Below are 288,358 nucleotides of genomic sequence, written 5' to 3' on the forward strand. Positions count from 1 at the left end.
ACTTTTACCCTTACTACCATCTGACCCGTGTGATGCAACGTAACACACTTGCCTTGATAGTAACACCACTACATAATGCTGGTGGCACATGTGGTTTCCATTTCATTCTTGTCTAATGCTTTGGTGTCATATGGTCCGCTGTTGTGATGTAAATTCAATATCTATGTCTGTGTGTGTATATGTATATATATATATATATGTGTGTGTGTGTGTGTGTGTGTGTGTGTGTGTGTGTGTGTGTGTGTGTGTGTATATATATATATATATATATATATCTATAGATAGTTTTATATATATATATATATATATATATATATATATATGTGTGTGTGTGTGTGTGGACATTAGCACTATTGAATGTCTGCGCTGGATGATCAGTATGTGATCACATTGGATGTGCATATATCTGCCATGGCTTAGTGGTAAAGTGCTTTGTCTGTTGTGTACAGGGTCCAGGGTTCCAGTCGTGTAGAGACCGATTATTTTGTTGATGGGAAGAACAAGGGACATCGAATACGGTGATAGTAAGTCACCTTTAGCCAGTTGTGGAGGATCAGTATGGGTCATATGACTATGCATGAGAAGACAATACTATGCAAATGAGGTTGACAATAGTGAATCCCATTTATCCCCAGGGTGTGATGCAGATCCCAAGAGTGTATGTGTGTAGATAGCCGGGTGCAGAACTGGAATATAGGTGAAGGCATGGTAGGGGTTTTAGGCATACTGTACGTACATTGGAGCCCTGTGCCTCGGGATTGATCCTGCCTTAGCATGCCTAAGCTAGGGGTGTGTCTATACCTGCCTGGTGAAATTGGGAGAAACAACAGCAGTAGTGGAGTAGCCAAGGTGAACAGGCTGCACAGACAAGTGATAATTAGGACAATTAGCAGATTACATGGCCAGCCCGCCCATGAACACTACGGTAAAGTGACCAAGCACCATACACACAGGTTTCTCCCACACTCTACACCACCGGTGTATACATGCGGGGACATTTCTCGACACAATCCAACCAAATGAGAAGGGCTGCAGCAGGCAACATGGATCAACATGTGCAAGAGGCTCAGGGTGGTGAGGATGTGAATGCTGCTGAACAACCCTTAGTGAGGTGACAGAACACTTTACAGACCCAGGATAACCTACCAGGGGCTACATGGGCTGGAGATAATGGAGCGCTATGGGGTGGACAGACACCTCCCACAGCAGCTTGGTGAACTGCGCTGGCCACACCTGACACATCGAACAGGCCGAGGGAAACCCATCCCAGTGGATACCAAGGTATGTGTTGACCTAGGTATACTAGCCACAGGTACCTCCCAATGCACAACTGGGGATATCATGGGGATCTCACAGGCATCTGCATCCAGAGTATTGCACCAGTTCACAGACACCATGTAACCACGTGCCAGTGAACACGTACATGTCCTCAACACACGTGCTTTGTTGGCCAGCAATATGCATCTCTCCCACCAAATTGCTGACTACCCTGGGGTACTGGGTGCTATAGCCTGCACGCATGTACAAATCAAAGCACCACCTGGTGAGTGGGGTAGGACCTACAGTCACTGCAGGGGCATACCCTCCAACAGCTAGGCCGTATGCAATGGACAGGGCATGAAACTGAATGTGTGTGCTGTCTGCCCGGGAAGCTATGACAATTCCAATATGTGGCATCTGATGCAGCTGTACCACACCTTTGGCAATATGGACATCCCCTACAGTCACATAGTGGGGAATGCTGGGTAACCACTGGAGTCATGGCTGATGACACCCATCAGCAATGCACACACACACACCTGAACAACTACACCATTCTGAGGCACACGCACAGGCAAAACATATCATTGAGCGTGTGTTTGGGATGCTGAGGTCATAGTTCTGGTGTCTGGACATATCCGATGGAGCCTTGCAGTATTCACCAGCTACATGCACACAAAGTGTTGTGGTATGTGCTATGCTACACAATCTGATCCTGTGGTAACAGTTGCAGCAGGAACAGCATGGGGCAGGGCCACACAGCCCCCCACCAATGCCAAGGCCTGTGCAGGCACAGTGTGACTTGGAGGAGGACCTACCTGAGCTGGACCCAGTCGGCGAAAGGAGGCATGTGCAGTATGATCTGCCCTTGGCAAGGAGGCAACACATGGCATATGCACTGATACAGTAGGTACCCAGGGAATTTCACCCTCTCTGACTCACACAGACAGTACAAGGGATGCCAAACATGACATTACCTCATCTCAGCCATGTACAGAAAGTGCACTGTGTGCATCCAACATAGGCAGCCCTCCAGCACCATCCTCAACTCTGGAGCACCCCCAAGGTAAGTCAATCAACCTACCAATTGGCAGTTGTATTAGAATGTGTATGTACCTGTAGCTATGGTATGGAAGTGAGCATACAAGGGAATTTGGTGGCCTACTGTTAGGGCAGCAGACAGTGCACGTCCATAGTGGCACCATGACATCTGTAGCACAAACCGGGGTCACAATAGTAGGCAGTAGTACACAGTGTGTCCTAACCCACTGCAGGTTATGGGCTGAACAGCATGTCTGTCCATACAGCCCACACAAGTCTCATACAGCTGGACAGGTGTAGACCACTACAGGGAAATGCTATACAATGGCCTCTGGAGATGCCCAATGGATGACCCCAACCCCCACAAACACACACACAGACTACAGCAGGCCAGGCAGTTGGATGCAGGTTGTGAAGGCTAGGACATCTAAAACCACTATGCTGGTAATTCAAGCTAGGATCCGACGTACACTGGTATGCCTCCAACCAGTAATTTAGGTGGGTACACACACTGAAATGGAGTACCTGGCATATCAGTACAGTAGTCGCAAATGTGTACAGCTGTCAGCTGTGCCCCCCTTCCAATGTACACATGTGAGAGTCAGGTGCGCCACCCCCAGTGCTGTGTAGGACTGTGGATGCAGTTGAATGTCCCCCCACGCTGTGCAGAAATGTAGCAACAGTCAATGCCACATGACTGTTAGCTACCCTGCAGATACAGCATGCCACCTGTCGGTGTACAATGCAGGGGTTGGCACCACAGTACTGACTATATGGACATGTGACACATGTGATCCAGTTGACCATACTGGGCATGCTCAAACACATGACAGTATGACGGTAATGTCAGTCGACAACATGTGTAACAGTCATACTGGGCATGCTCACACACTGAAACACAGAACGGCCAGGTCTACAAACACCAGTGGTCCGGACATATCTGCCAGTACCATGCTATACTGTTGGATGACTGTGCTGTATGGTATGTGTGTGGTACTGTCTATTGTCTGTATATATGCCATGGTGTATTGGCAATTCACATGAGCTGTGTGCGCAGGGTATTGCTACCAACACGTGCAAAGGATGGTTCCTTGTTTTCGTCTAGAACAATGCCTTTGGATACTGAGTGGGTAAGGCACATTCCAGCCGGTGGGAGCGGTTGTGCATGGGTTTGCTCATTGTTAAGCACTGCTGACCTCTGGTTACAGCTCCTTATACTTGTTTAGACTCCATTTCTTTAACAGTGCAATACTCGCATACTGGTAAACATACACGCGTGCACCCGCTCGCTCACTCACTTGCACGTGCACCAACATTGGTGCTTCCATTTGTCACTCACGCTGGGTGGGCGCGATCCCTTGTGATGCCTGTTACATCGGACTACATGATTACAGTATTGGGTATGGCTAAACATTAGGCGATGGCAGGCGTTCGACTGTATGGACTCGGCGGCCTGTCCAGTGACATCATCATATGATATGCGTCTTCCTCATACAATCTGCTCCCATCTGGCTGATACATGGGAACCGATACTCTGCAATACTGACATGTGAATGTGTTTTGGGAAATGCATCTCTCGGCCGGGTCATGCTACCGCATACCTATTGTAGGATTTCCACCTTTTAGATTGTCCACATTCTAGGCGTAACACCTTTCCCACATTGCATGGGACAGTCCCTCATTAGGCATATGTGTCATGCAACAATACTCTAGCCATAGCTAATGTCCAGATTACAGGACAATATTATATTCTACGTGTCTGTAATCGTTGCATGTAACAGTTATTGTATACATGACACATCGATATGTTATGTGAAGTAGCATAAGCAACCTGACTGCTGCTAGACTAGGCTTTGATTTGTGCGACTATGTATATGTCTGTACTATGCATGGCTGTAGGTATGTTCTGACCTGGTATGTCTGACATTTCTACAGAGCGGCTCCCACTTTGGCCATTTGGAAAGGTAGTAACCCTATAGGACCTATATGTAGAGCTGTCACATTTGGCAAGGCAACACATACCCACAGCCATTAGTATACTGACTACTTCACCGGTTATTCTTGTAGCATTATAGTTGCTAATACTGTTTCCTATAACATGTACCTGTTTCAGATACAACAATATCATTTTTTGACACCACTACACACAATATATGAACTCTTTTCCCGATATCACAGGCCATGTGCCGTAACATTCATTTTGCAGGACATAACTGCCCAGAGTAGAGTGTCCCTCACAAAGGTGGACAGGTGGTAACCCCACACTATTATACTATCATCTACCTACGGTGGTCGGCAGAATATGCCCTTTCCGTCACTAGCAGACCTCACATACGAATGAGGGAGAATGAACACTTGTATCAGGGACACTGCATAACACACTGAGGGACACATTTGGATGATTGGTTCTATTAACCTGACACATTGACAGTCACAGGGCATATGTATCCATTCAATTTTGTTGAGGTACATGCTGTACATGACTCATACATGTATTCATTAATCATTACGTGTATTCCGCCACCTATCCACCTAAACGTACTAGTTCTGGAAGTGTTTAATTAGGACTGTGTTACATTCTGATTCTTAATCATGGATGTCCATGCTAATCGGGTACAAGGCACTGTTATAGTCCCTATGTGTTCCCACAGTGGTTTACGGACTATCCAGTAGATATGCTCTTCAGGTGTGGGAGGTATAGGCGTCTGCTATGCCCACATAGGAATATTAATTACTTCCACGAGGCATGCCTAATACATCTCTGCCAACCAACACCTGCACACTTATGCCCATTATGGCATACCCATGATTCCCATACCTGACACCCATCTACAGCACTCATGACTCATACTTACTGTGAGTGCAGCTGGGGTATTAACACACCCCTACACACTGTACACACTCCCCGTCTCGGGACACATGTCGTACATTCTGTCATGCCATGTGTTATCAGACTTGTACAACCTACTGTTCCATGTACAGCTACATCCAGCTTGGATCGATTACCATGGGTTCATATGTAAAGTGAATTATTGGTGTCCCACAAGGGACCCCGTTATCTGTTTATAAGTGTAAACCTTGAAAATCTCTCACACTGGTACTTTCCTGCCGGTGTTTTTGAAAGCAGTGGTGTATTCACCTTTATTGTGTGTCTGTATATCTGACTGGCCGGGTGGTGTGGGAAGGAAACATTTGTTTCTTGGACCTCCCAGTAGCATATGCCCGGTCTGTATATGTACAGTAACATATATATATATATATATATATATATATATATATATATATATATATATATATATGATATTATATTTATATTTCTGTGTCTGTATATGTATATATATATATATATATATATATATATATATATATATATATATATATATATATATATATATATATATGCTGTCAGGTATTATGCCTGTTCCGCCATCTGTTGACCTAATATCACTAGTTCTGGCGGAGTTTAGTTAGGACTGTGTTGGATTCTGATTCGTAATCACGGACGTCCATGATCATTGGGTACAGGGCACTGATATAATCCCTATGTGTTCCCCAAATGGCTTACGGACTATCCAGTAGATATGCTCTTCATGTCTCGGAGTTATCAGCGTCAGCAATGCCCACATAGGAATATTAATTATTTCCGGTGGGTGTGCCTACTACATCTCTGCCAACCGACACCTGCACACTTAGGACCATTATTGCATACCCGTGATTCACCTACCTGACACCCCTCTACAGCACTCATGACTCATACTTACTGTGAGCGCAGCTGGTGTATGAACACACCCTTACACACTGCCCACTCTCCCCATCTCAGGACACATGTCGTACGTCTTGTCAGCCCATGTGTTATCACACTTGCACAACCTACTGTTCTGTGTACAGCTACATCCTGCTCACCTCAATGACCATAGGCTGCTTGTATTGTGAATTTTTGGTGTCCCGCAAGGGACCCCGTTATCCATGTTTAAAGTGTAGACCTTGCAGATCTTTCCCACTGGTACTTTCCTGCTGGTGGTTTTGAAAGCAGCGGTGTATTTACCTTTATTGCGTGTCTGTATGTGTCACCGGCCTAGCTGAGCGGTGTGGGGCTAAACATTTGTTTATTGGACCTCCCAGTAACATATGCCCAGTCTGAACATATGTTACCTGTAATTGCTTGCTGTACAGTAAACTAGTTATGTACATGTGTATATCTACAATGACATATGTATATTTAATTTGTGTATATGTGTATATATCAATAAATGTATGTGTATATATATATATATATATATATATATATATATATATATATATATATATATATATATACACATCTGTGTGTCCATTGACCAATACATTTCCCGTAGAAACACACTTACACAGGCGTATTGGGTTTTATCTCTGCTTCAACAGTATACTATTGCCTTAGTCATTATGACACCGACACTTCACTCCAGTTAACTTGTAATCGGTATATAGCATGTTATACAGCGGACAGATGTCGCACGTTGTTCAAGTATGGAGTACCTCTGATAAGTGTGTTGTGATACAGTGTCATTTGACCTATTCCTCGTCTACACACCCTAGTATACCTGCTACTGTATTTGTGTCTGTGCACATTCATATTATTTATGTCAACAAATATAGTGCATGTGTTACAGGGAATGTACGTCAACATATTGATGTCTGCATATTGTTGTGTCTTTCGGCTTTTCCCAGTTAGGGGTTGCCACTGCGGAACTCCGGTCTGCTACTGATTGGCTGATAGACTTTTACGTGCATAGTTGCCAGCCCTGATGCACAACCTTCAACGACGGTACGCCCATTCACGCATGTCTCCATGCAGAAGACGCTCTAGCTGAGAATCGCTTCTACGTACTAGCTGACCTACACAGGCCACTCCATTGGAACCGGCGCAACCAACCCTGGCACACCTGTATCCATAATGGCATAGCCATAGTTCCTCCAACCCACCCGTGTTGAGTTTCCACATGTAACAGCCATTATTCACATGATATCGCAGCCATGACACACCTTTACACATTGCCCTGTCCAGATCGTTAGGGACCCTACACACATTTCGTACCGCCTTGTGTATTATTTACACATACGTGCCTTTCCTGGTATTATGGATTACGGCCCTTTGCGGGTTATATGTGTAGGTGGTCACAACATGAAATACATTCCGTCTGTGTGTAATGTTGACGTAGCAGTTCAACGATATTATGCCCACTGGTATGACCCTGCCTCTGGTGTGAATAGCGGTGCTCTGCTCACTCTTGGGCAGCTTTATCTGACATACACTGCAAGCACTGTATAATACCTTAGTTGCTCTAGATTCCCTTCACAACCCATGTGTATGCTTTCTCCTTTCTGTGTTCATTTTATATATATATATATATATATATATATATATATATATATATATATATGTATATTTAATTGTTATTTCTTTTCATGTATTTCTTTATTTTATGTCTGTGGATATATATCTATACACACATCTATATAGCTATATATACATATATAAGTTACATCTGAACAAAACAACATACATTTCTTATGCTGGGAGCTGCTTACACACACGCAGGCGCACTTGCATATCCTTATTGTGAGTTACATATGTTTACTGCCACTTCTTTGTGCTTAGGTGTGCCTTATTCATTATGACAGTTCCACTTTGATTGATGGAATCCGGTTAACATCCCCATGCGAAACACACATTCACCTTTATGTGTTTAAATGTTGGCTTTACAGCACAGAGGCATTCATTACACAAGAAAGTGATATGTGCTATAGTCGTACTTGAACCGGGAATGCATTTACGTTAGGCGGATGCTCTAACCACTACACTATTGGTGTTTTGCCTCATTTATATGTATACCCATGGTTCATAGCTACCCTAACATACGCCTCACCGCTTCACTTACACAGCAGGCATCCATTCTCCTGCTGGGAAAACCACGGTACTACACATACGACATTCCCTATTCCCTACTGCTCTGGACCCGTGCTGCATGTCTACTCACTCCAAGGATTTTCAGAACTCCAACACTTATAGTCCTGGAACATAGATGTGTTTGATTGTCAGGGTTTTCATGTGCTGGTCCAGGTTTAGGCTTGTCTGACTGGTGATCAGCACTGCCCTGTACCTGTTCAAATGTCAGATGTAGCACATGGACAGAGTTGGTCCAAATTTTAACATTCTACCTGTGTTTACAGATGCAGGGGTTTGGGCACCTCTGACCACATTATTAGGTCAGCACTACATAATAAAGGGTGCGGGGTGGTTCCACTACATGATACAAGGTGGGGGGGTGTTTCCACTGGTGTTTCCCTTCACATTTGACTATTTCATTCATTCATATATACGATGAATATTATTCTGGGCATCACTTATGAATTCACTACAGGTATGCAATAGTCCTGTCAACAAATGTGACAGTTGGTTGGTGTACATATGTGTACGGACCTCTGTGATACTCAGGGACTAATTTCAACAGTGACAGGGACAAGGCAATGACAAATCAGGGACAATCACGGACACTACTACAATATTAGTACTATTAACTTGGAACGTGTTGACAGATTCGGAGACATATGTATTACTACTTATTTTCTGCAGTTAAATGCATCTATTACTCTTAATTCTTGTCATTAGTCATTCTCATTCAACACCTTTCCTCCAAAGGTCCCTGGCTTTGTGAGTGATTAAGAGGCTGGCCAGTTATTGTGCGAATGCTGTGACCATTAGTAGGGTTGCCACATTTTCATATGTACAGGATGGGATATACTCTGGAGACACCAGATTGTTTAGGCCAACACATACCCACGGTCAGTGCAGGGTTTAGAACATTCATTATTTTACTAGCTGAGAGCCTATTCCTTTAGCACTTTAGGTGCTTAGTCTGTTTCTTGTAAAAATTACGTATTTTATATCCAGACATGACTGCTTTAGGCAACTGTTACATGCAGTATGGTACATAGTTATTTCCTACAATCACAGGACATTTGCCATTGTATCATTGATGGTCACGACACACCTACCCAAACAGTGACTGTCCCTCACACAGTGGGTCAGGCAGTACCCTGTTAACGTCAATGCCTTAATCACCCTATTTCCAAGTGCCATTATGCAAATGTGTACAATATATTCTCTCGATTATTCATGTGGGGAAACGTGCATCACGGGCAGGTGTTTGATCCTGGATAGTAGGTTTTGCATGGCCGTCTAGGGCTGGACAGTCTCATGCACCACTACTGCACATTCAACTTGTGTCCGGATGTCTACAGGACTGGACATCATGTCCTGGTACCCAGTCTAATGTTTACACAGGTTACTTATCCCATGAGGGATATCCAAAAATTGAACAAGACCAATACCGTCCATTCTTTTGGCTTTACGAAAATGTGTTGGGGTTTTACATGCGAGGGATACATAGTTTGCAATCCTGAAACTGCCTAGGGTGACACTGCCTACTACATATGAGTAGTGGTCACTATGTGTAGATATGGCTGCGCCAAGCTAGTAGGCCGAGTATGGCTGGATTTGGTGGACGTTAAGGTATGGGGGTGGGTTGTGTGCTGTAGAGGGGATGATGGGTATTCAATTATGCATCCGGTTGTGTTGCATTTGAATGGGCCGGTTCTGTCCAGACCATTCTGTGGGTATGCACCAGTGACGTTTCTGTACATTTGTATTGCACATTTTAATATTCATATGTTTGTGTGATTGTGTTCTACAGTATGGCCTGTCAGGTTGTATTGCAGATGTGTATACTTGTTCTTTGTGTTTCTTTCTGATTCACCCGCTGCTCCCTCATACACCTCCAGTTCACCTATTCTGCATCCAACACAGTCTCGCCTTTGTGGATTATACCATTACCCATCCCCCCCACACACACATATTCCTGACACTCCATCTATCACTTCTTTGGTTGATGGCCCATGACACGGTCAAGGGAACACATTGCATACACTACATATGTCAGGTACCTGTATGGTTCTGTGGACTACCCTGGTATGTTTCACCTTCCACATGCTGTACATCATGCACATAGGTACATGTCCATACCTAACTTTCATGACATGGTTGGTACACCCGGGTAATACCCGTTCAACTGTGACACATCCTGACAAGTACGGCTTGGACCGCATATGGGCAGATTTTGGCTGACTCCTCTGACCATTGGTAGGGTGCCACCTTTTCATATGTCCAGGATGGGATATATTCTGGACACATATCTGATTTTACAGGACAACACATACCCATGGTCAGCACTACGGATAATACTTTTCCTTTCTGCCTACATGTTAGCTTATTGTTGTAGCAGTTTATATGCTCCTTCTGTTTCATTTTCTTGCTTATTCTATTTCTTGTCACATGTGGTATGTTACATATGGACATACCTATTGTATGTGACTATTACATGCGTTGTGGGATATAATTCTGTCATACTGTCGCTAGATATTTACATTTATCATGGTTTTGGTATGGTACTGCGGTGGTGGTGCTGCAGTAGCGTTGTCGCCTGAAAGTTCGACGTTGCCCATTCGATTCTCAGTTAGAGCATCTTCTGTGTGGCGACATGCGTGAATGGGTGTTCATTCGTTGAAGGTTGTGCGTTAGGCCCAGCAAGCCAGCATGTAAAACTCTACTGCCAATCATTAGCGGACCGGAGTTCCGCTGTGGCGACCCCTAACTGGGACACAAAATCATGGTTTTGGTATGGACACATCTGCCCAGCTGTGTACTATCCCTCACAATGTGGGACAGCTGGTAACTCTGACCATTGGGCTAGACGTAGCTATTGGCGGCATGCTAACATGTTGCGTTTCGCTTCCACTTGGTATAACTATCTACACTGCATTAGAATACGGGCGCACGGTTTTCAATGTCATTTGTTCAAGGGATGGAGACTCGATATTCCCTACCGTGCATTTGTGTTTGCTTCTTAATTTTGTGTTCGCAAGAACTGTCTTGCATGCTTTGCATACATTTCCATATCTACAGACACTGACAGGTGTGATTACTATTGCAGGCAAATTGTTATATGCAAGCATTTTAGGTTGCACGTCGACAGCTGACATTTCCACACCTCCATGCGGCACTTTGACATGCCCTATGCACTCGTGCTAGTTTCCTATGCACGTGGCTGTGGTGGCAGCTCGCCTTCATTAATATGCATTTGGCGCTACTGCGCCATTTACACGATGCACGGTTGGTGCAAGCCTAACTCTGGCCTTGTGCCGAGCTTGGGGAAGGACTTATTTTTAAAATGTGCCTTGTCATCTCCCTTCCCAAAAGATGGAAATAGTACTTTCAGATTTGATAATGATTACTCTAGTAATGTGAAGGGAAAAAGAAAACTTTGTATTTCCTTCATAAGTGAACTTGAAAGAAAATAATTTCAAAGTCCATCTTTTTCCAGCTAGAAAAAGGATTTTCATTCATGATGGTCCAAAGATATTTAATTTCCTGGATGAAGCAGTATCCTTTGTTCAGAAAAATAACTCTTTATCTACTTCTGAATCCATGTACTGGTCTGGAATAAGTCTCAAGACACAAGCTAAAAAAAATCCAGATTGAAACATGTTTCTCATTCAAAAAAACTGAAAGATAAATGATTATTTTTGTTTTGTGTGTGCGTGTTATGTTTAGCTTGCCTTTATCAATATATAATTATAGCCATGGGTAAGTTATAACAGATAGTTCAAACAAAGATTTTATTTGTATTGCAAAAGGTTTGTAATGCCTTTGCATATTATTCCATTAATACTGTGATTTGTGTCTTTATTTGGGACTCCAGGTTATTGGGGGATGGGGGTGGGGTGGGGGGCTCTTGAATAATAGTAACAATGCTAACATTAAACTTGCTTTTTTCATCTGATTCTGATATTGGTTATGCCTTCATAGTCCTTTAATGATGCTTCATTTCAACTGTAACATTAATGATACTCATTTTCTTTCATTTTTTTGATTAATTGGTGTGATTGGTTGTCCTATCATTTTTGGTTCAGGTGTATTGCCCAAGCAACAAGGACCTCCGAAGCTGAAAAGCAAACAAATACCAATCATGACCAAAGTGTCACATAGCTCACAACACCAGTGTGCCACCCAACAACAGCCCCTAAAGCAAGACAACATACCCAACACTTTAGTCATAGGTGACTCCATATAGTCAGGCACACTGATGTCCCACTCACCAGGCTGAACAAGGAGAAAATTACAGTCAGCTGCCTGTTGGGTGCCAGGATCCACCACATAATGCATGCACTCAAGTTACTCCACAACAAGTACAAATATGACTCTGTCATTGTCCATGTTGGAGTGAATGACTTGAGATGTACCTTCCTGGACTACATGAAAAGAGACATGGAAGAGTTCTCGGATCATGTGGCCCAGGCAGGTATGACCCTAGCCCTGAGTAGCATCCTGTCTTTGCCCAGAATGATACCACAGTATTGACTTCAACAATTGGCTAAGCTTCTGGTGTCACTCAAAGGGGATCCAGTATCTGTCTGCCTAGAACAACATGATCAACAGACCACAATGCTTTGCCAGAGATGGTCTGCACCTGTCATCCCTGGGATTCAGGTTACTGGCTAAGTTTCTTGCCACCCCATATAGTTTCCCTTTTAGGCAAAGTTCAAAGGACAAAACCACCACCGTAACAGGTACAAGCATGCAAAATCTGAAGGTAATGCTACCCAATGCTATAAGTCTAAACCTCAAAATGCACTCTCTCAAGGCACTCCTAAAAATGGAGAACATCAATATCTGTGCAGTAACTGAGACTTGGTTCAAGGCTTCAGAGAGCACCTCAGCAATACCAGGCTACAACTCTTACCACACTTTTCGGTCACCAAACCAGGACCGAAACACTAAAGGTGGAGGAGTGTCCATATTCACCAAGGATATTCACAACACCAGGCTAGTTGCCCAACACAATGCAACTAACACTAGGTAAGACTGCAATACAAATTGTAGCTTGCTACAGATCACCCACCATGCCCCAAGATTCTCACTACACCTTTCTAAACATACTGGAAGATATTAAGATACAACCAAACACCCTAATACTGGGTGATTTCAACTACCCTGCTATTAACTGGGAAAACTACTCGTGTACCAACACCTTTGCCCAATGGTTCTTGGAATTCATAAATTCCAATGCCCTGGAACAACTAGGGTCTATATTATATCCTCAAATGCTTAAAAAAGCGAACGCTGATTGATCAAACTTATTTTCACGAAACTGCAAAATATCGAAGCAGCAGAAACTCAAATTTTTTCCTAGGGAAAGAATTTGGTCGTCCGTTTCTGTTGCTTCGGTATTTTCAATGTTATGGTGGAAAGTTACCGGTCGGATTCAGGTAAGTGTGCAATTGTGTGGATGTGAGTGTTAGGGTGATTTAGGTGAGTTAGGGTTAGGGCTCGGGTTAGGTGTGTGTGCGATTGAGTGGACATGAAGGTTAGGGTGGATTTAAGTGAGATAGGGTTAGGGAGCGAGTGAGGTGAGTGTGCGATAGTGACGGACCTTTGGGTTAGGGTTTGGGTTAAGGTAAGTGGGTAGTTAGTGGTGTGTGCATAGTTTATTGTAGGGTTAGGTATCAGATTTTAGGTGTATGTGTGTGGATTTCTGTTTGTTTGGTGTGCTTGTGTTGTGTGTATGTGTTTTGGATCAGCGATTTTTTTCCCTGGGAAAAAAAATCGCTGATCTGACAGTTCAAGATTGTAAGCTTTTGCTTAAATTAGGTCGATCAATCAGTGTTCGCTTTTTTAAGCATTCAGTGATATAATATAACCCAACAACTAATCCTTATTCCCACCAGAGGCTCCAATATCCTAGACCTGGTCATTACCAACATGGGAAATCGATGCGCTACACCTATGGTCACCCCCTCATTGGTCAGGTCTGACCATAAGCTAATCACCCTTGACATCCACATCCCACCCACACCCCCCAGTAAGGAAACTTCCATAAAACACTTCTCCAAAGCCAACTTCATGCTACTCAAGTCAGAAGTGACAAACTTCATGACACCCATGCAGACGGGAACTGAAAGTTCGACTACTGAATCCTACACTAAGGCACTGCACAAGCACATCCACTCATGCATGAATCATGCCATCCCCAATAGAACCAAGATGCTCTCCTCCAAAAAAAGAAAGGCAATCTGGTGGTCCCTTGCCATAAACAAACTTTACAACAAAAGGAAGAAATTCATGCAGAAAAGAGGAAAATCCCAGGATGCAAAAAACTCCCTTACCAGCTTCAGTAAGAAGCTGAGATCCCTCATAAAATCCTTCAAAGCTTGTTGTTGTTGTTGTTGTTGTGTCTTTCGGCTTTTCTCAGTTAGGGATCGCCACAGCGGAACACCGGTCCGCTAATGATTGGCAGATAGATTTTTATGTGCTGAGTTGCCAGCCCTGATGCACAACCTTCAACAAAGGTATGCCCATTCACGCATGTCTACACGCAGAAGACGCTCTAACTGAGAAATGAACCGGACAGCGTCTTATTGTGAGGTGACAACGCTACCGCAGCACCACCATCACAGCTTAAAATTCTCCAAAGCTAGTTATGAAAATAAAATTGCCAAAGATTCCAAAGACAACCTCAAGGCATTCTATAGCTATGTCAAGAATCTAAACAGCAATGTTCAGATCTGCTCTGAATTACAACAGAATGGCATTAAATATGCTGATCCCAAGGATATTGCCAATATCCTGGCAGATCAATTCAGTGCAAACTTCACCCCCTAAAGGGCCCATCTCAATACCAAAAGTTTGCCAAATTCTGGTAATAATTACCACACAGGTAAAAAATGCACTCTCCAAAGCTAAGAATCATCCATGGGACCAGACGACATCCCAGGCTGTGTACTACATGAACTACATAGCCTCCCCTCAGGCTTCATGCTCACTGAGTGGTGCACAGCTACAGTTATCCCACTACACAAGGGGGGATCCACCTTGGATCCCAAGAACTACCACCCCATCAGTCTGATGAGCCTGATCTGCAAGGCCATGGAACGTATTATCATGAAACTTATAAACAAAGACATTGTCAACCTTCAGACACTGGACCCCATGCAGTTTGGGTTTGTGATGGGCCAATCTTGTCTCCTGAACCTGATTGACTTCTTCGAATCAGTCTACAGAGCAATGGACAAGGGTAAGGTAGTCCACACAGCCTATCTGGATCTTGCCAAGGCCTTCAACACCATCCCCCACTCTGGAATCATAGATAAACTTAATAAGCTGGACATTAATCCCTACATCTCTTGAAGAGTTGCCAACTAGCTTTCTGACAGAACCCACACTGTAAAAGTAGACGACTCCAAATCCAGCTCCAGACAAGTGACAAGTGGAGTACCTCAGGGTTCAGTCCTGGGACGCTCTTGTTCGGCATCTACTTCTCTGAAGTGCAAGCCAAAACTAAGGGACTCTGGCTAACAAAGTTCACAGATGACTGCAAACTGGCAGCCATTATTGAGCCCCCAAATACTGTGGATAATCTACAAAATGGCCTTATAGAAACAGATGCTTGGTGTCAGAGCCATGGGCTCAAGCTCAATGCCAAGAAATGTATAGTTATCCCCTTTGGGAAAAAACATGTACCCATGAATTACCACATAGGTGGCAGTACACTAAACACTGAAAGTATGATAAGAGACTTAGGGACACAAGTGAAGAGTGGTCTCACCTTCAATAACCACATAGCAACAACAGTCAGGAAATCCTTCTATGTGGCACACCTCATCACTAAGGCCTTTTCATCCAGAAAAAAGGAGATCATTGTTCCACTGTACTCATCCCTCATTAGACCCATTATAGAATACAACGGCCCATTTGGTATGTACCTCTCAAGACATCTGCAACAAGTGGAAAGGCCGCAGAAATACCTCTCTAAAAGAATCACAGGCCTAAAGCAGATGCCCTATGCTGACCATCTAAGAAAACTCCACCTATACTCTGTCGCATATCGTCTACTCTGAGGTGATCTCTGCTTAACATACAAGGCCATGTCAAACCCAGAGCTGTTGGACATGCTACACTTAAGGAAATCCCAATCCCTCAGAGACACATGCTCCAGGGATCTAAACCTTGTCATCACAATGAACAAAACATGCTGGAGGGACAGGATCCTGACCCAGAGACTCCCCAGACTCTGGAATAGACTGCCATACATGTCAAGCAGAGTGCCTCTTTGGCCCTCTTCAAAAGGAACCTTGATGACTGGATGGGAGATAGGAAATTCACCCTGGGGATCACAACCTGCTAGACAGGGGTCCAGGGAAGTAAATACTGTGGGAAGAAATAGCCAGGGAATTGTTATGGCTAGAAGGGCCAATAGCCTAGTACTAACCTATGAACTTATGAACATCTAGATTACTTTAGATAGATGCACACCCCAAGAAAATAATGGCATATTGCCCCCTAGTGGTGAACATTTATATTACAAGATTTATTAAATGTTTAGTTTAATATTTAGAGATTTGTCACACATGATATGTTTATTTAATTTGTATATTCCCCTCTCTCTCTCTCTCTACATATATATATATATATATATATATATATATATATATATATATATATATATATAATATATATTATATTATATATTTTTTCTTATGGCTAATTGGTTACATTTTGATATGAAATGTGTATAGAATTTATTATTATTGTTTTATGTATTATGCTTTTGGATATAACAATTATTATTGATTAATAAGCACAACTAATAATACTAGTCCAAAGATTTATAAGACTGAGTCAAAACAATGCAGCAGTCCTTATTCAGGCATCAATATGGACAAAAAAGCATGAAAAAATAGCAAAAATATTATTTACAGCCATTACCACTTTCACGGTTAGAAATACTGCTGTTTCAGATGTTAAAGAACACACCAAATAACTCCATTATTTAAGTACACCTACAGAATAACAACATTTTCACGGCAATACCACTTGCTTACTGATCGTGAAATATGTTCAGTAATGCTTTTTAAAATGTTATATAGTGTGTTTTCTTTAAAAGCCCAGGTTGTTTTCTGGTGTGTTAGCAATAAAATCTAAGAAACACACTGTTGTTGTTCCTTTGTGCACTTTACTGACAGCATGCCGCTTATGGCAAGTGCACTAAAGGTTGACTTTTCCTGGCAGCAAATGCTGTCAAATAATGGTTGTGATTTCTGTCTTTAGTGTTCGTTTACAACTGTAGTCAGATTAAAGACAGAAGAGCTGAGTTAGTGGACTGATTTCCTTTTTCTGTAAGGTTCATTGCATTGTTTTAATTTAGCTTGCATCTGTTTTACTTCTATACTTCTCAAAACCTTTAAGCCTTGTAGTTGTGCAGAAATAATAGTAAATGCACACTGTCTGTGTTGATGTTGTTTTGCACACACACAGCTCACTGTACTGAGGGTAACTTATTCAGAAGACCTACTTCTTTTTGTAGATGAAAGTGTCATGGTTACGGTCACGGAGTTGATAGGGAAGAAAGAAGCCTTTCTGAATTTGTTTCTGTGATGATGTTGTCAGTTTAGGGGTGTAGCCAGGATTTTAAGATTTGTACTCACAGCTCGCAGTCTGCTGCCCCCAAACCACACCCACATCAACACATTGATCTCTGCCCACACCCCTTACCAATCGATTTTCAAGCCACATCCCCTTCACAGTGCTGCTCTCTCTCCCATCCCTGAAAAATACATGCCAGGATGCTAATCATTTATATGATGAAACAATAAAACAAACATGGTTATTTCAGTTCAAGTGTGGAAAAGCACGTAAAGTAGCTTACCACGTTTACATTATGGCTAACTTTACCACAGTGCAACTGAATCCAACTGACCAATCATGAGTGCAATCCATTTTAGTGGGTACTGAGGGAAGCAAACCCTCGACCCAAAGAAACTGCTTCTTGCTCCTTCCTGGGTCAGTCATTGCTAGTTGGCTTGCATTTGCGTAGGAATCTGTCAAGCTAATTGCTCTTCTTATCATTCCTGATTGTTCCAACTAGATTAAAGGGTCGAGGTACAGTAAAACGTCAGACATCCTCAAAGTTCCAAAAGAACAACACTAGATTAAAGGGTTGAGGTGCAGTAAAACTTCAGACATCCTCAAAGTTCCAAAAGAACAACAAAAAGAAATATCGTAAAAAAGCTAATGGGAAATAGACTCATGTTTTCTTGATTTTGGAGAGTAGTAAGCACCCCTTTATGCCATTATATGTATCAACTCTATGTGCGCACCAATATGAAGAAAGGAGAAATCTCCCTAAAGAAGTCAATCATTCCTGGACCACAATTAGAAATTGCACTGGGAATAATTTCCTATAGGAAAGGCATTTATCTTTTTTTTTTCTGAAGGCTACCAATGCTCCAGCCATTTCACTTTGACCATGTATAGGGAAGCCAAATCTAAATATTATGCAGTCAGTGATACACTTATAAACAATAATAATGTTAATGATTGTGTTGCAAGTACAGTTATGGCTGTATAATATAAACGGCTGATATCTCACAGAAGTTTAGGATATGATGAAGTATGAGCAGGAGATGAGACTACATCTGAACTGAAGGTGCTAAGTCAGAGATGGAATATGAAAAGGAAGGCAAACTTACAATGCCTTGAAATTAAAGTTAACTAATATTAATTTAGCAGATTTTTTTTTGCAAGAAGCACACATATACACAAATGAACTCATTCATATACTCCAGTACTTAATTATTTGTAAGTTTGCTGACAGAAAGATTGTTATATAATAGATATTACAAACGCGGTTAGAATCCTGCACTGTTATCTGTCAGCATGTCAGTTTGCAGAGGGAAAGAAAACTCAGAAAATTAAAACAATGTAGTGCTTCTCCAGTAAAGGAATTATCCCTGTAGTCTAAAAACAATCCTGTGCTATCCCCTTACATAAACATGGCAAATCACATCAATTGGCAAACTACAGACCTATTTATCCTATCTAAAATACTAAAAAATATGATCACATACATCTGGTCAACCACCTAGCAAAGAACAAGTTACTTTTCACAACACGTCATAATTTGGGGCCAGGTCACAGCACAGAAACAGCATTGCTTACTTTCATAAAGTATGTTTGTTGCAGAAAAAAAAAACAAAGTAAAATGTTAGCATTCCTATTTTTAGACTTGTCCAAAGCATTTGACAGAGTTTTATACCCCCTGCTTTTTCTTACATTTAAGGAAATATGCCTAACAGTACAATCAATTGATTTACAAGTTACCTCAATGTGTATGCCATGCCGAGGAGATGTCAACATCATAATAAACAACATTAGAACCTTTATCCTTTAATATATTTATAATTAAAATGCATACAGCCTCTCACTTAGCAAAACTACTCTGATCTGCAAATGACAACAGTAATATGAGCTACTACTTCACCTAAACAGCACCAAAATGACCCGAAGACTTCCATTTCAAAAACTAAAACTGGATGGAACATTTTAAACTAGTCCTATTTCCAAATACAACTAAAATATGGTATTTTCACCTCCTACCTTACAAACAAACTACAGAAATCCTTCCAAATTGTTTTGGTGCTATGCCACGTACTCGCAATTACGCAAATTTTATTAATCGCGTAACTTGCCTGATAACGATCACTTACTCTCCAGATAGCATCCCATTCATCCTTACACCACTGATGACACACCCCAGGACATGCTGGCACTAAATGATGATGTGAATTAAACTGAAAGATGCATCAGAATTAAATGGGCCATTCATTCAGAAATTCATGGAACCCCATTATTTTCATACATAAAACAGAACTTCCTGCAAATTTTGTGCTAGTCGAGCGATATTTTTTTTTCTTTTCAGTTTGGGATGGGTTTCTCCCTGGGTCCTAGTGCCTGTTTTCTACCCCTCCATTAGAAAAACTGTACTGAAGTGTATACAGTCAGTATGCTTCCCGACGTCCTTGTGTCAGTTAGTTCCTAGTTATGATGACTACTTATTTATTTTAAGTAATAGGCTCAGGGTTGTATTTCTGTGCTGGTTGCTTATATGTTTGGGCATTTTTTCTGCCTGAAATTTGGAAATTATATTTTTACAGTAATTCTTGTGCTGGCCAAGTGTGTTATAAGGGCTCTTTAATGAACATATGTTATTGTCATCATTGGGAACATTTGCCCTGAAAAATGTGGTTGCGATAATACGTAAGTACCATTATTTATGTAAACACCTAGCTTTTGGGAGGGGTTTTAATCGTACCTTATCATTAATACTCCTACCAACATCTGCCCTCAGTCTAATAATCCATCTTGTCTCTGAGACCTCAGTCAAATTTTCAATATCCCTCACATACTCATTGAACACAATCTTCTCTATAGCAAAAAATTTAACAACGTGTTGAATCATGTCCAAGCACATTTTGTCAGGGCATTGGTAGTGCACCCATTCTTAATACTATATACATGTTCCTTTATTCTATCTCTGAAATGTCTATTAGTTTTCCCTACATAAAAGGAAGAACATTTCAAACAGATTGCTAAATAGACCACATCTGAAGAATCACAATTCACCTCAGCTCTGAAGGTAAAAACCTTTCTGGTGTCTGGATGTTTAAATATCACCAATGTGTCAATATAAGTACACAAATTTCACTTAGAGCAAGGGAATGTTGCAAATGAGATGTCCCATGGTACATTACATATCCTGACCTTTGGATAACATAGCATCCATTTAAGAGATTTCTTATTCTTAAAAAAGAAGCTAGGTTTATCTCCTACTAACTGCCTAATATCTGGATTGCTAGTTAAGATGAGCCAAAACTTCTTAACAACATCAGTTACTAAGTTAACATTACTAGTAAAATAAAGGGGGGACATGTACACTCTCTCTTCAGATTATTCATATCCTCTGACTGACCATCAAAAAAGAGAAGCATGGCCTAGCTATAGTGAATCTCAAGCCAGCAATTTCATGCAATGGGGTGTCAACATCATGATCATGGTAACCCCTTTTCTTCAGACTAGTCTTCAAACCATCTAAATCAGCTACAAATTTACCATTATCAGGATTTAATCTAGACATCTTTAGACCTTGTCCCTTCACTATATTTTTAAAAATATGTCCTGGGTGCATACTTCTTCTTTATAACAAACTATTTCTATGACATTCCTTTCTATGTGTCATGGTACTGTGCATTACATTCTGATTTCTATAGACCTTAACATCCAGATAATTCACTTCTTTATGGGATACACTCATACTAAATCTAAGAAAAAAAATGCTAGCATTAGGATATTCAGGGAACATTGATAATTTGTCTTCAGCACCATTCCAGAAAAGAAAAAGATTGTCAACAAATTGTCTATAAAAGACTACTTGTCACTATCTTAGAGGCATCAAAAAAGTTTTTTTTCCCAACTAGCCATTACTATATTTGCATAACTATTTGCAGTTGTGTACATATGGCTACATTCTCTCTCTGCAAAAAATTATGTTGATCAAGCAAAAAAAACATTGTTCTCAAGAATTCTATCCATCACAAACAAAGTAAATCAATGCAAGTGCACCCATAGGAACAATGTTCCACCAAATACCTTCTAAGCATTTCAATCCCACTCATATTAGGTATGACCGAGAACAGTGAATGGACATCTAAAGTGACTAATAACAAACCATCTGCATTACCTTCCCATTCATGTGAAAACTTGTAAAGGTCACCCAAAAACTGCTTGGTGTCCCTTAAAATATATTCATTCATATCTAACACCGGCCTTAAGTGCTTTTCCACATAAATTGAGAGGGACTCCATGCACCAATTATGGCCAAAAACTGTAGGTCTAAAAGGAGGGAGAAAATGGTCTTTATGAATCTTTGGGAGGCCCTGTATAACCAAAATTACAGAGGCATCTATAATAAAATAGCTAAACAAATCCAAACTAATATCCCTATTCAACAAACGATCATATAATGTATTATATATTCTCAAACTCATTCTTTCAGTGTCATCCCTTCCAATTTTTCTGTAAACACTTTCATCACTCAACATAGTGTTCATAGAATTTAGATAAAAATCACAATCCATCACAAATACAGGACCTCCCTTGGGGGCAGTATGAAGGCTGCCAGCCCAGCTAGCTGGAATTTTGTAAATAATTCTATGATATTTGTGAAACAGTAATATGGTTTGTATGCTTGTTGCTTGTTTTACAAATGTAAGAAACCTATATGGTATGTTAAACTGTATGTTATGTGCTGAGCTTCAAGAATATAACCATGGCATACCTTACTGGAAAAGAACAGTTAATTTGCAAATTCTAAGATAATAAGTGAATTGTTTATGATGGTATTTATCTCAGCTAGGAGACAGAATGTCTGCAGCTAGCAATTCTTTCTATTTTCTGTAATCAGAAATAATTACAGGTTTCAAAGATTAAAGTGTGTAATGGTTTTATGACTTCCAGTTCCAGGCAAACTACTAAAAGATAACTATTTTTGACACAGAGCGGTCAAATAATGATGTCATCCAGCTAACCCAGAAGTAATGTGTATTATTAATTTAAGAACTATCTCTCAGAGAAAGTCTGTGCATTTTGTAACTTGTCTTTGGACCTAGAAACATCCTCTCATCAGCACTTCTCATCTATATTTGCCTGGCTCTGTAAATAAGTTATTTAGGGCATAGTATCTCTTAGATATAGATATGAATACAGTAACTATTAGTTTAGATGTTTTCTGTATTTATTTGAGACTGCCCTGCAATGTTGTTTTAATGTATTTCCTGTGATTCTGAACTCTGTTGTCACTGTGTTGCGTTATTGAGTATTGTCTTGTGCTTTTATTATTTATTATAAAATATATTTAAACATTTTAATTGTGGCTGGTTTGTGTTGAGATATTTAAGCCATTAGAGTACTTGCATATGTATTTGGTGACACTGTATAGGCCACTCCAATAGCCTTAAAGTCTTGAACAGACTTACCATTTGGATAATAGTAACATCACACAGTAGACTTGGTCACCCTTTGGGAAGGGCCTTATTGTAGCTGATAAAGGGTGGTTGGTGGCAGTTGGTACTACCTTAAAATCTGGGCAGAAGGAGGCATAGACTTCCCCAGGAGTGTCTGTGTGTTTGTATATAAATCAAATCTCAAAGTGTGTGTGTGTGTGTGTGTGTGTGTGTGTGTGTGTGTGTGTGTGTGTGTGTGTGTGTGTGTGTGTGTGTGTGTGTGTGAGTTACTTGGGCAGGAACAATGAAGCACTGGTTGGACAGAGAGGGTGCTGGAGGTTTTGGCTTAACCACTCAGCTGAGATCTTAACCCTATAGCTTTGGCAGTGGGGAGTCTTATTGGGGATCTGGGGAAAGAGGGAGAAATCAGTCACAGACTGACTGTGATTTCTGTGTGCTCTTAAGGGAAATTGTACTTTACTGTGTATGTACTTGTCATCCTCTCTATGTGCACGCCCCTCACAGGTGTTAGTGTTGAGGATTGAGGCTCCTTGATTACTGGGCCAGTGCAGGGGCATCACAGGCAGGTCTGATCACGTGGTTTCATCATACTTGATTTCAGTGTAAGTTTTTCATCATACTGTTAAGTGCTTCAAGGCCTATCATTATTCCACATTTAACATCATGGATATTTTACAACAGCTGATAATACTACTTCATTATTTGTTGCTATTTTTTTTTATTTTATAGGTAGACTATATTCTATATATAATTGATAATTCTTTTTTATGATTAATAATTTGTACAATGGTGACCCTGATAGTACCTTCTAAATAACAGAAAGATGGAGTATCATATTCTTCTATTTTTATAGTAATAGAGTACATCAGAAAGTCTGATATTTTTGTAGCCTATTTATGTAGATTGCACATTATTGTTCTGTTCTTTTGTTAATTGAAATACATTTATTTTTGTGTTATGAATAACTGTAAGTATTATATTTAATGGAGCCTTTCCCATAGGACTGTGTTATTGCCACTGCACTTTGGGGATTGGTTAGTCAATTTAGTCTACTAAATTTTACTTGGAAGTTTTGTTTCCTTTTGAGTGCATTATCTTAAATATTATGTTATCTCTTATTTTAATTTCTCCAAGTCTTTTTGGTTTCTAATACCCTGATGGCAATGGACCCCATTCCCAAGTCAAAGCATGATTAAAGTTCATGTAATTAGTATTGTTTCAGTCTTCGATGTTAGCTAGACATGCCCATTGCAACACCAGCAATGTGCCCAGAGTTGACTCCTGTAATTCATACAGAGGTACATGTATCAGAAGCATATCTAAATGCTACTGTAAGTTCTTTTTTTATGAGACTCATTGCTCCTACTACTATTGAAACTGTCTGGGTATCCTTCTTACACATTGCCCTCATTTCTGCCTGCAGATGCTGATATTTTATGACTTTGAGTCTCTCTGTACATAAGAAACTGTAATCACAATATGTAGCAACTTCAGTGATTGAGTCTACTTTTCTTGTCTGTCGTTATGTTATTATTATTATTTTTTTAATTTCACCAAGTCATGTGGGTTTCTAATACTATAGCAGGAATGAACCCCATTTCTAAGTCAAAGTTAAATTAACATTCATGAAATTACTATTGTTTTAATCTTTGATGTTAGCCAAAAGTGCTCTTTGCAGCACCAGTAATGCTCCAAGACACCCAAAAAAGTGAACGTTGACTCACAAATTGTACAAAAGCTGCCCAAATGAAGGAAACATGCTCCAATAAAATAAAGTCAAATAAAATAAATAGTTAGATTTTATTCCAAAGTTTTCTAAATGGTAAGCACTTTCACAATAACATAGTATTGTTTCATCAGACCAAGAGTAACTGCAAGTAGATGTCCTTACATAGCAATTCAAAAATGAAACAGCCATTCAGAAATGTGCAAACCCAAACGTCAATTAAAACTTAAAGACATAGGTGTTCTAATTCATATCTCGAGACCTGAATGCTCAAATTCTTGTAAACTAAAACGTAAAATGTCAAGCCTCAATTAAATACATGCAAGATATTAAATATGTGTATATGTGTACATTAATATGAATAACCAAAATTTCTAAAATAAATATTTAATAACTATGTAATAAAGTCAGAAATATTATAAAAATAGTATTTCATATGTATATATCCATATATATATATATATATATATATATATATATATATATATATATGGATATCGTACATAAAATAAATTAATATATAAATATATATCAACATATACATATAACTATAAACCTACATATAACTTATACATGTACATATATATATATAGGTCAAGCCTTTAGGATATCCCATTTATCCTGTGATGAACGTGACTTTACATCGAGTTTGACCCAATTGGCATCTGAATTTGAGAGTAGAAGCTATGGTAAAGATGAGGTTACTCAGGTTTGTAGAGAGGTGACTTATGAGAGGTTGGATCAAGCTTACCCTTATTATAGTAATCGGCCCAGACATAGAACTATGGAATCACCTGTATTAGATTATGTACCTTTGGTTCATACGTATATCCAATATATTTCTAACATTCAGCATATTATTAGGTGGAATTGGTCTATATTACTTACAGACCCTGATACTACAGCCATTGTGGGGCATCAACCAACTTTCATATATAAGAATAAGAAGAATTTGAAACAGCTTTTATGTAATAGTAATGATAATATAACTCGATCTTATTCGAATACTTTGCAGGGGACACAAAAGTGTAGAAAATGCACCCATTGTCAATATATTGATGAGTCTAGGTTTTTCAGACACTCAGATATGAGAAGGTTATGGGAATTGAGAACTCAAGCTAACTGTGATACTAAAAATGTAATATATTGTGCACATTGTGTATGCTGTTTTAAATTTTATATAGGAAAAACAGACATTTTAGAGAGTGCATTAGAGATCACATATATTGTACCACAAAAGGTCTGGAACATAGTGCTTTAGCTAAGCACACTTTAAAGGAAGGACCACAACATACGTTCTTATTCAAGGCATTACAAGTGGGAGATGAGAACACTAGAATGGGTGATATTGTAAATAGAACTGAGACTCTAGAACTACAATGGATTCTAAGATTAGGTTCTCATAGGGGACATGGTCTAAATGACAGTGTTCCCCTTAAACTTGTTTTGAAATCCAGAAGAGTTAACAAATGTAAAAAAGGTTTATATCATTATTAGCCATTATATTATTGAAATGTTTTATGTTGTGTATATATTATGTATGTACTTAAATGCCGCAGTGGTACGGCGGTAGCGTTGTTACCTCACAGCAAGAGGTTCTCCCATTCGATTCTTGGCATGGCTTGGGAGTGCCTTCTGTATTGAGTCTGCATGTCCTCCCCGCAGTTGTGTAGCATTCGAAAGACATGCATGTGTAAATGGGTGTATCTTCATTGAAGGTTGGGCGTCAAGCTGGCACCTCGGCGTTTTGTAAAAATCTACTGCCAATCATTAGTGGAGTTCCGCTGTGGTGACCCCTTACCGGGAAAAAGCCGAAAAGACAAACAACAACAACTTATATATATATGTACATGTATAAGTTATATGTAGGCTTATATTTATATGTATATGTTGATATATATTTATATATTAATTTATTTTATGTATTATATATATGGATATATACATATAATATTTTTATAATATTTCTGACTTTATCAGATATTTATTAAATATTTATTTTAGAATTTTTGGTTACTCGTATTAAGGTACACATATATACATATTTAATATGTTGCATGTGTTTAATTGAGGCTTGATGTTTTACGTTTTAGTTTACATGAATTTGAGCATTCAGGCCTCGAGATATGAATTAGAACACCTATGTCTTTAAGTTTTAATTGACGTTTAGGTTTGCACATTTCTGAATGGCTGTTTAATTTTTGAATTGTTATGTAAGGACATCTACTTGCAGTTACTCTTGGTCTGATGAAGCAATACTATGTTATTGTGAAAGCGCTTACCATTTAGAAAACTCTGGAATAAAATCTAACTATTTATTTTATTTTACTTTATTTTATTGGAGCGTGTTTCCTTCATTTAGGCAGCTTTAGCACCAGTAATGTGTCCAGAGCTGACTCCTTCTGCAATTCATCTGGAGTAACATGTGCCAGTCACAAATATAATACAACTATAAATTCTTTTTTATGAGACCCATTGCTATGGCTGACTTTCTTCCACATTGCCTACAAATCCTAGTATTTTATGACTTTGTGTCTTTCTTATAGTTAAGACACTGTAATCATGGGGTATAGCAATTTCAGTGATCAATGCTATTTTTGTCTTCTTTTCATGGATTACTACATCTGCTTTTCTCATATCTATTTTTGAACTGTGGGTAATAGGTAATCCCATGCATACCTCTCAACTTCTTAGAGCAAGAAATATGGGCAAAGTTACAAATAATGGGGGACAAAGACCCCAAAATAGGAACACTTTCTAAATATTGCTCTTATAAACTTAGAAAGTTGACAGAATAACATATTTTGCATTAGCATAAATTTTCTGAAAGGTATGAAGCCTGAAACTGAAATGTCTGTCATCATTTTCTGACTTCAGTCCTCAGTGATTTGCCAATGATTTATCAGAAAAGCACAAGTTTATGAGAAAACAGACCAAAAATATGAGGCAGAAATCTTGACATTCTGCAAAAATCAGTACAGTTGAGCGGTATGATCCAATGTGATATAAACCTCATTATTTTCTATGATGCTTTGTTGCTCATGTTTCCAATGATTATTAGCTGCTTCAATATTATAATGTTTGCACAATCCCCCAATGCAAAAGTCTTGCCACATTATTATGCCTTTCAGTATACAGACCTTCTGCCATTAGTGTATCACACCCAGCAACAAGGTGTATGACTGTTTCCAATTCTGTTTTGCAAACCTGCATTTATTGGTTTCTCCAACATGTTCAATGGACTTTGTAAACCAATGTGTACATAGTCCTCTATCCTGAGCTGCCAATATTAACCTTTCGTCTTTTGGTTTAAATTCACCTCTCCTTAACCATTCATGTGTTACATCCTGACAGACCTGAGATTGTTCCAGAAGTTTTCTGTAGCTGAAACTATATGTATGCATTTTCCACAGTTTTCCAAAGTTTTTGACTTCTTATCTGATCCATCACCTTATACTCTTTCTTTTGTTTTTGGCACATTCAGTTGCTGTCTGATTTTTATCTACTAATAGTTTGATTTCCATTCCTACTTGACATCAATATGATTCTGCTAAACTAAACAGGGAAGTCATCTTAGACTTGTTCTCCTCATGTTTTAAACATTTCGCTATATTTGGGTTTTGTAAGGTTAGCAGACATAAACACAGTTTTATAACTGTAGATCTATACATGTAATCAATTTTGAGGAGGTCCATACCTCCTTCAGAATGGGGAATATATAATCTTGGTATACACTGATCTTTATAGATCATTTGATAAGCATGAAGAATTGTTACTGTTTTCCTGTCCAGCTGATACAGTACCTGTTGGGGCCAGACATTCACCCCAACACTGTAAGTTACAACAGGAAAAGCAAATTGGTTTATAGCTTAGACTTTGTTCCTGTACATCAGGACTGCTTTCAGTATTCATTTTAGTCTTCTAAATTATTCTTTACTAAGTTTTATTTGCATTTGTTCCTGTTTTTATTGTTGGTCCTTCACCAGTTTCCAAATATTTACACACTCCCCCTTGCTCAATTTGTTTTATATCACATTCCTATCTCAGACAGATATTTTCTTGGTGTTGCAGTTTTTTCTGCTTTAAATGTTGCTTTTGCACATTTATCAAGACCAAATGACATTCATATAATTTGAGAAAGTTTTGACCATTTGCAGTTTTGCTTTCAGTTCCTCATTTGATGAACTATACAGTTTTAATCGTCCACAAAAAGAACACGAAAAGTCCTTATACTTTGTAGTTTTCTGGGAGCTAAATTGTAGCCATGACCTAATATGTTAAGTAGAGACATTAATGGGTTAAGGACAAATGAGCAGCTGTGACAAAGAGTTACCCTGGAATATTCCACTATGAATTTTTATCCATGGGATAATAACTTGTGCTTTATCATGGCTTAGCTGCATAGTGGTCTGCCACTCTTTCATGTTCACTGTAATGTTATCAACCAATGTAGGGTGCATCTTTTACATTTGTAAGCATTTGTTTATCTGTGAATGTAGGATGCTGTCAAATGCTTTTTGTAGTCTGTGCATGTCATATTTAGATTCTTTCCCTTTTTGTGATTCTCTATTATGAATTTATTTGACAATAAATGATCCTTTGCTACACATGACTTTCCTTTGTTACCCTTTTGCTCTTTTTCCATGATTGAGTTTTCTTCTAAATGATTATAAACTCTTTCAGCATTAATTCTAGTCTATAGTTTTCAGGATAGCTTGCAGGTTCACTCTTAAGGATGGGTATCATTTTTCCTGTTGTTAACCTGGTTGGAGTACGTTAGGGGTGCACATACAAATAGATATAAATAGATCTTAATCATGGCTAAATCTTCATGTAAAGATGTTAATATTTTAGCCAGAATTTAGGTACTGCATCTGGGTCTGGGTTTTCCATTTAGGAGCTTTTATTAATTTAGTTTCAATTTCCCTGGCTGTTACTTCATCCCATTTCATATCCTGTACATTCAAACTTATTCTTTCTTTTACTTCTTTATGTTATCTTTTAGGTTAATACTATGTTTAGGAAGATTTCATTATTTAATAAGTAACAATAATACATAATTTTCACTGGTAATTCTAATGTTATTATTTTAGTTCCAATGTAAAGGCTGACAGTTCAATACAATATAAAATAATGATACGAACAAGTAATGAATATGTTCAAAATTATTTCACTTAATGTTAATGGCATGACTGGTGGCAACAAAAGGAATTCACTTCTTAGATCTTTAAACATGCAAAGAGCAAATGTAGTTCTACCTTAGGAAACTCAACTTCTTGATAAAGATATCAAATATTTAAACTATAAAGGTTATTTAGTTTTAGCAATGTCATGTTTTATGGAAAAAAGGAGGGATGTGACAATTCCTTGGAAAAAAATCTGAAATTATGCCTAAAATACTTTCTACCTTTTCTGACTCCAAGGGAATGTGCTTTGACAGTTATTGAGTTCATCACAATAATTTATACCATATCCTATAGGTGCTATTTTACAGGATCAAAATTGACAAGATAGTTGTGTAAAATATTATTATCCAAAATGAAAGGTACTTTAATATAAGGTAGAGCTTTCAACTGTATATGTGAGTGAATGCTTCTAAGGAATCTAGAATCCCTGACTCAGCTAAAGTTATTAATAATTGTCTGAAAACCTAACTATAAAATATAATGTTATCTATAATGCAAATAATTCATTCTTTGCTCATTAGTCTTATGTCTTTGACACACAAGCCAGGGTAGATAGGCTAGTCATATCAATTGATCTTAGGTATAACTTAGATAAAGCTACTATAATTCCCTGTCCTTTGCAGACCATAATGCTTTATGGTTTATTCATACTATAAATGTATGATTATCTAACTTTCATAAACAATGGTAAAGTCAGTGATATTATTTTATGGGATTATGTTAAAGTTTATTTCAAAAATCAAAGTTTGGTGCTGTAGGAAGATTAAAAAAATGGAAGAACTTAATACACTATAAAATAAACTTGTTTAAAAAAAAAACAGAAATTAGAAAAGGCTAATAAGGACAGTATTATTACATAAAACAAATAAATAATGAATATCAAATGATCTTGATGCATAAAACTGAAATAGCCCTTGAAAGAGTTAAATTACATTCTTATACAACTATTTCTAATTGTTTGCATAGGCTGGCCTATAGTCAAAAATAACGAATAAAGAAAAGCCATATACAAAGAATCATAGATCCAATTACAAAAGCTAAATCTTCAGGTATAGAGAATATAGTACTAACAATTAATAATTATTATGGGAAATTGGATAATATTAAGGAAGATAATGAGAAATGATTCTTAACTGATTCTTTTTATGGAAAATATTGCTAAGAAAATAAACAGAGAACAAGTGAGAGTTTTAATTAAAGAAATTTCTCTTCTAGAGGTTAATAACCTAAGAGGCTTAAGAATAACAAGGCACCTAGTCTGCATGGAAATATTTCAGAAATGTATAAGTCAGTTCCTAAAGATATTATTAATTTATTAAGAAAAGTCTTTCAGGTAAATTCAAAAAAGCTAACATAATCTTTTTTATAAATCACGGTAGTCCACGTTGCAATAAAGGCTGTCTTCTTGAAATCCAAAAAGGTTCACCACGACCACTTCCAAACGTCAAAAAAGTATCACAAAACTCTTTTATTAAACAAATACATATAGGTTTAGCGCTTTCATCTCCACACTGGAGACCTCATCAGAACCTGTGCAGTGTTCTGTAAACATAGATAGGTAGTGGTACTATTCTCACTGCAACCAACTTGGTGTGTATGGATGTTAGTCAGAGCATTTTACTTCAGCCTACAAGGTCATAGGATCATAAGAAGTTACTAGGCCAATGACACTAGGGCCCTTACAAGCCTAACCAAGTTCGTACTGCTATTTCAACAATCATAACCTTGAATAAGCCGTGGGAAAACGGACCAAGTAGTGCTGCTCCTGGCTTCCTACACTGACTGTAATATCCAAAATACACAGCCACTTATTACTTCAGCAGTAAAGATGTTAATTAAGCGATACCAACTCTAATACACTTTGGTTAATTAAAACGGCAAAAAGTAAATGCTTTTTGTTTTCATAAATTCTAAAACTTTTTCAAACAATTCAAACTCTGCCCCTCCATCTATTTATACAACTCATGACATCACGTATTAAAAGCTATACAAGACGCCTTAAAGTAAAATAAAATTATAAGGTTCTAAAAATTCTAAAATTCCTTAATGTTCAATTCCTTATAAACATTTAAATACTTTCCAAAAAGTAAAAACAATAAAATTATAGCTAAGATCTTTGCAGTACATGTATTTATCACCTCGATCCATGAATATTTTATTTTCACCCGGTCATTATGTAGATACTTTGTATTGCAATCTCAATCCTTGCAACAAAGTATTTCCTCTGTACCATAAGTACACTTCACTTAAACTATATTGGTACATATGTAAATGCACTAAACTCAGACACCTACTTATAGGCGTTTAGTTAAAGTATGTTATCCAAGCAATACATGTTGCTGTCTGTCTAAACCTAACATTAACTTGATGTTACATCCATTATGTACATATAAATCTTAGTGAAAAAGTTTCAAATACATACATTACATATATTAGTGACCTTCATTGTCCAATTTGCCACATGTCACTGTCTTTAATGATCAAAATAAAGTTTGACAGTAAAGTGTGTTAATGGTGTAACTGGTGAAATACAATGCTACCTACGTTATTAGTTACTGGACCCCAACTATGACGGGTCTGTGTCAGCTTGTGTTGACCCGTCTTGTCTTCTTCGAATATAAAAAATAATAAGTTAGTAACTATTAGAACCTAAAATTGTTGTAATTTTTTACGTTATAGTAAAACTAAGCTCCTAAAATTACGTATGTGTATATATAAACGGAACTTACTAATCATAAAATTATGTTAAAAATGTGTATGTGTGTTTATGACGTAAAAGTTATTAAATGCCATACTTAAATCAATTGTACTAAAATTAAGTAATCAAGAAGTTACAAATGGTTTACAATAAATGAAATCAGTAACTTCTGTCCAAATTCTTTAACCTTAAGATGCAATGAATCAATGACATTTCATTAATGCCTGGATAGGCACATGCATGCGTCGTAAGTTGCCACATAAGTTCTAATCTTTCCAAAAGGAGACTGTTTGGCCCACCTCTTTCGTCTGTTATAATTTGATCAATTATTCGAAACTTAAAGTTATGGCCTACATGTTCTGTCGTATGTCTTGCCAATGCATTGTCAAGTTTACTATATTTTATACTATATAGGTGTACATACATTCTTTCTTTAAGTGTTTGTATAGTTTTACCTATATAGAATGCCTGACACTGTTTGCATTTAGCCATGTATACTATCATTTTTGATTGACAATTGAACTTCCTTCTAATAGTGTATTTAATATTACGGATACTGAATGTCCGTCCCGTGTCAATGTGTTTACAACAGTTACACATCTTTTTGCTAAAGGTCATACATTTGTAATAGCAGAAAGGGCACCATTAGCACAGACACTAATTGATTTTAAATTGTTTGTACGTAAAATCAACATAGCAGCTATTCTAGGTACAAATGTTCACAGAGATTCTGAATTTTATGTTACTAGTACTTATAATTCACCACTACAGAATAGTGTAGCGTTGTTTGAAAAAACATGCGAACATGATATAAGACACAGTTTAGCAAACAGCAAGATAAGGAAAAACCAAAGAAACATTTCTGAACAAGAAAAACATGTTTTGAATGCCATTTTAAAATTACCCCTCAGATTTATGAAACCTGATAAGGGAGGGGGATTAGTTATTATGGACATAGAAGATTACAAACAGAGAATGAAAGAAATACTGAATAGTGACACATATAGTAGTGTTTTGAGGAATTAATTGAACATTGCTTATGCAAGAATAAAAGTATCTATCAGTGATTTGTTTACAGAAGCAAAGATTGATTTGGACATGTATAATTATATGACTATGTTAGCACCTAAAATTCCACTGTTATTTGGCGTACCTCATCATCATCATCTTTCGGCTTTTCCCGTTAGGGGTCACCACAGCGTATCATCTCTTTCCATTTCTTCCTATCCTCTGCATCTTGCTCTGTCACACCAACCGCCTGCATGTCCTCTCTCACCACATCCATAAACCTTATCTTAGGCCTTCCTCTTTTCCTCTTACCTGGCAGCTCCATCCTTAGCATCTTTTTCCTAATATACCCATCATCCCTCCTCAGCACATGTCCAAACCAACACAATCTCGTCTCTCTTGCTTTGTCTCCAAACTGTCCAACATGAGCTGACCCTCTAATATACTGATTCCTAATCCTATCCATCCTAGTCACACCGAGTGCAAATCTTAACATCTTTAACTCTGCCACATCCAGCTCTGACTCCTGCCTTTTTGTCAATGCCACTGTCTCCAACCCATACAAAATAGTTGGTCTCACTACCCTCTTGTAGACCTTCCCTTTCACTCTTACTGGTACCCGTCTGTCACAAATCACTCCTGACACTCTTCTCCACCCATTCCACCCTGCCTGTACTCTCTTGTTCACCTCTCTTCCACATTCACCATTACTCTGAACTGTTGATCCCAAGTACTTAAACTCGTCCACCTTTACCAACTCTACTCCCTGCAGCCTCACCATTCCTCTACCCTCCCTCTCATTTACACACATATATTTTGTCTTAGCCCTGCTGACCTTCATTCATCTGCTCTCTAGAGCATATCTCCACCTCTCCAGAGTCTCCTCAACCTGATTCCTACTCTCACTACAGATCACAATGTCATCTGTAAACATCATAGTCCATGGGGCCTCCTGTCTGATCTCATCTGTCAACCTGTCCATCACCACTGCAAATAAGAAAGGACTCAGAGCTGATCCTTGATGTAATCCCACCTCCACCTTAAATGGATCTGTCACTCCCACTGCAGTCCTCACCACTGTCACACTACCCTCGTAATATCCTGTACCACTCTTACAAACTTCTCTGCCACTCCCGACCTCCTCATACAATACCATAACTCTTCTCTAGGCACCCTGTCATATGCTTTCTCCAAGTCTACAAAGACACAATGCAACTCCTTCTGACCTTCTCTGCATTTCTCCAATAACACTCTCAGAGCAAACATGGCATGGCGTACCTAAAATACACAAAAACATAGAAGATTCTCCAATGAGACCACTAGTGGATGCCCGTAATAGTATCACTTACGGTTGTGCGAAAATAGTGGACTCATTGTTGAAAAAATACATAAAGGTTGAGAGCCAAATTTGTAAAGACTCGTGGTCCTTCTTGAAAGACATCGATGAACTGGAATATAAGAAAGATTATAATTTTATGACAATTGATGTAAAGGACTTGTACACCTGTATTCCCCACCAAGAAGAGATTGAATGGGTCTCGAGAATATTAAACAACTTAGGTATGCCACGTAAAGAGCTTAACCTAGTGGAGGAGTTATTAGACATAGTTTTATCTAACAACTACATTACATTTGACAACACCTTATACTTGCAAAAAGTTGGAGTTGCAATGGGCTCCCCACTAGGGGCAAGTTTTGCCAATCTAGTTATGGCCCAGTGGGAAGACGAATACATTATGAACAAAACACACATAAAAAACTTATTGTACTATTACACAAGATTTTTAGATGATATTTTTGTCATCATTAAAGGTGATGAAAACACATCTAAAGAGTTAATTTATTATTTGAACAATACCACACAATTTTTAAAGTTCACTTCTAATTTTAGTGAAGACAGGATTTCATTTTTAGATATAGAACTAAGAAAAGACAATGTACACAATAGCTATGTGAGTATAATTTTCAGAAAGGAGACTGATTCTAACAGCTTATTACACTTTACCAGTTGTCACCCACATTACCAAAAAAGATCAGTAGTGAAAGGACAACTGGTAAGAGCTGCTAGAATGACAATCCTTGATATAGACTTTCATACTGAATGTCAAAAATTGGACAAGATGCTCCAGAGTAGGGATTACCCACATGATTTAGTTTATGATTTAACCAATGAAATCAACATCAAAAGAAAGAGAGGAATATATAAACCTATCCTTGACATAGTACATGTAAACAATGAGAGAGACTATGAAATACTAGATATTAATGTCAATCAAGGGGAAGGTAGTTACATTAGTTACAGTTTCATTACTCGTTACAGTATAAATGCAGAAGACTTAAGGAAAATTATTTACAAATATTGGGAAATTTTGGAAAATGATCCAAATGTAAGGAAAAGACTTACAGAATTCCCTAAATTAATTTTTAAAAGAGGCAGAAACATGAAAATGATTTTGGAACATCAAGTCAATAAAATGACAAAGAATCCAGGGATGACAAAGTGTTTGATGTGTAACTTTTGTAAACACATTGACGTGGGACGGACATTCAGTATCCGTAATATTAAATACACTATTAGAAAAAAGTTCAATTGTCAATCAAAAATTATAGTATACATAGCTAAATGCCAACAGTGTCAGGCATTCTATATAGGTAAAACTATATGAACACTTAATGGAAGAATGTATGAACACCTATATAGTATAAAATATAGTAAACTTGACAATGCATTGGCAAGACATACGACAGAACATGTAGGACATAACTTTAAGTTTTGAGTTATTGATCAAATTATAACAGACAAAAGAGGTGGGTCAAACAGTCTCCTTTTGGAAAGATTAGAACTTATGTGGCAACTTACGATGTATGCATGTGCCTATCCAGGCATTAATGAAATGTCATTGATTCTTTGCATCTTAAGGTTAAAGAATTTGGACAGAAGTCACTGATTTCATTTATTGTAAACTGTTTGCAACTTCTTGATTACTTAATTTTAGTACAATTGATTTAAGTATGGCATTTAATAACTTTTACGTAATAAACACACATACACATTTTTAACATAATTTTATGATTAGTAAGTTCCGTTTATATATACACATACGTAATTTTAGGAGCTTAGTTTTACTATAATGTAAAAAGTTACAACAATTTTAGGTTCTAATAGTTACTAACTTATTATTTTTTATATTCGTAGAAGACAAGACGGGTCAACACAAGCTGAAACAGACCAGTCATAGTTGGGGTCCAGTAACTAATAACGTAGGTAACATTGTATTTCACCAGTTACACCATTAACACACTTTACTGTCAAACCTTATTTTGATCATTAAAGACAGTGACATGTGGCAAATTGGACAATGAAGGTCACTAATATATGTAATGTATGTATTTGAAACTTTTTCACTAAGATTTATATGTACATAATGGATGTAACATCAAGTTAATGTTAGGTTTAGACAGACAGCAACATTTATTGCTTGAATAACATACTTTAACTAGGCGCCTATAAGTAGGTGTCTGAGTTTAGTGTATTTACATATGTACCAATATAGTTTAAGTGAAGTGTACTTATGGTACAGAGGAAATACTTTGTTGCAAGGATTGAGATTGCAATACAAAGTATCTACATAATGACCGGGTGACCGTAAAATATTCATGGTTCGAGGTGATAAATACATGTACTGCAAAGATCTTAGCTATAATTTTATTTTTTTTTACTTTTTGGAAAGTATTTAAATGTTTATAAGGAATTGAACATTACAGAATTTTAGAATTGTTATAACTTTATAAGGTTATTTTACTTTAAGGCGTCTTATATAGCTTTTAATACGTGATGTCATGAATTGTATAAATAGACAGAAGGGGCAGAGTTTGAAGTTTTTGAAAAAGTTTTCGAATTTATGAAAACGAAAAGCATTTGCTTTTTGCTGTTTTAATTAACCAAACTGTATTAGAGTTGGTATCACTTAATAAACATCTTTACTGCTGCAGTAATAAGTGGCTGTGTATTTTGGATATTACAGTCAGTGTAGGAAGCCAGGAGCAGCACTACTTGGTCCGTTTTCCCACGGCTTATTCAAGGTTTTGGTTTCAACGGATTTCAACAATCATCACCTAATACCTCTGTCCAAAAAGGCACAGGTAGAACCCCAAGGTTGAATTTCTGGTCACCCATCGAATCGTCCACATTGCATTTGAAGAAGGCCAGTTAGGTGCTCTGTGTGACATGAAGTGGGAGTCTGTTCCAAAGGTGTAGTAACCTCTGGGAGACAAATCTGTCCATCCAGCAGGTTTTATTAATGTCACATACCAGGTTAAGATCTTTATAGCTAGTACCCCTTGTAACATTTGAGTTACAGATATGCAGCATTTCCAGTAAAGCAGGGTCAGAGATTGACTTGTATGTAAGGCGAAAATCACCTCTGAGTAGTCTGTATGAAAATGAATAAAGTGACAGTGATTTTGGATGATCCCCATAGGACAGACGGTAAAGACCTTGAATTTCCCTTGTGATGATCCTTTGTGGTCTCTCCAATTGCTGCAGGTGCATGGAAAGGTACATACCAAAAGGAGTATTGTACTCAACTATTATTGGCCTGATGAAAGAAGAGTACAGGGAGGTTATAATTTCATTACTTCTGGAGACAATGCCCTTACTTATGAGATGAGCAAAATAGAATGCCCTTCTTACCACTGTGGAGAGATGGTGGTCAAAGGTAAGCTATCTGTCAATCTGTGTGCCCAGGTCTTTCACCACTGAGTGCGTACTTAAGGTGTTGCTATTGATGTGGTAGATACCAAGAAATTCACTTTTACTGAAAGGAGTGATAATACATTTTTTGCTTTGAGTTTAAGGCCATGACTTTGGTAACAATCATTTGTTTCTGTGAGACTCTCTTGTAGGATGTTGACATCATTTGGAGATTCTGCAACTACTCCCAGCTTGCAGTCATCAGAAAACTTTGTCAGCCACTGACCTTTTGGTTTTGCTTATACATCAGAGAAATATATTCCAAACAGTAGATTTCCCAGGATTAAACCCTATGGAACACCACTGGTTACAGTTCTGCTGTTGGAGGTGGATTTCCCTATATTCACTGCATGAGTTTTATCAGTGAGACAGTTAGTGATCCATCTAATGATATATGGGTTGATGCCAAGTTGAGTGCGTTTGTCAATGATGCCTGAGTGAGGGATAGTGACAAATGCCTTGGCTAAGTCCATATAGGCTGTCTGCACAGATTTACCCTCATCCAGGGCCTTGGTGACTGTCTCAAAGATGTCCACCAGGTTTAACAGGCATGATCTCCCTTTGTCAAATCCAAACTGAGCAGGGTCAAATGTTTGGAGCTTACCTATATATCTTTGTTGATAAGGTCCATGGGATTCACTCCATGACCTTGCAGATAAGGCTAGTCCAATTAATAGGTCTATAGTTCCAGGGGATCAGTGGATGCAACACCTTTGGGCAAGGGAATAACAGTGGCTGTTTGCCATTCAACTGGTATGAAGCCGATGCTTAGACTATGATTGAAAACACTACCCAGTTGTGTTGCTAATTCATGTTGGAGGCCATGTAGGATGCAGTCTGGGATGTTATCAGGTCCCACTGATACTGTGTTTTTGGCCTCAGAGAGGGCATTTATGACTTATTCTTTAGAGATACAAGGTAGGGAACAGGTGGTATGGATGTCATGGGGTATGTTTATTGGGGACAGATGAGTGAAGTTTTCACAGAACCTCTCAGCCAACAGGTTAGCTATGTCCACAGGCTCATTATATGTGGTATCATTAACTACCAGTTCAGCACAACACTGGGCCTTTCCTTTTTGGTTATGGATCTAACTATAGAATGCTTTGTGGTTGTCCTTTGTTGAGAAAGCTAATCTGGACTCATAAATCCAAATACCACAAATAAAGTCAGAAACAATAAATACCACCATAGAAGAACCACCAACACAGAACTCAAAGCAGCAGGCACAGCAATTTAATTCCAACTTAGCGCTTCGGCACCAAGCCTTCAATGAGTATAAATTCATACAAACTTCCAACAGTATATATACATATAAAATTCCATACAATCAAACAATTAATAAATCAAATAATTAATTAAAGAAATACTAAATCACATGTTTTCAATTCACTTCCTTATTTAACCCATGAGGTTCCAAAGTATTATATTTTAAAATAAAGATAGTTTATTTTTTCAGCAAATTTTCTTTAATACATGAAATCTCCCCTAAAGAAACCTTAATTTTCTCCAGGATGCATACTTGTAAACAATCTGGTTTAGCATTATGTGCTCTAATAAAATGTTGTCCCAAAGGGCTATCTATTTTATGATTCTTTATATCCCTTATATGTTCTTGCATACAGATTTTAAAGGCTCTACCTGTTTCCCCTATAAAGTATAAATTGCAACTACACCTAAGGGCATAAATTACTTCTTCAGTACCATATGTATAGAAATCTAAAGGGGTAAATCTTATCACATTAATTTTTGGAAAAAATGTCACAACATGCCTACACACTGAACACTTATTACAAGGCATAGTACCTACTTTTCTATCCTTCACTCTAGGGTATATAGAAGTTGCAGGTGGTATGAAATGATTATGCATCACCATATCTCCCAAATTTCTATTTCTTCTATAAGAGATTTGTATCTGCTTACTTATTAGATATTTCAAATCTTTATCATTAATTATCATTCTCCAGTATTTTTTAACTTCCCTAACTATAGCTTCAGTCAGGACATTAAAAGTTATGACAAAATAAACTTCTCTATCTCCCCCTTTAGAATTTTCTATCTCATTTTTATTTTCCCTCAGTAAATACCCACGGTGGTGATGCTGCGGTAGCGTTGTCACCTCACAGTAAGACGCTGTCCGGTTCGTCTCTCAGCTAGAGCATTTTCTGCGTGGAGACATGCGAGAATGGGCGTACCTTTGTTGAAGGTTGTGCATCAGGGCTGGTAACTCGGCATGTAAAAATCAACTACCAATCATTAGCAGACCGGAGTTCCACTGTGGTGTCCCCTAACCGGGAAAAGCCAAAAGAAACAACAACATTCTTACCTCATTGTTTTTATTTCTACTTTTATTTGCTTCTCCTTCTTTTATGACACTATTATATCTTCTCATTATTCCATATCTATTTTTTCTAACCATATTCTTAGATTCTTCCACTGTAAAACTATTATACCCCCTCCTTATAAACATATTTCTGTTTTCACCAATTCATCCTCAAAAATATCATCTGAGCTACAAAGTTTATTAAGTCTTAGAAATTCATTATATGGCAGTACTGATAACAAATGGCCATTGTAACTTGTACCATATAAAAAGCCATTATTTTCGCCAAATTTTCTATGCACTTTAGTTTCCAGGCCATTAATATCAATATCAAGAAATGTAACCTTTTTATCCATTTGTATGCCATAAAATTTAAAGCCAAACGTGTTATTATGTAGGTCCTCTATAAAATAATGAGCCTCATCTTTAGTTCTACATAAAAATATCACTCATCAATAAACCTGAAATAATGGATTACTTGATTCTTATAGAATGGATGTGTGTATATATATACATATATACACACATCTATATATATATATACTTTCTATTTCAAACTTTGCCATCACGATGTTAGCATACATAGGGGCAAAAGCTGCCCTCATTGCGGTACCTTGCAGCTGGTGATAGATTTCATTATTAAACAGAAAAAAAATATATTTTTTAAACAGAAATCTGTCGGCTCTATTATAAACTGGGTCAGTGGAGAATCCCCCAGAAAATATCTTAAGGCTTCAATGCCATTATTATGCCTTATGTTAGTATATAGGCTCTTAACATCTAGGCAAAGCCAGTACATATTCTCATTCCAAACTTCCTTTCTAATTTTACATAAGAAGTTTTGACTGTCCTTAATAAAAGAAGGTAACGCAAACAAAAAAGTTTTTAAATACTCATGTAACAAAATGCATATGTTTTTTAAGAAATATTTCTCAGCTGACACTATAGGTCTGCCACGCAAATTTGTTAGCCCTTTATATGTCTTGGGTAGACAATAAAACTCTGCAATACATGTATTCTCTATACTAAACTTGTTAACATCATTTTTAGAAAAATATCCTAAGTGCAAGCCTTTCTGAATCAAGGCTTCATATTCTCTTATAGCTTTTTCATACTGTTTTCACTACATTTTTCATACACTTTTTCAACTCTCAAATGAGCAAGGCATATTTCAACATATTGCACATGGTTTAATATTACTACCCGATTTCCTTTATCTGATCTTTTAACTACTTAATTTCGATCAACGCACAATGCTTTAAATGCCATCCATTCGTTTTTTGTCAGGTTATAGGACACACTTATTTTATCATTTTCAAAATCCAGATATAATTTTTCAATAACAAAATTTAATGTCATCATAAAACTCTGTATATAAACAATTACAAAAGGTGGAAGGAACTTTGATTTAACTTTTATAGCTTCAGTATTTATATTGCTATAAGCATTACTTTCATCTACAAACAAATCAAGTTAATCAAAAATGCATGAATAAAAAGATTCATTAAGACTTTCACTAAAACTATTATCAATGTTTACTAATTGATTAACACTTGCTACTTGATTACCATTATGCTTGTTAAAATAATCAATTAAATGCAGCTTCCTACTAAGATGAAATAAATCACTTTTAACCACATGTAACCTAGGCAAAGCCGTAGGTATGAATTTTAACCCCAAATTTAAAACAGAAGTTGCCATTTCTGGCACAACCCTACCTGCCAAATTAAGCAGCAATTCCTGAATTAAAGTGTCATTACAATTAATTCCATTTAGTCCTCTTGTTGAAGTACTTGTGGCTGACATTTTTGCCCTTTCCCCAGCCATTTCTACTTCTTTTCTTCCCCTGGTAATGGTTTCCCTGTTTGTTCTGAAACTGATTGTTGAAATCATTAAGAGTTCTGAGCTTCTGGTAGAGGTGGATACTCTTCTGCATCAAATTCTGCACTCATAGTTTGCTTTGGAGGCCTTCACAAGATTTCTCATTTGCTTGTTTAAGCTGAGGAGGGAGTGTTTCCAGTTTAGGAGGACTCCCGCCCTCTTACTCTTACATAACAATTTCTTCCTCTTATTGTAAAGCCAGTTAATGGCAGTTGTCCACCAGGCCAGTTTGCTCTTCCTTCAGGAGCTTGTGTTGGTCCTATCAGGTATGGCTGAGTCAATGCAGTTATACAGGTGTTTGTATAAATCATTGTTGTAGAGCTCAGCATAGTTGCCAGTTCCATCTGAGGGAGAAGGTGCAGTGAAGCTATTTATACCATCATGTAAGAGGTGTTTCCAGTTTAGGCCTCCAAAGCAAACTATGAGTTCAAATTAACTTCCTCAACCAAGGTCCATAAAAAACTTGGAATCCTATATAGATGCAAAAAGTACCTCACCAACAACAGTAAAGCTACAACTGCAAGAACCCTCCTAGTTCCAACACTTCTGTACACCTCCACCATACTCATCAACTTAAACAAATCAGACTTAAAGCTAAACACTTGCTACAACAAAATAGCAAAGTTCGAGCTGACACCATACAGAATGCATCACTGCCTAGCTCTCAAGCAACTATCCTGGCTAGAATTACCAAACTGGTCACATATAACCAACTTACAATAGCCCAACAAATCCTATATAATCCCAATAAAACTGCACTAAATGGCCTACTGAATATCTGTGCTAACAAATGTCAACAAAGATCCATCAACAAAGCATTAGCTAACATTACCAAAAGCAATAATTGCTCTGGAAACTCCCTCTACTCTTCTTCTATTGCAAAAAACATGGAATATCATCTCCCTAGACATCAGTGCCACTGAAAACAAAAATGACTTTAAAAAACTCCTCCGGTCCCATTTAAACAGGTCTTGGATATGCAACTGTTCATACCCTGGGTAGCCATCCCCATAAAGGAACTCTTCAACTCCCTCTACATAGTGACTGTCAACTATACTCATTTCATATCAACCTTTCACTACTGCCCGCCATTACACAATACTAATTTTCCCACTGCAAGTGTAAAACTATATAATACTATATAATCCCACCGAGATAATGCATTCTTATTCCTTTGTACTTTAGCACAGACTGTTAGCATTATATCTTTCTTCTAAAAGGTAATTACAAAGAGACAAACTCAAACCACCCATAGACAGACTTGAAGTAGTGTGAAAAGGACTCTCATTATACAGCTGAATGCCACACATAGCCGACAACGGTATAATATTTTTTCTATGCTGTTGTATTACTGATGTTTAAGCTAGGTTGATCTTGATGCATATGAATGCTACACCCAGCCAGAAATTGTAGTGTAAGTTATTTCCTATGTTGCTCTATGTATTGATATTTACCCTATGTTTATCTCACTGAGCAGACATACAGCATCTCCTTTCTCCATTACATAGTTAAACAAATTGCAGTTACTGTATTTATTGTACTAGCCATTGTATGAATGTAAAAAAATAACTGAATGGAACACGCAACTCCCTTGTATATTTTCTCACATACTGTTGTACTATATTGTATGTTTATACTATGATTTCTTATTGTATTATTACTTTACTTCATTACCATAAGTTTTTGTTCTGTACTCTAATAACTTGTTCTTATTGCATTTACTGTACTAACCTTGCGGAGTTTTTCTCCCTGGACCTCCTCTGAAAATGGGATTCATGCCCAGTCAGACACTCCTGGTAAACAAATGTAAAATAAATAAAAATAAATAAATAGGTTATAATCTGCTTTGGAGAAGTTTTTTAGTTTAGTTGCTGCTGTGGATGGGTCAGGTGTGAAAGTTACTTCAAATGAGACTATGTGGTCAGATCTTACCACGGAGGACCTCACAGTGGGAGTGTTACAGTGGTGCCCCATATTGGTAAGCACCAGATCCAGGATGTTAGCTACCCTTGTGGGAGTGTCAACCAGCTGGTCCAGGTCCTTGGCATTAACAAAGTTGAGGAACCTTTGGGTAAGTGAGCTTGGGCATGAGTAATTTACCCAGTCAATGGATGAGTAGTTAAAGTCGCCCAAAACCATGGTGTTCAGATGTATCTTGATAGACTCAAGTAGATCCAAATAAGCAGAATGGGTGTCCTGATTCATGGACAGGGTCCTGTAGCTGGCAATGCCTTGACTTGGTGTCCTACCAACACTTAGTTGCACCTGAAGTGTCTTCAGGGAATCATACTTTTTAACCAGTCTGGAGGTGTATTTATCTTTAATGAATATTGATGCACCACCTCCTTTAATTTTCACACCTTCCATTCATGGTCTGAACAAGTGGTAGGAGGTGTAACCCAGTATGGCTGGGGTGCACTCCACAGCCTTGAACCAGGTCTCCATTACTGCACAAATGTCTGCGTCTTCTAAGGTGAGGCCAGCTTCCAGTGAGTGCATTTTCAAGTTGAGACTCCTGGTGTTTAGCAGCATAACCTTGGGGTTGTTTTTAGATGGAGTCTTTACATTGGGAATTTTGTCCTTGAGACACTGCCTAAAAAAGGCATAATGAGGGTGGCAAGAGCCTTAGCCAGTAGTTAAAATCCCAGAGATGACAGATGATGGCAATCTCTGGCAAAACATTGAGGTCTGTCGATCATGTCATCCCAGGCTGACAGATAGTTGATTTCCTTAGAATGACACCAGAAGCTAAGTCAATTATGGAACTCAGTCATTTTCTGTTTCTATTGAGGCATCATCTGAGGTGAAGGCAAAATTGCTGCTTAAGGCTAGGGAAATACCTGCCTCAGACACGTAGTCTGAGAGTTCAGACATGTCTCTCTTCATACAGTCCAGAGAGATATGTCTCAAGTCGTTCACACCAATATAGACTATGACAGAGTCATAATAGTACCTGTTGTTGAGAGATTTGAGTGCATGTGTGATATGGTGTATCCTGGCACCTGACAGCTGACTGCGACCTTTTCCTTATATAGCCTGATGAGAGGGAGACCAGTATGTCTCACAATGGAATCACCTATGACTAATATGCTTGATTTTGTGTATTGCCTTAAGGGTTTGACTGGTGAGACACTGGTGCATGAGCTATTATGTGTAATGTGTTCTGCAGAGGAAGTATTATGTGTGGCATGCTGCTTGTGTTTGTGTTTGCATTTGGGAGGTCTCTGCCATTTAGGTATGTTTCTGGTAAGGACCTCAACTTATGTAGGTATGCGTGATGTAGGTTTGGGTGGAGAAGGAGCTGAGGTGTGCATGCTGACAAAATGCTCATTGTCATATGCACTTACTAGTGTGTGACAGCGCATGAATTCAAGGTTCTTAATACAGTTGCATCTCTCACACGTTGTGTTTGAGTGACTAGGTGTAGAGGTTTGGGGACACTGTCCACACCTCCTCAACAGACACTGCTAATGCCATTAGCAATAGATTATAGCTTGTGTATATGTTACAACAGGCCATCGTTGGCAATGGCCTGACAGATGCTTAAATGCAAGATGTTATTACTTTTATGGTGTCTTTTTAAGGTAAAACAGTACCTGACAGTGTGGGATAACATGGTGGATTCAGTACTCTGCTTTGTCATTCATATTACACTTGCCTGAACCATAATCCTGTTATTAGGCAAGGTATGTGACAATGTACAGCTTCAGCAAAGTAAGGGTCATACTGCTACACCCTTGGGGTTCACAATCTCAAACACACTCTCTGTAGGCACTCTTTGCAGTGAAGATGTGGATGTCTGTGCATGTTCAGAAAATTTGTTCAGCTTTGCAGTAAGTACTTTGGCCTTGAATGCTACAATGCCTGTCAAACAACCAGCAAATGGATGTTGTGTAAAATAATGTGGGACTACACTTTTGTGTTGCCAGAACCTAAATGTACAGTATGACATACCTAGGGCATGTTGGTGGAACAAAAATATCTCCCAAAGGTGGCCACTCATCTGCAGTAGGCCTCACTTCCATGTCAAGCAGATCATCTCCATTATGCTGTTGAAGGACAGGCTACATGAATTGCTGTGAACTTGTTACCTAACATGGATCAGTGTGGATCTTGCTAGGCTAACCTTGGATATTTATGCCACCTGACATTGAGCATTATATTGTGATGCAGGAGCTATGCTCTTAATCACTGTCAGGTCAGTACCCTTGTCAAATCCTATGAGCCTCAGAACTCAAAGCATAATACATGCAAAACTGAACCGATTGGTCTGGTTGGTATTCAAGGCATCTGCCTGGAAAAGGCTATAACAATCCTACAGCCCAGCCCTTTGCATCATCTGGGACAAGTGTGTGGATCAACAAGCAGGCTGTGGCCTGCTTCTTATCTTGGGATTGGTGCTAACATTTTGCTTCTGGTGAGAGGAAAAGAAAAGGAGCATTGTATCCCAGCAGAGTGTGGCCGTGGTGAGACCAGCAGTTGTAATAGCCAGGCAGTAGCCATTCATGTGACTCCCCTCTTTTCAGCATTCTTTACAAGTTAAGTCTTTGTTTTCAGTAAGTACTGCTTGATTTCTTTCTAACTTCAGAATAACTGCCTAAATACTCCATCCTTAACTTTTCAGGGTGTACGTATTAGGTTCCCCTCCAGTGTTTGGCAGTGCTCTGTATGGACTCAGACACGTTGAGTGACATTTTTCCTGGGAAAGCATGATGGATTTACTCCAATACTGAGTTGCACACAGGACAACTAGCCTGCAGTGGCAAGCACTATCTCCATAGTTGCAAAACAGATACTCGTGACATTGACAGGAGTGACGTGCTGACTGAGGTTTCTTTTTGGAGATAAACCCTTGGCTAGGCTTGTAAGGGCCCTAGAGCCATTAGTATAGTAATCTCCTATGATCCTATGACTGATATTCTCAATACAATTGTGTAATCAATAAAAAAGGATCTGTTGCTGTAGATATGAACTTTCCCACTGTGACCATTACCACTTTGTTGGATATGGGCATCCTGAGGCAATGTTAGAATTCACCTCTTGTTTACCAACAACCAGTTCATTCTTGAAAAAAACTGATATGGTATGTGAGACATGTATTTACACAATGTCACTGGAGGCAAAGCTCTCACGTGACAGTACTCCTAATGTCAATAAGATAGTCAGTAGTAAACATGCTCCACCCATCACGCACAATGCAAAGCAGACATGAGCTGAGGCACTGAAATGTAACCTTCATAAATCACAAAGACCTCATAGACAAAGTACAGATAACAAATACCCTCAACAGCCACAAATGCACTATGTAAAAACAACACACATATCAACACAGAGAGCTATATCTCATGGAGGCTCAACCTATAAACCCATAAGGCAATCCAACACACAGTCCAACATTCTAGTCATTAAAGACTCCATTGTGAGACACACTGATGTCCCACTCACAAGCTGAGTAAGGAGAAAGGCACAGTCAGTTGCTTATCGGGGCCTAGGATCCACCACATTATGCACATACTCATTTTACTGGACCACAAGTAACATAACTCAATATGTCAAAGATGCAACTATATTAACAGCCTGGAGTACATGGTCCCTTACACAACAGTCATGACAATGAGGATCTTGTCACCATGCACACCTCACCTCCCACTTCACCCAAACCCACATCACACATACCTACATATGCAGAGGTCCTAACCAGAAACATACATAAACACCAGAGACCTCCCAAAACACAAACATTAGCATGCTACACATAATACATCCACTGCAGAACACAACACACATAATTGTTCTTGCACCAGTGTCTCACCTGTCAAGCCCTTAAGGCAAAACACTAAAACAGCCCACATTAGTCATAGGTGATTCCATTGTGAGACACACAGATGTTCCTCTCACCAGGCTGGATAAAGAGAGGGTCACAGTCAGCTGCCTTTCAAGTGCCAGGATCTGCCATATCACACATGCACTTGCGTATCTAAAAAACAGGTACTGTTGTCACTCTGTCATAGACCATGTTGGTGTGAATGACTTGAGACATACTTCTCTGGACTATATGAAGAGAAACATGACTGAACTCTTGAACTATGTGTCTCAGACAGGTATTTCCTAGCCTTAAGCAGTATTTTACCTTTGCCTAGGATGATGCCTCAGTACAAACAGAAAATGATTGTCCTCAGTAATTACCTTAGTTTCTGGTGCCATTATAAGGGGATACATATCTGTCAGCCTGGGGTGATATGATCGACAAACATCCATGCTTTGCCAGAAATGGTCTTCATCTGTCTCCCCTGGGATTTCAGCAACTGCTCAAGGCTTTTGCCACCCCCATAGTGCCCTTTTTAAGCAGTGTCTCAAGGACAAAATTCCAGACATGAAAACTCCATATAAAAACAACCTCAGGGTTATGCTGCTAAATGCTAGGTTTCTTAACATGAAACTGCACTTACTGGAAGCAGTTCTCACCTTGGAAGACTTACACATTTGTGCAGTCACAGAGACCTGATTCATGGCTGTGGAGAGCACCCCAGCCATATCAGACTACAGCTCCTTCCGCACATTTAGACCACAATCTGAAGGTGTGAAAATGAAATGAGGTGGTGTATCAATATTCATTACAGTTAAATGCACCTCCTGATTGGTTAACAGTAGGATTCCCTGGAGATACTTCAGATGCAATTAACTGTTGGCAGGACACCTTTTCAAGTCATTGCCAGCTACAGGACCCCATCTGTGAATGAGAACAACCACTCTGGATATTTGGATCTACCTGAGTTTATCAAGATACATCCCAACACTCTGGGTTTGGGCAACTTTAACAACCCACCCATTGACTGGGTAAACTACTCATGCTGTAACTCACTTTCCCAAAGGTTCCTCAACTTTGTTAACTCCAATGCACTGGACCTGCTAGTTTACACCCCACAAGGGGTGCCAACATCCTGGATCTAGTGGTTACCACTATGGGGAGGGCACTCTAGAACCCCCACCATAAGGTTTTCCCAATTGAGGTCTGAGCACAAATCAGTCTCATTCGAAGTAACTATCACCCCCCCCCCCCCAGCAGCAAAGAAACTAAAACACTTCTCCAAAGCACATCATTAGCTATTATGGGATGGAATAAATAAGTGTACTACACCTCCTCCCTCAGATGGAACTGGCAACTATGCCAAGTTCTACACCAATGCTTTATGCAAACAACCGTTTAACTTCATTGACTCAGCCATATCTGCTAGGACCAAAATAAACTGCAAGGAAGAGCAAACCTGCCTGGTGCACAACTGCCATTAACAGCCTTTACAATAACAGGAAGAAATTGCTGTCTAAGAGTCAAAGGGAGGGAGCCCTCCTAAACTGGAAACACTCCCTACTCAGCTTAAACAAGTCAATATGACTTCTTGTGGAGTCCTAAAAAGCAAACTATGAATCCAAATTAGATTCCTCAACTAAGGACAACCATAAGGCATTCTTTAGTTACATCCATAACCTAAAAGGACAGGGCCAAATCTGTGCCCAACTGGGAGTTAATGATATCACATATACTCAGCCTGTGGACATAGCTAACCTGTTAGGTGACAGGTTCTGTGAAACCTCACTACTCTGTCCCCACCACATGTACCCCATGACATCCCTACCACCTGTCCCCTACCTTGTATCTCTAAACAGTAAGTCATAAATGCCATCTCTAAGGCCAAAAACACAGCATCTGTGTGACTTGATAACAACCCAGACTGCATCCTACATGTGCTCCAACAGGAATTACCAACACCATTGGGTACTCTTTTCCATCATAGTCTAAGCACTAGGCTCATCACAAATGAATGACAAATGGCCACCATTATTCCTTTGCACAAAGGTGGTGCTTCCATTGACCCTAAGAACTATAGACCTATTAGCCTGGCTAGCCTTATCTGCAAGGCCATGGAGCAAATCGTCATGGACCTTATCAACAAAGATATAGGTAATATCCAAACACTTGGCTCTACTCAGTTTTGATTTGTCAAAGGGAGATGATGCCTCTGAAACATTGTGGACTTCTTCAAGACAGTCACCAAGGCCCTGGACAAGGGGAAATTTGTGAATACAGCCTACCTAGACTTAGCCAAGGTGTTTGATATTATTCCCTCAATCAGGCATCATTGACAAACTCACAAAGCTAGGTATCAATCCTTATATTGTTTGTTGGGTTGCTAACTGGCTCACTAATAGAATCCCTAAAGTCAAAATAAGGAATCCACCTCCAACAGCAGACCTGTAACTAATGGTGTTCCACATGGATATGTCCTGGCACCTCTACAGTTTGGAATCTAGTTCTCCCAAATACATAAAAACTAAAGGTCTGTGGCTGGAAAAGTTTGCTGATGACTGCAAACTGGGAGCAGTCATAGATTCTCCAAACAATGTCAATATCCTACAAGAGGGTCTTACACACACAAATTATTGATGCCAAAGTCATGGCCTTAACCTCAATGCAAAAAAAAGTATTATCATCCCTCTCAGCACATGCAATGTTCCTGCTAACTACCACATCAATAACAAAACCCTAAGTATGTACTCACTGGTGAGAGACCTGAGCACACCGGTTGAAAGTAACCTTAACTTTGATCACCATGTTTCCACAGTGATAAAATGGGCATTCTATATTGCTCATCTCATAAGTAAGGCCATTGCATCCAGATAATAAAATAAGTTATAATCTGTCTGCACTCTCCCCTCTTCAGGCCATTAATGGAATAGAATGCCCCTTTTAGTATGTACCCTTACAAGCACCTGCAGCAATTGGAGAAACCACAAATGTTCTTCATTAGGATAATTCAAGGTCTTCAACATCTGTACTATGTGGATCATCTGAAATCATTGTCACTTTATTCTCTTTCATAAAGACTACTCAGAGGTGATCTCTGCCTTGCATATAAGGCAATATTTGACTAGACTTTATTGGAAATGCTGCATATCTGCAAAACAAATGGTACATGGGTTACTCACTCTAACAACCTTAACCTGGTATGTGATAGTAATAGAACATGCTGTAGGGTCATATTTGTCTCCCAGAGGTAACCACACCTTTAGAATGGACTCCAACTTCATGTCAAACAGAGCATCTCATTGGCCCTCTTCAAATGCAATGTGGACAATTGGATGCGTAACCATAAATTCACCTCAGGGTTCCATCTGTCTCTCTCTTGGACCAAGGCAATCGTTGCTGATCATGGAAATAAGGATAGAACTTGGCTAAGCTTGTAACGGCACTAGGTCCATTAGCCTAGTTACTTCCTATGATCCTATGATATGACTCAGTCATAGTCCATGTGAGAGTACATGACCTGTGACGTACCACCCTAGACTATACTTAGAGATACTTATTTAAGCTCTCAGAAGACATTTGTGCAGTCACTGACACATGACATAAGAGAACACCAACAGTGCAAGATTATTATACCTTCCACAGATTTAGACCAGCTACTTCACTGGCAGGGACTAAAGGTGGAGGTGTCGCTATGTACATGAAAAATAAATATACTTCAAGGCTGGTCAAACAGGACAATGCACTTCAGCTGCTCCAGGTTCAAATCACAATAGGCAAAATCCAATACTACAGGCCCCCATCTATGACCCAGGAAACCCATAACATATATGTAAACTTATTAAAAACACTAACCATCCAACCCAATACCATACTCATGAGTGACTTTCATCATCACCCTATTAACTGGGAATCCTATATGACAACAAACATACAGGCACAGAGATTCCTGGATTTTGTAAACACAAACTCCCTGTAACAGGTAGCCAATACACCAACCAGGGGTGCAACTATACTGGATCTGGTCCTCACCAATATGGGAGAGTGCTGCAAATCTCCTACTATAATATCTTCCCTGGTAAAGTTCGAAAACAAATTGGTCTCCTTTAAGTAAAAATAAAACATGGATCCCCAGCTAAATATGGAGTATTCAGGAAATACATAAAGGCTAACCTCCAGCTATTAGGTGGTAATCTGTCCAAATCTGAAGCCCCCATAAACACTGAGAACATTGTGGCCTATGCAGAAGTGTTCACAGAACCCTGTGCAAGCATGTTAATATCTGCAGAGAGGCAGCCATATACACCCGTGAGAAGTACAGAACTAACTCAAAATAAAGCCACCCTGGTGGAATCACAGAATCAATAGGCTGTATAACAGAAGGAAGAAACTCATGGCAAAACTTAGGAGGTGCAGCACACAGCAGGATAAAAACACTCTCACTGAAGTAAAGAAACAAATCAGAGGACAAATGAAGTCGACCAAAGCCAGATTTGAGGTAAGTTCGGGCTCCCAGGACAAGGACATCCACAAAGCATACTTTAGTTATGTCTGCAACCTCAAAGGCAAGACACAATTGTGTGCACATTCCAATGTAAATGGGATAACCTATAATGAGGCAGAAGATATAGCAAACCTCCTGGCTGATAAAACTGATACCTCTCTCTCCCTCTCAACCTTTCCCAGGAAATACCATCACATATAAGTACCCCTACTATCACTAGGGAACAGGTCCTTAATCATCTCTCTACGACCAAGTACACTGCATCAATGAGCCCAGACAATATCCCAGCATGCCTTCTAAATAGTATGACACATGACCTTTCAGGGCCTCTGGAATTACTATTTCACTGTAGCCACCAAACAGGCTCCGTGCCTCATGAATGGAGAACAGAAACAGTCATCCCTCTGCACAAAGGTGGGCCATCTACAGACCTTGGAGACTACAGACCCAGAAGTCTCACTAGTCTGTTATGTAAAGTCATGAAAAGAATTATCATGGAAGTGATCATCATAGATGCAGTACACCTCCAGACATTGGACCAAACCCAGTGTGGTTTTGTCAAGGGCAGAGCATGCTTATTCAACTTTGTTGGACCTATTTGAGAAGGTAACCAAAGAAATAGGTGATGGAAAAATGGTTCACACTGCCTACCATGGCCTGAAAAAGCATGTGACTCTATGCCCTCATCAGGCATTGTTGACATACTCAATAGGTTGGTTACAAACTGGTATGTCAGGTGGTGGATAACCAAGTGGCTCACAGACAGGACCCAGGAAGTTAGCATTGCGGAGTCCACCTCTACAAACAGGCCAATCACATGTGGACTCCTTCATGGATCATTCCTTGGACAGCTCCTTTTAGGTGTTTACTTCTCTGAAGTCAAGATCACTGTCAGTGGTGTCTGGCTGACTAAATAGCAGATGATTGCAAATTAGGAGCTGTATTGAATCCCACACTGACACAAATGTTCTCCAGGAGAGGCTGACACAGACATAGAACTGGTGTCAGAGCCATAGACTAACACTAAATGCGAAGACATGCACAATGCTATGCTTTGGTAAGTCATCCACCCCTGGTTACTATCATATTGACCGGACACCTCTAAAATCTGACCCAGTAGTCAGGGACCTAGGGACACACATAGATAGTAATCTAGCCTTTGACTGTCATGTGTCTACAATACTGGGGAAATCATTCTATGTTGTGCAACTTATAAACAAAGGTATGGCATGTAAATCAAGGAAGGCATTGTTCCACTGTATTTGGCATTCATCAAACCTACCATTGAGTGCAATGCCACCTTTGGTATGTACCTAACCAGGCATATCTGACAATTGCAACATCCACAGAGGTTCCTCTCTAAACCAGTACAAGGTGTATGTAAAATATCCTATGAAGACCGTGTCAAGGCCCAATCCTTGTATTCTGTGTCCTACAGGTTTTGGAGGAGAGATGTATGCCTGCCATACTGAGCATTGTCAGTCCCACTGTGGACCTCCTGCATATCCACAAAACAACTATCACCAAAATTACCCATTCTACAGACCTACACCCTACCTGTGTATAAATAGGATGTGCTGGAGACAGGTATGTATCCCAAAGACTGTACCCTATATGGAACAGGCTCCCCTTCCTTGTGAAGCAGAGTTCTGCCCTAACGTGGATCAAGTGCAAGTTATACAATTGGATGGGAAACAGGTCAGTCATCCCTGATTTGGAACTTATGTCTCTAATAGACACAGGGAAACTGTAAATGGTCCACCTCCCAGGCCCCTGCTTGTAAATTTTTTATCTTGCAAACCCCAGCTTACACTTATCAAGGGTATCAGACCTTTTTCAGGGATGTGGAATGCATGGCTAGGCTTAAAGAAGCCTTGTGTTCATTAGCCTAGTAAGCACCTATGAACCTATGAGCCCATGAACCTATACTGTATTACCTTTCTGATGACAGTTGTCTTCTGTGCTGGCATTCAGTCCTGTGCTCTGACATTGATAGGTTGTTTGTAGATGTGTACCCACAGGTGTGCACTACACAATCCTGAAAGTGAAACGTAAACATTTCCATGAGACACATTTCATTTTGTGACTCCCAGGCTGTACAACATCCATTGTAACGTACACAAATTATTATACTATCCACAGTCTAAATGTCAGGGTACATTATCTGTAAGTGACCAGTATAAGTAGCATGTCAAAAGCACCAATGGATGATGGAAAGTCATACTAATGTATATAGTCACCCTGTGCATCAGACACATAGCTTTATTTCCCTGTATCCATGAGAAAGATGATAGGGATGTGGCACATATCATCATTTGCACAGGGTGTTGTGTGGGGATGCAGAAGGGCAAGGATCACCCAATAAGTTGGCAAGCATGTGTGTGAGTCAGGAAGGGAAGCAAGCAAGCAAGATGGACCATGGAAATGTTGCGTATGTGTCAGTACGTGCCCTCAATGAGACAGTGATATGTGAGTGTCTGCATGAACACAGCCAAGCTCAGTGCTAGCCCTATATGTCTGTATGTTGGACAGCTGTGAGCCAAGCATGGTGGAGCTGACAGTTCATCGTCTCCACCCCCAAACATGAGAACTTACTCTGCCAGGAGTTGCACTGGCACCTCCACTCCCAAGGTCAGATGCTGTGTTACTACCTAAGGGTGACTATTGCCTGCTGGGAACATGTCCCCTACAGGAACACCCAGGACCATGAGCTCATGGCCTGCTACAGACAGCAAACTTCCCTCTGGAGCTCTGGATGTACTGCCACTATGGGAGCATGATTGTGCATGGCCACATTGCCTCTCAGCAGATGTAGTTGCTGACCTACACCCACGATTTTCAACTCCAGTCAGATGTTCCATCACAGACAACATGTGATCCAAGATAGATAGTGTGCAGTCAGTCTCAGACCTACCTCTTTCCACCATGTCAGTCAACCATTCCAGGGTATCAGCAACACAGTGAAGCAGTCACAGATGTCAGACTGTGCTGCATCCATAATCCTGAGCATTCATCAGGAGTTCCTTTCTGAATGCTCCATGACAGCCCTGAACATATGCTAAGTGATACATGATGAGACATCTGCGACAGGTGGTGGAGGGACAGCAGACCCCATATTAGTACCCCTATCAATCCACCTGTGTGGAACCTCGGCAACTGTTTGGCTATGGCCAGTGTCAGCAGTCACTGAAGACACAGTAGCCACACTTCCCTGTTCAATGTCCCCACCCTCTGACTGTCCAATATCTGTGCCCTTAGGGGACTGGGTATGCGTAGGCATAATGGCTGTGTACAGTGATAATGAGAGTGGATGAAGGATGCCAACCACTGTGTCTGATTCAGCCTCTGCAATGCCCAGCTGTGACTCAATTTGGCTACCATTGTCATCAGATTCTGAAGAGACACTGACATCAGGTTGTAAAGGGGACAAAGACCAACCTCCCTGGCTATGTGTGATAAAAAGGAAAAAGCAATACATTAATACCTGCACTACTATACTCTGCAGTGCTATGGTGCAATATATGTTAAGCTGTATACACTGCTGTCACTATTACAGACTTGTATAGCCCCCAGCCTCACACAGTAGGACATGAGGACATTATTTTCTAACCCAAATCTGTAATTATTTGGAAATAATTATTCATTAAACAAGAATATTATGAGCAAAATATAAATTATATACACTGTTAACATTCTGCAATAATCTGCACAATTGACAGTTATGGCAATCTGTAATGTCCTGTCAATGCTATCAAATCAATCATTGTAGTCACATCTACAAGGCAGAGGTATGAGTCTAAACTCTGGACATTCAGAATATATCTGTACAGTTGGCAATCATGCAGACAGTACATCAATCCAGCCAGCAGGCCTGGGATGACACTTTAGTTGAATACATTGAACTATATCTGTATCTCTGACAAAACAGTTCTTTTCCTACCAGCAGCAGGAGCATGGCCTCTTCCAATTCCTGATGGTCCTGAGAAAATTGAGGGAGAAGTAATGGCAACAGCACCACGTGTTACAGTAAAACATGGGTAATATGTCCAAATATCTCACATTTACAGTAACTGCTATGTTAACAGGTATGTGGGTCACAATCTCTACATGAGCATCAAACTGCAGCTAACTTCCCCACCCATAAAACACCTGACATCTATGTAAAACTATATGCACCTTGACATGCTGAATGCAACAGTATTCTGATGCTGATCTAACTAAGCATACCTAGATGCTGCTCTTGAGATGAACGGGTGCTACCCATGTCTACAACATAATTGGCTGATGGATGCCTGGGAGCTGTCCTGTGTGGCAAGGTTTGCCAGGAATTCTTCTGTGGCTGCAAGAGGATGTTCTACTCTAGGCCCATAACCAGTGACATGATGATCCCTGGCTATGTCAGCTGCACATCTCTGTGCTGAATTTATCATATTTGTGGCATGGTGTCACACCTGCTCATAGGTATGATTCTGGTGACCCACAGCATTGATGTTATGCACCACTTCATCCCACAGGGCTGCATGCTCTGGCCTACTTGCCCTCGATCTGGACACCAGGATCTGGTAATGGTAGTGCAAAGCCTCAATGATGAGGTCATTTTCCACTTCAGTAAATGGTGCCCTGTGACGTGCATGCATAATGTTTTCTATAATACAAATAAATGAGAAGACATGTTAAGATCACATACCTAGGAGTACACTGTGTTGAGATACAGCAATAAAGAAAGGATATCAATATTTACCACTTGATTACACATCTCATACATAACAGTGTGCTAAATATACAAAGGGTGTGGACACAACTAGGATAGTAGCAATAGTGACCTATTCCTGTTTGTGCAATGACAGACACTCACATATGATCACACACCCAACACAGGAGTCCATTGTAGTGTGCCCCATAGCAGGACCCCCCCCCATATAATATGTATAAACAACAATGCCAACAAAATAGCAGTGTGCTATTACAACTGCTATCAAAGGAAGTAGCAAGGAGACCTGTGTATCTAGTTAACACACAGCATTATACCCTCGCTATACTCTACGTTCTCTGTAAGTGTAACATGGCTGTAGATCAATGCCATGTCATCAGTACAGTTCTTACAAAAGCTTACTGATATAATTCCCATTCTCCCTAAGTATATTCAAACATGTGCACCATGTTGGAAACAAAATGGATGCATACCTGATGGAGTACAGTACTCCTCTGTTGAAAGATACCACTATACAAGTGATGTGTCAATGAGTTAGACATATGAAGCAACTCTCATACACACTTGTTTCCATAGTTAGAAGTTTGCTTTCTTAAGATCGTTTTCATTAGTAGGTGATTGCCTCTCAACCAATCTGTGGTTCAGAAATGCTACATGCAGCCTACACAGCTGATTTTCAGTATAATCAGCCAATCTCATGCAACTACTCAACAACATATAAGCACTCAAGGTACATTCCATTCCCTTTTCTCATACATTGAGGTGGACATTAGTAGGGTAAAGATACATCAGCATAGAGAGAATATTTGTAGTAGCTACTTTTTACATACAGTAAATAACAAAAAATAACCACAAAACTGGAGCCAGTCCAATGTATTTTAATGTAACGCTTTCGTCTTGACAATGCAAAAGACTTAAATCAGATTATGTTGAAGTCTTTTGCATTGTCAAGACAAAAGTGCTAAATTAAATACGTTGGAGTGGTTCCAGTTTTGTGGTTATTCTTTATTTACTGGTTGGTATGTTTCATTTGTATTCTGTTTTTATATACAGATGTGAGTGCTACAGGCTGAAACTGATGCTACTGCTGCAGGCAATGGGCATAGACAAAGAGGCTGAAGACTGCATGTCAACAACACTTGAGTAACTGTGGGACCTGTGGCAGCCTTGATGATCAGCCAGAGCCAGATTGAGGAAACTCACCCCACTGGAAATTAAGGTATGTGTTTAAGGTAAGTATGTTAGCCAAAGGTATCACTGAAAGACTAAAAGGCAACATGCTTGGAGTGTCCTAGAACAAGGTAGGGGGTACATTAACCATTATGTCAACCATTTGGACAACTGCCAAGTCATGTGTTATGTTATGGTAGTGATCTGGTATGTGTGTGCTGGCAGCCCTTGCTTCTAGCATGACATCCCTATATGTATGTTACTTGTGCAGCTGTGTTTGTCTGTAATATCACTAGCAAATCATTATGGACTGCAGTCTGATATTACTGGGATGCATTTGAATTACATACTTCAAAATCCTCTGGGAATTTTTGCTAATACATAACCTGACATTCTATGCACTTTCTAGGGTCTATATCACTTCGATGAAATGGCAGAAGTTCGAACACCATATGTTCGAACTTCTAACCTCGAAGTGCAAAACCATCGAAGGCTTAGAACAGTGATTTTTTTCTCAGGAAAAACAAATTGTTGTTCCAAGAAAATACACACACAACACAAGCACACCAAAAAAAACAGTAATCCACACACATACAGTTAAAATCCTACATCTAACCCTGCACTAAACTGTACATACACTACAATCTATCCACTTACCTTAACTGAAACCCTAACCCTAAGGTCTGTCACTATTGCACACTAGGTAGGGGGTACATTAACCATTATGTCAACCATTTGGACAACTGCCAAGTCATGTGTTATGTTATGGTAGTGATCTGGTATGTGTGTGCTGGCAACCCTTGCTTCTAGCATGACATCCCTATATGTACGTTACTTGTGCAGCTGTGTTTGTCTGTAATATCACTAGCAAATCATTATAGACTGCAGTCTGATATTACTGGGCCGCATTTGAATTACATACTTCAAAATCCTCTGGGAATTTTTGCTAATACATAACCTGACATTCTATGCACTTTCTAGGGTCTATATCACTTCGATGAAATGGCAGAAGTTCGAACACCATATGTTCGAACTTCTAACCTCGAAGTGCAAAACCATCAAAGGCTTAGAACAGTGATTTTTTTCTCTGGAAAAACAAATTGCTGTTCCAAGAAAACACACACACAACACAAGGACACCAAAAAAACAGTAATCCACACACATACACTTAAAATCCTACATCTATCCCTGCACTAAACTGTACATACACTACAATCTATCCACTTACCTTAACCGAAACCCTACCCTAAGGCCCGTCACTATTGCACACTCACCTGACCCTAACCCTAACTCACCTATTCTGCCCTAACCCTAAAGTCTGTCATTATCGCATGCCCATCTCACCCATGCCCTTACCCTAACTCACCTAACCCATGCCCTAACCCTAACGTCTGCACAATTGCACACTTTCCTGAATCTGACCCGTAAGTTTCCACCACCCTGCTGAAAATAGCGAAGCCACAGAAATGGCCAACCAAATTCTTTCCCTAGGAAGAAATTTGGTGTTCTGCAGCTTCGCTAATTTTGACGTTCACTGTTTTGGGTTCGATATTACAACATTCAATGTTTTCAAACTTCGATGTTTAATGTAGACCCTACTTTCTAGGGTTGTAATAGGAATAGTTGATATATGGTCCTTTCTGTAGGCCTTTGACTTCCATTATTTAGACGTAGACATTCCATCTGTACTGCTTTGGGTGGATAAACAGGTGATGAGACAGTCATACATATCACAATTATTAATGGTGATGTAGACATACATGTATTTTAAATGCTAGACACAGCTGTATTTGAACCCAGGACCATGTGGACCAAAAATTAATATTTTCAAAGTATTTAACAGATTGAGCTATGGAGTCACTGATGTTGCAGCTGTGTTTTTACATGTTGTGCATATAATTGCACACTTACCTGCTGTTACATACCTCACTTACATCTATTAGTGAGGCTTTATAGTGATTTCTCTACCAGAGTCCCAGTTAAGTTCTTATTTTCCATTAATCTTTTAGCAGAATTGATGTGCAATATGGCACGATGTGCAGCATTAGGTAAACACACTTAATGACGAGAAAATGGCAATTACTATGTTTGGCTTAAACACCTGTGCTAATTAACTGGCTGTGTGGCTTGGTGAGTTCATGCACTGCTTCCCAAGTAAAATGGTACTGGGTTCAAAATAGGGTGTAAGTGTACTTTCTGAATGTGATTATTGTGCTTTCAAATACGTGTAGCAATATATTACCATTTAGCATAGCTTACCAAACCTGCAGATAGAGCAGCATCACGCAATAATTCTTTAAAGAAAAGTGGTGAAATGGTGTGCAAATAGGTGGGAAACATAGTGAAAGGCAGGTAGGAATGTGCAGGAAGGGTGTAGGAAAAACATAGCTATCTATTTCTTCAACAGCAGCAATTGTGCACTTGCAAAGATTTTTAGCTGAATTTGGACTGTCACCCCTCAGACAGAGGGGTAACAACAACATAAATGCTTTATCAAGCCAATTGGATGAAATTAAGTGTGTCCAGTGGACATGTATACAAAATGGAGAGCCATATATGGGACAATTTATTTTTTGGGATAGGTGCCTTTTTTTTTTTAAGGAGAGAATGAAATGTTCAGGAAGGGACATAGATACAGCAGACAGGGTTGGTGTGTGACACAAGTGGGGGTGAACACCTTGGTTGGGGAGTGTGTTGGGGATCCCAGACTCATGGATGTCAGACATGGTGGACGTGTGGACTGTCAACACTGCACCTTCACTGCTCCTGTGGAGGCAGTGGTTGATGCCTGTGCATGGGGAGTGACTGCCTCACTAGGATGAACAGCATGCTCTCCATCCAGCATAGGCATGCACCAACAGTCTGATGCACAAGTCTACACACCATGCCTGGCATTTGATCATGGGTGACAAACACATCCTCTCTACCTACACTTCCAGAAGTGGGCACACTCCCAGCCTATGGGGTGGAACTACCTGATGGAGCAGGTAGTTCAGGGGCAGTAGAGGGGGTGCCACCAGGCTGTGGCCCAAATGTGCTGGACCCCATTGCCTTGGTAGGTGGATCACTGGGAACTGGCCTACCTTGTTGCCCTGTGATAAATAAAATAGAAACTTAAAGGAAAAATTAACATAACCTAAACAAAAGTAATTAATAACATAAGAGAAAACAATAATAAGTAATGGAAACAAATTAAAAATAATATTATGTGGAACACAATAAATAATGTAAATGAAAGTGTTTTTTAATGGCAAAGCAATATTAAATTATACAAAAGGCCAACATACGATGTAATAACAAATAATATGATAATAGTGAATGATAATAGTAAATATATTAATTAAATAAATAAGAGAAGAGAAGGGGTGGGGTGAGATAAAAAAGAAGAAGATTAGTAACTTCACAGATAATATAACTAAACATACTGCAACTACATACTTTTGGATATGTTAGATTTCACTTGTGAGACTACTGACTGCTATGGTGTTTATGATTTGGAATACTACCTTGTTCCTTACACATACATTGTAGTTCAGAACATATTGCATCCAGCAGTCATTCAGTGTTGCTTATATTGTATATACGATGTTCCACGTACATACCTCTCAAGCTTTTAGCATGGGACATCATGGGCCAAGCCATACATAATAGTGGTACAAAGGCACAACAACAGGGAACATTCATACACAGCATGGCCTTGCAATAGTAGCAAGGGGTTCTGTTAACAGATTTGCCATTAAATTGTATTTGGAGTGATGTCACATATCTGCAAATCAGAGGACTGACATTTTTTCTGACATTGATCCTCAGTAATGTGACAGAGACTGGCCAGTAAATCAAAATCATATACCAAACAGACCAGACATATGAGGCAATATTCAGTACATCCTGCAAAAATCGTGACAGTTGAGGGCTATGTCCATGTACACTGAATACACTTGACAGCTGGACAGTCATGGCACAGGTCTATGGGTGTGCACTTTACATGCAAGCATCGTTATGTGTTCTTGATGAAATACTAACACAGTACTGAAAACTGCACAATTTCTCAGTTGGCTGGTGTGGGACTAGATCCAACAAGCAGTAACTAAAGGAATATGAAATTTTTATTTGAATAAAAAAATTATCAGCGCACTGTCTCCTTTTATACTTTATTGATTCATGTTGCTTCAAATCTTGTATTTACACACAAGGCTAGCTGTCTATGACTTCTTTTAACTTACATGTTTACCCTATTCATCTATTGACTGCAATCTACAGCATATTCCAGACAATGAGCAGACCACAACATTGACTCTTAATCTAGGTATTCCACAACATTTATTGATGAAATGCTAAAACAGTATTGAAAACTGCTCAGTTTCTCAGTGGACTGGTGAGGGATTAGAACTCTCAAGCAGTGACTACAGTAATACTGGACATTTTATTTGAAAAAATAAATGATCAGAGCACCATCTCCTTTTACACTTTATTGGCTCATGTTGTTTCACATCTTGCATGTACACACATAGGTTGCTGTTTAGGACTTCTGTTAACTTACATGCTTCCCCTACTCAGTTGTTGAATGCAATTTACTGCCCGTTTTAGGCAATGAGTAGAACACAGCATTGACCCTTAATCTGGGTATTCCACAACATTAACTAATGGTTGGAAGGTATGCTACACAGTACTGCACACTCACTTATTGACCCTTAATCCGGGTATTCCACAACATTAACTAAGGGTTGGAAGGTATGCTACACAGTACTGCACACTCACTTATTGACCCTTAATATGGGTATTCCACAACATTAACTAATGGTTGGAAGGTATGCTACACAATACTGAACACGTACTTATTGACCCTTAATCTGGGTATTCCACAACATTAACTAATGGTTGGAAGGTATGCTACACAGTACTGCACACTCACTTATTGACCCTTAATCTGGGTATTCCACAACATTAACTAATGGTTGGAAGGTATGCTACACAGTACTGCACACTTACTTATTGACCCTTAATCTGGGTATTCCACAACATTAACTAATGGTTGGAAGGTATGCTACACAGTACTGCACACTCACTTATTGACCCTTAATCTGGGTATTCCACAACATTAACTAATGGTTGGAAGGTATGCTACACAGTACTGCACACTTACTTATTGACCCTTAATCTGGGTATTCCACAACATTAACTAATGGTTGGAAGGTATGCTACACAGTACTGCACACTTACTTATTGACCCTTAATCTGGGTATTCCACAACATTAACTAATGGTTGGAAGGTATGCTACACAGTACTGCACACTCACTTATTGACCCTTAATCTGGGTATTCCACAACATTAACTAATGGTTGGAAGGTATGCTACACAGTACTGCACACTCACTTATTGACCCTTAATCTGGGTATTCCACAACATTAACTAATGGTTGGAAGGTATGCTACACAGTACTGCACACTTACTTATTGACCCTTAATCTGGGTATTCCACAACATTAACTAATGGTTGGAAGGTGTGCTACACAGTACTGCACACTCACTTATTGACCCTTAATCTGGGTATTCCACAACATTAACTAATGGTTGGAAGGTATGCTACACAGTACTGCACACTCACTTATTGACCCTTAATCTGGGTATTCCACAACATTAACTAAGGGTTGGAAGGTATGCTACACAGTACTGCACACTCACTTATTGACCCTTAATCTGGGTATTCCACAACATTAACTAATGGTTGGAAGGTATGCTACACAATACTGAACACGTACTTATTGACACTTAATCTGGGTATTCCACAACATTAACTAATGGTTGGAAGGTATGCTACACAGTACTGCACACTCACTTATTGACCCTTAATCTGGGTATTCCACAACATTAACTAATGGTTGGAAGGTATGCTACACAGTACTGCACACTTACTTATTGACCCTTAATCTGGGTATTCCACAACATTAACTAATGGTTGGAAGGTATGCTACACAGTACTGCACACTCACTTATTGACCCTTAATCTGGGTATTCCACAACATTAACTAATGGTTGGAAGGTATGCTACACAGTACTGCACACTTACTTATTGACCCTTAATCTGGGTATTCCACAACATTAACTAATGGTTGGAAGGTATGCTACACAGTACTGCACACTTACTTATTGACCCTTAATCTGGGTATTCCACAACATTAACTAATGGTTGGAAGGTATGCTATACAGTACTGCACACTCACTTATTGACCCTTAATCTGGGTATTCCACAACATTAACTAATGGTTGGAAGGTATGCTACACAGTACTGCACACTCACTTATTGACCCTTAATCTGGGTATTCCACAACATTAACTAATGGTTGGAAGGTATGTTACACAGTACTGCACACTTACTTATTGACCCTTAATCTGGGTATTCCACAACATTAACTAATGGTTGGAAGGTATGCTACACAGTACTGCACACTCACTTATTGACCCTTAATCTGGGTATTCCACAACATTAACTAATGGTTGGAAGGTATGCTACACAGTACTGCACACTTACTTATTGACCCTTAATCTGGGTATTCCACAACATTAACTAATGGTTGGAAGGTATGCTACACAGTACTGCACACTCACTTATTGACCCTTAATCTGGGTATTCCACAACATTAACTAATGGTTGGAAGGTATGCTACACAGTACTGCACACTTACTTATTGACCCTTAATCTGGGTATTCCACAACATTAACTAATGGTTGGAAGGTATGCTACACAGTACTGCACACTTACTTATTGACCCTTAATCTGGGTATTCCACCACATTAACTAATGGTTGGAAGGTATGCTACACAGTACTGCACACTCACTTATTGACCCTTAATCTGGGTATTCCACAACATTAACTAATGGTTGGAAGGTATGCTACACAGTACTGCACACTCACTTGCTTTAACTTGCTTTTCCAGTTCGGATATGCACTAACACTTTAATGAAAGTTTATGCTGTCCCAGGAATATTTTACATGAGTGTTAAGACTGTGATATCTGTATTTACTTTATTTTATTATTAAGTTATGCATTCATTTATTACTTTATTGATTTTCTTACATACCAAGTGCTTGCCTCATCCTGGGCAAAGGCCTTGCATGGGACCATATGTTGCAAGCCCTCTCTTCTGCAGCTGTGATAAGAGAAAGAAACCATTATGCATACCAGTTTTGCACATATTAAGCTTCTATATTTATAAATTACTAGAAAACATACTTACATGTCTATGGCGTGTTCCGTGCCCATGCCCCTTGGATCCAGTGATCCAAGGTTTCCCTCTTCCTTCGATAGAAGTCATCATAATGGTAACAACACTCCTCACCAGTGCGGGGGATACCAGTTGCACTGGTCAGATCCCTGGCCAAATTATCCCAGTCCTCAGACTTACATTCTGATCCCTGATAGTTGGCCTGCAGCAGCTCTACCAGGAGTCCAGTGAAAACCCTAGACTCCTGCACACCCCATTGTTGCGCCCTAAAGTGCACAACTTCCCCTATGACAGCAGCCATGTCCACACTCAAGGTCAGGCTCCAAGGAATAATGTGGAAATTTCTGCCTATTGTCTATTTACTGGGCTGCATTCCCTCCATTGCTCGTCATACTGCAGCTTTCAAAAAATGTGCGTAGCATCGTGCAATCTCATACAAGCCATGTTTAAGCAAAGTGTAGCAATATGCAAACAGGAAAACACTGTTGTCCTTTTTTAAGTGATGCTTCACGTCATGCACCTTTTCTAAATTTAACAATTATTGAATTTAAAGTGAACCAATGTTTCAGTCACTTGACACAGTTTCACAGCAGTATATGTAAAAGGTATTACTGCCCAGGAATCGAACCCAGGACCTACTACAATGTAGGTCATGACTCAGCATGTCTAGCAACTGCGATAGTGAAGGAAACTCATATATCTTCAAATATGCTGTGAAAGTGCATGTAAGCTTAACTACAACATTAGAATGCATCTGGTTTCTACTTTTTAGCAGTCTAGCATATGTCTTTTATATACATGTGCTACTCTAAGCATAGTTTACTAACACAGCACATCACACAAACAAGCACATAAAAATAAAGAAAATAGAAACTGAATGCATCCAGTTTCAATTTTTACATGTCAGGCACGTGCCTGATGTATGGTTGCACAGAGCTAAGCATAGCTAAATAATGAAGCACATTGCACAAACAAGCACATAAAGGTAAAAAAATAAATAAATAAATCCAACTTAGTGAAATAAGCTGTTTTGTAGACCTTTTAGTCAAGGTTAATGGGCTGATAGGTAAGATATGTGGGTGTGCCATCAGTCTTACACCCAATATCCGTGTTGTTCTGATGCCCTCCATAAGGTATGCATCACAATATGCATGGTGCATGCCAAGGGAAGATTGTGGGTGTGTACACAGATGCATTCCATGTAGGCTCTACATGGAGCCTACAAGGACTTTATTGAATCCCCCCTTTTGTTTTAATTCAGAGAGACGAGAGAATTCCACCTTCATGGAATTAATGTATGATTTCTCCTATATACTGAAACAGGAAAAAAGCCCAGAAAAGTGTTGATCTTATAGACTAATTTATTTGTTAAATAATTACTGTAAGACATTACGTCAATTTTGGAGAGTAGACAAAGTCACAATTAATTATATGATGCATGGGGATCAAACTGGGTGTATATCTAATAGACAAGTTCAAGATAATGTGGAAAGAATTATAACAATCATTGAATATGTTAAAAATAATAATTCTAAATCAGCAATTATTAGCTTGGATACAGAAAAGACATATGATATGGCAGATTGGTACCTTCTTTTTAGAGCTCTATATTTCTATGGATTCCCGGATAATTCTACATTATTAAAAAGATTTATAATAGTTCTTAACCCATTGCAAAGATTGTTTCTTTTCTTTCTAAATATTTTAATATCAGTAAAGGTACTAAACAAGGATGCCCTTGCTTGCCACTAACTTTTGCTTTATCTATAGAACTGCTTGCAGTCTTTATTAGAAATAATAATTTGATAGAAGGTATTCAAATTAAAGGTAATAAACATTATGATTCAATGATTTGCTGATGATATTTTATTTGTTACTGAAAACATACAGAAATCTTTAGAAGTCATTTATAATTCAATTAAGTTATTTGCAAAAGTTTCAATGAAATTTTAATGATAATAAAATAGAAATGCTGGTAATCAGAATTTGAACAGAAAATTGTTAAAGAGATATAATATAACTTCTTCAAAGTCATTTATTAATATACTGGCATATTGCTAGACGGTATAAATGAGATTATTGAACTGTAATAATATTATAGCAAAAGTTAAAACATTAATTGATAAATAGAAAACTATTATTTTCTCTTCTCAATATACGTTAACACTTATACAAATTATTTTATTACCTATGATTCTTTATGTTATTCAGTCAATAGAATTAATTAATGGAAAAGTTAAAAAAAATAAGTTATATAAAAACTTTTTAATGTTATCCAGGTAAACCAATAATGACATTTATTGATCACATTAGACATTGGGATAAGAGGGTACAAAATTTTCCAATATAAAAACTTATGCTATAGCTTCCATCTTTAAAACAATCTTATATTGACTGAATAGTTCTTATGATACTGAGTGGAAATCTATTCATGTTGATATTTGTGATAATTTCAAATTTAAATGTATGAATACTTTCATTTTAGTTGACAATAATAAAATGTTATGGGTCTTAAAAATATTTTATTTCACAGTATAAATGAACTATTTATTATTACATTAATGTTATTTCAAAACTTTTAAGAATCATATTTATAAAACACTCTCATTAAAATGGCTGTTTTCTATATCTCTTATAGCTTATACATCTGAGTTCAAAGACAATAATACTTTTGATAGTATATTAGTATTGAAAAACAAGAAGTTAATATGTTAGTCATATTGCTTTAAATGAAGGGACTATTACAATGACTAGTAATTTGATGAGTAAATTTAATTTGCAAAATTCAAATAAAGAACCAATATTTAGGATAACATCTAAATTAATACAATATAAACAATTAACATTGGAAAATCAAAAAGTTAGATATCCTAATTTATGAAAATATTTTCTTTCCTTATTAGTAATAAAGGAGATATAAAGATCACTTTATCTAAACTATACAGGTATACATCTGAGTTGGAGAGCAAGGTTAATAATAAACATTGAGATTTTATTAGGGCATATAATTTAAATGAAACTGACATTGGGCCAGATTCACAAATGGCCAAATTCTGTGCAGGAACAGTATAACAGCTCCTGCATGCAATATGGCCACTGTGCAATGCAGGATAGGGCCATTTTCGCATGCGCAAGCGGCCCTATGCTGTTCCTGCATGGAATTCCATTCAGTATGCAAATCAACTCATTTGCTGGTGAAACCAATGCAAATGAGGTGATTTTGCAATCCAGCAAGCTGAACAGATTCCGTATAGGAACAGAGTCAGTGCAAAAATGTATTCGGCTAGTATCCGAATACATTTTTGCATCTGACAAAACAGAGGCATGACAGCTCATGAACAGCATGTATTATGTAGAACAGACAAGCCAATGGCCAAATATAAGGCCATTGGCATGAAAAACCACATAATTTTTTTTTTAAAATAAACCTTTTATTTTTTTTGGCCAATCTCGGCCATTTAAGTTAAGGGCAGCAAACACAGGGGTGCCAAAAATAAAAAAAAAAAACGGAAAACTGCCATTTAACAGAAATATCCATTCTGCCATTATAGGCAATGGTAGGCATAATGTAAACAAGACAAGGGAGCAATGGTTGCCTTGGGGAAAGGGTGTGCTTGGGAATTGTAACTATGTATCTGCAAACTTGGGTATGTAAATGAAGGGACCTATACTGAATCACAGATTTCTACCTAGTGGAAGCCTGCACCTAATTGTGCAGGTGCAGAAATAGGGAGCCGTGTAGGCAGAACAAGAGGGTGACTTCTGTAGGGGGTGTGTCATGCTTGGTGCAAACTTACTGGGGCCCTGTGGCCCATGTTTGTTCTTAGCTAAGCAGAGCTAATGAAGGGAGTGTGTCTCACATTGTTTAGCACTGTTTTCCCTGCTTAAACGGGTGTGTGTGACACGCACCAGGTTTTAAACAAAAAAAAAAAAAAAAAAAGAAAAACAAGAAATAGCAGCTCATTTCACATGTGAGCACTGGGTATGCACGGCACGCCTTGGGGCTTAAACAGGAATGCAATGGGAAGGGAAAACAGCAGTAGGAAGGCAATCAAGGAGAAGTAGCATAGCTGGCAGGTGAAATGTATCAGAATCAGCCAATTACACAGGCAGCAGCCCAGCCCAGCACAGTACTATAAACTATGCAAATCCCTTTCACTTTGTTTTTTCCCACAAACTCTATACCACCTGTGTACACAAACGGGGAAATTTTACCTGACAAAACTAACAAAATGATAGTGGCTGCTGTCGCTCTCATACATCAAAATTTGCAAGAGGCTGAAGGTGATGAGGGTGTGAATGCTGAAAACCATCCCACAATGAGGAGGAGGAGAAGAGTGTACAGACCCAGGGTAACCTACCAGAGCCTACATGAGCTGGAGATAGTGGAGCACTATAGGGTAGACAGGGACATTCTACAGCAAATTGTTGAGCTGTGTTGGCCCTGCCTCACACACAGAACCAACAGAGGGGAACCCATCCCAGTGGATACCATGGTATGTGTAGACCTATGAATACTAGCCACAGGTACCTTCCAAAATGCAACTGAGGATATCATGGGGATCTCACAGACATCAGCAATCAGGGTACTCTACCAGTTCCTGGATGCCATGTCAGCACATGCTGAAAAGCACATATATTTCCCTATCAGCCATGAGGCATTGACCAGCAATATGTGTCTCTTCCACCAAATAGCAGAATGCCCTGAAGTAGTGGGTGCTATAGACTGCATGCACATACACATCAAAGCACCACCCGGCGAGTGGGGTAGTGTCTATATAAACCACAAGGGCTTCCTCTCCAACTGCCACGTCATGTGCGATGTGTGTGCTGGCAGCCCTGGAAGCTACCATGACGCCCACATCTAGCATATGACCCAGCTGTAACAGTCATTTGCCAGTGGGCACATCCCATATGGCCACCTAGTGGGGGATGCTAGCTATGCACTGGACCTGTGCCTGATGACAACCCTCAGAATTGCACACACACCTGAACAAGACCTCCATAATGAGGCACACGCACAAACCAGAATCATAATAGAGCATGTGTTTGGGATCCTCAAGTCATAGTTCTGCTGCCTGGAAATATCCAGTGGAGCCTTGCAGTACTGTCCAGCTGCATGTACACAGATTTCATAATATGTGCCATGCTACACAATATGATCCTGCAGAAACAGCTGCAGCAGGAAAAGCATGAGGCAAGGCCACAAAGCCCCCCACCATTGCCAAGGCCAGCACAGGCACAGAGTGACACGGAGGAGGAACCACCTGAGCCTGCCCATATAGGCAGAAGGAGGCATGCCCAATATGCCCAGGCCTTGGCAAAGAGGCAACACATAGCACATACACTGACACGTTAGGGACACAGGGAATGACACCTCTCTCTGACTCACACATACAGTAAAAGGGATGCCAAACATGACACTACCTGTACTTTACCATGTATAGGGAGTGTACTATGTGCATCTGACATATTCAGCCCTCCAGCACTGCCCTCAGTACTGGCCCAGCCACAAGGTAAGTCACTCTTTCTATTAATTACTGAATGGAGTAGTATGTTCTGATAGTTGTATCTATGGTATGGATGTGAGCATGCAAGGGAATCCGGTGGCTGAATGGGATGGGAGCAGATAGTGGGCACCTATATGGGCAGCATGAAATCCATAACAAATACTGGTGTCAACACACTATGTAGTCCTAGACAATGTGACAAATCCCACTGCAGTACATGTGGTGGCCCAAATGTGTGTCCACAGAACACACACATGCATGTCAGTGAGGCTCACATACCCACCACCAGCCTCAGCCAGCAGGGCAGGTGTAGATGACCATAAAGAAAGGCTGGGTTAAGGCCTCCAACTGATGGCAATGGTAAATAGCCCCCCTCCAGACCTACACAGACAGACTGCACCAGGTCTGGCAGTTGTATGTTAGTTCGGAAGGGTAAGACATCTGAAACTGAAATATAGGTCAATAAAACCTAAGATCTGTACTCCACTGATATGTCTCCAGTCTGCATGATAGGTCAGAATGCAAAATGGTGTGGAAGCCAACAAAGTACCTGACATACCAGTACAGTCATAGCACAGTTTAAAGTTGTCAAGTGTGCCCCCTCCCCACAATCCTATGTAGAAATGTAGTAACATGTACGTGTGAGAAGTAGTATCAGTGGAGCACAGATTGCCTGAGCTGGTCCAATCTACAGGATAGATTGTTGCATGTGTACAATATGCAGGGGTCTGTGTGTTAGGTTGTTGTGTGTTCAATATTGTCTGAAAGTAGTCAGAATGTAGGCATGGAGGATTGTGTCTTGGTGGCCTATGGGCAGTACTGTGGTTGACAGGGCCATGTTCCAACAACTGCAGTGCCTAATGCAATGCTTATCAGCAATACCCATGTTAGCGGTCATCCATACTCACTGTCCAGATGTCAATATCTGTCACGATCTGAAAGATGGAAATGAATGTGGGCTCATACATACACACAGTACACATGTGGAAGTAACCTAGACAGAGTGCATAAAATGTAACTGTCAACTGCACACAACATTGGAATTGTACAGACAGGTTAGCAGCACATTAGTTGTCCATGTAGTATGGAATACTGATGTAGTCTAGCCGATCACTGGCAGACCACAAAAGGCACAGTTATGAAGTAATGAGAGACTGGCTATGTCCCTGCAGAAGGCAGCATAAGGGGAATGTCCCAGGCATATCTGTGAGTCAGCTGCAAGTTGCTTCCATATCACACATGCACTAAGCTCACCCCACCATCAGCCACAGGTGAATCACAGGTCATATCCTTGCTCTTGGTAATGAGTACAGTATGACCCCACTTCTGTATGGGAATACCCACAGAATGCAGCATGCTGAAGAGCTGTCCTATGCAGGTGTGTCCTTAGCTGTAAGAAGCACCCTGACTGCATCCAGACTAATTGATCAATATGGACAGGAACTATTGCCATTAACACCTTGCACACAAACCCTGTCACCTCAGGGGAATCTACTGGCCCACAGCCTGGGACTATAAGAGTGACAGAATGCAGTGGCCTGCTACAGATGGCCTGCATCACTACCAAATGGCCTACAGTCCTCTGTCAAAGGCTTGTGCCTCACCCGTAGTGCCAATGTATGGTATCTCATGAGATCACAACTAACAACCTAACAGTCAAAAGAACACAAATGCAAGGCCATGTTGACAAATCCCAGTAGCATGCTCCCATGTCTCTGCATGAACTGTGGACCAATCCATAAATACTTCTGGGATGAAGGGTCAACTAAAGGGATACTTCTCAGATATTGCTCGCATAATGTTAGGAAGAGGATAGAATAACAGAGTGGGGGGGTGTAGATGCATGAACGTCATGGAGTGTATGAAGTCTGAAACTCTGATGTGTGCCCATACTACCCCTGCCTGCAAATCCAGTAATGGGTGGCTCCAACTGCTCATAAACCGCAATGTGAAGGGGAACTGGCCAGATATATGAGCGCTGCCTCGAGGTAACCTAGGTGAATCTGTACAGCTGAGAGGTATAGCCACAGCAGGATATGGCCATTCTGTTAAGTTGATATATGTACAAGAAGGGGATCCTTAGACACCATAGTACCAAGGTGCTGTACCATTTACACAGGGCCATCAGCAAGTGTCTGTAGCTACCCCTCCACAATGGCAGGAGTGTGCAAGAATGTTTAGGCTGTGGACCACAATACTGGACTCAGCTTCATTTATCTGGTATTTCCCAGTAAATAACTGTGAGCAAATAATTATATCTGTCAGTAGTTGATGACATAATACATAACAGTGTAAAACAGTACATATGTCTGAATATCTCTGCTAACACCAACCATGTAACACAAGCAGCACAAACAGCAATAGTTACAGTATCCCCCTATCTGTCACCCATTGTGACTCCGTATTGTCAACCTGCATATATCCTGCATAAACAGGTTGCTAGCTGTATGTGTAGATCACCAAACCCTGGACTGGAGTACAACCCTACCTGGAATGGATTCACACACTCAATACAGAAGTTCATACTGCGCATGCTCCTACACTTAAAGAAATGAAGCCCATAAAGAAATGAAGCCCATATCTGACAACACAGAGGACTATACATATCTGTCATTCACAGATGTTGGTGCACACACACCAAATTGTACACCATTCATGCTTCACACACACATTGGATAGGAATACTCACACATATCCAAGGCCAACACACTATAATATGTCAAACATACACAAACAGAGATGTGGGGAAGAGAGAGACAGACAGTGACAGAGAGAATTCCATTATGAGGCCTGTCCCACACACTACACATCCAATTGGCCAATATCACATATGCTGATGTCAATCACTGTACACATTCCTTTTGGCAGCCCTCAGCCCTATAGTGTATGTGGTACTTGTGATAACTGTGTAAGACGAGAGTACAAATCAGGAATCATGTAGCATTTGTAAACTCAGTCACTTCAAATGTAAAGTTGTGTGTGACTGTGTGTGCGTGTGTGTTTCCAGAGGAATTATTTATGGTCTAGTTATGCACACTGCACTTCCCATTGCCCATGTTTGCACTCCTGATGATGTCATTCACCTTGAAATAAACCATCGGCCACATCTCAGCCCTATAAGCTCTGTGGCACTCGTGATAACTGCGTAATACTGTAGTATAGCAAGCTAGTTAGGTAGGAGTTCTAAACCTGGTCCTAGCAACTGTGATAATGTGTGTGTATGTGGAGATAAATGATTTTGAGGCCATTCACACCACTACACCTGCCATTGGCCTACTTTAGCATGCTGCTGATGTCAGTCACCTTGAAATAACCCTTTGGCCAAGTCTCAGCCCTTTAAGCTCTGTGGTGCTTGTGATAACTGCATAGTACAATAGTGTAGCAAACTAGTTAGGTAGGAGTTCTAATCCTGGTCCTGGCAACTGTGATAATGTGTGTGTTTGTGTGTGAGAGTGCATGTGTCTTTGTTGACACCTAATGTTGTGGTCATTCACACTTCCAACAATTCCCTCTTCCCTCCTTTAGCACTGCAGCTGATGTCACTCACCTTCAAAAATACCTTTGGACAGCTCTTTAACATATAAGCCATGTGGCACTTGCAATAACTGCATAATACCATAGTGTAGCAAACTAATTAGGTAGGAGTTCTAATCTGGGTTCTGGCAATTGTGATAATATGTGTGAGAGTGTGTGTTTCTTTGTTGACACCTGATTTTCTGGTCATTCAAATGTCCTACACTTCCCTCTCCCCTCCTTTAGCACTGCAGCTGATGTTACTCACCTTCAAAGATACCTGTGGACAGCTCTCCAACATATATGCTCCGTGGTGCCCGCAATGACTGTGTAACACTGTAGTACCAATACATAGCTAGGTAGTGGGTTGAAACACTGTACTGGCAAGTGAGTGTGTGTGTGTGTGTGTGTGTGTGTGTGTGTGTGTGTGTGTGTGTGTGTGTGTGTGTGTGTGTGTGTGTGTGTGTGTGTCAGCAGTATCCTGTGTGGGTGTTGGTGTGATTGTGTAAAAACAGGATCCATTTCAGGATGGGTTTTGCTACATTTTCATATTGAGGACCCATATGTCCCAATGTCACATTACAAGGCCAACAGTTGTCAAACACCATAGAGGTTGATGTAGACAATCCACAGCCATAAATGTATATATAGGCAACAATTATAATACCAAAAGATCTCTCTCCACCCACAGATCATACACAAACATGCTTGGCTCTTTCTCTCATCCTTTCTTTCTTTCCCTCTGTCTCTCTGTCTCTCTGTCTCTCTCTCTTGCTGTCTCCCCCTCTCTGGTAGATGTGGAAAAACGCATCTGTTTTGCATAGGCAGGAGCTTAACATTGGTAGGTAATGCTCATGATCAGCTGATGGCCTGTGCACAAATTGGAGACCTCCACATGCTAACTGCATGTGGAACAGCTGTGGTATCATTCATATAGCAAATTGCATGGAAACACACTTCTATAAGTAAGCACTGCAAGTGGGTGTTGACCCTTCTCCTTCACTGTGAGCAGGACTTCATGTGGGTGTGGGACAGTATCACAGAGGGTAGTTAGAAATATCTCTTACAACACACACTTTGGAGACAGGCCAACAAACTGGAGGGGGATATTCAGACATGGGGACAGAATGTAATTATTGCTGTCCTACATTTGAAGTAATGTTGGTTTAACATGGTTTGTGTGGATATGGCTGTTCTGCATGATTTAAAGTGTGTCATGACAGTGTTATGTGGCTGAGAAAACTCTCAACTGTAGGGCTATCTGCAGACTGGCCAGAGTTTGGAGTCTTAGATTTGGTGTGTCACTCACACATTTTCTGTCCTTATAAATGCAGTAGCATACTCTGATGATTTAAGCTAGTAAATGGTAACATCCATGTGTGTTACTGACTTCATATCCCTCAGAAGAGATATGTCACAACAAACCCTGTTACACCAGCAGTGTTCTCAGTTTATAACTGCAATATGTCAATACTGGCCCTGTGTTTCTGCCTCTGTCCCCCAAGTCTGTCACCCTGTGTTCATATGTCATGCAGTAAGAGTTGGACATGTACAGTATACCATTATTTACTGACATAAATCCTGATATCAACCAGTGATATATCAGACTGCCAGACATGTAATGTATAGGAGGCCTAATATTTGAGGGCAAAACTTGGACATTCTGTTGTAGTCTGTACAGTAGTGAGGTCTGTGTACTTATGGTGATTGTTGACAGAGTGTCTGTATTATGTAGCAGTGTATTGTGATGTTACTTGGCCTGCATACAGACTGGGGTAAATGTCAGTGTTCTTGGTCCTGATCTATCTGGTGTTGCATGCTGCTCCAGCTTCTGATATCCTGTCAGCCTATATGTTTGTAGGGCCAGACTGAGACATGTCCCATGCAACAGTCAGGCATCAGACTATATTGTGAATTGGGTCAGTATATGTAGGGTTAGTGTGTGAGTGGCAAACATGATGATGACTGTTGTTCACACAGTCCATATACTGTACTATTACTTAGACTTACCATTATGTGACTGTGACTGTGACTGTGCTGAGATTGGTTGTGGGTATGCACTTTTATTCTGCTGCCTGTTACTTTATGCTGTTACATGCCTGTAGTGCCTGCTATATTTGCAATTACATGTGTATTTCCCCATAGGTAAATTGGGTTAGTGCTGTGGCAGTCTGCCTGTAGTGTAGACAGTGCTTGGTGACATGCCTAGCAGCTCGGTGTATTTACCCTAGTGTGATGTTATGTCCAGATATTTGTCAGATGTACTGTTGCCTGGCCACCATATGTGTTGTGTATTTCTGACAAAGCAGTGGGCTGCTGTGAAGATGTATGTCATTAACTAGTGGGAAGTATGTGGCTTGGGATATCTGCTCTTCCAGTTAATATGTGTTAGGACAGACAGGAGGGTGTGAATGCATCAACTGTGTGAGCTTATCTAGTCCAGTATGTGTGATATATTCCCATTGTCATGGCTTTAAACATCCCCTTTGTCAGGCTTGTTCCACATTTCTAGCACTAAGGTGTTCTGTGTATACCTGCAGACTGACCAGATTGTTTCAGACTGCCTATGTTTATTGCTGATATTTCTTTTGTATTCCACAAGATCATAACTGTGATTTGTGTGGTACTTCACTATGATGATTTTATGATGTCTGTCAGTAACTGATGTACATGTCAGTTTCAGAAGAGCCTTTCTTCACAACATGTATGTTGACACAACCCATGTCACTGTAGCAACATTCTACATTTATAACTGCAATACATACATGATGTTCCCTTGCACTAAGACATTGAGAGGTACAGTGCTGAGGTATGATTAAACTGCATGTCATGGGCATATGTTATGTATACATCTTGTTAATTTATGGTCCTGTTGGTTAATATGTGGGGGCTTTTTCACATGAGAACATATTTCAAGATAGTTGATGTTATAGGTATACAAATTTGTTCTAATTACCCAATGGACAGCATTTTTTGGAATTAGTGCATATCAAACCATATAAGAGGGGTGTGTTCAAAAACATTCCTTTATATAGACATCTATGTAGTTGTGTCTCTTTGTGAATTTTCAAGCCTGCTGGATCATGATGTTCAAACTGTTATTAATAAGTGACATGAGATATTTATATATGACTTATTTACGGTCATTAATGTTTTATATATATATATATATATATATATATATATATATATATATATATATATATATATATATATATATAGATATACACACTGAAGATACTATGCACACTTATACACACGGAAGATATTATACACTCTTGTGCACACTGAATATGATGTCACTTCTTTTTCTCTCTCCTCTGCTATTTACACTGATATACCTTACATCTTATCACACTCCCCTGCAATCCTCCCCTTACCCTCCACTTTGAACCTACATCTCTCCCAAGTTCTATCCAGCTCCTACCCTACTCTTCCATGCCCACACTCAGTACACTCTACCACGCTACTTATTTTTCAAATCAAAATTACTCCCCTCACCAAAACAAATCCCAGAGTTAAAATCCAAATTTCTGTATCCTCTTCCCCCAACCTAACTTTTTTCTCTCTATCATGACATCACTACTCCTTTCAGGTGATATACACCCCATCCCTGCTCCTAATAACCAACTCTCATCTTCCAACTTCTCCACTCCATCTACTATCACTACTACTACTTCCTCCCCCTGCACCTCTATCACTTCCTCTCTTACTACTACCTCCCCATATATTTTCACTTCCCCACAGAGAACCAAAAGATAAAATTTCCTCTCCATTAACATTCAGAGCATCTCCAACAAAGTGTCTGAACTCCACGCACTCATACAACACCATAACCCCCACATCTTAACTCTCTCAGAAACGTGGCTAAAACCCTACATCCAGTGGTGGCTGGTGACTTCAAATCAAAGGGGGGCTGCAGGAGACAGCTGAATGGGTGGGGAGGGTCAATGGGAAGTGTGTGGCCAACTAGAAAGGGGTGGAGCTATGCTCAAAACCACAAAAACTGTAAGTTTAATTAAATACGCTGCCCTGGGTGCCAAACCATCATTATGAGAGTCCAATCAAGACAAAATGAAGTGTAGAAGAAAAAAAATATTTCAATGCATTGGCTGCATAACAGCTTACTTAATATCTAGATGGAAACAAAAAGGGTGCGAGGCATGAAAAAATAAATTACTTTTTTAAATACATTACTGGAATGCCAGTCAAAATCAAGTATAAGAAAAACAAGCAGCACTCAACTCAAACCACTTCTCCTTGCACTGTAGTTCTAATTATAATTTATATTCAGCTTTATTAAAGTACCAAATAACATGATGAAAGTAACAATTTCTGTGATAGCCCCACTTGTAAAAATGTTTCTTATCCAAAAAAGACCTGCTGCCTGACAACTGTCTTCTTGTTTCATGGGGAAAACATGATCAAAGTAAAAAATGAAAGGCAAACAAGAAATAAGCTCAAGATACATTGCTTAAAGGATTATTGCACAGGCTATGGACCACACATGATAGATTGGCATTCTGTTTAGTTTACAGCTAAAGCCTGCAAAGATGACTGCAAGTCTCCAACAAATGTAATGAGCTTTTTAAAATAATGTAATCCTGTCCTTTATTACAAATACTGTCGTATGCATTTCAATACCCAAGGCTTATACGTTATCTCGTTAGGTAAGTATTCTCTGCATGGCAACAACAGAAAGGCTTTCAATGTTGGCAGTTCTTTAACAGTATGCTTATTAAAGCTTACTTGCATCATACAATCTCAGACAAGCTTACCTGATGGTCATTAAAGCATTGCTACTTAAACACAGAGCAACATGCACTTTCTGAATAATAATAAGCATAAACCAACAGTATAAAAATATGGCAGAAACCAGAACATTCTGCAAAATCAAGGACAGATGAAAATCCAATGTAGTACTTGTGTCTACCTTGAATAGGGGGATACTCTGCACATTTACACTGCATAACTGCTCCTTGCCTTGCTTGGACACATCCAGAGTCACTACATGGGGGAGTGGGGTGCAACAAGTATGTCACAATTTTAAATATCTCTGTCTGACTGTGATGGCCCTGGCACATTTGTCATACCTCTCAACCTCAGAGCAAGACATCTGGACAAATCCATACACAGAAGAGGTACAAAGGCCCAAAAATAGGGACAATTTTTAAATATTGCTCTTATAAACTTAGAAAGATAATAGAATAGTAGGTCTTGCATTAGTATGAATTTTCTGAAGGGTATAAAATCTGAAACTCAAATGTCTGTCATTATTTTCTAACGTCAGTCTTTAATGATTTGCCACTAATTTGCCAAAATACCCACAATTTTATGAAAAATGGACCAAATATATAATGCAAAAATATAAAATAGCCACACAATACGGCTGGGAACCTGTCAAAGGAGGGACACTTTTTTTAATATTAGTACTGCTAATTTAAGCAGCTGACAAAATAAAAAAATATACATGCATTTCAGAAATAAAGGTAATCTATAACTCTGATTATATCAGTTATTTATTAATTGTAAACCCTCCACGTTTTCTACCAAAATTGCTATTTTGCAGAAGGATTATCAGGGGAAGAGCAATATTTTGAGCCAAAATCAGGGACATTTGAGAGGTTTGGATATGCCTTATGCTATAAAGCAATTTATTTGCATGTACCTCTCAACCTGTTAATGCAGGAAATCTGGACAAGGCCAAATATATTGGGGAACATATAAACAGTACTACAAATTGCTCTTGTATAAACTGAGACAGTTGATAGAATATAACAGGTCTTGCTTTAGCATGCATTTTTCTGAGGTTATGAAGTCTGAAACTCAGTGTCTGTCATTATTTAGTGACTTAATTCCTAAATGATTTGAAAACCACAAATTGTATGAGGAACAAACCAAAAATAAGAAGCAAAAATCTATTATGTCAAAATCTGGACAGTTGAGATGTATAGTTCAGCTGGGGCTGTCTTTGAGTTTGCTTTCTTTCCCCTTCACAAAATCATGGTTGAATGGAGCCTCCCCCCTGCAGCCATTCCAATGAACCATTACTTGGCTATTTCACCCCATTTACCATAAACACTAATGTACATACTGCTTTACTTCTACGATGATTTGGACTTTATTTGAAAGTTTTAGTTTGCATTTTACAGCACAAACACTAAGTCATCTATCTGCTAAACAAAGCAATGCAGTCTCACAATGAAAACAGACTTAGCATTAAAACTTTTCTGCCCTTGAAACTCACATTCATTGAAACAGCATTGAAACCCACATTCAAAGAAAATACATTTTGCCAGTGGCAGATAAAGATTAGCTTTGGGCTGTTTTCAAATCATAGGCGCCTTGCACACAAAACATACATGTGCTCTTTGATACACCTTCCTGATTGTATTAAATTATATTCCTTGTACAATACAGAGGGCATTTTAAATTTATTGTTTTGAACATTTTTCCAGTAAACAATGAAACAAAATGCATGCACCAATAATGACAAAACTGCCTGATTCAGAAAATTTCCCAGTAAACAATGAAACAAAATGCATGCACAAATAATGAAAAAACTGCCCAATTCAGAACATTTCCATCATAAAAGTCTACTCAAACTTCTACAATCCACCAGTATCAGTAAATATGCACAATCTCTGAAGAAGTAAAAGTCATCTAAATAATTCCACATAAAAGAAATCTGTAACTAATTAAGAGGTTGCTGCTATCAAGCAACTTTATATTTCATTGTTTCATCTACAAATAAATTGCCCATTGCCCTTGAGGAATAAATTGCCTATGTTGCATTAAAAAAAATGATAAACTAGTAATATTGCAATAGGGAATGGATAGCAAACTGATAACAGGTTCATAGTTACTAGGTATCTTCGTCAAGAAGGACTGCAGCATGCACCCCATTTGTAACACAGTATAGTATCAGCAATACATCTACCTACTGAGAGAGTAGAACCCACAGTCTTCTGCATCAAAAGCAAGTACCCTACCCATTGTGCTATTAACAATGCAAGCAAACTTAGCATAAGCAGCAGTAAAATTTTGTTCCCTGCAGCTCTCAGCTTCTTGTAAAATCTACGTGACACTCAGCTATATCTCTGAACTTTGCAGCACAAGAAATATGGAAAAATCCAAAATTTATTAGGGGGGGGACAAAAGCCAAAAAAACAGGGACACATTTTAAACATTGCTTGTATAATGTTGGAAAGTTGCTAGAATAAAATGCTGTGTTACCACTATACATTTCACTGCCAAGTATTGAACCCAGGACCCTGTACAAAACAGTCAGCGCAATATACCACTATGCCAAATCATTGGATTCGTGAAAGTGAGGAAGACTTAAACTTAAATGGCTACCATTTAGTGAATTTGATTCTCACCATAGCTGTCAACCTCTTAGCACAAACACCTAAACAAAGCCAATAATGGGGGAAAACAGCCCCCAAACATATTCAGCGAATTCAGTTCCATAGCTCTCAACCTCTTAGCAAAAAAACACATAAACAAAGCCAGTAATGGGGAATACAGCCCCCAAACATATTCAGTGAATTCAGTTCTCACCATAGCTCTCAACCTTAGCACTACAAAAAACCTGGACAAAGCCAATAATAAGGGAATACAGTCCCAAAAATAGGGACAAATTTCAAATACCCATGTTATAAACTTAGAAAATTGCTAGAATAAAAGGTTTTATTTTACTGTGTACTTTCTGAAGAATACGAAGTCTGAAATTCAAATGCCTGTTATTTTTATTTATTTAACATTTGTTAACCAGGAAAGTCTGACTTGGAACAAAAGCCAATGCACCTCAGCCAAGAATCAAAACAGAGAACATGCAGCTGTCAGGCAACAACACTACCAGTGCACCACTGCACTACTGACTGTATAAAATAACAAAAATACAGAAACCACAGATTTTATGAGGAACAGAACAAATATGAGGCAAAAATCTGCATTTTTTTTACAAATGGTGGTGGGTAGGGAATTCAGGCCCTTGCCACCTGCAACCAAGGTAAAGGGTTCAAGCCTGAGGTATTCTCTACCCACCACCATGTGTTTTCTCTAGCCACCAGTATACAGCAACTTGGGCATTACACTTACACACATACATACAAGATAGATTATACTGATTTACCTTTGCCTACTACTCCTATAAAGAAGGGGACATACAACTAAACTATAGACCACATAATATAAACCAAAAGAGTATTAACAGGTTAAGCCCCTCCCACTACTTATATGTCACCTGCCCCACTTTGAGGCTACAATGGCTAAACCAATACACAAATTAATACAAGTAGCTTAAATAACAAATGGGAACAACTGGATTTATGGCTCTCAATCAACAATGACAAAATAATTACCTTAGCAGAATTATGGCTAAAAAATGGTAGTTGGATGTCACCAGACATACAAAGAGATATTACATATACACAGACAACTGTCCTGGGAAAAAAAATTAGAATAACGGATCATAATGCCAGTAGAAAAGAAAGCCAACTCAATGCCACCCTAACAACCACAAATACTTCCTCTAACTCCAGTCCAAAGTGGACCCTAATACAGGCAATGCATGGGGATAAAACAAAGCCTTTCATAGCATCAGTCTATATCTCACCACAAAATCAGACTAATGAAATAAACCAAAAACCATGTGCTATCACATACCAAAAGGTGTTTAACAGTAATTGTGGGTGGCTTAAACCTTGACTGCAAAAGTTATTTAACATAGTAACATAACAGGGGAAATATTAATCAACCTAACACAACTGTTTCTGAGAAGGTAGTAGACCATATCCCACAAGAGATAAATGTACCCTCTTTGAAACTGGCATCACAAGGATTGCAGATAAAATATTTGCACTAGTGATATTTCATTTCATACTAAGCAATTACTGTTGAATCATCTCTAGAGAGAGAAAAAAAAGGTAAGCACCTAGGATCATTCCAATATGCACCATAACTAAGGCAAGCAAAACCACATGGGTATAAAAGCTACAACTTATAAACTGGGAACAAGTTTACAAATATCAGAATCCTACAACTGCACTATCCAACTTCTACATAATATTAACTCTAATTAAAAAAATATAGATAAACACACACACACACACACACACACACACACACACACACACACACACACACATACACATTTACCCAGGTCCAGGGCCTTCATTGTGCTGTATAGCTCCATATTTCCACTTGCTACACACCTAGGGCCTTCCATTAGCTCCTGTGGATGCCACCGATCCCGTGGTGACGTCCTTGTTTCCTGCAAGAGCAGGCCAGCCTGTGGATGTTGCAGCCCATTCCCATTTGAGTCTATGCAGTTGTACCTAACTGCATAGACTTCTGGGATGCTCTTGACTGCTGTGTTTGCAATCCAAACTGCTGCTGAATCAGTCAGGAGCTCTGCGCATGCTCCGGACAGGTTCAGCAGCAGTCTAGATGTCGGAAATGCTGCAAGTGCGCATGCGCGAAGGTCCGTGATTTTTGTCCTACTTTTTAAATGTTTTTTTCTTCTTTCTTCTACAGCTGGGATCTTTCTTCTTTGTTTTACATCTGGGGGGGATGCAGTCCAATAGCATGGGCCATCCCTGCCTACAGCTACAACTCAGAGATCTGCCCCCCTGGTTTCAGCATCTACAGACTGAACAGACCTACCAAAAGGGGAGGTGGTGTTGCTATTCTCTATTCTGACTCTCTCAATATCTTACCTCTTACCATTAACCCTCTCACCTTCCACCCTGCAGAACTACTCATAGTAGCCTGCCATCTCAACACCTACCAAAAACTAGCCATAGCCTCAGTCTATATCCCACCAGGGAATAACATTACCATCCTTGAAGACATCTTATCTTTTGGTGTTTTCATCATATCCACTTTTAAACTATCATTCTTGGGGATGTAAATATAGACTGGAACTCAGTTAATTCTACTACACCTTCTCATAGTCTCAATCTACATGGTTCTGATCAACTTGTCTACTCTCGGGAGCGCTACAGAATCCTGAAAGCTCAAAATCCTGAAGCCCAAAATCCTGAGACTAAAATCCTGAAAATTCAAAATCCCGAAAACCCAAAATCCTGAAACTCAAAATCCTGAAAACACAAATAATGCTAATATGTCACTATAAAGACACTAATATCTACCAACTGACCCTGACCCTAACCCTAACCCTAAGGTCCATCACTATCGCACACTCACCTGACCCGCGCCCTAAACCTAACTCACTTAAACCACCCCCAACCCCAATATTTGTCACTATTGCATACATGCCTAACCTGCGCCCTAACCCTAACTCACTTAAACCGCCCCTAACCCTAACATAAAACCAACCGCACACTTACCTGAACCCAACGCATGACCTAACACCACAGGGCTAACAATAGCAAAGCCACAATGACGTCAGTATGTCCATTTTGTGTTTTCAGGATTTTGAGTTTCAGGATTTTGGGTTTTCGGGATTTTGAATTTTCAGGTTTTGGTCTCAGGATTTTGGGCTACAGGATTTTGAGCTTTCAGGATTCTGTAGTGCTCCCCTCCTCTCCCACCTGCCTCGGCAAAAACCACTCCAATTCTATCCTTGACTGGATTCTCGTAAATTCTCCAAACTGGTACCACCAGCCAGGTACACTATTCGATTCCATCAGTGACCACCTGCCTATCCATATTACTAGATACTCACCCAACTTCACTAATACTCATCTCATAAAATACAACCGTAACCTAAGAAAATTCAATACCACCTCCTTCGACGAAATCCTCTCCAAAATTAACTGGTCCTGCCTATACTCTCTACCTTTAAACGATGCAGTCAGCTACTTCAATAAGACATTCCTAAACATACTCAACTCTCTCGTCCCCATCAAGAAAATAACAGTCAAAGCTAAACATGCTCCCTGGCTATCCAAAGAAACTTTCCACCTTATGCATAAAAGACATGCCACTTGGAAACAATAGCAGAAAAGCAAATCTCCTGCCCTCCTACAATTGTACAGGGAACTTAGAAACCTTACAAAAAAATAGTCAACCAGGACAAAAGAAACTTTAACTTCTCTGACCAATCTCTGCACACTTTGATCCCCCAGAAGTTCTGGACAACCATAAAAACTCTTCTCAAGCCTGGCTCACCCACAACTCTCAACCCTTTTCCCAATCATTCACCCTCGGATACAGCCATCCATTTAAATCACTACATCATTTATACCATTTCTAAACTAGTACCTAACACCACCAGCAACCCCAACCCTACTTCTAATTCCACTTCCAGTTCTACTACTTCCACTACCAAGCCCACACCTTTTTCACATCCTCAGTCTGACTCCACTAACCTCTCAGACCCCTTCATGCTCAAACCTGTCTCTGTTAGTTATATTAAAACTCTCCTCAGTAAATTCAAACATTGTTCTCCCGCCCCTGATAACCTACCACCTCAATTCCTTAAACTTGCTGCTAACTCTATTGCCCTTCCTATCACCATTCTAATCAATCACTCAGTCCAAGAATTCACTGTCCCCTCTATTTGGAAGCAATACTACACTATTGCACCACATAAAGGAGGTAACTCCACAGAACCATCTAACTTCCGTCCCATTGCTATTTTTTCTTCCCTCTCCAAAATTCTTGAAAAGTGTATCTATTCTCAACTACTTTCTCATCTTACTCAAAACAATCTTTTAACCACCACCCAGCATGGGTTCAGACCCAAACATAGTACTAACACTGCACTCTTATCCTTCTCACATACAGTAGCTGAGACCAGAGACAATAACAAACTTGTGTCCTGCCTTTTCTTAGATCTCTCAAAGGCTTTGGATACTGTCTCTCGCAACCTTCTACTTCATAAACTTTCTCAGCTGAACATTTCCATCCCCACTCTTAATTGGTTCTCAAGTTACCTGCCCAGTCGCCTACAAGCAGTTAAATGGCTAAATTCCTTCTTTCCCTTTCTGGCAGTTCAGACCGGTGTTGCTCAAGGCTCAATTCTCGGTTCCCTCCTTTTCAATCTCTTCACCAATTACCTACACACTGCCTGTAACCTCTCCTATATCATTCAGTACACAGATGATTCAACTCTGATATCCATTTCTGACTCTATCAACAACCTCCATCATTCCACCCAAACTTCATTTCATTCTGTTGAGAAGTAGCTCACCAACAATCAACTCATCCTGAACCCCTCTAAAACTAAGCTCTTATTATTCCTGCCTAAAACTCTAGCCCAACACAAATCCAGCTTTCTCTTAACATCTCTAAATGGCACCATCATAAGACCAGACACACACACTAAACTCCTGGGTGTCATCATAGATGATCATCTTAAACTAGACCTCCACATACTTCATTCCATAAAGAAAACACACCAAAAACTAGGCCCCCAAATCAAAACTGCTTCTAGCCCAATCCTTTCTCCTCCTTGCCCTCCTCTATGGCTCCCCTCTATTTTCTAATCTACAAAATAACCTGCTGGCAAAGCTTGACCAAACCTACAACAAAATTGCTAGATTTGTCACCAGCAGCTCCTATAAATCCCATCACTGCACAGCACTCACAAAACTACATTGGCTTGATCTCCCACACCTTCTGGCCAAATGTCAGCTAATCCAAGCTTTTACAATTCTTAATTCTAACTCTGACTGTCCATCTCTGTCCAACCTAATCTCCTGGTAAACCCCTCCCGGTTCCCTGTGTAGCTCCGATAAACACTTACTACAAGTCTATAGACCCATTAAGAACATAGGTAAATTACTCTATAAACACTCCATTTCCCTTATTTGGAACAATCTTCCACTCCAAATCAGAAGCCATACCTCCTTTCTAACTTCAAACATGACCTGATACTGTATCTCCAGAAGAACCCGATATGTACCTGCAACCACCCTACTTAACCCCTCCCTCTCCCTATACCCACTTTACCACTACGTCTGATCTATAAGACCTTTCCTATTTCTATAACTTACTTTATCTACATGTTCTCCCTTCTACACCCTCCCTCTAGATCATGTCATCTCTCCTCTACTACTTTCTTCTTCTGCACCATCTCTTCCTCTGATCTGAGGTCCCATGCACAAACATGTTTCTTTTTTTTTTACTCCTGTACTAGTTTCTTCCTCAGATCTGAGGCTTCCTGCACATACACAGTTTCTCCTTCTAGCCACTAATCTAATAATGCCATATTATTTTCAAATGATTACCTATAAGCTTAATTCCCTTACTGCATACCTCTTGGATTTATTATCGTTGTTTTTCCTTTTATACCCTTATTATTATATTTTTGCATATAGCTATGTTTAATTCCATTGAGTACATTATTTTTTTTGCTCTGTATTATTGTAAATTTGTCTCTACTTGCATGTGTGTTTGGGACTTTTCCCCTCGGGTCTCCACTGAAAAAGGGTAAATTCTTACCCAGATGGACCAACCTGGTTAACAAATGCAAATTAAAATAAAATAAAATAATATATATACACACACACACACACACACACACACACATATATATATATATATATATGTGTGTGTGTGTGTATGTGTGTGTGTGTGTGTGTGTGTGTGTGTGTGTGTGTGTGTGTGTGTGTGTGTGTGTGTACATATAGAGAGGAGAGAGAAAGAGACGGAAATATATACACATATAAATGTATATATATATATATATATATATATATATATATTTATATATATATATATATATATATATATATATATATATATATATATATATATATATGTGTGTGTGTGTGTATGTGTGTGTGTGTTTATGAATATGTATAAATATATCTACGTATGTAAATATATATATATATATATATATATATATATATATATATATATATATATATATACTTTTATGTGTAAACATGAGTGTTGTATATACCTTTTCAGATGTATCCCACCATATTAATCTGAAATGTGTATATTTACATATAAGAACATGACTGATTTGACGTTATTTTCACTTACAAGTACCAATTGTAGTAGTCAAAGCAGTGGTTCACTACTATTCAGTATCTGCACTGAATGATATATTTGAAAAAACAACAGACATCTTCACAGCTCAATGGAGTAGTGGTGATGTGCTGTGACTACACTGTACAGAGTCCTGGGTTCAAGACCTGCATGGGCTGTGTATTTTGTTGCTGGGCAGAGCAAGGGCTGATGAAGATAGGGTGAGTAAGGTGCTTTAAAGTGGCTTTAAGCAGATTTGTGTGGGTTTGTGCAAAGCTAAGTGCTGCTAATGTATGGTTTAACGAATAGGCGCATACATCATGTAGGCTTCGCTTACCAGTGTGCAAATCTGCTTAGCATTTACATTTAAGTAATTCTTACACCTGCTAAGCATAGATCAGCCCTGGTAACCAGTGATCACATTCCATTCTGATAAAATAGCAGGGTAATGACATATTTAATAAGTTTATTTAATCTTCTGCACATAACATGCTTCTATGTGCTGTCATTACAGTTGGAAGGGGTGCGAGTATACTGTATGGGACACCTGGCTATACATGGGTAATACCACAATCTTTTCTCTTTTGATTTGTTTCATACATGGGTAGTATGCCAGATTATATGCAGTTACACTTGCATGTTACACCAGCTACAGTACACTGGTTGACAGAAATAGTTTAACACATATTGTATCATTATGTTAGTACTTTTAACAGTGCTTTTTCAAGTAAGAGTAGATTGCAGATTGTAGTACTGGAACCATACACCCCTGCATGCAACGCTGGACTCCAAGTACTGAGTATCTTGTTCTTGGTGTTTGAGCTGTATGTTTATATGTATCTCCTATTGGATTTTGATCTGGTATGTTGATATTAACTGTAGACTACTATGTTTGCTGGACATGTCATTGAGGACTGCTGTCATGTAGTAATGGCATACCTTTCAGTTTCAGACGTGTATCTTGCAAAATATTCATCCTAATGCATAACCTGTTGGCTATCTACTTACTGTCTGTCCTCTGTACAGATGTGCAGATGTCAGCTATTGCTACGGCCATACCATTATGTAGGTGCCCACATTGTATTGTGCTGTGGGCCTGGACACTGCTGCTAGTTCCGACATATGGATCATTCCTTAATGTGAGCCTTGCCCCATTTCCTTGCCTGTGTGAGGGACATTACAGAGGTGGTGGCCTACAAATTCACATACAGTGGGTGGCAATACATCAAAGGACAGGATATGTGGAGACAGCCAACCAACATGGGGACATATCCCCAGATTTGTGAACAGATTCTATGTCATCAGTGCTGTTATACACATGGTGGATTGATAGATTGACAGGGTTTGTGTGGACATGCATTTAGTGTGTGACATCACGACTCACAGTGATATGTCTCCGACATAGCTCTCCACTGGCATGCTGTCCACAGACTGGCCACATGTCAGCCTGTTATGTTTTGTGTGTTTCCCAGACAATTGGTGTCCTTGGTAAGTCAGTTGTGGACTCTGGGGATTGCAGTCAGTAAATACTCACATCTATGGGTATTACCAACATCATATAACCCATAAAGGATGTTACAACAAACCCAGTGATATCTGCAACTGTCTCAATGTATGACAGCAGTATGTCCAGTCTACCCCTGTGTTTGTGCCTCTTTTCCCACCTAGTTAGTGAGTGGGGAATGTTATCAAAAGCTTTGGCCAGATCAGTGTAGGCTGCATGTGTAACCTTGCTTTCATCCACAGCTCAGGTGACTGACATCAAGAAGTTGGCCAGGTGGAATGAGCAGGTATGACCTACCCTTCACAAAGGTAAACTGTGTGGGATCCTGAGTCTGCAGATTCCCATATCCCTGTTTATTAGGTGCATAATGATGCATTCCATAGCTTTGCATAACAGACTTGTCAGGCAGTTGGGGTGGTATTTCCCAGGGTCTGTAGTTACACCTCATTTCTGAAAAGAGGTGACTGTAGCAGTGTACAATTCAGTAGGGACAAAGCCTGAGGTGAGGCTGTGCTTGAGCAGGGCACACAGGTAAGGTGCCAGGTCACTCTGTTGTTCATGTGGAACACAGCCAGGGATATTCTCAGGTCCCATAGAAGCTGTATTCTTGGCTTTGGACAATGGTGTTTTAACCTGTGCTGCAGTAATACTGGGTTCCTGATGGTGTGCTGGCATTGTGATTGGTCCTTTGGGCGGGGAATTGGGGGTAATGTTTGCACTCAATATGCCAGCCAGTATATTGGCAGTATTTGTTGGCTCAGTTTGGGAGGTTCCATTGTCTAGTAGCTCAGAAGACATCTTGCTATTGCCATGGAGATTCTTAACATAACTGAATAAGACTTTGTGGTTGTCTTCACTATGTGCTCCAATTCTGTTCTCAAAGCTAACTTTGTAGTATTTGATGAGGGATCTCAACCTACAATTGAGGCTGATAAGGGTTGATTTCCAGTCTTGGGACTTCACGTTATTCCATATCGGTTCCCTCCTTCTGTTGTACAGTGTCTTTATGGCAGGTAACCACCAGATCAGCTTCCTTTTATTGGATGTGAGGGTCCTGATTGTAGTGGGAATGGCAGTACCCATGCATGTGTGTACATGTTCATAGTGCATTGTTGTTTGATTCAGCTGTCATGCACCTAGTCTCCATTTGCATGGCTGCCATGAGGTTAGCAACCTCTATTGTTATGAGCAATGGAAAGGCTTTTCATGGTGTTTTCCTGTGCAGGGGGGAATGTGAGGGCCATGGATTTCCAAAGGTGATTAATTTGTGTTCACATATAACAAGGAGGAGTTGTCCATTGGTGTCGAGCAACAGTTGCCCATGTTAGGAAGGACCAGGTCAATGTGATGGCCATATGCATTGGTACATAAGTAGCTTTCCCAATTAATGGTGGGGTAGTTGAAGTCAATCAGTATGTGAGTGTTAGGCTGGACAATATTATCCTCCAGGGTGTTTAAGGACATGGAGTGTGAGTGTTGGGACATGTTTGGGGACCTATAGCAGGCTACGATCTGATCCACTGTCCTACCCAACGTTAGCTATGCCTGCAGGTCCTTAATGAATATGGGAACACCACCACCTTTGGAGCATCAATTACAGTTCTGCAGCCAAGAGACGTGGAATGGGCAATAGGCTGCTAGTGCAGGGGTGCTTCCTGCTGCCTTTAACCAGCTCTCTGTTACAGCACAGATGTCATAGTTCCCTATTTTAAGGAATACATCCAGTGAGTGCATTTTCAGATGTAGACGTCTAGTGTGCAGCATCATGACCATCAGATTGCATGTTTTTGTAGCTGTCATATATTTCTGTATATTTCTATAAATATATACATATATTTATCTATCTATATATATATATATATATATATATATATATATATATATATATATATATAGATATATATATGTATGTATCTATGCATATATATGGAAATATATATATATATGTATATATATATATATATATATATATATATATATATATATATGTATATGTATATATATATATATATATATATATATATATATATATATATATTATATAGATTTATCCACATATATGCATCTCCATACATATATCCATGTTGGCAAGGACCTCCTCCATTGCTGTAAGTGGGGCCTCTCTGATTGGCCCCCCACCATTAGCGGAACAGTCCCTCTCCACCACCGCAGCCCGTTGCCATGCACACTGTATCAGGTCAGTTGCTCTATGCCTGACCTGTTCGTGCATGTGGGCACGGTTCCCCAAGGTGTTCACTCTCTGTGTGAGGTCTTCCCTGAGGGCTGTCCTCTCCCGCTGATGTTGGTGACCCCAACTGAAGAGGATGTGGTAGTGTTCCAAGATGGCCTCAGTTATGGCTGCTGACTCCTGGACATCATAGGCTGGAAGCCTCTGCATCACACCTGAAAGACATAAACAGGGAAAAACACATCAAAGGACATCAGACATCCATAGTTCTTTACAGAAACAGCTTAATAGTAATGAGTATCAGTAGCCACAACATTACATCAAATAATACTCCACTACCTAGCAGAATTGTATGGACATGCACAGCATTACGTTTAAGTAGGCAGTTTGCACCCGATTAATGGTGAGAGTAGGGGTGCATGTGGTGTGCATATCCTTCTACACTGATGTTGAGCCGGGGGGGGTGATGTTTGTCCTAAACATGTCCGAAGCTGGTTGTCTGTAGCTATGGTATGTGTGTATGTGCTGTGGCTGACCTCCATTACAGGGTGGGTTGGATATTTGCCTGTGAGACCACAGACATATGTGGGGATGGCCTTCCAATTGCCCACAGTGGATGTGTCCGATTTGTACTCATACTCAGCATTACATTAATGCACCTGTGAACTACTATGTTCAATCATACACAGGTTGACATGTTGCCCAGATGGTGACTGCTCCTACACACGTGGTGGTGGAATGAAGAAGTACAGGGGAGTATGCCGAGAAAGGCGTTGGCAAAAGGGAAATGGGATTGATAGACAGATGTAGAGAGTAGACCTGAGTATAAATAGATGGGGTGCATGGCAAAGAGAGTGTTGGACATGGCTTTGGATGTGGAGTCTGATATACAGATGTGGAGTCTGTGGTTGTATATACTGTTGAACAGCACGGATGATGTATAGGGCCTATAGCTATTGGCTAGACAGAGGCACATAGCTGGGAAGGATGTTCAGCACAAAAGGATGATAAAGGAATATGGGTGAAACATACAAGCTAGGAGTGTGTTTAGAACATATGGAAACATCACTTTGATGGCCTGTTCCATGAGGAAAATGGGGGAGGGAGGGAAGGTTGGCTGAAGTGGGTGTGGTTAATCAGGAGGTGCAACAGACTATCAAGGAGAATGTAGGGATAGCTATGAGGTGGTTTAACGGTGGAAAGGCTGTTGTTCCAGGTGATATACCTGTGGATGCCTGGAGGTGTTTCTGAGACCTGGCAGTAGTATTTTTAACTGAATTGTTTACTCTAATCTTGAAAAGTGAGAGGATGTGTGAGATGTTGGTGAATATGTATGGGTACTGCTTATCTGAACAAGGGTGGTCTGCAGAGCTGTAATAACAAGTGAGGGATAACATTGATCGGTCACAGAATGAGATAAAGGTAAAGGGTGGTGTCAGCTAAGTTGAGAACATGGTGATGATTGATGATTTGGAGTATGGTTTCATGCCAGGTAAAAGCATTACAGATGCAAATGTTGATCCAAAAGTGTTGATGGAGCTCTGCACTGAGGCTGAGATGCAGCTGCATTGTGTCTATGTGCACCTACAGAGAGCATATGCCATGCTGCCTGGAGAGTAGTTGTGGTATTGTATGTGGAGGTCAGGGGTGCCAGAGGAGTCTGTCAGCCACCACAGGATATGTAGGAGGCTAGTGTGACATCAGTTATTTCTGGTTTGGACATGATAGGTAGGTTTAAGGTGGAGGTGAGAGTACATCAGGGGTCAGCTGTGTGTCCTTTCACATTTGCAGTGGTGAGGGACAGGTTGATAGACATGGTCAGACAGGGGCCCCTGTCGACTGTGCAGTTTGCAGATGACATTGTGGTCTATAGTGAGATTAGGGGACAGGTTGGGGAGACCCTGGAAAGGTGGAATTATGTTGTAGAGTGGAGAGGAATGATGGTCAGCAGGACTAAGTAAGAATACATGTGTGTGAATGGGGTGGGGGATAGAGGAATGGTGAAAATGCAGGGTATACAATTTGGAAGGTGGATAGGTCTGACTACTTGGAAACACCAGTTCAGAGTCATGGGCAGTGTGGGGGAGAGGTGTACGAGAGAGTACAGGCAGGTTGTGTGTGGTAGGGAGGGGAGTCAGGAGTTATTTGTGACAGACAATTACCATTAACAGTGATATTTAAAGTCTACTGGAGGGTAGTGTGACTGGCTGCATTATATTGGTTGCAGACAGTGGGATTGTACAGACAGGCAGGATTCAGGGCTGGACACTGCAGAGTGTGGGATGCTCACATTTGCACTATGTGTGACAGGGGAGATAGGATTAGAACTACACCAGCTACTTTCTCAGTTTATAACAACAATATCTCCATCCTGGACCTGTGTTTAAACCTCTGTCCGTGAGTATGTCAAACTTTGTCCATATATCATGCAGTCAGAGGCATAGAGTTATTGTATATCATTACTTAGTGATGTAATTCGTAATATCATCTCAGTTAGTTAGGTATCAGACTGCCAGACATTTTATGTATAAGAGGCCTTATATATGATGACAAGGCCTGGACATTCTTTGGGAGTGTGTACAGTTGGGAGGTCTTTGTATTTCTGGCTATTGTTGACAGACTGTCAAGTTTGTGTAGCAGTGTACTTTTTTTTTGGGGAGGGGTAGATGAATATGTTACTTCTTGGGGGGTAGAAGTAAGTGTTATGTTTCCTTTTGTATCTGCCTTTGCGTGCTGTTACAGTTTCTGGTGCTTCATCAAGTGTTACATTTTTGTAGGGTAAGACTGTGATATGCCCCATAACACAGTCAGGCATCATACTACACTGTGTATTGGGCCATTATATGTAGGGATAGTGTGTGAGTATCAAACATGCTGACAGTTTGGTTCACACACTCCTTATACTGTATGGACTTTCAAACTGGTGTCTGTTTCTCAGTGCTGTTACATCTCTGGAGTGCCTGGTATATTTGGAATTACATGTGTATTTCTAGAGCAAGATTGATTTTTTGTTGTGTCAGTCTGCCTGTAGTTTGGATAATGCTTGGTGACATGGCTAGCAGCTCACTGTATTTTCCCTAATGTGATGTTATGTCCAGATATTTAGCAGGTCTGTAGTGTTGCCTGGCCCACATAAACATTGTGTATGTTTGACACATCATTGGGAGGAGGAATGTGAAGATTTACATGACTAACTCCTAGGAAGTCTCTGGGTTTTTGACTTATGCTATTCCACTCAATAAATATTGGAACAGACAGGAGGGTGTTACTGCATCACATGTGTCAGCTCATCTACACCAGTATGTCAAATATGTCCACATTTTCATGGCTCCCCCACTTTGCCAGGCTTGGTTATGCTATGTTGCACTAAGCTGTTCTGAGCATACCTGTCACCGGCCATATTGTTCCAGCCTGTCCATGTTTATTGCCCATATTTCTGGTCTGTTGAACAGTATCATTTTATTCCTTCCTGTGGTGAACCCTTGTCATCATGTGGGGATGTCTGTCAGTATATGATGACATGCATTACAGTTTTGTAACTGACATCCTTCAGAACATGTATGCTGATACACACCCTGTTCTTGCAGTGACATTCTACATTTATACTTGCAGGGTGTACATTGTGTCCCTAGTGTTGATCCATTGCCCCCCCCCCATTTTGCAGCCTTTGTACAGATCAATCGCTTGCATTTAGGGGTGGGGAGGTATGGTGCTGGTTATAACTGCAGTACATGTTATACACACACATATATATATATGTATATATATATATATATATATATATATATATATGTATATATCTATATATATATATATATATATATATATATATATATATATATATAATGTTAATATAAATTTATTCTTGTATAGATATATTTCTATTATATATATATATATATATATATATATATATATATATATACATATATATATATATATATGCCTATTGATATTTCAATATATTTCTTGTTTGATATCTACACATTATATTATTTTATGATATATATATATATATATATACATATATATATATATATATATATATATATACATATATATATATATATACATATTATATATGTGTAATTTCATATGTACAGCTACATATAGCTGATGTATACACTTTTCATATGCATCTATCACAATACAGATATATATTTGTATATTTATATATTAGAACATGCTGGTTCCACAATGTTTGTTCCATAGTATTCTGTACCTGTACTGAATGATATGTTTAAAAAAAAATGTTCAGTAGTACAGTGATGATGCAGTAGTGATACATTACTCTGACTATAGTGTACAGGGTCCTGGGTTCAAGACTAGGCAGGGCTGTTGGATACAGAGTGATTAAGGCACTTTTAAACAGTTGTGTGTTTGGATGCATTTGCCTGGTGGTAAACAATGCTAACTTCCAGTTAAATATGCTTTCAGGCAGTTAGCCATAAGGTGCTTGATCTGTGTAGGCATTGCTTAGCGTCATGCAAACTGGCTTAATCCCACTTACTGCTGCTTAAAACAGTTTACTCCCACTTAACCCTGTGCTAATTTCTTTAAAAGAAAAGAAAAAAGTGTTGATAGGAAAGTGGTGAAAACTGGGCACAAAGAGGGAAAGACAGTAGGGAAAATAGCTAGGGATGTGCAGGATGGGTGTAGGGAAGGTTCATAGCTGTCCATTTCTTCTACAGCAACAGCTGTGCATATATACTGAATTTGGAGGCAGATTTGGACACTCAATCCCCTGAGACAGAGGTGAGAACAACAATAATGTGTTGCGAAGCCAGTTAGACCAGATTACATGTGTCCAATGGACACGTGTGCAAAATGGACAGCTAATGTATGGGGCAAAAGTTTTGGGGGGGAGAGATTGCCCTTTTTTAATGTGAGAGTGGGATGTTGGGGAAGGATGGTAGGTATATTTGGGGAGGTAGATTGGGTAGGAAGACAGACAAGACAGCATCCAGGGGCGGTATATGACACATGTGAGGGGGTAAACACCTTGAATGAGGAGGGGTGTTTAGAAATCAGAAACCCATGAGCCCCAAATGGAAACAGTGGGACTGAGGTCCCCACCCATGGGCAGTCACCACTGCATCTTCACAGTCCCGAAGGTGGTTTTGCTGGGGGCTGAGCAGGAGGGGCAGTCTGACCCTCTAATTCCACCATGTGGCCCTCCAGCTGGTGTAGCAGATCTCTAAACTCCTTTTGGAGCCCACTACACACAAAACCCCGGACCTGGCTTTGCATGACAGGATCCTGTCTGTGTCCACTCCCAGGGGGGGTGAGCCCCATCCCCTGTGGCAGTTCCACCTGAAGGTGCTGCAGGACCAGCAGACAAGGAAGTCTTAGTGTGGGTGCCAAACATGCTGGGGCCTGGTGCCATGGCCAGATGAGGTGGGAGAGGTGGGGGCCCGCTGGGACCAGCCTTCCGAAATGTGCTATGCTGTTACAGTTTTAGAACATATGTGGGTTAGTAATAGTTGACACAATCCAAGATTAGTTATAACAGCATGCACAGATATTCCCATTAACCCAAAATGACAGATTTGGAACAGTTGTATAGCAAACAGAACACATGCATATATGGAACTACAGTGGCCATTACAAAGTCATGCAGGTTGCATTGATAGTAACAGGCCACCAATGATAGTATTTCAACACGGAACATTAATAGAAACACATTTCAATATTTGATGAACTATAGGACATATGTCCCAACAGTAGGTTTTGTGTAAACATACCCATTGATTTGTGTGTTTAGATTATTCTTGCAGATATGGTGGGGGGAGAGATGTCAATTAACAACTTGTCTATCCTTGCAGTACTCACAATTTTAATGATCATTGCTCTACTCATTACTCAACAGGTATTATTACAATACCCTATGCCCTTGGTTTGGGCAGTGGTATATTTGTACACAAGTGTATACTTCAGCTGTCTTATAGCTAAATTATACTTCTCTTACCTGGTAGACCTGTAGGGGAATGTTTGTTAACACTACCTGACTGTTTCTACACATATTCCCAGATTCCTAATTAAAATTATGCACATATCTCTCAATCTCTTAATGCACAACATGCGGACAAAACTTGACAACATGGGGGTACAAATAGAAACATATTCTGAATATTGCTCTTATACACTTTTAGACAGTTGCTAGACTAACATGATTTCTTTTAATATACATTTTCTGAAGGATTAGAAGTCTGAAACTCAAATGTATGTCATTATTTAGTGACTACAATTCTGAGATTATCCCAGTGATTTGTCAGGGAGGAAGAGGAACAGGCCAAAAATTTGAGCCATTCTGAAAAAATCTGTACGGTTGAGAGGTATGATTATGCATACAGCTTACAACCACTCCCAGGATTCGAACCATGGCTGTTTGTGCTAAAAATGCAACAATTTGTGCTGTATCAGAGTGAGCTATTTAAAAACTGTTGCTTGATCCTTTAGTGTTTTCTGTCTAAGTCTCTGATGGTTGTACAATCTGGCATTGTACTTACAACAGTCTTATACAGGCATTCCTAAGCATATTTTTTTATGTAGCACAGTGTGGATAACAGTGGTTAACACAACATTACTATTCAGAGAATGCAACACTAAATGCCATAAATTGCCAGAGTAAACACAACCAGTCCAGGATTTAGAACTTTATTCCCAGGCAGTTACGGTTTTATTTAAATATCACTTATCCGGGACTATTACTGTCATATTGTCTGATTTATTCATTACAACCCATACACAGTTTTTATACTGCCAAGTGACTTTCTATTACTTTATATTTATTTGGTATAACTACTACAAGCGGGATTGTTACTCACCAGCCTCACAACGGTAACCTACTTGCAATGGACTTACTGATTCACAGCCCGCTCAGCTGTAGCTGTAAAGGAAATCGAGAAATATTTAGGCATACCTGTCCATGACATACACAGGCTGGACTTTGGTAAACAGTTATTGATATGAATACTTACACACTGCTGGAACATCACTCCTCTGCCTTGCTTCTTGGACCCACTCATCCAAGAGCTTCTTCTTCCTCCACTTCAAGTCGGCATAGTGGTACTGGACCTGCTCACCAGTCTGAGGGATGCTAGTGGCACTGGAGAGATCATGGATGAGATGGTCCCAGGCTTTCACTTTATATTGGGAGCCCTGGTACATGCCCTGCAGCAGTCTCTCATCATGGTTTTTACCAGGAGTCCTACCATGACCTTATACTCCTGTATGCCCCAGTGCTGCACCCAGAAGCCTATGCCCTCATCAACACCTGCCATACTGCCTACAGTGGGAAGTTGCAACCAGTTATGAGCTGTATTCCCACCTGCTGGGTTTAAATATGGCCGATTTCCTGACCTTTGCCTTGATTGGACAGTTTTGAATATGCTGAGCTAAGCTAAGCCATAGGCAAACCTGCTTAGCTAAGGTTGGCAGTGCTTAAAGGGGCAGGTTCAGCATTCTTTACCAATGGGCAAATCCACTTAGCTGAGCTACTCATTGCTTAGCAGTCATATTTGCACAATGCTTACACCTGGTAAGCAGAGCTGTGCACTGCTTAGCATTGCTTATTTTTTATTTTATATACTATCTGCTGTATGGGATTGATTCATCATTCATTACATACTATAAATTTGTTTACTGTCCCTGACATCCCCCAATGTACTTTTATTACATTTATTCATGTGTGACTATACTGTATGGGGCACTTGTGTTTATATGGAGGTTTCACAACTTTATTAAACTAACACCTCACATCTGGACCTACTACAGTACTCTAGTTAACAAATATATGCTATTTAGTAGCTAATTATAAAAAAAAATGTTTATGTAATGCTATCGCATGTAAAATACAAATTGGTTATAGTGGGAATCGAGCCGGGAATGGCTGCTCACAAAGTGTATGCTCTAACCACTATACTATTGCTTATGTTAGATGTCTCTTGCTATTTAACTTCTTGCGCTGTTTAAGCTAGACCAAGCATAGCTAAGCAACGGGCACACCCTCGCAGCTACGCTTAAACTTTGCTGCATGTAGAAAAAAACAATTATTGTGTTTTATTATTTATACACTTCAGAATATCCCTGTTAATGTGGAACCTGTTATTTTATCAACTTTCTGCTTTGTGAGATGATTGTCCCTTATGGCTTTGTCCACATTCCTTACTCTGACAGGTTGGGAGGTGTGCACTATGTGCTTATGCTACATCTGTTATTCTTTCAACTTTTTCCTTGGTAAGGACGATTGCCCCTTATGGCTTTGACCAGATTTCTTACCCTGATGGCTTGGGGGTATTATGAGTGTTCTTACCATTTTAAATTGCTGAACGGGAATTCTGGTGTGCAGGGGGTGTATGCATTGTGAGACCACTGCTCTCAGACTCCTCCTCTGCACTTATACATAGAACAGTGTCTGTTTAACAACAGGGCAGCATGCTTTCATGAATATGCATGACACGCTGCTGTGCTGTATGGGAACGGTCCCATCCATGCAGGAATAAGCTATTTCTGCACGGAAGTTTGCTGAATTCCAGGGATTGAATCTAATAAAGAATAAGTACTTGTATCTATTAGACTAACAACATTATCTATGTCTTGGAAAATATTTACATGAAAATACATTTTAGGATATATGTTAATCCATATAAAATTTAAATATATATATATATATATATATCAAATTAATGAAACTATTTGTTGAAGAGGTAACAAATTCTTGAAAGCAGACTGCTATAATGTTTTCTTAAAATGTGGAAGAATATTACAGATTGGAATGACATTAAATCCTTTTTAGGGCATAGTGGTCTGATAATTGTATGATTACTGACTCTTTAGTAATAATTAATTCACCTATACCAGATTGTATTAACACTCCTCAATACCTATTAGTTTGTTCTATTAACCATAGTAAGGAAAGTGATTACTATGAATTGGAAAAATAATTCACCTCCTAACTTAGTGAACTTGTTAATTTGGCCACCATTGTATGCCAAAGAGAAATAAATGTGATTTCCATAATAGACAATTGTGTACAGAGCTCACCGTAAATGGAGCCACCTATACTGAGCAAGAAGACATAGCAAATCTCCTGGCTCATTAATTCAGCTCCAACTTTACCCCCCTTCTTCCCTCAACCTTCCCTCAGGAAATTTCATCAAATATAACTCCCCCTACTATTACTAGGGAACAGGTCCTTAATGCTCTCTCTGAGACCAAGAACACAGCATCTGCGAGCCCAGACAATATCTTAGGAAGCCTTCTAAATAGCATGAAGCATGACCTATCAGGGCCTCTGGAATTACTATTTAACTGTAGCCTCCAAACAAGTTTTGTGCCTCATAAACGGAGAAAGGCAACAGTCATCCCTCTGCACAAAGGTGGGTCATCTACAGACCCTGGAAACCACTGACCCATGAGTCTCACTAGTCTTGTATCTAAAGCCATGGAAAGAATTATCATGGAGATGATCAGTAGAGATATAGTTAACCTCCAGACACTGGACCCAACCCAGTTTGGTTTCGTCAAGGGCAGATCGTGCCTACTCAACCTGGTGGACTTCTTTGAGAAGGTCACCAAAGCAATGGATGAGGGCAAAATTGTTCACACTGTCTACCTTGACCTGACCAAGGTATTTGACACAACCCCATTTGGGCATTGTTGACAAACTCAAGAGGTTAAGTACAAACCCATGTGTCACCCACTGGATAGCCAACTGTCTCACAGACAGGACTCAGGAAGTTAGAATTGGGTAGTCCACCTCTACAAAGAGGCCAGTCACAAGTGGAATCCCTCAAGGATCAGTCCTTGGCCACTCCATTTTGGCATTTACTTCTCAGAAGTCAAGGCCAATGTCAGCGGTCTCTAGCTGACTAATTTTGCAGATGATTGCAAATTAAGAGCTGTCATTGAATCTCACACTGACACAAATGTTCTCTAGGAGAGGATGACACAGACAAACAAATGGTGTCAGAGCAATGGACAGAAATTAAATGCCAAGATATGCATAATAGCATCCTTTGGGAAGTCATCCATCCCTGGTAACTATCATATTGACAACACAACCCTTAGAGTTGACCCAGTAGTCAAGGACTTAGGGACACACATAGTAATGTAGCCTTTACCCATCATGTGACTATAGTGGTGAGGAAATCATTCTATATTGCACAACTTATAAACAAAGGTATGGCATCTAAGTCCAAGGAAGTCATTGTTCCACTGTATTCAGCATACATCAGACCTATCACTGAGTACAGTTCCCCCTTTAGTATGTACATAACCAGGTATATCCAACAATTGGAACGTTCACAGAGGTTCCTCACTAAAATAATACAGGGCATAATTAAAATGTTCTATGCAGACCACCTCAAGGCCCTATCCCTGCATTCTGTCTCCCACAGGCTTTTGAGAGGAGATCTATGCCTGGCATGCAGGGCAGTGTCAGACCCCAATGTTAACAGACCTCCTGCATATCCACAAAAAAAAACAGCAACATAATTACCCATTCTAAAGACTTAAACCTTGCCTGTGATATAAATAGGCCCTGCTGGAGAGATAGGTATGTATACCAGAGACTACCACTTCTATATAACAGCCTCCCTATCCATGTGACGCAGAGTTTCTCCCTAACCTAATTCAAGTGCAATGTTGACAACTGGATGAGAAATTGGAAATTCATCCCTGGTTTGGCAACTATGTCTCTAATGGACACAGGTAACCAGTAAATGGTTCATCTCCTAAACCCCTGCTTTCACTTATTAATGGTATCAGAACTTGTCAGAGATTTTGGATGCATGGCTAAGCTTAAAAAGACCTTTGTGTTTGTTAGCCTAGTAAACACCTATGAACCTATTGGATCAAATGAGAAAAACTGGACAAAACTGAAATCGCTTTTGGATAAATACTTTTAATGTTAGCTAATAATAATAATAATAATAATAATAATAATAATGATAATAGTGAGAACGGCTCACCCATGCTACAGTTTTCTGTGAGAGAAAGGTTAGTTTGCTTTTTATTTGTTGTATTTTGTATTACTTTATTGCCCTTTTCTATATTGTATACTGTGATTTGTTTTCTTTACACTATGTTTTACTTGTATTCTGCTTTTAACTGCATGTTAAAACTTTAAAAGAGATCACAGCTCTGTCTCTTATGAGTCAGACAGAATTGTTTCCCGCCATTCCACCCGGTTACTGTTGTGTTCTTAAACACCACTTTCTTTCTAGTTGCCTGCCCCTTATGTTAATTTGACCATATATATCATGTCCACTCTGCTTTTACTGGCTGGTGTGAGTAAGCACAAAATTATCATTTTGTGAAATCACTCCTCTTCAACTATTTAAATTTATTGGCCATCCTACTGTATTCCATAGTACCAGAATACAAAAGTGACCACCCCCTTTCAATCTAACTTGCTGTTTTAAAAATAGTGACTCTTCACTAAAACTTAACTTTTTAGACAGGTAAAACTTAAGTTACCTACTTTCACATCTAACTCCTCTAGTGCACACTGCATGTTTAGGATAAACCATTTTTTTTTCATCTTACCTTTAAGCATCTATTGCAGGACCACCAGTTACTGGAGCACTCACATTCTGCCTCTCAGTAGTCATCTTGGGATTAGTGCTTCTGTTTTCTCCTGGTGAGAGAAGGAATTAATTTACATTATTTCCTAGAGACTGCTAATCACCAGAAAGCTTAATAACTGCTTTATAGGTGACAGCTTCATATCTGTGCTTATATTCTGATCCTGGTGAGAGTAGAAGCAGCGTGCATGGATTCCTTACTCTTTTTGGTTTTAGAGTGAGTGTCTGTGCTTACTGTACCTGATTAGTCTGGTTGCTGTTCGAGTCATCTACCAGAAAAAGGCTGCAAGCCTGCAGACCCTTGCAATATCTGGGACAAGACTGTGGATCACCAAACAGGCTGTGGCTTTCTTTTCTTGCGATTGGTGCTAACATTTTGATTCTAGTGAGATAAGAAGCAAAGGAGTATTGTTTCCCAACAGAGTGAAGCTGTGGTAAGACCAGCATTAGTAGTAGCCAGGCAGTAGCCATTCATGCGACTCCCCTCTTTTCATCATTCTTGACAAGCTAATTCTTATTTTTCAGTAAGTACTGTTTGATTTCTTTCTAACTTCAGAATATCTGCCTAAAAACTTCATCCTTAATTTTTTAGTGTCTAGGTATTAGTTTCCCATCAAGTGTTTGGTAGTGTTCTGTACAGACTCAGACACCTTGAATAATATTTTTTTCCTGTAAAACAAATATATAAGGAAACAGCTGCAGTACTTAGTAATAATGGTCATCCCTCCTGGCATATCTAAAGGTCAGTTCCCTGTGCTTTCTCCTATTAACCTGGTAAACTTGGGCATTCTAAGGCAGTGCAGCAACTGCCTCATGTACACAGACAACCCTCTCCTCTTACCTCCCCACACTCAGACTTGTGAGAGATGCACTTATATATCCAAACTGGAAGCCATGCACTCTTAAGCCAAGACTGGAATAGCTGCTCATGAGGAGAAGGTCAACACCTGCACCACACCACATGTAACACATAGCCCTCCAGGACACCCACTATTACAGCTCTCACATCAAAACACAAACCACACACCCACCTTCGCAGAGGCTCTCAATAGAAATCTACCCAAACACACTCGACCACCACAACACAGCAAAAACCACAAGACACATAACTCACCTACACACTGTGCTCCTCAACCTAAACCCCTAAGGCAAACAGCTTGCCCAATACACTAATCATAGGTGACTCAATAGTGAGGCATACTGATGTCCCACTCACTAGGTTGAATAAGGAGAAGGTAACAGTAAGCTGTCTATCAGGTGCCAGAATCCAACACATAACACACACACTCAGGTCACTCCACAACAAGTACAAGTATGACTCTGTCACTGTCCATGTAGGTCTGAATGACATGATATGCACCTCCTTGGACTACATGAAAAGAGACATGGAGGAGCTCTTGGATTATGTGGCCCAGGCAGGTATGATCATAGCCCTGAACAGCATCCTACCATTACTCAGAATGATACCGCAGTACAAGCAGAAAATGATTAACTTCAGCAATTGGCTAAGTTTCTGGTGTCATTCTAAGGGGATCCAGTATATGTCTGCTTGGGATGACATGATTGACAGACCTTGATGCTTTGCCAGAGATGGCCTGCATCTGTCACCCCTGGGTTTGTGGAAACTGGCTAAGGCTCTTGCCACCCCTATAGTGCCTTTTTTAGGCAATGTTCCAAAGACCAATTTACCACTATAACAGCTATAAATAAATGCAATCTGAGGGTCATGCTGCTCAGTGCTAGAAGTCTAAATCTTAAGATGCACTTGCTTGAAGCACTCCTCAAAATGGAGAACATTGACATTTTTGCTACAATGGAAACCTGGTTTAAAGCAGCAGAAAGCACTCCTGCACTACCAGGCTATAACTCATTCCACACCTTTCAGCCCCAGAACATGGCCCAAAGCTCTAAAGGTGGTGGTGTCTCCATATTCATAAATGATATGCACACCTCCAGACTAGTAGCCCAGCATAGCGCATCTGAGATACTTCAGGTACAACTAACATTGGGTAAGACAGTGATTCAGGTGGTAGCCTGCTATAGGTCCCCAACCATATCCCAAGACTCTCACTCCACATTCCTAAGCACCATGGAAACTATTAGGGTCCAACCCAACACTCTCATACTAGGTGACTTCAACTAACCCTCCGTCAACTAGGAAAGCTACTTATGCACCAATACACTGGCTCAACACTTCTTGGAATTAATAAGTCCCAATGCCCTGGACCAGCTCATTCTTACCCCCACTAAAGGAAGCAACATCCTTGACCTGGTTATTACTAACATGAGCAACCATTGCTCTACACCAATAGTCAACTCCTCCCTGGTTAGATCCGACCACAAACTAATCACCATGTAAATCCACATCTCACCCATACCCCCCACAAAGGTAACCACCATGAAAAGCTTCTCCAAAGCTGACTTTGGACTCATAAAGCAGAGGTGGCTAACTTCACGGCACCCATGTCAATGGAAAATAGATGCATGACTGCTGAATCATACACCAATGCACTGTACGGACAAGTACATAAATGCATGGAACTAGCCATACCCAACAGAGCCATGACGCTCTCCTCCAAAAAAAAGGAAGCCAATCTGGTGGTTCCTTGCCACTTAACAAACTCTACAACAGAAGGAAGAAACTGTTGCAGAAAAAGATGACGTCTCAAGATTGGAAAAACACTTTTATTAGCCTCAGCAAAAAGTTGAGATATCTTATCAAAACCTCTAAAGCCAGCTATGAAGGCAGAATTGCAGCAGACTCTAAAAACAACCACAAAGCCTTCTATAGTTATACCAAGAATCTCCACGACAATACCCAGGTTTGCTCTGAGTTACTGCACAATAGTACCTCCTATGCTGAGCCAACACATATTGCAACATACTGGCCGACAGATTCAGTGCCAACTTTACCCCCTCTCCCTCTCTAAAAGGACCAATCACAATACTAGAGGAATGTCAGACACCCGGCATTACTGCAGTACAGGTTAAGGTTGCATTGTCCAAAACCAAGAATACACCTTCCATGGGACCCAACAGTATCCCTGGATGTGGTCTACATGAACTACAAAGTGAACTGGCACCACATCTGTGAGCCCTGTTCAATCACAGCTTCACCTCAGGCTTTGTCCCTACCAAATGGCGCACTGCTACAGTCATCTCTCTCCATAAAGGGAGAGAGACTATAGACCCTGAGAATTATCGCCCCATTAGCCTGACAAGGCTGATATGTAAGGCTATGGAGCATATCATCCTGGACCTAATTAACAAGGATATAGGAAATCTTCACACTCTAGACCCCACACAATCTGGTTTTGTGAAAGGTAGATCATGCCTGCTCAACCTGGTTGACTTCTTTGAGTCAGCCACCAGAGCTGTGGATGAGGGCAAGGCAGTTCATACAGCCAACCTCGATCTGGCAAAGGCCTTTGTTGCCATTCCCCACTCAGGAATTATTGATAAACTCACCAAACTAGGCATCAACCCCTGTATCACTAGGTGGTTTGCAAATTGGCTCACAGATAGAACCCACAGTGTGAAAGCAGCAGACTCCAAGTCAGACTGCCCACCAGTCATGCGTGGAGTCCCAAAGGGATCGGTCCTGGGTCCTCTCCTGTTTGGCATCTACTTCTCAGAAGTTCAGGTCAACACGGAGGGACTCTGGCTGACCAAGTCCACAGACTACTGCAAGCTGGTAGCGATTATTAGCTCCCCAAATGATGTAGACATCCTATGGAAAGGCCTCACTGAGACCTATGACTAGCGTTGAAACCATGGCCTTAAGCTTAATGTCAAAAAATGTGTCATCATTCCCTTTGGGAAAAACTTAGTTCCCACTAATTACCACGTCGATGGGAGCCCATAAGAGATTTGGGGACATAGGTTGACAGTAACCTCTCATTCGACCAACACATTGTCACTGTGGTGAGAAAGTCCTTCTTTGTGGCATTTCTCATTACCAAGTGTTTTGCATCCAGGAAGAAAGAGGTCATCACCTCTCTCTACTCTTCCCTCATTAAGCTAAGTATAATGCCTCATTTGGCATGTACCTCACTAGACACATGCAATAGCTGGAAAGGGCACAAAGTACCTCACAAAGAGGATCCTAGGTCCTACATGGATAGACTCAAAAATCTCCAGCTATTCTCTGTCTCATATCATCTACTAAGAGGCTATCTCTGCTGGAGTTACAAAGCCATGTCTGACCCAGCTCTGTTAGAAATGCTACAGCTAAAGAAATCCCATTCCCTCCGTACCACACTCCATAGGTTCATAGGTTCATAGGTTGGTACTAGGCTATCGGCCCTAGGGCCTATATAAGCCTAGCCATAACAATTCCCTGGCTATTTCTTCCCAAACTATTTACTTCCCTGGACCCCTGTCTATTAGGGAGACTGATGTGATCCCTGAGGTGAATTTCCTTTCTCCCATCCAATCGTCAAGGTTCCTTTTGAAGAGGGCCAAAGAGGCGCTCTGCTTGACATGTATGGTCAATCTATTCCAGAGTCTGGGGAGTCTCTGGGTCAGGAACCTATCCCTCCAGCATGTTTTGTTTATTGTGATGACAAGGTTTAGATCCCTGGAATGTGTGGCTCTGAAGGATTGGTATTTCTTTAAGTGTAGCATGTCCAACAGCACGAGTTTGACATGGCCTTGTATGTTAAGCAGAGATAACCTCTGAGTAGACGATATGCGACAGAGTATAGCTGGAGTTTTTTAAGGCAGTCAGCATAGGGCATCTGCTTTAGGCCTGTGATTATTTTAGTGAAGTATTTCTGCGGCCATTCCAGTTGTTGCAGATGTCTTGAGAGCATACCAAATGGGGTTTTGTATTCTATAATGGGTCTAATGAGGGATGAGTACAGCGGGGCAATGGGCTCATTTTTTTCTGGATGAAAAGCCCTTAGTGATGAGGTGTGTCACATAGAAGGATTTCCTGACTGTTGTGGGGATGTGGCTATCGAAAGTGAGGCCACTGTCCACCTGTGTCCCTAAGTCTCTTATCACACTTTCGGTATTTGGTTTACTGCTACCTATATGGTAATTTACGGGTACATGTTTTTTCCCAAAGGGGATAACTATACATTTCTTGACATTGAGCTTGAGCCCATGGCTCTGGCACCAAGCATCTGTTTCTGTGAGGCCCTTTTGTAGAGTATCCACATCATTTGGGGATTCAATAATGTCTCCCAGTTTGCAGTCATCTGTGAACTTTGTTAGCCAGAGTCCCTTAGTGTTGGCCTGTACTTCAGAGAAGTAGATGCCAAACAAGAGCAGCCCCAGGACTGAACCCTGAGGTACTCCACTTGTCACTTGTCAGGACCTGGATTTGGAGTTGGCTACTTTTACAGTGTGGGTTCTGTCAGTAAGCCAGTTGGCAACCCATCGAGTGACATAGGGATTAATGCCCAGCTTAGTAAGTCTACCTATGATTCCAGAGTGGGGGATGGTGTCAAAGGCCTTGGCAAGGTCCAGATAGGCTGTGTGGACCACCTTACCCTTGTCCATGACTCTGGAGACTGATTCGAAGAAGTCAATTAGATTCAGGAGACAAGACCGGCCCTTCACAAACCCAAACTGGGTGGGGTCCAGTGTTTCAATTTTGCCAATGTCTTTATTTATAAGTTCCATGATAATACGTTCCATGGCCTTGCAGATCAGGCTCATCAGACTGATGGGGTGGTAGTTTCCAGGATCAAAGGTGGATCCCCCCTTGTGGATTGGGATAACTGTAGCTGTGCTCCACTCAGTGGCATGAAGCCTGAGGTGAGGCTATGATTAAATATGACACTTAGGTGAGGTGTCAGTTAATTTTATAGTTCATGTAATTCACAGCCCGGGATGTCATCTGGTCCCATGGATGCTGTATTCTTAGCTTTGGAGAGTGTGTTTTTTTACCTGTGTGGCCATTATTACCAAAATTTGGCAATCTTCTGGTATTGAGGTGGTTTGTTTAGAGGGTGAGAGGGGGTGAAGCTGGCACTGAATTGATCTGCCAGGATACTGGAAATATCCTTAGGATCAGTATATTTAATGCCATTCTGTTGTAGCTCAGAGCAGATCTGAGCATTGCCATTTAGATTCTTGACATAGTTATAGAATGCCTTGTGGTTGTCTTTGGAATCTTTGGAAATTTTATTTTCATAACTAGCTTTGGAGGATTTTATGAGGGATCTCAGCTTCTTACTGAGGCTGGTAAGTGAGTTTTTTGCATCCTGGGATTTTCCTCTTTTCTGCAACAGTTTCTTCCTTTTGTTGTAAAGTTTATTTATGGCAGGGGACCACCAGATTGGCTTGCTTTTTTTGGAGGAGAGCATCTTGGTTTTATTTGGGATGGCACGATTCATGCATGAGTGGATATGCTTGTACAGTGCCTTAGTGTAGGATTCAGCAGTCGAACTTTCAGTTCCCGTCTGCATGGGTGTCATGTCGTTTGTCACTTCTGACTTGAGTAGCATGAAGTTGGCTTTGGAGAAGTTTTTTATGGAGGTTTCCTTACTGAATGGTGGGGTGAGATGTGGATGTTAAGGGTGATTAGCTTATGGTCAGACATGACCAACGAGGGGGTGACCATAGGTGTGGAGCTTCGATTTCCCATGTTGATAATGACCAGGTCTAGGATATTGGAGCCCCTGGTAGGACTATGGATTAGTTGATCCAGGGCATTGGAATTTATGAATTCCAAGAACCATTGGGCAAAGGTGCTGGTACACAAGTAGTTTTCCCAATTAATGGCAGGGTAGTTGAAATCACCCAGTATTAGGGTGTTTGGTTGTATCTTAATATTTTCCAGTATGTTTAGAAAGGTGTAGTGAGATTCTTGGGGCATGGTGGCAGAGCTGTAGCAAGCTATAATTTGGATTGCAGTCTTACCTAGTGTTAGTTGCACCTGGAGAATTTCAGATACATTGTGTTGGGCAACTATCCTGGTGGTTTGAATATCCTTGGTGAATATGGACACTCCTCCACCTTTAGTGTTTCGGTCCTGGTTTGGTAGCCAAAAAGTGTGGTAAGAGTTGTAGCCTGGTATTGCAGGGGTGATCTTCGGAGCCTTGAGCCAGGTCTCATTTACTGCACAGATATCTATGTTCTCCATTTTTAGGAGTGCCTCGGGAGAGTGCATTTTGAGGTTTAGACTTCTAACATTGAGTAGCATTACCTTCAGAATTTGCATGCTTGTACCTGTTACGGCGGTGATTTTGTCCTTTGAACTTTGCCTAAAAAAGTCACTGTAGGGGTGGCAAGACCCTTAGCCAGTAACCTGAATCCCAGTGGCAACAGGTGCAGACCATCTCTGGCAAAGCATCGTCATCTGTCGATCCATGTCATCCCAGGCAGACAGATACTGGATCCCCTTAAAAAGACACCAGAAGCTTAGCCAATTGTTGATGTCAATAATTTTGTCCTTATATTGTGGTATCATCCTAGGTGAAGGCAGGATACTGCTCAGGGCTAGGGTCATACCTGTCTGGGCCACATGATCTGAGAGCTCTTCCATTTCTCTTTTCATGTAGTCCAGGGAGGTACATCTCAAGTCATTCACTCCAACATGGACAGAGTCATATTTGTCCTTGTTGTGGAGTGACTTGAGTGCATGCATTATGTGGTAGATCCTGGCACCTAACAGGCAGCTGCCTGTAATTTTCTCCTTGTTCCTCCCGGTGAGTGGGACATCAGTGTGCCTGACTATATAGTCACCTATGACTAAAGTGTGAGGTACATTGTCTTGCCTTAGGGGCTGTTGTTGGATAGCACACTGGTGTTGTGAGCTATGTGACACTTTGGTTGTGATTGGTGTTTGTTTGCATTTCAGCTTTGGAGGTCCTTGGTGCTTGGGCAGGTTACAGTTAAGGGTCTCTGCATATGTGGATTTAATGTTGCTATATGTGGGTGTTGGTGGTGTGGGTTTAGAAGGTCTGTATGTTGCTTGAGGTGTAGTGTGGGTGTTAACATTCTCCTCTTGACTGTCTAGCACAATCTTGGGTGGAGAGAGCTTTGCTTCCAGTTTGGCTATGTAAGTGCATCTCTCACAGGTTGCAGTGTTGGGTGGTAGGAGAAGAGGGTTGTCTATGTACATAAGGCAATTGCTGCATTTCCCCAGTATGCTCAGATTCACCAGGTGGACACGAGAAATCACTGGAAGCTGACCCTAGGACATGCCTGGTTTGGTGCTTTTTTTGTAAAGTACAGGAGCTGTTTTCCCTTGCCTTAGCAAGGTACTTTGCAATTATGGGCTGTTTAGTGCTTATGATTAATTTCTCCTTATCAACAAGGAGAGTTGAATGCTTGTATCAGTGTAAGACTTCCTAGCACTTTCCAGCAGGTATTAGAGCAAGTGCTAGTCACAGGGATGTTTAAAGGTAAGATGAAAAAAATGGTTTATCCTAAACACTGCAACGTGCACTAGATAAGTTAAATGTGAAAGCAGGTAACTTAAGTTTTACCTGTCTAAAAGTTAAGCTTTAGTGGAGAGTCACTATTTTTAAAACAGCAAGATAGATTGAAAGAAGGCAGTCACTTTTGTATTCTGGCACTATGGAATACAGTAGGATGGCCAATAAATTTAAATAGTTGAAGGGGAGTGATTTCACAAAATGATAATTTTGTGCTTACTCACACAAGCCAGTGAAAGCAGAGAGGAAATGAGATATATGGTCAAATTAACATAAGAGGCAGGCAACTAGAAAGACAGTGGTATTTAAGAGCACAACAGTAAGCAGGTGGGTGGGTGGGAAAAACTTTCTGCCTGACTCACAAGAGACAGAGCTGTGGTCTCTTTTGAAGTTTTAATATGCAGTTAAAAGCAGAATACAAGTAAATCACAAGGTAAAGAAAACAAATCACAGTATTCAAAATATAAAAAGGCAATACAAGTTTTGCAAAGTACAACAAATAAAATAGCTAACTAACCTTTCCTTCTCAGCAAAGTGTAGCAGAGGCTGATGAGCTTTTCTAGTAAAGCTCTGAAATGTTTTATTTTACCCCATACATAGAAAGTTTAGGTCCTAGCTCCATCTCCTCAGTTCACAAATGATTAACCTTAAGTGACCTCTTCTATCTTACGTATGAGTCCTTAATTGATCAGTTCTAATTTCTGCCTGACTCACAAGAGACAGAGCGGTGGTTTCTTTTGAAGTTTTAATATGCAGTTAAAAGCAGAATACAAGTAAAACGCAAGGTAAAGAAAATAAATCACAGTATTCAAAATAAAAAAGGCAGTAAAGTAACAAAGAAACAACAAATATAAAGCAAACTAACCTTTCCTTCACAGCAAAGTGTATCAGAGTCTGGTGAGCCTTTCTAGTAAAGCTCTGAAATGTTTTGTTTTACCCCTTAAATAGAAGGTTTAGTTCCTAGCTACAACCCCTCAGTTCACAAATGATTAACCTTAAGTGACCTCTTATATCGTATGTGTGAGTCCTTAATTGACCAGTTCTACTTTCTGCCTGACCCACAAGAGACAGAGCTGTGGTCTAATTTGAAAATTTAATATGCAGTTAAAAGCAGAATACAAGTAAAACACAAGGTAAAGAAAACAAATCACAGTATTCAAAATATAAAAAGGCAATAAAAGTATTGCAAAATACAACAAATAAAATAACTAACTAACCTTTCCTTCACAGCAAAGTGTAGCAGAGGCTGGTGTGATTTTCTAGTAAAGCTCTGAAGTATTTTATTTTATCCCTTAAATAGAAGGATTAGTTCCTAGCTCCACCCCATCAGTTTATAAATGATTAACCTTAAGTGACCTCTTCTATCTGATGTAGGAGTCCTTAATTGATCAGTTCTAATTTCTGTCTGCCTCACAGGAGACAGCGGTGTAGTTTCTTTTGAAGTTTTAATATGCAATTAAAAGCAGAATACAAGTAAAACACAAGGTAAACAAAGCAAATCACAGTATTGAGAATATGAAAAGGCATTAAAGTTACTCAAAATTCAAGAAATAAAATGCAAACTAACCTTTCCTTCACAGCAAAGTGTAGCAGAGTCTGGTGAGCTTTTCTAGTAAAGCTCTGAAATGTTTTATTTTACCCCTTAAATAGAAGGTTTAGTTCCAAGCTCCACCCCCTCAGTTCACAAATGATTAACCTTAAGTGACCTCTTCTATCTTATGTACAAGCCCTTAATTGATCAGTTCTAATTTCTGCCTGACTCGCAAGAGACAGAGTGGTGGTTTCTTTTGAAGTTTTAATATGCAGTTAAAAGCAGAATACAAGTAAAACACAAAGTAAAGAAAACAAATCACAGTATTCAAAATATAAAAAGGCAATAAAGTAATACAAAATACAATAAATAAAATGCAAAATAACCTTTCCTTCACAGCAAAGTGCAGCAGAGTCTGGTGAGCTTTTCTAGTAACACCTCAAACTCATTACCACAATCAACAGAACATGCTGGAGGAACAGGATCATAACCCAGAGACTGCCCATGCTGTGGAATAGACTTCCCATACATGTCAAACAGAACACCTCACTGGCCCTCTTCATGAGAAATCTTGATGAGTTAATGGGAAATAGAAAGTTTACCCTGGGGATCACTCCAGTGGCTCTACTTGATGGAGGCACTGGGAACTAACATCGGGTGACACGATGGCAGGGCACTTCTATGGGCTAGGCTTGTAAAGGCTTCAAGGCCATTAGCCTAGTACACACCTATGAACCTATGAATAATGATGGTTAATATGATGACACAGGATTCAGATTAGTCACTAGCATCACATTAACATTGTAAATATTGTAAATGTTATTGAATTGTCAATCTTCATGCGGGTATAGTGAAATTTCAAAAGTATTGGAGAGCATTATATTAACTTTTCCACTTCTGATATATTTTTTCTATCATCTCTGATAGCTGTTTAGGCAGGGGAAGGCAATCTTCATCTCTAATATGTGATTTCAAACAAGTTTCTGTTATGGCAAGAATGTTGGGTTTATGAAGGGCAATCTAGGAGTGGAGATTGGAGGTTTTATTAGTTAAGCTTCTGATGTTTATTTGAAAAAGTGTATTGGAAATGGATATTTTAGAGATGTGAGTAGGGGTAATGGGTTGTGAGGATGATTGGGTTGTGAGAATTGGGTTGGGGTATATGCGACCACATGGCTGTAGGGTGAGAAAATTGGGTTGGGATAAGGAAGTGATTTGATTTTTAGTTTAGACTAAATATATGGGGGTGTTAGTATTTGAGAGTATGCTAGAAGTTTTGGTTTTATAGATGTAGGGATGTTATGTTATACAAGCTGGAAGCGATAGGAAAATGTAGTTTATGATGGGAATTTCTCTGGTGCAGGTAGTATAAGAACTGAAGAGATGGAAGATGTGATTAGGTGTGATTTTTCTTTGTTCAGAAAGAAGAAGGTACAGAAGAAGTAAGATAAACATGATAGAAAAGGGTATAAGTATAGGGAGAGAAGAGTGTATAGAAAATATACAAAGTGAAGGGCAGTAGAAGAGGTTGTTGCAGTAAAGCAATGGGAAAATATAGGTATTTAAAAGAGTCCTTATTTCTGAGTTACACAAGGTTTGCTTAAATTTATATTTAGAAACAATCGGTTGGTTGATTAAGGAATTCAGACATTTCTTATATGTAGCCATAAATTAGATGTTTTAAAATGTATATAAGAATCCCTTTGTCTTATCACAACTGACAGATTAACAAACATGAGGAAAACAATCAAACTGAACTAATAATGGTGATGATGATGATGATGATGATGATGATGATGATGATGATGATGATGAAAAGGGACAAGTATTTAAGCAACTTTGAAATGCCTTGCAGGTTTCAACAAAACAAGTCCATGTTTAATATTTTTATGAAATATCTTTCACTTACTGATGACTGTCACTTTTTAGAACACTAGAATCACTTATATGAAAAACTTCATCACTATAGAAAAATGCCTTGAGCATGTGTTTTGAATACAGTAGTTGGAAACATTTAAATATAGATATCGAGCCAGAATATGCTGTATCAAGTGTTACCTCCTGCCTCAAGATAGACCTAGGAAGAAGTTATTAATTACCATTGAATTGTCAATATTATTCTCGAAAGCAGCAAAGCAATTTATTCCAAACAAGCAGAATGCGCTACAATAAAAAAAACATCACAGCAAACATTCTCACTGATAAATATTATGATGTTTTGTACTGGTAATTGAAGAACCATTTTCTCTGCAAAGAGGCATTGTGTCTTTCACTCTACAAAAGGCTAGCCTGGATATCAAAAGGGACTTAATTCCCATGACTTTGTTAGGAAATTTTGGAGGGGCTCTCAAGATGAGTAATATGTTTGGATTTGTACATACTAAAGGGGGCATTATTTCATTCCACTCACCCACAACTCTCTCACTGAAGAAGTGCCTCTACAAATGCAAGGAGTAGTCGGTTATGATGCCTGTGCCCCTCCTTCCCCATCAGTGCTTCTTGCTCAGGACAACGTCTTCACTTCTCCATGAAATAATTTTGTGTTTCTATATCAGATTATACCCATCCCCTCCATGTTATGTGAGAAAACCTTTAGCTTTTGCAGCCTCTTGTCATATTCCCTCCCCTTCATCCCATATACTCTTCTTTTAGTTTTCTTATCCAGATATCCTGCTCTTCATATGGCATCTAGAATGAGATGACCTGACCAGGGTCAATTATAGCAGAAGCATTACCTCTTTGCGTCTGGAGTCTATCGTGCTGAAGATAGATCCTCAGCGTCCTGACAGTTGCTCTGATTGTCCTCTCATTCTGATCAAGGTGGATCAATAAAGTATTGGCCAACACTTCCAGATCTTTAATTTACTCTTTTGCTGTCAGTTCCACTTCCTCCATTCACTACTTTACCAGAGGATTGTTGAGGCCTAGATGCATTACGTTATATTTCTCTACACTGAACCTCGACTATCACTTTCATCCTACTTGGATCAGCATTGTAAATCCTTTTTTAGACACTTCTTGCCATGCTCCTTTGCTATTTGTGTAATTAGTGAAGAAGTTGATTCTGTTTTCTGTTAGACTAAGACATTGAGGAGAACTGGATACAGAAATGAACCCTGCAATAATCCATGTATTACTTATTATACTCCTGATGTTGTTTTTGCCATTACAGCGTTGTGTTCAACCATTCAAGAATGCAAAAGTCCAATTCCTTAGTCTTGATCCTATCTCCTAACCACTCCAGATGTTCTAACAACCTCCTTTGTGAGGCAGAGTCAAAGTTCATACTGAATCCAGGTAGACCACATCTGTCATTGCTATCTAGCCACGTTTTCCTGTAATCAAATAGTTGTCCTACAGGTTGTTGTCTTCCTGGAAACTGGCCAGCATTTTCCTGAGCATTCTGTTCATGATTCTCTCTGCTGCTTCCATTAGGCTAAGTGACATGTGGCTGCCTTGGTTATTCCCTCGCCACATTGTACCTAAATTGTTGTTCTACAGTCCATGGGTGCTGCCAATGTAGTCAGTGACCTGTTAGAAATCTCAGTTGAAGGATTGACCCACACACTGGCCAGATGCCTGAGGACCCCTGGAAGTATCCCATCTGGTCCATGTGTGTTATTCTTTCTTGAGGAAACCACAGATCTCTCAACTTTCCCCTTCATTCTCCTGATGTCTTTGCATTGCTCTTCTCTTCCCCTTCCTCCCTCCTAGCATGACAGTTTCTATTCTAAGTCCCAAATAATTCATTTGAGTCCTCTGCTTTTAAAACTGTCTTCTATGATCTCCTTCTTGTCCTTGCTCATCCTAGTCAAGTCTGTCCTTCTATTACTTCTTTCTGCTATATTCCTAAATAAGCCTTTATTCTCCCTCTTGACCCATACTGCAAGCCCACTTTCAGCTTGACCCTTTGACGTACCCACCTCAATCAATACTCTTCTATTGGCTTCCCAGTACTGCAGATAGTAAGCTATTTATCTGGTTGACTAAAATATTAAAACCTACATACGCTAAAAATTAGCACTGAGCCAGAAACTCCAAATATCTCTAGTGGTTTGCAGACTGAAAAAAATATTCTTTTGCTGAGGGCAATGGCCATATTCTAGGCAGAGAAGAAGGATGGTTGGTTATGACAAAAAGTATGGCTTGCAATGTCATAAAAGACGCCAGCTCTGTGGCACACAGAGATAAAGCCATGACTACAACCCACATGAATTGAGATTAATTAGTGGCCGAGGAAGCCCAGAGAGTCAGGGAAGGTTGGGTAAGAGATGTGCAACTTACGACTGCATACTTACTTGGGAGGGAAGGTTGCAGTGGTTCCTTCCATTGTGGTGACCTGGCTCTCCATGGGAGTGGTATAGGCCACTCACTTGAGAATGGGCCAGGTGGGGAGTGATATCAGTGGATCCACATGAGCCAGTGTATTAGTCCTTATGGAAGCATGTCAGGGAGTGAGTACCCCTCCATATCAGGGGCATAGGCAGTCTATCCACTGTGACATGAAGCCTATGTCCCCAACAGGGAGTGGGGTAGGAAGCATCAAAAAATGCCCTTATGGCTGCAAGGATGGATTCTCTGAGATCAACTCTCACATAATTTGGAATGAATGTGCTGGGAACAGCTCCACCTGTGAGGAACAAATGACCCAATAGATCTTAAGGAACACATGGTCAGCAGGTAGTGGGTCATCAAAAATCTGCAAATAAAAAAATTAAGTAGCGTTAAAGAGTACTAAACAGGAACAGACCATAGCAAGATAGTGGGGCAGTGTGTCCTTGAAAGTATCAAAAGTCCTACTGCTTGACCAGACAACCATAGCTTCTGCACAAAAATGTCTGGGATATTTGGCTAGGAGATACTAAATGTACTGATAAAGATGGTGAAGGCTAGCTGACTCAGGAATTAACTTTGTGGGATGTCAGTGTCTACTTGTACAGGATATCAGAAAGAGCTGCATTTTTTAAGTTCAGGTAAAAGTTTAAGGTGCACAACTAAGTCATATGCTTTGGGCAGATCAATAAATATGATACCTATTGCTTTGCCCTCATCCAAGTTCTTCTGGATGGAATTAAAAGGATCAGTAAAATACTGCAGCCTTTCCTTTAGTCACAATGCTGATATAAGTGTCAGTTGCAATTCATTTATATAGGTAGAAAGCAGGGAAGAAACTGAAACCTCCTAGATTATGATGTGGAAGACAAAAGAGATAAGAGGCAGTGTAATATGATGAGTAGAGGCAATCCTTAATTTGGATGGGGAATTACCACATAAGACTTTCGCTGTTCAATGGTAAAGGTTCGATTGCAGAAACATGTTAATGAAGGGTGGAGTGGTGTACTTAAAAAGGTGTCTCGGGTTTGGAGGAATTTGGATGTACATCCATCAATGCTAAAAGAACTGTAAAATTGAGTCTTTTGCAGTTGTCTGTTGACTTTATAGATAATTACTGCATTAGTATATGAAAGAGTAATGTCTTTTAATATGGTTTAGGTCAGGAAGGACTTTAAGACTGATCACTGGGGAGTTTGAAAGCCATTTTACATGATCAGCAATTAATTAGGCAATATCATCTTATGTGTGAAGATGATATGACTAACATGTTATGTTCTGTTCTAAAGTCATGGGCTAATTTGACCTTGCTTCACTCATTCCAGACTCATTTAGAGATCCCTAGCAGTTTGGTTTCTCAATATGGTTGCCACCCATTCTGTTGTCAGTGGGAGACTCATGGGTTGAGCTTCCTCATCCTGTTGCCCGCACTGTAAAGCAGTGGAACTTTAAAAGTCCCACTTTTTAATCATGCCAAATCACCGTGGAAAAGCCGCAAATACTTCCATTTTTTTCCATGACAATTTGGTTATGTCACCATACCAGACCTGCAGGCAGAGCTATTCGCTGTTAGGTCTGGATGCTGTATATCATGCAGTAATTGGCTGCAACTTGTGAAGGGGTGGGGACTCAGCCAGGAAGACCCCTACAAAGATTGTAGCTGTAGAACATTTTTTATTAGGGCTTCTATAGATGCTAATACTACAGGACTGTAATTTGTCTGTATTTAACACTTTCTAGCAAAGATTCAAGCCAGGATTCCAGCCAGCCCCCTAGCCATTCCAGCAGGCAGGAAGCCTGATAACCAACTAGCCAGCTAGCCAGCAAGCCAGCCACTCCAGCAGGCAGGAAGCCTGACAGCCAGACAGCCACCCAGGCATTCCAGCAGGCAGGAAGCCTAATAGCCAGCTAGCCAGCTAATCGGCCAGACAGCCACTCCAGCAGGCAGGAAGCCAGTCATCCAGCCAGCTAGCCCAGCAAAGCACAGAATTGTAGTGGTAAGTACAATAGTATTTTGTGGCTGTAATTATTTAAAATGGGAATACTGTTTTATTTTAGTTTAAGTTTTTAATGTTTAGATGTAAATGGGACGAACTACACAGTATTTAAATCTGTGTAGTGGTTATTTTGAGATTTTCAAGTAGTATTTTTTAAAATTATAAAAAGTGTGTGTGTGTGTGATTGTAATTGTTGTGGTTGTTTTGGAATGATTTGGAAGTTTTAGTTTTTAAAAGCTGAAATCTGTGTATAGAAGTTTTGTGTATTTCTAATGGGGGCAATCTTTACAAATAAATGTAGTGTGATATATTTCTATTGTGGCTTTTTCAGGGCACTTTAAGTTTACAGACAGAAATTTTTAAGGTTAGTTTGTACTTTTTCATATAGAAATGTGTGCAATTTAATGCTGTCTTGAAGAAGTTAAGATATACTGCTTTGGTTATTCTTTCTAGTGTTAGTTCTTGCAAATTAATGTGTATGTTTGTATAACTTCTTATTTTTTGAGGGGGAATGTTCATAGGTAAACACAGTGCATTTATTATTCTACTAGGTACATGTTGTCATGGCTGTTTCAAGAAAATTTGTTTTTATAATTGGAAATGTGCATATTTTATTTTTTATGCTGCCTTTAATAAGGTTAAAATGTCCTGTTTTGCTTGTAATGTGAATATGGGTGTGCTGCTTATACTTTGGCCTGTTTATTGCTTCGTTGTGCTGGGTAAATTACTGTTATAGGTTTATTTTTATTTCTATTAATTTCTGTGTTTGGAGGTAGAGGGGGTCTATGGGGTCTGATGTGCATTGTAGTTCATTTTAGACTAGCTGCTCTTGCAAGAAGCATGTTCAGAAGTGAACGCACTGCATTTGGAATTGTGCTAAAGCATGCCATTGTTGTTTCAGGATGGTTTGCTTTTATAATTAGAAATGTGTGTATTGTGTTTTTAATGATGTCTTCAATAAGTTTACAATGTACTGCTTTGATTATAATGTGATTACAGCCTGTGCTGCTGTTGGGCCTATTCTTTATTGCATTGTTATGCTGGGTAAATTAGTGCTAGAGGTTTATTTCTTTTTTTCCTAATTGCTGTGTTCAAAGGTAAATGGGGTCTGTGGTGTTTGTTGTGCATTCTAATGTATTTTAGAGTGGCTTTTTAGTGAAGTGAAAATGTGTAAATTTATTTTTTGGAGGGGTGGGGGGGCATGTTCATTGGTAAATATAATGCATTTGGTTTTCTACATGCTGTGTTAATGTCAAGTTTTCAGTGGCCAAAATGCCCCCCTCCATTACATCATTTACTATTTTACCTTTTTAAATGGTTTGTAATGTTAATTCCTGCTCCATTCCTCAGGTCTTTCATATGTCAATGATTTTATGACAGTTTTCAGGTGCCAATGTTTTTCAAACCATTTTTTTAAATGCCATTGTTTCTAGCCAGTCCTCAGCGAATCTATATCAACTACTTTACAAACTGCTTCGTGTTTCATATGCCAATATTTTTATGACAGTTTTCTGGTGCCAGTGTTTTCAAACCAGTTCTTTCAAATGCCAGTGTTTCTACCTATTTCTTTCTAATGTCAGTGTTTCTAGCCAGTTATTTCATGTGCCAGTGTCTCTAGTCAGTTCATTCATGTGCCAATATATTACTGCACTCTTCTAACACAGTTTTACTAAATGTGTTGCATAACAGGTAAGTATAGATTCAAGAATGAAGGGACCAGCAGCTTCATCACAGTCAACCACCAACAAGAGAATGTGCAAGTGGCAGGATGTTTGGAAAATGGAATTCGACTGGATCGAGAAATGCAGTGATGTAAAAGCATTCTGCAGGTACTGCATAAAGGTATTTCTAGTGACCCACAGTGGAAGAAGCAATGTCACATGACAAGAGGCAAGTGAGCAACATAAGAGTGCTATTCTTCAAGCAAACTCCAGTCACCTGATGACAAAGTGGGCAAGGAACACATACCTTGAGGGACAAGATCTTAGGACCATTGCAGCAGAAACCTCTGAGGTGTTCCATGCTGTTAAGCACAATATTTCCTATAACAGTTTGGACTGTGCAGTAAAGTTGGACAGCCAATTGTACAGTGACTTGGACATTGCAAAAATCTTTCTTGTAGAAGAACCAGGGCTGAAGCCATTGCTGAAAATGTTTTGGGACTTCACTCATTGGAGTGCCTCCTGCATGACCTTCAGAAACCAGGCACTTCATTTGCATTATCATCAGATACTTCCAACAAGAGAAACGTAAAATTATTTCCACTTGTGAGGTATTTTTCTAAAGAAGAAGGGATGGTGAATGGCCTTTTAGACTTCTATGAAGACCCTGATGAATCTGCCCAGGCTACAGCACAGCAGATTTCAAACATTATGAAAGAGCACTCATTGCTCTGGAACAGCATTTCAGTATATGAGGCTGATAATGCCAGTGTGAACTATGGTAAGGAATCTGGTGTGTATAGCAGATTAAAAGAAAAGTGCCCATCACTTCAGAAGACTAACTGGGGTGCCCACATTATTCATAATGCAGCCAAAAAAAGCTCCAGCACAGCTACCTTATGATGTGGAAATATTTGTGATGAAACATTTCAGCCATTTCTCAGGTTATGCCACAAGGACCAGAGACTTGAAAGGCTTCTTTGAGTTTTGTGGTATGGAATTTGAGATTCTCTTAAGGCACATGCTAACAATGTATCTGTCACTTCTGCCAGATATTGAGAGAGTAGCGAAAATCTCCTGGTGCTCCAGTCATATTTAAGCTAATGAGCATGGTGAGAATGCATTGACTACACTGTCACAATACTATTTGCACATTTGCAGTGTTGTTCTCGTGGATTTCAATGAACATATAAGTATATTAGAAAAAACAGCACTTACTACCATGGAAACATTTTCAGCAATGGTCTCTCTCAAGGAAAAACTGCAGGCAAGAGCTGAAGGTGCTTTCTTTAGAGGAAAACATAGGACATTTATGAGGACATTAGACAGCACTTCTCTTAACAAACTGAGAAGAGACTTCATCATGTTCTTGGCGACAGCATTTAAGTACTTTGAACAGTGGTTTGATTTTACTGAAAACAACTACTTGTTTATAGTGTCTAAATTATCTTTAACTGAGCCCTTTGCTTTCAATGACATACTCAATGTGACAACTGCCCTGAGTCTGTGGGACTATTTAGCAATTAAGCCCTTTCTCCAACAGTTATGTACCACAAGCTTGTCTCCAGGAGAAACGTAGCTGAAGCTTTTCAGAGAAGAACCTGAGCTGAGTGCATTAAATCCAGTAATTGCTAGGGTGTTATCTAAATAAACACCCTATGCATTTGTGGAGATAGTTTTTTCTTTGGTGAAAAATACATGGACAGATGTGCAAAACCATTATAGTGTGGACTTGTTAAAAGCTGAGCTAATGATGACTATAAATTACCAGATGAAATTAAGTGACTTTTATTCAAATATTGTATCAAACCAGGCCTTTAATCAGGCCATAAAATCAAATGCAAATTACACATTTAAAAAGAGTGATTTAGTCTAGTTTTCTTGTAGTATGCAGTATGTAGTTCTGTATTTATTTATTTTTAGTTTTAATTTGCAATCTTCTTCTTCTTTCGGCTTTTTCCCAGTTAGGGGTCACCACAGCAGATCATCTTTCTGCTCATGATTGGCAGTGGAGTTTTATGGTGTTGAGTTGCCAGCCTGGTGCCCAACCTTCCACAGAGGGCATACACAGGCACAGACTGACACCTAGGGCCAATTTAGAGTATCCAATTCACCTACTGCGTGTCTTTGGGATGTGGGAGGAAACCGGAGCACCCGGAGGAAATCCATGCAACCACAGAGAGGACATGCAGACTCCACACAGAAGGCACCCCAGCTGAGAATCAAACTAGAGAACCTCTTGCTGTGAGGTGGCAATGCTACCCACTGCACCACCGTGGCTGCCCATTAGTTTTAATTTGCAATAAAATATTTAAATACATACATTTAAAAAATAGTGTGCTTGTGTGCAGTATGTATATTTGTTTATTTTTTTTTCAGAATAGTCATGGTTAGTCTGATATGTACATTTTTTTTTACTTTTCTATATAAACATAAGTGTCTGTTTAATATGAGTGCTATATTTTTTCCTTTCAAGTGTACATACTGTTACAAATTAGTAATGTGTGTTTTTGCAGTAATGCTTCACTTACTTCATCATTTAAATAGTTGGTAAGGTTTCATTATGCTGTAATAACTTCACACTGTTGTACCCATAACTGCATCTCTTACCACACCTCTGTGCTGATGTCATGACAGGGGGTGTGGCCAGTGTAATATTTGCCACACCCCATGTCCCGCTTTGGCCCTCTTAAAAGGTGGCAACCCTATTTCTTGAGTTTCTATGTAAGCAAATTTGACCTTTAGTTTAACTTTTTTTTGTAAAGGTGTGTAGCAGTGTTAAAAAGCCTGGAAGCAGGATTCACAATTGTGAGTGTCTTTAAATCACTTAATTTAGACTGGATTTTTTTTTCTTTTTTTTTTTTGAACATTGCCATTTATCAAAGATGCACACTTATGTTTAGCTCCTACATCTCCTTGGGGATTCATGCATTTTATAAAGGGGAATGAGGTACTTGGATGATATTCTAGAGTTGTGTTTCAGTGTATATGTATAATAGCACAGGAGTAGTCAATAGCTGACTGATTAAGTAGAGACATGTGTCACTTTTGCATTCCCAAAATGTATCTGCAACAATAGACCTATTATCTAAAAAGTTTTATGCTGAGAATGTAGTGGTTATAGTTAAATAATCATAAAAAATGAGTGAGTTTGTTTGTTAGAAGTCCGTATGAGGATTGTTTGTGATATTACAATGGATGCTTGTGTGGTTTAGGGTGCAAGACTTTGGCCACATGGATTTAGAGACCTGTTGGGTGAGAGAGGTGGTCTACTTTACATAATCAAGCCACACTTTGCCGAATTTATTTTCATAGAAACAAAAAGGGCAAACGTTGAATAAAGTGAACATTCACATCAGCAAAAAATTCCCCAGGGAAAGGAAAGCTGTAGTGCAATCTCGGAGTTGGTATATAGAAGGGGGGGTGGGCTGGGTGCAGCCTGCCACCTGGGTGGGGTTGACATACTACTGTGTGTGTTTTGTTTGTAAGGTGGCCAAGTGCTTCCTTTCCCTGTGGTATTTTTCACTGATTTGAATGTTCACTTTATTGAATGTTCACTCTTTTCATCACTATGAAAAGTGTTTCAGCAAAATGTATTTCTATTATGTGACATGGACCCAAGAGAGGATATACAGTGCATGTTTTTTTTTCAAAAGATTTGTTGGTATGGTGTGATGTTTCCAGAAGAAGTTGAGATCAGCAACTGGAAAGGAGATTTTCCTCTTAGATGTGCTGACTGATTATTTCTTACTAGACTAGAACCAACTACTTCTGTGGATTTATTTTTTGCAATTACTTAATATTAGATGCCCTTCTGTTAGGCATGAACATATCAACCAGTTTAGTTAGATGTCTGTAATGTTAGGGGAGCAGGTGACTGGTTCAAATGCGCTGCGCAAAGCTAAATAATCTAAAGCAATTTTTTTCTGAACCATGATTCTGATATTGTAAAGACAATGAGGGGTTATTTCTGGATTCCTAATTCTTACTGCATTCATGTGTTCATAATGCTGATACAACAATGATAAGTGGCTGAGACATTCTTTGTCCTAGGGAATGTATTACTTGGGGTCAGGGTTGGGATTTAAGGTCTCCTTGCTAACATTTTAAGAGCTGTGCATAGTATTAGCCCTTTGGGGACAATACCTACATAGCTTATAATGCTTCTCCTATGAGTCATTGCATTACAAATAAGAGAAGAGTCAACTCAACAAATGAAACTGGTCAGGAATTCAATAAAAAATATGTATATATATATATATATATATATATATATATATAGAGTAAACCCCACAGACCCCCAAATCGGCAGTGATCACAGAGTTTGACACTCTCAGGCTGAAATCAAATATATGGAACCTCATCCAGTCACCTCTCAACAAACTGTAGGGATGCTGTTTGCAACATGAATAAGATGGGGTGCGATGGACCCATTGATAGTCAATTACAATTTCTGGAAGCTTTCACCAGATATATAGTAAAGATATTTGGCCAACAGAAATATAATTTAGGGAGGATCAAAATGCATGTCCGTGCAGGAAAAAATTCAAAGGAATAGCAATCGGCTGGGTTGTGGCACAAAAGCATTCCTTTGTTATTTGATCTCTGTGATAAGTAAATAAATAACACCATTCATTTTATTAAGAGGGCATAAGTGGCACCACTCCAAGGCACAATGAGGCATGTGCCTCAGCTGTGAAATACTGAACCACAGTGAGATCATCAGTAAAAAAATACATTTCTTTATTTTTGTTTTTATTAATCTACTTTTACAGTGATTATGGGTCCTCCCATACACAAATTCTGGACACAGCAAAAAATAATGCAGGTTCAATTTTTAAATATTACCCCAATTCACTTAAAAAATTAATAGAACAACAGATTTTTATCAATGTACATTTCCTGAGCAATAAAAAATGAGAAATTCTAATGTCTGAAAATTATATTACTGACTTGTCTGTAATTCTCAGTGATTTACCAGGAATTCAGGGACAGAGCAAATATATCATGCAAAATCAGAGGCATTCTGCAAAATAATGGACAGTTGAGAAATATGGTTCCCTGCATGCCTCTCAGTGTCTTTGCTCGAGAGTTCTGGACATATCCAAAATAATAGGAGAACAAAGGCCCAGCATTAGGAGCAATTTTACTGTATTACTATAATTCACTTAAAAGAGTTAAAAGATCATGAAAAAAAAAAAAATAAGGCGAGCTTGGGAATGTTCTGCAAAATCATTGAGAACTGAGGTATGGATCTCTGTAGTAGCACCTTTAGCACTTCTGCAGCTGCACACATTTCTGCTGCTATGTTTTTATCACTTTTGATGGTCACCGCTGATTGACAAAAGTATCCATCTATCTGGGGAAGAGAAGAAGCATAACTCTCAACTCTCCCTTATTACAAGGAATTTTTCTCAGCTGGAATGTTTAAAATTCCATGTGCTATACTGTTCTACATTAAAGAGGTCTGTCACACTTCCATTTTTACCAATGATTTTTAAAAAATAGCCATGGTAAATAATAGTGAATCATATTAACACATCAAAACAACATTTTAATAAGTAAGAAGATGTTATTATTAGCCATTCTGCTAACTTACTAGTTGATGCTTCAAGTGTTTCTGTGTTCCACATTTTGTCTACTTGTTCCAGATCGGAGAGGTAGTATTCCTCATTTTGGAGATGGAAGATTGAATGTTATTGAGGCATTTGATAAAAGAAAATAAATGACAAGCTGAGGCAGATCAGATTAATGTGATCATTGTTGTGGCTTGGTGGGGAGGGGAGTGGTGACAGAGCTTAGTGTCTGAAAGCTCTATGTTGAAGTTCATTACACTGATTTGATGCTTTTCACTTTTCTTGCAGTAAACTAGCTGGGTCTCTAGATAATAACAACAACAAACACTACCCATAGTTTAATACACATTTATTTTATTTAATGGTGATAAACCTGGGGTAGGGTGCTCTGTGGCAGCAAGTGAAAATACATTACTATGGGTGCCATGTTTTTCATTTTATTCTTGATAAGGCATCAGGAATAGAGAATGTGAGTATCATTTTTGGATCTCAGGTGGTATGTGAAAGCAAATGTAAATGACAAGATCACTTTAGAGTAACAGAATCTGTTGAATAGCAGCATGGCTATCATATTTGTATGATTCCTTCACAGTTAAAAGTAATCTACCTTCTCAGAAGAAATAAACTTTACTGGGTCCGGTTTTCAAGAGGGCTTTTGTTACAGCCTTGCTCTATGCTTGATTTCAATCTGAGGGCTATTTGACTTCTCCACAAAATGCCACGTTAAACAAATCTCCATAATGTAGGTGTTCTTAATATATCAGAATTTAAAATCCTATATATTTCATTGTATTTTTTTAGTTATAACATAGTGAGGATATACTGCTATGCTTTTAATTGGCTAAAGCTGTGGAGTCAAATTCAGATGCAAGCTGTACTAGAAGCTGTAAAAGTCCCTGATCTGCCTTTGGGGAAATTAACGTATGGATTCTTTTACATATAGCTAGGAAATCCAGCTTTCAAGAGGGCTTTTGTTACAGCCTTGTCTTTAATTGGCTAAAGCTGTGGACTCAAATTCAGATGCGAGCTGTACTAGAAGCTGTACAGTATAAAGTGCAGTCTTATGTGAATTTGTAGCTGAATATCCTCATGTTATTAGCTGAAAGGATTGTAGTAAAATTTCAAACTGTGACAGAGACATAGGGCCAGATTCAGGAAGCCTCCGTGTAAGAGTTATAACTCTTACACGGAGGCTGCAGTTAAACTGTGTGATGTCAGCATGTCATGCATATGCATGAGGTGCATGAGGCATGCTGAATCACACTAGTAACTCTTACACGGTCCGTGTAAGAGAGTAGGGGGCGTGTCTGTAGGCTAAGCTCTGCAAGTGGACACGCCCCCGGAAGACTAGAATGGCTGAAAGTAAACAGCCACGAGAAAGGCCATGAAAATGTGAATAAACACACTATACAACACATGCCCTGACTGGCCATCAGTGTATAAAGTGAAGAGATGTCATAAAAGTAAATTAAAACCTTTTTTTTTGTTAAACCCCGTAAATGTTTGCTACTGTGTGCGCGGGTGTGCTACTAGCGCAATCACAGTTAGCAGTCAGTGGAAAAGGATATAAGAACTAAATATGCAAAGTAAGCCAAGAAATAATAGCTTAGCGGTAGAGTAGCCGCCCTAAGAGTAGGCAGGCAGGGTTCGAGCCCCTACAACAACCTTTTTTTTGTAAATAAGCACTAAAAGCCCCTGACAGTATTGTACAAATGTAAATGTATTCCCTTTTGTAAAATGGAATGAAATAGAGCATTTTGAAGTAACATAAGAATAAAAATAGTCAGAAATGTACTGATAGCTAAGCTGCCGTGAGACAGAGTGCCCGTAGCTGAGTAGTGTTTAAAAGGCTGCAAACTGCGTGCCCGTTGCCAAGCAGCGGGTAAACAGGCTGAAACTGTGTGCAATTAGCTGAACATGTGTGTCGCTAGCCAATTAAGATTTATCCCAGCGCACACCGTTTGCGCCGCTCCCACAGGCTAACTGCCAGTGCGCATGCGTTACCTCCGCGCAGAACAGGTTTAAAGTGCTTAAAAGTGCTTTTGGCATGTTTGATTGACAGGTCCTCAACTCATTTCTGTCAGGAAAAGCAAAAATCAGTTGCCAGATTCAAACCCAGGATACCATGCACTACAGTCAAGGAACTAAACCACCAGGCCATGACAGCAATACCTAGAAATGCAGAAATAGCATATATATGGGATAAAACCCAGAATGGAGCATGAGAAAGCATTTTCAGTGAAGTAGATACAATTCCAAAACGGCCAATCAGAGAAATGTGCGGAAAAGCGGCATATATAAGCCCCATAGGCGGGAATACACAGCATAACTGATTGTAGAACAGACTTGCAGTCAGCATGAGTGGAGTAGGTGAGGGACGTTGCTTTCGAGCACAGCGTTGGCGCGTTGAGGAGTCCAGATACATGGTCTGGCTCCTTGTCCATAATCACGAGGCCCAACTCATGCAGGGCCAGGTCTCATGGGGAGTATATAGGGCAGAGGCGTGGGACCAGTTGGCTCGTGATCTGACCAGTGCTACTGGCATTCCACGCACTGGTGAGCAGGTCCGTCACCACCATGCGGACCTGAAGAGACGCAAGCAGGACCAATTGAACCGTTGGATCCAGGAGGCCCGGCAAATGCCCAACGCCCCACTACTGAGTAAGTCACATTTTACCCATGTATGTAAGGATTTCAACCAGCTGATACCATGGAGATGTGTAGTCCAATATTATTCCCTTTGTATTACAGCTGCAGGTGTCCGCTCTGCGAATGTTGAGATGCACGCCAGAAGGCTGGTGCGGCTGCCACCATGCAGGTTAGTAACCCCACCCAGTACTTGTAAATAAATATTATTATGTACCATGTATCAGAACAGTGCAGTGTATTGATTAAAAGTAATATAATGTGCAAGCAGGAATTGAAAGTCTGCAGGTATGGCTGCAACAAGTTCATCAGTATGCAAGTGTAACTGGAAATATAATTGATAGAATTAAACAGTGCTGTAATACAGATGTCCCATCATTAATTAAATATACTGTAACCTGCAGTAGTCTCAAGAGTACAGCTTCACAATCTGAGGTAGTCACATGTGAGATATATCCCTGTTCAAATGCTGAATCATGACAGAAGTGAGGCTGTTGGAAAGTGTTTGAATCACCACAGGTCTAATATGTGAACAAAGCCTAGAAGTACCAACCTGAACTGTGAAGTTGCAGAATGTGTGAGAGTGACAGAAAGGCTCATGTATGAATAAATAAAGTAGTAATAACCCCTGAATATATAAGCCTCAGTGTGTTTTACAGAACTAAATGCATGTGGGAAGTACAAATTAACATCCCAAACTGATTTCAGTGTGTCTGAATCTGAATGTCTAGCTCAAAATCTGTATATGGTGATAACAGTAAACAATTTGCAGATAGAATGAATGATTATCTGACAGACTAAACAGCCATAGTTGTCCCCTGTCCTGTCATCAAAGTGTAGCAGGATGATGTATCTGATCAAATTCAAAATAAGTAGGATAGTGATGTATGTGTAACAGGTGTAGCATGACAGTCAAATAAAGATTATTTTGAAACATCAGCCTCAACTTAATTGTGTATCTATGATAAATGTGAATCAATGTTTAACATATGAATGTGTCATCACTTTCTATCCCCACCCAACCCTGTAATTCCATATAACAACATCCACTAAATAATGGTATGTGAACATTTCATTAATCATGGACATTTGTCCGTTCAAACATATATGCATGTCTGTTCGTGCATGTGCCCTGTTCATACCTGCAAATACGATGGCCTGTTGCCATTAATCAACCCTGCATGTCGTTTGACTGTGTTTTGCTGTTCAAATAATGCATGTGATATTGATATGCCCCTTGTTCAATGGTGTTCATATCTGGGTGTTTGTTTGATGGGAATACCAATGCATGCTGTTACAACTAATCTGAATGGAATAAAATGCCACTAACCCAAACTAACATAACTACTCACAAACCTAGAACGCTTGGGAAGGCAGGTCCCAGCGGACCCACCTCTCCCACCTCAGCTGGCGACTGCACCTGGCACTAGTGCCCAGGCGGACCCCCTCCGGTGGCCCTGTGCCACCTTCGGGTGGAAGCGCTGCAGGGGATGGGGCCCGTCCCCCCTCTGCAAGTGTGGCCGGAGGGGTTCGCCCACTCACCCCCCGCGGTGTCCGGTCTGTGGGGCGTGGGAGATCCAAGACACTGTTCTTGGACCCCTCGCCAGCTCGAGGCTCGTGTGGCACAGCTAACGCCCCGGCCGTTGCCCGCCTACACAGCCCCAGCACAGCCCGTCCTGGGCTGTGAAGGAACAGTGGCAACTGCCTATGGGTGGGGATATCAGTTCCACTGTTGCCATCTGTGGGCTCGTGCATCTCGGATATCCCAACCTCCGTCCCGTCAATTGTGTAACCCCCACGTGTGTCATACACCGTCCCTGTATGCGTCTTGTCTGTCTTGTCTGTTAACCTACCCAACCTACCTCCCCAGCTTTACCGACTTCCTTCACCTGTCATACCACTCTCACCTGTAAAAAAAAAAAAGGGCACTCTGTCCCACAAAATTTACGCCCCATACATAGCTGTCCATGTCGCAGACATGTCCGCTGGACATCTAAACTGTTAATTACAATTGGCTGTACAACAAATATTAATGTTGTCCTGACACCTCTCTCAGAGGTGGAAGGTTTCAAATGTCTCACCAAAATACATAGAAATATACAGCTGTTGCTGCAAAAGACATGGGCATCTATGGGCCTTACCTACACCCTTCCTGCAAATCCCACGCTTCTTTCCCTACTGTCTTACCCTCTTTGTGACCCCTTTTCACCACTTTCCTGTCACCCCTTTTTCTTTTCTTTCAAATAAAATAGCGGGTGTGCGCTTGTGTTAGCGGAGCTCACCGCCAGTGCGCATGCGTGAGCTCCACGCAAACGAGCGCAGACCTGGTTTAAAGTGCTTAAAAGTGCCTTTATGGCACTTTGATTGACAGGTCCTGTACTCAGTTCGAAAGTTTGCTAAGAAAAATAAATTCCCACTGTCAGTCTCGAACCCAGGACCTTGGTAACATTAGTCCGTATGACCTACCACTAAGCCATGCCTGCTTTACAAGAACACAGTGCTAAAATAAATATAACATGTAATAGTAGGAATCAGTATAAAGGCAATATAGGAGATGTACTATCCAAAGCATGTCAGGTAGAGTTGTAATGGCCAAATTACTGGATTCCCATACTAGTTCAGTGTGAACAGAAACAGCCCTGCTACCTGTTAGCTTGTACATAATAATGTAACGTAATGTACATATGTGAAGGTATGTATATCTACACATACATATATATAAATATATATTAATACATATGAAATATAATCGTAGGTCTCAGTAGCCATACACACTCACTACAGGAAAAAGTTAACATAATTGCTGCAACCTGAATCTGCAACACAGCCTGACCCCTGTGTGACCTACTTACCCTTCTAACTGCTTACAGGTGGCCTCAGCACTTTGATTGACAGGTCCTGTACTCAGTTCGAAAGTTTGCAAAGTAAACCCACTGTCAGTCTCGAAACCAGGACCTAGGTAACATTAGTCTGTTTGACCTACCACTAAGCCATGCCTGCTTTGGAAGAACACACTGCTAAAATAAATATAACATGTAATAGTAGGAATCAGTATAAAGGTAATATAGGAGATGTACTATCCAAAGCATGTTTGGTAGAGTTTTAATGGCCAAATGACTGCATTCCCATACTAGTTCAGTGTGAGCAGAAACAGCCCTGCTACCTGTTAGCTTGTACATAATAATGTAAGGTAATGTACATATGTGAAGGTATGTATATCTACACATACATATATATAAATATATATTAATACATATGAAATATAATCGTAGGTCTCAGTAGCCATACACACTCACTACAGGAAACAGTGAAGATATATGCAGCAACCAGAATCTGCAACACAGCCTGGCTCCTGTGAGACCTACTAAGCCCTTTAACTGCTTAAAGGTGCCTCCAGCACTGTGATTGATAGGCCCTATACTCAACTCAAAAGCAGAATATGAGCATACTAGTAGGCCCTACCACAAGACCATTGTAACACTAGTCTGTATGACCTACCACTAAGCCATGACTCTCATACAGGAATATAGTGCTAAATAAGTGGAACATGTAATAGTAGGAATGAAGATAAAGGCAATATAGTATGTCTACTACCCAAAGCATGTCAGGCAGACTTTTATAGTCCCAATTACTGGATTCCCATACTAGAGTAGTGTTAACGGAAACAGCCCTGCTAATTGTTAGCTTGTACCCAATAATGTCAGCTAATGTACATATATGAAAGTATGTATATGTACACAGATATATATATATATATATATTTATATAGCAATACATATGACATATAGTTGTAGGTGTCAGTATGCATACACACTCACTACAGGGAACAGGCAAGATAAATGCAGCAACCTGAATCTACAACACAGCATGAAGCATGGGAGATGTACTAACCTTCACACTCACAGAACACTGTCAACAGCATACCAGCATGGTCCACGCCTACAATCTGAAAGGGCAACGCCTATCTCACATACCCTTTTATAGCAGTGTCCTGAAATCACAGTGAGACATGCAATTAGTACACACCCAGCTGCTTGCAATTAGCAAATGCTGCCTTACAATTGGTGCAGAGGCCATCACATGGACCTATGCAGATACCTACAAAAGTATTCAGTACCCACACTCCACTCATGCAATACAGTCATTGCACAAACCAAATGAGAAAGAGAGAGAGAGAGAGACAGAGAGAGAAGACAAAACAAAATATACAAACAGCCAGCAGAAAAACAGCAGCAGCAGCAGCAACAGCAGCAAAATTCAAGCAGCACGACTGACACACCAAAAGCTGCCACAAAAAAAGGTAATGCAAAGTAGCAGGTTAATCCTGTGTATACTGTGACACCTCCAAATGTATCATAGTTCACTATCTATAGGTATGTCCATGAGATAGGTTGTGTGTAGATAGTCATGAAATATAAACATATGTAATATTGTTGTACATGTGGGCCATAACTAACACTTCCATAGCTTAGAACACAAGGCCAGTTGTGCATATGATGCAGTAGTTCCCAGGGTCAGTAGAGGTTCCTCCTCATTGGTGTGGGACCACTGTGTATGTATGGCACTGTTCAGGTACATATCCTGTAGTATGGCCAGGGATTAATATCAGTCTGTCATGTGGTGCTATGTCCTCCAGGGGTGAATGTAGCACACATCCAGGGATACCATTTCGTAACAGTGATGATATGTGTTCTGCAATGATGAGGGTGGCTCTCACCTCGACATGTGAGAGGATAGGGAGGTTACAGTCATCTGGGATAACTAATAACACGTGTGTAGGACAATGGGGGGGTACCTGCACCTAAACTGTCTGCAACATTGTTGGCAATATCTGTGCATTTGGTGAATGTGAAGCATCTTAACACTGCAGACAACAGATGCCTTCCTGTCATGTGAATCTGCCCTGTGCTGCAGTAGCCTCCTACTATTGTTATACAATATGCCTGTATCTGTAGTCCACTGGACAGGATTAATAAGTGGTGTGCAGTTGTTCTGGGTTAGATAACTGTGTGCACAGTACATGCAGTATGTGGGATGTCTGTGGTAAGCATATGCAAATGTGCTGGCGGTGTGTGTTGTGGCTTCCACTGGCCCAGTGGGCTGCATGGATAGCATCACTGTCATAACTACTGAATAACTGTGTAATAACATGCATACATAGCAAGGTAGTGTATTGTGCTTGTGGTGTTGTTCAGATATGTATATCCAGGCTGAGTAATGTGTGTCCACATCACAGGGTTGGATGGCAGCACACATCCAGTATGTATGGATGAACACCCAGAATGTGTCACACGTGTCACCTGTGCAGGCGTATCTGGCCATTACCTGTGCATCCCCACAACACACACACATGCAACATATGGCAGAAGTACTATAGCAGTACACACATGTTCATAGGTTCATACTAGGCTATCTGCCCGAGGGCATTTACAAGCCTAGCCCATCGTTTTGTGGCTTACGCCACCCCTTTAGTATGGGGAACCATACCCATTATTTTGCTGTGCCTCTGTCGAGCAGTGACACTGAGGTAATCCCTGGGGTATATCTGCGATCACCCATCCATTGGTCAAGATTTCTCTTGAACAAGGCCAGCGAGGTGCTCTGCCTCACATATACCGTGATTTTGTTCCACAGCATAGGGAGTCTTTGGGTGATGAATCTATCCCTCCAGCATGTCCTATTAATAGCCGTGTCGAGGTTTAAGTCTCCTGGCCTTGTGGCTCTGATGGATCTAGATTTTTTTAGGTGAAGCATATTCATCAAATCTGGGTCTGACATGGCCTTGTATGTTGGGCAAAGGTCACCTCTGAGCAAGCGGTGGCGACTGAATAGAACATACATGGACATGCTGGAGGGCAAATTCTAACTGAGAGGCTCCCTTTACTCTGTAATGAGCTCGAACAGTTGAGAATGAACAGTTCATAGGTTCATACTAGGCTATTTGCCCTAGGGCATTGGTAAGCCTAGTAGAATGTGTTTGTCTTTTGCCACCCAATCACAAGTTATGCTGCTATGCCCTTGTCCGACTTTAGTATACTATGCCTCTGTCTAACAGCGACATAGAAGTGATACCTGGGGTACAACTATGATCTCCATCCACTCATCCAGATTCCTATGGAAGAGAGTCAATGAGGGACTCTGCCTAACCAGTAGTGTGAGCTCATTACAGAGTGAAGGGAGCCTGTTGGTTAGGAATATGCCCCTCCAGCATGTCCATGTATGTCAGTGCTGAGGTCCAGCTCTCCTGAGCATGTGGCTGTATGGGACTCTGATTGCCTGAGGTACATCACGTTCATTACTGCTAGGTAGGACATGGCTGTATATGGCATGCACAGATTGCCCCTGAACAGGCAGTATGCCACTGAGTCCAGCTGGATTCACTTTACCTGGGCAGCATATGACATCTGTGTGAGCCATTGCATCCCCTTGATGATGTACTGTTGTCCTGTACCAGTTGCTGTAGGTGTCTGGTTAGGTACATCCCAAAAGGTGCATTGTATGCAATTATAGGCCTGATGATGGATGAGTACAGAGGCACAATGACCTCCCCTGCCATACATGTGAATCAGTCATGATTAGCTGGGCTATATAACATGTCTGTCAATCCACGTTGGCCATGTGGTAGACAAATGACAGACTGCTACCATGTTTCTTCCCCAGGTCCCCAACTACGTCTACTGTACTCAATGGCCTAACACCTATGTTGTACTGTGCCACCAATGTGGAGGCGTGGGAATCTGCATTGAATACTGATACTCCCCTTCCCTTGTTCAAGTGTTGTGGCCGACAAGAATGGTAACAGCTATAACGTGGTAGTACTGGTGTGCTCCTGTGAAACCTGAAACAGGTTCATGTTACTGCACAGATATCGATCTCCAGAATGCTAGGTAGGGTTTTGGGTGCGTGCATCCTTGGGTCTAGGCGTCCAGTGTTGAGTAGCATCACTCTTACTTCCTCATCCTTTGTGATACAAATGGATGTGGGTTTGCCTTATGAGCCTTGCCTAATACAGGCACTATGGGTGTAGCAGGAGGCTCCGCCAAATGTCAATAGGACTGTGGTGACAGGTGCAAGCTGTCCCTAGCAAAGCATACCACCCCAAGATGGCAGGGATTGGCACACCTGTGAATGACACCAGTATGTCAGTCAATTGTTGGAAGGGATCATTGTGCCTTGATATTGTGGCATTGTTCTAGGTGAGGGTAGGATGCTACTCAAGGTCAGGGTCAAACTGTCCGGGGCTACGTGCTCAGAGAGCTCTGTAATGTCTCATGTCATGTAGTCCAGGGAGGAATGTGTCAGGCCATTCACAGCAGCATGGACATTGACTGAGTCATACCTGTACCTGCCTTGGGGTTACCTGACTGTTTGTGTTATGTGGCAGGTCATAGTGACTGACAGGCTGCACACCGTGACCCTCACCTCGTTAAGCCTGGTGACCGTGATGTGAGTGTGCCTGATCATAGAGGCACCTAGTACAGGTGTATGAGGTGTGTTGTTAACTGTTAATGGCTGTGAGTGTTCAGCACATTGGCTTTGTGTGATATGTGTTGCACATGTTCGTTTATGTGGTAGTGGTTGCCTGGATGTCTGCATAGGAGGTCTCTGCTGCATAGGCAGAGCTGTGGTCTGAGCCTACAAGTATGATCATGTGTGATCATGTGTTAGGTCCGCTGTTGTGTTAGGTCTACGTGAGACTGGAAGTGTAGTGAGTGATCCCCTTTGCCACGTGACTGGTTATGGCGGTATTGAGTAGACAGAGCCTAGCCTCCAGTCTGGTATATGGTTGCATCACTCACATGAGTTTGAATTTGTCGTTAGGAGGAGGGTTGTCTGTGTACATGCATCTGTTCTAACATTGTCTCTGGAGTACCACACTCACCAGCTGGACTGAGGAGGGAACTGACAACTGACCTCTGGACATGCTAGAATACTATTGTGAACTCTGTAATCAGTAATGATTGAAAACAAGGTCCAGTGGGGAGTGAGGGTGTACTGACATTACCTACAACTGCTGACTGATATAAAAGCGTCAGTGAGCAAATGCCAGGTAACCTAAGTGCAATGTGTCACAATGAAGTAAATGCAACAATGACAAGCAGTCACTTGCTGTCATGTGTAACATGGAAGTACGTACAGTAAGCAATGCAGATAACAGTAGTGAGTCACAGATGTGTTGCAAAGATGTGTACTATGTGGAAGTAGCATACCAGTGAAATAACAAGCTAACAGATAACAAGCATATAAACAAAGGTAGATGCAGGAGGCCTGGATGTAGTGTTTGCTACAACAAACAAGGTGTAGCAATGTCAGTAAGATACAGCTCAGATATGCAGGCACTATAAACCTGATACCAGATGTCCCCAGCTATGAATGGCAGAGTACAGCCTATTGTCACACATGAGTGCAGACCACAAACCTCGTTAATGTTAAATAACTGGCCTAAAGGACAACTGCCCATACCAGAAGTAATACACTTGTACACTGGGCCCACAATCAGCAGTTCCCAACTTCAATGGATGAAAGATATGTGTCCTGCCACCACAGTGCTTGCCACCAACCTCCCTAATGTAAAACAACTGGTCTGAAGGCCAAGTACTTAGTACAAATGACATAGAATGATAGCTACACTGTAATCAGGTTTTAACCAATCAGTAATAAGTAGAAGTTAACACACCCTGTATAGAATGTGTACCATGTATTGTTGAGATACTATGCTGATAACCTGTTTGTGTACCTTTCCAGATAGACATGGCACCTAAAAGAAATCCTGTGTACTCTGCTGCAGAGGATGGCGTGATCCACCAGAGCCTGGTGCGTGACTATGCCATCCTGTTCTCACGCACCACCCAGAATCAGCAGGAGAGGTCTGCACTGTGGCAAAGCCTCGTTAGCAGGATAAATGATGTTGGCATGCATGATAGGACATATGAGCAGGTGAGACATCACTGCAGTGATTTGATAAGGAATGTCCGCCAGCGTGCTGCAGATATCCGCAGGCAACAGGCTGCCACAGGTGGGGGGGTGGCCACATCCCCCCCTCACCAGACAGGAGGGGCTACTGCTAAGTGTTGTGGATCCAGCCCCAGAACAACAGCAAACATCATGCATCCTGATGGAGGTTGGATCCACACAGCAGCAAGACAGCGGCGTGCAGGTAAGATGCCATATTCATTTATTGTTATTACTTTTACATTTGTTGACCCAGATAGTCTAGCTGGATATGAGTTCATTTTCAGTAGAGGCCTGTGGAGAAAAGCTCCACACATAACGTAATAAAGGCAGACAGACAAGTTGTCAATACAGACAGCCAACATAATAGAATTGTACACCAGCCTGTTAATTAAATAAACATACATGTAAGGAAGTCAAACAGTTTAGAGTCATACACAATGTACTGTTGGTTTCAAAGCAATCCTACCTAAAGCATAATGGTTATGCAATAAGGCAAAAGCCATATACATAATAGTTAGGGCTCAGAAGGGTAGAGAAGTAGAAGGAGTATGACAGATACAATGATATGGAAGAGGCAGGAGTCAAGAAGGGAAGTGAGGAAAACAAGGAAGACAGTCAAGAGGAGGTGGGAGGGATGGGAGAAGTAGGTCAGAGCATAGAAGGACATCAAGGTGAAAGAAACAGGGTAGAAGCTAGTTTCTATGCACAATGAGGGGTTAAAGGTGAAGAGAGCGTAGGGAGAGGGATGTTAGCCTGGACTCCAAGAAGAACAAAGCCAGTGGTTTTGGAAGTACAATTTGAGTTGACGTTTGAAGAGAGGTAAGGGTGAGATTAGAGTTAACTCCTGGTATGTACATATGACTGTTCTGTACGCTGTTACTTCATGCACGCATAAGGTGTGCATGTGGTATGTATCTGTCATCATGATATATATACAGACATGATGTGCAGCTGATGTGTATAAGGGAACTAGTGTACTACTGTACTGTATCATGTGCAAAACAAATGGCACACATGTGCCCACTGACATTACTCTCTTCACACTTCCAGGTCCCTCCCATGTATCAACGAGGCAGGCCATACATGCTGGTGAGTCTTTTTAACAGTATCTGTAAAACAATTTATAAAACTAGGAAGAGTAGTGTAACTCTGTAGTAGACATGCTGGTGACTGTGTCCACAATAACTGTAATTGACAGGTAGTAAATTGAGTAGTGTAACACGGTATTGATGTGTGTGTTTACTGTGGGGTGTGCATGTGTGCAAGTGTGCCTGTGCCCAAGTGTGCATGTGTGTTAGTGTCCATGAGTGCATGTGTCCATTTCTGAATGTGTGCATTAGTATTGAAGTGCATCTCTTTCAAATATGTATTGAGACTGTAATCTGTGTTCCATGTTTTCCTCCCGTAGGTTCTGGTGCTGCTCTGGTGACCTGCAGCAGGGAACCTGAATCTTGTGCCCCAGGTACTGATGATGATGAAATGTCTGTAATGGTGCAGGAAGGTGTGTCTGGGTCCGCCATTGGTCAGCCAATTGACAGTACACAGCTTTCAACCCCGTCAATGCGCACAGTCATCCTGCCGTTACATCCTTTATCACCATTGTCCCTAGGTGATGGACAGTCAGCAGTGGGCATAGATCAGGGTAATGTGGTACCTGTGGCACATGCATCCTCACAACGCAGCCATGTGCAGAGGCCTCCAATGGTACCACGCAGACAGTCGCCCATGGGTTCTCGGGGGGGCATCCGTGGCCGTACTGCCTCTGGCCGACGTGCCCACGGAGGTATGTCAACCTCCACTATGTTTAGAACTGTCATGCAGGCACAGGCACGTATGGAAAGGTACACCAGACAGGGTCTGAGGGAGCTGAGAGCATGTCGCATAGCCATGACAGCCGGCATGCATGATGTTGCGAATGCTATCCGTAACTTCACAGCTGTCGTTGCCAGGCGTTGTGAGGGCATACAACAGCTGCTCCACAACCAGATGTCCATGGGCCAGGGCGATGGTGTGCGTTTGCGGCGTCGGCGTGGCGTATGCCAGCAAGAGCACCAGCTGGCAGTGGCGCGGGCGACAACGGGCCCACTTTCGGCGCCTCAAGTGCCAGCACCAGCCCCAGCAATGCTGGGTCTGTGCTGTCATCCAGACGCCCCAGGAGACCACGTGCACGTGGCTCTGGACAGTCCCAACAGGGAACTGTGTCCAGTCAACACACCCCTGCTTCCGATGACAGTACCCAGTCTGGGTTAGTACGGATACGGCCCGTAGCACCCTGCCAGGCACAGGTACCGTGTCCGTGCCCACAGACACTGATTTGGATGACCTGACAGGTGCAGTCTGTGGCTGTCCACAAAACCCTGTACATGGCAGCCATTATGTGGGACTGTGTGCGTGCTTACACACATGCAGAAACCTAACACCTAGGGCAAACACATACACACACACACTGCACCAACAACGGTCCACCCTGTACTGCTGCCCCTCACAAACACACATACACACACATGTCAATTGGTGTTACCAGTGGCGGCTTGGGCATATCTAACCCACACCCTGTGCATATGATGACACTGTGCCACCTCCTGCATACTACAACATCGGTGCAGGTAAAGGTAAACACGTTGCTGATGCACAGGGTGACTACATAGATGTGTATAAGTAGTAACATGTTGGTAACTGTTGTGTGTTGCAGTATAAATGTGTGTATATCCCATCAGTCCTGCTGCAGTAACTGTATGAATGTCCTCAATTGTTATCTGCACCCATACTACTTAACAAAGTGTACCTGCAGCACACCATCACATGCTAACATTGACTATGGCAATGTGCATCTTGTGCTGTTATGTAGATTCAGCTACATGTATCTGTTCTGTCACACATGCATTTATACACACCCTGCTACCCACACACATGCACACGCTCACCTGCCATTCCCATTATTTATCACCCTACATGAGTAGCTGTTGATACATGACAGGTACACATTTCAGAAGTGCACTATGTTGTTTACTACTGGCATCCCCTTCTCTACCTGTACTCACAGGGTGCAGGCAACCTCATCATTTGGAAGATGTAATGTGCATCAGGTACTGTAGTACCCTGATTGCCACAGCAAACATGCTTCCCATGCGGAAATGCACACACAGACACATCCCACATCCACACACTTGCCACATTCAGGCTTCAGAACACTATCTAGGTATATTCGGGTACATGTGCATGTTCAAGTAGCATGTAACACTATACTGAGTACTGGCACTTAGTTGTCTGTTGTCATGTTGTCTGTATAGAATAAAAGAATTGTTTTATTATCCTACTCCGTTTTGTGGACATTACTTGAACAAGTGTTACCTTACATGTGTTATCAGTACCAACACCTTCTGTTTTGTAGTTTTGTTTGTATAGGGTGCTATCAACATCACTGCTTGTTAAGGGTAATGACCACCCTGCAGTGCATAGCCCCATGTGGCAAAAGCCACATCCCACCCCATCATTGTGCACACACACTAACCCCACCAACAGTAAAACACATACTTTCCATTTGCAAGATTCAAACCCACACCTAACTGTGCAATGACAGTAGAAACAGACACATTAGCAGAGTGTGCTATTTGCAGTAGTTGGAGAAACCTTTACTAATGCTGTACTTAGAGGGTGCTGACATCATCTGTGTGTAGGAGGAGGGATGTGCACCCTGTAGTGTGTTCTCCCAGTTGGCAAAAGGCAGTTAACCCTCCCAGCATAGTGCACACACATAAACCACACTCATACATTCCCTTTGCAGGATTCAAACCCCCACCTAACTACGTTATGACACTGAAGAAAGACACATTAGCAGAGCGTGCTATGCAAATTACTGGAGGACTTTACTACAGGTGATATAGTTATACAGTCCTGACATCATCACTATTTCAAGAGGGGGAACTGCAACCTGTACGATACTGTCACGGTTGCTAATAGGGACATTTCCCACACACACACATCGATGTGTTGGAGGTTTGCATATGTGGTGGATCCAGAACACCAGTGTGATTAGTATATGGTTTGATTGCAACAATGACGGATATACTCCCAGTGGTGATTAGTTTTTACTCATGTTTGTAAAGATCAGCTCTAGTATATCTGCCCCTCTTGTGGGAAGGTTGGTTACCTGTTCCATAGCCAAAGAATGTCTGATCAATGGGAATCTTAGAGCTTGGGTATTGTGGCCTGTGTAATGTACACAGTCTATGTTTGGGTAGCTGGCATCACCCAGTATGATGGTGTTTGCAGAGTAATCTAAACTCTCCTGTGTCAGCATGAAGGCTGTGTGGGAGACCTGAGTTTGAGAGGGTGCTGTAAGAGCTCCTCTGTGTCTCTTTCCATGTGGTCCAGGGAGGTGCGTCCCAACAGGTAGCTGACTGTGACCCTCCCTTGCTCTGTCTGGAGGGCGCACGTCTGTCAACAGCTCATGTCAAGCAAGTGCACACCCCTCATAAATGATGTGGAAACCTTCAAAGGCCCAAGGCCTGTTGAAAATATGGACCAGACTGCAGATACCTGTATAGAGGCATTCTGTGGACACATTCAGGAATGCATGGATCATGAAGCCACATATGAAAGCATGACCCAATTCTCCAAAGGCAGATGTCCTGGGCGCGGACACCAGCCATAAACACACTATACAATAGAAGGATGGCGCCACTACATGATACAACAACCTCCCAAAATGTGAAGGCACCACTGATGAGTATTGGAAGACAACTACAGGCACCCATATGATTGTCTAAGGCCATCTTTGAGAGAGGATTCCACAAGCCACTGAGGATAATCACAAGGCTGCCTGTAGTTATGTTAGTAACCTGGGTGGTACTACCCAGATATGCTCAGAGGTAATACAATATGTCACACAAAATATAAAACACACAGACATTGCCATCATCCTAGTGGACAGGTTCAATGCTGCCTTCTCTCCCAACCACACCAAAAGGGAACATATGTCTCGCATCACAGTGCTTCCCCCCCCTGACATCACAGATGCTCAGGTAAGAGATGCCCTTCCCAAAGCAGTAAACACTGCATCAATGGGACCAGACAGTGTCCCAGGCTGTGTCCTACATGAACCACAAGAAGAGCTACACCCAGACATAACACCACTGTTCAATCCCAGCCTTAATACATGATATGTGACCAGAGAGTGGCATACAGCAACAGTGGTCCCTCAACATGCAGGTGGTGCCGTCACGGATCCTGGACACTACTGCCCCATATGTCTGACTAGCTTTGTCTGCAAAGCTATGGCAAGAATCATCAAGAACCTCACATATCTAGATATTGTGGACCTACAGACATGTCACCATACACAGTTTGGCTTTGTCAATGGCAAATCCTGCCTATCAAACCTGTTTGCTTTGTTTGAAACAGTCACCAAGGCCACTGTCAAGGGGTAGGAGGTCCACACAGCCTACCTGGACCTTGCATAAGCCTTGGATACAATACCCCACTTGTGCATTCTAGGGAAGCTCACCAGTGTACATATTAACCCCTATGTCACTATGGGTATTGCACAGTGGCTCAAGGGCAGAACACACATGGTAGAATTGCTGGAGCCATGTCAGCCTCCAACCTGGTACAAGTGGTGTCCCACAAGGCAAAGCCCTAGGGGCTGTCATGTTCATTATATATTTGTCATAGGTACAGGCCAACATGGAAGTACTGTGGCTCAGCACGTCACAGGTGACTGCAGACCGAACACCATAATCAACTCAACAGCTAACACGCATCCTCCAAAGGGACTCTTGCAAACACACGACTTGTGCCAGAGCAATGGCCTCATTTTGAATGACTGAAAGAGTATTGTCATCCTCGCACTCAAACAGTAAATGACCACAATGTACCACATATGTGTTAATCCAGTAAGTGCAGACCTAGGAATTATGGACCTTGGGGTGCGCGGGTTGATAGCATCCTACCATTTGACAACAACATGGACAAAGTGGTTAGGTAAGCATGTGATATGGGCCACATCATCATGGGATCCACATGTAGGCCAGGGGAGGACATTGTGCCCCTTTACTCATCCCTCATCATGCCCATAATTGACTATGATGAACCTGTCGGCATGCACCTTACCAGACACCTGCAGCAACTGGGGCTACCACATATGTACCTCGACAAGGGGATCAAAGTGCTCAAACAGATGCCACATACTGACTGGTTAAAGTAGCAGCAGCTCTACTCAGTGACATACTGCCTCTTCATAGGCAATCTGTGCCTTACATAGAAGGCCAGGTCATACCCTCACGTAATGGCCATGCTGCATCTCAGAATATCCAGATCCCACCAGGATACACGCTGGAAATACATGAACTTCAGGAGTGATATACATAGGACATGGTGGAGGGGCACATTCACAACTCAGAGGCACCCTTCATTCCTGATTATTATCCCAATAGAGGTTAGGCGGACTGACTCAGTGACTATCCTCAAGAGCGATATTAATGACTGGATGTGACATTGTAGGGTTACCCTGGGTATCACTTATGTGTCACTGTGAGAAAGAGGCACAGTATACTAACCTTGGAAAAGGGCATAGCAAGACAGATTCACAATGCATGTTGAAAGGCACGCACATTCTGGCTAGGTGGATACATGCCCTGGGCAGATATCCCTGTACGAACCTATGGACCTATGTCTCTTTTTCACCATTGGCCCTATGTGCTGTCAATCACCAATGTAATCTCAATACTCCGGTAGCATGTGCAAAGGTCAGTTGTCAGTCACCTCTATGGTACAGTTGTGGAATATGTGTGTCATGTAGTAATGTCACAGCTGCCACATGTACACAGTCAACCCTATCCCTACCCATTGATGTACATCACATGTATGAGATGGAAACACATGGCCAAACTGTAACAACAACATACAAGTCAGTCAGATGCATGGACACATATGACTCAGTCATTGTCCATGCCACCACAGCTGATGTGGGATGTCGCTCACTGGGATACGTGATAGGGAACATGGAAGGGATCACTGAGCAAGTGACACAGGCTGGTAGACCCCTGACCTTGGTTGGCATCAGACCCTCACCAGGGATTCCGACAAATTACTGAATGCTAATGAATAAGTGTATCTACAACACCCTAGCTGAATGGTTCTTAGCATGCAGTCACTGCATTGCTATGGAATACTGTCTTACCACTCCCACAACAGGTGAAAACATGCAGCTCCTGTACATTAACAACATGTAGACCTTATGCCCCAGACCAGGTGTGCATCCCTCACTACTAGGCTGATAGCATCTACATCTCACACTGTATATACACATCCCACATGCAGCATCTGCACAGAAGACCACGGTCATAATGTTACCCTGTGCAAATACCATGTATTCACATGTGGCAGGCATCACACATGGTAACTATTGAAAGTCACAGGTACATATGTGTATTTGGCACACACATACATCATGTGTTCATTGCCATAACCGGTGTAATCAATGTCATGCATTATTGTGAGGGACAACCCACATACATGGGCATTCTGTGTGTGCACAACACACATGGCATGTCTGTAATCAAAAGCCATACATAATTGTGATATCGTTTAGAAATGGGTATGTGCATCCTGTAGTGTGTTTTCCCAGTTGCCAAAAGGGATATATCAATCATACACACTTACCCCCTACACACACACTTGTCATGTGCCGGATTCAAACCCCTACCTAACTATGTTAAGACACTAGAGACCGACGCATTAGCGCAGCGCACTATTCGCATTACTGGGGAATGTCCTTTCCCCTGATATACTTATAGGGTGCTGACATCATCAGAGTTTAGAAAGTGGAATGATCATCCTGTGGTGTGTTTTCCCAGTTGCCAAAAGGGATGTTTCTTTCATACCCACACACTTACCCCCTTCACACACACTTGTCATCTGCCGGATTCAAACCCCTACCTAACTATGTTAAGACACTAGAGACGGACGCATTAGCACAGCGCGCTATTCGCATTACTGGGGAAAGTCCTTTCCCCTGATATACTTATAGGGTGCTGACATCATCAGAGTTTAGAAAGTGGAATGATCATCCTGTGGTGTGTTTTCCCAGTTGCCAAAAGGGATGTTTCTTTCATACCCACACACTTACCCCTTCACACACACTTGTCATCTGCCGGATTCAAACCCCTACCTAACTATGTTAAGACACTAGAGACGGACGCATTAGCACAGCGCGCTATTCGCATTACTGGGGAAAGTCCTTTCCCTGATATACTTATAGGGTGCTGACATCATCAGAGTTTAGAAAGTGGAATGATCATCCTGTGGTGTGTTTTCCCAGTTGCCAAAGGGATGTTTCTTTCATACCCACACACTTACCCCCTTCACACACACTTGTCATCTGCGGATTCAAACCCCTACCTAACTATGTTAAGACACTAGAGACGGACGCATTAGCACAGCGCTATTCGCATTACTGGGGAAAGCCCTTTCCCTGATATACTTATAGGGTGCTGACATCATCAGAGTTTAGAAAGTGGAATGATCATCCTGTGGTGTGTTTTCCCAGTTGCCAAAAGGGATGTTTCTTTCATACCCACACACTTACCCCCTTCACACACACTTGTCATCTGCTGGATTCAAACCCCTACCTAACTATGTTAAGACACTAGAGACGGACGCATTAGCACAGCGCGCTATTCGCATTACTGGGGAAAGTCCTTTCTCCTGATATACTTATAGGGTGCTGACATCATCAGAGTTTAGAAAGTGGAATGATCATCCTGTGGTGTGTTTTCCCAGTTGCCAAAAGGGATGTTTCTTTCATACCCACACACTTACCCCCTTCACACACACTTGTCATCTGCCGGATTCAAACCCCTACCTAACTATGTTAAGACACTAGAGATGGACGCATTAGCACAGCGCGCTATTCGCATTACTGGGGAAAGTCCTTTCCCCTGATATACTTATAGGGTGCTGACATCATCAGAGTTTAGAAAGTGGAATGATCATCCTGTGGTGTGTTTTCCCAGTTGCCAAAAGGGATGTTTCTTTCATACACACTTACCCCCCTTCACACACACTTGCCACCTGCTGGATTCAAACCCCTACCTAACTATGTTATGACACTAGAGATGGACGCATTAGCACGGCGCTATTCGGATTACTGAGAGAATCCTTTTCTCCAATATACTTATAGGGTGCTGACATCATCAGAGTCTAGAAAGTGGAATGATCATCCTGTGGTGTGTTTTCCCAGTTGCCAAAAGGGATGTTTCTTTCATACACACTTACACACACACTTACCCCCTTCACACACACTTGCCACCTGCTGGATTCAAACCCCTACCTAACTATGTTATGACACTAGAGACGGACGCATTAGCACTGCGCGCTATTCGGATTACTGAGAGAATCCTTTTCTCCAATATACTTATAGGGTGCTTACATGATCAGTGTCTAGAAAGGGGGACGACCATCCTCTGGTGTGTTTTCACATTTGCTAGGGGTAACATTTGGACCAAGTGTGTGAGCATGCCCAGTTCAGCCTTCCTGTGGCATGTTGTGTGAAAGATGTCTCATTTATCTAAGTGTGTGAGCATGCCCAGTGTGGGCTTTACATATGTTGAACTCTGCAGCCCATCACATTTGTGGATGAGTGTGACCTTCAACAAATACCTCCAGTTTATGGTTGTGTGTTCTGTGCCATGTTGTGTAGTTACTGTCCGAATGCTTTTTGTGTGAACAAAACTGGGAGTATACTGTGCCTGCAGGTTTTGCATGGGATACTTTGCACACAATTGTCAACATCCGTTCATACTGACCTAACACTGTAGCACTGTCTAGTGTAGTGTTTCAGTACTTTCACTGTGGTGGTCAGTATCCTGGGCTTCAGTCCTATCACTGATTTACATTTCCATAGTGTGCACAACAGGCTGGTTAAGGTCCAGTTGTGCACATCTGCACAAAGGCAGTGCCTCTACAGACCCTGTTAATTGCTGCCCCATAAGCTTAACAAGTGTAGTCTGCAAATCTATGGAGAGGATCATAATTGAGCTCATAAACAAAGATATAGGGGACATGCAGACATTGTACCCATCCCATTTTGGCTTGGTCAGGGGCAGATCATGCCTTTTGTACTGGGTTGACATCTTCAAATTGGTCACTTAGGCCATTGTTGGGGAAAGGCAGTCCATACAACCTACCTTGGCCTTGCTAACACTTTCAACACAATACCCCACTCAGGTATTGTGGAAAGCCCTCACAACTGAAATGTAAACCCATATGTCACAAGATGGGTTGCAAACTGGCTTAAGGACGGGACCCACAGGGTTAGAGTTGCTGGCACTATGTTAGACTCCAGGCTGGTCACAGGTGGTGTCACACAGGGCTCAGTCCTTGGCCACCATTGTTTGTCATGTACTTCCCAGGAGAACAGGCCAACATGGGAGGACTTTGGATGACAATGTTAGCAGATGAGTGCACACTGGGCACCATAGTGGACAGTGCATCACACACAGATATCCTTCAGAAGGGACTCACAGTAACTGATAGCTGGTGCCAGGGCCATGGCCTGAAGTCAGAGTGCACAACATGTGTAGACATACCCTTCAGGAAAAGCAAGGTGACCCCAAGCTACCATATTGGTGGCAATCCTCTAAGCACAGAGGAGGTTATCACGGACCTGGGGACCCAGGTTGACAGTCGCCATTCTTCTCAGACTCACATTGCTAAAGTGGCTAGGAAGACCTTCTACATTGCCCACCTGATAAGGATGGGATTCACATCCAGATCTAGTGGGTCATTGTTCCCCTGTACTCTTCAGTTATCAGACCGGTGATCAAGTCAAATGCCCTATTCTGGCTGTATCTCACCCAACATCTGCAGCAATTGGAGACACCCTGACTGTCCCCACCTAAAGGATCAAGGAACCACAACAGCTGTCATATGCTGCCAGATTGAAGACACTCACACTCTATTCACTCACATACCGTCTGCTTAGAGGTGACATGTGCCTGACATGCGAGGCCATGTCCAAACAGAGATTAATGGACATGCTCCACCTCAGACTCAGAAGATCCACCTGAACCACTAGTGCAGGTGACTGACACCTTAGCAGGGATGTATGTTGGACATGTTGTAGGGATGGAGTTATCACTCGGAGACTCCTATGCTGTGGAATACAATCCTGGTCCATTTGAGGCAGAGCACCTTGCTGGCTGTGTTCAAGAGGTATCTTGACCTAATGCTAGTCGGAGAATGTGTTTGTCCATCAACACATTGTAAGTAGTTTGACATGTCATATGTCTTGTTTAGTATACTGTGCCTCTGTCTACCTGTGACATAACATTGATACCCAGGGTAAACCTCCCATCTCCCATCCACTCATTAGGATTCCTGTTGAGGAACTCAACCAGTGTCTTTATGGACAACCTGTACTGGTAGTTTACTCATGTGTGGGGGTGGCTTCTGTGTTTTGGATAATGCAGTACAGCCTGTCCTATATATGTCAGTGCTGGGGTTCAGTTCCCTCATGTGCATAGCTACCTGCCATTCAGATTGTACAAGGTGCAGCATGTGCATTGATTCCAGCTTGGACATGGCTTTCTACATCAGGCACAGCTTGCATCTGGGTGGACAGCATGGCAGTGTGTGGAGCTGCACTCTGTTTAATCAGACTACACATTACATGTGTTCCAGCTCTGTCATACTCCTGGTGAGGTACTGTTGTGGACTTTACAGGTGCTGGATGTGTGTGCATGAGGTACACCCACAGGGGCTGTTGTGGTCATTTCTACTGCTGATGAAAGATAACTGCAAAACCAGAATGACCTCCCCTTAGCTAGATGTCAGACAGCATGGACCATACAATCACAACTGGAAACAGGATTCTACACCTACCACCCTAGAACACAGTAAAGGAAAGACACTACGGCTGATGCTGCTCAATGCCCAAGGTCTCTACCTCAAGCTGCACACACTCTATGCCCTTCTCAGTATGTAGCACATTGATGTCTGTGCTGTGCCTGAAACCTGGTTCACAGTTTCTGACAGCACCCCAGCACTATCGGGTGTTACCTCATCTCATGCATTCCGGCACCAGCATCCCGACAACAACAAGAAGGATGGTGGGTGTCCATATTCATCAAGGACACCCTCACCTCATGGTTGGTGGCAACACACTATGCATCGGAGACCATCCAGGTGCCAGTGACCGTAGGCAAGACTGCTCTGCAGTTTGTAGCATGTTACATGCCACCCGCTCAAACTCAGGTACCTCACACAGCTATCCTGCAAACACTGAAGGGGATAAATGTATCTCCAAACACCATCCTACTGGGTGATTCCAACTATCCACATATAGACTGGGATCACTAATCATGCCACAACACTCTAACACAAAGGTTCCAAGAGTTCATACACTGAAATGCCATGGAACAACTGGTCCCAATCCCCTCAAGTGGAGGCAACATACTAGAACACATCATCACAAACATGGGGTCACACTGTTCAACACCAGATGTATACCCATCATTGGTGAGATCAGATCATGGACTACTCTCAGTGGGAGTCCACATCCCACCCACACCCCAGATGGGAAAAGAAACGGTGAAGACCTTGTCAAATGCCGACTTCACATTTCTGAGCACTGGTGTGGTCTCTTTCAAGGCCCCCAGGCCAGCGGACACCATTACCCAAGCCACTGTATCACTTAGAAATGCCTTCTACCAGCACCTCCAGGACTGCATGGTTCAGGCAATCCAAAATAATAATGACTCTTTGTACCACAGGCAAGCATCCAGTCTGGTGGACCCTAGCCATAAACAAGCTGTACAACACAAGGAAGGAGCTACTACAAGATAGAGTGTAATCCGTATGGGGGAAGACACCCCTGCTCATTGTGAGTAAAACACTGGGTTCCCACATACAATCATCCGAGGCATGTTTAGAGAGTAAACCCACTCAGGACTCCAGGGACAATCATGAGGCCTTTTTACCTATGTTTGAAACCTGGGAGGAAACTCCCAGATATGCTCAGACTTAGTTCAGAATGATGTTGATATCACTGCACCTACAGACATTGGCAACATACTGGCTGACAGGTTCAGTGCAGATTTCTCCCCTCCCCAACTGGGGGTATGTACACCAGAGGATTGTAGCCCCAAACATCTCCACTGCTGGGGTGGGAACTGCTCAATCCAAGGCAGAAAACACTTTATCCATGGGACCTGATGGTGTCCCCAGTTGTGTGCTCCATGAACTCAATGAGTAATTACACCCGCAGTTAGGGCAGCTGTTTAATCTTAGCCTCACCTCAGGATATGTTCCCAAGGAGTGGCATACATCAATGGTGGACCCACCTCACAAAGGTGGTGCCTCCACCAACCCCAGAAACTACCATCCCATCCCTTGACAAGCCTGTTCTGCTAGGCTATGGAGAGGATCATAATGGGAATTCTAAATGAAGACATAGGGGACTTGCAGACATTGGGTCCAATCCAGTTTGGCTTTGTCAAGGGCAGATCATGCCTTTTAAACTTGGTTGACTTTCTCAAAACACTCACCCAGGCCATTGTCGTGGGCAAGGCAGTCCACACAGCCTACCTTGACCTGGCAAAGGCTTTCACCAATACCCCACTCAGGTATCATTGAAAACATCACCAGCTTAATTGTGAACCCATACATCACAGCATGGGTTGCAAACTGGCTAAGTGACGGAACACACAGGGTCAAAGTTGCTGGTGCCAGTTCACACTCCAGAGCTGTGACAAGTGGTGTCCCACAGGGCTCAGTCCTGGGCCCACATTTGTTCAGTATCTACTTTTCAGAAGTACGAGCAAGCACAGGAGGATTATGGCTGACAAAGTTTGAAGATGACTGCAAACTGGGAAGCATAGTTGGAAACCCATCTGACACAGACATCCTTCAGAAGGGTTTCATAGAGACGGCTAACTGGTGCCACAGCCATGGCCTTGCATTACACACTAAACAATGCATAGCCATACCCTTCAGGAAGAACAAGGTTACCACTACTTCCCATCTAGGTGGCAATCCTCTAAGCACAATGTACGTTATCAGGGACCTGGGCACCCAGATTGACAGTGACATTTTGTTTGACACTCACATTGCCAGGGTAGTTTGGAAGGCCTTCTACATTGGCCACCTCATCATGCAGTGATTCACATCTAGATCAAGGGAGGTCACTGTTCCCTGTACTCATCACTCATCAGACCAATGATTGCATACAATGCCCCATTCAGATTGGATGGGCCCACATATTCCTCGACAGGAGGTGAAAGGGTCTCAAACATATTTCTTATGCTGCCCGACTGAAGGAATTCCAGCTGTATTCAGTCGCTTACTGTCTGCTCAGAGGTGACCTGTGCCTGACATACAAGACTATGTCCAACCCAGGATTAATGAACATGCTTCACCTCAAGACCTGTACATCCATCAGAACTACAAGGGCAGGAGACCTAAACCTCAACACAGATATTAATAGGATGTGCTGAAGGGACAGATTCCTCACCCAGAGAGTCCATATGCTGTGGAACAACATCCTGGTACATGTGAGGCTGAGCACCTCACTGGCTTTGTTCAAGTGAGATTGTGACCAATGGATGGGAGATTGCAGGTATACCCCAGGGATAACCTCAGTATCACTGCTTGACAGAGGCACAGCAAAATAATGGGCATATTATCCATCAACTTGCACGGGTGGCAGAAGCCACAAAACTCTGGGCTAGGCTTATAAATGCCCTAGGGCAGATAGTCTAGTATGAACCTGTGAACATAGGCCTTGGGCAGTTCCTGCTATTAGGACAGTGGTCTGCAGCAAGCTATATAGTAGTAGTCGGTTTTAGCCATTGGTTTTGACCATGGCTATTCCATGTTGCTTCTTGTTGTGGTACAAACATGGGTGTGTGGTTATCCATGCTATGTATTGCTAGTCACCCTCATTTTGTATCTTGTTCCATGTGTTTGCACATGTACATCACTGTATGATGTGCAGCTGTTTCCACAGGGTCATATGAGTGGATATGGATGTTAGTTGGGGTCCTCAGGTGTGCATATTGTACATGATATTACATTACTTAACACATGGCATTCATGCCTCAGGTGGTGCTGCAGGGCCACCTCTGTCGGATACACATACTACACTCCCTGTACGTTTGGAAGCAGGTTGTGTCATGTTAGGCATCCCTGTTACTGTATGAGTGAGTCAGAGCGGGTATCAGTCCCAGTGTTCCTACTGACCAAGCATATGTGCTATGCCTTGCCTCTTTGCCAAGGCCAGGCCATACTGGGCACGCCTCCTTCTTCATTCATGCTAACGAGTGCAGACCTGGTTTAAAGTGCTTAAAAGTGCCTTTATGGCACTTTGATTGACATGTCTTGTACTCATTTTGAAAGTCTGGAGACAAAAATAAATTCCCACTGCCAGTCTCGAACCCAGGACCTTGGTAACATTAGTCTGTATGACCTACCACTAAGCCATGACAGCCATACAAAAACACTCTGCTAAAATAAATATAACAGTCAATAGTAGGAATTAGTATAAAGGCAATATAGGAGATGTACCATCCAAAGCATGTGAGGCAAAGTTTTAATGGCCAAATCACTGGATTCCCATACTAACCTTCACACTCACAGAACACTGTCAACAGCATACCAGCATCGTCCACGCCCTACAATCTGAAAGGGCTACGCCTATCTCACATACCTTTTTATAGCAGTGTCCTGAAATCACAGTGAGACATGCAATCAACACACACCTGGCTGCATGCAATTAGCAAATGCTGCCTTACAATTGGTGCAGGGGCCATCACATGGACCTATGCAGATACCTACAAAAGCATTCAGTACCCACACTCCACTCATGCAATACAGTCATTGCACAAACCTAATGAGAAAGAGAGAGAGAGAGAGAGAGAGAGAAAAGAGAAAATATACAGACAGCCAGCAGCAAAACCATGAGTAGCAAACAGCAAGCAGCAAGCAAGCACCACTGACACAGCAACAGCTGCCACAAACACAGGTAATGCAAAGTAGCAGGTTAATACTGTGTTTACTGTGACACCTCAAATGTATCATAGTTCACTATCTATAGCTCTGTCCATGAGATAGGTTTTGTGTGCATAGTCCTGAAATATACACATATGTAATATTGCTGTACATGTTGCCCATACGTGACACTTCCGTAGCTTAGAACAGAAGGCCAGTTGTGCATATGATGCAGTAGATACCAGGGTCAGTAGAGGTTACTCCTCATTGGTGTGGGACCACTGTGTATGTATGGCACTCTTCAGGTACACATCCTGTAGTATGGCCAGGGAGTAATATCAGTCTGTAATGTGGTGCCATGTCCTCCTGGGGTGAATGTAGCACACATCCAGGGATACCATTCTGTAACAGTGATGCTATGTGTCCTGCAATGTTGAGGGTGGCCCTCACCTGGACATGTGAGAGGATAGGGAGGTTACAGTCATCTGTGATAACTAATTCCACTTGTGTAGGAGAATGGGGGGGGGATATCTGCACCTAAACTGTCTGCAACAATATTGCCAATATCTCAAACATGTTTTCCATACGGAAATGCACACACAGTAACATAACACATCCACACTTGCCACATTCAGGCTTCAAAACACTATCTAGGTATATTCTGGTACATCTGCATGTTACAGTAGCATGTAGCACTATACTGAGTAGTGTCAGTTGTCTGTTGCCATGTTGTTTGGATAGAGTAAAAGGAGCATTTGTTTATCCTACTTTGTTTTGTGGACATTACTTGAAGTGTAACCTTACATGCATCATTGGTAACAACACCTTCTGTGTTGTTGTTCTGTTTGTACAGGGTGCTGTCAACATCACTGTTTGTTAAGGGAAATGTGCACCCTGCAGTGCATAGCCCCATTTGGCAAAAGAGACATCCCACCCCCGCCATTGTGCACACACACCAACCCCACCCACAGTAAAACGCATACTTTCCATTTGCAAGGTCCAAACCCCTACCTAGATGTGTTATGACTCTAAAGGCAGACACATTAGCAGAGTGTGCTATTTGCATTAGTAGGAGCAATCTTTTCCAATGCTGTACTTAGAGGGTGCTGACATCATCTGTGTTTACGAAGAGGGATGTGCACCCTGTAGTGTGTTCTCCCAGTTGGCAAAAGGCACCTTCCCTCCACAGCGTTATGCACACACACAAACCCCACTCATACTAACACACATACATTCCCGTAGCAGGATTCAAACCCCTACCTAACTATGTTATGATACTAGAGACGGACGCATTAGCGGAGCGCGCTATTCACATTACTAGGAGATTTCATTTCAGTTGATCTACTTATAGGGTGCTGACATCATCAGTGTTTAGAAAGTGGAATGAGCTCCCTGTGGTGTGTTTCCACAGTTGCCAAAAGGGATGTGCTTCTCATACACACTTATACAGACACTTACCCCATTCACACACACACATGCCACTTGCTGGATTCAAACCCCTACCTAACTATGTTATGACACTAGAGACAGACGCATTAGCAGAGCGCGCTATTCGGATTACTGGGAGGTAGCATTTCTACTGATCTACTTATAGGGTGCTGACATCTTCATTGTTTGGAATGGGGAATGTGCATCCTGTGGTGTGTTTTCACAGTTGTTAAGAGGAACATTTGAACTAAGTGTGTGAGCATGCCCACTTCAGCCTTCCCATGGCATGTTGTGTGAATGATGTCTCATTTATCAAAGTGTGTGAGCATGCCCAGTGTGAGCTTTCCATATGTTGAACTATGCAGCCCATCACAGTTGTGGATGAGTGTGAACTCCAAAAATAACTCCTGTTTAAGGTTGTGTGTTCTGTGACATGTTGTGTAGTTACTGTCCAGATGCTTCCTGTGAACACAACAGGGATTATACTGTGCCTGCAGGTTTTGCATGGGATACTTTGCATACAATTGTTAACATCCATTCATACTGACCTAGCACTGTTGTACTGTATAGTGTAGTGGTTCAGTACTTTCACTGTGGTGGACATTATCCTGGGCTTTAGTCCTATCACTGATTTACATTTCCATACTGTGCACAACAGCCTCTTTAGGGTCCAGTTGTGCATGTCTGCACAAAGGCAGTGCCTCTATGGACTCTGGTAATTACTGCCCCATAAGCTTAACAAGTGTAGTCTGCAAAGCTATGGAGAGGATCATAATGGAGCTCATGAAGAAAGATATGGAGGACATGCAGACATTGTACCTGTCCCAGTTTGTGTTGATCAAGGGCAAGTCATGCCTTTTGTACTTGGTTGACATTATCAAAACAGTAACTAAGGCCATTGATGAGGGAAAGGCAGTCCATAGAGCCTACCTTGCCCTTGAAAACACTTTCAACACAATACCCCACTCAGGTATTGTAGGAAACCCTACCAACAGAAATGTACACCCATATGTCACAAGATCAGGTTTCAAACTGTCTTACGGACAGGACCCACAGGGTTAGAGTTGCTGGCACTATGTCAGACACCAGGCCAGTCACATGTGGTCTCACACAGGGCTCAGTCCTTGGCCCCTATTGTTTGTTATCTACTTCTCAGAAGTACAGTCCAACATGGGAGGACTTTGGCTGACAAAGTTTGCAGATGACTGCACACTGGGTGCCATAGTGGACAGTGCATCAGACACGGATATCCTTCAGAAGGGGCTCACGGACACTGATAGCTGGTGCCAGAGCCATGGCCTGAAGTCAACTTGCAAAACATGTGTAGTCATACCCTTCAGGGAAAGCAAGGTAACCCCAAGCTACCATATAGGTGGCAATCCTCTAAGCACAGGGAAGGTTATCATGGACCTGGGGACCCAGGTTGACAGTCACTGTTCTGATGACACTCACATTGCTAAAGTGGCTAGTAGGACCTTCTACATTGTCCACATGATCAGGAAGGGATCCACATCCAGATCTAGTGGGTCATTGTTCCCCTGTACTCTTCACTTATCGGACCGGTGATCTGGTACACTGCCTTATCTGGATGTATCTCACCTGACATCTGCAGCAAGTGGGGAGACCCTGAATGTCCTCCAACAAAAGGATAAAGGGTCTCCAACATCTGTCATATGCTGCCAGATTGAAGACACTACAGCTCTATTCAGTCACATACTGTCTGCTTAGAGGTGACATGTGCATGACATGCAAGCATGTCCAACCAGGGATTAATGGACATGCTCCACCTCAAAATCTTCAGATCCACCTGAACCACTAGTGCAAGTGACTTACACCGTAGCAGGGATGTACATTGGACATGTTGGAGGGTGGATTTATCACCGGAGACTCCTATGCTGTGGAATACAATCACGGTCCATGTGAGTCACAGCACCTTGCTGGCTCTGTTCAAGAGGTATCCTGACCTGTGGATGGGAAATCATAGGTTTACCCCGGGGATCGTCACTGTGTCACTGCTGGAGACAGGCACGTCAAACTAATGGGCACAGTACTGTTTCCATATAAGGGGTGGCGTACGCAACCAGACTCTGGACTAGGCTTAGAACTGCCTTGGGGCAGATAGCCTAGTATGAACCTATGAACCTATCTGACCATGTTGCATTATGTTCAGATGTGAACTACTTACAACGGCCTCAACCAACTGCAGTAGTGTATTCCACAACATGGGTGTACATTGGCAAACACTACCGATGTGCCCAAGGCCATTTCTAATGGTTATTGGATAGTGTGTTTGTCCATCAACACATCATAAGTGCAGTTTGGCATGACATATGTCTTGTTTTGTATACTGTGCCTCTGTCTACCTGTGACACAACATTGATACCCAGGGTATACCTACCATCTCCCATCCACTCGTTAGGATCCCTGTTGAGTAGAATCAATGAGTGACTCTATGGATAACCTGTACTGGTAGTTTACTCATGCGTGGTGGTGGCTTCTGTGTTATGGATAATGCAGTACAGCTTGTCCTATGTATGTCAGTGCTGGGGTTCAGGTCCCTCATGTGCATATCTCCCTGCCATTCACATTGTACAAGGTGCGGCATGTGCATTGCTGACAGCTTGGACATGGCTTTCTACATCAGGCACAGCTTGTGTCTGGGTGGCCAGCATGGCAGTGTGTGGAGCTGCATTCTGTTTAATCAGGCGACACATTACATGTGTTCCAGCTCTTTGATACTCCTGGTGAGGTACTGTTGTGGACTTTACAGTTGCTGAATGTATCTGCTGAGGTACACCACACAGGCGCTGTTGTGGTCATTTGTAATGCTGCTGAAAGATAACTGCAAAACCACAATGACCTCCCCTTAGCTAGATGTCATAACCCTCATGATTAGGTTGGTATATGGATTGTTGCTGTTAACCCTACAGCCACATTTTTGTCCAATGCAGGATATCTATCACCTTGTGTCCCCATTCTGGCATTACATGTTAGGTATGTCATGGGTGCGACACCTATGTGGGAATTGGTGGTCACTTACTGGATTATCCACAGAGGCTGACTATACTGTTTTCACCATTTAACATGCTGACATGGCTATGGCACCAGCTGTCTGTTTCTATGTGGCCCTTTTATGGGATGCTTGTGTCAGCTGGTGTATCAGATATGTCAGGCGGCTTGTTGTCCTCTACAAACATGTTCCAGCACAGTCCTTACTTGTTGGCCTGTACCTATGGGGCATATATACCAGATGGTGAAGGTCCCAGGACCAAGCTTTGTGGGATGCCTGTTATATGTGGTTTGTAGTCTGACATGGCTGCTGCATGTCTGACCATGTCAGTTCTGTCGTTGGTCTGGTTTGCAACCCCTCCCATGACATTGGGGTGTATATATCAGCTGGTGAGCAAATCTATACGGAACACATAGGGTATTGTACAGAAGGCTTTGCAAGGTCCGGCTACACTGTGTGGACCACATTGCCCTCATCACTGACTTCAAGTACTGTTTCAACTGAGTCACACATGTTTAGGGGTGGGGTCTGCACTTTGTAAACCCACACTGGGTAGGGTCGGGTGTCAATAGATCCACAATATCATTATGTCTGTGGTACATGCTGGTCCTTTCCATAGCTGTGCAGACCAAACCTCTCATGATTCTGTGGTGGTTGTTTTTCCTATCCATTCAGGAGACACCTTTGTTGAGAACACCCACTGTTGTTGTACACTGCTCTTTGGGTCCGTACCCTGTGGTAAGGGTGACATAATGTCAGGGAGGCGGCAGTCTGCTGGGGAAGGTATTTGGCATTATGGGGGGGGGTTTGCACTGCACATGTCAGGATGTATGTTGGCCATACCTGTGTGTGTCTGGTATGTTGTTTGTAATATCTGTGTGATCCGGAGCATATCCAGGAATCAACAACATGCTTACTACCATCATTTGCAACAGCCTTGGGGTTATCTGTAGTGTCCTGTACAATCTGTATCATAATGGGTTCATACTAGGCTACCCCCCTAGGGCATCTGTAAGCCTGCATGTCCATTTTGTTTGATGGATTCTGGGGAATTGTTTACACCTGTGTCAGTGCTAGTATGATACCAGGGGTATAGTGACAAACAGCTCAGAAGCTGACTTCACACTTCTTCGGACTGAGATGGTATCCATTAAGCCCACTGGGCCAGTGGAAACCACAACACACAATGGTGACTCCTGCACAGACACTTTCTACGGACATCTCCGAGTAAGCATGGACCATGCAATCACAAATGAGAATGAGACCTTCACCACCAAGGGAAAGTGGCCTGTCTGGTGGACCCCAGCCATAAACGAACTGTATAACAGATGAAGGATACTAATGCAAGACAGAGCTACATCTCCAGAATGTAAGGCAGCTGTGATCAGCAGTAGTAGAAAGCTACATTCTCACATAAAGACACCCAAGTTCAACTTGGGGACATAAATCACCACAGACGATGAAGGTAACCACACTGCTTTCTTCAGTTATGTCTGACGCCTGGGTGGGAACCCTCATATATGCTCAGATTTGGTACACAACAACTTATATCCCAGGGACCTGACAGATATTACTGACACCCTGGCAGACCAGTTCAGTGCAATGTACCCTCCCTCACCCCCAAGACATGATAGTTATCACAGCTGTATGTAACCTCACTGTCATCCTGGATGTCCATGTGAGAGCCGCAGTCAGCAAAGGCAGTACACAGCATCAATGGGACCTGATGGTATCCCCAGTTGCATGCTATGTGAACTACAGATGGAGATAAACCTGTATATGCAGATGCTATTTAACCTTAGCCTTGCTACAGGATCTGTACCTGAACACTGGCGTGCGGCAACAGTGGTCCCACTCCACAAAGGAGATGCCTCCACAGACCCTGGCAGCTACCACCACACAAGCTTAAACAGCCTTGTCTGCAAAGCTTTGTGAAGGGTCATTATGGAGCTTCCACACAGAGACATTGGTGTCCTACAGACCCTTGATCACACCCAATTCAGCTTTGTACAGTGCAGATCCTGCGTTTTGCACCAAGTTGACTACTTTGAAACTGTCAGTAGAGCCGTTGATGAGGGCTACACAGTCCACACAACCTACCTGCGCTTGGCTAAGGCCTTTGACACAATACCCCACTCAGGCCTCATAGACAAGCTCAACAGCTGAAATATAACACCATATGTCACAGCATAGGTTGCAAAATGGCTCAGAAACAGAACCCATAATGTCAACATTGCAGGTGCCTTGTCAGGTTCGAAGCCAGTCACAAGTGGTGTCCCACAAGGTTGTGTCCTGGGACCTCTCTTATTTGGTATTTACTTTTCAGATGTGAAAGCAAACATAGGAGGGTTGTGGCCGACAAAGTTTACAGATGACTGCAACCTGGGCACCATAGTGAATACATCAGCCAGCACACACATCCTACAGACTGCCGTCACACACAGACAGATAGCTGGTGCTGGACTCATGGCCTAAAACTGACTGCAACTGATGTGTAGCCATCCCCTTTGGGAGGAACACAGTACCCACAGATCTGTACATAGACAGCAACCCAATGAGTACAGGAAACAAATCAGACAGCTGGGGACACATGTAGATAGTGACATCTCATTTGACACCCATGTTGCCAAAGTTGTTTGACAGACTTTCTATCTTGGCCACCTTATCATGGAGGGTATTCCATCCAGACCATAGGAGGTCATTGTACCACTATACTTCTCCCTTATCAGGCCCATGCTTGAATACAACGCCCCATTTGGTATGTACCTCAACCAGCACTTGCAGCAGCTGGAGAGACCCCACAAGTACCTTACCATGAAGATCAGGGATCTACAACACATGTCATATACTTCCAGAATAACTAAAACAAGCTTTTTCAGTGTCATACCACATACATGCACAGGTGACCTATGCCTGACATACAAGACCATGTCCGATCAGGATTTGGTAGACATGCTCCACTGCAAGCAATCCACATCCACCAGAAACATGGGAGCTAAAGATTTGAACCTCAGCACATACATGTATAGGACATGCTGAAGGGACAGAGTCATAACTCAGAGGCATCTCAAACTCTAGCAGAGTATCCCAGTTCATGTTAGACAGAGTACCTCACTGACTCTCTTCAAGAGACATCTGGACAGCTGCATGTGGACAGGGGCACAGACTGGACAGAGGCATAGTCACATTATTCAATTATGTAAGGTGGTCATAATGTGTCACTACTAAGTCAGAGGCACAATATTTCGTATCTATGCAGTACACATATTACCACTATGAGGGGTGGCAATAGCAATATTCATCAAGGACACCCTCACCTCATGGTTGGTGGCAACACACGATGCATTGGACACCATCCGGGTGCAATTAACCATAGGCAAGACTGCTCTGAAGTTTGTAGCATGTTACAGGCCATCCTCTGAAACTCAGGTACCTCACAGAGCTTTCATGAAAACAGTGGCGGGAATACATGTACCTGCAAACACCATCACACTGGGTGATCCCAACTATCCAAATATAGACTGGGATCAGTACTACAGCCACAACACTCTAGCCCACAGGTTCCTAGAGTTCATACACTCACATGCCATGGAAGAACTAGTCACCATCCCCACAAGAGGAGACAACATAGTAGATCTCATCATCACAAACATGGGCTCACAATGTTCAACACCAGAGGTATACCCATCATTGGTGAGATCAGATCATGACCTACTCTCAGTGGAAGTCCACATCCCACCCCACCCCAGATAGAAAAGACCACAGTGCAGAACCTCTCAGAAGCCGACTACACACTTCTAATGACTGTTGTGGTCTCTTTCAAAGCCCCAAGCCAGCAGACACCATTACCCAAGCCACTGTATCACTTACAACTGCCTTCTACCAGCACCTTCAAGACTGCATGGATGAGGCAATCCCAAACAAAACACAGACTCGTTGTACCAGAGGCAAGCGTCCAGTGTGGTGGACCTCAGCCATAAACAAGCACTACAACACAAGGAAGGAGGTACTACAAGATAGAGCGATATCCGTGGAAGGGTAGACACCCCTGCTCAATATAGGTGAAACACTGAGTTCCCCATGAAATCATCCAAGGCGAATATTGGGAGTAAACCCACTAAGGGCTCACGGGACAACAATGAGGCCTTTTATACATACGTTACACACCTGGGAGGAAACTCCCAGATATGCTCAGAATAGGCTCAGAATGCTGTAAATATCACTGAACCTACAGACATTGCCAACATACTGGCTGACAGGTTCAGTGCAGATTTCTCCACGCTTCTTTCCCTCCACCACAACTGGAGAGATATGTATGAAAGAGGATTGTAGCCCCCCAAACATCTCAAATGCTCAGGTGGGAACTGCTCTATCCAAGGGAAAGGATGCAGCATCCATGGGACCAGATGGTGTCCCTGGTTTTGTGCTCCATGAACTCACTCAAGAATTAAACCCGCAGTCAGGGCAGCTGTATGATCTTAGCCTCAACTCAGGATATGTTCCCAAGGAGTGGCATATGTCAATGGTGGACCCACTTCACATGGGGGTGCCTCCACCGACCACGGAAACTACCATCCCATCAGCTTGACAAGCAGGGTCTGCTAAGCTATGGAGAAGATCATAATGGAAGTCATAGATGAGGACATAGGGGACTTGCAGACATTAGATCCAACCCAGTTAGGCTTTGTTGAGGGCAGATCATGCCTTTTAAACTTGGTTGACTGTTTCATAACAGACACCAAGGCCATTGACAAGGGCAAGGCACTCCACACAGCCTACCTTGACCTGGCAAAGGCTTTCAACACAATACCCCACTCGGGTATCATTGAAAACATCACCAGCTTAAATGTGAACCCATACATCACAAGATGGGTTGCAAACCGGCTACGTGACAGAACAGACAGGTTCAGACTTGCTGGTGCCATGTCACACTCCACAACTGTCACAAGTGGTGTCCCACAGGGCTCAGTCCTGGGCCCACTATTGCTCAGCATCTACTTTTCAGAAGTACAAGCAAACACAGCAGGATTATGGCTGACAAAGTTTGAAGATGACTGCAGACTGGGAACCATAGTTGGACACCCATCTGACACAGACATCCTTCAGAAGGGTGTCATAGACACAGATAACTGGTGCCAGAGCCATGGCCTTACATTACACACTAAACAATGCATAGCCATACCCTTTGGGAAGAACAAGGTTACCACTAGTTCCCATGTAGGTGGCAATCCTCTAAGCACACAGGAGGTTATCAGGGACCTGGGCACCCAGGTTGAGAGTAACCTTTGTTTGACACTCACGTTGCCAGGGTAGTTAGGTAGAACTTCTACATTGCCCACCTCATCATGCAGGGATTCACATCTAGATCCAGGGAGGTCATTGTTCCCCTGTACTCTTCACTCATCGGACCATTGATTGAGTGCAATGCCCCATTCAGCATGTATATGACCCGACACCTATGGCAATTGGATGGGCCCACAAATTCCTCGACAGGAGGAGAAAGGGTCTCAAACATATTTCTTATGCTGCCCGACTGGAGGAATTCCAGCTTGATTCCGTGACTTACCGTCTGCTCAGAGGTGACCTGTGCCTGACATCCAAGGCCATGTCCAAACCTGAGTTAATGTACACGCTTCACCTCAAGACCTCTACATCCATCAGAACTACAGTGGCAGGAGATTTAAACCTCAACACAGATATTAATAGGATGTGCTGGAGGGACAGATTCTTCAACCAGAGAGTCCCTATGCTGTGGAACAACATCCTGGTACATGTGAGGCTGAGTACCTCACTGGCTTTATTCAAGTGAGATCTTAATCAATGGATGGGAGATTGCAGGTATGCCCCAGGGATAACCTCAGTATCACTGCTTGTCAGAGGCACAGCAATATAATGGGCAAATTATCCGTCAGAGTGAAGGTGCGGCAGACTCCACGGAACTCTGGTCTAGGCTTATAAATGCCCTAGGGCAGATAGCCTAGTATGAACCTGTGAACCTGTGAACATAGGCCTGGGGCAGTTGCTGCTATTAGGACAGTGGTCTGCAGCAAGCTATATAGTAGTAGTCAGTTTTAGCCATTGGTGTTTGACCATGGCTAATGCATGTTGCTTCTTGTTGTGGTAACAACAGGGGTGTGTGGTTATCCATGCCATTTATTGGTAGTCACCCTCATTTTGTATCTTGTTCCATGTTTTTGCACATGTACATCACTGTATGAGGTGTGACCCTGGTAGTGTCAGGGTGCTGATGTGCGCTTTGACCCTGTTTTCTATTACAGCACTGATATGTGCATTCCCTATACTGTGTGCATTTACACTGCACACATCTTGCTGTTTATACCTTTGGCATTGGGTAGCATTACATCTAGGTTCCTATCCCTTGTGATAGCTATGAGGTGGGTTTGTGTTTTTGTGGTTTATGATTGGTGAGGGTGGATGTTAGTCATGGTCCTCAGGTGTGCATATGATACATGGTATTACATTACTTAACACATGGCATTCATGCCTCGGGTGGTGCTGCAGGGCTGCCTCTGTCGGATGCACATACTACACTCCCTGTACATTTGGAAGCAGGTTGTGTCATGTTAGGCATCCCTGTTACTGTATGAGTGAGTCAGAGTGGGTATCGGTCCCAGTGTTCCTACTGACCAAGCATATGTGCTATCGTTGCCTCTTTGCCAAGGCCAGGGCATACTGGGCACGCCTCCTTCTGCCTACTGGGACAAGGTCAGGTTGTTCCTCCTCCAAGTCACCCTCTGCCTGTGGTGGCCTTGGCAATGGTGGGGGGATGTTTGGCCCAGCCCTGTGCTGGTCCTGCTGCAGCTGTTTCCGCAGGATCATATTATGTAGCATAGCACATATCATGATCATTTGGGTACATGTAGTTGGTGTGTACTGCAAAGCTCCACCAGACGTGTCCAGACACCGGAACCGTGACTTGAGCAGCCCAAACACATGCTCTATGATATTACGTGTTTGTGCGTGTGCCTCATTATGGCGTTCCTGTTCGGGTGTGTGTGCATTTCTGATGGGTGTCATCAGCCACGGCTCAAGTGCATAACCAGCATCCCCACTAGGTGTCCGTGTGGGAAGTCCCCATTGGCAAATGATTGGTACAGCTGCCAGATGCCAGATGTGGGAATCGTGGTAGCTCCCAGGGCAGCCAGCACACACATTCATTATTATGCCCTGGGCATCACACACGACCTGGCAGTTGATGGAGGGGTATCCCTTGCGGTTAATGTAGACTCTACCCGCTCACCGGCTGGTGCCTTGATGCATATGTGCGTGCAGTCTATTGCACCCAGCACCTCAGGGTATCCCGCTATTTGCTGGAAGAGACGATATTGCTGGACACAACCTCACGGTCACTAGGGACATATATATGATCACTGACATGTGGTGACATGGCATCCAGGAACTGGTGCAGTACCCTGGAGGCTGATGCCTGTGATATCCCCATCATATCGCCAGTTGGTCTCTGAAAGGTACCTGTTGCTAGTATTCTTAGGCCAACACATACCTTGGTTTCCACTGGGATGGGTTCCCCTCTGTTGGTTCTGTGTGTGAGGCGTGGCCTGCACAGCTCAACAATCTGCTGCAGGAGCTCTCTGTCCACTCTATAGCGCTCTACTATCTCCAGCTCATGTAACCCATGGTAGGTGACCCTAGGCCTGTATACTCTTCTCCTTCTCCTCACTCTGGGTTGTCTGTCAGCATCTGCATTATCACCACCCTCAGCAATTCGCCTATGTCTGATTATAACAGCTATGGCAGCCCCTAGCATTTCTGCTCTGAGTTCAGCTTTTTTCAGGTTTCAATTCTGATAGCTTAGTTTCTGGCAGTATCTCTTGTGAGAAACAGCCTGCACTGCTCTTTGTTGTGTTTTAAGTGCTGGGTTGGGCTTCTAGTCTGCCTGTGTAATTGCCTGCTTCTAATTGTTTCCACCAATTAACTTTAGTAGTATCTTCTGGCAGTTTCCCTGTATTTTGGTTGTTTCCTATTTCCTCTCTGTTTCCTGAGGGGAGCAATGTGCACACCGCTTAAACACGCTCACAGTAACTTAAACGCTGCGTACACATCCCTACACGGTGTTACACGCAGCGCACATCCTTACACGGTGTTAGCTAGGCTGATTCATGCTAAAACGCTACAGACACCGCTTACACACGCACGCCTGCGCAAACCGTTGTAAACAGTTTGCAACACGCTCCCACATGTTGAACCTGCCTTACACGCGGCACGCACAAGATGCACGTATATCAAGAAACTTAGAGTGTAGGGATAGCGTATGCCCTCAATTTCTTGACATTCCTAGTGTTCTGTTGGGACACACCTCCCTCACTGATGTCTGTCTGTCATCTCTTACCTTACATTGCCCTCCAATCTGGTACATTTCTTTCTATCCTTCCCCCCCATGATGTCACCTACCTCTTACTCTGTTCCTCCCCCTTCTCTAACTCTTACACTACTCAGAAAGTGCTCATTACTTATGTGGCAGTGTGATTCAGTATTGTAACCCTCATTTACATAGGATTGCCTAGTAATGCTTAGTTACATATCTTACACGGAGCTTCCCCCCCTTGACAACCACTAAATGGAGGCCATATTGTTTTTGCTCTGCAAGTCCCTCCATTGACATTTCATGTAATATATAAATCCCACAATTGTGGGCTTATAAGCTTCGGTTTTCAGTTTTAGGTAGCGCACCCCGTTTGCGCGGGTGTGCGCTACAGTTAAACACATAAATCCCGTGGAAAAAAAAAAAGTTATATAACTTTTTTTGCAACACTTTTTCATGCCAATGGCCACATATTTGGCCATTGGCATGCTTAATGTAACAAATGCACCCTTTATTTGGAGCTGACATAGCTCCGTTTTTAATTTTGCAGAAATGTACTCAGTTGTCAGCTGAGTACATTTCTGTTAACACGTCCGTTACACGGACTGGTTTGGGCTTCGTGGATCGCTCACATACCTCATTTGCATATCTTGGAGCTGCAAATGAGGTATTGAGCATTTCCACGCCCACTCCGTGTAAGAGACGTGTTAGCTGTCTCTTACACGGAGATTTGGGCTGTTGCTGAATCAGGAGGCTTACACGGAGGCTTACACTACTCTTAAACTCCGTGTAAGCCTTCCTGAATCTGGCCCATAGCCTTTCAAAGAAAATAGCCTTTGGCTTTAGTTTATGTGCCTTTACTGTCACTCTGACATTTTGCATTATATTCACTATTTTTTTACTGTTGTGAACTTCTGCTCAGTATGCCAAGTACAGCAATGCTGTGTGGTATTTCTTTACTGAGCTGTTGTTTCATTGTAAGTAAAAATTGTATTTGTTTTTTCAAAATGCAGACTTTTTTCACTGGGTTTATTAAACCCCCCAACACAGACACACACACACACACACACACACACACACACACACACACACACACACACACACACACACACACACACACACACACACACACACACACACACACACACACACACACACACACACACACACACACACAGTTATACAATCATCTATTGTAAATTGCATTACAAGAAGATAAAAGCATGTATCACTTCCACTCTGGCCATAACTGGAGTGGGGGATTACGAGGGAAAACAAGCAGACACTGATAGCCAACAAGTGAGTTTTTGCAGAAGAGTAAGCCAAGCCCGAATGAAGTAGTTCAAAAAGGTAATGCAGGACAGCAGGGGCTTGTGTTAAGAGTGGGTCCTGACTGTGTTTGTGGCACCAATACGAAAACATTTTCCATTCAGCTGTGTGAGATTTTTTAGTAGTGGGTCTCCTGGCTTCCTGTAGGACTTGAACAACCAGTTCAGTGAATAGGTGTCTTTGAGGGATTAAAATCATCCACAGAGTCAAGCCGAGTGAAGTAAGATTTGGGTGAAAAATTAGTCCTTTCGATGAGTGATCAGATCTAGCTGCAGACGTATATTCCTGTGATTTCCCTATGTCAGCTGAAATAGTAGGGGAAAACCAGTGTTGCCACGGCCATGGAATAACCAGATAAGGACATTTTGCATCTGAAGGTCATGATGTAGCATTCTTAGAAATTTGCTGTAACACCTTGTGAGAATTGGTCCTTTATTTGCTAGGCACCAAGAATCCAACTACATTGTTTTTTGGATGTACTGGCTTTGCCATATATATGATTTGCATGTTTTCAAGCTGACAAGTTCGGTGTCTATCAGACTTCTGTTATTTTTATGTTCTTATGAAACTGTAACCACAAAATAATATTCTTTTTCTAGAGAAAAGTAATATTTTCTGTCATTTCTATATGTGATAACAAAATATGCATGTTTTGCATTCCTGAGAGGCATACCCATGTTTAAGATTCTCCTGCTTATTTTTTTATAAAAGCTGTTGGGCCATGCAAAACAATACTAAAGTAAAATTATCAAGAGGTGCTTGCTGGAAAATTCCATAAGAATATCTTGAAGTAGTACAGTGAGATTCTTATTTGAAATTAGGTTGGAATTCAGGCTAGAATGACCCTTGTAAAATGTCAGTGAATTTTTCACAAAACTGTCAGCTGAAAACAAATGTATAGATTTCAGTTGTCTTTAGACTAAAATAAACAAAAACTACCAAAGCATAAATCTGTTATGACAGAGTGATTTCATACCTAAAAGGAGTGTTTCTGTATAAAAGTGATAATTTCATTTGTTTGAGGCATAAAAATTACATTAAGATAATTGAAAATTAAAATTCAAGATGCAGTCTCCTTTGTCTTCTTTCATGGAAATAGTGTAGTGTAGTGTTGATTTTTAGATGAGCATGCCATTAACCGTCCCTGAAAGATTCATGAATAAATGTTGCATAATTTTAGAGACAATATGCCATCAAAATAACAGACGTTTGAAGAAAGTGTTAAATCTCACTTAATTTTGATGAACTATTGTTAAAGTTACTGGATTTCTTGGACTAGTATTGGATTTATTTACCACTGACACCGCTGTATGTTGCTATATTGTATTGTGGAAACAACATGGATCTTTACTGAGTTACAAGTGTATTTTTGGGTTGCATGGCTATACACCTACTTGTTGATTCTGAGAAAATTAGTGTAATATTTCATTAGTTGCAGGAATGTATTCATGCGAAGACACACTTCACTTAGCTAGTACAGAAGTGAGATTAGTATACATGCATGTATTTTCTACATTATTATTATTATTATTATATTTATATATTTTGTTATTGGTCTTTGTATGCTCCACAACATTGCTTCTAAAAATGCCACTTTGGATTCTAAGGGGATCCAATCTGCTTTCCTTTCTCATATTCATTACTGGGACTAGAAAAGTGGAGTGCAGGTGAGAAGTCTGATTCTCAAGACATAGGGGCCCTGAGTGAAGTTAGAAGGTTATTTCATAACAATAAAAACAAAAAGGCTATTACTAAACTTGGGCTTGGTATTCAGGCAATAAGAACTACAAAATATAGCTGAGTTATACAAAATGAGAAAGCTTACTTGCAGAAGAGAAAGCCTGAGTGAGTAAGTTTGAGGAGTTGTATGATCGGAAAGTATGGCTGATGGGGTTTACCTATGAAAGTTCAGCAATACCTTTATGTCTCGCAATTTACTGAAAGTATAATTTTGAAAATTGAGTCAAAAAAGAAAATAAATCAAAAGAAAATAAATCTTTTTTTGCAAGTGGGGGCAGGCACTTTGTACTTTCTGATGTGGGTGGGCAGCCCCCCCCTTAACCCTCTCCCTGAAGATTATATATTATAACTCAATTGTCGCACCACAGTGGAAACAAGTAGAAAAAACCCTGAAAGGCTCACCACCAAAGATCAAACTCACCACAACAAACCATGCTCGCAATGAAGACACACAATTGCAGTGTCAGTGATGACTTGTAGATATGCCAGTTGATAGGGTCATATTGTTTATAAAGGGCATAAGAGTTTTCTACTCCTACTGCCTTCCTAAAAATTAGTAGTGCAAATTGAGTTTGTATTTTAAGAACTTTAATAAATTACTGGAAGTGTTATGAGGTACAGATTAAGAACATTGCTACATTATTAACTTAATGTGGTAGTGATGTCGATTGGAGGAGGCTTGTATTTAGGTTAGGTGAGCTAGTTGTTTTAAAGTATAATCCTTTTGTTGTAATATATTGCTATATACTAAGTCCTGTTTAAAAATTGATTGTTGATCAAGATTACTTTGATGTACCACCACAACTAAACCTCAACTTTATATTCATACCACAGTTCTTAGGCCTCCCATGCAATACACTACCATATCAAAATCCAGGTAGGATTCTCACACTCACCCACCTAACGTAGTACACTACCATATCTAAACCCAGGCAGGATTCTCACACTCACCCATCTTACATTGTAGTACACTACCATATCTAAACCCGTGCAGGATTCTCATACTCACGCACCTTACACTGTAGTACACTACCATATCTAAGTTAAGGCAGGAATCTCACACTCACCCATATTGCATTGTAGTACACTACCATATCTAAACCCAGGCAGGATTCTCACACTCACCCACCTTACACTGTAGTACACTACCATATCTAAGTTAAGGCAGGAATCTCACACTCACCCATATTGCATTGTAGTACACTACCATATCAAAATCCAGGTAGGATTCTCACACTCACCCACCTAACGTAGTACACTACCATATCTAAACCCAGGCAGGATTCTCACACTCACCCATCTTACATTGTAGTACACTACCATATCTAAACCCGTGCAGGATTCTCATACTCACGCACCTTACACTGTAGTACACTACCATATCTAAGTTAAGGCAGGAATCTCACACTCACCCATATTGCATTGTAGTACACTAACATATCTAAACCCAGGCAGGATTCTCACACTCACCCACCTTACAATGTAGTACACTACCATATCTAAACCCAGGCAGGATTCTCACACTCACCCATCTTACATTGTAGTACACTACCATATCGAAACCCAGGCAGGATTTTCACACTCCTCCACCTTACACTGTAGTACACTACCATATCTAAACCCAGGCAGGATTATCACAATCACCCACCTTACATTGTAGTACACTACCATATTTAAACTCAGGCAGGATTCTCGCACTCACCCACCTTACACTATAGTACACTACCATAGCTAAACTCAGGCAAGATTCTCACACTCACCCACCTTAAACGTTAGTACACTACCATCTCTAAACCCAGGCAGGATTTTCACACTCACCCACCTTACACGGTAGTACAATACCATATCTAAACCCAGGCAGGATTCTCACAATCACCCACCTTACATTGTAGTACACTACCATATCTAAACTCAGGCAGGATTCTCACACTCACCCACCTTACACTGTAGTACACTACCATATCTAAACTCAGGCAGGATTCTCACACTCACCCACCTTACACTGTAGTACACTACCATATCTAAACCCAGGCAGGATTCTCACACTCACTCACCTTTTATTGTAGTACACTACCATATCTAAACGCATGCAGGATTCTCACACTCACCCACCTTACACTATAGTACACTACCATCAATAAACCCAGGTAGGATTCTCACACTTACCCACCTTACATTGTAGTACACTACTATTATCTAAACCCAGGCAGGATTCTCACACTCACCCACCTTACATTGTAGTACACTACCATATCTATGTTAAGGCAGGAATCTCACACTCACCCATATTGCATTGTAGTACACTACCATATCTAAACCCAGGCAGGATTCTCACACTCACCCATATTGCATTGTAGTACACCACCATATCTAAACCCAGGCAGGATTCTCACACTTACCCACCTTACACTGTAGTACATTACCATATCCAAACTCAGGCAAAATTCTCACACTCACCCAGCTTACATTGTAGTACAGTACCATCTCTAAACCCATGCAGGATTCTCACACTCACCCACCTTACATTGTAGTACACTACCATATCTAAACACTGGCAGGATTCTCACACTCACCCACCTTACAATGTAGTACACTACCATATCTAAACCCAGGCAGGATTCTCACACTCACCCATCTTACATTGTAGTACACTACCATATCAAAACCCAGGCAGGATTTTCACACTCCTCCACCTTACACTGTAGTACACTACTATATCTAAACCCAGGCAGGATTATCACAATCACCCACCTTACATTGTAGTACACTACCATATTTAAACTCAGGCAGGATTCTCACACTCACCCACCTTACACTGTAGTACACTACCATAGCTAAACTCAGGCAAGATTCTCACATTCACCCACCTTAAACATTAGTACACTACCATCTCTAAACCCAGGCAGGATTTTCACACTCACCCACCTTACGCGGTAGTACACTACCATATCTAAACCCATGCAGGATTCTCACACTCACCCACCCTACACTATAGTACACTACCATCACTAAACCCAGGCAGGATTATCACACTTACCCACCTTACATTGTAGTACACTACTATTATCTAAACCCAGGCAGGATTCTCACACTCACCCACCTTACATTGTAGTACACTATCATATCTAAACCCTGGCAGGATTCTCACACTTACCCACCTTACGTTGTAGTACACTACCATATCCAAACCCAGGCAGGATTCTCACACTCACCCACCTTACATTGTAATGCACTACCATATCTAAACCCTGGCAGGATTCTCACACTCACCCACCTTACATTGTAGTACACTATCATATCTAAACCCTGGCAGGATTCTCACACTCACCCACCTTACATTGTAGTACACTATCATATCTAAACCCTGGCAGGATTCTCACACTCACCCACCTTACATTGTAGTACACTATCATATCTAAACCCTGGCAGAATTCTCACACTCACCCACCTTAAGTTGTAGTACACTACCATATCTAAACCCAGGCAGGATTCTCACACTTACCCACCTTACGTTGTAGTGCACTACCATATCTAAACCCAGGCAGGATTCTCACACTACCACTTTACATTCAATAGCACCTACTGCTGTCACAACAACCAAGGGTCACTCAGATAATGTGTCTATGCCCTTATGGTAGCCAAAATTTGCTGTGTCACATGACATCCTAGTCACAGGTGACTCCACAGTCAGGCATGCTGCCGTACCTCTCACTAGGTTGAACAAAGCAGAATTATGGTAATCAGCCTTTCGGTTGCTACAGTTTGCAATGTGGTCAAGACATCCAGTGACGTCTCCCAAGTATATATATAATGTGGTCATTGTGCGCATAAGATTTAAATACTTTAAACCTTATGAGATATGAAAAGGGACACAACTGATTTCATAATATATATGTCTGAGAAAAGTAGGCAGCTCTGTGCAGTGACAGCACTCCTTCTCTACCTTTATTTAATAAGTACTACTGTATTTAATAAGTAGTACACTCATTCAGGCCATATAGTGATGGCAGGTGTGCCCCCAGTGCAGGTATGTCAGCATTCATTCAAAATCTTCTCAAATCATGACTAATCCAGCAAAATAATGGCCTAGAATGGCTGCATACCATGGCAGTTATATGCAAATCAGCCTGCAATGTTATTGCAAAATATAGAATCTTGTCCATGTTTTCTAAAGACTATGAGACATAACTTAACAAATTGCAACCCTTAGGTATTGGACCCTACTCAAGCAATTGAGTAGTTGAATTGATTTCAACTACCTATCCATAAACTTGAGGCAAACATGCACAATGATTCCTGAGCATCATCAATGCTAACTCTCTTGGCCAGATAGTACCCTTCCCTACTAGCATCTCAAATCTACTTGACCGGGTTCTTACAAATGCAGCACAGACATACTCCACACCTGCATTTCCCTCTCATTGGTCAAAGCAGGCCATAGTGCCATTACTGTCTCCTTAAGGACTCTGCTAAAGACCTCTCTTTCTACTACCTACAGAGATTTTTCCAGGCACAGTCATCTAGTAATCCCAATAAATACCAAATCTATCAACAGTCAAATAACATAAAAAGAAGAACATGATGGCTTAAGGAAACATAGGCATTCTTTAATAATTCAGTGACATTCACAATTATAAAACACAATGTTCGACAAGCTCATTTAAGAAAGCATTGTTCCTTCCTAACGAGTTGTATGCATCTACAATTTTCTGTATTCTTCAGACTATATTAATGAACAAGCCAGAAAAGTGTTATAATAAAATAAGTAAATTTGTATCAAACATCTCAAACCAAACCTGCCATTGTATTCATTTGCAGACCCTGAACTGGGTAAAACTACCACACCACATATCATACCATATACACAGCTCATAATGGCACATAAAGCACTATACCATCTCTCAAACACCCCAGTCATCAACAATACGATACAATAAAATTGTACAAAAACAAAAGGAACCTTATATTAAAGGACACCTAATATACTCCTTATATTCAGAAATCCTAGCTAAACTGTCTGGTGCTCAGTGTGTACATCTAGTGGGTAATTGCCATTAGATGCAACCTGTGCTGTTGTGGTGGGACAACACCTGAACATCAGTGTTCAATCTGTTTACTCGTGTACGTGTGGCTTGTCATGACTCAAAGATGTGGGTCAGATGCTGCTGTGAGGCCTTGGTCTGCAGTTGTGGTCACACCCAACATTGTCAACACCTGTTTTCTGTTCCCTATGTCCTCCAGAACCTCCTCCGATAGCTGTGGAATGTCATCTTCAGACATCTGTGGTTCTTGGGGTAATTCATCCACGCCTGCAGCTGGAAGACTGCCATGTGCTTTTGTTAGCATGATATGCAGCATGGTGTATGTCATTATCATCTGTGCTGCCTTTTCAGGTGTGTATTGCACTGCATCCCTGGACATGTCCAGACATCTGAACCTAGTTTTCAATACACCAAACACATGCTCTATGGTGTTTTTGGCTCTTGCGTGTGCTCTATTGTAGAACTCCTGTGCAGGATTGGATGGTTCACAGTACAGTGTTATTAGCCATGGGTTAAGTGGTTGGTGGCTGGCATAATGATTAATGTGTTTACATAACAGGCCATAGTCACCTTTTGTGAGGACTGGAAACACATGTGGTTGGGATGGATATTGTAGTGAGGGTTATACTTAGCTTTCTGCCTATTTGTGGTCCTGTACTTGCCTATTAGTTGTCCCACAGGTATTTTACCTTGCAAGAATGCTGCCCTCAGTCCACTTTCCTACCATATGACAGCATAGGTTCATAGGTTCATAGATAGTTACTGGGCTATTGACCCGAAGGTCTTTATAAGCCTAGCTATGTGTGCCCAATATAATGTTAGAGAAATCCAATATAAAGGAGCTTGCCAAACTCGTGATCTTAGTTAACAATGACTGCCATATCTAAGAGGGTCATAGGTGAAATTCAAAGCAGGAGTTTACGGTTTACCATCCAGTCATCCAGACTACACTCAAAGAGGTGCTTTGTTTGATGTGAACTGGTAGCCTATTCCAGAGGAGTAGCAACCTTTGAGAGATATATATGTCTCTTCAGCAGGTCCTATTTATGTCGCAGGCCAGGTTAAGATCCCTGGAGCAGGTGACCCTTATCCCATTTGACTTGCAGATGTGCAGCATTTCCATTAGGTTTGGATCGGAGATTGCTCTGTAGGCCCGGCACAAGTCTCCTTGAAGTAGTCTGCATGCTGCTGAGTACAGTGACAGTGACTTTAATCTGTTAATGTATGACGTGTTGGAGACCCTGAATTTTATTGGTTAGAAATCTCTGAGGTCTCTCAAGTTGCTGCAGGTGCCAGTTAAGGTACATACTGAAGGGAACATTGTACTCAATTACTGGCCTGATGAGGGCCGAGTACAGGGGTGTTATAACCTCTTTTGCTCTTCAGACAATGCCTTTGCTAATGAGGTTTGTAACCTAGAATGCCTTCCTTAGCATAGTAGACACATGGTGGTCAAAGTTCAGGCTACAGTCGACTTGTGTTCCCAGGTCTGTCACTACTGACTGCACTGAGTTTGAGTCCATGACTTTGGCATCAATCATTGGTTTGTGTAAGTCCCTCTTGAAGTATATTGACATCATTTGGGGATTCAGTCATTGCACCTAATTTACAGTCATCAGCAAACTTAGTAAGCCACAGCCCCTCTGGTTTGGCCTGAATTTCTGAGAAGTATATTCCAAACAATACAGCGCCGAGCACTGACCCCTGTGGAAACCCACTGGTGACAGGTCTGCTGGTTAAGGTATAGTCCTCAACTTTGACTGTGTGTGATCTGTCGGTGAGCCAGCTAGCCACCTACCTGTCAACATAAAGGTTGATATTCAACTGGAAGAGTTTATCAATGATGCCTGAATGTAGGATTGTGTCAAAGGCCTTGGCTAAGTCAAGGTAAGTTGTATGAACAGATTTGCTTTCGTCTGTGGCTCTGGTGATATTTCTGAAGACGTCCACCAGGTTTAACAGGCATGACCTGCCACTGACAAAACCTGTGTCGGTCAAGGGTTTGGAGATCACCTATATCCTCATTTATAAGGTCCATGATGTTTCATTCCATAGCCTTACATATAAGGCTGGTTAAGCTTATGAGTCTGTAGTTCTCAGGGTCTGTTGCTGTACCCCCTTTATGAAGGGGGATGATAGTTGCTGTTTTCCATTCAGCTGGGACAAAAACCAGTACTCAGGTTGTGGTTGAAGACAGTACCTAATGGAGTTGCTAACTCATGTTTTAGACCATTTAAAACACAACCTGGGATGCCATCCGCTCCCATAGAGGCTGTGCTTTTCGCCATGGAGAGACCATTAATGACTTGCTCTTTGGAGATGCAAGGTGGAGGAGATGTAGAAGGAATACTTTGTGGAATGTTTGGAGGGGACAGAGGGGTGAAATTTACACCAAACCTGTCAGCTAATAGGTTACCTATTTTCACAGGATCAGTGTGTGTGATGCCATCCACAGCAAGTTCAGCACACGTCTGGGTCCTATCTTTTAGGTTACAGATATAGCCAAAGAATGCCTTATGGTTATTCTTAGCTATGGTTGCTAAATTTTTTTCAAAGTTGCCTTTAGAGGATTTTACAAATCATCTTATTTGTTTGTTCAAGCAGAGGAGGATATTCTTCCAGTGCCAGGACTTCGTCACATTTAAGTTGTGTTGTGTGTTCATGATGTGTTTTGGAATCAGACTAGTGTGCGCGGAGTCCCTAATTATTCTGCACTGAATATCTAAGTACTTGGGCTGCCTTTAGCACATTGTCTAAAACTGCATCCACAGCAGACATGCTGAAGTCTTCCTTAAGTGTGCTGCACTGTTTGCAAGTACCTTCCATGAACTTTACAGAATCTGGCCCATTATTCAAAATTTTTAATTATGCATTTTATTACTCCATGGCTGGTAAATTTTACAATAAGATTAATTTTAAAAGATTGGCATAACAAGAATTAACAGTTCCTACCATGCTGTTCTTGCTATACCAAACTGCAAAATGTAATCCCTTCCACCCAGGATGATATCATGTGAAGGATGGGATTTGTCCAGTTCAGTACCTCACCATGTCACAGCATTGAACTGAATGCTAGTTCACGATATCTGGATCAGATAATGAGATTTGATTACAGGGTATGTTAATGAATCTCATTAGCTATTCTGAGTATATCACTGAACTTGCCTGAGGAATCAAATGAATTTCAAAACCTTCAGGCTTGTACATTGACAAGCCTGCTTGGCATTGTATACCAAGCAGGCTTATACATTGACAAGCCTGCTTGGTATACAATGCCAAATTATTTTAATGAGGCGTGCTCACTTCCCCTATTAGAACCAATGTTAGAGCTCTGAAATGTTAACACTAGCATATGTTGAATGGAGTCTGCCAGCAGATTTGCACCATTTAATACTGAGAAACAAACTGCATTAATATGCATGGTTTGCTACTTAAACACTACATCACAGTGAATGATAACTAGCGTTTTATCTCAGTTTCCATGTTTTCTCAGTAAAACCATCCCATTGCACCAAAATAATTTTTTTCACAATCTTGAGACGGTCAGCAACTTCCTCTTCTTCCAAAACTTCAGTCAAGTGCATTTCTTTTTCAATTTTTTCAATGTGAATTTTTTTTCATTGTTATAAATAGGTTTATTTCTTATTGCTCTGCACTTCTGATTCAGCAGTAAAATGGCACTGTAGTGTTGTACTCACAAGTGTCATCTATAGTATTATCCAACTGTCTGACATATCTAGCTACATACTAGAACTTGGTCTCTACTTCTGCATAATCACATCAAATCCAGTTTCCACAACTTGTTCCAAATGTCTTATAACTTGTTAAAGCTGTTTTTCAAAGGTTTAGGGACTGTAAGAGTCTAAATTCCATTACAGACAGCAAGTACTAAAATGCTTACATGTACAGACACCTGTATGGGAATCTAATACCGATTATTCCCAAATATTCAACAGCATCTTCCTAAATACTTTCAACTCCCTGGCCCCCTCTAGGAAAATCAGACTAAAAAGCCACTATGCCCCCTGGTTAACTTAAGCCACTTGTACCCTGATGCACAAGAGGGATAACACCTGGAAAAGCTGGAAAAAAACAACTTACCTTCTCTCTTTCAATCCTATAGGGAGCTCCACAACTTAACCAAGAAACAGGTCATCCTAGATAAGGAGAATTTTTGCCAGAAGCCACTTAATAACCCCCACTCCAACCCGCAAAAATTCTGGCATTCTGTTAACAAACTACTTTATTCTGGAAACTCTTGTTCACCTAAGCCCTGCCCCAACAGCTCCTCCCTAGAAACAGCCACCTTTTTAATTCCTTGTTTATAGAATCTAGCCAAAAGCTAACCAAACAAGATAATAACATCACCCAAGTAACTTCACAATTTCTCTCACTGCTTCTTTCTCACTGACACCTGTCCCAACTAATTACATCAGGTCACTGCTCAATAAACCGAAACCATGCTCACCATCAGGTGACAATCTACCCCCACCCTCATTTCTGAAGCATGCTGCTAATTTGATTGCTTACCCCATCTCCATACTTATAAATGGATCTACCCAAGAAAATACAGTCCCAGATATCTGGAAAAAAGTCTATGTTTTATCCTTTTACAAAGGTGGTAATTCCACTGATCAATCTAACTTCAAACCTATAGCCATCCTGTCTACTCTAGATAAAGTACTGGAAAAATGTATTCAGAAACAGCTCCTCAATCATCTGTTACATGAAAATCTCCTGACCCGTACTCAGCATGGATTTAGTCCTCAATATAGCATGTCTACTGCACTTATTTCTTTCACACATAGTAGTAGTAAAGCTCAGGATGATAATAAATTAGTCTCCTGTCTATTCATCAACATCTCTAAGGCCTTAGATACTGTCTCCTATCCTCTACTGCTGTCCAAACTCACTAACCTCAATCTCTCTAACTCTACTATAAGCTGGTTCAGTAGCTACCTCTCAAACAGATTTCAATCCATCAAATGGCTATCATCCATTTCTCCCTTCCTAACTGTAAAAAATGGGATTCCCAAAGCTCCATTCTTTGTCTCTTTCTCTCCAACATCTTTACTAAATACCTCTACACCTCATGTCCCCACTCTACAGTAATACAATATGCTGACAACTCTACTGTCATCTCCTGCTCTGACAACTTAGACAAACTGTACACCATCACTGAACAATCTCTACACTCTGTCGAAAAATGGCTAAGCTATAACCAACTACTGCTAAACCCTAAGAAAACAAACCTCCTCCTCCTTCTTTCAAAAACACTTGGACCACAAAAATCTAATTTCACAGTCAAATCCCTAAACAGCATCGCAGTCGAAACTCACACAAAACTCTTTGGTGTGACAGTAGATGATCAAGTCAAATTTGACCTCCATATTCAACAAAGCATTAAAAAAACACCAGAAATTAGGCCTACTGTATAGACAATAAAAAATTCATATCAGACAAGTCCAAACCAACCCTTGCACAAGCTTTCCAACCCCCACTCTTTTCTATGCTGCCCCTATTCTCACTAACCTGTAATCCAATCTCATCACTAAATCGGAGCTCACATATAACAGAATTCCAAGATTTGCTGCTAATACATCCTATCGATCTCACCACTGTCTATCTCTGAAAAGTCTCCAATGGCTAGAGTTCCACCATCAACTCCTTCTACCCCAGCTATACCTAACTCAATCCATTCTTAACAATTCCACCTCTTGCCGTGCTGTCTCTTCCTGATTTCCTACTACACTCCAAATTGAGTCTATTACCAACACTAATTTCTTCAAAAAAGAGCTAAATTCTCATTTGCTTAACTCATAGTTATGTTTATGCCATGATCCTACCTAAACCTCCTACTATTTCCTATCATTTCCTCCATTCTCTTATTATAGACTAAACATTTACTTTTCTCGCTCTTTCATAGGCTAAGTTTATTTGCTTTGGATTCTAATCATACACTGTAAAACTTTGTGGCTTAGTATTTGTATATAATAGATAATATTGTATAGAGTATTTTGCTCATAACCATTAAAACTGTAATTAACTTTGTACTGAATTGTTTTATTGTAACGTTTGCTTATCTGGAGCTTTTCTCCTCTGACGTTCACTGAAAAAGGTCTTCCTGCACAATCAGACTAACCAGTCAACAAATTTGAAACCAAATAAATAAATAATTATGTTTAACTGTGTCTATTTTACCATCTGACATAAATCTACTGGCACAAGCTGAATCCAAAGATAGTGGAATTCTCATCTAGCAGTATTGTTGTCTCCTGGTCCTTGAAATAAGACACAGAGGCTTCTAAACAGGAGCTGGTGCTCACAGACATAGTGTGAGTTGGTGTACAAGTTCCTACACACTATGCCTAATGGGCTGCTATTCACAGACATATTGTGATCCCTGATAGTCATGTTCAAAGCTTTACTTGTGTCTGTGAGCTGCACACAGGAGCTCATTGTACAACACACACACACACACACACACACACACACACACACACACACACACACACACACACACACACACACACACACACACACACACACAAAACACAGTGCAGCAGCTGCCGTAACACATTGAGTTGCCTGCACTATAAGGAAACCCCTATTACTGGAAGGTATTTCCCTGTCATATGTGCGTGTGTGTGGTGGGGGAGCAGTTGAAAATTTTTTGCTCCTGACAGATTGCTATCATTCTTAGCACTGCACCAGCTTATTACGTATCTGTGACATGGATGCCTGTCAAGAAATTCTCTTCAACAGCAGGGCAAAGCTTGACAGTGAAATTTGTGGCATCCATGATGAGGGGATATAATAAGCAGTTATGATCAGACAGGTTCACTCATAGTTCCTTTAAGTACATGGATCTTGGTCTAATCTATGTACTATCAGTTACTTTATTATTTATCCAATTTGGTAACCAGGGTAGAGCACTGATCCAAATAGACTTGTTTCAGCCTTAGCCTGGACAAATATAAATAACAGTAGATAAGCAAGTGAATACAATCAAAATGTTGTGTGAAGATAGCAATGAATACAAGTAACAATAATGGAGTGCACAATATAAGGGACAATAGGAAGGGAAGGGTAGAGTATGGAAGGAATTAAAAGATAAAAGTGAGACAGTAAAGGGAACTTCAGCAAAGAGTAGGAGAATGGAAAATATTAAAGGCACAAAAGATGAAACTAAGTACAAATACAACATCTGTAATGGCAGCAAATGGGATAAATTAAAAGACGTTAAGAAATGAGACAGACGGAAAATAGTGGAACACGTAAATAGCTTCAGGTATATAGTTGGGGTGGTTGAAGAGAAGAGAACTCTGAATAAGGACGTCAAAGCTTTAATTAGAGGGGCTACAACCAACTGTCACAGAGTGTCAGTGATTGTGTATGATAGAAGAATGCCAAATAAGCTGAAAAGTAAGGTGCACAAAACAGTGGTGCAAATAATATTACTGTCTGGTACAGAAACCTGAGCAGTGAAGATAGAGCAGTTGGGGAAGCTAGAGGTGATGGAAATGACTTGCCTGAGACAGATGGCACGATGCACACTGTGGAATAGATGAAGAAATGAGGACATCAGAGCAGAAATCAAAGTAGCTCCAAACATAGAGAAGGTCAAAGAGAACAGATTCTGATGGCTCATCAACACATGCAGAAAAGGAGAAGACAATTCGGTGAAGAAGATTTAAGACAGACAGGAAGAAGGCAAGAAGAAAAGAAGGTGACCAGCAATGAGATGGATGGATGGACTTCTGAGAGAAGACCTGTGACAATCAGGCATGGCTGTCAAAGAAGCTAGGAGAATGGCATCAAATCAAGAGAGATGGTGACAGTTGATGCAACACCACCCATGTAGAAAACTTCAAAAGGGGGTTGATGACGGTAATGATTTTTATAAGTCTAAGAAAAGTTTATTGTTTGCTGACTTCTGAGAGTCATTTCCATGTTCTATGTATTTTAAATGAATAAAATAAAAAAAATAGATGATCTGTTCTTCTTCAAGGGCTTTCCTGTATGTCAGCATGACCCCAGAGTATTTCATGTTACTAAAAGAGGAAACAGCAGACACACAATATTATACATATAACACATACTTATAAAATGTAGATAGACACTCTCATATAAAATATATATACACACATGTAAAAACTTTGAAGCAGCATTTTAAAAGACTAATTTGTTTTATATATATATATATATATATATATATATATATATATATATATATATATAAGTGCTATTTTTATATATTAAAAAATTCTTCATAATGAATTCTACCTTATCTAACTTTAATTTAATGTTCCTACGCTTATTTAATAAGGGCTTAATTGTAGCCCTTTCATTCAGCCCACTGCCTCTGTCAGCTCTCAGAGTGATTATCCAGTTGTTCTCCCTGTATTCTGTATGGTTCCTGATGTCTCCCTCATGTATACTGATGGGAATGACCTCCAATGCTCTAAAAGTAAAATTATGTGTGTCCCCATGTCGTAAAACATGTTTCGCTAGTGCATTATGCTCAGAACCCTTTCTGATATGATAGACATGTTCCCTTATTCTATCTCTAAAAATTCTGTTGGTTTTTCCAACATAAAAAGAGTGGCATTTCTAACACTCAGCTAAGTATACTAAACTGGAGGTTTTACATGTAGCATTAGCATTTATAATAAATTCTTTTTGAATATCAGGATGAAAAAATTTGCCGAAGTATTTATATAAGTGCAAAAATTGCAACTTCCACATGGGATAGTAGATTCACCTTTATTATTTTCTCTTCTATTATGCTGATAACATAATAGTTTCTTCAAATGTTTTCTATTCTTATACAAAAAACATGGTTTTTCTCCTACTATCTTTTTAATTTTTTCATCTACTTGTAGAATGGGCCAATTTTTACTAAAAATCTCAATTAACTGCCTATTATCAGAGGTATAAAACACAGGAACCTTAAGATTGGCAGGTCTACTTAAATTTCTATTAGAAATATTCTCAGACGTTGAACCAAAATATGGTGCTGCTATATTCTCACGTAATATAGGAATATCATATAGACCACTGGAAATCTCTTCCTCTGTATAACCTCTGGCTAAGAGTCTATCTCTCAATTCACTCAGTTCCTCAGAGAAGCGTTTATCTGATGGATTTAAACTAGATACCCTGACACCTTGACTTTTGATCAAATTCTTAAAAATATACCTAGGATGCATGCTAGATCTCAATAATAGAGAATTTCGATAACATGGTTTACGAAAGACTCCTGTGTTAATCAAATCATTTGTTAGTTTCTCTATATAAAGATCCAAATATTCAACCCTAAAAGAAGATCTGTTCATAGTGAATTTCAGGCATTCAGTTAGGTTATTCATTTTATTGTGGAACATATCTAAGTCTTTATAACTTCCTCTCTATAACATGAAGAGGTCATCGACAAAACGTTGATAAAAAATTACATGTGTCTTGAATTCATCTAAATTAAAGAGTATGGTTTCCTCCCAATGTGCCAAAAACATATTCGCGTGACTGTTGGCACATGGGGTTCCCATAGCCACACCATCCCGTTGAATGAATAATTCACCATTAAAAGTAAACAGATTATTTTCCAAAACTAACTCTAGGAAGTAACAAGATCTACTTGTACTGATGACATTTTACTATGTGTTGAAATATATTCATGTACATACTGTACCCCCAAATCATTGGGTATGGCAGTAAACAATGATTGTACATCAAGTGTGACTAATACTATTTCCTGCATGCCAGCCTCATCTTTCAAACTTTCATAAATGTCAATTAAAAATGTTTAGAATCTGAAAACATATTTATTTCCATTAATAATTGGTCTAAGATGTTTTTCTATTTAGACCGAAAGGTGTTCAGTGAGCCAACCTCCACCTGCTACTGTCGGTCTCATTGGTGGATCCGAGGGATTCTTGTGGACCTTGGGCAATCCTTGTATTATTGGTATAAGTGGATTCTTAACCACTAAAAAATCCAGAGTTTCTTTGGTAATAATACCTCCTCTGTAAATAGACAGAGTACTGGTGACATAGTGAATAATCTCATGTACTTCTTCAGACATGATCCTCTTATAAAATTTACTGTCACATAACAATTTTTCCATTGAAATAATATAATGTGATGTATCCATAACCACGATAAGTCCACGATAGCTTGTTCCTTGACATTAAAATAATCAAGGACTTCCTTGGCATAATGTAATGCTCTAACAGTGTAGCCATGACCCACTTCTTCAAGAAAAACAGAGCTAGAGCTGATGCGTTGCATGCTTGTTGCCTGTGACTTTTTAGACCACCCCCAGAAATCATTAAACTCTGTGCAGGAATAGTGCTATTCCTACATGGAGTGGATCGTGCCCGTGTAGAACAGCAGTGCGCCTTACATATTAATGACCACCCTCTCCTCTTCCCAACAAGCTCAAATATATGTGAGAGATGCAACTATATAGCCAAACTGGAGGCTGATCTCTCTCAACATAGTACTGGCACAGTCAGTCCGGAGGAGAAGGTAATCACACACACCACAAATCCAGTCTCAAATAGACCTATCACAACAGCAAACCAAACACATAAACACACAAAAACATACCCGGATGCTCTAAATAAAAATCTGCCCAAGCAACAGAGACCTCCAAAGCAGACATCCAAGCAACCACTACCCCACAACAATACCCACGTATCACATAGTTCACAAAGTCATTGTGCCACACAGTCACAGCCCTTAAGGCTAAACAACACACCTAATACACTTGTAATAGGTGACTCTATCATCAGACACACTGACGTCCCTCTCACCAGGCTAAACAAGGAGAAGGTCACTGTAAGCTGCCTGTCAGGTGCCAGGATCCGCCACATAACACAAGCACTCAGGTCACTCCAAAGCAAGTATAAATATGACTCCATCATTGTCCATGTTGGTGTGAATGACCTGAGAAGTACCTCCCTGGATTACATGAAAAGAGACATAGAGGAGCTCTCTGATCATGTGGCCCAGGCCGGTATGACCCTGACCTTGAGTAGCATCTTACCCTCACCAAGAATGATACCACAGTATAAAGACAAAATGATCAATTTCAACAATTGGCTAAAGTATTGGTGTCACTCAAAGGGGATCCAGTGTCTGTCAGCCTGGGATGACATGCTTGACAAGCCACATTGCTTCGCTAGGGACGGCTTGCACCTGTCACCCATGAGTTTTTGAATACTAGCCAAGGCTCTTGCCACCCCCATAGTGCTTTTTTTAGGCAAGGCTCAAAAGACAAACCCACCTCCTTAGACAACACAAGGAAAAAGAAACTAAGGGTAATGCTGCTCAATGCCAGAAGTCTAAACCTCAAGATGCATGCACTCAAGGCTCTCCTCAGTATGGAGAATATTGATATCTGTGCAGTAACAGAAACCTGGTTCAAGGCTCCAGAGAGCACCCCAGCACTACCAGGCTATACCTCATACCATGCTTTTCGGCCCCAAAACTTGGACCGAACCAAAAGAGGAGGGGGAGTATCCATATTCATCAAAGATACCCATACCTCCAGGCTAGTGGCACTGCACGAAGCATCTGAGACCATCCATGTGCAACTAACAGTGGGCAAAACTGCCTTCCAGTTTGTAGCCTGCTACAGACCACCCTCCCAAACACAGGAACCCCACTCAGCTTTCCTGAAGACACTGGAGAATATGAAGGTCTCTCCAAACACCATTATATTGGGTGACTTTAACTACCCAAACATAGACTGGGAGCACTACTCAAGCCCCAACACCCTAGCCCAACGATTCCTAGAATTTATAAACTTAAATGCTATGGAACAACTGGTCACCACTCCCACAAGAGGGGAAACATACTGGACCTGATCATCACCAACATGGGGACTCCATGTTCCATACCAGAGGTATACCCCTCATTGGTAAGATCTGACCATAAATTAATCACTATGGACATCCATATCCCATCCCCACCCCCAGCAAAGGAAACCACGGTCAAAAACTTCTCAAAAGCAAACTTCCCACTTTTCAAAACCGAGGTGGAATTCTTCAAAGCCCCAGGGCCAGTGGAAAATATGGCCCAAACCACAGAATCCTTTACAAACGCATTCTATGGATACCTACAGGAATGCATGGATCATGCTATCCCAAATAAAACCAAGACACACTCCTCCAAGGGCAGGAGACCTGTCTGGTGGACCCTAGCCATAAATAAGCTGTACAACAGAAGGAGGAAGCTACTACATGATAGAGCAAAATCCCTGAAAGGGAAGGCAACTCTGATCAGTACTAGCAAGAAACTACGATCCCTCATAAAATCATCTAAGGCTAGCTTTGAAAGAAAAATTGCATAAGAAGCTAAAGATAATCACAAGGCTTTCTTTAGTTATGTCAGAAACTTGGGTGGAAACTCCCAGATATGCTCTGAGTTAGTGAAAAATGACAAAAAATACACTGAACTCACAGACATTGCCAACATCCTGGCAGACAGGTTCAGTGCAAACTTCTCCCCCCCTCCCCCTTCCAAATGAGTAAATGACTATCCCAACAGAGTGTAGCCTCCCTGACATCACAGATGCACAGGTGAGAGCTGCCCTCTCCAAAGCAAAAAACACAGCATCAGTGGGACCGGATGGTGTCCCGGGCTGTGTTTTACATGAGCTCCAAAAAGAACTGAACCCTCACTTAAAATTACTATTCAGTCTCAGTCTTACAACAGGATATGTACCCAAAGAATGGCGTACAGCAACAGTGGTCCCACTCCATAAAGATGGTGCCACAACAGACCCCAGAAACTATCACCCTATAAGCCTAACTAGCCTGGTCTGCAAAGCTATGGAGCGTATCATCATGGAACTCATAAACAAAGACATTGGGAACCTCCAAACACTGGATCCTACCCAGTTTGGCTTTGTTAAGGGCAGATCTTGCCTCTTGAACCTGGTCTATTTCTTTGAAACAGTCACCAAGGCCATAGACGAAGGGAAGGTAGTCCACACAGCCTACCTTGACCGTGCAAAAACCTTCAACACAATACTCCACTTGGGCATCATAAATAAGCTCACCAACTTAAATATCAACCCCTATGTCACAAGATGGGTTGTAAACTGGCTTAGGGATAGAACCCACATGGTCAGAATTGCAGGTGCCAAGTCAGACTCTAAACCAATTACAAGTGGCGTCCCACAAGGCTCAGTCCTAGGACCTCTCTTGTTCGATATATATTTCTCTGAGGTACAGGCTAACACAGGAGGACTATGGCTGACAAAGTTTGCAGATGACTGCAAACTGGGGGCCATAATCGACTCGCCGGCTGACAAGCATCCTCCAAAAAGGTCTCACAGAGATGGATAACTGGTGCCAGAGCCATGGCTTAAAGCTAAATGCCAAAAAGTGCATAGTCATCCCCTTTGGGAAAAACAAAGTGCCCACAAATGACCACATAGGTGGTAATCCATTAAGTACGGAAGAAGTAATTAGGGATTTGGGGACCCAAGTAGATTGCAATCTCTCCTTTGACAATCACATTACCAAAGTGGTTAGAAAGACATTCTATATAGCCCACCTTATCACAAAGGGGTTCACATCTAGATCAAGAGAGGTCATTGTGCCCCTCTACTCATCAATCATCAGGCCCATAATTGAATACAATTCCCCATTTGGGATGTACCTTACCCGACACCTGCTACAACTAGAAAGACCCCAAAAGTACCTCACCAAGAGGATCAAGGGACTCAAACACATGCCCTATGCAGTTAGGCTAAAGAAACTCCAGCTCTACTCAGTTGCTTACCGCCTACTCAGAGGCGACCTGTGCCTGACGTATAAAGCCATGTCCAACCCTGAATTAATGGACATGCTCCACCTCAAGAAATCCAAATCCATCAGAGCTACATGCTCCAGTGACTTAAACCTCAGCACAGAAATAGAACATGCTGGAGGGGCAGATTCATATCCCAGAGGCTCCCCTCACTCTGGAACAAAATCCCAATCCATGTTAGACAGAGCCCCTCAATGACCCTCTTCAAGAAGAATCTTGACGTTTGGATGGGAGATCGTAAATTTACCCCTGGGATCTCTTCTGTGTCACTGCTAGACAGAGGCACGGTAAACTAACCTTAAATGGGCTATCTTCTGTTACCTACTATACAGAGGCACAGTCAGCTAATCTAAAAAGGGTGGCAAAAGCCAAACACACTCTGGCTAGGCTTGTAAATGCCCTAGGGCAGACAGCCTAGTATCAACCTATGAACCTATGAACCTAATGAAGGCATGCTGCTGTATTCTCCACACGGACACAATCCATGTATGAGCACAGGGGGCATGTCTGAGCATTGCTCACATAGTACATACCCCCCCTGCACTCTAGAATTGCCATACGGCAATTCCAAAGCAACTAACAGTGTCCACTGACACTGTTATCATAACATAACACTGTCTGCTGACAAAATACAGTAAAAACCACAAAAAAGCACATCCCCCCACAATGGTCCAGAACAGATAATGTCCGGAATGGTATGCTAGTGTACATGCTGGCATACCAAATAAGTCAGCATGTTTCCGAGAGGAACATTTAAGCCATTTCCCCCATGTATGATGTAGTTGTCCAGATGTCCTGCCCTAAGATGAAGAAAGCAATGTGCATACCCCCACAGTATAAAAAAATAAGACATGTTTATTTTTTATTTCCCATCCCCACTAAAGTTTAAGCATAGCTGAGCGGGTGTGTGCGTGTGTGTGTGTCATGCAGCTGTGTACAGCATAGCTTAAACATCCAAAGGTGCTATATAGAAACATGCAGCTAAAAGAGTCAAAGTGAAATAGTGTAGTGATTAGAGCATTTACTTAGCATGCAGGTATTCTAAGTAAATGCTCTAATCCTGTCCTGTTCGATTCTCAGCTAGAGCGTCTTCTGTGTGGAGACATGCGTGAATGGGCGTACCTTCATTGAAGGTTGTGCGTCAGGGCTGGCAACTCGGCATGTAAAAATCTACTGCCAATCATTAGTGGACCAGAGTTTCGCTGTGGCGACCCCTAACCGGGAAAAGCTGAAAGACACAACAACTTAGCATGCAGGTATTCATGGTTCGCACATCAATGCAGTCTGTGATGCCCGTGCCCTGGCCCAGCAATCAAGGAGCCTCAACCCTCACCACTAACACCAGAGAGCGCTTCTCATATGAGAAGAAAGGATAACCAATACACACAGTAAAGTGCAATTTTCCTTAAGAGCACACAGAGATCACAGTCTGTCCAGGGCTGGTCGATCTTTTGCTCCCCAGGTCCCCAATAAGACCCCCCACTGGCACAGATATAGGGTCCAGATCTCAGCCTAGCTGGCATGCTAAAACCTCCAGTACCCTCTCTGTCCAACCAGTGCTTTGTGTCCCTGCCCAAGTAGCTGACACACACGCACACACACACACGCGCGCACACACACACACACACACACACACACACACACACACACACACACACACACACACACACACACACACACACACACACACTCACACACTTTCAGATAAGTATTTACACAACTTCACAGACACTGCTGGGAAAGGCTGACACAGATTCTGCAGCTGTGCCCCTATACCCAGACTATATGGTAGTAATTACTGCCATCACCAGCTAATAATTATCAGCTACCCAAAGGCCCTTAAAAGGGTGTCCAATTATTACTGTGCAATATTAATATCCAATAGTAGAGTAGCTTAAGCAATCAATGCTTATTGGAAGGGCTTATTACAGGATCACTTATAAGCATGCAATGTACTCTAGGGCATAATTTATCTCTACATAAACCAGCCACAGTTGAAAAGGGTTTACAAATATTTAATAATACGTACTAAAAACACAAGACAATACTACTACACCACAGTGCTATTCTAGAGTTCAGAGATCACACAGAAACTTAAAATAATTCAGCAGTACAGTTCTGACATAACAGAAAAACACTTAGTCTAATCTTTATAGTCCTAGCTATTTCTACAAGAAAACACACTTCTAAGATAGCTTACTTAAGACACAGGCAGTGCTGATGAGTTAGATAGTCAGACAAAAATGCTTAACAATCTCTGGTTCTCACTGTTTAAATTGAAAATGCAGTTCTGATAAACATTACATCCACTTTTACACCTTCCTGGTTCTCAGGGCACACAGAAACTCCATTTACATTATTGTACACTTAGAGCAATAAAGGACATTCCACATCTAAATTCTGGTCATTAACTTTAGCCTTAAAACAATACACAGGGAGACCCCATCCAGCTGGACTGGAGCCGAGTTGTAAAACATCAAAGGCAGTGATTAAATAATTTTAATTTCAAAGGATCAACAAGAATTGCTTGACTTAGCTTTTTTTACAGCAAATGGCAATGTTGCCACATTGTTTTAAGTTCAACATTCACAATATTTACAAATAATAGAGTTATGTACCAAATTCTATTTGACTAGGCTGGCAGCCTTCACCTATCTGTACCAGTCTTCACATCTCTACCCACCCCCCCCCCCGGAGAACTCAAGCTAGTTTTTCAAGTGACCCTTGATAAACGCCGCTGGAGAGGGTCAGGTCTATCTGAGTGTACCTCACTTCATTCCCTGTCTTGACAGCCCATCAGCATTGGCACTGCTATTCCCACTGCAGTACTGCACAGAAATATCATATGCTTGCAACCCCAGGCTCCATCTTAGCAATTACCATTTTGCTGACTGGCTCTGTTTAACCATGTTAGAGGATTGCGATTTGTCATTACAGTGAATTTTCTTCCATGCAGATAAGGCTGAAGTTTCTGCAATGCCCACACTATGGATAAACATTCCTTTTCTACAGCTGCATAGCATTCCTCCCTGGGTTGGAGCCTGTGACTGAGATAAACCACTGGGTGCTCTTACCCCTCTGAAGAAATCTGGCTAAGTACAGCCCCCACCCCATGGTTCAAAGCAGCCACTTGCACAACAAATTCTTTGCTGTAATCTAATCTGAACTGAATAACACAGGGGGGGTCCTCCTACAGCTTCTTTAAGCTTCTGGGATGCCTGCTCACATGCTGGGGTCCAAACTACCTTATCTGGCCTGTTCTTCCTTGTCAGGCCTGTGTGGGGAGCAGCTATGGTACTATAACTGGGGACAAACTTTCTGTAGTACCTTGCGGTCCCTAAAAATGCCCTCACCTGCTTTTTAGTAACAGGTGCAGGCCATGCCTGAATGGCTTCCACTTTGGCAGGTTCTGGCCTTATCTTACCACTCCACACTCTATGTCCTAGGTAGGAGACCTCTGTCATACCCACCTGACATTCCCTCTGTTTAATGGTCAACCCTGCCCTCTGTAGTCTGCCCAGCATCTCCCCGACATGCTGAAGGTGCTCTGGCCAGGAATGGTTGTAGATGGCAATATCATCTAGGTAAGAAAGGTCAAACCCTCCAGCTCCTGCTAGGATATTATCTACCAGCCTCTGGAAAGTTGCTGTGGCATTCTTCATCCTAAAGGGCATCTTTGTGAACTCATACAAGCCAAAAGGAGTCAAAGAGGCTGACTTTTCTCTAGCACTGGGAGTCAAGGGCACCTGCCAGCAACCCTTGGTAAGATCGATGGTTGTAAGATACTTAGCTGCACCCAGCTGCTCTAGGGCCTCATCTGTCCTAGGCATGGGGTAAGCATCTGACTCTGTGTGACTATTTAATTTCCTGTAGTCCACACAGAACCTGGCGCTGCCATCCTTCTTTGGCACCAGCACCACTGGAGAGGCCCAGGGACTGTTGAACTCTTGAATCACCCCAAGTTCCAACATCTCCTATACCTCTTCCCTCAGAGTCAGTCTGACTCTCTCAGGCACCCTATAAAGGGCCTGCCTAATAGGTCTTTGGGGTCCTGTATCCACCTGGTGCTGCACCAGGTGGGTGCACCCTGGTTTCCCAGTGAACGTGTCCCCAAATTCCTGCATCACTGCTTGGATTTCTCAAACCTGGGTAGGAGATAGCTGCTGGGATATTGCTACCCATTCCACTGAGGAGTCAGCCCGAGCCTCACTGAGGAGATCAGTCCCCAGATCTCCCTCAGATTCCTCCTGCAATCCACTGCAAATGCTCAGCACAAGGGCCTCCCTATCATGGTAAGGTTTCATCATGTTAACATGGTACAATTAGTGCCCCTGCCCTCTGCCTAGCAGTTCCACCATGTAGTTAACCTCACTTACCTTTCTTACCACCTTGTAGGGTCCCTCCCAAGCTGCTTGCAGCTTGCTGTGTCTGACAGGAATGAGAACCCTTACCTGCTGCCCCACAGCATACTCTCTAGCTCAAGCATTCCTGTCATACCACACCTTTTTCTGTTGTGTGGCTTCTGCCAGATTCTCCTGGGCCAAGCCCATGAGTTCCCTGAGTCTTGTCCTGAGGTTTAGGACATATGCCACAACAGACTCCTTGTGAGACTCACACTCACCTTCCCACTCATCTCGAATTAAATCTAGAGGTCGCCTTACCCTATGCCCATACAGCAACTCAAAGGGTGAAAAACCTGTAGATTCCTGGGGAACCTCTCTGTAAGCAAACAACAGATGGGGCAAATATTTGTCCCACTCCCTCTTAAACTGATCTGCAAATGCCCGTAGCATGGACTTGATTGTAGAGTTTAACCTCTCAACAAGACCATTAGACTGGGGATGGTAGGGGCTGGTCTTCATGTGCTTCACCCCAGGGGAGTTCCAAAGACAAGCCAGCAGGTCTGACATGAAATTGGCACCTCGGTCAGTCAGTATTTCTTTTGGGAAACCTACCCTGATGAACATCTCTAACAAAGCATTTGCCACCTTCTCTGCCTCAATGGAGGACAAAGCCACTGCTTCAGGGAATCTTGTAGCATAATCCACTACCACTAGGATATACTTTTTCCTTGGGGACCCACAATATCCATAGCTACCCTCTAAAATGGCTCCTCTATCACAGGCAAAGGCATCAAAGGAGCTTTCACCTTGTCTCCTGCCTTGCCTACCTTTTGGCACTGCTCACAGGTCCTGCAGTACCCTGTTACATCTCTGGAAATTCCAGACCAATAAAAGTTCTGCATAATATGCCTCTTTGTATGTTTTATGCCCATATGAGCTGCAAAGGGAATATCATTGGCTATGACTAGAAGCGCCAGATGGTAGGCTATAGGCACTACCGACTGCAGTACTTTCTTACCTTCTAGCCCTCAGGGGTCCATTCTCTGTATAATAACCCTCTGTCCCAGTGTACAGATTTCCCCACTCCTTGAGAATCAGGTGTCTCCCTAGTTACCTGCCTCAGGCCTTGCAATGTAGGGTCTGAGAGCTGAGCCTGTCTCAACTGTCTCCTTGTAACCCTTCCCAGCTCTCCTTCCACAGGAAGTCTGGCATCTTCTGACAGTGGTGCCTCACTGTCAGCCTGGGTACTATTACTCACCTCTACCTTTGCAGTTACCCTGTCCAAGGGAATATCAGTACCCACAAGCAGCTGTGGCTCACCTTCAATTTCACTGCTACAGAGTAGCTCCCTCTCTGATGTAACCACCTCACCAGTCCTGGCTGCAAGTATGCAGTCTGTCTGGGTCTCTCCCAGGCTACCAGACCCACATGCTTGTCTCCTAGCCTGACTGCGTGTAACTGCATAAGTACATGGTACTGCTTCATCCAAATCCTTCCCTCTCAGGACATCTGCAGGGTGGTAGTTTAGTAGCCCTGTTGTCTCAAGACAACATACTATTGGCATTTTGTCTTTTCCACTAACTGACTCCCTCACCTTTGGTTCCCCACCTTGCCTCTATGGACACCCTGTATGCCACATGGCCCCACTGGTTGCATTCAAAATATTTAACCCTAGCTCCTGGGCGTGTACATGGACTAGTGACATTCCCTGCTACTGGCAGATTCTGTTGTGGCAGTCTGTGCTGCTCACCATGGGTTCCTTTAGACCCATGAGCAGTACTGGGGGTCCCCTTCCTGTGCAGGGCTGCCCTGCTGGCCAGGTATAAGTGTCCCTTCTTCCCAACTCATCTGAAGTAGCACATTGTCTATCAGCTAACCAGATCCTCATGTCCTCAGGCAAAGTGCTAAGGGCTTGTTCCCTCACCAAAAAGTCTGCCAGCCCTTCAAACGTGGTAACCTGACATCCACTCACCCAGCCATGAAAACAGGTGTTAAGTTCAGCAACATATTCACACACACTTTCATCTGCCTTGCGTCTATGCTCATGAAACTTTTTCCTATACATTTCAGCTGTTAGCTTAAAACATTCTAAAAGACATTTTTTTACAGCAGTATAATTGAAACAGAGTCAGGCATTTTTGACAACAAAGTTACAGCTTTCCCATGGAGTAAGGGGGGTCAGGAACTGTACCCAGAGCCTTTGGTCAACACTATATTGTTTGCATACCCTCTCAAACATATGAATGAAACTATCAAAATTATCCCCCTCCTTAAATTGCTGAAGAAATTTACTGACCTGTTGTGCTTCTGGGGTCCAGTTACTCCCTTCCCCATTACCTCCATGACTCTGGCCAAGAGTTAGCATTTCTCTCTCATGCCTCCTCTGATGCTCCTTTTCTTCGGCTTCTATCTCCAAACGCCTGGCCTCGAACTCAAGTCTCTTTAGCTCTAGCTGGATTTTGAAGTCCACTGCAGCAAGGTTGAGCTGTCCATTCTCCAAGGATATTGTATCTCCACTGCCAGTCTGATTGTCCTTCACAGAAAGGTTGAGCTGTCCATTTTCCGAGGATATTTTATGTCCACTGCCAGTCTGATTGTCCTCCTGGATGCTGTTTTCTGATGCAGCTGTAACCAAGGCTGCAATCAGGTCTGCTTTAGTCAGGTTTCCATGCACTAGTCCCCTTGCCTGGCACATCTCCACCAGCTGGCTCCTTCTCAACTTTCCATACCCCTCTACTGACATGCTGCCTGCTCACCTTGACTAACTATGCTAACAAAAGAAATAAAACAATTGTGATCTGGACTCTGAGTATTCACTGCATGGCTGATTTAGAGTACAAAACACCTTCAGAGATCACTGTACATAAGCTACAGGATTCACTCAACCCAGACCACTACAAGCCACTTAATATTTGCCAACTTCTTAAAATGTGATGTGGATATCCTAATCACTGCAAACCACATGTGACACCCGTGCCCTGGCACAGCAATCAAGGAGTCTCAATCCATACCACTAACACCAGAGAGGGTGTCTCATATGAGAGGAAAGGATAATCGATACACACAGTAAAGTGCAATTTCCCTTAAGAGCACACAGAGATCACAGTCAGGCTGGTCGCTCCCTTGCTCACCAGGTCCCCAATAAGACTCCCCACTGACACAGCTATAGAGTCCAGATCTCAGCCTTGCTGTCAAGCTAAAACCTCCACTACCCTCCCTGTCCAACCAGTGCTTCGTGTCCCTGCCCAGGTAGCTGACACACACACACACACACACACACACACACACACACACACACACACACACACACACACACACACACACACACTTTGAGATAAGTATTTATACAACTTCACAGACACTCCTGGGAAAGACTGACACAGATTCTCCAGCTGTTCCCCTATACCCAGACTATAAAGTAGTAATTACTGCCACCACCAGCTAATAATTATCAGCTACCCAAAGGCCCTTAAAAGGGTGTCCAATTATTACTGTGTAATATTAATATCCAATAGTAGTGCAACTTCAGCAATCAAGGCTTATTGGAAGGGCTTATTACAGGATCACGTATAAGCATGCAATGTATTCTAGAGCTTAATTTTTCTATACATAAACCAGCCACAGTTGAAAAGGGTTTAAAAATATTTAATGATACATACTAAAAACACAAGACAATACTACTACACCACAGTGCTATTCAAGAGTTCAGAGATCACACAGAAACTTAAAATAATTCGGTAGTACAGTTCTGACATAAAAGAAAAACACTTAGTCTAATCTTTCTGTCCTAGCTATTTCTACAAGAAAACACACTTATAAAAAACGTACTTAAGACACAGGCAGTGCTGATGAGTTAGATAGTCAGACAAAAATGCTTAATAATCTCTGGTTCTCAATGTTTAAATTGAGAACTGCAGTTCTGCTAAACATTGCATCATCTTTTACACCTTCCTGGTTCCCAGGCAACACAGAAACTGCATTTACATTCATTTACACTTAGAGCAATAAAGGACATTCTGCATGTAAATTCTGGTCATTAACTTTAGCCTTAAAACAATAGGCAGGAAGCCCCTATCCAGCCAGACTGGAGCCGACTTTTAAAACATCACAGGCAGTGATGAAATAATTTTAATTTCAAAGGATCGACAAGAATTGCTTGACTTAGCTTTATTTACAGCAGATGGCAATGTTGCCACATTGTTTTAAGTTCAACATTCACAATATTTACAAATAATAGAATTATGTACCAAATTCTATTTGGCTAGGCTGGCAGCCTTCACCCATCTCTACCAGTCTTCACACAGTCTAGTCATTTTTTATATGTGAAAACAGCACTAAAAGTATCCTTTATATAAATAGGTATAATATAGTGAATAATATATATTTGTTAACTAGTGTAGTGTAGCAGGTCCAAATGTGAGGTGTCAGTGTAGTTCAGATGTGAAACCCCCATATAAACACAAGTGTCTCATGCAGTATAGCCATAAAAGAATACAAGGTAATGAAAGCACATAAGGGGATGTTATGGAAGGGAAATATACATATCATAAGATTTCATTAAGAAGAAATCAACCCCACAATCCTGATAGTCCATAAAATGAAAGCTAAACAATGCTAAATTGTGCTTAGCAGGAGTAAACATTGTGTACATTTGTATGCTTAGCAATAATTAACGTAGCTAAGCAGATTTTCACACTGGTAAGTAGTGCTTAGCATCTACCCCTTTAAGCAATGCTTATCTTTGCTAAGTGGGTTTGCCTGACGCTTAGCTTAGCTTAGCATATTCAAAACCATCAAATCACAGCAAAGTGCAGGAAATCAGCCCTATTTAAACCTCGCTGGTGGGAATACAGCCCATAGTCAGTTGTAGCTCATCACTGCAGGCACTATGGCTGTTGTTGGTGAAGGTGTGCCCTTTCAAGTGCAGTGCTGGGACATTTAGCAGTCCAGGGTCATAGTTGGACTCCTAGTAGAACACCATGAAGGGAGACTGCTGCAGGACCAGTACCAGGGCTCCCTATACAAAGCAGAGGCCTAGGACCATCTCACACATGATCTCACCAGTGCCACTGGCATCCCTTGGACTGGTGAGCAGGTCCAGCACCATTTGGCTGACTTGAACTGAAGGAAGAGAGAGCTCTTGGACCAGTAGGTCCAAGATGTTTGGGCGGGGAATGTCTCAGCTGTGTGTAAGTATCAGTATAAGTAAGTGTTTTCCAAAGTCCAGCCTCTTTATGTGATGGATAGATATGCATAAATGTTTCTCTATCTCCTGTACAGATGCAGATGAAAGGGCCGTGAACATGGACACCCATGCCAGCAGGCTGCTAAGGCTGCATTGCGAGGCTGGTGAGTACAAATCTAGCTTGTAGTATTCATGACAAATAAATAGAAAGGAGTAGAATATCACCTATCAGTATTAAAAAATGGGTATGGTTTGTACTGAATAAACGAGACATTAGCAGAGTAATAGTGACAAACAGGGTATATATCAATAAAAGTGTCAGTACCTGTCAATAAAAGTCAAAACCCCGGACTGGTTGTGTTTACTTTGGTATGTGGTGGTATGAATCGAAATGTCTACAGTTTCTGCACAGCAACTATAGCTCTGAAAGCATTAAAGAATCAAGGGTCACCTGACAAAGATTGTGGAGTTGTAAATCAGGAGATTAACTATATGAAATGTTCCATGCACCAAGATCTGATACCTGAGTAGTAATGTTGTGTTAACCAGTGGTTTCCAGACTATGCTATGTCAAAGTATGAATACACATTATAAGAACTATCTGCCATGCATGAATGTCACAATTACAAGGTCAGATTATACAACCAAGAGAGTATTAGGCAGAAAACAGTCAAACAAGAGACAGCAGTTTCTCAGCAGCTCATTCTGCTGAAACACAAACTCTGTTCTATTTTATGCACAAACAGGCATGGTTTGAATCCCGGGAGTGGTAGTAGGCTGTATGCATATTTTTACCAAGGAATATGTGAATATGTGTAGAAACAGTCAGGTAGTGTTAACAAAAATTTCCTCCACAGGTCTGCCAGGTAAGAAAAGGTATATCTTAGCTGTGAGAAGGCTGTACTTATACACTGTGTACAACACCCAGTGTGCAACCCCAAGGCTGCAAATGACAGCAAGATAAGTACATGCACATATATAAAGAAAAGTAAATAAATACATATATGTTTATATATATATATATATATATATATATATATATATATATATATATGTGTAGACATAAATATAAATAAATATATAACAGCTACAAACAAATGCAGTCTGAGGGTCATGCTGCTCAATGCTATAAGTCAAAATCTTAAAATGCACTCACCTGAAGCACTCCTTAAAATGGAGAACATCGACATTTGTGCTGTAACAGAGACCTGGTTTAATGCAATAGAAAGCACCCCTGCATTACCAGGCTATAACTTATTACACACCTTCTGGCCCCAGAACTTGGACTGAAGCTCCATAGCTGCTGGTGTTTCCATATTCATAAAGGATGCACACACTTCCAGACTGGTAGGCCAACATAACGCATCAGAGAGACAGCAGGTGCAGCTAACATTGGGTAAGGCAGCAATTCAGGCCGTAGCCTGCTATAGGTCCACAACTATGTCCCAAGACTCGCACTCCATGTTCCTAATCACCCTGGAGAATATTAGGGTGCAACCTAGCCCTGTCATACTGGTTGACTGCAACTACCCCTCTATTAACTGGGAAAGCTACTCATTTACCAATGTACTTGCCCAACGTTTCCTGGAATTCAGTAATTCCAATGGCTTCGGCCAGCTTGTTCTTATCCCCACTACAGGATACAACATCCTTGACCTGGTCATTACTAACATGGGCAACTGTTGCTGTACACTAATAATCAACACGTCCCTGGCTAGATCGGACCACAAACTAATCACCCTGGAAACCCACATCCCTCCCACCCCCCCTGCAAAGTCAACCACCATGAAAAGCCTTTCTAAAGGTAACATTGGTCCCCTACAAACAGAGCTGGCTAACTTCACAGCACCCAAGCAAATGGAGAATAGTTGCATATCCTTCGAATCATACACCATTGCAATGTATGAACACATACACACACAAATGCATGAATTTCGCCATACCCAATAGAACCAAGATGCTCCCCTCCAAAAAAAGGAAGTCAATCTGGTGGTCCCCCTGCCATAAACAAATTCTACAACAGAAGGAGGAAAGTGATGCAAATAAGGACTGGAAAAACTCCCTTACCAGCCTCAACAAAAATTTGAGATCTCTCATCAAATCCTCCAAAACTAACTATGAAAACATAATTGCAGCAGATAGTAAAGACAACCACAAGGCCTTCTATAGTTATGTAAAGAATCTCCCTGGCAATACCCAGATTTGCTGTGAGCTACTGCACAATGGTACTTCCTATGCCAAGCCAACAGATATTGCCAATATACTGGCTGACAGATTCAGTGCCAACTTTAGCCACCCCCCCCCGAAAGACCAATCACAATACCATTAGATTGCCAGGCACACCCAGTGTTACTGCTAGGTTAAAACAGCACTATCCAAAGCCAAGAATACAGCAGCTATGGGACCTGACAATATCCATGGCTGTGTTCTACATGAACCATGAACTACAGAGTGAACTGGCGCCTCACCTGTGTGCCCTGTTCAATAACAGCCTCATGTCCCTACCAAATGGCACACTGCCACAGTCATCCCTCCTTACAAAGGAGGAGTGACTTCAGACCCTGGGAACTACCTCCCCAGTAGCCTGATGAGCCTGTTATACAAAGAAATGGAATGTATCATCATGGACTTAATAAACATGGATATAAGAAATCCCCAGACTCTGGATCCCACACAGTTTGGTTTTGTGATGGGTAGGTCATGCCTGCTCAACCTGGTTGACTTCTTTGAGTCAGTCACCAGAGCTGTGGATGAAGGCAAGGTTTTTCATACAGCCTATCTGGAGCTGGCCAAGGCCTTTGATACCATTCCCCACTCAGGAATCATGGAAAAACTCAATAAGCTAGGCATCAACTCCTATATCACTAGGTGGGTTGCAAACTAGCTCACAGATAGAACCCACAGTATGAAAGTAGATGACTCCAAGTTTAGCTGCTGACCTGTCATGAGTGGAATCCCACAGCGTTCAGTCTTGGGTCCCCTCCTGTTTGGTATCTATGTCTCTGAAGTCCAGGGCAGCACAAAAGGACTCTGGCTGACAAAGTCTGCAGACGAATGCAAGTTGGGAGCTATTATTAACTCCACAAGTGATGTTGACATCCTACAGAAAGGCCTCACTGAGTCCAACGACTGGTGTCAGAACCATGGCCTTAAGCTCAATGACCAAAAATTTGTCATCATCCTCTTTCTGAGAAACCCGGTTTCCATGACTTACCACATTGATGGTAGTCCCCTGAACACAGAAGATGTTATAAGAGATCTGAGAACACAGGTTGAAAGCAACCTCTCCTTTGACCACCACATTGCCACTGTGGTCAGAAAGTCTTTCCATGTGGCACATCTCATTAGTAGGGCTTTCCCATCCAGGAAGAAAGAGGTCATTGTCTCCCTCTACTCTTCCCTCATTAGGCCAGTCATCAAATACAATATCCCATTTGGCATGTACCTCACTAGACACCTACAACAACTGGAGAGGCTGCAAAAGTACCTCACAAAGAGGATCCTAGACCTTAAACTCTTGTCTTATATGGACAGACTCAAAAAAGCTCCAACTATTCTTTGTCTCATATCGCGTACTTAGAGGCGATCTCTGCTTGACTTACAAAGCCATGTCTGACCCAGCTCTGTTAGAAATGCTGCATCTAAAGAAATCCCAATCCCTCTACAAAACACGCTCCACAGACCTCAACCTCATAACCACAATCAACACAACATGCTGGAGGGACAGGTTCATAACCCAAAGAGTGCCCAGGCTATGGAATACACTTGCCATAGGTTCATAGGTTCATAGTTTGGTACTAGGCTATTGAACCTAGGGCCTATACAAGCCTAGCCATAACAATTCCCTGGCTATTTCTTCCCACACTGTTTACTTCCCTGGACCCCTGTCTAGCATGGCTACTGATGTGATCCTCGGGTGAATTTCCTTTCTCCCATCCAGTCGTCAAGGTTCCTTTTGAAGTGGGCCAAAGAGATGCTCTGCTTGACATGTATGGGCAGTCTATTCCAGAGTCTGGGGAGTCTCTGGGGCAGGAACTTATCTCTCCAGCATGTTTTGTTTATTTATTGTTTATTTAAATTTTATTTATTATTATTGCAATGATTCTGGACCAAGGCTGACAAAGTGGTGGGTGGAAGCCATGAAAATGGGGACATATATGAAATACTGGCGTAGATAAGCTGACACAGTTGCTGCAGTAACACCCTCCTGTCTGCTGTAACATATATTCACTGAAAGAGCACACGTAATTGAAATAGCAAATCTGCTATGGGGAATTACACATGTATTTGCAAATATATCAGGCAGTACAGGGATGTAACAGCACTGAAAAACAAACACCAGTGTGAAAGTGCATACCCACAAGCAATTTCACCACAGTCACAGTCATATACCAGTAAGTCAAGTGAACAGTAGAGTATAAGGACTGTGAACAAATACATCATTGTTTGCAACTCACACACTACCCTTACATATAGGTTCATAGGCTCATAGGTAGGTACTAGGCTATCTACCCAAAAGCATTTATAAGCCTAGCCAGAAGGTGTTGGCTTTCATCACCCCCTTAGACTAGTTCCCTGTGCCTGTGTCCAGCAGAGCCACTGAAGTGATCCCTGGGGTAAACTTTCTGTTTCCCATCCACTCGTCAAGGTTACTCTTGAAGAGTGTTAGTGAGGAGGTCTACCTAATGTAGATTGGAATCTTGTTCCAAAGCATGGGAAGTCTCTGGGACAAGAATCTATCCCTCCAGCATGTCCTATTTATTGTTGTGGTGAGGTTTAGATCCCTAGAGCATGTGCCTTGAGGGGATATGGTTTTCTTTAGGTGGAGCATGTCCTTCAATTCTGGGTTTGTATGTCAGGCAGAGATCACCTATGAGTAGGTGGTATGCAACCAAGTACAGCTGGAGTTTCTTCAGTCGAGCTGCATAGGGCATCTGTTTGAGGCCAGTGATCCTCTTGGTGTGGTACTTCTGTGGTCTTTCCAGTTGTTGCAGGTGTCTTGTAAGGTACATCCAAAATGGGGCATTGTACTTTATGATGGGTATGATGAGTGATGAGTAGAGGGGCACAATGACCTCTTTTGATCTGGATGCGGACCCTTTTGTGATAAGGTGGGCCACATAGAAGGATTTTCTAACCACTTTGGCAATGTGATCATCAAAGGAGAGATTACTATCCACTTGGGTCCCCAGTTCCTTTATTGCGTCTTCCGTATTTAGGGGAATACCAGGAATACCACCTATGTGGTAGTTTGTGGGTACTTTGTTTTTTCCATAGGGGATGACTGTGCACATTTTAGCATTTAGCTTGAGGCCATGATTTTTGACACCAGGTATCCGTCTCAGTGAGACCTTTTTGGAGGATGTCTGTGTCAGCTGGAGAGTCAATTAAGGCCCCTAGTTTGCAGTCATCTGCGAACTTGGTCAGCCATTGTCCTCCTGTGTTTGCCTGTACCTCTGAGAAGTATATGCCAAACAGGAGGGGTCCTAGGACTGAACCCTGGGGAATGCCACTTGTAAGTTTAGAGTTGGACCTAGCTCCAGCAACTCTCACCATGGGGTTCTGTCCATGAGCCAGATGGCAACCCATTTTGTAACATAGGGCTTTATGTTCAGGCTAGTGAGCTTGTCTATATACTGTCCCAATTCACGGTGTAGTCTGAATCATGACCATGGGCTAGGACATGCCTCAGTCTGCCCCTACAAACACATACAACCAATAGACCAGCAGAAACTGGAGCAGCACGCACAGTCAGATAAAAAGGGAGCCATAACACTTACATCTATCCCCCTCCATATGCAGCCCAAATAACATGTGCACATGACATGTCTAGACAGTCCGTTAACAATGGCCAGACATACACAGACCTCTGAACTGTACATTTCACCTCAGGCTCAGTACTCATATCTATGGCCTCTTCCCTGTAACATGTCATGGGTCTACTACATCACTGGGATGCTAGCAGGAATGAAGGCAAGAAATAATGCTACTAAATACATCTGAGCCTCATAGTGCATGACATCTGGACAAGACGTGACATCATCTGGGGATAGAGGCACAAACACAGGTGTATATTGTACATATTGCTGTCAAAAAATTGCAACAGTTGCTGATGTAACAGGGTTTGTTGTAACATATCCTTTATGAGGAATATGAAGTCAGTAATACCAATGGATGTAAGTATTTACTGACTGCATTCCCCAGAGTCCCCGACTGATTTTCCAAGGACAAAAACTGTCTATGGAACAGACAAAACATAACAGGCAGATATGTGTTCAGTCTGTGGACAGCATGCCAGTGGAGGGGTATGTCAGAGACATATCACTGTCAGACATGAAGTCACTCAGTAAATGCATGTCCATACAAACCCTGTTAATCTATCAGCCCACCATGTGTATAACAGCACTGATGACATAGAATCTGTTCACAATTCTGGAGATATGTCCCCCATGTTGTTGGGCTGTCTCCAAATGTCTTGTCCTGTGAAGCATTCCCACCTACTGTCTGCGAATCTGTAGACCACCACCTCTGTAATGCCCCTCACACAGGTCTGTAACGCCCTCTCAAAGACAACACATGGAGGTCTCCATAGTTCTGATACCCTTTCTGGCTGCATCCTACATGAACACTGGCATGGCTTTTCAGACCCATTCAGCAGTGTAGTCTACCACAGCCTGAGCACCAGTGTCTTCCTGACTGCACAGAGGACAGAAAGGGAAAGTAGATAGCAAACAGGTTATGCATTAGGATGAATGTTCTGAAGGATAGAAGTCTGAAACTGAAATGTATGCCATTACTGCTTGACAGCAGTCCTCAATGACATGGCCAAAAACACAGTACTCTACAGTTAATATAATAATATCATATTAATATCCAATAGGAGATACATTAAAACATACAGCTCAAACCCCAAGAACAAGATAGTGTAGTACTTAGAGTCCCAGCTTTGCATGCAGGGGAGCATGGTTCGAGTATCGAATTTTACATGGAAAAGCAGTGTTAAAAGTACTAATTCAAAAATACAATATGCGTTAAAAATTTTTGGCAACCAGTGTACTATAGCTGGTGTGACATACAAGTGTGAGTGCATATAACATGTGATGCTACCCATGTATACACAAGTGTCCCATACAGTATAGTCACACCCCTTGCTACTGTAATGGCAGCACATAGAAGCATGTTCTGTAAAGGAAATCAAATGCACTTACTAAATGATGTTATTACTCTGCTATTTTATAAGACTGGAATGTGAGCAATGGTTACTAGGACTGAGCTATGCTTAGCAGATTTAAGCATTGCTCAAATGTAAATACAGTTAGCTCAGCTAAGCAGATTTGTGCACTGGTAAGTGGCGTTAAGCGAAGCCTACATGGGTTAAGCGCCTATTGGTTTAACCATGTCAAAATGGGGGGACAATGGGCCATACGGTGATTGTGACTATTTCTCTCAGTAATGTATTGGTTGCTAGAGTTCCAGGGCTTGTTTTAGCAGACATCTGACATACATGCTGTTTGACACTGTCATGTATTGTTTCAGTACATTGTGACATACCACCTCAGGTCATCACAGTGATTTACCAGAGGAATAGAGGGTGGATGATGCACACACCAGAATTATGGGCCAAATGCTACGCATTGTTGCACAATCCAGCCTGTTGAGAGGTGTGCTTACAAGCATTTGACTGCTGTAGCTGTGGAAACAGTCCAGCACCTTGGTGATATATTACAATGGTGGAATCTCTGTGCATTTCTGTTCTGGCCTGGTCTGATTTCCAGTCCACAGTTGGATAATATAAGTCAGACAGGATCAGGGTGACAGGCAGACTCCAGATAGATTTGTAGGGGATAATATATGAGTTGGGGTGTCCTAGGTCAGATCTGTTTGCCTACAGCTGCCAGAGCTTTGCATAGGGTCTGCTCAAAGGTTGATTGCACTTGGAGGGTCTTGTGTGTGTCAGACTGTTTGACCAGCCTGGAGGTGTGTGTTTGACATATATGTATGGCCCACCTCATTTTGCTTGGCTGGCCACATTTTGGGGACAGGATGTTGCATAAGATGAGTGGTCAGGGAAGGGTGTGTTACTCCCCATGGCTGTGGGCCAGGGTTATGTGGGTGCAGACATGTCACCATCTTCCAGGGTTAGGACTGCCTGCAATGAGTCCATTTCCATGTTTAGACTCCTAGCCCTGCCTGTCAACTGTACAGAGTATCACAGAATGTCCACATTCATGACTCATATATCTTGTTGGTTATGCAAACCAGTGTGGCTTTCAAGGAAAAGTGTTTTGCAATTCCCTCAGGGTTGAAGTCAGATATTACTGACATTTGACATTGCAGTTTCTGACTTTGTACTCATCAGATATTCAATGTTACTACAATCATTTCTTCAACTTTATTATATTATTAGAGCAGTATTTCAAAGGTGTCCTTCTCTTTGGACCCTTTTCACCCCATTATTCATGGCTTTGGCCAGATTTCTGGCTCTCTGACACTGGCAGTTTTTTCCTAGCAGGTAGCAGCATTGTATTTCTTTGCCTTTTTAGATTGTGTTATATTGCTATTATGGACTCAATGACACTCCCTAGCAGGGCACTGTGGGTGAGGCATGGGCATTTGCCAGAGGCCTGTAGGCCAGGTGTGACAGATGCAGGCCATCTGTAGCAAGGCAGTGCATTCTGATGCTCATATGTACTCAGGCTGCCAGCAGTAGACAACCATGGGATTGTACCAGTAAGTTGGCTGTGGGTGTTACTGAAAATTGCTTTCTGTTTGTGTTGAGCAATCACTCTAGTTGATGGCTGAATGCTGCTTAAGGCTAGGGACATGTTACTACATTTCTATGGGACTATGGGGGTGGGGTCTCACATCTGTACACAATAAACATTTGCAGAGACTGTGGTGATATTTGCTTAACATTTGGTCCCATTTAGCATAGTGATGTGCCCTGTCTTTCAGACTACAGGCATAACAGTATCGACCACATTTCAGATTATTCTGGCATAGACATTTGTAGTTTCAGATTTCTTACCTTTCAAAGCCATACTGCCACTAAAAGACCTGCTGTAATTTCACTGTGTAAAAGTCTGTGGGTGGGGATTGCATGGATGAAGCCATATGTGGGCCTTTGCCAGGCATTTCTGTATGGTTTTCTACAGATAAACTGCTGGGTGAGGCTGGGGATGGGACCCTCACTTTGACATCCATGCATGTGACCTATGACCCCTCCAGTTATTTGGCTCACCACATATACTGCAGTGGTATTTGTCATCTACGGTGATACTGGATGTTGTGGGTAGGCCAGTACTGGGAATACACTTCCTGCTGGCCCATAGAGTTGTCAGTTGTCTGCTGCTATCCCAGTAAAACACCCTATTCCCTTGCATGCTTGAATCAATACCATAGATATGCTATCATAACATTCCACTCCATTCACTAATTTTGTTTAGGAGAATGACTCACTTTTTGCCTGAGGCTGTTGTGAGGATGGTGCTTGAGGGCTGACTATGTCAGATGCACACAGTACACTGCCTATACATGGTAGGGTATAGGTGGTGTGTTGTTTGGCATCCATTTTACAGTGTGTGCGAGTCAGAGAGAGAGAGAGATCAGTCCCTTGGGTCCTACAGTGTCAGTGTATGTGCTATGAGTTGCCTCTTTGCCAAGGACAGGACATACTGGGCATGTCTCTGTCTGACTACAGGGGCAGGCTCAGGATGTTCCTCCTCCGAGTCCCTCTGTGCCTGTGGAGACTTTGGCAATGGCAGGGGGCTGTGTGGCCCTTCCCCATTTTGTTCCTGCTGCAGCTGTTTCCGCAGGATCATATTGTGTAGCATGGCACATACTATGAACATATGTGCACATGTGGCTGGAGAGTACTGCAAGGATGCACCGGATATGTTGAGGCAGCAGATCCGTGACTTGAGCATCTCAAATACTTGCTCTATAATGATCCTGGTTTGTGCGTGTGCCTCATTATGTTGTTCTTGTATGGGTGCGTGTGCATTTCTGATGGGTGTCATCATCCACAGCTCCAGTGCGTAGCCAGCAACCCCCACCAGATGGCCATATGGGATGTCACCACCGACAAACGCCCGGTACAGCTGTGACAAATGCCAGATATGGGAGTCGCTGCCAGTGCACACATTCATGATAATGCCCTGGGCATCACACATGACCTGACAGTTGATGGAGTGGAACCTCTTGCGGTTTAGGTAGACCCTACTCTGATCACCAGGTGGTGCTTTGATTTGGATGTGCATGCAGTCTATGCCACCTAGTACCTCTGGGTATTCTGCTAGATGGTGGAAGATACACATATTGCTGGTCCTCTCCTCACGGATGCTGGGGTAGCAAATGTGCTCAACGGCATGCAGTCGCATGGCATCTAGGAACTGGTGGAATATCCTGGACACAGATGCCTGTGAAACCCTCATGATATCCCCAGTTGGTCTTTGGAAAGTACCTGTAGCTAGTATTCTTAAGGCTACACATACCTTGGTATCCACTGGGATGGGTACCCTCTGTTGATTCTGGGTCTGAGGTGAGGCCAACACAGCTCAACATGTTGCTGAAGTATGTCCCTGTCCACCCTGTAGCACTCTACTATCTCCAGATCATGTAGCCCCTGGTAGGTTACCCTGGGTCTGAACACTCTTCTCCTCCTCCTTGGTCTGAGTTGGTTGTTGGCATTATCCTCCTCACCACCATCAGTCTCTAGCACATACTGATAGATCAAAGCAATAGCAGCCCCAAATATGTTTTGTTAGATTTGTCAGTTTAAAATTCCCCCAAATGTGTACGCCGGTGGTGTAGAGTTTGTGGGGAAAAAACAGACTGAAATGTGTTTGCATACTTTATAGTAGTGTGCTGGGCTGCTGCCTGTGTAATTGGCTGATTCTGATACATTCCACCTGCCAGCTATGGTAGTTCTCCTTAATTGCATTCCTTCTGCAGTTTCCCCTTACCATTTCCTCCTCGTTTAAGCCATGATGCGTGCCGCGCATTCCCAGTGCTCAAAGGAAAACAGTTCTGCTATCCCCTGTGTTTTTTTTTTTTTTTTTTTTTTCTTAGGCCTGGTAAACACCGTGCACACCCGTTTAGCTAAAGTAAACACTTTTAAGCAGAACTGGCCCTTCCTAAGATGCGAACACACTCTGCATTTCATGGAATAGGTAAATACAGCCTCAGACACACACCCTTCCTTAGCTGTGCTTAGCTAAGGGCAAACACAGGCCACTGAGCTCCAATGTGATTACAGCAATCATGACACACACCCTTTTTATGTTAGCTGCTCCTCCTGTCTACACCGTGGTGTTAGAGCACCTACATAGTCAGAAGAAATTTAAGATTCAGTATAAATCCCCTCATTTGCATACACCACTGCCTTACTCCTGAATTACTACACTTACACTGAGCCTTTCCCCTTAGCATTCACTATTCCCTGGTATTGTTTTCATTCTGGATGTCATTGACTATAATGGCATAATGCAGATTTCTCTCAAAATTGACCCCCCCCCTTTTTTTTATTTTCAGCATGATCCAGTTTGCGCCCCACTGCCCTATGCTTAAACGGCCAAGAGCAGCCAAAAAAAAAGTTTTATTTTAAAAAATTACATTTTTTTTATGTCAATGGCCAAATATTTGGCCATTGGCATCCCTAATAAATGGAATGCATGCTTTATTTGATGCTGTCATGTCTCCGTTTTCTTATTTGCAGAAATGTATTCAGCTAGTAACTGAATACATTTCTGCAGGTTACACTATTCCTTTACAAACACCTGCCTGCTTGCTGAATCTCTAATTCACCTTATTTCCATGTTTTTCACCAGCAAATGAGATAATTAGAATAAGGCAGTGGTGTTCATGCAGGAGTAGTATAGGAGCATTTGTGCATGTCTCCGGAGCTCTATACTGAATCGCTCGGTGTACATATTGCGTGCAGTAGCTCCTGCACTATTCCTGCGCATCATGCAGGTCTTAATGAATCCCGGGGCAAAGTTTTACAAGAGCATTGCCATTTCCGGACAAAGCATACAAGTCTATTTTGTAATTACATTAGTTTCAGCATGTATCACAACCTTAAAGCATCCTCCTACCACTTGTGTAAATAGCCTTGCAATCTGGGGGTCCGACGACTGCATTAATATAGTCCACCTGTTCAAATATTGCTTCACAAACATTGTCATTTGATATATACTTCACCTCGGATTTTACTGGATCACATATGAAACAGGTCTCCATATCTCTGCTTTCTAAACTCTAAATCAAAAATAAAATAATTTTCTTTCGTGTTTCAATGATTTTGATAAAGGTTATTCATTCTTTATGCTAAAATATTTCTTTTAATTTATGCTTGCCTATTGTCAAATGTCTTTGCAGTTTTATTACTTATAACTATCTTATTTCACACATACTTATCTTTGAATATGCATATATTCTGCAGAAGAAATATTTCCATTCATAATTTTCAGAAATTTCAAATGCAGAGGTTAGAAATAAATCAGTATTCGTCTTGGTCACATAATACATCCTATATTTCACAGCTTTTAAATTGCAAAATTGCAGCACTTCATATTACCCACAAGGTGACAGTGCTGTACCACATTTAAGCAAGGACTGTGTTTTGAAGAATCACAGGTTAGCAAAGAGTGTGCATTTTGAATGGTGTTTATGCATCATGAAAATAACATTACAAAGATTTAGAGAAGAGAAATGGTTTGAATACACGTAGTGAATATAACAAATTTATAGCCGTCCTGAATAATATTGATTGCTTCTAGGTTGCATTTTCAGCATTTTATGAATCTTGAAAAAAATCAGATGTCAGTAAATAAATAAATAAAATGTCTAACCTCAGAGAAAGGGCTCTGCATCAATACAGAGAGAATGAATGCTGTTTATAGTGCTCTTATTTCCTTTAGTAGCATTTTAAGATAGGTACTCTAGGTCAAAAGTCAGATAATGTAACACATGAACCCATACTGTTTATGTGAGTGAAATGCATTTCCCATTGCTAAATGGTTAGTGATGGTACGGACATTAATTTGAAGCATGTATGGTATGTGAGATGCAAAAATGTTTAGAGTAAACCTGCACAGCAGATCTTGGAAGACACTTTTTAATTTAGTGAATTGTTACACCTGGGGCAATAATAATCCATTTCTGCAGAATATGAAAAAAGGTCCAGCTTCAAGAAATGTACAGAACTGTAAAATTAGTTTAATCAGCTGAGCAAAACATATTATTATGATCTGAAACCCAAGGAGCTCAGCATCAAAAGAGGTTATAATACTGGAAACATGCAGATTTGAAGTTGGCAATGTCATATTTTTATGTTTCAGCAAGAGAGATAAAGGCAGACTATCATTGCTGTGAGACAAAGGCCAGCATTACTGTGAAGAAGTCCATGCACAACACATCAGAGGTCTTAATGCTATCTGGTCTGAATTTGACACAGCCTATGTTATGACAAAAACAAGGGCAAAAGCTAAAATACAATCACTGCAACTAGACATAATTTTGTATTGACTAAAAAGTAGTTAGAATGTGGCACCAATATAGACATGCAATGCAATAATCTAAGAGATTCACCATACCTTACCTTGTCAAAACAGCATGTCAGTAATATGCTGATATATTCTGATACCCAACCCTTTGTTCTGGTGCATTTTTCTGCAGTGATACTTGGTTTCTTAACAGATGTTGACTATAGCCTCAGATGCATAAAGCAGGAAGAACTTTATAACATGTGACTAACATAATGTGTATTGTCAAATAGGATAGGTGAGGTGTGTTTGACCTCCCTCAGCATAGTTCTTATTTGATGTGACTTTAAGTAAACTGATTTCTTTAGAACATTTTAGTCAATTTCTCCATTATTTAGTATTGACAAGAAAGGCACTGAAAATTATGTCATGCAATCATACAGAAGACATTTCCCCGGATTCACAAATCCTCCGTGTAAGACTAAATAAGTCTTACTCGGAGGCTGTAGTTGAAAGGTATGATGTCAGCGTGCCATGAATATTCATGAGGGCACGCTGACTCAACCGTAAGTCTAACATGGACCGTGTAGGAAAGCAGGGGGCATGTCCAACTGCCGAGCAGTCTAAATGTCCACACCTCTGCAAGGGTTTGAAAAGTAATATGAAAAAACATAAGAGCGAGTCCACTCAAATGCCCTCGCATCCAACACCACACTCCCTGACATTGTAAACCCCCATCACAGTTATAAAAAGTAAAACATTCATTTTATTTTTTTTTAATTCCTGAAATAGCTGCCCGTATTTGTGCATGTGTGCGCGGGTGTGCCCATTGCTTAGCTGCAGTTAGCAATTCTGACATGGAAGAGCATAAGAAAGAATATTTATGCAAATCACACGCAATAGTGTAATGGTACAGCGTTCACACAAAGAAGAGGCATTTACGGTTTGAGTCCCACCACTCCCCTTCTTATTTATGTTTTAAATCAGTATATGAAATAATACCTGACATATATGATTAAAATATTAGTAAAAAGCAGTGAAATGGCCTATGTATCAGTGAACAAAATATATATTTTTAAAGGATCCTGATATATAATTGCCCACAGTTAAGCAGTGCTTTACCCAGCACAATAGAGTTGCCCATAGTTAAATAGCGCTGTACCCAGTGAAATAGAGGTGCCCATAGCTAAATAGCACTTTAACCAGCGCAATCTGTTTGCACAGACGTGTGCACCGTGCCAACCAGGGCACCATAAGGCAACGTAGAGCAACATAGAGCAATGTTGCTTAAACACAGCCACACCCCCTAGCCTGTCTGGACAGTATTAAAATAAAATGAATGACAAGGTTCGAACCCAGGACTCTGTGCATCATAATGAAAGTACTGAACCACTAAGCCATGACAGCTTAGGAGAAGCAGCCACTGTTAACATACATATACTTAGAAATGGTAGATTACCCATTACTAAGCAGGTCTGCAGTCAGCCGAGAATTTTCAAAATTGGCCACTCACAAAAAAGTGTGGGAAATGCGGCATATTTAAGTCCCATAGGCGGGAATACTCGCCATAACTGATTGTAGCTCACATCTGCAGTTAGAATGGCTGGTGCTGGAGAGGGTACACACTTCCGAGCACAATGTTGGGGCATCAAGGAGTCGAAATACATGGTTTGGCTCCTTGTCCACCGTCATGAGTCAAGACTCCTGCAGGGCCAGTTCCAAGGGATGGAGTACAAGGCAGACGCTTGGAACCGGTTAGCTCATGACCTCACCAGTGTCACAGGCATTCCTCGGACTGGTGAGCAGGTCCGTCACTACCATGCAGACCTGAAGAGACAGAAGCAGGACCGCCTGAACCAATGGATACAGAAGGCCCGTGGGATGCAAGATGCCCCACAACTGAGAAGGTAGCCATGGAATGCAGTATGTAAGAATTGATAATTGATTCTGTATAATGGATAGGTATGTCTCAATACCCCTTCATTTACTTCACAGCTGCAGGTGATCGTGCTGCAAATCAGCAAGCCTATGCAGATCAGCTGCTAAGGCTACGCCACCAGGCAGGTTAGTGATTATTCTGCATGTATTGTTATATAAAATAGGGGAGAGAGCATGAAAGAAAGTGTTGTAGTCCAATAATACAGCCATAAAATGCCCTGAATAAGTCCTCTGCATGTACTGTCATATAAAAAAGTCAGAGAGCCAGAAAAAGAGTGTAGTAACCCATTAAGAAAGGTAAAATATGTCCGGAATAATATCTCTGCAGGTACTGTCATATAAAATAAGTGAGCAAGCCTGAAAAAGAGTGTTCTAACCTATTAATAAAGGTATAATATGTCTTGAATATGTCTTCCATATGCACTGTTATATCAAATAAAGGAGCGACCCTGTGGAAAAGTGTGTAATGTAATTAATAAAGGTATAAAACCAGGAGTGTGTCTGTGTCACTTACTTTGAAACGTTGTTGTACCCTTGCATTATACAAATAGTACTGTTTTAATAAGTGCTGGCAACCCAGAGTTGTGCATTCCAATCTAAAGTGGGTGATGGAAGTGCTAGTAGCTGTGAAGCATATATACAGTCCTCAACAGTCAGTTACTGGCTGGCATGCATAAGTAAATCTGGCACATGAGAAGCATGTTAATTTGTTCCCCAGAAATGTGAGTGTGCTTCAAGAAATGCAGGGTTCTGTACAAATTGAAGTGAAAATGTCATGTGAAAACATCCAGATATGTAGATAAAGAAATATAAATGAAATCAAGAAATATGTAGCAGTAAAATCTGCATCTTGGACAGTTAGTATGTGAGGTATAGGTCAGGTATATATTGAACAAGCCAAACGCATTACACAACCTAATGCATGTTGGCAAGTGTAATAATACATGTAGGGGATATACACTTGCAGTCACTAGGAATGTAGTGTAGACTAAAAGTACTTATAAGATGTTAATTGAGGTTTCTTTCTACACCCTACTGTATGTGCATAAACCATGCAATTCCACACCTCAATGGGTATGTGTAATCTCAAATATTTGTTGGGACATATGTCCTATTGTTTTATAAATATTTGCATTCACTTTGATGCATGTGCCCTGTTCAAACACCACAATCATGGTGACCTGTTGCTACCAATCATCCCTGCATGCTGTTGGAATATCCACTGTCGTTCAATATATGCATGTGTTATGCTTGCTGTTCAACTGTTGGAACCTTGGTGTGTTGGGTTAATGGGAATATTACTGCATGCTGTTACAACTAATCTGGAATGCTGTTGTTTATGTTGTAATTAAACACACCTAATCACAGAACGTATGGGAAGGCCGGTCCCAGCGGACCCACCTGTCCCTCCTCAGCTGGCAAGTGCACCTGGCACCAGCAGGTCTGGTGCCCAGCCCGGGCTCACCTCCTCCGTTGGTCCTGTGCCACCTGTCACCCTTCAAAGGGTCTGGGCTGTGGTGCATAGGGAGATCCAGCGTTCAGTCGCTGATCCCCTACCCCAGCTTGAGGTGAGAGTGGCGCGTCTCACAGGTGAGCCTACCCATCCTACGTAGCCCTCAGCACAGCCACCCTCAGGGCTGTGAAGGTGCAGTGGTGACTGCCCATGGGTGGGGATCTCAGTTCCACTGTTACCATCTGTGGGCTCATGGGCTTGCGATTTCCAAACATCCGTCCACGTCAATTGTGTTCACCCACCCCATGTGTCATACACTGCCCCTGTATGCATCTTGTTTGTCTTGTCTGTTAGCCTCCCCAACCTACCTCCCCAAACATACCTACTTCCTCTACCTCACTTTCCACTCTCACCTGAAAAAAAAAAAAAAAAAAAAAGGCAATCTGTACCCACAAAAAAATAACGCCCCATACATAGCTGCCCATTTCGCACACATGTCCGCTGGACATGTAAACCGATAATTATAATTGGCAGTACAGCATACTTTGTTGTCCTCACCCCTCTCCCAGGGGTGGAAGGTTTCAAATATCACTCCAAATTTATTGCATATGCACAGCTGTTGCTGGTAAAGAAATGAGCAGCTATGGACCTTCCCTACACCCGTTCTGCACATCCCGGGCTTGTTTACCTACTGTCTGTCCCTCTTTGTGCTCCCTTTTTCACCACTTTCCTATCTCCCCATTTTCTTTTCTTTAAAAGAAATTAGCGTGGGGGTTAGCGGGAGTAAGCACTTTTAAGCAGTAGTAAGCAGGTTTAAGCGAGTGTGAGCATGTCTGCACTTAGCTAAGCATCACTAAGCATCACGCAAACCTGCGCAAACCCACTTACAACTGCTTAAAAGTGCCTTAGTCACTCTATGTCAGGGCCCTTGTTCTGCTCAGCAGCAAAAAAAAACCTCTGCCAGTCTCAAACCCCAGACCATTGACACAATAGACTGCATAAATTACCACAAACCACAGCAGATATACAAATACCTTGGTGCTGAAATAAATATATCATGCATTACAATGAGGGAATGTAAATGGAAATTAGGAATGGCATAACACAAATCCTGTTCTTTTGGCCTTTACCAGCAGTTGTTGTGGAATTGCATGACATGACTGTGAAAAGAGAACCAGCCATTCTAGCAGGGAATGTTACAGTAGCACCTTACAAACACCACACAGTATCAGACCAGGATAAATACTGGCAAAGTTGAATAGGGCAGAGGCCAGACTCCCCAACTGTGACTGCTTTACAGGGATGTCCCTGATGTTTAAACAAATGTTAGCTGTGCCCCTCTGATTTACTCTGAAAAGTACTAACATTAGGCAGAAAAGTGGGGAATCACACTTAACGAATAATGTCAATAGGTGAGAGTAGACACTGCTTGCACGTCAGAAAAGGTGTAGTAATACATATGCTCTGATTCCCAAGAAAGTCTCAACTGCAATATGTCTGTAATATATTGCAGGTGTATCTCACTTATATGTACCTTTCACTGAGGTCTTTCAAATATATACCTGAGAGTATCTGAGGCCTGGCAGAGACAGAAACACACAGGCATATCAGCATTCTTGCTGTTACACACTGCAAACAGAGCTTTGGAAGAAGTTCCACAAGCATGCCCTTATGTAGGAGTACAACACAGAAATATCACAGGATGTAGCCATGTACTGCTAGCAACCAACTGTGACAATGTCATTGTGCCAGTGCTGAAAAGACTGGTGTGGTGCACAGACAAAGAATAATAGGCTAACCTCTAGCTACCATCTGGATATGTCCACAGGTGGGAGCTACACAGACAGACTACTTGCCTTGATAGACTAACAGGTACACAGCAACCCTGTATGTTCAGCAAGATAAACCTCACACAATAATAAAAAATGCTCTTTGCAGTTCTGCACCCCTACCCAAAGGTAGGACATACCTGTGTATTCAGGCAAAAACAAGGGTCTAGGTAGGCATGTTGAGCAGCCTGTGCTAATGTCAACACAAACAAACCACAAACTGTTCAGAAGTGAGTAACTTAATAATTACAGAATAGCAGTTCACAAACAGTGCATGTGCCACAGGAATACATTGCAATAACCACATTTGTATGGCAGTTAATTGTCTAATTCAGAAAGAAAGTACATACTCCCATGTATCCTGTGTTAGCATTTGGAGGAGTGAATACATGTCTACACCGAGAAGTGTGTACTGGAAGCAGCAACATTCAGGTTTGAGTACAACATGCATATCACTGGCTACAACCCTAGCTTCAGATAAGAGACATATACCAACCTTCTGACTGACACAATGGTGTCCAGAGTAAACAAGCATGGGCCCACCTTGGAAAGCTAAAAGGGCTATGCCTACCTAATCTAGCATTTTATAGCAGTGGGCTGCAATCACAGTGAGTACTGCAATCACCACACAGCAGGCTGTATGCAATTACTGAATGGTGGGCAGCAATTGGTGCAGAGGCTGTCACATGCACATGTGCAGATACCTAGAAAAGCAGGCTGTACCTGCTGTCCACACATGCAATAATATCATTGCAGAAACAGGGAGATAGAGAGCAAGAGAGAGACAGAGACACAGACAAAAGAGACAGAAACAGAAACAGACAGTGAAAACCCAAAACAACCAAAAAAAAAACAAAAACAACAAAACAGTAACAACAGACGGAGCAGGGAAAACAAAGGTAAGGTATGTAACTCATATGTATGTGTCGGCATGTAGTAGATGTTCCTGAAGAGTACTCTACACACTGCAAATCATCCATATGTGGCAGCAGTATGCATCTATCTGTATCTGCACATGTGCATAGGGCAAGGGACATACTACAACTGTTAGTGAAGGATGGACACATATATGTCATTGAAGGTTGTTATGTGCATATATCTATGTAGGTCATAGTGTGAGGCATAGAAAACAGCATGCAGTGCTGATATATGTCATGTGGTGGTTAAACACTGTGGGACTGATTTGTCAGATCTGCTGTGTTACAGCCAGTGAGGCCTGCTAAAGCTACATGGGCTGAGGACACCAAAATGCATTCTGCACAACACTGTGCAATATAATCACATAACTGTACATCCCACAACTGTCGCATAAGTGATATCCCCACCATGAAAGGTGGACTGTACATGTGCCTTTATGTACATCTATATGTACAGCAATGGATGTGTACATGTATGTGTATAGATATGTGTGTGTGTATATATATATATATATATATATATATATATATATATATATATATATATATATATATATATATACACACACACACACACATATATATATATATATATATATATATATATATATATATATATATATATATATATATATATATATATATATATATATATATATATATATATATATATATATATATATAGAGAGAGAGAGAGAGAGACACGGGGTCATATGTACTGCAACAGATGTGTGGTGACCAAGGCATGAACTGTAGACAAGTGTCGATACTGCAGTGCCATTCCTCCTTTCCAAAACACTGTGCCCATTAACTACCACATAGGTAGAAATCTACCTAACACTGAAGGTGTGATAGGGGAACATGGGACACAGGTGGACAGTAGCCTCCCCTTTGATAAAGACAGTGCCACACTAGACTTGTAATCCGTCTATGTGGTATGTGTCATGACAACAGCTGTGTCATCTAGGGAAGTATAGGTCAGTGTTCCCTTCTACTCATCACAATGCCCCATGTGGTATGTACCTCAGATGACAACTACAGCAAGTGGAAAGGCAACAGACATACCTCACAAAGGGTAATACTGGCCTCAAACAGATGCCCTATGCAGACTGACTCACAAAACCACAGCTAGACTGTATTGCATACTGCCCACACAGAGGTGGCCTCTGCCAGACATACAGAGGTATGTCAGACCCATAGCTGTGTGACAACCACCATGGCAACATATCACAACCCCTCCAGGCTACACGCTCTAGGGCCCTAAACCTCGTCAGCTCACTAAACAGCACATGCTGGAGGGATAGCTTCCTGTCTCAGAGATATGCCATACTGTGGAATAGACCACCTAGCAATAGCAAAGAAGGCTCCTCATTAGCAGTTGTCATAAATACCCCTGATGATTATTTGCGAGATTGGTAATACACCCCAGGAATCCCCTCTGTGGTTCTGGTTGACAGGGGCAAGTGAAATCAAAGTACATGTGTGGCAAAGGCCAGGGTAGCATATGGCTAGACTGCTGTAGGCCCTAGGGCCAATGGCATATCACCTACCTATGACACTATGCACTCACACATATACTCAATGCAATACCTGCTATGTGAGGTTGAATAAGTGTAACGCTGAATGTGTACAAGGTCTGTATAGGTGTGATAGCATAGTGTGAACTTGTATCTGACATGGTAGTGTCTATCCTAGCTGTGAGGCCAGCAAAAGATGTGTATGTTATTGTTAGGCAGACATAGTAGTATGGCATATGATGTGACATAGTTCCTTGTTGACGACTGCGGTGTCCCATTGTAGGCTAAAGCAATACATGTATGCTTAGTGAGTGGTACTGTTAAGGAATCCGACTCCCATATGAACTGCAGTACTACCTGAAGCTGTAGGCCTAAACAGCACAGTATGGTGTGTGTTCACATTGCTTAGAAACACTGTCTTGTGTGTTTCCTGTAGTCTGCACAGAGGACATAACTCAGGCATAAGGGTTTGTAAGTAGTGGCACACAGTACTGTATGGTACACAGGTAAAGCTCATCTGTGCTGGCATACGGTGGTGTGTTGCATGTTTGTCTGATGTGTGTGTAATTATGCCTGTACCATGGCCACAATCATATGTTTGTTACAGGGTATACGTGTGTATCTAGCAACATATATACTCTGTTACAGCAGTATGCCACCTATATTAACAACTGTGCACATATGTTAGGCAGGGCTATGGCATCAACGACTAGGGTGGTTTACTGGTACTACTGTAACTGTACTTTACATTCATTGCAATGGATGACATCTATATTCATGCATTAACGTGATATATACCTCTATGGCGAGGTTGTGCATTGTGTCACAAACAGTGTGCCGGGTACTGTTGTATAGTGGTTTAATATATAGAGTGTGCCAGGCACTATTAGTTAGTTCTGGCCTGAGAACTAATATGTGGTATTGAACGTGTGTATCCTCTGACAGACAAATGGATGGTATATATGGCAGTGAAGTGATATCTGTGGTTAAGGGTGTAAAGTGTGAACAGGACTCGCTCACACATATTGTTCATTTCTCTTTCAGCCTGATGGCCCACCAACGTAACCCCTGTTACACAGCAGAGGAGGAAGAGGAGATCCAGCAAAGCCTGGCGCAGCACTACACACTGCTGTTTTCCAGAAGAAGCCAGCATCAGCATGAGCGAACTGCACTGTGGCAAGATCTTGTTTGTAGGGTAAATGACATAGGCATGCATAACTGGACATATGAGCAGGTACGCCATCACTGCAGTGATTTAATTAGACATGTCCGGTGGCGTGTGTCTGATATCCATAGACAACAGCTTGCCACAGGTGGTGGGGTGGCCATTCACCCCCCCCCCCACCAGAGTGGAGGAGCTGCTCCTAAGCATGGTGGCTCCTGGACAACAACAGCAATTCCCACAGACATCTGTTGTCATGGAGGCCGAAGCCACCCAGCATGTTCACATGGAGCGTGCAGGAAACATGCCCTATCTGTAGACTACAGTTACCTGTATTGTTAGATTATGGCTATGTGAGATGTGTACTGTGTGTTTAGCAGTTGTGCTGCCTAGTGTTGTGCAATACTGATATTTGGAATATTATCTGTACACCTGTGACTGTCAACTGTTGTTCTACTGTAGTTTAACAAACTCACAGTAGCAATGCCACAGTTGTGGCCACTGACGAACTGTCTCATATTCTCGTAGGTCCTTCTGGTGTGACAGCAGGGCAGACGATCCATGCTGGTGAGTGTGGTATAAATCCAATGTTGGTAATGAAATGTGCATGTCACAGGTGAGGTGTAGGCCATGTACACGTAACACACCTACGCATAATGCATGCCATGCATGTTTGCTGTAAGGCATTGCACAGCTCAGTAATGTCAGTAGCTGCCTCAATGACGTGCAATACACAGAGCATCAGACACAGTTGTGGCAACACCATACTGCACATTGGATAGACATAGTTGCTACAGCTGTACACAACATAACACGTTTTTCATATGCAGTAAACTTCAACATGCTACATATGGCATTAACACACACCTGCTGTAAGGTCACACTTCAGTATCCCACATGTCATCCACACACACATGATATACCTCAGAGGTAGAGGCCTATCATGGGGCTGTGCAACACTCTTCAACACATAACATAGTCATGTTAGGCAATGCTCCCTATTGGGCACCTCACGCACCCATGTACAAAGTGGCTGTGTAATTGTGAACATAGCCATGGCACTGCAGTTCAGGTACAGCATGCTAGGCGGTGGTCTGTCACACATTAGTAGCCGTGAGTGACCACATGATGCATGATGATGATGGCTCATGGTACTACACCCCATCCAGTTACAGTGACCACAGTACTACACATAGCAGTCATTGCTTTGCACCTCAATGTTGTGTGGGTGCAAACATATGGACCTATACACAATATGCATAGCATGTTGTGTGTGTGTTTACATATGCCAGTATACACAATATGCATAGTAGTCACCATCTGTACAAAGTGACACATATATGTCCTGGAATGCTATTGGGTATATAGGTCACATGACACACATTGGGTATGTGTGGTGTTTAATGTTGCAGTTGTGTAGCATGCCATATCATGGCTGGCACCGGCATATCTGCAATATGTCCCACACTCACCATAACCACTGTACAATGGCCATGGTGAGCATTTGGATTCCTTCACGTCTACATGCACCACTCATCCCGTGTGTGTACAAAGCATGCATGTGCTACACCTGTGCCCACTATTATCTGCTATGAACACAGACACTGCAATCAGACATGGAAATCTATGTGTCACATAGATAACACATGCAGCCATGGTATGTATACCTGTGAGTGATGGTGCACGGGATATTGCAGAGCCGATAATACTTGCACAGCAATGTTGTGTCCATGTACACATTGTGCTCCAGGGTTTAGCCAATCACTGAACAACTACACACATGCATCAAAGCCATGTATACTGTCATTAAATAGAGCCATCTACACTCGCACTGCATGGTATTGAGCAACACATATTCTGCATGCAGACACGTGTGAGGTGACTGTTTGCCTTGTGATACTGTCACCCACCTTCACCCACTATTGAGTATGTGTTGGATTACTGGTGTGTGTGTATCTGCTGTAGTGAGGAGTGTATTTGTGTGCATGTGTTCATGTGTGCATGTGTGCATGTGTTCATGTGTGCATGTGTGCATGTGTGCTAACATCATGTACAGATTGTAAAGTGTGTTTCCTGTCTTCCTCTCACAGGTGCTGCGTTTGGGGTGGCTGAATGCAGCAGGGAACCTGAAGTCACTGCCACAAATAGTGGAGATGATGAGACATGTATTGTGGCACAGGCAGGTTTGACAGGGTCTGTCGTTGGTCCACCAATCAACAGTACACAGCATTCCACCCCATCTATGTGCACACTCATACTGCCAATACATCCCTCATCACCAATAGCCTTAGCCGAGGGACAGCATACAGTTGGCATTGACCAGGATAGTGTGGTACCCATGGCAGTTGCATCCCCTCACAGCAGCCATACCCAGATTCCTGGAATGGTACCACATAGGCAGATGTCCAGGGGTTCTCGGGGGAGCACTGCTGGTCATATTGCCCCTGGCAGATGAGCCCTCACAGGTCTTACAACCTCGAGTATGTTCCGGGCTGTAATGCAGGCACAGGCATGTATGGAACGGTACACCAGACAGGGACTAAGGGCGCAGAGGGTCCATTACACTGCTATCAATGACAACATCCGAGACCTTACCGGTGCCATCCGGAATTACACCGAGGTCATTGATAGACGTTGGGAGGGAGACATTAGATAGGTTCATAGGTTCATACTAGGCTATCTGCCCTAGGGCATTTATAAGCCTAGCCAGAATGTGTTTGGCTTTCGCCACCCATTTTAAATTTATTTTGCTATGCCCTTTTTCGAGGTTAGTATACTGTGCCTCTGTCTAACAGTGACACAGAAGTGATACCCAGGATAAACCTACGATCTCCCATCCACTCATCAAGATTCCTCTTGAAGAGAGTCAATGAGGGACTCTGCCTAACCTGGACTGGGATTTTATTCCAGAGTGAAGGGAGCCTCTGGGGTATGAATCTGTCCCTCCAGCATGTCCTATTTATTTCAGTGCTGAGGTTCAAGTCTCTCGAGCGCATAGCTCGATGGGATTTGGATTTTCTGAGGTGCAGCATGTCCATTAATTCCGGGTTGGACATGCATTTATACGTCAGGCACAGATCGCCTCTGAACAGGCGGTATGCCACTGAGTAGAGCTGGAGTTTCTTTAACCGGGCAGCATATGGCATCGGTTTGAGCCCTTTGATCCTCTTGGTGAGGTACTTTTGGGGTCTTTCCATTTGCTGCAGGTGTCTGGTAAGGTACATCCCAAAAGGGGCATTGTACTCAATTATGGGCCTGATGAGGGATGAGTAAAGAGGCATGATGACCTCCCCTGATCTAGATGTGAATCCCTTCATGATTAGGTGGGCTATATAAAATGTTTTTCTAACCACTTTGGCCATGTGGTTGTCAAATGAGAGATTGCTATCAACTTGGGTCCCCAGGTCCCTAATTACTTCTTCTGTACTTAATGGATTACCACCTATGTGGTAATTTGTGGGCACTTTGTTTTGCCAAAGGGGATGACTATACACTTTTTGGCATTTAGCTTGAGGCCATGGCTCTGGCACCAGTTGTCTGTTTCTATGAGGCCCTTTTGGAGGATGCTTGTGTCGGCTGGAGAGTCGATTATGGCACCCAGTTTGCAGTCATCTGCAAACTTGGTCAGCCACAGTCCTTCCCTGTTGGCCTGTACCTCCGAGAAATATATACCGAACAAGAGAGGTCCCAGGACTGAGCCTTGTGGGACACCACTTGTAACTGGTTTGGAGTCTGACATGGCTCCAGCAATTCTAACCATGTGGGTTCTGTCCTTGAGCCAGTTTGCAATCCATCTAGTGACATAGGGGTTTATATTTAAGCTGGTGAGCTTATCTATAATGCCCGAGTGGGGTATTGTATGCCCTCCACAATGTGTTTTCCATGAGCCAGGACCATGCGGGATGGTTGAGACGTTGACACAGAAGCATGCCAGCAACATCAACATCTAGCAGTCGTTGCAGATGGCCCACAGATCACAGCCGCTCCCGTAGCTGCAGTACCAGCCCCAGAAATGCTGGGGCTGGCCTGTCAATTGACCGTCCTAGTAGACCATGTGCACATGGCTCTAGCCAGTCCCAGCAGGGACATGGGTCCACTCAACATACCTCTGCCTCTGATGATAGTACCCAGTCAGGGTTGGTACCCGATACTGTCCGTACCACCCCTGCCAGGCACAGGTACTGTGTCTGTGGCCCGAGACAGTGATCTGTACAGCCTGGCAGGTACAGTCTGTGGCTGTCCCACAACCTCCCGTATATGGCAGCCACATGGTGGAGCTGTGTGCATGCACACACACACACATTAACCAAACAACTAGGGCTCACACATACACACACACACATTACATCAACATTGGCCCATGCTGTACTGTTGTCCCTCACACACACACACACACACACACACACACACACACACACACACACACACACAGACATGTCGATTGGATGGGTCAATGTCGGGCTCTGGCAAACCAACAACACTCCCTGTGCATATGATGACACCTGTGCTACCTCCTGTCATCTGTAACATTGATGCAGGAAGAGGCTAACATGGTGCTGATGCTCAGGGTGACATTATAGCAGTGTAGCAATATTAGCAAGTTGTCAACAGGAAAGTGTAATGATATCCTTGTAGGTATATCTGAGCAGGCATGCTGCATCAAAGCTCTGATTGTCAATGTAGCATTGCTTACACCAGTGTTAGGTCTGAGTATGTATTGTCCGCCCATGTGCCACTTGGCTGAAGTGTATAGTGTGGCCAGCATGTGTTAGTGAGTGGACAGTACGTGTGTGATGTGTGCAGTACAGATTAGCAGGTGTACATCTGTGAACATGGTGGGTGCGCACTGTCTGCATGTACGTGCATAGTGGACACATGGGGCATGTGACATACCCTGTTTTACATATTGTTAACATCTCATAGTATCTCTCGATGGCCAGTATGCATTCTACTACAGATATGTACTAACATGGGTACACATGTGTGCATGACATGGGTTGACACTTTGCTGTGGGTGATACTGTTAATATCTGTCAATGTTTTGCATTCTGGTAGTATACACAACCTCAACAGCATGACTATAACCAATCATTAGATGATGTCCAGACAACTGACACACAGTTGTAGGGAACTCAGTGACAGTTGGCTCCTTCTGGTACTATACTATAACAGTAAACTGTGGTATTGACCGCCACCCGTTCCTGGGACCACACCAGTTTTGCATATAGACCTCTTAGGTACATGCAAACACACTAGGGATATGTCCATCCACATCTGGAAATGCATGCATTGGCCTAGAATGCATTCTCTGGATGGGCCACATATCCTACACATGGGTATCATACAGACAGATACCTGTTGTCCGACACCTGCTGTATTGCACTAAGCTGACTATGGCATAGTCATCCACATTTACTATACATACTATCCTGACAGTACCACATAGGTGGTAGCCCCCAACATGTATGTTGGGTACCAATGTGTACATACAGCCACGTGTTATGTCATCTGTCCCTTTGTATCCACATATCCAGAGGTATTGTGGAGTCCCTCTGTGTATCACATAAGACATTAGGGGCCTGAATGCATATCCACAAGGCTGTTGTACACCTATAATGACTGTCCATTATTGCCAGTCATTGTTGTGTATGAACATGTCTGCCATATACCCCAGGCATGTACCCTCACTCACAATACTCTTTAGTAACTGTCATGGGTGTGTGTGGCACAGATGACTTTGGCCACAGTTCACTACAGTGGCCGGCCTTGTTACATACATACATATGTGACCTACGATCTGAGAAGCAGCGGCACAATCTGTAAAAGGAAACAAATGTATTCATGTGGTATGCAGGCTTCACACCTATATACTAATTGAGGTCACATGTACATATATTTATTTGCCACACAGATACCTGATGTGTGCAATGCACATACTGTTTTAATCCTAATATGTCATACTATAGTAAAAGCAAAACCCACACCGCATTGACCAACAGCGTCACACACACAGCAATTGCAGGTTTCAAACCCCTACCTAACTATGTTGTGATACTAGAGAGACATGCATTAACAAAGCACGCTACATGTTTTACTGGGTATTTGATTTTCTCCTGCTATATTTGTAGGATGCTGACATCATCAGACTTTCCAAAGAGGAATGTACCTCTTTTAATGTGTTTTCCCAGTCTCCAAAAAGGGCACAACTCTCAAAGGAAATCACACACATACCCCCACATCTACTGTCAGCGCTTGTAGGATGCAAACCCCTACCTAACTATGTTATGATATTAGAGAAATACACATTAACATGGCACACTATATGCTTTAGTGGGTGTTTTGTTTCCTCCTGCTATATTTGTAGGATGCTGACATCATCAGACTTTCCAAAGAGGAATGTACCTCTTTTAATGTGTTATCCCAGTCTCCAAAAAGGGCACTTCTCTCAAAGGAAAATGCACACAGTCAGCAACGGCAGGATTCAAACCCCTGCCTAACTACGCTATGACACTAGAGAGATATGCATTAACATGGCGCGCTATTTGCTTTACTGGGTGTTTTGTTTTCTCCTGCTACATTTGTAGGATGCTGACATCATCAGACTTTCCAAAGAGGAATGTACCTCTTTTAATGTGTTTTCCCAGTCTCCAAAAAGGGAACTCCTCTCAAAGGAAGTCACACACACAGGCAGGATTCAAACCTCTACCTAACTATGCTATGATACTAAAGAGATATGCATTAACATGACACGCTATATGCCTTAGTGGGTGTTTTTTTTTCCTGCTATATTTGTAGGATGCTGACATCATCAGACTTTCCAAAGAGGAATGTACCTCTTTTAATGTGTTTTCCCAGTCTCCAAAAAGGGCACTCCTCTCATAGGAAATCACATGCATACAACACCAAAAAGGGCACTACTCTCAAAGGAAATCACACACATACAACACCCCCCACCCACACACAGTCAGCAATTGCAGGATTCAAACCCCTACCTAACTATGTTATGATACTAGAAAGATACACATTAACACGCCGCACTATATGCCTTATTGGGTGGTTTCTTTTCTCCTGCTATATTTGTAGGATGCTGACATCGTCAGACTGGACATGGTAATGTGTGTACACTTTGTTTTATGCAATCCCAGGAATGAGCCATGTGGGTCGGCAGGTGTCAACAGCTTGAACAGGACCACATAATTCTTAGCTTGTGTGATCTATCTGTGGATAAATTGACATTCCTTCATATATCAACACTTATCTGTGCACAGATTGTTGGTTTTGTGGATACGACATGTGTCTGGCATGTTGATAAAGGGCTATTCAAAGTCTATGTGAGACGTGTAGCTCCGTTCAGTGATGTATGTCCTGGGTGGCTGCCTTGCAAGCAGTCTAACATGTTTGGGAACCATGATCTGCACATGAACATACCACAGTTGGTAGGGTTGCGTGTTTGTCAGCTTCCAATAGCTCTGTTTATGACTTCAACCATGATGGACTCAATGGCCTTGCAGATCAGACTTCATAGGCTTAGTGGACTATACTTCCCATGGTGTGTTGTGCACCAACACTTGTGGGGAGTGTCATATGTTGCTGTAACACATTCAACGGTTCCAGATCCTGTGGAGAGGGTGAGACTCAACAGACTATTCAGGTGCAGGGTCTGTTTTTTCTGTAGTTCATTCATGACACATATAGGGAAACAATGTAATCCAATTGCTGCCCTGCTTTCGGCTTTGGGGGGAGCTGTTCACCCATTATACATGTGATATCTCCTGGTATGATGATAGGGACTTTTGTCAGTGGGAGGTGGGTATGTATATATGGGCCTGTCTGACAGGATGTTGGCATTGTCAGTCAGGTACAGTTGGCCCTGACTCAGGACATATATGAGTGTACATTGCTATTTATGACATAGCTGAAGGAGGTGTCATGATTCCGACTGGACTCCTTCACAGCTACTCTTTACAAAACACTGACAAACCTGAGCACTAATCCCTGTTATACTCTTTTGCACACTTAACACCCTACTGATCCTTTGTGATCAGTCTACAGAGTATGTCATCATAATATCATGGCATGTCCAGGGATCAGTTTCATGTGTACTCTCCAGTCCAGCTGGTGAATATTGTGATTTTGACACAATGTCACAACTGCCTCATGTACACAGACAACCTACTCCTCCTCCCAACAATCTCAGAAATATGTGAGAGATGCAACTATATAGACATACAGGAGGCTGAGCTCTCTCTCTCGACCCATGACTGGCACAGTCTATCAGGTGGTGAAGGTAACCATACACACCACATATCAGTCTCACATAAACCTATAGCGACAGCAATCAAACCACATTATCATACATAAACATACTCGGAGGCTCTAAATAAACTCTGACTAAGCAGCAGAGACCTCCAAAGCAGACACACAAACAACTGCTACCCCACTACAATACCCACATATCACATAGTTTACAATGTCAGTGTGCCACACAGTCACTGCCCTTCGGGCTAAACAACACACCGAATACACTTGTAATAGGTGAAACTTATTGTCAGACACACTGACGTCCCACTCACCAGGCCAAACAAGGGGATGGTCACGTTGAGCTGTCTGTCGGGTGCCAGGATCCACCACATAACACATGCACTCAGGTCACTCCAAAGCAAGTACAGAAATGGCTCCATCATTGTCCATGCTGGTGCATAAAACCTCAGATATTCCTCCCTGGACCACATGACATGATACATAGAGGAACTCTCTGATCATGTAGCCCAGGCCAGTATGACCCTGACCTTGTGTAGCATCTTACACTCACCAAGTATGATGTCACAGTATACAGACAAACTTATTACATTTAACAGTTGGCTAGCATATTGGTGTCATTCAAAGGGGATCCAGTGTCTGTCAGCCTGGGGTGACATGCTCGACATGCCATGTAGCTTTGCTATGGACAACTTGCACCTGTCACCCTTGGACTTTCAAATACTGGCTAAGGCTCTTGCTACCACCATAGTGCCTTTTTTAAGCAGGGCTCAAAAGACAAAGGGCAGGATTCACGAAGGCTTGCATGGAGTGTAAGAGACGTGTAACACTCCATGCAAGCCTCGCAATCCAGGAACGGCCCTAAACTCCATGTAAGAGACCAGCTAAAACGTCTCTTACACGGACTGGGCGTGGATATGCTAAATACCTCACTTGCAGCCAAAAGGTATGCAAATGAGGTATATTAGCGATCCACGAAGCAGAAACCAGCCCGTGTAAGAGACGTTTTAGCTGCAGAAATGTACTCAGTTGACAACTGAGTACGTTTCTGCAAAAATCACAACGGAGCCATGTCAGCTCCAAATAAAGGGTGCATATGTGTCAGGCAGCATGCCAATGGCCAAATATGTGGCCATTGGCAAGGTAACCCGATGCAAAAATTATAAAAATATAAAATGCAGCGCAGCCCCGTGCAAATGGGTTGCGCTGTATAAAACATAAAAATGAAGGTTATAAACCCACAAATGTGGGTTTTATGCAATACATGGAATGAAAATGCAGGGACCAGCAGACCAAAAACAACATGGCCACCGTGTAGTGGTTGCTAAGGGGGGAAGCTGAATCTAAGACATGTAACTAAGCATTAGTAGGCAATCTCATGTAAATGAGGGTTAGGATACTGAAACCCACAGTCACATAGCAAATGAGCACAGTCTGAGTAGTGTAAGAGATACATAAGGGGGAGGAATAGAGTAGGAGATAGGTGACATCACAGGGGGGAATGGTAGAAAGAAATGCAGTTCATTGGAGGTCAGTGTAACATGTCAGATGACAGACACAGATCAGGGAAAGAGGAGTGCCACAAGATAAGCATGGGAAAGTCAAGAAATGGAAGGTGTACAATGTTACTTACACCAAAGTTTCTTGCTGGCGTCGCATGCGCTTGTAGCGCCATGAAGCGCGAGTAGGGCAGTGTGCGCGCGTGTAAGGCAGACTGAGCATGTGGGAGTGTGTTGGTAGATGTTTAACACTGTTTGCGCTGGTGTGTGCGCGTGTAGGGCAGACTGAGCATGTGGGAGCCTGTTGGCAGACTTGTAAGACTATTTGCACTGGTGTGCGTGCGTTTTAACCCGAATAGGCAGATCCTGAACCGTGTAAGCATGTCTGCGCATGTGTAAGCCACTGTGAGCATGTTTCTGCTGGTATGCACGCTGCTGCCACCTGAGGAAACAGAAAGGAAAAAGGAAGCAACATAATTAGTAGGAAGCTAGCAGGGAATACTGCTGGAGCTAGCAGGTGAAAACAATAAGAAGCAGGCAATTACACAGGCAGAATAGTAGCCCAGCCCAGCACTTAAAACTCTGCAAACAGCAGTGCAGGATGTATATCTCAAGAGACACTGCAAGACAGGAGTAAGCTATTAGAAGTGAAAACTGAAAAAGCTGAACTCAGAGCAGAAATGTTAGGGGCTGCCATAGCTGTTATAATGAGACATAGGCGACTTGCTGAGGGTGGTGACAATGCAGATCGTGCCAGACAACCCACTGTGAGGAGACGGAGAAGAGTGTACAGGCCCAGGGTCACCTACCATGGGTTACATGAGCTGGAGATAGTAGAGTGCTATAGAGTGGACAGAGAGCTCCTGCAGCAAATAGTTGAGCTGTGCAGGCCACTCCTCACACACAGAACCAACAGAGGGGAACCCATCCCAGTGGAAACCAAGGTATGTGTTGGCCTAAGAATACTAGCAACAGGTACCTTCCAAAGACCAGCTGGTGATATGATGGGGATATCACAGGCATCAGCCTCCAGGGTACTGCACCAGTTCCTGGATGCCATGTCAGCACATGTCGGTGATCATGTATATTTCCCCAATGCCCGTGACGTATTGGCCAGCAATATGCGTCTCTTCCAGCAAATAGCGGAATACCCTGAGGTAGTGGGTGCAATAGACTGCACGCACATACGCATCAAAGCACCAGCCGGTGAGCGGGGTAGGGCCTACATTAACCACAAGGGCTTCCCCTCCATCAACTGCCAGGTCATGTGTGATACCCAGGGCATAATAATGAATGTGTGTGCTGGCTGCCCTGGGAGCTACCATGATCCCCACATCTGGCATCTGACGCAGCTGTACCAGACATTTGCCAATGGGGACATCCCACACGGACACCTAGTGGGGGATGCAGGTTATGCACTGGAGCCATGGCTGATGACACCCATCAGAAACGCACACACACCTGAACAGGAACACCATAATGAGGCACATGCACAAACACGTAATGTAATAGAGCGTTTGTTTGGGCTGCTCAAGTCACGGTTCCAGTGTCTGGACACATCTGATGGAGCCTTGCATTACACACCAACTACATGTACCCAAATTGTCATGGTATGTGCTATGCTACATAATATGATCTTGCGAAAACAGCTGCAGCAGGACCAGCATAGGGCTGGGCCAAACAGCCCCCCACCATTGCCAAGGCCATCACAGGCAGAGCATGACTCGGAGGAGGAACAACCTGAGCCTGCCCCAGTAGGCAGAAGGAGGCGTGCCCAGTATGCCCTGGCCTTGGCAAAGAGGCAATGCATAGCACATACACTGGCTCAGTAGGAACCCTGGGAATGATACCCCCTCTGACTCACTCAAATACTAACAGGGATGCCTAAAATGACATGACCTGCTCACAAACATGTACAGGGAGTGTAATATGCGCATCCGACAGAGGCAGCCCTGCAGCACCACCTGAGGCATGAATGCCATGTGTTAAGTAATGTAACTCCATGTACTATATGCACACCTGAGGACCCTGACTAACATCCACCCTCACCAAGCATGAAGCCACAAAATGACGATGGGATGATCAATTGCAATAACTGGCTGAAGTAATGCAGTTAGTCAAAGGGCAGCCAATGTGTTCCAGCCTGGGAAGACATGCGGAGCATGACAAGATGCACCACCTGCTAGGGGTGGCATGCACCTATCAGTCCACGCCCCATGGATACTGGCAAAGGCTGTCAGTACCCACAGCATGCCCTGAATAGGTAAGTCTCAAAACACAAACCCACCTTCATAGGTACCACAAAGGATAGGAACCTAGATGTAATGCTACCCAATGCCAGAAGTCTAGACAGCAAGATGTGTGCAGTGTAAACGCACACAGTATGGAGAATGTAGATATCAGTCCTGTAATAGAAAACTGGGTCAAAGCTCACATCAGCACCCTAACACTACCAGGTCACACCTCATACTGTGCTGTACAGCTGCAAATCATGGAACAAGCTACAAAAGGAGGGTGACTAGCAATAAATGTCAAGGATAACCACACCGCCATGTTGGCACCACAACAAGAAGCAGCATGGATTAGCCATGGTCAAATACCAATGGCTAAAACCGCCTCCCAGTATATAGCCTGCTGCAGACTACTGTCCTAATACCAGGAACTGCACCTGGCCTATGTTGGAATACATGAATATATCAAGCCCCCCAAACCACATTATATTGCTTGACTGAAAATACCCAGATGTACACTGGGAGCATTATACTAGCACCAACACAGTAGGAGAAAAGTTCCCAGAATCCATAAACCAAAATGCCCAGGAACAGCGTACCACTCCCACAAGAGGGGTAAGCATACTGGATGTGATAATCAGCAACATGTGTACTGGATGGCAAGATGAGAAGTGTATCCCTCACTGGTAAGACCAGACCATATTGTAATCACACTGGATATACACATCCTGACCACAGTCCCTGGCCAGAAAACCACAGTGAAAAACATGTGTAAAGCATAGGTTGCACCCCTCCAAACCGATGTGGAATCCACGAAAGGCCCTGTGCAAGTGCAGAATATGGGACACACCGCAGAACATGTTATACAGGCATTCCATGAACACAGCCAGGAATGCTTGGAGTATGCAATCACAAATAACAACAAGACACAATGCCATACACGCAGGCATCTGGCATGCTGGACTCCAGCCATTACCAAACCATGCAAGAGAATGAGGAAGCTACTACATGATAGAGTAAACATAAAAAGGGAAGTAATCACTGATCAGTAGTATGGCAATAAAATATGTCCACACATACAATCCACTAAGGCCAGCCACAACAAGTAGAATCTGTGAATCCAGAGGCAATGTGACACCTGCCCCAAGTACACAGACAACCCACAACTCCCCCCAATAAATACAAATATATGTGAGAGATGCAACCATGTATCCAAACCGGAGGCTGAGCTCCCCCAACTCAGTACTGTCAAAACTAGTCAGGAGGAGAAGGTAACCACATACACCACAAACCCAGTCCCACATAGACCTATCACAACTGTAAACCAAACACACAAACACAGAAAAAACATTCCCTGAGGCCCTAATTACAAACACACCACACCAACAGAAGCCTCCAAAGCAGATCCCAAGCAACCACAACCTCCAAACATAGCACATGCAACACATAGTACACAAAACTGGTGTGCCAAACAGTCACAGTCCAGAAGGAGAAACAACATGCCTGGATACAGTTGTAATAGGTGTCTGTATAGGCAGACACACTGCTGTCCCACTCACCAGACTGAACAAGGGAAAGGGTACAGTAAGCTGCCTGTAGGCTGCCACAATATGCCACATAACACAAGTATGCAGGTCACCCCAAAGCAAGCAGAAATATGATGCACTCATTGTCCATGCTGGTGTGAATGACCTGAGATGTACCTCCTTGGACTACATGAAAAGAGACATGGATGAGCTCTCTGAGTATGTACCCCAGGCCGGTATGACACTGGCCATTTGCAGCATCCAACCCTCACCAAGAATGATGCCACAGTACAAACACAGAATGATCAGCCTTAACAGGTGGCACAGTTACAGCTGTCAGTCCAAGAGGGACTAATGTCTGTCTGCTTGTGATGTCATGCATGATAAGCCATGCTGCTGTTCCAGGGATGGCTTGCACCTGTTACCCCTGGGCGTCTGGATACTGGATAAGGCCTTTGCCACCTCCATAGAGCCATACGTAGGCAAGGCCAAAAAGACTACCCACCACCCTAGAAAACATAAGTGGTAAGAAACATAAGGGTAATGCTGACCAATGCCAGATGTGTAAACTGCAATATGCATGCCCCTGAGGCACTTCCCAGTATGGAGAACGTTGATGTCTGTGCAGTGACAGAAGCCTGCTGCAAGCCTACTGATAGCACACCAGCACTTCCAGGTTATACCACATATCATGCGTTATGGCCCCAACACCTGGACCAAAACATCAAAGGAGGGGGAGTATCCATATGCAGCACAGACACCCATACGGCCAGGTAACTGACAATGCACAAAGCAGCGGAGACCACCCATGTGCACCTAAGTGTAGTCAAAACTGCTGTACAGTCTGTAGCATGCGACAGACCACACTCTCACACACAAGAACTCCACCCAGACATCCTGAAGACACTTGACAGTATGAATGTCCCACCAAATACCAGACAAGGTACTCACAAATTACCACATAGGTGGTAAACCATTATGTATGCAAGGAGTAATCAGGGACCTAGGGACACAAGTCGACAGTAATCTGTCATGTGACACTCACAATGCCAATGTGGCTAGGAAGATTGTCGATATTGGACACCGTATCATGAAAGGATTCACAACTACATCAACAGAGGTCACTGTGCCCCTGTACTGTTCCCTTATCAGACCCATAATCTAGTACAATGACTCATATGGGATGTACTGTACATGAAACCCGCAGCGGTTCGGAAGACCTCAAAGGTACCCCACCAAGAGGATAAAGGGTGTCAAATATATGTCATATGCTGCCTGGCTGTAGACACCCCAGCTGAATGCAGTCACAGACTGCCTACACAGAGGCATTGTATGTCTGTTGTACAAGGCCATGTCCAACACAGGAGTAATGGACATGCTCCACCACAGGAAATCAAAGACATTTGAGCTGTGAGAGTGACAGATGTCAGCCTCAACACATAATGAAATAGGATGTGCTGGAGGGACAGATACATAACCCAGAGGCTCCCCACACCCAGAAACAGGATCCCAATCCATGTTAGGCAGAGCCCCTCACTGACACCTCTCAACAGGAATATTGCCAAGTGGATGGATGATCGTAAATGTACACTGGGGGTCTTCACTGTGTCACGACCAGACAGAGGCACAGTAAAGAAAATCATAAATGGCCATAATAGTCACATAGCAAGGGGCGGCGAAAGACACACACACTCTAGCTTGGCTTACTAATGCCCTAGGGTGGATAGCCTAGTATGAACCCATGAACCTATGAAGATACAAATTGTACAGGACACTAAGGATAATCACAAGGCTTACTTAACTGATGGTAGGAACCATGTTGGGAATCCACAGATATACTCCGAATCACACAGATATTACAAACAACATACCAAACACACACACATATTGCCAACATACAACCTGACAGGTGCAGTGCAACCCCAGAATGCAAAATGTCTATCCCAGCAGACTGCTGGTCCCCTGACATTGCAGATGCTGAGGTAACAGCCATCATCTGCAAAGCAAAACACACAGCAGCAAAGGTATGTGATGGTGTCCTTGGCTGAGGCCAACATGGACTCCAAGAATAATGGAATGCCAAATCACACTACTGCCCAATGTCAGCCTTACCACAGGATATGTACCCAAAGAGCAGTGTACAACAACAGTGGTCCTTCTCAACAAAGGTGTTGCCTGAATGGATACTGCAAACTACCACCCCAGGATCCTGACAAGTTTGGTCTACACAGCTATGGAAAGGATCAGTATGTACCGCAGACATAAAGCTATCGTGGACCTACTGATACTGGACCCTACACAGTGCAGCTGTCGTAACTGCAGATCCTGCCCCTAAACATGTTTGACCCATTTGAAACAGTCATTAAGGTCATTGATGAGGGCAATGTGGTCCACACAGCGTAGCTGGGCCGTGCAAATGCTTCCAGACAATACCCTACGAGTTCAGTATGGATATGTTCACCAGCTTAAATATATACCCCTATGTCAGTAGAGGGGTTGCAAACCAGACCAAGGACAGAAATGACATGGTCAGTCATGCTGCATCCATGTCAGACTACAAAGCAGATATGAGTGGCATCCCACAAGGCTTGGTCCTGGGACCCCCCCCCGTTCCGTATATATGTCCCATAGTTATAGGCCAACATGGAAGGACTGTGACTGAACATGTATGCAGAGGAGTACAAACAGCCCACCATATCTGACCCCCAGCTGACACAAGCAACCCACAAAAGGGCCACCTAGAAACAGACAACTGGAGCCATAGCCATGTCAGCAAGCTAATTGCAGAACTGTGTATAGACAACCACCGTGAATATACAGTAAGTACCCACAAATTACCACACAGGTGTTAACCCATTACGTACCTAACATGTAATGAGAGACCTGGGGACACAAGGTGATAGATATCCTGCACTGGACAAACATGTGGCTGTAGTGTTCGCAGAAACATACCATATACCCACCCAATCATTAAGGTTGTCAGATGTAGATAAGGGGAGGTCACTGTGGCTCTGCAGTCATCCTTCATCAGCGTCACAATTTACTACAATAGCCCCTGTGGGATATACCTCAGCAGACACCTCCATCAACTGTAATGTCCACAACAGTACCCCACCAGGAGTAGCAAAGAGCATGAACAGATGCCATGTGTTGCCTGAGTAAACAAACTGCAGCTCCACACACTGCCATACTGCCCAGCCAGAGGCAAGCTGTGCCTGATGTATGAAGCCATGTCCAAGCTGGAATCAATGAACATGCTGCACCTTGTACAATCTGAATGGCAGTGAGCTATGCACATGAGAGACCTGAACCCCAGCACTGACATACATAGGACAAGCTGTACAGAATGATCCATAACACAAAAGGCACCCCCACTCTTGAGTAAACTCCCAGTACAGGTTAGCCAGAGAGTCACCTATCGACACCCCTCAAGAGGAATCCCGATGAGTGGATGGGAGATGGTAGGTTAACCCTGGGTATCACTGTTATGTCAGAGGTAGACGGAGGCACAGTATACTAACCATGACATATGTCATGGCAAACTCCAGTTACAATGTGTGTCGAAGGACAAACACACCCTGTGACTAGCATCAGAAATGGCCTAGGGAACATTGCTAGTGTTTGCCAATGTCCACCTATGTTGTGGAATACACTATCAATGTTGGACGAGCATGGTGTAGGTAGTCCATATCTGAACATAATGCAACATGGTCATATGTGCACAACTGGCCCCTACACAGTCTGTTGTGCTCACTATGAAGATGTCAAGCAGTGATAGGACTAAAGCCCAGGATACTGTCCACCACAGTGAAAGTACTGAACCAGTACACTATATGGTACTACAGTGTTAGGTCATTATGAAAGTATGTTGACAACTGTCTGCAAAGTATCCCATGCAATCCCTGCAGGCACAGTATAATCCCTGTTGTGGCAAACACGAAGCAGTTGGCCAGTTATTACACAACATGACACCCAACACACAACCATAAACGTGAGATATTGTTGAAGTTCACACACACCCAAATATGTAGTGGACTTCAGAGTGCAACATATGGAAAGCTCACACTGGGCATGCTCGCACACTTGATAAATGAGGCATATGTCAGACAACATGCCATGGAAAGGCTGAACTGGGCATGCTCACACACTTAGGCCATATCTCCGTTTAGCAGTTGGCCACACATATCTGGTATTTGTACGTGTCATTCCAGGAACCAACCACAACACAGCAATCTGCCCAGTGCACACAGTAAATGACAACAGAGACATAAGTGATATAGTGGATCACCCTCATATTCAAACATCTTCCACAGATACACAAGTTGTTCATAGGAACAGGGAATGCTATGGCAATCCAGACCTACAAACAGTAGAACAGCACAACAAATATTGTACATCTGACAATTGAACGTATGGGTGTAGAGGTCAATACTAGGCTTGTTGCCCTAGGGAATGGCAGCTTAGCCAGAGTGTGCTTGGCATCTGCATCCCCAGTACACTAGGCTACTGTGCCACTGTAAAGTAGGTCACATAAGGCAACGTGTGAGGCTAGTGAGCTGTGCCTCTGTCAAGCAGGGGCACAGTGGAGATCCCAGGGTTTGAATGTGCTAAGCCACAGCCATGTTGTTGGTGTGTGCTGGAAGAGGGTTGCTGAGGACCTCTAACAGTAAGTGCCCATCAATAACAGACTAAGGGGAGCTCTATCTGCATTGTCTGGACAATTCCACTGTCAACACTGTGTTGTGATGATTATGTGGGAATGAAGTGTCATGCCGGAACTGTTCACAGATGTCCTCCTCTGTGGGCTACAGCTCTGCAATGTATTAGCTCACTCTGTCTGTTGGACGGCTCATATATGGCTGGTGTACACCTGACAGGTGTCTTGTTGTGGAGCAGTCATGGGTATATGTGGGATAGCATGATCATTGCAAACCTTACACATGCTCATAGAATGCAATTGTCAAGGATTATGCAGAGTGACCAGTATAGTCCCCCAGCATGGGTCCTTTGAAGTCGTCCACCCCAGTCTTCACAAGTGTAGAGTCTGCTTGTGCTAAATACAGTTTGTGTGCAGTGACAACCTTGCCTGGGGTGGGGATGGGATATGGATGTCCAGGGAAAGGTGGGTATGGTCAGATATCAACAATGGTGGTCTACCTCTGGTGTGGAACAGTGAGTACCCATGTTGCAGATGGACAGGTGCAATATGTATTCCCCCATGTGGCTGTGGTGTGTGGTTCTGCCATAGCACATGGACCCACAAATTGTAGTGGCTGTAGGGTAAAGTGGTAGAGGCCTGAGTAGTTCTCACACACAATATGCCTGTACTTGATGTTAACAACTGGAATGGTGTATGTGAACACCTGCATATCCCGGCACTGTTCCCAGGAAAGCTAAGTGTGTGTCCTGGATGTGGGACTGGTGTTCTGGACTGGTTGTGTTGTGTGTTACAGGTCCTGTGGTCACGAAGCATGGTATAGAACATAACCTGCCAGTGTGATGTGCATATCTGACCCTGACGTAGGTGGCTGCAAATGCATATATATGCTATCCCCCACCTGACAGGTAGTACTAGATGTACATACCTCTGTAGAAATAAAGATGTCAGCACCCTATAAATACTGGAGGTGCAGACCAGATGCCCACTAATTCGGTTAGCGCGCTCTGCTAATGCGTCTCCCTCAAGTGTCATAATATAGGTAGGTAGGAGTTCGAACCATGCAATTGCTCAGTGTGTGTGTGTGTGTGTGTGTGTGTGTGTGTGTGTGTGTGTGTGGGTGTGTGTGTGTGGGTGAGCGGGGTTGATGTGTGCGCAAGTCTGTGTGAGGAAGATGTCCCTTTTAGCAACTGTGAAAGCACTCTACAGGATGCACATTCCCCTATCTAAGCACGGATGATGTCAGCACCCTATAAGTACAGCAGGAGAAGGGAAACCTCCCAGTAATATGAATAACACGCTCTGCTAATGCATCTGTCACAAGTGTCATAACATATCTTAGGTAGAGGTTTGAATCCTGCAACTGCCCAGTGTGTGTGGAGGGGGGTTAGTGTGTGTGCAAGTCTGTGTGAGGGAGATGTCCCTTTTGGCAACTGTGACAGCACTCTACAGGATGCACATTCCCCTATCTAATCACAGATGATGTCAGCACCCTATAAGTACAGCAGGAGAAGGGAAACCTCCCAATAATTCGAATAGCGCTCTCTGCTAACATGTCTGTCATGCGTGCCATAACATAGTTAGGTAGGGGTTTGAATCCTACAACTGCCCAGTGTGTGTGGAGGGGGGTTAGTGTGTGCAAGTCTGTGTGAGGGAGATGTCCCTTTTGGCAACTGTGAAAGCACTCTACAGGATGCACATTCCCCTATCTAAGCACGGATGATGTCAGCACCCTATAAGTACGCGGAGAAGGGAAACTTCCCAGTTATTCGAATAGCGCACTCTGCTGATGCGTCTCTCTCAAGTGTAATAACATAGTTAGGTAGGAGTTTAAAACCTGCAAGTGTGTGTGTTTGGATGTAGGGAGTTTGTGTGTGTGCAATTCTGTATGAAAGACATGTGCTTTTTTGCAATCAGGAGATCACACTACATGATGCACATTACCCTTTCCAAACACTGATGATGTCAGCACCCTATACATACAGCTCGAGAAGAGACACCTCCCAGTAATCCAAATAGCGCACTCTGCTAAAGCGTCTCTCTCAAGTGTCATAACATAGTTAGGTAGGGGGTTGAAACCTGCAAGTGTGTGTGTGTGTTTGGATGTGGGGAGTTTGTGTGTGTGCAATTCTGTATGAAAAACATGTTAGTTTTGGCAATCAGGAGATCACACTACATGATGCACATTACCCTTTCCAAACACTGATGATGTCAGCACTCTATAAGTACAGCCAGAGAAGAGGAACTTCCTAGTAATCCGAATAGTGCGCTTCACTAATGCGTCTCTCTCTCACATGTCGTAACATAGTTAGGTAGGGGTATGAATCCTGCAAATGACAAGTGCGTGTGTGGGGGTAGTAGGGTGTGTGTAAATGCAAGTATGAGAAAACAGATCCTTTTGGCAAATACTACAATACACCAGATGCTGCATATTCCCCCAGTAAACACAGGGGATGTCACCACACTATCAGCACAGCCAAACAGGGCTAGTTGTCCAGTAATGCCAATAGTGCGCTCTGCTACTGGGTCTATTACCATTGTCAGAGTACAGATAGGTATGTTTTTGAAACCCACAACTGCCACGTGTGGTTGTGTCACACATTATGACCTTGTGTGGGTCTTTGTGCATAGCAATGCATGCCATTGCCTAAACCAGCAATGGCAATGCACACATGCTGTATGTGTTTGACACATACACATAAATACCTGTGACCTGCAGAAGTTACCATGTCTGACACGTGCCTCGAGTGGATAAATGGTATTTGCAATGCATAACAATATGACTGTGTCTTACTGTGCAGGGGCCGCATGTGGTATGTGTCTATACAGTGTGGGTGTATATGGTAAAATACCTACAGCAGGGGATACACATCTGGTCTGGGCCATATAGTCTACATGTAGTCGATGTACAGGTGCTGCATGTTCCCACATGTTGTGGGAGTGGTAACATGTTATTCCACTGCAATTCAGTGACCACATGCTGGGAACCCTTCAACTAGTGTGTTGTAGCTACAGTAATGCTCACGCACAATGTTTGGCTGGATGCAGTCCAGCCATATAAAGACAGTTCTTGAGACTGTCATATTGCCAGTGTTGTTATGGAGGATAGGTGGGTTTCCTGTGTATGGGAGGGTTGTGTGTGCCAGGCTATGAACCAGAAGGCAGTCCAACACACTGTTAGCTGCACATGAATAGGCCCTGATGTTTTGTGCTGTGCCAACAACCTGGAGGTGTGTGTATCTGTGGTGCCTTGGGATACCACCCCCCTGTCCATGTGTGTTACATGTGTAGGGGACGACAGGCATGGTATGAGGTATAACCTGGCAGTGATGGGTTGCACCTGTGAGCCATGAATCAAGACTCTGGTACTGCACAGACATTGCAGTTCACCATGCTGAGGACAGTGTCCAGTGCATGCATCTTGCGGTGTACACTGCTGGTGTTGTGTGTCATCACTGTTAGTGTCCTATCCTGTGTGATACCCACGGAGGTGACTATGTAATCCATGTCCTGCAGCATAAGGCAGTATGTGTGTATCAAGGGGCTTCGCCAATATACATTGGCCCATGGGTGTCACGTGCAAGCTGCCCCTCGCAAATCATTGTGGCTTCCCTAGCATGGAAGCACACTTTGACAGCCAGTGGATACCCTATGAATGACATTGGAAATTGAGCAGAATGTAGACATAGAACACCCTTCCTACATATAGTGGTAGCATACCTGGTGAGGGTATGATGGCAACCAAGATCAGGCTGATACTGGCCCATGCCACATGCTGAGAGAGCCCTTCTATGTTCCCTATCATGTAGTCCAGGGAGGTATGTCTCAGGTCATCCATAGTGGCATGGTCAATGACTGAGTCATATGTGTCCATGCCTCTGACTGACCTGTATGCATGTGTTTCGTGGTGGACCATAGTGCCCCACAGGCATATCACTGTGACCTTCACCATGTACAGCCTGTTGAGCGGGACCCCACTGCAGCGGCCAAGAGAGGTACCTGACACATCTGTAGCAGGTGTGTTGTGTAGCCCTACAGGCTGTGAGTGTGTGGCACACGGGATGTGTGTGCCATGTGTGGCATGTGCTATGTTCCGATGTAACGTATGCCTGTGTACCAGCTGCAGAGGTGTGTGATGCTTAGGCAGGATGCTATTCTGAGTCTCCAAGTATGCCCCAGTGTGTTCAGATTGCTGTCAGTGCGGGTCTATGTCTGACTGGTATTGTAGTCATTGTAGTATGTCATGCCACCTGACAGGGTATGGCATTACTGGGTTCAGAGTGCTCAGTCCCCAGATTGGCTATGTGGTGGCATCCCACACGTGTTGTACATTCCTGGCCAAGGGTGATGGTTGACTGCATACATGTGGCAGCTGTGACATTGCCACATGACTCACATAAGCCACAACTGGACCATAGAGGTGATTCACAGGTTACCTTTGCACATGCTACCCTAGTAGTGTGATTGCCATGGTGATTACCAACACATAGGGCCAATGGGGAACAACATACTGAAGATGTGTATGTGTGGGTGCACTGCTACTGATTTCATAGCACTGGCATATATGACTGCACACGTGGGTAAATGCCAGGTAAGACATGTGCAATGTGTCACAGGCAACGTACATGCGAACAGGACAGACACTGATGTTCTGTCATGTGTAAACTTGATATACGTATCGTACGCTATGCAGATGTCACTAGGAGTCCACATAAGCACTGTAACTCTGCATTGCAGGTGGAAGCAGTATTCCAGGGAACCCCAAGCGAACATGCATGCAAACAAAGCTACAGTAAGCAGGGCTGGAAGTAGTCCATTCTACAACAAAGAAGGGGTAACACTAACAGTAGGTAACAGTGCAAATATGCAGGCACTATCAACATGTACCCAGGAATGCACAGTGCAAATGCCCATGGTAGAACTGATATTATGTCATAGTTAATTGTGATTTGGATTACATTGGTACTGCACACATATCAACATGCGCAAATATCCACATTGCATAGTCGTTGTGGGCAACTTGCCACCATTACTGTACATGTCCATCATTGCGTATCACTACTTGCATTAGCTTCCTGCCTGTGCTACCCATGTATGTGGCTATCTGTTGACATCCTTACCACCAGTATGCAATAATGTGCAGCTGTTAAACTTTGGTACGTACTATGGGTGCAGATAACAATTCAGGACAGTCATACGGTTACTGCATCAGGCATGCTGGGATATACACACAGTTATATCAGCACACTGTACTGTTACCAACATGATACTACTAATACACTTTTATGTAGTCACCCTGTGCATCAGCAACGTGTTTACCTGTTCCTGCACTGATGTTGGAGTTTGCAGGAGGTGGCACAGTTTCATCATATGCACAGGGTGTGAATTAGATATGCCTGAGTCTGCCACTGATACCAGCAATTGACATGTGTGTGTATGTGTGTTGGTGAGGGACAGCAGTACAGGGTGGGGCACTGTTGGTGCAGTGTGTGCGTGTATGTGGTAGCCCTAGGTGTTAACATTTCGTATGTGTGTATGCACGCACACAGTTCCACCTCATGGCTGCCATATACAGGGGTTTGTGGACAGCCACAGACTGCACCTGGCAGGTCATACAGATCAGTGTCTATGGGCACGGACACGGTACCTGTGCCTGGCAGGGGTGCTACGGACCATATCCGGTACTAAGCCAGACTGGGTACTGTCATCAGAAGCGGGAGTGTGTTGACTGGACACAGGTCCCTGTTGGGACTGTCCAGAGCCACTTGCACGTGGTCTCCTGGGGCATTCCGATGACAGCACAGACCCAGCATTGCTGGGGCTGCTGCTGGCACTATGGGGGCATGCGCGGGCCTGTTGTCGTCTGCGCCAACTGCCATCTGCTGCTGTTGCTGGCATACGGCCACATTGACACCGCAACCGCCCACCATTGCCCTGGCTCATGGACATGTGGTTGTGGAACTGCTGTAATATGTCCCCACAACGTCTGTCAATGACATCGGTGAAATTACGGATAGCATCCGCGATGTCACGCATACTGTCAGTCATGGCTGTGCGACATGCTCTCAGCTCCCTCAGACCCTGTCTGGTGTACCTTTCCATACGCGACTGTGTCTGCATGACAGCCCGAAACATAGCTGAGGTTGACAGACCTCTTTGGGCACGTCTGCCAGAGGCAGTACACCCACGGATGCTCCCACGAGAACCCATGGGCAACTGTCTGTGTGGTACCATCGCAGGACCCTGCCCATGGCTGCTGTGTGGGGAAGCATGTGCCACAGATACCACATTACCCTGGTCAATGCCCAATGTATCCTGCCCATCACCTAGGGACAATAGTGACATAGGATGTACTGGCAGGATGAGTGTGCGCAATGATGGGGTTGACAGCTGTGTACTGTCAATTGGCTGACCAATGGCGGACCCTGACACACCTTCCTGTGCCATTACACAGATATCATCATTACCAGTACCTGTGGCACCAGATTCAGGTTCCCTGCTGCAGGACATCAGAGCAGCACCAGAACCTGTGGGAGGAAGACAGGAAACACAGTTTACAGTGTCCACACAATGTTACCAGTGATGCAGTTATACACACATGCACACATGCACACATGGACACATGCACACATGCACACATGGACACAGGCACACATGCACACATGCACACATGCACACTTGGACACAGGCACACATGCACACATGCATACGTGGACACAGCACACATGCACACATGCACACCCCGCAGTATACACACAGAGCACTACTGAGTTACACTAGTATTACTAGCATTATCAGGACTATTATAGGTATTGTTAAACACACTCACCAGCATGGATGGCCTGCCTTGCTGTAACACCGGAGGGACCTGCAGAAATGAGGAGATTAATGTCAGTGGGCACAACTGTGCCATTGATACTGCATATGATATAGTGCAGTAGTACACCAGTTGCCTTTCACACGTCAGCTGCTGATATTGCCAATATCACACCTGCACAATTACATACTATGTTGACAGCTACATACCACGGACACACCTTACACATGCATAAACTAACAGCGTACAGAACAGTCAAGTGTACATATGGCATATTACCTGCACGCTCCATGTCGTGCTGCTGTGTGGATCCAGCCTCCGTCATGATGCAGGTGTATTGCTGTTGCTGTTCCGGGGCTGGAGCCACAACACTTAGGAGTAGCCCCTCCAGTATGGTGAGGGGGGGGTGTGTGGCCACCCCACCTCCTGTGGCAACCTGTTGCCTGTGGATATCCGACGCATGCTGACGGACATTTCTGATTAAATCACTGCAGTGATGTCATACCTGCTCATATGTCCTAATATGCGTGCCAATGTCATTTACCCTACGAACAAGGTCTTGCCACAGTGCAGCCCTCTCCTGCTGATTCTGGCTGGTGCGGGAAAACAGTATGTCATAATCCCGCACCAGGCTCTGGTGTATCTCCTCATCTTCTGCTGCAGAGTAGGCGGGATTATGCTGGCGCGCCATCTCCCTGGAAGAGAACACAAACAGGATATCAGAAGACTATGTCAGCAATATATGGCACACATACTATACATGATACTCAACTGCAGTGATATACTACTACTCCCATATGTAGCATGTGTGTGTCTCTTGGTGGATACACAAGTACATGGCCAGATATCAGTGCCCAGCCAACACCTGTGCAACAATACCTGCCACATTCCATACAACATAGTAGCATGCCCCATCGGTCAGCACACTGTGACAGGTCCAATGCACAACCTCACTCTGGGGGGTCATACCAAGGTACTGTATGTGGAACGCCATCCACTAGTGTGATCTGGACACAATTTATTCGGCCTGGATATACATATCCCACCACCACCACCAGCACAGTAGACTACTTTGATATGTATGTGATTAGACAGTTATTCACTTGTTAGGACTGAGATGGTATCCATGCAGCCCACTGGGCCAGTGGAAGCCACAACCCACACTGCTGACCCCTTTGCAAATGCTTCCCACAGACATCCCAAAGATTGCATGGAACATGCACACACATTTCTAACCCAGACCCTATGCACAAAAGTTAGGCATCCTGTCCAGTGGACCTCAGCCAAAGGCAGATTGTATAACAATAGAAGGAGGCTACTGCAGGACAGAGCAGACTCACATCAAGGGAAGGCATCTGTGGTTAGCACTGGTAAAAAGCTACGGTCTCTCATAACAACATCCACGGCCTACTCTGGGAGGGAAATGGCCACGAAGACTATAGATAACCACAAGGCCTTCCTCAGTTATGTTACACATATGGACCAAACGCCTCAGATATGCTCTGAGTTAATACACACCTACTTAACATTCACCGAACACACAGATATTGGCAACATTCTTGCAGACAGGTTAGGTGCATGTATCCCCCCTCCTTCTCCCCTTCAAGTAGAAATACTTATCACAGCTGAATCTATCCTCCCTATCATCTCACATGTCCAGGTGAGGGCCGCCCTCAGCAAAGCAGAACACACAGCATCACTGTGACTTGATGGTATCCCTGGATGTGTGCTACGTGAACTCCAAGAGGACATACAACCGCATATAAGACTGATATTTAACCTTGGCCGTACTACAGGATATGTACCTGAACACTGGCATACAGCAACAGTGGTCCCACTCCACTAAGAAGGCACCTCTACTGACCATGGGAACTACCGCACCATAAGCTTAACCGGCCTGGTCTGCTAAGCTATGGAATTATTCAGTATGGGACGCATATGCAGCGATATTGGGTACCTGCAGACACTTGTTCCCGGCCAGTTTGCCTTTGTGATGGGCTGATCCTGCCTTTTGAACCTGGTTGACCTTTCAAAACAGTCACTACAGCCATTGATGAGGGCAACGCAATCCATACAGCCTACCTGGACTTGCCTAAGGCCTTCAACACAGTACTCCACTCAGGCATCATAGACAAGCTCATTAGCTTACATGTTACTACATATGTCACATGATGGGTTGCACACTGGTTGACATACAGAATCTATAATATCGATATTGTAGGAGTCATGTCAGACTCAATGCCAGTCACATGTGGTATCCCACAGGCCTCTGTCCTAGGACCCCTCTTGTTTGGAATTTATTTCTCAGATGTAAAAGCGAACATGTGCGGGTTGTGGATGACAAACTTCCCAGATGACTGCTAACTAAGCGCCATAGTCATTATACCAGCTGACACACACATCCTACAGATGGGCCTCACTGCAACAGAAAACTGCTGCCAGGATCATGGCCTAACACTGACTGACATGTAATGTATAGTCATCCCCTTTTGGTGGAACTACGTGCACACAACATATCACATGGACATACCTATAGATACAGACCTATGACACATTTGGAGGGTTCACAGTATGCAGACTATTAACCTGCTACTTTACATTACCTGTGTTTGTCACAGCTGGTTGCGTTACCACTACTACTGCTTCCTGCTGCTGCTGGCATGGCTTGCTACTGTCACTGCTGACAGCTTAGACTCAGTATGTGTACTGTGTGTTTTTTTTTTTTTTTTCTCTCACTCTCTGTCTCTGTCTCTGTCTGTCTCTCGCTCTCTGTCTGCCTCCAGACAGTGCAATGAATGTATTGCATGTGTGGAGTGTGAGTACAGAATGCTTTTGTAGGTATCTGTATAAGTCCATGTGATGGCCTCTGCACCAATTGTAAGCCAGCATTTGCTAATTGCATGCAGCCAGTTGTGTACTGATTGCAGTTCTCACTGTGATTTCAGGACAGTGCTATAAAAGGGTATGTGAGATAGGCATTGCCCTTTCAGATTGTAAGGGCGGGGACCATGCTGGTATGCTGTGGACACTGTTCTGTGAGTGTAAAGATTAGTATCTCTCTCATGATTCAGGCTGTGTTGTGGATTCACATCTCTCCATTCCTCTCAACTGTTTCCTGAAGTAAGTGTGTATGCACAATGACACCTACAACTATATATATATATATATATATATGTACATTAACTGACATTATTACCTACTAGCTACCAACTAGCATGGCTGTTTCTGTTCACACACTACTATTATGGAAATCCACTAGTTTTGACAGTAATTCTCAATGACATGCTTTGTGTACTACACATTCTATATTCCCTTTACATTCATTCCTACTATTACATGATATATTTATTTTAGCACAATGTTCTTGTATAAGAGTCATGGCTTAGTGGTAGGTCATGCAGACTACTGTTTCCAAGGTCATGGGTTCGGGACTGACAGTGGGATTTTATTTTGCTTTTGAACTGACTGCAGGACCTGTCAATCAGAGTGACTAAGGCACTTTTAAGCAGTTGTAACCGGGTTAGCGCTGGTTTGCGCAGAGCTCCCGCATGTGCACTGGCATTCAGCTCCGCGCACACCCGCTTACAACCGCTTAACAGTGCTTAGTATGGCGCACACCCGCGCTATTTTCTTTGAAAGAAATGAAAATGGGGTGACAGGAAAGTGGTGAAAAAGGGGTCACAAAGAGGGTAAGACAGTAGGGAAACAAGCTTGGGATTTGCAGGAGGGATTTAGGTAAGGCCCATAGCTGCCCATTTCTTCATCAGCAACAACTGTGCATTTGTATCTAATTTGGTGTGACATTTGAAACCTTCCACCCCTGGGAGAGGTGTCAGGACAACAATAATACTTGTTGTACAGTCAATTGTAATTGGTAGTCTCCATGTCCAGCAGACATGTGTGCAGAATGGGCAGCTATGTATGGGGCATAATTTTTTTATGGGTACAGAGTGCCCTTTTTTTTTTTTTTTTTTTTTTTTTTTTTCAGGTGAGAGCGGTATGTCAGGTGAAGGAAGTCGGTATAGCTGGGGAGGTAGGTTGGGTAGGTCAACAGACAAGACAAACAAGACGCATACAGGGGTGGTGTATGACACGTGTGGGGGGGTTACACAATTGACGGGGATGGATGTTTGGATATCCAGAGCCCATGAGCCCACAGATGGCAACAGTGGAACTGATATCCCCACCCATGGGCAGTTGCCACTGTACCTTCACTGCCCAGTACGGGGCTGTGCTGGGGGCTGTGTAGGCCGGGCAACAGGCATGCCCATTAGTTGTGCCACCTGTGCCTCAAGCTGGTGTAGGGGCCCAAGAACAGATTCCTGGATCTCCCTATGCACCACAGTCCAGACGCTACGGAGGGTGAGTGGTGGTTCTCCTCCGGCCACACTTGCAGAGGGGGGATGAGCCCCATCCCCTGCAGCGCTTCCACCCACAGGTGGCACAGGGCCACCGGAGGAGGGTCCAGACTGGGCACTAGTGCCAGGTGCACTCGCCAGCTGAGGTGGGAGAGGTGGGTCTGCTGGAACCCGCCTTCCCTGTCGTCCTATGTTTTGCATTATGTCATGACAGTTTGGGTTAGTAACATATAATACCATTCGCAATTAGTTGTAACAGCATGCATTAGTATTCCCATTAACCAAACACCCAGATATTCACACCATTGAACAGCGAGCATAACACATGCATAATTTGAACAGCAATACACAGTCCAACAACATGCAGGGTTGATTGATGGCAACAGGCCATCAGGTTTGGATGTATGACCAGGGCAGATGCATCAACGGACATGCAAATATTTATGACCCAACAGGACAAATGTCCAGGGGTGTTAAATGTGATTGCACATACTATTTTCACGTGGAATGGGTTATATGTGCTTATAGGGTGGGGTGAAGAAAATAATATTAACACCTTCGAATACCAATACATATGCTGTACATTTCTAATAGCTGCACATATATACACACTACTGTTCTAACTACAGTTTACTATATGATAATTACTTCAATTTGGTGATAGGACTGTTACTGCTACATCAATATACATTTTATTGTTCTTCATACACATTCATATCTGGCTTTGTTCAGCTACATCATCCTGCTACATTTGCTTTATATAGCTATAGACAACTGTGGATGTTTGGTATGTCAGACAATCATACTATCTGCATATTGCAGACTGAGGGCAACATATCCAGATTTTGGGATACACATTCCAGCTGCAGCAACACTTTGAACAGATTTCGCTGTTTGGTTTTGCTTCTCACATTCATTTCATTCTGTACTGACTGCAGTATACTTTATTCAGGGGTTATTACTACTTTATTGGTGGATTCATAACTCTTTCTCACACTCTCTCACTTGTTTTCATTTTACTATTCAGGATGGTACTTACTTCTAGGCTTTATTGACATGTGTTACCTGTAGTTATTAGAATCCTTTCCAGCAGTCTCACTTCTGTCATGTTTCAGTATTTCAACAGGGGTATATTTCACACATGTGATTTGCTCATCTTCTGCAGCTGTACTTTTCAGCCTACTGCAGGTTGTGTACTATTATATTACAGGTGGGGCATCTTTATTTCAGACTTTATTTCAGACATTTTCATTTTTCTGTTTGGATTACAGACTGCAACGCACTTTTGTAATCAAGCAACACTTGCAAACACTCTTACACTGTTACTTGCACATTCTATTACTTAGTGACTACACTGCACTCTTTTGCTAACTGTCATACTTTTATATTTCTTTACAGTTACTGGGAGAGGATTACTGACCTGCCTGGTGGTGCAACTGCAACAGCCTATCGCCATAGGCTCTGCGGTTCGCAGAATGGACACCTGCAGCTGTAATATAAATGAAGTAATATTGGAATACACATCTCCATAATATCAGCTAGTTTAATTTCTTACTTATATAATTAAATGTAACTTACTCAGTAGTGGGGCATTGGGCATTTGCCGGGCCTCCTGGATCCAAAGGTTCAATTGGTCCTGCTTGCGTCTCTTCAGGTCCGCATGGTGGTGACGAACCCGCTCACCAGTCCTTGAAATCCCTGTGGCACTGGTGAGATCATGAGCCAACCGGTCCCACGCCTCAGCCCTATATGCTCCCCACAGGACCTGGCCCTGCATGAGTTGGGCCTCATGATTGTGGACTAGGAGCCAGACCATGTATCTGGATCCTCAATGCCCCACCTCTGTGCTCGAAAGCAACTACGCTCACCTACTCCTGACATTCTGGCTGCAAGTCAGTTCTACAATCATTTATGCTGTGTATTCCCACCTATGGGGCTTATATATGCCATTTTTCCCACACATATCTGTGATTGGCCATTTTGGAATTGTATCAACTTCACAAAACCTGCTTTGTCATGCTCCACTTTGTATTCATTCCTATATATTTGCTATTACTGCATTGATAGGTGCTGCTGTCATGGCTTAGTGGTTCAGTACCTTGACTATGGTGCATAGTATCCTGTGTTCGAGCCTGGCCACTGCTTTTTATTTTTTATGACTGTCTAGACAGGCTGAGGGGTGTGTCTGTGTAAAGGCAGTTTTGATATAGCTTGCTCAACGTTGCCCGTCGGTTAGCTTGTTGGCACGGCACGCAGCTCCGCGCAAACGGGTTACGCTGGTTTACGCGTCATTTGGCTGTCAGCATGCATATTACGCTCAGCTCAGCTAGGGGCACACAGTTTCAGCGGGTTAAACCACTGCTCACCTGCGGGCACTCATTTTGCACCTGTTGAACCACTGCTCACATATGGGCAGATGCACTCACCTTGTTAAACTGTAGCTCAGCTATAGGCACATCTGGCATTTTTTATTATTTTGTTATCTCACATTTCTTCAAAATAAATGGACTATTTCATTACATTTTACATGAACTATGATTTTATATGTGTACATGTTTGTCAGGGACTTGTTTCGTGCTTATTTTACTAAAAATAAAAATTGGTGTTGTGGGGGCTCGAACCATGACTGCCTGCTCTTCAGCCGACATCTCTACCGCTACGCTATTGCTTCTTGGCTTACTTTGCATATTTAGTTCTTATATCCTTTTCCACTGAGTGCTAACTGTGGCTAAGCTACGGGCACGCATAAAGCGCACTCACGGGCAAACATCTTTACGATTTAAAAAAAATATATAACATGTTCATTTATATATTTTATGTTCATAGTATGTGGGGGCATGTGTTGTGTTGTGTTTATTCACATTTCCATGGTCTCTGTCGTGGGTGTTTACTTTGGGCAATTTTACTCTTCTGGGGGCGTGTCCGCTTGCAGGGCTCAGCCTACGGACACGCCCCCTACTGTCTTCCATGGACCGTGTTAGCCTTCGGTGTGATTCAGCATGCCCTCATGCATATGCATGACATGCTGATGTCACACCGTTTAACTGCAGCCTCCGTGTAAGCCATGTATCTCTTACACGGAGGCTTTGTGAATCCTGCCCAAACACACCTCCATAGACATTACAGAGTAAATAAAACTAAGGGTAATGCTGCTCAACACCAGATGTGTTACCCTCAAATTGCGCCCACTCAGGACTCTCCTCAGTATGGAGAATAGCGATATCTGTGCACTAACAGACGCCTGGTTTAGGCTCACAAATGCACACCAGCACTACCAGGTTATATTTCATACCATGCTTTCTGACCACAAGACTCGGAATGGCCAACACAAATAGGGGGAGTATCCATATACATCACAGATACACACACCTCCGGGTTAGTAGCACTGCATGAAGCATGGCAGACCATACATATGCAGCTAACATTGTGCAAAACTGCCTTTCAGTTTGTTGCCTGCTACAGACCACCCTCCCAAACTCAGGAACCACACTCGGCTTTCCTGGGAACACTGGAGAATATGAAGGTCTCCGCAAACACCATTATATTGAGTGACTTCAAATACCCAAACATTGACTAGGGATACTACTCAAGCCCCAACACCCTCGCCCAACAGTTGCTACTATTTGTAAATTTATATACTATGGCACAACCAGTCACTACACCCACAAGAGAGGAAAACATATTGGACCTGATCATCATCAACATGGGGACTCTATGTTCCACACCAGCGATATACCCCTCATTGGTAAGGTCAGAACATACATTTATCTCACTGGACATCCATATCCCGTCCCCACACCCATCCTGGGTAATCTTGGTGAACTTCTTAAAAGCAAACGTCTCACTTCTCCAAACCAAGGTGGTATCCTTCAGAGACCGTGGGACAGTGGTAAATATGGCTCAGACTACTGAATCCTTTACATACACATTCTATGGACACCTAGTGGACTGCATGGATCATGCTATCCCAAATAACAACAAGACTCACTCCTCCAATGACAGGGGACCTGTCTGGTAGACCCCGGCCATTAATAAGCTATACAATGAAAGGAGGAAACTACTACATGATAGAGCACAATCCCAGACAGGGAAGGCATCTGTGATATGTACTAGCAGATGGCTACGATCACTCATGCATTTATCTAAGGCCCGCTTCTAACGGACAATTGCACCAGACACATAGGACAATCACAAGGCCTTCTTCAGTTATGTCAGGATCCTGGGTAGACACTCACTGATATGCTGTGAGTTACTGGATACTGACTAAACATACCCTGAACCCACTGACATTGCCAACATTTTGACAAACAGGTTCAGTGCAGATGTTCCCCCCCCCCGTCCCCCCTAAGGAGCAACTGTCCATCCCAACAGAGTGTAACCTCCCTGACATCACAAATAAACAGGTGAGTGCTGCCCTCCCCAAAGCGGACAACACAGCATCAATGGGACCAGACGGTGTCCCGGCCTGCGTCTTACACGAGCTTCAAGACAGACGTAACCCTCACATTAAGTCACTGTTCAATATCAGAGTTACTACAGGATATGTACCAAGGGAATGGCATACAGCGACAGTGGTCCTGCTCCACAGAGTTGGTGCCACAATGGACCACAGACAATATTGCCCTATAAGCCTAACTAGCCTGTTCTGCAAAGCTATGGAGCGTATTGTTATGGGACTCATACACATAGACATCGGGAACCTACAGACACAGTGTCCTACACATTTCAGCATTGTTGTGGGCAGATCTTGCCTCTTGAACCTGTTAGTATTCTTTAAACAGTTACCAGGTCCATCGACGTAGGGACGGTTGTCCACACAGCCTACCTGGACCTTGCAAAACCCTTCAACACAATACCCCACTTGGCCATTATGCATAGGCTCACCAGTGTCGATATGACCACATATCTCACCTGATGGATTGCTACCTGGATCAGGGATAGCACCCACATGGTCAGTATTGCAGGTGTCATGTCTGACTATACACCAGTTACATGTGGCATCCCACAAGGCTCAGTTTTGGGACCTCTCTTGTTCAATATATATATTTGTCTGACGTACAGGTTAACACAGGAGAAATATGGCTGACCATGTTCGCAGATGACTGCAAACTGGGTGCTATAATCAACTCTCCAGCTGGCACATGCATACTCAAACAGGGTCTCACAGAGATGGATGACTAGTGCCTGAGCCATGGCCTACAGCTAAATGCCATTAGTTGCATAGTCATCCCCTTTGGGAATAACATGTCCACACATTACCACATAGGTAGTAATCCATTACATATGGTAGGAGTTGTTAGGGGTTTGGGGACATGACTTGTTCGTACTCTCACCTTTGACAATCACGTTATTAAATGTGGTTACACAGACCTTCTATATAGCCCCATCTTATCCCTTATGGTTTCACATCTAGATCAAGTGAGGTCACTGTGCCCCTATACTCATCACGACCATGCTTGGTTACAATGCTACATTTGGGATGTACCTTACCTGACACCTGCAGCAACTGTAATGGCCACAAAAGTACCTCAACAAGCAGATCTAGGGACTCAAATGGATGCCATGCACAGTTTGGATACAGTAACTCCAGCTCTACTCAGTCGCTTACCACTTACTCGGATGTGATGTGTGCCTGTTGTTTATGGAAATATCCAACCCAGAATTAATAGACATACTCCACCTCAGGATATCCAACTCCCTTGGAGCTACACACTCCAGGGACACATACCTCAGCACAGATGTTAATAGGACATGCTGGAGAGACAGATTCTTATCCCAGAGGCTCCACTCCCTCCAGATTGTAATCCCGGTTTCGCATAGGCAGAGCCACCCACTGACCACCTACAGGAGACATCTTGACAAGTGGATGGGTGATTGTATGTTTACCCCTGGGATATCTTCTGGGTCCCTGCTAGACAGAGGCACAATAGACTAAATGTAAATGAGCTATCTTGTGTGACCTACTATTCACAGGCACAGTGTAGTAATCTGACAGGGTTGCGAAAGCCAAACACACTCTGGCTAGGCTTGTACATGGCCTAGAGCAGATAGCCTAGTATCGACCTCTGAACCTATGATAATGTTCGGGATGCACAATGTTTATTGATGATACTGTTTGCAGGTTTTTATCGTCTTTGCTTTCCCACTTTCTATAGGTTCATAGGTTCATACTAGGATATCTGCCCTAGGGCATTTATAAGCCTAGCCAGAATGTGTTTGGCTTTCGCCACCCATTTTAAATTTATTTTGCCATGCTCTTTTTCGAGGTTAGTATACTGTGCCTCTGTCTAACAGTGACACAGAAGTGATACCCGGGGTAAACCTACGATCTCCCATCCACTCATCAAGATTCCTCTTGAAGAGAGTCAATGAGGGACTCTGCCTAACCTGGACTGGGATTTTATTCCAGAGTGAAGGTAGCCTCTGGGTTATGAATCTGTCCCTCCAGCATGTCCTATTTATTTCAGTGCTGAGGTTCAAGTCTCTCGAGTGCGTAGCTCGATGGGATTTGGATTTTCTGAGGTGCAGCATGTCCATTAATTCTGGGTTGGACATGGCTTTATAAGTTAGGCACAGATCGCCTCTGAACAGGCAGTATGCCACTGAGTAGAGCTGGAGTTTCTTTAACCGGACAGCATATGGCATCTGTTTGAGCACTTTGATCCTCTTGGTGAGGTACTTTTGGGGTCTTTCCAGTTGCTGCAGGTGTCTGGTAAGGTACATCCCAAAAGGGGCATTGTACTCAATTATGGGCCTGATGAGGGATGAGTAAAGAGGCACGATGACCTCCCCTGATCTAGATGTGAATCCCTTCATGATTAGGTGGGCTATATAAAATGTTTTTCTAACCACTTTGGCCACGTGGTTGTCAAATGAGAGATTGCTATCAACTTGGGTCCCCAGGTCCCTACATACTTCTTCTGTACTCAATGGATTACCACCTATGTGGTAATTTGTGGGCACTTTGTTTTTGCCAAAGGGGATGACTATGCACTTTTTGGCATTTAGCTTGAGGCCATGGCTCAGGCACCAGTTATCTGTTTCTATGAGGCCCTTTTGTAGGATGCTTGTGTCGGCTGGAGAGTCGATTATGGTGCCCAGTTTGCAGTCATCTGTGAACTTGGTCAGCCACAGTCCTTCCGTGTTGGCCTGTACCTCCGAGAAATATATACCAAACAAGAGAGGTCCCAGGACTGAGCCTTGTGGGACACCACTTGTAACTGGTTTGGAGTCTGACATGGCTCCAGCAATTCTAACCATGTGGGTTCTGTCCTTGAGCCAGTTTGCAATCCATCTAGTGACATAGGGGTTTATATTTAAGCTGGTGAGCTTATCTATAATGCCCGAGTGGGGTATTGTATCGAAGGCTTTTGCGAGGTCCAGGTAGGCTGTGTGGACCACCTTCCCCTCGTCAATGGCCTTGGTGACTGTTTCAAAGAAATCAACCAGGTTTAAGAGGCAGGATCTGCCCTTAATAAAGCCGAACTGGGTAGGATCCAGTGTCTGTAGGTCCCCAATATCTTTATTTATGAGGTCTATGATGACCCTTTCCACAGCTTTGCAGACCAAGCTAGTCAGGCTTATGGGGCGATAGTTTCCAGGATCCGTTGAGGCACCACCTTTATGGAGAGGGACCACTGTTGCTGTACGCCACTCTTTGGGCACATATCCTGTAGTAAGGCTGAGATTGAACAGTAGTTTTATGTTTGGGTTTAGCTCTTCTTGGAGTTCATGTAGGACGCAGCCCGGGACACCATCTGGTCCCATTGATGCTGTGTGTTTTGCTTTGGAGAGGGCGGCTCTTACCTGAGCATCTGAGATGTCAGCAGGGCAGCACTCTGCTGGGATAGATATTTGCCCTTTTGGTGGGGAAGGGGGAGAGAAGTTTGCGCTGAACCTGTCAGCTAGGATGTTGGCAATGTCTGTGGGTTCAGTGTATTTTTTGTCATTTTGGACTAATTCTGAGCATATCTGGGAATTACCACCCAGGTTCCTAACATAACTAAAGAAAGCCTTGTGATTACCCTTAGTGTCCTGTGCAATTTTTCTCTCGAAGCTGGCCTTAGACAATTTTATGAGTGCCCGTAGTTTTTTGCTAATACTGATCACTGATGCCTTCCCTTTTTGGGATTTTGCTCTATCATTTAGTAGCTTCCTCCTTCTATTGTATAGTTTGTTTATGGCTGGGGTCCACCAGACAGGACGTCTGCCTTTGGAGGATTGGGTCTTGGTTTTATTTGGGATCGCATGATCCATGCATTCCTGAAGGTGTTCATAGAATGCGTTTATAAAGGATTCTGCGGTCTGGGCCATATTTTCCACAGGCCCGGGGCTTTGAAGGATTCCACCTCGGTTTTGAGGAGTGTGAAATTTGCTTTAGAGAAGTTTTTCACTGTGGTTTTCTGGGCAGGGGGTGGGGTCGGGATGTGAATATCCAGTAAGATTAGTTTATGGTCTGATCTTACCAGTGAGGGATACACTTCTGGTCTGCAGCATAGAGTCCCCATGTTGGTGATGATCAGGTCCAGTATGTTTTCCCCTCTTGTGGGAGTGGTAACAAGTTGTTCCATAGCATTTGAGTTTATAAATTCTAGGAACCTTTGGGCTAGGGTGTTGGAGCTAGAGTAATGCTCCTAGTCTATGTTTGTGTAGTTGAAGTCGCCCAATATAATGGTGTTTGGAGAGACCTTCATATTTTCCAGTGTTCTCAGAAAGGCCGAGTAGGGTTCCTGTGTTTGGGAGGGTGGTCTGTAGCACTACAGTCTTCTATGAAGAACTTAGGTATCTGCAGAACATATTTGATTATGACAGGGTTCCACTATATTATATATGTGTCTGTTGTCATATAACGGTGTGCACAGGGCGGATTGCTGGATAGTGAGAGGTTCCTGGGTTAACACATGCAACTGCCAGATATGTGTGGCTCACTGCTGTACTCAGACATGGCCTAAGTGTGTGAGCATGCCCAGTTCAGGCTTTCAGTGTTTTGTTGCCTGACATTTGTCTCATTTATTCGTGTGTGAGCATGCCCAGTGTGACCTTTCAGTATGTTGCTGTCTGAGGTCCACTACATTTGTTGATGTGTGTGAACATGACCAATATTAACATTTATACTGTGTGCGTTGAAAGTCAGTTTCTATTCTTACTGCAGAACTCACCTTTGTGTCATAACTCGACAGGGATTATGTTGTGCCTGCAGAGTTTCCATGAGATACTTTGCATAGACTTATCAACATTTCTTTATACAGGCTGACCACTGCAATACTGTCATGGTTTAGTGGTTCAGTACTATGACTGTAGTGCACAGTATCTTGGGCTCAAGGCCCATCACTGCTTTATATTTTCATACTGAGCAGACCTGACTGCTTAAGGGCCAGTTAAGCAAATATGAGCATGTTGGCTTTTGTTCAGCTATGCCCTACTTAGACCAAGCTTGTCCAACATTGCTCAATATTAACCAGCATTGCTGGACGTTGCCCAATATTACTCAACATTGACCACAGTTGTGCTAGTTGGTGTGTGCGATTATGTTTACATATACTACATGGTGGTAAATGCTGTTTAGCACTGCTTTATATTGCTTAACACATGGCAATCATGCCTCAGGTGGTGCTGCAGGGCTGCCTATGTCAGATGCACATACTACACTCCCTATACATGTTTGAAAGCAGGTAGTGTCAACTTAGGCATCCCTTTTGCTATATGTGTGAGTCAGAGAGAGGTATCATTTCCAGAGTTCCTACTGAGCCAGTGTATGTGCTATGTGGTGCCTCTTTGCCAAGGCCAAAGCATACTGGGCACACCTCCTTCTGCCTACTGGGGCAGGCTCAGGTTGTTCCTCCTCCGAGTCACGCTCTGCCTGTGATGGCCTTGGCAATGGTGGGGGGCTCTTTGGCCCAGGCCTATGCTGCTCCTGCTGCAGCTGTTTTCACAGGATCATATTAGGTAGCATAGCACATACCATGACAATTTGGGTACATGTAGTTGGTGAGTACTGCAAGGCTCCACCAGATGTGTCCAGGCACTGGAACCGTGACTTGAGCAGCCCAAACACACGCTCGATTACATTTCGTGTTTGTGCGTGTGCCTCATTATGGCATTCCTGTTCAGGTGTGTGTGCATTTCTGATGGGTGTCATCAGCCACGGCTCCAGTGCATAGCCAGCATCCCCCACTAGGTGACCATGTGGGATGTCCCTGTTGGCAAATGTCTGGTACAGCTGCGTCAGATGCCAGATATGGGAATCATGGTAGCTTCCAGGGCAGCCAGCGCACACATTCAGTATTATGCCCTAGGCATCACACACGACCTGGCAGTTGATGGAGTGGAAGCCCTTGCGGTTGAAGTAGACCCTACCCCACTCACCGGCTGGTGCTTTGATGCGTATGTGCGTGCAGTCTATTGCACCCACTACCTCAGAGCATTCCGCTATTTGCTGGAAGAGACGCATATTGCTGGCCAATACCTCACGGGAATCGGGGAAATATACATGATGACCGACATGTGCTGACATGGCATCCAGGAACTGGTGCAGTACCCTGGATGCTGATGTCTGTGATATCCCCATCATATCACCAGTTGGTCTCTGGAAGGTACCTGTTGCTAATATTCTTAGGCCAACACATACCTTGGTTTCCACTGGGATGGTTCCCCTCTGTTGGTTCTGTGTGTGAGGCATGGCCTGCACAGCTCAACAATTTGCTGCAAGTGGTCTCTGTCCACTCTGTAGCGCACCACTATCTCCAGCTCATGTAGCCCCTGGTAGGTTACCCTGGGACTGTACACTCTTCTCCATCTCCTCACTGTGGATTGTCCAGCAGCATTCCCATTGTCACCACCCTGAGCATGTTGCATATGTCACCTTATAACAGCAATGGCAGCCCCTAACATTTCTTTGTCTCAGTAAAGCTTTTTCAGTTTTCACTTCTATTAGCTTACTGCAGTGTTGCAGTGTCTCTTGAGAGAAACATAATGGACTGTTGTTTTCAGAGTTTTAAGTGCTGGGCTGGGCTAGTGTACTGCCTGTGTAATTGCCTGATTCTGATTGTTTTCACCTGCTAGCTCTGCTAGTACGGTAGCTTCCTACTATTTGTTGTGCTTCCTTTTTCCTTTCTGTTTCCTTGGGGGGGCAGCACCACGCACACGAGTGAAAACATGCTCACACCAGTTCACACACGGGCACACATGCTTACATGGACTAAAACTTGCTTATTCTTGTTAAAACGCGTGCACACTAGCACAAACACACTTACAACTCTTTAAACAGCCTTATACATGCTTACTCCGGCTTAAACGCATGCACTCATGCTTACACGCGTGCACACTGTCCTACTCGGGTTTACAGACGCGCACATGCACGCATACACGCTCAGCAAGAAACTTTGGTGTTATCCACGGCATACACCTTCAATTTCTTGCCTTTACCTAGCCTACCTGGTGACACACCTCTTTCAATGATGTGTAAATGACAGCTGACACATGCCACTCTGCTCCAATGAGCTTCACTTCTTTCATACATACCCCCCTCGTGATGTCACCTATCTTCTATTCTGTTACTCCCCTTATCCTACTCCTGCACTCCACTGACTGTGCTCATTTGCTATGTAAACTTGCGATTCACTATCCTAACCATCATTTGCATAGGATTGCCTACTAATACTTGGTTACATCTCTTAGACTGAGCTTCTCTCCTTAGCAACCTCTACTCGGTGGCCATGTTGTCTTCAACCTGCTATTCACTTGCATTGTAAATTCATATTAGCATTAAAATCCACATTTGTGGATCTTCATTATTGATTTTCTGTTTTTTAGAGCACAGCGCGTTTGCACGGCGCTGCGCTATGCTTAACCCCGGAGATCGGGATGAAAAAAAAAAGTTATTTTATTTTGCATCACTTAACGTTGCCAATGGCCATATTTTTGGCCATTGGCATGCTTCCTCATGTAAATGCATCCTTTTTTTTGAGCTGTCACGGCTCCGTTTTGCTATTTGCAGAACCGTATTCAGTTGTCAACTGAGTACATTTCTGCAAATAACACTGCTCCTACTCAGACAGGTTCGGGTTTCCTGGATCGCATATTTACCTCATTTGCATAGCTTTTGCCTGCAATTCAGGTAATTTGCATATCTAAGCCCTGTCCATATAGGACTTGTTTTGAGAGCTTTGTTGCACGCTCCTACCGGCTGTTCCTGGATCCCTCGGCGGACATGTTGGCTGCATGGAGACTTACTCTACTCTTAGACTCCGTGCAAGCCTTCGTGAATCCGGCCCAGTATCTACAAACATTTTTCCTTTTGTGATGCATTTCAGAGAGATGGATGTTTATGAATAGGATGCAGTGGACAGGACCACATATGTATCCAAAACATTATTGCTTTGTAGTGGACACTTTGATTACACAACAGTATTAGTCATCTGGAAAGGATATTACACAACACAATTATATTAAAATGTGAGCATATAGTGACCAACTTGACACAGATAAAATGGTGGTCAGTTGAATCAAATCTTTTTATGTGGTCAACAAATCTACAGTGCTAGAGATCAAATATACCCCTGTCTATACAGTGGTTAGTAGAGTTTGCTAGAGTAACTGATGGAGCTACATTATTTCCTGAACAGTAATAAAGATGACGAAGCCAGTCAGAAGGCTAAAACACAGTTTTAATCTAAAAATCTTGAAAGTAACAAATCCACTTGGTTAATCGCTTTTGTCTACATTAGGACATCCTCAGAACCAAGACAAATAGTAAAGTAAAAACTTTTAAATACAATGCAAAGACACACCCATTTGAAACCTTCAGTAGAACCAATCAACCAATTAAACATAGCAAACAGAAATAAAGCAACAGTAACTAGATGTTACAGTCATAGTACTGAATATAATATATGCTTCATATACTTTAAAATGTAAGTGAACGTTTTTTCAACTCACTTGAAATTGAAATGTGTTCATTTAACCCTGGTGGGTTTGTTGCATCTAACCTAATCTGCCACAACATTTCCCTGTGCAATAAAATGTTCTCCCAATCTCCTGAAAATGGTGTTGTTATAATTTGTTCAAGTATCAAAAAAAACAAACTTATTGAAATTTTGAAAACACGCAGCATGCGTTGCCAATGCACTTCTATTGTCCCCCTTTCTTATGCTGTATACATGCTGATATATTCGTTGTTTCAAACTATTCTTAGTCTTGCCTATATAAAATGTGCTGCATGTGCAACATGTAGCAAGATAAATAATTTTTTCTGCTCTACAATTTAAACATTTTACTGTGTCCCAATGATTAATAATGTTCAAAACTCCATTGTCCTTATTCACATTAATATAGGAACAATATGCACATTGGTGACATTTTCTAGTCGTAGGTACACCCCTGCTCAAACAACTTCTTTCCAACATCATCTTAACATTCTGCCTATTTTTGTATGTGAAAAATGGTGGTGATTTAAATAAATGACAGATGTTACTATCAACTTGCAACAACATCCAGTTTCTATTGATAATCTTTTCAATAGCCTTAATATCAGTTGTATAATGCAACACCATATTTGTATTCGGTGCTACTACCCTAGTCATTTTGTTTTCCATTGTGTTAACCGTGCTTGTTGCCTCATGTTTTATAATGGGAACATATTTATCCTGTCTCCCAATCCAAACTTCACCTATAATTTTCTCCAATAAATCTATTGGATATCCCCTATCAATAAACTTTTTTTTAATTACTGTAAATTCTTCTAAACAAAATAAATCATCCAAAAATCTAAAATAGACCAGACAAAACCTATATAGTGGGAATTTGAACAAAACGTTCAGTTCCCACCATAACATGACTGTGTTCGCAAACAGGGGGGGCAGATGCAGTGCCCATCACAACCCCATGTTTCTGTTTGTAAAATTCACCTTCAAATGTCAAAAAATTGTTACTTAGCACCAGTTCCATGAAACTGCATATTGTTTCTTTCTCATCATTGTGAAGATCACTATATTTAAAAATTATGTCTCTAAACCAATCCAAGCCAGTTTCTTGTGGGATTACTGTGAAGAGACTGTTCACATTACAAATCACCAAAATAACATTGTTTAGTATCATCATGGTTTGTAACTTACTCAAAGGGTCCCAGGAGTCTTTTAAAATGTGAGGAAATCTATCAAAAAGATGCTTAAGTCTCATATCAACATATTTTGTTATGAGTTCAGTTACAGACCCCCTTGCTGCAACTATTGGACATAGCGGTGGGTCTTCTTGATTAGAGTGAATTTTAGGAATCCCAAAAATCTTAGGTAGTAGTGGATTTTCTACCCTCAAATAATCATAGAGGGGTTTGGAAATGGAGTCAAATAACAACAGTTCATCAAGCACAATCTTCAGAGACCTATATGCTAGATTGATTTTGTTCAGGGAAACTAACCCATATACTTCAGTTTTGTTAAGCAAATTCATCATACAACTACTATAGTCTTCTGACTCCATAATGACCAATCATACCCTTATCAGGCTTCATACAACGAATTCCCTTGTTTTGCCTGATTTCATAAAGCAACTGACTCTCATCTTGAGAGAGATTGTAAAATCTACGGTGTTTGTTCCCCAACAATGATCTTAATTCCCTTTCACATTGGCTTTCAAAAACGTTAATAGCCAGATGCAATGGAGGGTTAAATGTACTGGGCCTTTTGAAGTCATAATTTTCTCTTATTTCTGATCCCCCACCATCATACATAACCCTGAAATTCAGTTTGCGACTAAACATTTTTAAATCGAGTATGATGTCCTCTACTTGGGCTCCTTTTGAGTGAATACATTTAAAACCTTTTAAAAATAGACTGTGATATTGAGGCCCTATAATCATACTCGAAAAATTGTAAATGTTGAAATTGTAAAATGAAGTTATTTTTACAGTACCTGATCTATTAATACTGGAGCAGGCTCCTGGAATTGACCCATTTAATTCCGATAATTCTGGCCATTCTTGAAATTGTGGTACCTGCGTGGAACCATGTCTGACCTCTCTTCGGTTCCGAAAGTTTATGCTTGGCTCGACAACTTGGGAGGTGGTCAAGCAACGGAACCTATTGTGTCAGACTCTGGGTGAGTTCTGATGATTTTAGAACAGATTGGGCAGTTAGAGAAGGTACTGTACAAGTTCAAAACATTACAATTGGACAATTATTTTTTGGAAGAAAGTGTGAGGAGATCGCATGTACCTAAAGGACTACGAGTTTAGAAGTACCCACAAGGGGTTGAAGCAAGCTCAGTTTTTCATGTTGAGCTTACTGAGTAATTCAATTATACTGGACTGGAATTGACAAGGTTACTGATTAAAGATAATGAAAGAAGGATGAATGAGTATAAACAGGAGATTGCTAAAACTGTGGAGTCCATTACTGGGGATGTGCAGTTCCAAGATCACAAAACAAGGTTCAATCAGGTGTTTGAATATACTGAGCGCAAAATGGGAGCTACCAGGATGTGAAAAGATAAATAAATGAAATGTGACCATGACGAATACCAGAGGAAGACAGTCTATCCATTACCCTTTTCAACTAGGGGAATTCAGAATGGTATATATGACCCCACTGTCGGTGATGAACAAGGGGCAATGCAGGATGAGGCCCCTTTGGAGCAAGTAGGACCGAGAAGATCAGAGAGACTAGCAGGGAGAAAGCAGGTGAACAATTGGCAGGGAAAAGGGCATCAACCAACGAATGGCAGGAGGTACCACAATTTCAAGAATGGCCAGAATTATCGGAATTAATTTGGTCAATTCCAGGAGCCTGCTCCAGTATTATAGATCAGGTACTGTAAAAATGACTTCATTTTGCAATTTCAACATTTACAATTTTTTGAGTATGATTATAGGGTCTCAACATCACAGTCTAGTTTTGAAAGGTTTTAAATTTATTCCTGCAAAAGGAGCCCGAGTAGAGGACATCATACTCGATTTAAAAATGTTTAGTTACAAACCGAATTTCAGGGTTATGTATGATGGTGGGGGGGTCAGAAATAAGAGAAAATGATGACTTTAAAAGGTTCAGTACATTTACCCCTCCATTGCATCCAGCTATAAACGTTTTTGAAAGCAATGTGAAAGGGAATTAAGATCATTGTTGGGGGACAAACGCGGTACATTTTACAATCTCTCTCAAGATGAGAGCCAGTTGTTTTATGAAATCAGGCAAAACAAGGGAATTCTTTGTATGAAGCCTGATAAGGGAGGGGGATTAGTCATTATGAAGTTGGAAGATTATAGTAGTCATGTGATGAATTTGCTTAACAACACTGAAGTATATGGGGTAGTTTCCCTGAACGAAGTCAATCTAGCATATAGGTCTGTGAAGATTGTGCTTGATGAACTGTTGTTATTCGACTCCATTTCCAAACCCCTCTATGATTATTTGAGGGTAGAAAATCCACTACTACCTAAGATTTTTGGGATTCCTAAAATTCACTCTAATCAAGAAGACCCACCGCTACGTCCAACAATTGCAGCAAGGGGGTCTGTGACTGAACCCATAGCAAAATATGTTGATATGAGACTTAAGCATCTTTTTGATAGATTTCCCCACATTTTAAAAGACTTCTGGGACCTTTTGAGTAAGTTACAAACCGTGGTGATACCAAACGATGTTATTTTGGTGACTTGTTATGTGAGCAGTCTCTTCACAGTAATCTCACAAAAAACTGGCTTGAATTGGTTTAGAGACAAAATTTTTAAATATAGTGATCTTCACGATGATGAGAAAGAAACAATATGCAATTTCATGGAACTGGTGCTAAGTAACAATTTTTTGACATTTGAAGGTGAATTTTACAAACAGAAACAGGGGGTTGTGATGGGCGCTGCATGCGCCCCCCCTGTTTACGAACACAGTCATGTTATGGTGGGAACTGAACATTTTGTTCAAATTCCCACTATATAAGTTTTGCCTGGTCTATTTTAGATTTTTGGACAATTTGTTTTTCCTGTGGACAGGCACTAGAGAACAGTTAGAAATGTTTTTCAATTTTATGCAAAGTAGTTCAGACTTTTTGAAGTTTTCATTTAAACAGGATGTGAAAGTGATGAATTATCTAGATATTTTATTTTTTAACGAAGGTGATGCTACTCTTGCTACTAGAATTTTTAGGAAACCTACATTTTGTAACACATATTTGCACTACACGAGCTGCCACCCCATTTATCAAAAAAAAGAGGGGGTAGTTAAGAGTCAGCTAATCCGAGCTTCACGTCTCACTTCTGATTCTTCTGATTGTTTAGAAGAATTTACAGTAATTAAAATTGTTTATTGATAGGGGATATCCCATAAATTTATTGGAGAAAATTATAGGTGAAGTTTGGATTGGGAGACAGGATAAATATGTACCCATTATAAAACATGGGGCAACAAGCACGGTTAACACAATGGAAAACAAAATGACTAGGGTATTAACACCGAATACAAATATGGTGTTGCATTATACAACTGATATTAAGGCTATTGAAAAGATTATCAATAGAAACTGTATGTTGTTACAAGTTGATAGTAACATCTGTCATTTATTTAAATCACCACCATTTTTCACATACAAAAACAGGTAGAATGTTAAGATGATGTTGGAAAAAAGTTATATGAGCAGGGGTGTACCTACGACTAGAAAATGTCACCAATGTGCATATTGTTCCTATATTAATGTGAATAAGGACAATTGAGTTTTGAACATTATTAATTATTGGGACACAGTAAAATGTTTAAATTGTAGAGCAGAAAAAAATATTTATCTTGCTACATGTTGCACATGCAGCGCATTTTATATAGGCAAGACTAAGAATAGTTTGAAACAACGAATATATCAGCATGTATATAGCATAAGAAAGGGGGACAATAGAAGTGCATTAGCAAGGCATGCTGCATGTTGTCAAAACTTCAATAAGTGTTTTTTTTTATACTTGAACAAATTATAACACCATTTTCAGGAGATTGGGAGAACATTTTATTGCACAGGGAAATGTTGTGGCAGATTAGGTTAAATGCAACAAACCCACCAGGGTTAAATGGACACATTTCAATTTCAAGTGAGTTGAAAAAATGTTCACTTACATTTTAAAGTATATGAAGCATATATTATATTCAGTACTATGGCTGTAACATCTAGTTACTGTTGCTTTATTTCTGTTTGCTGTGTTTAATTGGTTGATTGGTTCTATTGAAGGTTTCAAATGGGTGTGTCTTTGTATTTTATTTAAAAGTTTTTAGTTTACTATTTCTCTTAGTTCTGAGGATGTCTTAATGTAGAAGAAAGCACTTAACCAAGTGGATTTGTTACTTTCAAGATTTTTAGATTAAAACTGTTTTAGCCTTCTGACTGGCTTTGTCATCTTTTATTATTGGAATTGTTTCACAGCCTGGATACTTGTGATTTATTTTGATTTCCTGAACAATGTTTGTATAAGCTGAGACCATGAATGGGTCAAGTTAAAGGTGTTTTATTCAAACCTTAGCATGGAAAAGGCACAACAGGTATGAATTTACACTTTGAAAAATACACAGAGTTTTCTGTATGATTCCTCTACTGAGGACGTGTAATGCAGAAGAGGTAAAACAGAAACAAATGTATAATATTAGACCAAACAGATGATCACTTTGAAAGAACAGCTGTTAGGGCAAAACTGAATTGTGAACAACATTGGAATATAGTTTATTGTGCTCACATTACAATGTGTGACACACTTTCCTTCTTACCAATACTTTTCAGACAGAAAGAGTATGTAATCTGAAGTGATTTGAATGGGTGATTTTTTTTTTCTCAGTAAGAGTTTGATTTTCAGTTTTTGTACTGACATGTCAAATTTGTCATGTGGTACTATAGCGTGAAGCTGGTGACGATAAGAAATCAGTGTTTAGATTAGTTTGATATTTCATGCACTGTTATACCAGTCTCAGCAAATAGACCAACGTTCTGGCTGGAAATGTTGGTGTGATACCTAAAAATGGATTTTTGGAATTCCTTGGCTTTGTTGGAAGTAATAGAAATCCAACAAAGAACAAATTCCAGAAATGTGCCCATTAAGGGAGAGACCTATATTTAACAAAGAGATAATTTCTTCATCTTGATGGATATGCTCAGCCCCTGGAATTAGGAAAACATTTTGGTTATCTCTTATCAGAACCTGGATGGCAATGGCAGCAGCATCCAGTCATTTGCAGACGGAAGTGCCTAGAAGCCGATGATTATGGCATTTTTGCAAATGCAACCAAATGTGATGTAACAAACGTGAAAAAATGGCCATATAATGAAAGAACAAAACCTCCAATTCAGACTGAAGGTATCGCTTATGAGCATCTCAAAATTTATATTCCAAGGGACAGCTGTCATGTATACTGACACTGTTAGGTAACTTTCTGACAGAAAATACAGCATTGACTAAAAATCATGAGCATGAGATTGAATGCCATCTACTTCCTCTTCTTCCATGTAATTTTTAACTGAAAATGTTAGCTATTAAACATTAAGGATAATAACAACCTTGTTATAATAAAAGCACAGTATTTGTAGGGCACGACCATTTAATGAATTGTCAGATTAAAATGTCTAATTACAATACTTTTGCAAAAAAATAAATAAGTAAATGAATACATAAATGAATAAAAATCACACACAAACACACTCACATACACATGCATACCACACACACACACACACACACACACACACACACACACACACACACAGGCAATTGCAGACATGCGGTTATCTAGTTTTTACCTTGAAGATAGCAATGGTGCTAGCTTGCTTGATATGTAGTGGACGTTTGTTCCTGGGGTGGAATATATATTAGGGTAAGAATCTATCACACCAACATGTCTTATTTATCAGCTGATGAAGGTTTAGGTCCTTTAACTGTGCATTTGAGGAGCCATTTGTTTTATGAAGGAATAGGGTAAGGCATTCACAGTATGAAAGGCTAGATTTATATCACCAAAGAGGAGTCAATAATAGACTGAGTTTGAAGAGAAGTTTACCAGTCTGTCTGTCTAAAGAGCTTCAGGCCATTGATATGTTTAATTAAAATCTCTCCAGTCTCTTAGAATGAGGGATACATTTTGGCAAACACATGCCAAAAGGGACATTACATTCAATAACCGGTTTAATAAGAGATGAGTAAAGGGGAATTAAGATATCTTTGAATTTAGAGGAGATCCCTTTTAGACTCAGCTGAGACAGCTAGAAATTTTAAAACACTTCAAGATATTGTGGTCAAAATCTAAGGAGATATCTACAAGAGTGCTTAGATGAAATGTGGTGGTGTCTGACTGGAAGGATACATTACCTTTATGGTAAGATGTGGATATGCTTTGTTTACCAAGCTGAACTGTACTAAATTCTTCACAATTAATTTAAGATTGTTATCCTTCTAACAATTCTTGACATAGTATACCCCTTGCTAAACATACTGACAGTCAATAAAGGAATGAATAGCAACACTGAATTTATAGTCTACTGCAAACTTAATGAGAGGCCGAGAGTGCTTCTTGAAGGTCTCAAAAGTAGAGAGTAAATATGAAAGTTCTTAGCAATGAGCCTTGTGTTATATCACTGCTAACTGTTTTGTTTCAAAAGTGGCACCTGTGAGTCCAGCCACATAGCCTCTGTCAGATAACCAGTTATCCAGCACTGAACATTTGGATTTATATTCCTGTTTACATGTTTGTCAATAATACCTGTATAAGGGATAGTGTTAAAAACCTTGGCCAGGTCCACATATGCTAAATGCAGTGCATAATTGTTATCGGCTGTTTTGGTGAATTTATCAAAGAAATTAATGAGGTTAAAGAAGCAACATCTGCCTTTGACAAAGGTGAATTGATGAAAGTCCTGGGTTAAAATATTTTAAATGCCAAGACAAATGAGGTGTGAGATGATAGCTTTAAATGTCAGGCTAGTGAGACTAATGTGTCTGTAGTCACTAGACTCTGTGGTTGTACTACTCTTGTGTAACAGCTTGTAAAAAACATCTAATCCTTTAGCTTCAGGGTACCCAATCCCATTACTGGTTACCTTACAATCCAGTCCAATTCACTCTGTATAGAAAATATTCAGGAATTAAAACATATTGCTAAAGACAATCTTTATGTTTCTGCAATAATGAGCACTTACAGTTTATGTATAGATGAGCTGGTAGAGATTCCTCACAACAAGCTTCATGGAAACTGAGGCCTCACTGGTGAAATTAACTGAAGAGTCATGTTATAAATGGTTTTAACATAGATAAAGATATAATAATTACAGAGAAAAAAATACAAAGTAGACTTAATAATATCATATTCACTACAACAGCTTCACTTTTGAGCAAAAGTATCCTCTATGTTTCTAATATAATTTTTCTCTGAGTGGGATGGGAGTTGTTACTACAACCTATAACCTGATCTTAACTTCCCAAACAAAAATTAAGTTAATTTTTCATTTTCTTGGCTTAGTTAATGTTAATTTAAGTGACTTTCCTAAGAACCAGAGACACACATTTTCCTTTGGCAGAAAGCCATGGAACCACCTAATATAACACATTGGGGCAGCTAGTGTTTCTTAAAGAACTTGGCAAAATTCTCCCTTGCTAGCAAGCTCTTCCACATGAGATCCTCAAAAACCTTTGTATTAAAAGTCTATCATTTGTGTCAGTGTTTATGGAGGGAGACCATACCAGTACCAATAACACTTTTAAGGCAACAATTCAAGGTAAGAACAATCACACTTACATTTTAATATGTCATACTTGCCATATATGAATACAGGCCATTACTTATTTTGACCCAATAATACTTTCATCAGTGTTTTCTGTTCAGGAAATAAATTATTTTTCAAATATTCCTAAAGAGGTGAGTCAGTCATCTCCTCCTATGTATCCTTAAAAGGTATGAGTATGAATGCTTGCTGGTGTTTACTGTCTGAAGAACACTTAATGCCCCCTCCTTGATTTGTGAGATGTATAATAATTTTACCTTGTTCTTTGCTGCTTTCTTTTTAATATAAAGATAAATATTTTCTCTTTAAGCATCTTTAGCAGTTGTCACTGTTAGAAATGGTTATATGATGGAACATCATGCATACATACACGTGTGTCATGCACATTACATACATGTCTGCAGCTCTTTTGAGTACAAGCAAACACACTCTCCAGGATTCAGCAAGCTCTGCACGGCATGCAGGAGCTGCTGGAGGCAATATGGCTGCTGAGAGATCCAGGAACAAGCTCTCGGGAAGTGCACGAGCGCTCCTGCACTATTCTTGCATGGACACAGCTCCTGTATGCTAATTACAACATTTGCAGGTGAAAACCATGCAAATGAGGTGAATTAGCGATCCAGGAAGCTGGCAGCCATCCGTGCAGGACTAGTGTAACCTGCAGAAATATACTCGGTTAGTAACCGAGTACATTTTTGCAAACTACAAAATGGAGCCATGACAGCCCCAAATAAAGAGTGTATGTGATGTGTAAAGCATGCCAATGGCCAAATATATGGCCATTGGCGTGGAAAACAGTTGCAAAAAAAAATTAACTTTTAGTTCTTTTTGGCCGATTTTGGCTGTTTAAGCGTAGGGCAGCAGCGCACAAATGGGATCGGTCAGAAAATAAAATAAAAACCCTGAAAAAAGCTTTCTCTGCAAAATCACAATTTTGCCATTATAATCAATAGCAGGCAGAAGACAACAATGCCAGTGAATACTGGTTGCTAATGGGGAAGGCTCAGTGTGGGAGTTGTAACTAGGCATTAGCAGGCAATCCTTTGCAAATGAGGGGAATGATACTGAATCACAGATTTCCCCTCATGGCTAGCCTGCACCCAACCGTGTAAGTGCAGGAAAACCATGGTGCAAGCCTAAGAGCTAGCTGACATCATAGAGGGGTGTGTCAGGCATACTGTAAGCTTACTGGAGCTCTGTGGCTTGGGTTTGCCCTTTACTTAGCAGAGCTAAGGAAGGGGGTGTGTCTGAAGCTGCCTAGCACTCTTTACATTGCCTGAATGGGTGAGTGTACTGCACACCGGGGTTTAAACAAACAAAAAAAAAAAGTAAACCAGGAAATAGCAGCTCCATTCACATCTGAGCACTGTGTTTGCATGCTGCAACCCTGGGCTTAAACAAGAAGGCAATGGGAAGGGAAAACAGCAGTAGGAAGGTAATCAAGAAGAACTAGCATAGCTGGCAGGTGAAATGTATCAAAATGAGCCAATTGCACAGGCAGCAGCCCAGCCCAGCCCAGCACACTACTATAAATTATGCAAACACCTTTCCCTCTATTTTTTCCCACAAATTCTACACCACCTGTGTACACAAATGGGGACATTTTACCTAACAAAAGCAACAAAATGATAGGGGCTGCATTTGCTCTTATAAATCAACATGTGGAAGAGGCTGAGGGTGGTGAGGATGAGAATGCTGATGACTAACCCACAGTCAGGAGAAGGAGAAGAGTGTACAGACCCAGGATAACCTGCCAGGGGCTACATGAGCTGGAGAAAGTGGAGCACTATAGGGTGGACAGGGACCCCCTACAGCAAATTGCTGAGCTGTAACGGCCACACCTCACACACAGAACCAACAGAGGGGATCCTATCCCAGTAGATACCAAGGTATGTGTAGGCTTAAGAATACTAGCCACATGTACCTTTCAAAGGCCAGCTGAGGATATCATGGGGATCAAACCGGCATCAGCATCTAGGGTACTCCACCAGTTCCTAGATGCCATGTCAGCACATGTAAGTGAGCACATATATTTCCTCAATACCCGTGAGGTATTGACCAGCAACATGGGTCTCTTCCACCAAATAGCAGAATACCCTGAGGTAGTGGGGTGCTATAGACTGCACGCACATACACATCAAATCACCACCCGATGAGCAGGGTAGGGTCTACATAAACCGCCAGGGCTTCCCCTCCATCAACTGTCAGGTCATGTGCGATGCCCAGGGTATTATACTGAATGTGTGTGCTGGCAGTGCTGGAAGCTATCACGACTTCCACATAGGCATATGACGCAGCTGTACCAGAGATTTGCCAATGGGGACATCCCATATGGCCACCTAGAGGGGGATGCTGATTACGCTCTGGAGCCGTGGCTGATGACACCCATCAGAAATGCACACACACACCAACAAGAACTCCATAATGAGGCACACGCACAGACCAAAATCATAATAGAGCATGTGTTTGGGATGCTCACGCATGGTTCCAGTGCCTGTACATATCCGGTGGAGCCTTGCAGTACACACCAGCTACGTGTACCCAAATTGTCATCGTATGTGCCATGCTACACAGTACGATCCTGCAGAAGCAGCTGCAGCAGGAACAGCATGGGGCAGGGCCACACAGCCCTCCATCATTGCCAAGGCCTGCACAGGCACAGAGTGACTTGGAGGAGGAACAACCTGAGCCTGCCCCAGTAGGCAGAAGGAGGCATGCCCAGTATGCACAGGCCTTGGCAAAGAGTCTATGCATAGCACCTACACTGACACGGTAGGAACCCAGGGAATGACACCTCTCTATGACTTGCACATATAGTAAAAGGGATGCCAAACATGACACTACCTGTAATTAACCATGTATAGGGAGTGTACTATGTGCATCTAGCATAGTCAGCCCTCCAGCACCATCCTCAATACTGGTACAACCACAAGGTAAGTCACTGTCCCTATCAATTACTGAATGGAGTAGTATGTTCGGGTCTATATCAGATCATCGAAATGGCTCATTATCGAATGCCGTAACGTTGAACTGCAAAACCCGAACCCTAACAATATCAAAACCTCAAAACAGCAAATATTTTCCCAGGGAAACACACACACACCACAAGCACACTAAAAAGCAACAATCTACACACATACATTTAAAAGTTACATCTAACCCTACACTACACTACACATACACTACTATCTATCCACTTACCTTAACCCAGTCCCTAACCCTAAGGTCCGTCACTATCGTACACTCACCTCACCCACACCCTAACCCCAAATTCTCACTATTGCACACTCACCTCACCCGCACCCTAATCCTAACTCACTTAACCCACCCCAACCCCAAATTCTTTCATAATCGCACACTTACCTGACCCACGCCCTAACCTTAACTCACCCAACCTGTGCCCTAACCTGAACGCCCACGCAATCACACACTTACCTTAACCCAACCGTAACTTTCCACCACATTGCTGAAAACAGCGAAGCCACAACAACGGCCAACCAAATTCTTTCCCTAGGAAAGAATTCAGTTTTGTGCAGCTTCGCTGTTTTCAGCATTCGCGATATTGGGTTCGATATTAGATCATTCAAAATTCTGCCATTTTGATGATCTAATATAGACCCATATGTTCTGCTCCTTGTATCTACGATATGGCTGTGAGCATGCAAGGGAATCGGATGGCTGAATGGGATGCCAACATATAGAATACACATATCAGCAGCATGAAATCTGAAACAAATACTGGTGTCAACATAGTAGCCAGTACTAGACAAGGTGACAAAACCCACTGCAGGACATGTGGTGGGCCAAATGTGTGTCCATAGGACACACACATGCATGTCAGTGAGGTTCACATACCCAACAACAGTCTCAGCCAGTAGGACAGGCATAGACAAACACAAATAAAGGGTGTGCTAAGGCCTCTGATTGATAGCTGTGGAGAACATCCCCCCTACAAACCTCCACAGACAGACTACAGCAGGTCAGGCAGTTGGATGATAGCTGTGAAGGGTAAGAAGTCTGAAACTGAAATGTAGGTCAATAAAACCTAAGAACTGTTGTTCACTGATATGCCTCTAGTCTGTAAAATAGGTCAGAATACAGAATGTAATGGAGAACCTGAAAAACCAGTACACTCATAGCAGATGTATATAGTTGTCAGGTGTGCCCCCCCCACACAATCCTATGTAGAAATGTAGTAACATGTATGCATAGGTATAATAACAGTGGAGCACAGATTACCTGAGACAGCCAAAGTAGCAGGATAGATTGTAGCACATGTACAGTATGCAGGACTGTGTGTGTTAGGTCGGTGTGTGTTGTATATTGTGTGAGAGTGGTCAGCATGTAGGCATGGTGAGTTGTGTCCTGGTGGCCAATGGCCAGTACTGCCAATGACAGGGCCACGTTCTCAAAACTGCAGTGCCAAACGCAATGCATCCCAGCAAGACACATTCCAGCAGTAAGCCATACTAATTGTTTGGATGTAATATCTGTCACCATCTGAAAGATGGACATGGCATGAATGTGGGCCCAGATATACAAACAGTACACAGTTGGAAGTACCCTAGACAGAGAGATAATAAAATGTTACTGTCAAATGGGCACACCTTTGGAATTGTATATATAGGTTAGCAGCACATTAGTTGGTCGTTTAGTATGGAATACTGATGTCATCTGGCCAAACACTGACAAAAGTCACAGGTATGAAGTACTGAGAAACTGCTGATGTCCCTGCACAAGCCAGCATAAGTGGAATGCACCACATATATCTTTGAGTCAGCTGCAAGTAGCTTCCATAGCACACATGCACCCAGCTCACCCCACCATCAGCCACAGGTACCTCACAGGTCGCATCCCTGCAGTTGGGAATGAGTTCAATATGAGCTCCACCTATGTATGGGAATAGCCACAGAATGCAGCATGCTGAAGAGGTGTCCCATGCAGGTGTGTCCCTAGCTGTAAGCAGCACCCTGCCAGCATCCACACCATTGGATCAATAAGGACAGAAACTATTGACATTAACACCTTGCACACCTACCCTGTCACTCCAGGGAAATATAGTGGCTTGCAGCCTGGGACTAGTTAGGTAGGAGTGCTAGTCCCAGACATGGCAACTGTGAGTCTCTGTGTGTGTGGTTGGTTGTGTGTGTAGGGAGCACTGCTTTTGTGGCTATTCACAGTCACTACACTCCTACACTCCCCATTGCCCTACTTTGACAAGCCTGCTGATGTCACTCATCTTGAAATACACCTTTGGTGAAAGAGTCACCCTATAATCTCAGTGGCATGTGCTGTAACTGCAAAATGCTATAATGTGATGTATTAGGTAGGAGTTCTAATCCCAGACATGGTATGTGTGTGTGTTTGCCTCTCTGTGTAGGGATCAATGCTTTTGAGGCCATTCACAGTTAAATCACTTTCCATTGCCTTACTTTGGCAAGCCTGCTGATGTCATTCACTTTAAAATACACCATTGGAGAAGGAGGAGCCCAGGAAGCTCCATGGTCTGTGCTATAACTGCATAATGCTGCATTGTGATGTACTATTTAGGTAGGATTTCTAATCACAGACATGGCAATTGTGAGACTGCGTGTTTGTATGTGTAGGGGTCAATGCTTTTGAGGCCATTCACAGTCACTACAATTTCCATTGCCCTACTTTGGCAGGCCTGCTGATGTCATTCACTTTGAAATACATCTTTGGGAAAGACATAACCCTGTAAGCTCTGTGGTGTGTGCTATCACTGTGTAATGCTGTAGTGTGATATACTAATTAGGTAGGAGTTCTAATCCCACACATGGTTCATAGGTTCATAGGTTCAAACTAGGCTATCTGCCCTAGGGCATTTATAAGCCTAGCCAGAGTGTGTTTGGCTTTCGCCACCCATTTTAAATTAATTTTGCTATGCCCTTTTTCGAGGTTAGTATACTGTGCCTCTGTCTAACAGTGACACAGAAGTGATACCCGGGGTAAACCTAGGATCTCCCATCCACTCATCAAGATTCCTCTTGAAGAGAGTCAATGAGGGACTCTGCCTAACCTGGACTTGGATTTTATTCCAGAGTGAAGGGAGCCTCTGGGTTATGAATCTGTCCCTCCAGCATGTCCTATTTATTTCAGTGCTGAGGTTCAAGTCTCTCGAGCTCATGGCTCGATGGGATTTGGATTTTCTGAGGTGCAGCATGTCCATTAATTCCGGGTTGGACATGGCTTTATACGTCAGGCACAGATCGCCTCTGAGCAGGCAGTATGCCACTGAGTAGAGCTGGAGTTTCTTTAACCGGGCAGCATATGGCATCTGTTTGAGCCCTTTGATCCTCTTAGTGAGGTACTTTTGGGGTCTTTCCAGTTGCTGCAGGTGTCTGGTAAGGTACATCCCAAAAGGGGCATTGTACTCAATTATGGGCCTGATGAGGGATGAGTAAAGAGGCACGATGACCTCCCCTGATCTAGATGTGAATCCCTTCTTGATTAGGTGGGCTATATAAAATGTTTTTCTAACCACTTTGGCCACGTGGTTGTCAAATAAGAGATTGCTATCAACTTGGGTCCCCAGGTCCCTAATTACTTCTTCTGTACTTAATGGATTTCCACCTGTGTGGTAATTTGTGGGTACTTTGTTTTTGCCAAAGGGGATGACTATACACTTTGTGGCGTTTAGCTTGAGGCCATGGCTCTGGCACCAGTTCTCTGTTTCTATGAGGCCCTATTGGAGGATGCTTGTGTCGGCTGGAGAGTCGATTATGGTGCCCAGTTTGCAGTCATCTGCAAACTTGGTCAGCCACAGTCCTTCCATGTTGGCCTGTACCTCCGAGAAATATATACCGAACAAGAGAGGTCCCAGGACTGAGCCTTGTGGGATGCCACTTGTAACTGGTATGGAGTCTGACATGGCTCCAGCAATTCTAACCATGTGGGTTCTGTCCTTGAGCCAGTTTGCAACCCATCTAGTGACGTAGGGGTTTATATTTAAGCTGGTGAACTTATCTATAATGCCCGAGTGGGGTATTGTATCGAAGGCTTTTGCGAGGTCCAGGTAGGCTGTGTGGACCACCTTCCCCTCGTCAATGGCCTTGGTGACTGTTTCAAAGAAATCAACCAGGTATAAGAGGCAGGATCTGCCCTTAACAAAGCCGAACTGCGTAGGATACAGTGTCTGTAGGTCCCCAATATCTTTATTTATAAGGTCCATGATGATACTTTCCATAGCTTTGCAGACCAAGCTAGTCAGGCTTATGGGGCGATAGTTTCCAGGATCCGTTGAGGCACCACCTTTGTGGAGAGGGACCACTGTTGCTGTATGCCACTCTTTGGGTACATATCCTGTAGTAAGGCTGAGACTGAACAGTAGTTTTATGTTTGGGTTTAGCTCTTCTTGGAGTTCATGTAGGACGCAGCCCGGGACACCGTCTGGTCCCATGGATGCTGTGTTTTTTGCTTTGGAGAGGGCAACTCATACCTGTGCATCTGAGATGTCAGGGGGGCAGCACTCTGCTGGGATAGATATTTGCCCTTTTGGTGGGGAGGGGGGAGAGAAGTTTGCACTAAACCTGATAGCTAGCATGTTGGCAATGTCTGTGGGTTCGGTGTATTTTTTGTCATTTTGGACTAATTCTGAGCATATCTGGGAATTCCCACCCAGGTTACTAACATAACTAAAGAAAGCCTTGTGATTATCCTTAGTGGCCTGTGCAATTTTTCTCTCAAAGCTGGCCTTAGACGATTTTATGAGTGCCCATAGTTTTTTGCTAATACTGATCAGAGATGCCTTCCCTTTTTGGGATTTTGGTCTATCATGTAGTAGCTTCCTCCTTCTATTGTATAGTTTGTTTATGGCTGGGGTCCACCAGACAGGATGTCTGCCTTTGGAGGATTGCCTCTTGGTTTTATTTGGGATTGCATGATCCATGCATTCCTGAAGGTGTTCCTAGAACGTGTTTATAAAGGATTCTGCAGTCTGGGCCGTATTTTCCACAGGCTCAGGGGCTTTGAAGGATTCCACCTCGGTTTTGAGGAGTGTAAAATTTGCTTTAGAGAAGTTTTTCACTGTGGTATTCTGGGCAGGGGGTGGGGTCAGGATGTGAATATCCAGTGAGATTAGTTTATGGTCTGATCTTACCAGTGAGGTATACACTTCTGGTCTGGAGCATAAAGTCCCCATGTTGGTGATGATCAGGTTCAGTATGTTTTCCCCTCTTGTGGGAGTGGTAACAAGTTGTTCCATAGCATTTGAGTTTATAAATTCAAGGAACCTTTGGGCTAGGGTGTTGGAGCTAGAGTAATGCTCCCAGTCTATGTTTGGGTAGTTGAAGTCGCCCAATATAATGGTGTTTGGAGAGACCTTCATATTTTCCAGTGTTCTCAGGAAGGCCGAGTGGGGTTCCTGGGTTTGGAAGCGTGGTCTGTAGCAGGCTATAAACTGGAAGGCAGTTTCACCCACTGCTAGTTGCACATGGATAGTCTCTGATGCTTGGTGCTGTGCCACCAACCTGGAGGTGTGGGTATCTTTGACGAATATCGATACTCCCCCTCCTTTTGTGGTTCGGTCCAAGTTTTGGGGCCGAAAAGCATGGTATGAGGTATAACCTGGTAGTGCTGGGGTGCTCTCGGGAGCCTTTAACCAGGTTTCTGTTACTGCACAGATATCGTTGTTCTCCATGCTAAGGAGAGTTTCGAGTGTGTGCATCTTGAGGTTTAGACTTCTAGCATTGAGTAGCATTACTCTTAGTTTCTTATACCTTGTGATACCTATGGAGGTGGGTTTGTCTTTTGAGCCTTGCCTAAAAAAGGCACTATGGGGGTAGCAAGAGCCTTTGCCAATATCCAAAAGCCCAGGGGTGACAGGTGCAAGATGTCCCTAGAGAAGCATCGTGGCTTGTCGAGCATGTCATCCCAGGCTGATAAGCATTGGATCCCCTTTGAATGACACCAATACTTAAGCCAATTGTTGAAATTGATCATCTTGTCTTCATATTGTGGCATCATTCTTGGTGAGGGTAAGATGCTACTCAAGGTCAGGGACATGCCGGCCTGGGCTACATGCTCAGAGAGCTCCTCTATGTCTCTTTTCATGTAGTCCAGGGATGTACATCTCAGGTCATTCACACCAGCATGGACAATGACTGAGTCATATTTGTACTTGCCTTGGAGTGACCTGAGTGCTTGTGTTATGTGACAGATCCTAGCACCCGACAGGCAGCTCACCATTACCTTCTCCTTGTTTAGCCTGGTGAGCGGGACGTCAGTGTGCCTGATGATAGAGTCACCTATTACAAGTGTATCAGGTGTGTTGTTTAGCCTTAAGGGCTGTGACTGTTCGGCACACTGGCTTTGTGAGCTATGTGTTGCATGTGTTTTGTTTTGGGGTAGCGGTTGCTTGGGTGTCTGCTTTGGATGTCTCTGCTGCTTAGGCAGATTTTTATTTAGAGCCTCCGAGTATGTTTTTGTGTGTTTATGTGTTTGGTTTGCTGTCGTGGTAGGTCTATGTGAGACTGGAATTGTAGTGAGTATGGTTTCCTTCTCCTCCTGACTAGTTACGCCAGTACTGAGTTGAGAGAGCTTAGCCTCCAGTTTGGCTATATGGTTGCATCTATCACATGTGTTGGAATTTGTTGGGAGGAGGAGAGGGTTGTCTGTGTACATGAGGCAGTTGTAACATTGCCTCAAGAGTCCCAGATTCACCAGCTGGACCAGAGAGGAGATTGACAACTGACCTTTGGACATGCTAGAATAGCATTGGGAATTCCTTTATAATTGAAAAAAAGGGCCAATAGGTGGAATTAGCTTTTCAGGGAAATAACAAGCAAACAAACAAGCAGCATACAAACAAAGCTAGATTCAGCAGGCCTGGATCTAGTCTATGCTACAGCAAACAAGGCGTACCAATTACAGTAAGAAGCAGTTCAAATATGCAGGCACTATAAGCCTTTAACCAGAAATTCCCAGCTCAGAAGGGCAGAGCCCAGCCTCTCCTCCAACAAGAGTGCAGACCACGAACCCTCTTAATGTAAATTAACTGGCAACTGTGAAACTCTGTGTGTGTATGAGTGTGTGTGTGTGCGTGTGTGTGTGTGTGTGTGTGTGTGTGTGTGTGTGTGTGTGTGTGTGTGTGTGTGTGTGTGTGTGTGTGTGTGTGCGGGTGTGTGCATGTTTGTCTGTGTAGGGATCAATGCTTTTGAGGCCATTCACAGTCATTACAATTTCCATTGCGCTACTTTGGCAAGCCTGGTTATGTCATTCACCTTGAAATACACCTTTGGGGAAAGAGCAGCTCAATAAGCTCTGTGGTACATGTTATAACTGCGTAATTCTGTAGTGTGATGTACAAGTTAGGTAGGAGTTCTAATCCCAGACATGGCTACTGTGAAACTCTGTGTTTGTTGGTATGTAGGGAGCAATGCTTTTGAGGCCATTCACAGTCACTACAATTTCCATTGCCCTACTTTGGCAAACCTGCTGATGTCATTCACCTTGAAATACACCTTTGGGGAAGGAGTAGCTCAGTAAGCTCCAAGGTGCGTGCTATAACTGTGTAATGCTATAGTCTGATGTACTAGTTACATAGGCGTTCTAATCCTGGACATGGTGAGTGTGATACTCTGTGTGTGTTTGTATGTGTCGGTATCAATGCTTTTGAGGCCATTCACAGTCACTACAATTTCAATTGCCCTACTTTAACAAGCCTGATGATGTCATTCACCTTGAAATACACCTTTGGGGAAGGAGTAGCTCAGTAACCTCCATCATGCATGCTGTAACTGTGTAATGCTATAGTGTGATGTACTAATTAGATTGGAGTTTTATTCCCAGACATGACAACTGTAAAACTCTGTGTGTATGTATTTGTATGTGTAGGGATCAATGATTTTGAGGCCTTTCACAGTCACTACAATTTCCATTGTCCTACTTTGGCAAGCTTGCTGATGTCATTCACCTTGAAATACACCTTCGGGAATAGAGTAGCCAAGTAAGTTCTGTGGTGCTTGCTATAACTGTGTATTGCTATAGTGTGATGTACTAGGTAGGTAGGAGTTCTAATCCCTGACATGACAACTGTGAGACTTGTGTGCGTTTGTCATCAGTATCCTGTGTGGAGGTAGCTGTGAGTGTGTAATAACAGGACTCATTGTGGAGTGGTTTTGCAAATTTCTTATATGGTGGGCCTGTTATATGTTGCAATGTCCACCCTACAAGGATAACTGATGTCAAACAGCAGAGAGGCTGGTGTAGACAATCCATACCCCTACATGTGACATCATGGATTGGCGAACAATATAGATAACCCTTGGATTACCCAGAGAACACTCTCCATCCATGTCTCATACACAAACACACTTGGCTAGGCAACAACCACTATGTTGGTAGTTCCCTACATATTGCCCAAAGATAGTAACCATGGTGTGATTGCAGTGGACTACAGAGGACATGGCACCCTATCCCATCCCTACAATAGGCAAATCATTGCATACAGTGGTACTTTGCTATGTTCCCCACTGGGCGCCTGCAACAACTGTAGAGTCAGCAAATGTAACCCACAAAGGAAATACCATGCCTTATACACATGCCCTGTACGGACAGATGCCACAAACACCAGTGAATACCTGTATCATGCTGTCAATGTAGGTGCAGGCTCAAACTGGTTTCCATTGTCAGTCTCACCACATGAGGTCAGGAATGGCACATCAGATGATAACAATCTGTCCATGCAACATGCTCCAGACACCCCAGGTAAACTTCCACATGTCACAGAACATGCATGTGGGATGTGTGCACATCCCAGACATTGTCCATGTTATGGAATATAGAACACATACATGGCAGGCATTGCACAGCACTGGTCACCAACAATAGTAACCTAGATGAGTGGATGGTGACTACAATACCCACCTGTGTGGGCCAATCCAGAGACTACACCCCTGAGTCACACTGCATACCATTGTCATGTGGCCTGATGCCAAGGTATACTCTTTGCCTAGCCTTGTACAGCTTTCTGGCACAGTCAACCACTACACAACCTGTGAAGCAATGCACCCATGCATGCCAGTCCTGGCAAACCTGTGTTTGTGTGCGTGGAGATTAATGATTTGGATGCCATTCACACTCAGTACACCTCCCATTGCCCTACTGAAGCATGCTTTCTGATGTCAGACACCGTGACATACCCTTTGCCCATATATCAGCCTGATAACCTCTGTGGTGCGTGTGATACCTGCATAATACTGTAGTGTAGCAAACTAGTTACTTAGGAATTCTAATCCTGACTCTGCCAACTGTGATAATATGTGTGAGCCCCTGAGAGAGTGTGGCTGTGTCATCCTTGACACCTGTTCTTGTGGACAGGCACATGTACTACACCTACCTTATCCTTCCTTTATCACTGTTGCTGATGTCACTCACTGTCAAATATACCTTTGGACAGTTTTCCAACATGTAAGCTCTGAGGCACATGCAATAACTGCATAGAAATGTAATAGCAATACATAGTCAGGCAGGGGTTTGAAACCCTGTATTGGTAAGTATGTGACACAAGCATGCTTAGCTTTTACTCTACTACCCCCTCCCTGTCTTACTTTGTCTCTGTCTCTCTTACTCCCTCTCTGGTGGACGTGGAGAAGTACACCTGCTTTGCTTAGGCAGAAGCTTGTGTTTTGTAAGTGATGCTCATGATCAGCTGATGGCCACTGCACAAATTGCAGTCCCCCACTAGCTGATTGCATGTGGAACAGCTGTGGTAACATTCCCATAGCCAATTGCATGGAAACACACTCCTATACCTAGGAACATCATGTGGGTGCTGGCCCTTTCCATTCACTGTGAGCAGGACTTCATGTCGGCGTTTGGCAAACAGCAACATAGATGGTAGTGGGATATACCTCTAACAACATACACTGTGGACACAGGCCAACAAACAGGAGGGGGATGTTCCAGACATGACTACAGAATGGAAGTCTTGCTCTTCTGTAGTTGAAGTAATGTTGGTTTAACAGGGTTTGTGTAGATATGTCTGGTCTACATGATTTAATACCTGTCATGACAGTGTTATGTGGCTGAGAAAACTCCCATCTGTAGGGCTATCTGTAGACTGGCCAGTGTTTGGAGTCTTACATGTGTTGTGTTACTCACAGATTACCTATCTTTAGAACTGCAGAAGCATAGTCTGAGGATTGCAGTTAGTACACGGTGACAGCCATGAGAGTTACTGACTTCAAATCCCTCATAGAACATATGTCACAACAAACCCTGTTACACAAGTAAATGTATGAGGTTATCACAGCAACATGTCAATATTGGCCCTGTGTTTGTGCTTCCAGCCACAAATCCATCAACCTTTGTACATATGTCATGCAGTAAGAGGTGCATATTTCCAGTACACCATTATTTATTGACATCATACCCGATAACAAGCCAGTGATATATCAGACTGCTAGACATGTTATGTATAGTAGGGGTTATATTTGAGGACAAAACCTGGACATTCTGTCATAGTGTGTACAGTAGTGAGGTCTGTGTACTTATGGTGATTGTCAACAGTGTGTGTATTGCGAATATTTACCTTGGCCTGTGTACAGTCTGTGGTAGATGTCATTGTTCTTGGTCCTGTTCTATCTGATGTTGCATGCTGCTCCAGTGTATGGTACCCTACCGGCTTAGATGTTTGTAGAGACGAACACACACATGTCCCATACCACAGTCAGCCATCGGAATACACTGTGTATTGCCCAGTATATGTAGGGTTAGTGTGCGAGTGGCACATATGAGGATGGTGTTGATCAGACAGTCCATATACTGTAATATTAAGCATGCTTACCATATGTGACTGTGGCTGTGTTCACATTGGTTCTATGGTGCCTGTTACTCTGTGCTGTGACATGCCTGGAGAGCCTGCTATATTAGCAGGTACATGTGCATTCCCCCATAAGAAATGTAGGCCAGTGTTGTAGCAGTCCGCCTGTAGGCCTGTAGTTTGCACAGTGCTTTGTGACATGCCTAGCAGCTCACTGTACTTACCCATTGTGATGTTATGTCCAGATATTTGTCAGATGTACTGCTGCCAGGCTTGAAAAGACGAAGTACTGCTGCCAGGACACCATAATTGTTGTATATTTCTGACAAAGCTGTGGGATGCTCCACAGATGTATGTCACTAATTAGTGGTAAGTGACCTCTGCTCCACCGGTTATGTGTCAGGACAGACAGGAGTGTGTGAATGCATAAACTGTGTGAGCATATATATTCCAGTATTTACGTGACATACCCATTTACATGGCTGTTAACATCCACATTGTCAGGCTTGGTCCACACGTCTTGCAATAAGGGGTTCTGTGTATACTCCTGGACTGACCAGAGTGTGTCAGGCTGCCCACATTTATTGGTCATATCTCTGCTGTATTCCACACGACCATTTCTGTGATATCTGTGGTACTGTACTATGATGACCTTAGGATGTCTGTCAGTAACTGATGGCGTACATGTCAATATCATATGTGACCTCCCACACACAACATTTCTGTTAAGACAACCCCTGTTACAGTAGCAAAAGTCTACATTTATACCTGCACTACTTACATAACTTCCCTTTGCATTAAGAGGTTGTGACTGTTGGTGCCAAGGTATGACTCCATTCCATGTTCTGGACATATGTCAAACATATATATACATATATCCATATATCTATATAGATATATACACATATACATATCTACATATATATATATATGGATCTATGATATGCATACACACACACACACACACATATATATATATATATATATATATATATATATATATATATATATATAAAATATATGTGTGTATGTGTATATATATATATCTATATATATATATATATATATATATATATATATATATAGTAGCTAGTTGCTCAAAATGTAATAGTTTTTACATAAGCAAGACAAATAGGACACTGAGAGAAAGGGTGGGAGAACATATCTATGCAATAAATCGAGAACATGAGAGGAAAGCACTGGCAGAACATGTATTAAATAACAGAATGGACCATAAATTCAAGTTTATGATAATAGAAATAATTGGGAAAAACAATAGATTAGGGAATGTCAAGAACTACACTGAGCAGGAGGGAATTAGATGGATTATTAAAATGCAGTCTGACAAAGGGAAAGGCCTGAATGATAGAATTACTCTCAAGCCATTT

The sequence above is a fragment of the Protopterus annectens genome, chromosome 3.part0 (assembly GCF_019279795.1).
Source record: "Protopterus annectens isolate FY-2018-M chromosome 3.part0, PAN1.0, whole genome shotgun sequence".
NCBI classification, from domain to species: Eukaryota; Metazoa; Chordata; order Ceratodontiformes; family Protopteridae; genus Protopterus; species Protopterus annectens.